Source organism: Sorex fumeus, unplaced genomic scaffold (assembly GCF_029834395.1).
Source record: "Sorex fumeus unplaced genomic scaffold, SorFum_2.1 ptg000026l, whole genome shotgun sequence".
Lineage (NCBI taxonomy): Eukaryota > Metazoa > Chordata > Mammalia > Eulipotyphla > Soricidae > Sorex > Sorex fumeus.
The window spans coordinates 4,253,974-4,477,557 of NW_026606083.1; the positions used below are offsets into that span (position 1 = coordinate 4,253,974).

General features: G+C 41.1%; 2 protein-coding genes and 1 pseudogene across 9 annotated transcripts; 1 reads left to right on the top strand and 2 right to left on the bottom strand.

Annotated features, from left to right (window-relative positions):
• Positions 1-11,254: 11,254 nt before the first annotated feature.
• Positions 11,255-11,801, top strand: LOC130023974 (1-acyl-sn-glycerol-3-phosphate acyltransferase alpha-like; annotated as a pseudogene).
• A 4,256-nt stretch (positions 11,802-16,057) lies between these two features.
• Positions 16,058-129,679, bottom strand: CCDC138 (coiled-coil domain containing 138). Of its 7 annotated transcripts, none has more exons than XM_056114679.1 (15): positions 129,538-129,679; positions 128,962-129,019; positions 127,681-127,801; positions 110,373-110,497; positions 105,699-105,883; positions 92,523-92,681; positions 78,535-78,654; positions 75,862-75,939; positions 68,111-68,218; positions 63,608-63,772; positions 51,933-52,049; positions 43,574-43,766; positions 34,025-34,201; positions 21,017-21,155; positions 16,058-16,437 (listed from the first exon to the last, which is right to left on the bottom strand). In XM_056114679.1, exons 1-15 carry the CDS (start codon positions 129,646-129,648, stop codon positions 16,272-16,274), a joined length of 2,022 nt encoding a protein of 673 aa, XP_055970654.1. In that variant the 5' UTR covers positions 129,649-129,679; the 3' UTR covers positions 16,058-16,271. The 7 variants fall into 7 exon arrangements, with proteins under 7 accessions (XP_055970654.1, XP_055970653.1, XP_055970657.1 ...); XM_056114678.1 differs by having other exon boundaries at positions 129,502-129,679; XM_056114682.1 differs by having other exon boundaries at positions 129,565-129,648.
• Positions 129,680-132,364: 2,685 nt separating this feature from the next.
• Positions 132,365-210,751, bottom strand: LOC130024028 (E3 SUMO-protein ligase RanBP2-like). 2 transcript variants are annotated; one of them, XM_056114642.1, is made up of 30 exons: positions 210,626-210,751; positions 189,048-189,115; positions 187,473-187,584; positions 186,160-186,312; positions 181,266-181,496; positions 180,349-180,494; positions 177,111-177,303; positions 170,613-170,700; positions 165,859-166,068; positions 164,567-164,748; positions 164,126-164,301; positions 163,412-163,535; positions 162,129-162,290; positions 161,787-161,924; positions 161,360-161,506; positions 160,206-160,385; positions 160,015-160,098; positions 156,886-157,021; positions 155,204-155,298; positions 149,846-154,571; positions 149,027-149,104; positions 146,453-146,614; positions 145,930-146,022; positions 145,066-145,244; positions 142,960-143,164; positions 141,501-141,602; positions 138,116-138,261; positions 135,454-135,727; positions 135,017-135,345; positions 132,365-133,523 (listed from the first exon to the last, which is right to left on the bottom strand). In XM_056114642.1, exons 1-30 carry the CDS (start codon positions 210,695-210,697, stop codon positions 133,218-133,220), a joined length of 9,297 nt encoding a protein of 3,098 aa, XP_055970617.1. In that variant the 5' UTR covers positions 210,698-210,751; the 3' UTR covers positions 132,365-133,217. The 2 variants fall into 2 exon arrangements, with proteins under 2 accessions (XP_055970617.1, XP_055970618.1); XM_056114643.1 differs by lacking the exon at positions 149,027-149,104.
• Positions 210,752-223,584: the final 12,833 nt, after the last annotated feature.

The following is a 223,584-nucleotide window of genomic DNA, read 5'->3' on the forward strand; positions in this document are numbered from 1 at the left end:
AGGACAGGATCCCATCAAGCTCATATTCCTTTCTCTTGCTGGTAATCCATTTAAACAATCATAATAAATTTACTTCGTAATAATATTTCTAGTCATTTTGTATGAACACAGTAAGAGATATATTAAGCTTAAAGGGAGGCTTTTCCTGGAGACATCTTGCTATATATCCCAGACTATAGTCCTCAGGCCAGGTTAGTTTTTCCTAACCCTGACAGGGTCCTTATTCAGCTACTTCTTTTGGGGTCATGTCAGAATTTGTTCCACGACTGTGCTCTTAACTTATTATGCTTCTTATGGTGCTTAATCTGTTCCTTTTCGAGGCCAAAGTAGCTTACAACTTGCCCTGGATCCATCCAATCCTTTGGTGGGACTCCCTTTTGGGGTGTTAGGAACTAAGAGCAACTGAGACTTAAGTCAAGTAAATATGACGGATGCCCAGGAATAAATATTATTTGGAGTCAATTAACTCCCATGTTACTAAAGCATAGCATTAACGGTCTTACCGTGCCTATACCAAAAAAAGGACATTGCTCTAGAATAAACTATGCAAAGAATATAAGAAAGAGAAATGCAATATTTCACTAACATATACAAAATCCAGAGCCCTCAGAAGATTTGACTTCACAAGTTACCATGTCTGATTTAGAGATATTTGTGACTAACAGAGGAAGAAGAGCATAAAGGATAGGTTAAAGATAAGCAGAGGATTGGTAGTGACCCAATGGACTTGGGTGCGCCTCATCACTGTTGTAGGTGTAACTCAGTAAGCCTAAACTTCCTTCGAGGAAGAAAGGACAAACAAATGTTACTTCTTGAAATGCTTAGAACTATAATCCAACAATTGTCATTTTATAAATTGCTGTTACTATCTTGAGGAAAGTTCTTCCATTCCTATTTTGTTGAGAGTTTGTTTTGTTTTATTTTTTCCTGATTTATTTTATTTTAATAAAGTAGTTCACAGTAATTTACCACATTCAGTACTCCAACACCAATCCCACCACCATAACATCTTCCCACTGCCTTTAGTTATCCCACCACCACCCAAGCCTGTCATGTGGAGTAGAGCATAAAAACTCGGTGGTCCCTTCTCTGTCTGAGTTGCCTTTTCCCCCAGCATATGAGGCCTGCTTCTAAGCTGTGGACTAATCCTCCTGGTACTTATTTCTACTATTCTTGGGTATTAGTCTCCCACTAATAAAAAATTAAAAACAAACAAACAACAAAAAAACTTGCCCACTGCTTTTGCAGCTGCGCATTCTAGGGATTCTGAGATTTTAGATAGGGTGATACAACTTGTGGCTCTCTTGCAAGATTTATTTGTGAGTCCCTCGATCATGGCCATTAATGAGTTTAAATGGATCCGGCTGTGGGGTGTGCGTGTGGCCACCAGGTTCCAGGAAAGCAGGGAGATGGGTGGAGGTCATTCCCAGGTCCACAAGAGCCTGGAGGCTCCGGTCACAAAAGCCTCCTACCTGAGGTTTTCAGTGGATTCATTCTCATGTGTGAGGGGATTGAACCAGACTGTGGAGATCAGTCATGAGCATTGCAGCAATTGGATTCTGGAGGGTTTCAGCTGCTGGAGTTCTGTTGAGGCAGGCGAAGGGACTCGCCCGCCCCCCTCCAGTTGTCAGGGTGGATTTCAGCCTGTTGTGACATCTGGGGTCATCTCTGCAGCTTGTGGCTTTCTTGCAAGATTTGTGAGATTTATTGTCTTGTTTTTTATTTGAATCACCATAAGACACATAGTTACAAAGCTGTTCATAGTTGTGGTTCAGTCATACAATGTTCCAACACCCATCCCTCCACAAGTGCACATATCCCATCACCAATATCCCCAGTTTCCCTCCTGCCCCCTTCTCACAGCACCACCACCAGTCTGCCTCTATGGCCGGTACCTTTCTTCTTTCTCTCCCTTTCTCCTTTACAGCATTATGGTTTGCAACATAACTGAGAAGTTATCATGTTTTTTTTTTTGCCTACTTTCAGCACTCACCTATGAAAATTATAGTTGTTGAGGGCTTTTATCATGAATGTTGGGTCTTGTCAATAACTTTTTCTGCATCTATTTATTTGATCATATAATTTTATCATCATTTTATCGATGTGGTATATTATGTTAATTTATTTGCATATATTGAACCATTCTTGTATAGGTGAGTTGAAACCAACTTATTTAACATGGTATAATTTTTTTTGATGTGATGTTGGGTTTGATTTACTAAGATTTTGTTGGGGATTTTTATATCAATGTTCATCAAGGAGATTGGTCTAAAATTTTCTTTTAAAATTATCCCTGCTTGCTTTGAGTATCAGTATAATGTTACCTTCATAGAAGGTGTAAAGAGGGATTCCTATTTTTTCAGTATTTTGAAAGAACTTAAGGATCAGTGATAGTCTTTTCTGAAGGTTTGATAAAACTGAGTTGTAAAACCATCTGGACAAGGACTTTATTCTTGGGATTCTTGGGGAGATTTTTTTTATTTTATTGAATCACTGTGATATAATTACAAGTTTTCATGTTTGGGTTACAATCAGACAATGATCAAACACCCATCCCTCCACCAGTGCACATTCCCCACCACCAATATCCCCCGTATACTCCCCCTTTCCCACCCTCCCCCTGCCTCCGTGGCAGACAATATTCACCATACTCTCTACTTTTGGGCATTATGGTATGCAATACAAACACTGAGATGTTATCATGTTTGGTCCTTTATCTACTTTCAGCACACATCTCCCATCCCGACCGGTTCCTCAAGCCATCATTTTCTTAGTGATCCCTTCTCTATTCCAGCTGCCTTCTCTGTTCTTGGGGAATTTTTTTTGATAAGTAATAGTATTTTATTGAATATATCGGCATATATATGCTGCTGCTCTCAGAAGCCCAGAAGACTTCTACTACCTCCATTACTTCCACTACCCACCTGCCGCCATGCTCCAGGACACTTGTGCCGAGACTAATGCACGAGTGAAGCCCCAGAGAACCAGGGAAGCAGAACTCTGTGACCTTGGACTCCAGGCTCAATAGACCCGGAACAGAGATCCTCTGCCTGCTCCCAGCAACCCAGCAGACCTCCACTACCACCACTGCCCAGCTGCCGCCATGCTCCAGGATGCTTTCTGGACATATCATAAAACACTTAATACAAGATTACCGCACCATATTTGATGGGGTTCAAATATGGTTTGAACAATGAGACCACCTGCAAGGACGATTAGAGACCACCCTAAAAGTTTCTATCCCTCTCGGAGAGTCTGGCAAGCTACTGAGAGTGTTCCGCCCGCATGGCAGAGCCTGGCAAGTTATCTGTGGTGTATTAGATATGCCAAAACCAGTAAATACAATGGGTCTTATTCCACTGACCCCGAAAGAGCCACCAGTACGGCAGCATTAATAAGGATGATGAAGGGGAGGCTGATAAAATCTCAAGGCTGAACTAAGCTGTCAAAATGAAGAAGGGCAAAAATGGACTGTCTGTACTTTCAATGCACGTACGCTGGCATCAGAAGCATCCACGGAGAACTTGATGGTGCAAGCACGAAAGATCAAGTACGACATCATTGGTCTGACTGAGACGAGAAGGCAACGATCACATCACACCATTTTTGACACTAGAGAAGAACTGTTCCTCAGAACATGTGACAAAAGAGGCATTGGTGGTGTCAGAGTTCTTGTCAACACGAACTTGGCCGCGAGCATTGATTCATTCAAATGCCTAACAACCCAAATCGGACAATTACACTTGAATAGCTGTGGCTCACTGTCAGCAGTTTCTATCTTCATTGTCTATGCACCAATATCCAATTATGTAAAGTAAAGGCCCTCCCGTTGATCATCGATTTGCTTGAACAGGCCCAGTAACGTCTCCATTGGAGACTTTGTTGTTACTGTGTTTGGCATATCGAATACATCACGGGGAGCTTGCCAGGCTCTGCCGTGCGAGCGAGATACTCTCGGTAGCTTGCCGGACTCTCCGAGAGGGGCAGAGGAATCGAACTCGGGTGGGCCATGTTGGCTGCGTGCAAAGCAAACGCCCAACCGCTGTGCTATCGCTCCAATTATGATGAAAGAGAAATTGAGGAGTTCTACATGGAGCTGGAGATGTACTATAAAGAAGACCACACCTTCTACAAGATCATTGTTGGTGATTTTAATGCCAAGATAGAACTGGGAAGATTAGCTGAAGAACTTCAAATTGGGACTCATGGCCTAGAATGGAACAAACAGGGTAAGAGACTATCTGAGTTCATCATGTCGACCAAGACCATCCATGGTAACTCACAATTCCAGAAGGCCGAATCTAAACGTTGGACATGGGAGTCTCCCAGTGGACAGTTCCACAATGAAATTGACCACATCATATTCAATCGATGGTTTTGCCTGACCGATGTTGCTGTTGTCCCAAAATTCCAAACGGGATCGGATCACTGTCTCCTTCGTGCAAAATTCTACTTCATAGAGCAGGGAGAAAGGGCTGCAAAGTTTAAGAAGAGAACTCCCAGAATGACCACCAACTGGGAGCTCTTTTGCACTATTGTGGCAACATGGAAAGATGCCGTCATTGACAACATTGACGAGGAATACAATTGACTGGTTCAGCACCTACATAACTGTGCAAAGAATGCCAAGACAAAGATAGCCACAAAAAGACACCTATCTTCGAAAGCTCTCAAGCTCATTCACCAGCGTGGCTTGGTGCAAGCCTCAGGCAACCACGAGCGAACATCCAAGCTCACAAAGCAGTGCAGAGAAGTGATAAAGGAAGACCTCAAAGAGAGAAGAACAGCAGTGCTGGTAGATACGGCAGAAGCCGGAAAAAGCACTCGCAGCATCCACCTGTCCTTCACCAACTACAAGACCAAGATGCCCTCCGACGTCCTGATGGATCTACCACATCTTCCAGAAGAGCAATGGAGAAGATTATCCACAACTTCTACTCATATTTCTTTGATAGCACGTCCACCTGCCCACATACCAAATTCTGCAGAATAGATATGTCATTTCCATCATTCTCCCTTATGAAATCTGACACACCATTTTGTCAGTAAAGAAGAGAACAGCACCCGGCCCAGACAAGGTTAGACCCAAACACCTGAAGAACCTGCCGTCAGTACTCATCAATACACTGGCTCAGTTCTTCACATGCTACCTGTCTGAATGCAAGGTTCCATCCCAATGGAAAACCAGCAAGACTGTACTACTGTACAAGAAGGGAGACATCCATAACATTGGCAACTATCACCTGATCTGCCTGTTGTCTGGCTACTAGTTTACTGTTTCTTTTAAATGTTTAGTAGATTCTTTATGGTCTTCTTGGTATATTATCATACAATCCCAAATAGTGATAATTTGGATGTCTTTCAGGATGGGCTGGAGCGATAGCACAGTGGTAGGGCGTTCGCCTTACACGCGGCCAACATGGCCGACCCGAGTTCGATTCCTCTGCCCCTCTCGGAGAGCCCACCAAGCTACCGAGAGTATTCAATATGCTAAACACAGTAACAACAAAGTCTCCAATGGAGACGTTACTGGGCCCGCTCGAGCAAATCGACGATCAACGGGAGGGCCTTCACCTCCTTCAGAGTGTTTTGTGTGCAGTGGGGAATATGTAATCTTCCCCTTTTAAGGCTAGTTTCCATATTGATGCTGTCTCTGGTTGATGAAGACTCCCATTTAAAATTTTTATTAACTTCATTGACTTACTCCTGTCTCTGTGCTCATTGAGACATCAATGAGCACAGAGACAGGAGTAAGCCATGAACACCACTAGATGTGGCTCAAACAAACAACAACAAAAATAAAACCAAAAGATGATAACTCTTAAGACATGAATTCCGCCATCATTTAACCTTCCAGCTAGTTGCCAATAAAGCATTTTTGTCACATCTAAATAAACAAAAATTTTAAATAAAAATAGAAGCCTACTCCGGACAGGTTCCCTAATATGTTCTTTAAGATCTTCAAACAGGATGTTCTACCTATACTTCTCAAGTTCCGGCAGAAATTCCAATAAACAGAACTCATTCCAAACAGCTTTCTGAGATCTACAAAATCCTGTTACACAAGTGAAAACAGGGGCTGGAGTGATAGCACAGCGGGTAGGGCATTTGCCTTGCACGCAGCCAACCCGGGTTCAATTCCCAGTATCCCATGTGGTCCCCCAAGCACCTCCAGGAGTGATTCCTGAGTGCAAAGCCAGGAGTAACCCCTGTGCATCGCCAGGTATGACCCAAAAAGAAAAAAAAAGGTGAAAACAGGGGCCGAAGAGATAGTAAGGAAGGTAGAATACTTGCCTTGCATGAAGTGCCCCCCAAGGTTCACTCTCCCCTACCCCCCAGCACCTCCCTGAGCCCTGACAGGATTGAGCCCTGAACACAGTGCCCAGAGCCAAGAGTGAGCCCTGAGCACCACCAAGTGTGCAAAAAAAAAAATAAAATAAAATAAAAAAATAAAATTTTTATTAACTTCAAAGGTAAAGGTAAAGGCCCTCCCGTTGATCGTCGATTTGCTCGAGCGGGCCCAGTAACGTCTCCATTGGAGACTTTGTTGTTACTGTGTCTGGCATATCGAATACTCTCGGTAGCTTGCCGGGCTGGAGCGATAGCACAGCGGTAGGGCGTTCGCCTTACAAGAGGCCAACATGGCCGACCCGAGTTCGATTCCTCCGCCCCTCTCGGAGAGCCCGGCAAGCTACCGAGAGTATTCGATATGCCAGACACAGTAACAACAAAGTCTCCAATGGAGACGTTACTGGGCCCGCTCGAGACAAGGACTTAATTAACTTCAAAAGTTACTAATTTTTATTTCTTTTTCTATATTGAGGCACAGTGGTTTATAATGCTATTAGTGACAGTTTAGTGGAGACATCATTCGAAAATCACCTCCAAAACAGATTTTATCTCCACCAAAATCCTAAAGTCCATTCCCATTCAAATCTTCCTCTCCCATCCCAAAAACTTCAGTTCTGTGAGCCAAGTTCTCCTGCCTTTGGCCGTTTTTTGCTCCCTTACTGCATCTTTGTATCCTACATATGAAAGAGACAATCTTATACCTCTTTTCTTCTAACTAAATTAACTCAACTTAAAACCCTCTCGATCTATCCATGTAGCAAGATTTTGCATGATTTGTGGTTTTTTCCTTTTTTTTAAGTTTTTTTTAATGTAATCACCATGAATTACAGAGCTATAAAGTTATTCATTAAGTTTCATGGGTAAATTTTCCAACACCAAGCCCATCACCAATGTCCACTCCAACAATATCTCCTGTTTCCCTCCTACCCAGTTTGATATATCTTGACTGAAATTATCATCATAATCAAGAAAAGAACTATATCCCTATTTCAACAGTTTCCTCACTCCCCTTTGTGATTCCTCTCTCCAACTGATCATGCTTATGCTTCAGGCTTTATGTCATACATTAGTTTGAATATTCTAAAATTTGATAGAATTGTACAGCATGTACTGTTTCTAATAATGGTTTTTTATCCAGCATGATAGTTTTGATGTTAGCTACATTGTTATTTACACTGATGTAACAGCATTCTTTAGGTTAGTGATTAGTATTTCATTGTTCATTTCATTGTTTAACAAATCACCTGCTGAACATTTGATTGTCTCTAATTTTCTTAAGTATAAAAAAATGTGGACATTCATGTACCAGTATTTTAATGAACAAATTCTTTTATTTCTCAAGTCCTGTAAGTGGACCTAGGAATGGTAGAACAAGCTCATATGTCAAGGTATATGCAACAGTCACTGTCACTGTCCTCCCATTGTTCATCGATTTGCTCCAGCGGGCCCGGTATCGTCTCCTTTTAGAGACTTGTTACTGTGTTTGGCATATCGAATCCGTCACGGGTAGCTTGCCAGGCTTTGCCGTGCTGGTGAGATACTCTCGGTAGCTTGCTGGGCTCTCTGAGAGGGGACGAGGAATTGAACCCGGGTTGATCGGGTCGGCCACATGCAAGGCAAGCACCCTACCGCTGTGCTATCGCTCCAGCCCTATATGCAACGGTATATTCCCAAAATTATTGTATCATTTTCACACCCATACGGGAGTACAACAGGTCCACTTTTTCACAAACTCAGTGACATTTGGGATGAAGTCTTTTTTTAAGCTTTCTTTCTCATTTTATTTAAAAATCTTGGTTTACAAAGTTATTCATAATAAGAGTAGTTTTGGCATTCAGTGTCCCAGCATCAATCTTTTTTTTTTAATGTAGGAGTACTGCTATTTATTTAATCACTGATTAGGCTGATTGAATTGTCCCAGCATCAATCTTGCTGCCAGTGTGATCTTCCCTCCACCATTGTCCCTTGTTTCCTACCCAGGCCCTTCAAGCCTTTCCCTTAGCAGGCACAAAATAATTTTTATATTGCTTGTTACAACAAAATAGTAAGTGGAAGTGTTGAAAAATAGTTCAATAAGAGAAAATTTGTGAAATTTGTTTTATCTCACAATCGTGTTAGTAAAGATATTATCTGAGGATTTGCCAAGCTGTTTGTTGCTAGTTGAGCTTTCTGTATTGTTTCCAATTATTGAGATTAATGGGCTTCTATGCTACTGTGCCATCTAATTTTCTGTGTGTCCAGTAGGTTGTCAGTATTCTGAAATTTGGAGGTGTCACACAGCTGTGGCTGCATATGTGGCTGCTTGTTTCAGGAACTCCAGGACTTGTGGAACTAGGACAATTCTCAGCCTACCCTTCTCCCAAGGGAGCCACAGGGGCCTAGAGCTCAAAGACTGGTGTACTGTGACTTTTACTGGTGTTTCTTCCAAGATTAGTCATAAAACTGTGAAGCTGGGACATGAACATGACGTTTTCATGTTAGAGGCTATTGGATGTGAGTGTGGATTCTGAGGCTTCTGGCAGTGGGGGCAGGCAGTGGGGAGAGGCCGTCCACCCCTACTCGAAGGCTCCAGAGATTTCAGCCTGAAAACTGGTCTACCATGGATTTCATCAGCTTGGCATCTTCCAAGATTAGTTGTGAAGCTGTGAAACTGGACCATTTACATGGTAGAGATTATAGGATGTGATTTCTTTCTTACAACTGCATAGTGTTTGCATAGTATTCCACCATATGTATGTGTGTGAGTATATATATGTAAAAATTCTTGATATATAATATTTTATATATATAACATTTATAATATATATATACAGTATAACTTCTTATATTGTATGGACTCCATGCCAGTCTGTGGGGCGGGTGAGAGTCCTCCCCACCCCAAGGGACCCAGCCCCAGCAGCTGACCTCCACTACTCAACCACTGCCATGCTCCAGGCCGCTTTCCGGATGCTGAGGCCAAGCCTCACTCATGAATGAAGTCCCACAGAACCCAGATAATGAGGAACTTCGTGACCTTGGACTGTGGACTCAATGGTACCCTGGAACAGAGATCCTCTGCCTGCTTCCCCCATTCTCCGGTGACTCAGGGATCATATCCATAAGCCACACCCTGCCAGCACCAGGTAATCTCCTCATTGCCCACCCTCCAGAACTCAGGATGCTCCTCCCAGACAGGAGTATAAAATGAGGCTCCCATGCCACCAGACTCTGCACCAGGCTGTGGGGTGGGTGAGAGCCCTCTGCATCTCAAGGGACCCGGCTTTCTGGACTGTACGGCCATTTGACACATTATAAGACACTTCCTACCCTGCCAGCACCAGATAATCTCCTCATCGGCCACCCTCCAGAACTCAGAACACTCCTCCCAGATGGAAGTATAAAATGAGGCTCCCAGAACCATGCTGCTCCCAGACAGGAGTATAAAATGAGGCTCCCAGAACATTGCCACAGGACACTGCGCCAGGCTGTGGGGCAGGTGAGAGCCCTCCCAACCCCAAGGGACCCAGCCCCGGCAGCCGACCTCTACTACCCAACCACCACCATGCTCCTGGCCACTTTCTGGACTGCGTGGCCGCTTTGCAGCCACGCGACACATTATACCTACCCATTTTCCACAATTAATACACCATATGTGATGGGGTTCAGACAGTAGGCAACAAATCATAGAGAAAAATATATAAATATATACCTCTCGGAGAGTCCGGCAAGCTACCGAGAGTATCTTGCCCTCACAGGCAGAGCCTGGCAAGCTCCCCATGGCATATTCGATATGCCAAATACAGAAACGACAACAGGTCTCATTCCCCTGACCCTGAAAGAGACTCCAATCTTTGGGAAAAGATGAGTAAGAAGAGGCTGCTAAAATGACAGGGCTGGGAGGAATAGAGACGTTATTGGTGCCTGCTTGAGTAATTCGATGATCAACGGGATGACAGCGATAAAGTGATAACTTCTTAAATCAATAATAGGCATTTGGGTTATTTCCATATCCTGGATGATGTATGTGTTCTAGTCTAATCTTGGGTTTTTTAATTCACTCTGAATTAACTTTTATGTAAATGGTGTGAGTCTGGCAAACTCCTCGTGGCATACCCAATTTGCCAAATACCAGTAACAGTGATGGGTCTCATTCTCCTAGCCCTGAAAGAGCCTTGAATATGGCATTTTAAAATCTCAGGGCTAAGACGAAGAAGATGTTACTGGTGCCTGCTTGAGGCAATCGACAAACAACAGGATGATCGTGATCATGATTGTAAATGGTGTGATAGTCATATAAAATGAACGCAGGTGTGCTTATATCATTTTTTTATTATTTTCATTTTTTATTAATGAAACACCATGAGGTACAGTTATAGACTTACAAATTTTTGTGCTTTTGTTTCAGTTATATGCTTATATCTTTTAAAATTACTGTTTTTTGTTTTGGGAGTAGATGTCAAGAAGTGGTATTGCTGGGTCATATAGGAGTTCCATCCTCACTCTTTGGAGAAGTTTCTATATTGATTTTCATACAGGTTGAAGCAGGTGCTATTCCCAACAACAATCCTTGCCAACACTGGCCATCTCAAGACTTTGATATATGCCATTCTTACAAGTGTGAAATCTTCTCGAATCTGTTAGTCGTTGCTCTATGAATCTGCTTGCCCCTTCATTTGATATACAGTTAACAAGAATTAAGTTCTCTTGGCATGGTTGACTTTCTCCGCTATGGCCCAAGAGGCCGATCCAGGTGGGCAGAATAGGGTATGGTCAGAAGCATGGTGGTGGTGCTGCTGCATATCCAGCTCCTGCCCTGTGGTTCTGGCGCCAAGTACTTCTTCAAAAGTCTTCTACCTGGCTGGGTCCTCTTCCTGATTGTGTTTGCCACCACTGTGTGTGTTGTCTGTGCAACATAAAGAACCTGATGTTGCTTCATGTCAGTCACTTGTATGGGATCTGAGTGGAAGTATGAAGGGTTCATCACTTCCCTCTCCCCTAGCCCTGTATTGTCACAAACTACCAGAGCCCCCTCCATCTGCCTGGAATCATGGAGGTTCTGCCTCCATGTGTGTGTGCCCTGTGTGCCCAGTGCCAAGCATGAACTACTGTGGGCCAGCTCTGTTGGACTGGCCTGCTGGCTGGCCGAATTCATCTTTATTGACTGGAAGTGGATCAGGGATGCCTGAGGTCTGACGTCACCCAGACTTTGCTTACCCAGGACAAGTCAGTCAGGGTTTTCCGAGGTCACAAGAAACCACAATGGCTCCATGCTGCCCTTCAAACATGGCACCTTCCACCTTGCAGTGGCTTCCACCTCCCGGGTCCCATTGCCTACTCAGTCATGTACTCCTACAAAGACTTCTGTAAGAAAGAGTTGGTTCACTGTAGGGCAACGTCAAGTGCCAGCACTGCCTCCAGTGCCTGCAGGATGGACTTCAGGTGACATCCCAGATCTGGCCAGCAGAGGCTGACACTCCAATCTCACTGTTTTCTGTGCGATCTTCTTGGATGATGATCTGAGGGGTGCAGTGAGCAAGGTCCTTGAGCTTTGCTCTCATCTACCCCCCTCCTCCAAGTCCTTTTCCTGCAGCAGGGACAAGTCCTCTTTCTTATTCCCCATCTCCCTACTTGTTCTCTTTGGAATCTCCAACTTCTGAAGCGAGTGTGGATGTAGTACTGCTTCCACCCATCCCCCAGCTCTCTTGCCTCAGTGCAATCTACAGTTTGACCCACACCCACCTCCGTGTCATTTTGTCTGTTGAACTCCCCTTCTATCTTCAGTTGCTCCCCAAGCAGGAGCACTCTCCAAGTCCACAGATTCCACGGACTCATCCATTTGTGAAGTCTCCTCAAACCAACTGGAAGCTGATGCCTAGAAGACTCTTTCCAGGATCATCTTGGGACTATTTCTCAGCACCTTCACCTTCCTCCTATGAAACTTCCCATTGACGAAGATCCCATCCCTGCCTGTGCCAAGGGTTGCCAGTTTTGGTTACACATTTCAGCTTCTTTCTGTCCCTATGGCCTACCCAGCTCCTCTGCAGTCTTGCCCTACCATTCTTTATAGACATCAGGGGAAGGGGCAGACATTAGATACTGCTCTCACTTATATTGTTATCACTTTGCTCCTAGTGTGTTGGGAAAAGGGATGAACCCTGCCTGAAAAGGACAGGAGGGCTCTTAATTTATTTCTCTTTCTATTGAGGCTTCCTGAGTCAGTTTTCATTTTCTTCTTGTGGGATTAACCACTCCCTGCCACCCATCCCAGACCCGGTCCTACAGCCAAAAAGGTCAGCTGGGAGCAAAAGGAGAGAGTGGGACCTGGTTTTGAGTGTTGTACTTTATTATTGGATAACAGCAAAAAAGAAAAAAAGATAGAAAAAAATTAAGTCCTCTTGATCTCTCTTAGCTCCCTTAGCCAGCATATAATGTCCATCTCTATGTCATTACTTTTTATAGTTTGGTAATTGCTCATAGACAAGTATGGTCATCCCTGCTTTTTTATTATTTGTCTGCTCAGTGTTCTAACTCTGCAAGCTTATTGGTGGGCTCTTCGATTGGTTTCTTTCATTCAATGGTCCTAAATAGTACTGCTGCTTTGAAGTCTTTTCAGGGCAGTTTAGAGAAGTCCGAGTACCTTCTGAATTCCCAAGGCTGTCCTCTCTCTCAACTTCTGTTCAACATAGGATTAGAAGTCTGGTCTTCCTAAAGACTTTCCTGGGCTTTTGTCCCCACCCAGTGAAACAAATGTATTCCTCAATTTTTGCAAGGTTTGGGCTTTGCCTAGTGGTGCTCAAGGGTTATTTCTGGATGTGTTTTCAGTAGTGACCCCAGGTGGTGACGAGGGATTTGTACCAGAGGCTACCTATAGGGCCCTTAATCCCTTTACTATCTTTCTGGCCCATCATCAAGTCTTGTGTTTGTTTTTTAATTACAGTTTATGTTATGTGAGAATTAGGGGTAATGCTGAGTCTGTGTGTGTGTGTGTGTGTGTGTGTGTGTGTGTGTGTGTGTGTGTGTGTGTGTGTTTGTGTGCTGGAAAGATCAAGCTCAGCCTGTGGTTCTGAGGTGAATGCATCTGAATGATAGTGGCAAGATCCCAAGGTCTCACTGGCCTACGTTCTGGCCCGCCGTTTTTAGTTGCTGGTATCTTGCAGCTGATGTGGAGTCAAAGTTTGGTCATCTGGGCAGCAACTGCAGACTCACTCACCTGTACCAAACAACTGCTCTTCGGAGTCACAGGGACTTGCGTTTTCCAGGACTGGCTCTGGGGTAGGTGTTCCCAGCTGCAGCTGGAGTAAAAGTTTCGGCACTGGCTCGAGCTTGCTTCATTTCCTTACCACATGGAGGGAGCAGGCATACAGAAGAACTTCTGTCAAACCTGTGCACTCGGCATCCTTCTGTGGTAGATATTCACAGTGAAGCTAATTGGACTGGCACCTGATTTCTGTCCAGCGGAGAGAAACAATGACTTGTCCAGATAATGAATTAGACTCGACAGCCCAAAACAAAGAACTACTTGGCTTTTTATTAAACTAAATGTCTATACCCCTTCCACCCTCTAGTCATGTACACTATATAAAATGAGTTAGTATAAAAAAAAGGGAATATTAGTGCAGCTGTGGCCATGGGTAGGAGACATGCATGAGGGACTGGAGGAGACGGGAATGAGGGGCAGTGGGAGACTGGAATGGGGCATGCAGTGAGGCTGGAACAGGCACATGGGGAGAATGGAATAAACTCGGGACGAAGATTGGAATAAACTGTGACTGATCACCAGCCAGTCTGGCCGTTCCCTCCTTCACGTTTCTATTGGCAGTGGTTGAAGTCCAGGATGGGGAAACAGCTCCTGGCCCAGAATGCAAGTGGCAAGAGAGAGCACCGAGCCTCTTATTCATTTTTTGAATACACAGATCCTAAATAGGTTAGTCAAAATAAGTTCACTAAGTTTAATTTAGTTATAAAATAAGGTTCATCTGACCTTTAATTTTAGTTAAAAGAACTTAAATAGGAGGGCACCAAGTTAATAGGAGAGACATGGCCAGAGATGTAGAATAGCAGAACACCTGAAAATCTGGGAATGTCTGCATCTAGGAAAAGTATCTTCAATGAGTTTAATTCTTAAAACGGTCCTATTTAGAACTTAAAGATGTGGTTCCTCACCAACTCTCATTGATTAGGTTTTCACCTCTTATTACTGGCTTTTAACTGATCCTTTATCCTTATAATTTAAAACCTATACCTTATTCTAATTTGCATCAAAATATAGAATGTATCAAATTATAGAATCCTTTTCCCATAGATTTTTTTTTCTGGAATACAATATTTAAATCACTACATACAAATATTCAGCAAACTGAATCTTTTTTGGCTGGGGGTACACTCAGTGGTGCTCAGAAGCTATGCCTACCTCTGTGCTCAGGAGTGACTTCTTGTGGTGCTCAGGAAGTGCTCTGTGAACCATAATTAGTGCTGGGGATTGAACCAGGGATAAACCAGGGTCAGTCAAAGTGTCTGTATGTAAGTGTCTTAAGTCCTGTATTATCTCTTTAGCCCAACCCCCAAATCTTTATTCAACATGTGTTTTTATCTGTTCTATTCTCTGCCAGCTTAGTTTGAAGTGCCAACCATTTGCCTTCTACTCTGTTTTTGCTATTGTTATCTTCACTGTTCTAAGGGATTGAACCCAGAGCCTTACACATGTAAACGCAAGAGATCAATCACTAACCTACATGTACAGTTGCCATTCACTCTTTCACAGATTTTATCTCTAGAAACGATATGTGTGCGTAGTTTGGGACTGAGAGTTGCTGTGCAGAAGAGGGCCCAAAGATGGTAGTGGTTTCAAACTAGTGACGGAAATTGCAAGGTGCTGATAATTGGAACTTTACAAGTAGAATACCGGTGGGCGTGGTTTTCCACGTGGCTAACACTGCCACCAGGTAATCTCCCCCACCATATCCCATAAGATCCAGAAATTAGCCTCGTATGTGGAACTCTCACTGGAGCAGCCTAGACACCCCAACCACGGTAGGCAAATAGTCATTAGTCCCTACTCAATCAACATTCCTTCCTAAAACACATAAGTGATGTGAGCTCAATGACAAAACAGATGATGTGTTCTCAGGAAGCTAGCTGCTTCTTTGTTCTCACAATAGTCTATTTTCTGAAGTATCAGGGATGGGCCTTTTATTTCTGATGTGCATACCTATTTTTGCATTTGTAAGCTCTGGTAAGTTTTAACTGTCATGTTCCCTTTGCCTCATTTTTATTTTCTCTATGGCTTTTGTTCTGCTTTACAAGTAGCATACTTTCTCATACTATGTAAGAGAGACCCAAAAGTTTTCTGAAAATATCCAGATCCTAAAAATGAAATTATATTTTGATAGCATATCATTTTATGAGGATAATGAAGAATGATATTTTTGTTTCCCTGAATTCTGTCTGAAGCCCGAATTTCTACCTCATTAGGACTTCTGGCTTTTACTAGTTTATTTATATCAAGACTATATAAATATAACACAATTTACAATATGAAGATAGTAGTTATGTACTTTTGATGCCGAAAGATGAGATTCTAATTAAGAAAACACAATGACAACATGATCTAATCCTGATCCCATATAAGTACCAATTTTATTCCAAATAATTACATAATTTAAAAAATTTGCCAAAAGCTTTTACAGATACTAACCTCAGCAACATTAATCCAGCAACATTTTGTACATTTGTTAGTATTAATTTGTTAAACTGAAATATTTCAAAAATATCATAGTTCCTACAAATTTCACTTTAAAATGTAAAAATTCTACTTTTTTCATGATAAATAATGCTACTGATATCTTTACTTGGTAGGCTTTTAGTTAATTTGGTGATTTACAACCTTACAAATATGGCATATAGCATTTTAAGAATGCTAACAGTAATAATAAACAGCCAGTCTAATGACATGGATTGGAGGTTAGAGAATTACATTTTGTTAAACCCAAATTGAACAGCGTTGAGTTTAGGTTAATACAGAGAAAGGCATGCTCTGGATGTGTTGTCCTTTGTATTTCTTGAAGCATCAGATGAATAGTAAACAGTTCAAAGAGCTTCTTATTACTCCTATAAGAGAATGAGCATATTCATTAAATAGCACGCACTTGTGGAGTTCATCAGTAATGAAACTGAGGAAATTTATGTGTAAAGGTGGAAGAATGTTTTCTGATTTTGAAAATAGTGGGAAAACTGGATAAATAAAAAAAAAGACAAAAGAGATTTTGTAAGATAGATCTTAAATGGAAATGTATCCAAGTAAAAAAGAGACAAAGTTTTCAACTAATGAAAATTGCATCTTTCTCATCACTACTGAGCTGCAGATTTTTTCCCTCATAACTACAGTCAAACACTTTATTTTGGCAGGATTGGGGGTGGGGGCCAGGGGACAACCTCAGACTGCGCTCAGGGCTTACTCTTGGCTCAGTACAAACAAAAAAAACCCCACCCAGAATTGTATCTAATAATGCATAAAGTAGACTATGGACTGAACATGTTTGCCACTCAATGCCTCTTTTGCAGACCACAACACCCAAAAGGAGAGAGAGAACACAGGGGATTGCCCTGCCACAGAGGCAGGGGGGGATGGGGGGATGGGGGTGGGGGGATATTATCCATGGTGGTGGAAAATGGGCACTGGTGGAGGGATGGGTATCTAATCATTGTATAATCGAAACCCAAGCACAAAAAATTGTAAATCTACAACTGTACCTCATGGTATTTCACTAATAAAAAGAAAAAAGAAAAAAAATATTATACAATCTTATACAATCATTCATTTGAAATAAAAGGAATTACATCTTTGTGTTTTAAAATTTTTACACTAAGATTTTATTAAGCATCAACTATTTGTACTCAAATAGTTTGAATTATTTGGTCAGTGTTTCTCAACCAAGGGCCATGTGTCCTCTGAAAATCCCCCAAATATTCCAAGAAGCAACAGGTAAAAATATGTAAATGGGAGGCTACAGAATGAGACTAAGATGGGCACTACCACTGGAAAAAGAAAAGCTACCATTGGGGTCATAAAAACTTGAATTACTCTAGTTCAAGTTTTGTTCTAGTTGTTGATAAAGAACAAGATAAAGAACTAAGTGTAGGTCGCCGCCCACAAACAAGTCCTTTGGCTGCTGATCAGCTGCTTATCGGCCATAATCCCAGAAATTCAGAAACAAAACTTGAAACCCAGGGGGTTTTGGCAGAAATGCATCTGGACTATGCATTAGGTCTCCAGTGCCGAACCACCCCAGATGGGAATGGGTTTTGTGCCTTGGCCTGTTTCGCCTGGTGGCTCAGTAGCTGCTGCCATCTTCCAGAGGCGTAGGGACAGCCAGAGAGGGGCCTGCAGTGATGAGGGACATGGGGCCTCATGGGATGGGGTGGAGCCGGCCCACCCCCACACCCCTACGAGACCCCCGAGTTGCCACCCACGAACGAGCCCTCTGGCTGCTGATCTAGCTGCTAATTGGCCATGATCTCAGAGACTCAGAAACAAAGCTTGGAACCCAGCAGCTTTTGGCAAAAATCCCTCCAGATTTAATTATTAAAACTTCAGAATTCCAACATCGTGCAGCTGCTATCACTATCGCAGCTGCGCAACATCATTATGCTATTCATAATCAGCAATAGAAAACAAATCATCTACTGTTGCCTTTTCAGCAGATCTGAGTGTTGGGGTAAAATCCCAAATAATAATGGTGGGTTTGGTGTCAAAATATTTAATGTAATCAAAGTAGAAAGAGAGTAACGTGGAAATCGTCTGCCACACATGTAGGGGGGAAGGTGTAGGATGGGGAGGATACTGGGGGTTTTGGTGGTGGAAAATGTGCCAGTAATGTCTCTATTCGTTCCAGCACTGAGATTTATTTTAGCAACATCACAGATGTGATGAGCTTCTTGTGGTATATTGGTGGTGTAACATATGAGATGTCTCATGGCTGCAAAATGTGGCCATGTGGTCCAGGAATATATTCACCTATGGGTGAGGCTCATCTAAGCATGTGGAGATCGGCTGTGAACATGGCCGGTGATTGAGTTCTGGACGTTTTCAGCTACTGGGGCTGGGTCTGTTGGGGTGGGAAGGGGAACTCACCTCCCCCCAAGGTTGCCCTGAATGAAACATCCTGGCGCTGGTTTGGAGGCATCTCTATGGTGTATTGTTCTATACTATCTTTTGAGAGTAAGGTGCTTGAGGGTTCACTCCATGGCACCCTGTATAGTCCCGAGCATGACAAGAGTGATCCCAAGATCCAGAGACTCAACAATAAATCCCTCAAAAGAGCAATCCCTCCAACCATCCTGAGTGATCCCTCCAACCATCTATTAACTTAGTGATCCCTTCTTTATCCCAACATCTTCTCCCCTGCTCATGAGGCAGGTTTCCAACGATGGAAGGCTCAGCTTTTAACAACATGTTACTAATCTCTTATAGAAGGGCTTAATGGCTCCTGGGTGAAATACAACAATCTTCACACACTTTCCTCTAAGAAATCTTTTTTGGATCATTTTTAGCAGATTATTCATAACAAGCAATATAAAATAAATTACTTCAGTTCTGCTTTGGGGGCAGGTTTGAGGTTCAGGATGGAAACATTCAAAATATGGTAGTGGTAAGGTGTAATGGTGGTGGGATTAGTGTTTGAATATTAAATGTAATCAATTATTGTGAAAAACTTTGTAAACACAAAATAAAATTTAAAAATATTTAAAAAGTACAATCTCCCCCAAATTAGGTTTTTAAAGAACAAATTAAACAGTGGCACAATCTAGACTTTTAAAATTTTTGCTAGCACCCAGATGACAGTCTGTCCTTGAGTTAATCATCTATAACCTATCCTGTAGGAAGGGCTTTATATCTGTTGATTGTTTATTATAATGTTCAACCACATGTGTTTAGTTTTAACACACTTGACTGTATTACTTATATACATTCTCCATCCCTCTCAGAGAGCCCAGCAAGCTACCGAGAGTATCCTGCACGGCAGAGCCTGGCAAGCTCCCCATGACGTATTTGATACGCCAAAAACACTAACAATAATGGGTCTCATTCCCCTGACCCTGAAAGAGCCTCCAATACTATTGGGAAAGATGAGTAATGAGAGGTTGCTAAAATCTCAGTGCTGGGACGAATGGAGATGTTACTGGTGCCCGCTTGAGCATATCGATGAACAATAGAATGACAGTGATACAGTGATACAGTGAATGTTCAACCACACCTATGTGTAACTGCTACCCCCAACCCTTCATGATTCTCTATAACTAATGCTATGAGTAAATGATCACTGATTACCAAAAAAAAAAAAAAAACCGCACCTGAATGCTCTGAACAAACACCATGAACTCTAAGTATCTGTATTGCAAACTATAATGCACAAAAGGAGAGAAGAAGGAGAGAGACAGAGAGAGAAGAAAAGTGCCTGCCACAGTGGCAGCTGGGTTGGTTATGCTGGGGGATGATGAGAGGGAAACAGGAGACATTGGTGGTGGGAAACGTATACCGGTAGAGGGATGAGTGTTGAATCATTATATGACTGAAACCAAAACCAAATTATGAACAGCTTTTGTAAGGATCTATCTCACAGATATTCAATTAAAAATTTTTTAATGAAGTCATGTGGAGTTCATGCCAGCTTCAGTGGCTAAATAAACAGCAGTACTTATACATTTAAAAAAAAAAAAAAAGAAAAGAAAAAGCTACATCTCCAACAACTCAGCAGTCACGCCCATAAATTGCCTCTGGCTGTAGGCTGGTAACCTAGTCATGGCCACCACCCAGATCCCATGTCCTTCTCTCCCAGAAGGGAGCATAACATGACACTCGCCATAAACTATGCCACCAGACTCCACGCCAGGCTATTCCACTCGGAGCGCCCCAGAGGGAGGCAGGTGAGACCCCTCCCTGCCCCAAGGGACCCAACCCCAGCAGCCAAAAACCTCCACTACTCAACTGCTGCCCTACTCCCAGCCGCTTTCCACAGGCTCCAGTCGAGCTTCACTCACAAATGAACCTTTCCTGAACCGCGTGTCCACGAATCTTCATAGGATACTTCATAGGACACACCTTACCCATACTCCAAGAGTACCACACCACTTTTGATGGGCTCCAAAGTAGGAGGTAACCAACCTTAGAGGGAAATAAATTATTTTGGTTCTGCTTTGGGACAGGGATTGGGGTCTGGGATGGAAACACCCGAAATATGTTGGTGGGAAGATATATGGTGGTGGGATTGGTGATTGAATATTAAGTGCAATCAAATATTGTGAACTACTTTATAAAATAAAAAATAATCTAACTATCAAAACACTGTAAATCACTGTTCTTTAATTAAATAAACAAACTTTAAATATAATGAAAAAAATTCTACTTTCAGTCTATCACTTAAATAGGCGGTTTTACATATCATTAAAATTTATGAATTCAAATTTTCTACATGTTTTTTGTCAGTTTTTATTTCATAATCAAAACTGAACTGGTACAGAATACAAAAAGCTTATGATCAAAATAAGCTTCCAATAAAAATGTAAATACACTGACTACATAGACAAGGTAAACATGAAGTACAATTGCTTCAACAGAAGATACTACAAGATTGAAAAAAACTTTAATGCTAAGAAATAAAAATTTAAAATAATATAAATAAATTCTTACTTGATTTTGGAAAGTTTCTGTAGAATGATACTGAGCTTTTCTAGTATTTGAAGATCAAGCTTAGGAGTTCGAAGCAACACAGAACAGGTACGAAAAAATAAAGTGGTGCTACAGGCTTCTAGGAAAGGCTGCAAAGACTCTGCAAAATAAATCAGCAGTGTTTTACTGTTCAGGATGAGGCTAAAAAAGGAAACTTACAACAACAAAAAAAACTGATGCTATATGGGAAAACAACAAATACTGATTTGGATTTTCACTCTTTTTATACTTAAAGTATTTTGGGACAAAATATTTTCATTTAAAAAATTTACTGGCTCCTGTTGAACAGCATAAATCAAACATAAACTTATTTTTTGTAAAACAAAATTTCTGCTAGATAAAATTTAACATAAATCTATTTTAAAGAGGAATAGTACTCTCCTTAATAAGTTAGTTCACAGGAGGAACTGAAAGAGCAGCAGAAGAAAACTTTTGTTTGGAATAGGACAAAATCAAACAAAAAGCTTTTTTACAGAAAAGAAACCACCCAAACCATGAAAAGGCAACCTACTGGCCAGGAGAACATATCTGAGCATTATACATTTAACAAGGAGATGATATGCAAAATACATAACGCACAATTCAACAAGAAAAACCATCCAATCAAAAATATAAATAAATAAAGGCAGAACACTGAAAGGACATTTCACCAACATTTAGATGACTAAGAGACACTTGGGGGGAAACATGTTCATTATCACTTATCCTTAGAAAACTTCTAATTAAAACCACATTGGAAAAAAAAAATAAAACCACACTGAAATATAAGCTCACATTTGTAAGAAATGTCTATATAAAAATACAAGAAACAGTATTAACAAGGGTTTGGAGTAAATACTCTTCCAAAGTATAGTCTCTTAGAAAATGGAATGTAGATTCCTTAAAAAATTAAAAAAATCATAAGAGCCAGTTATTCTATTTCTAGGTATTTATTCTAAGAATATAAAACATCAATTAAAACAGATATATGTTCATACACTGACAATACAAAATTACACTAACAACAGCCAAGGCACAGAAACCCAAATACTATCAACAGATGATCTGATAAAGAAGCTATAAAATATACAAAAATACTACTTAGTTATTTTAAAATATTGACTTGCATTTATTTTAAAATTTTGCCTTCTGCTATAAAAGGTACAGAACTTGAGGTCAAGCATATTGTCAGTGAGGGACAAATACAAAATGGTTTTACTTATGTGAAATATATAGTAAACAAACTAACAAAAAACAAACTAAAAACACTGTGCCTCCAAAATTCAACTACCCGAAAATCAACTTAACAAAGGAGGTGAAATACTTAAAGAAAGAAAACTATAAATCACTTTAAAAAGAAAGTGACTAGAGAAAAAAGAAATATCCGACTACTCATGAATTGAAAGAATTAACACTGTTACAATGATTATCCTACTAAAGCTCTATATAGATTCCAAGCAGTTCCCACAAAAATTGCCATGGCATTTTTAAAGGATATGGGCCAAATGCTATTAAAATTTATATGGAGTAATAAAACTCCCATAATAGCCAAAACAATCCTTGGAAAAAAGAAGATGGGGTGGTTTTTCTTTCCCAACTTTACTCTCTAAAGCTCTAGTACCAAAGACTGTATGGTACTGGAATACAGACTCTCAGACCAATGGAAAAGAGTTTAGAACTCAGACAAAACTTCAGGTATATGGATAACTATTGTTCAACAAAGGACTTAGGTGTTTGAAGTGAAGTAAAGAAAGCCTCTTCAATAAATGGTACTAGGCAAAACTGGTCAGCCACAGACAGACTGACAGACCGAGACACACAGACACACACAGACACACACACACACACACACACACACAAACTTGGTTTCTTTCTAAACCCATACACAAAAGTGAATTCAAAATGGTTCAATGACCTTGATAGTAGACCCAAATCCATAAACTGCATCAATGGGAAAATAGGCACACCTTAAATGATGTGACTCTAGAGGCATCCTCAATGACTCAATGTCATTGACCAAGCAAACAGAAACAAACCAAAAACAAAAGGGGGGGCATCAAATTAAGAAGTTTCTGCACTGCAAAAAAGAAACAGTGACTAGAATAAAAAGACACTGTACAAACTAAGAGAAATATTTATTCACCATACATCTGACAAAGGACTGACATCCAAGATATATGGAACACTTGGAAAACTTAGTAATAAAAAAATCCAATAATATATGGGAAAAGGAGCTGAACATATATTTCCTCAGACACTTCTGAACACTTCGAACCCGGTTATATGAAAATATGCTTTTCATCACTCATCATCAGAGAAATGCAAATAGAATCAACAATGAGATTTATCAACACACCAGTGAGACTGGAACACATAAAAAGAGTGGAATAGGAACAACCAGTGCTGACCCAAAGCAGACAAAGACATTTCTAAAAAAATTTTTCAAACTTCAGACCAATCTCCTTGGTGAACACAGATGTCAAAATCCTCAAAAAAAAAATCTTAGCAAATTGAATCCAACAACATATCAAAAACAAATACACCATGATCAAGTGGGATTTAACCAAAAGATGAAAGGATGATTCAACATATAAAAATCAATTACTATAATATACCACATTACTAAAAGGAAAGATAAAAATCACATGATCATGTCAATTGATGCTGAGAAAGCTTTCGACAAAATTTAATATCCATTTACTACTGGGCCCGCTCGAGCAAATCGATGAACAACGGGAGGGCATTTACCTTTACTATTTTTTTAAAATGCCTCAACAAAACAGAAGTGGAAAGAACCATCTCCTCAAGATAGTAAGGGCCATTTATAAGAAGCCCACAGCAAATATTATTCTTAATGGTGAAAAACTTAAATGAGATCAGGATATGTACTGTCTTTTCTCTTAGTCAACATTGTATGAAAATTCCTAGCAACAGAAAAGGAAATCAGATGGGTCAAAGTTGGAAAAGAAGAAGTCAAATGAACTCATTTGTAGATGAGATGATATCATACAGACCCAAAAGAGTCCATAGAAAAACTTCTAGAAACAAGAAACCAAGACAGCAAAGTGGCTACAAAGTCAATACACAAAAATGAATTGCATTCTTATACACAAATAATGAGTCATAGGACAAAGAGCTCAAATAGTCATTCCTATTCAAAAGTGTTCAAGAATATCAAGTATATAGGAATCAACTTAACAAAAGAGGTGGGAGATCTATACCATAAAAACATGGTAGCACTGCAGCACTGTCCTCCCATTGTTCATCAATTTGCTCAAGTGGGCACCAGTAATGTCTCCATTGTGAGACTTGTCGTTACTATTTTGGCATACTGAATACATCATGGGTAGCTTGCCAGGCTTTGCCGCACAGGCAGAATACTCTTGGTAGCTTGCCAGGCTCTCTGAGAGGGGTGGAGGAATTGAACCCGGGTCGGCCACATGCAAGGCAAACACCCTACTCGCTATGCTATCGCTCTAGCCATGGTGTTTTAATAAAATTTGGAAAACAAAATAAAAAAGAAACAAACACCTATACGCAAACAGTGAGAGAGAAGAAAGCAACATGAAAAAAACAATCCCGTTCACAATTGTGCCCCAGAAAATCAAGTACCTAGGAATCAGCTTAACTAAGGAAGTAAAGGACCTGTACAAAGAAAACTACAAAACGCTACTTCAGGAAATAAAAGAGGACATGAGGAAATGGAAAGATATCCCCTGCTCATGGGTCGGGAGACTTAACATTGTCAAAATGGCAATAGTATCAAAAGCATTGTATAAATTCAATGCAATCCCTATAAGGATACCCACGACATTCTTCAAAGAAATGGAGCAAACACTCCTGAAATTTATATGGAACAATAAGCCCCCACGAATACTAAAGCATTCTTGGGAAAAAGAAAATGGGAGGAATCAACCTCCCGAACTTCAAACTCTACTACAAAGCAGTAATAATTAAAACAGCGTGGTACTGGAACAAAAGCAGAACTGCAGACCAATGGAACAGGGTTGAATACACTGACATCTCCCCTCAATTATATGATCATCTAATCTTTGATAAAGGTGCAAGAAATGTGAAGTGGAGTAAGGAAAGCCTCTTTAACAAATTGTGCTGGCATCACTGGATGGCTACATGCAAAAAAATGGGCTCAGAACTCTGCCTAACACCATGTACAAAAGTAAGATCAAAATGGATTAAAGACCTCAACATCAGACCAGACACCATAAGGTACACTGAAGACAAAGTTGGCAAAACCCTCCATGACATTGAGGCTAATGGTACTTTCAAAGATGCCACACCACTGGCCGAGCAAGTAAAAACAGAGATAGATAAATGGGACTATCTTAAACTAAGAATCTTCTGCACCTCCAGAGAAACGGTGACCAAAATACAAAGACAGTCTACAGAATGGGAAAGGATATTCACCGAATACACATCTGACAAGGGGTTGATATCAAGGATATACAAAGTACTGGTTGAACTCCACAGGAAGAAAACATCCAACCCCATCAAAAAATGAGGCAATGAAATGAACAGAAACTTTCTCAAAGAAGAAATCCGAATGGCAAAAAAGCACATGAGAAAATGTTCAACATCATTAATCATCAGGGAGATGCAGATCAAAACCACAATGAGATACCATCTCACACCTCAGAGACTGGCCCACATTCAAAAGAACAAAAGCGACCGATGCTGGCGTGGATGTGGCGAGAAAGGGACACTCCTTCACTGTTGGTGGGAATGCCGACTAGTTCAGCCCTTTTGGAAAACAGTATGGACGTTTCTCAAAAAATTAGAAATTGAGCTCCCATTTGACCCAGCGATACCACTCCTGGGAATATACCCCAGAGAGGCAAAAATGTGTAGTCGAAGTGACATCTGCACTTGTTTGTTCATTGCAGCACTCTTTACAATAGCCAGAAACTGGAAGAAACCTGAGTGCCCAAGAACAGATGACTGGTTAAAGAAACGTTGGTACATCTACACAATGGAGTACTATGTAGCTCTTAGAAAAGATGAAGTCATGAAATTTACATACAAGTGGTACAATATGGAAAGTATCATGCTAAGCGAAATGAGTCAGAAAGAGAGGGATAGACATAGAAAGATTGCATTCATCTGGGGGATATAAAGCAACAAAATATGAGATTAATACCTAAGAATAGCTGAGATCAACACCAGGAGGATTACTCCATAGCTTAGAGGCCAGCCGGGTATTCTAGGAGAAAGGGCAGTTCAGAAAGAGAAGGGAGCACCAAATAAAGGGTGTTTGGAGGATCCTCCCAGGAGGGGAAATGCATGTTGAAAGTAGACTATGGACTGAACATGTTTGCCACTCAATGCCTCTTTTGCAGACCACAACACCCAAAAGGAGCGAGAGAACAAAGGGGAATGCCCTGCCACAGAGGCAGGGTGGGGGGGGGGGGGGATATTATCCATGGTGGTGGAAAATGGGCACTGGTGGAGGGATGGTATTTGATCATTGTATGACCGAAACCCAAGCACAAAGATTTGTAAATCTACAACTGTACCTCATGGTGCTTCACTAATTAAAAAAAAAAAAAAGAAATTTCCAAACTGAAAACAAATAAATTTTATTAATTCTGAAAATAAAAAAAGAAACAAACAGTACTAATAGGATGTGGGAGAAGGAATCCTCCACTGTTAGTGTGAATGTCATTTGGACTTGCCTATATGGAAACATTATGGAGATAGTTCAAAATACTAAGAATTTAGACTATATATGACTCAGGAAGTCCACTTCCTGAATTCTACCTGAATAGCCCAAAAAGTACACATTTTTTTCTTTGTTTTTAGGCCGTTTCCAGCTGTGCTCAAACCTTATTCCTAGCTCTACACTTAGGAATCTCTCCTAAGGAGCTCAGGAACCATGTGCGGTGCTGGGGATGGAACTAAGGATAGTCTTACCCATTGTACTATCTCTCCAGTGCCACAAAAGCAATATTTTGGGAAAAAAAACTTCCACATCTATGTTCACTGCAACACTAGCCTCAATAGCACCTGAAGTGACAGCTCTACTTAACACATCCCATGCTGCATACAATTCGTCTCATTGTCTTTTGGTGATGACAGAGAAGAAGAGAGCAACCTCAGCTTAATTCCTCAGCATCTTCCAGGGAGTCTAACTACAAAGACTCACCCCCAGCACAGAAAGAACAATAGAAAAACAATGGGGAAAACACATATAAACCCGACAAGCTCAATGATGAAAAACAGTACCACTGAAGATATAACAAAAGTAAAACCTCAGACAATGTCTTTAGTGACACTGTGATGAGGATGCCCAACAAGGTCAAAGAAATAATAGCACAGGTAGCAAACAAAGCATAAGAAAACATAAGATCAAAAGAACTACAACAAACAGAAACAACATATGAAGAATCTGGCGGGTGATATGAAAAAACTCAATAGAAGCTTTGAATAGCAGAATAATGGAAGTTGAGCAAAAGATCAAGGAGCTCCAAGGCAGAGGAAATTGCTAGGAAAAAGTAGAAGGTGGAAAATAGTCTGAAAATAAAGGAGCAGCATCTCAGAGAACTATGGGTTCAATTCAAGAGGAACAACATAAGAATCATTGAAATCTATAAAGAGCAAGAAGGCAAATGTAATAAAGAAACAACAGTTAAAGAAATTTCCTAGAATTGACCACAGGCACAGTCAAAAGGCCCAAAGGGTCCCAGCAAAAACAGACTTAACCAGAAAAATTCCAAGATACTTTGTACTTAAAATTACAAAATCCAATGATAGAAACAGAACACTGAAAACAGCAAAATTAGGAAAAGGAACTTCAAAAGAAAACCCGTAAGATGTACAGCAGATAGAAAAACCCAGGTATGCATGACTTGTGACTGAAATCTCCAGGTTCACGTGGAATTTGGAGTGGGTGACCTCCTCCCATCTCCCTGTGCTTCCTCCCATCTCCCTGGCAGCCATACTCAGGAACTGCCTCTGGCACCATATAAGTTCATTAATGGCCATGATTCAGCTCCCAAATAAAGCTCTTGGAAGAGAGCAACACAGAATGATATGCCATAGAGATGCCCCCAAACCCTGAAGTCACCATGTAGCTAAAAAAATTTTTTTTAATTAACCTCTATTCCTGGAGCATGCAGCTTCATTTGCTCCACTGGTGTAGCAAGAGTGACACACCACCTTTCGTGAGGTGTAAAGTAGAAGGCAACCCATCTCAAAGAGAAAAAAAATATATATATATATATATACTTACTAAGCACACAAGGCTCAACCTTTAACAACATGTTAGTAGTAATCTCTTATACAAGGGCTTAATGGCTCTAGGGTGAAATACAACAATCTTCACACACTTTTCTCTAAGGAAATTTTTTGGATCAGTTTTATTAAATTATTCATAACAAAATATACAAAATAAGTTATTTAAGTCCTGATTTGGGAGCAGGTTTTGGAAGTCAGGGTGGAAATCTTTGAAATAAGGTGGTGGGCAGGTATAATGATGGCAGGACAGGTGTTGGAATATTAATTGTAACAAATTATTGTGAACACTTAATAAAAATAAAATTCAATTTAAAACAAGAGAAAAAAGATGTATAGCAGATTAAATGAAGCTCTGCATGCAGAAAGGTATGGGGGTGGGGGTGGAAGGTATATGGAAACTCAACGAAACAAACTCCTGTCCAAGAATACTCAATCCAGCCAGATTATCATTCAGGTATGTAGGAATGATATTACTTCATGAACAGGCATTAGCTTAGGGAGTTAACAATCTTGACATCAGTTTAACGCAAGACATGTCAAGAGTTTCCCACCTCGTGGCACTGAGTATGGCACTCAATAATGGTGCATATGGATTCCCTTTACTAGATTAAGAAAGGTACTCCTAACTTGCTAAAGGGTTTTATACATTTTCAATAATGAATAAACGTCTTATATTGGTTACAATCACTAAGCAGTCAAACATCACAAATTGATCTCTCTATTGCTTTATTTTCTGATAACCCCATTTGCCATTCCTTTAAGTTTTGTTGGAGCATGAAATACGAAATAGATTTGTTATATGGCTGCCAGGTGGATGAAGGCTGGGAGGTGGGAGGAAACTTGGAGGTGGAACTGATGTTGGAATACCTTATGCCTGAAACAACTCTATATGAACAACCTTGTAAACCAGTGTCTTTTTATTTTTGGGTTTTTTTTTAACTTTATTGAAACACCTTGAATACAAAGTTACCTCATAACTCCACCAATGTGCCCTTATCTCCACCAATGTCCCTAGTTTCCCATCCACCCCCTAAGCCTGCTCCCTTACAGGCACTAATTGACTTTATGTTGCTTATTACAACATATATCTCGTAATGCTAACATTGCGGCCTGAGGATTTACTGAGGTGTTATGTGTGAGTTGAGTCTTCTGTGTTACTGTCATGAGCTTAGGGGGCTTCTACTCAATTTTCCCATCTAATTTCCTTGTGTCTGTTGGGCTGTCAGCTCCGTGGTCTGGGGGTGCTGTGCAGCTGTATATGCAGCTGTTTGCTTCAGGGGCTCTGCAGCTAGGACATTAGCTGCAGGTGTCTCTCTGACCTCTCTGAGATGAGTCCTGAAGCTGGGACGATTCTCGCAGTGGTGGAGCCTGATGGGTGGGCAGAGCGCTGGGTCTTTGCAGGGCAGGGACTCCGTCAGCCCCCCCCTCCCACTTATGGTGCAGAGATCTTGGCCTAGGACACTCAACTGCTGGTGTCTTTCCAAGATCAGTTCTAAAGCTGGGCCATTTCTTGGAAGTTAAAGCAGTGGTTTTTTTGGTTTTTTTTGTTTTGATTTTAAACACTGATCACACCATGAGTATCCAGTGATTCCAAGTGACCATAGGCTTCCGTAGGCTTCCAGCATCACACCCCTGTAGAGGGTCCTCTGCTCATCATTCTGGTGCTGCCAATCTCCCCAGGTGCAATCGACAGCCACATCCTCAAATACCACCATCTCCAGAGGTCTGTTCATTGTCTTTGCTCTTAGATGAAAACACTGAAAGGGAGCCCGGAGAGGTAAAGGTGGAGTCAGGAAAAGAGTGGCCTGGCTTGCCCCTTGACCATAGATTCTCATATCCTGAGCTCTCTACTGATTAGCTTTCTGCTTCTTCCAACCTTGTGTCCAGGTCATGGGATCCTCCTTCTGTGTCACAGTGAACTTCAGTGAACAGTCACCAGTATGCAAAACCTAGTGGGTTGAAACCAGTCTTCACTCCCAATGTTTTTTTTTTAATTGAATCACTGTCAGATAGATCCTTACAAAGTTGTTCATGATTAGGTTTCAGTCATAAACATCCATCCCATCCTTCCACCAGTGTACATTTCCCAGCATCAGTGTCCCCAATTTCCCTCCCATCACCACCTACCCCACCCCAAGGCGCCTCTCTCTCTCTCTGTCTCTCTGTCTCTCTCTCTCTCTCTCTCTCTTTCTCCCTTTCCTCCCCACTCTGTCCCCTTCCTCCATCCCCTTTCCTCTCCTTTAGGGCATTGTGGCTTGAAATATAAATATTGAAAGGTTGTCGAAACACAGTGTCTTAATAAAAATTCAAAGAAAAAAAAGTTGTCTGTCACCATAAAAGAAAAAAAAGATACAGTAATTAACAAAGTATGCTACTGGAGTAAAAACTGACTCGGCAATGAAACAGAATTAAGTCAAACTTCAGGCATATGAATAATCTTTGACAAAGGATGTAAATTTTTTAAGTGGAGCAAGGAAAACTCTTCTACAAGTGGTGCTGAGAAAACTGGTCAGTAATGAAAAAAAAAGAAAGAAAGAGAACTCACACCTCTATTTCACATGATAAACAAAAGAACTAAAAATGGGTTTAGAGGGGCTGTAGTGATAGTATAGTGGGTAAGGTGCTTGCCTTGCACCTGGCCCACCAGGTTTGATCCTAGGCATCCCATATGGTCCCCTGAGCACCACAGAAAAATCCCTTTGTGCCGAGTCAGGAGTATGCCCTGAGCATCGCTGGGTATGGCCCCAAAACAAAAAAAATGGGTTAGAAACCTCAAAATTGGTCCTGAATCTCTGATGTTTATTGAGGAAAACAGGTAGAACATTTTTACTGAATCTAGAGGCATCTTCAATCACTTAATTCATCAGTCAAGCAAACAGATGCAAAAATAAACAATAGGCAGAATCAAATTAAGAAAACTCTCTACTGCAAAAGAAATGATAACTAGGATAAAAATCACTGTATCACTGCCATCCCGTTGTTTATCGATTTACTTGAGCGGGTGCAGTAACATGTCTATTCGTCCTAGCCCTGAGATTTTAGCAGCCTCTTCTTACTCGTCTTTCCCAAGGATTAGAGGCTCTTTCAGAGTCAGGGGAATGAGACCTGTTATATTTACTGTTTTTGGCATATCAAATACATCACAGGGAGCTTGCCAGGCTCTGTCTGTGCGGGTGGGATATTCTTGGTAGCTTGTTAGGCTCTCTGAGAGGGATGGGTTTTCAATCACCAGAAGTAGCACTCTTGTTTACTTACTTCCATGCTACACAATGATTTTCCAAAAACAAAGAGATTTAAATTTTTTCCACCTTCAAAAAGATATAAACTTTTTAGTTTTGTAAGTGATATGAAGAGGGAAAAGAAAAACATCATTCCAAGTAAAAAAGAATTACTAAAGCAAAATAACTGATTAAAAGTCAAAGGGTTGGAGCTGGAGAAATAGTACAGCGGGTAGGGTGCCTTGCACGCGGCTAACCCGGGTTCGATTCCCAGCATCCCATATGGTCCCCCGAGCACCGCCAGGAGTGATTCCTGAGTGCAAAGCCAGGAGTAACCCTTGAGCATCGCCGGGTGTGACCCAAAAAGCAAAAAAAAAAAAAAAATTCCAAGGGTTACTTGATCTGAGACTCCAAAAGGAATGCCAAAGTAAATGAAAATACGTTCAGCATCCCCATACATAAGTTGTCATAACAAAATTTTAAAAATCAGACTAAAATAGTACAAACATGAATTAAAATGTGTGACAATGTATACAGCTGGAATACTTCCTTACCCCAATACCTCAATAAAAGTCAAGTTAGCAGAAACAATATAACTATGCTTATGTGTTCTCACTTAAAATGGAGATATGTCTGAGAAACTCTTGCCCTCTGAGAAATTAAGGTTAGTATATAAGTAAGTCAGAATTATGAAACCAAAGGAAACTTAAGGAGACAGACTATATGAGTGCAAGTTATATAGCCACACAACTGAGAAGACTACTAGAAAATATGTCACATTAGTGAAAATTTAGAGAGAGGAAAAAGCCACATTATTCTTAGTGCTGCTGTTAGTGTTATTGTTGCTTTATTTTATTGTTTATTAAGGTTGCTGATACATTTTTATGTCATTCTGATCTCATTGCTTCTTGCTATCCTGTGCCTAACTTTTAGGCTCAGAGAAAGGAAAAATATCCTTCCTAGATGCTTCTCACCCCCCCCTTTTATTCTTTCCCCATTCTCACCATGTTCCTTCTAGAGAAGTTTGTGTCCTTGGGCTAACCCCAAAGGACCAGACCATAAATTGTATCACTAGAAGTGGAGGGATGAGTACTCAATCATTGTATAACTGAAACTCAAGCACAAAAGTTTGTAAGTCTACAACTGTACCTCATGGTGTTTCACTAATAATAATAATAATATATATATATCACTAGAAGGTACAAGGATGCTGCTAGTCAGGTCTGAGTAGGGAGATGATAATGTCCAAAAGTAGAGAGAGAGAAAGAGGGAAAGTGGGTGGAGATAGAGGCTGGGGTGGAGCAGAGTGATGTGGCGGGAGGGATTCCCATCATTGGTGGTGGGAAACCTACACTGGTGGAAGGATGGATTTTCAATCACCAGAGAGAGCATTTGATTGCATGTGGCCCAGTCGGGTTCCATCCCTCACATCCCACAGGGTCCTTGAGCACCACCAGGAGTCAATTCCTGAGTGCAGAGCCAGGAGTTACCTCTGAGCATCAATATGGCCCCAAACCCAAAAAAGAATGGCAGTCTCAAGCTGCCACTATTTCTGTAGCCAATTTTTCCAAAATGCAACATGCCACACCCAGTATAACAAGGCAGTTTTATTTAGCCTTTCCAAAAACAATACTTAACTTTCCATGCACTACTGATTGACGCCTCTTCCGTTGTACTTCATAGAAAGCGGGGATCATGACCCTGTCACCCAGGATTGTGAAATAAGTCACAAGTATGTCCTGTATTCTTGCAGAAATACCACCCGAGCAGCAGTTCACTCACTGGAAACCCACCTAATCTTTACTTTGGTTTTTTGTTGTTGTTTCAGTGTTTTGGGCTGGAGTGATAGCACAGTGGGTAGGGCATTTGCCTTGCAGGCAGCGGACCTGGGTTTGATTCCTCCACCCCTACTGGAGAGCCCAGCAAGCTCCTGAGAGTATCCCGTCCTCACGGCAAAGCATGGCAAGCTCTCCAAGCTCCCCATGACGTATTTGATATGCCAAAAACAGTAACAACAAGTCTCACAATGGAGACGTTACTGGTGCCCGCTAGAGCAAATCAATAAACAATGGGAGGACAGTGCTACAGTGCAGTGCAGTGCAGTATGACTGAAACCCAATCATCAAAGCTTTGTAACTGTAACTCTGTAGCATTGTAGCACTGTCCTCTCCTTTTTCATTGATGTGCTTGAGTGGGCATCAGTAATGCTATTGCTCCAACCCAAACAACTATAACTCATGGTGATTATATTTTAAAAATTTAAAAAATTTTAAAAACTCAGAGCAGAGGCACCATCTTCAAGAACTCTGTCAGGTCTTCAGTGCTACTAGTCTGAATGAATCATATAAACTCTTTGGCTTGAGAAAATAACAGTAGTTTTCAAAGCTTAGTCATGTTATTCTCTCTGTGTCTAGATCAAGAACCCACTAACTGGGAAGTTATTTAACTGACAAACAACTTCAAAAGGAAAAGAAAAAACCCATCCCAGTAAGATGTGTGTATATAAAACTTAGAAACTTACTAGATTCCACTGTCATCTGAAGCAAACTATCAATGACATTGGAAAGGAGTCCTTTACTAGATATTCTTAGATGACTTAATATTACTGGAACAGCTTGATACTCCAAAAACAAGACTTTTCCTTCATCCGTCTTCAAGTCCAAACAAAGAGAATCAAATGCCTGAGCCAAGTAATCCGCTGAAAAACAATTAGTATAATCAACTGCCATATCAATACTCTGTTGGTAAACAGCAACAGAAGGATCTCATTCAACAAATTCAACAAATTCAAAAGGAAACAAAAGTTTAAACCAGGGCTAAATTTAGATGTTCTACATTGCAAATTTGTTGAAGCTCAACTGGGAAAAGAAGTGAGTACTCCCATGAATTTCATTCAAAATTTTCACATTTTAACACCAATAAAGATGAATCCCATTTATTTTCTTTATCAAGAAAGAAAACAAGCATCTTACAGTAAATGCAAGTAATTTTATTTTCCATATTTGATTATAACTACCACATACATCCTAGTACTTAAATAGTACTCATACTTCTATATGTATAGTAGTTTACGCATCTTATCAATTTTTATGTTTATTTATATTTTTATTATTGTTGCCTCGTAGGTATTTTCTTACTTCAAAACATAAATTTATATAAACTTACTGATTAAGTTTTAAATGAAGCTTTCTGTCTCCTAAAAAAGATAAAAATTTATTGCTGCCATACTCATGACTGCTCTCCAACGTGCTTGGATGAGCCTGCCTCATGACTGAATCTGCAGAAAAACCCAGGTATGCAGGATTTGTGACTGAAACTCCAGGCTCAATGGAGTCAGGAATGGATGACCTCCCCACATTTGCCTGTGTTTCCAGTAGCTTGGCAGTCACACCCACAAACTGCCTCTGGTGCTATATAATCTCATTAATGGCCATGATCCAGAGACAGCAATAAATCTCTCAGAAGAGAGCTCAGAACAATACACCATAGACATGCCTCCTGACCCACACTAGGCTATCTCATATGGGGCAGCTTGGAGACAGATAGGTGGGTTTCCCTTCCCAGCCGAGAGCCCCAGGAATCGAAAACCTCCACAACTAAATCACCACCATGCTCACAGCACTCTCCACAGGCTCAGACAAACCTTGTGTGTGTGTGTGTGTGTGTGTGTGTGTGTGTGTGTGTGTAAGCACACAAGGTTCAACCTTTATCAACATGTTAGTAATCTTTATAGAAGGGCTTCATCTTCACACACTTTCCTCTAAAGAAATTTTTGAATCATTTTTAGCGGATTATTCATAACAAGTAATATGAAATAAATTACTTCAGCTTTGCTTAGAGGGCAGGGTTTGGGGTTCGGGATGAAAACATTCAAAATATGGTGGTGGGAAGTGTAATGGTGGTGGGATTGGTATTTGAATATTAAATGTAATCAATTATTGCAAACAACCTTACGAAAGTTAAATAAAATCTTTTTTTTATTAGTGAATCACTGTAAGGTACAGTTACGTACTTACAAACTTTTGTGCTTATGTTTCATTCATACAGTGATTGGGTACCCATCCCTCCACCAGTGCCCATTATCCATCACCAATGATCCCAGTATTCCTTCCATCACCCCCACCCCATCCCCCCCACTCCACCCTGACTCTGTGGCAGGGCATTCCTTTTTGTTCTCTCTCTCCTTTTGGGTGTTGTGGTTTGCAACAGAGGTATTGAGTGGCCATTGTGTTCGGTCTATAGTCCACTTTCGGTATCTTCCAATCCGAGCAGGTCCTCCCAACACCCTTTACTTGGTGTCCCTTCTCTATCTGAGATGCCTTTTCCCCCAGGACATGAGGCCAGCTTCCATGCCATGGGGCAAACCTCCTGGTCCTTATCTCTACTATTCTCGGGTGTTAGTCTCCTATTTTGTTACTTTAAATAAAAATCTTTTTAAAAATAATAAAAAAGATCAAATATTAACCATCCAAAGACAACTTCAGACAAGAAGTATGATTTAGTATCTTACTTTTTGCTATACATCTTCTGTATCAATGATAGTGATGGAGTATAAAAAATAAAGAAGGGAATTAGACAATGGTAATCTTGAGACATGACTAACTGAACTTGGAACTGTGGGGGAAGAGAGAAAGAACCATGAGATAATACCTGAGGGACCTGGAATCACTGGGTGGAGAGACTGGTATAGTTCTTTGCAGCTACAAAATAATGACCTGAATACCATGTAACCTATAACTCAATCAGCTTTTTTAAATTGTCAGTGAACTATGACGTTATGATGGCACTTACTAGGTCAGAATCCCTGAAACTTTCTTAATGACTATTCACAAACGGTTGGGAAACTTGGTAAGGCAGACTAGGAAGTATTAAACCAGAAGATATTTAAATTTTAATTGAATACACCAAAAACTGATGTGATTACTCTTACAGTTTTACAATGTGCCTTTAAATAATCAAAAATATCCTAGTCTTCTAAAAGTCTCCTTTCAAAATATTCAAAGGAATAGAAAAAGATTGTTTTTAAAGGTAGAGTGACCCGGAGTACATTGAACACAAGACAGAAACACTGTTAGAATATCCTGTAATTGGGGCTGGAGCAATAGCACAGTGGGTAGGACATTTGCCTTACACATGGCCAACCCGGGTTCAATTTCCAGCATCCCATATGGTCCCCTGAGCACTGCCAGGAGTAATTCCTGAGTGCAGAGCCAAGAGTAACCTCTGAGCATCACTGGTGTGATCAAAAAAAAAAAAAAGAATAAAGAATATCCTGTCATCAAAATCTTATGCTGAATTTCTCTGTTGCAGTTCCAACTTCATGAACTTAAGAAATAATTAAGAATTATTAAAAATTTGGAGCTGCTGGACCTGAAAGACAGTATAGGGCTAAGGCTCTTGCCATGCACCCGGCTTATAGTGGTTCTCTGCCCAGCACCACCAGGAGTGATTCCTGAGTTCAGAGCCAGGAATTTAGGTGTGGCTCCAAAAACAAAGAAAACAAAAGAAAAGCTAGAAGCTTGGAGTCAGGAATGATTGTCACTGGAAGGGTACGTGCCCTGCATACAAAGGCCCAGGTTCCAGCCGAGCACCCTAGGGTCAGGAGGTGGCAAGGGGGCTGATTTTGGAGGAATTTATTATAGCGTGCTTCAATTTTACTTTTAGAGAATTTAGTTCAGGAAACACAGACATTACTGCCCTTTTATTTTTGTAGTTTAATAAAACATCATAAATTAATGTACATTTAGGCTAAACATTCCCAAACGATTTAGTCTTATTTATAAATTTACTCTTAGCAACATCTCAAAAGAGTATAGATGAATTTTGATCTGCAGAGAAACAAATGTTTTTATCACAGTGCCACCTACTGTAGACACAAATTACTTATTATCTGAAAGATTAAATAAACTGAAATATAATATAGAAAGATAGCAAATTTTTAAAATGCCTATTAAGTTTGTGGATAGAAAAAGTGTGTGTATGTGTGTGTGTGTGTGTGTGTGAGAGAGAGAGAGAGAGAGAGAGAGAGAGAGAGAGAGAGAGAGAGAGAGAGAGAGCATGTGTGTGTGCTTGTGTGGATAGGTGTACACCTAGCTGTGTTCAGGACTTACTCCTGACTCTGTTCAGGGATCACTAATGGCACAGCTCAGGGAATTATATAAATGCTAGGAACAGATCAGGGTAAATCAGATGCAAGGCAATCTGGTTATCTCCTGTATTATCTCTTTGGAGGTCCCTTTTTTTTTGTTTTCGTTTTGGGGTAACACCCAGCTGTGTTTAGCTGTGATTTACTACTGGCATATGTTCAGGGTTCACTCCTGGTGGTATTCAGATGATCTTATATATCAGGGACTGAACCTCGGTTAGCTGCATTTAAGGCACCTGTGCCTATTAAAAAAAAAAAAAAAACCTTTCTGGGGACATACCCTTTGATGCTTATGTGTTACTCCTTGCTCAGGAACCACTCCTGGTGGGGCTCCAGGAACCATATTGGATGCTGGGTCAACCATGTGTAAAGCAAGTGGCCTACCCCTTGCATTAACACTCAGGCCCCAAATGTACTTGTGCCTTATCTCATGCTGGCCTTATATATTCAAGAGAATTTTAAGTATAGTCTCATTTCAATTCCCTAGTAATAAAGATTTTCTAAAAATATTATAATTTATAACAGCCTCCTAAAATCTTGTTATTAATTTTTCTCAACTGGTTTCTAAAAAAATATTTTATTTATTGAGTCTTTAAATACAGACCTAAAATTTTATATCCTTTTAATTCTTTATCAAAAGCCGACCTATTGTGACAGGGTGGGGAGGGTGGAGTAATGAAGAGGTGGACTAGAGACGATATAGGGACAGCAGTAGTCTTAAGGCACTTTGGTAGTGCCAAGGTAATGTAATTTTGTACATTAATACCATAAAAGCCAACACTACTGTAACGAGGTTACCTGAACCTGGTTACAGTAGTGAAAAATAAATTATAACAAATAAAGATTATAAGAAAAATAATTTTGTAGTTAAAGTAGATTATTCTTTGGGTGTTCTTAAAAATTAGAATACGGGGGGCTGGAGTGATAGCACACCGGGTAGGGAGTTTGTCTTGCACGCAGCTGACCCGGGTTCGATTCCCAGCATTCCATATGATCCTCTGAGCACCTCCAGGAGTAATTCCTGAGTGCAGAGTCAGGAGTAACCCCTGTGCATCGCCAGGTGTGACCCCCAAAAAAGCAAAAAAAAAATCAGAATACATATTTTTTTTTCTGAAGAAGATAGATCTTATAGAAAATAATTTAATTAGAAAAATGGAAGAGGAAAAGAATAGTGTTCAAGAGAGAACACAAGAAGTGAAAGAAAGATCCAGTAGCATGGCACAGAGAAGATATTTTCAGGGGCTGGAGGCAGTTTTAGACATAGACTCCACTGTAACGGAGTAGAGTAGCCCTAATTCTTCATACTCCTACAGGTGGGCATGGTTTGCGGAGCAGGTGGATGCTCACGCTGCCAACAGGTAATTTCTTGCACCATATCCTATTCAGGGAAAGAAGAGACCACCACCCACAAAGCTTCCTCAGATCCTTCCCTGGCTGAGACGGGGATGCTGATAGTGTATTAGAAAGAAGTATCTCCAGACTACCACAGGCACCATGGGGAAACAGTGCAGATTCCCATCACAAGGGGTGCATGAAGATAGAAGCCCTGAAGCCTCAACAAGGAATGCCCACATACATAATCTCTCATTAAAGAATTCAGAGACATTCAATGAGCTCAAAGAAACAGTGGAACAAACATCTAATAAAGTACAGAATATGAAAGAAACAGTGAAGCCAATAAAATACAAGAGGAAATGAGAGAGATATAAGAAAACTATAAACAGAAATGGCATTAATAAAAAGATTCGATAGATGAAATGAAAAACTCAACAGGTACTCCTTAACAGTAGAATAATAACACTGAAGACAGAAACAGTGAGTTTGAGATGCAGAAAACCTCCAGGCAACAGTAAAAGATGGAAAAAATCCTCAAAATAACTCGCAGAACGAAGAACTCTGGGATGAATTCAAGAGGGAAAACGTAAGAATCATCACAGTTCCAGAGGGACTGGAAGGCAACCCCAATGAGGCAGTAACAGTTAAAGACATCACTGCTGAGCAATTCTCAGAGCTGTAAGATGCAGGCATCCATGTGCAAGAAGCTGAAGGGTACGAGCTAAAAGAGACCCTAATAAAGACTTCAAGACATACCCTAATCAGAATGATGAACACCAACAGACAGAGATGCAGTACTGCAAGGAACAAGATCAAAGAAGAAAGTTGCGTACAAAGGAGCATCCCTTAGATTTACAGCAGCCATATCAATGAAGGCCTTGGGGTTTCATTGCCAAGGACAATGGTAGAGTACAAAAGCTTAATAAAATGAAGGCTTGATCAAGAATACTTTACCCAGCTAGACTCTCAATCATATCTGAAGGAATGATACACAAATTCATGGATAAACAACTGCTCAGGAATTTCAAAAACTCAAAACCAATTTTGAAAGAAAAACTCAAGGGGCTACTATTAGGCAAGAACAAATCCCACAAACAAAACAATCCTCTAAGAAAGATAGCACAAAACCCCATGACAATAATCTCTTTCAATGTCAATGGTCTAAATGCATCAATTAAAAGACATTGTCACTGTCACTGTCCTCCCGTTGTTCATCGATTTGCTCGAGTGGGCCCAGTAACATTGTGAGACTTGTTACTGTGTTTGGCATATCAAATATGTCACAGGTAGCTTGCCAGGCTTTGCCATGCAGGCAAGATACTCTTGTGGTAGCTTGCTGGGCTCTCTGAGAGGGGCGGAGAAATTAAAAAACACATAATGGCAAAATTGATTTAACTCTGGAAAGAAAGATGGCGGCCGCACGGGAGCCTTGTGGAAAGCAGGTTTGAGCCGGGCTTGGGGGAGCGGCGGGGACCTCATGGGAAGGGGGGCTTTGTGGGCCGTCCCCCACGCCCCACCGAGGTCGCCAGCTGCCCCCCACGAGCGGCTCTCCAGCACGGCCACGGCCCCCGGAGGCACAAGGACTTAGCACAGAGAACCACCCACTTGGAGCAGAAAAGCAAATGGACTTGTGTTAAAACGCACCACCAAGCCTGCCCGGAGGGGAAGGGGCGTTGACCGGCCCGCCCGCTCCTCTCTGGAAAGAAAGATGGCGGCCGCACGGGAGCCTTGTGGAAAGCAGGTTTGAGCCGGGCTTGGGGGAGCGGCGGGGACCTCATGGGAAGGGGGGCTTTGTGGGCCGTCCCCCACGCCCCACCGAGGTCGCCAGCTGCCCCCCACGAGCGGCTCTCCAGCACGGCCACGACTCCAGGGCACAGAAACCAATCTCTTAACTAGCTAACTTTTAATAGAAATTCTTCCAGGGTCAATAAGTAAAATAGCAGAAATTCAAAACCACGCGGCCGTGATAGCGGCCGCGCGACCTCATTTTATTCTTAAACCAAGTTGTAGAAAGCAAATCATTTCACAACGCTGTTTCAGCATGTCTGATTGTGGGGGGTGGGTCGTAAACTCTAAACAATAATTGTGCATCTTCTATCGAAATAATCTATCTAGTCAAAGTATATAGAGTATTAACTAGAACTCATCTGCCTCACAAGAATTGGGAGGGGTGGGAGGTGGGGGTCTATTGGGGTTCGGGGCTAAAAATGAGTATTGGTAAAGGGAAATATGTTTGGTATCTACATGACTGAGAACTAAACCCGAAAGCTCTGTAACTTTTCCCACAGTGATTCAATAAATAAATAAATTATTAAAAAAAAATTGATTTAAAAACTGAATCCAACATTCTGCTGCCTAGAAGAAACACATTTGAATATTCAGAACAAACAGACTCAAAGGAAAAAATTCTTCAACCAAACAACTGCTTCAAAAAGGCAGGGGTGGCCATACTAGTATTGAACAACATAGATTTCAGGCTGAAAAAGGTTATAAGAGGATATTGAAATGGTAATAAAAAATCTTCCCCCAAACAAATCCCAGGCCTAGATGTATTCACTAGTGAATTCTTTCGAACCCTTAAAGGACCTACTACCAGTCCTTTTCAAGATTTTCCAAGAAATTGAAGAAACAGGAACACTTCCAAACTGCTTCTGTGAGGCAAAGCAGACAGATCGGGCAATAGTTGCCAATGTCATGGATGTCTCCTTTCTTGTACAGTCGTTAAGTCCTGCTGGTTTTCCATTGGGGCGGAACCTTGCATTCAGACAGGTAGCATGTGAAGAGCTGAGCCAGTGTATTGATGAGTGCTGACGGCAGTTTTTTGTGTGAATTTCCCTGGAACTCATTTTCTGTCTCTCTCCATTCAGATAACAAAATACTAGACTACAGACCATCAACAACAAATTTATTGTAGGCAAATATGGAAACTGGGAAATCCAAACTAAAGGTGCAAGCATGATCACATTTGGATTAAGGCCCTCTTCCTGGTTCATAACCTGGTCTGTGCTATGTCCTCACATTAATATGAGACTAGAAACCTTGATAAAGTCTCTTTGATAAAGGCACAAATCTCAGTCATGAGTGAAAGCCAAAAAAATCTAATAAATAATTGGGCTGGAGAGATAGCACAGAGGGCAGGGCATTTGCCTTGCACTCGGCCAACCTGGGTTTGATGCCCAGCCTCCCATATGGTCCCCTGATTGTCACTTTATCTTTCTATATCCATCAATCATTATTTAAAGCAAACAATAGTTAATGGTAAGTATGTATAATATCATACTGTCCTGGCAGAAGGTGATAAGGAATACCTAATTCCCTGGTTTTTTTCTATATTTAACTTGGTTTTGTCACCTATTGTTATACTTCATCTAATGATATATATTAATACGTGCTAAACTCTTATGGACTAATACCCTTCTCTTCTCATAAATGACAGTTCATTTGCCACCTAGTCTGCTTTTTCATTGAGAACTACAATCACAAGAAAGGTAACTAAGAAGACAATCATCTTAGCACAGTAGCAGCACATCAGTCTCATAATAAAAAGACAGTTAAAAAAAAAGTTAAGATTCTGAAATTTCTCTTCTTAAATTCTACATATCATCAACAACTAAATAAAATATACTTAAAAGAAAGTAGCACTATAGCACTGTCCTCCCGTTGTTCATCAATTTGCTCGAGCAGGTCCAGTAACGTCTCCATTGTGAGACTTGTTGTTACTGTGTTTGGCATATTGAACACGGCACAGGTAGTTTGCCAGGCTTTGCCATGCGGGCAAGATACTCTCGGTAGCTTGCTGGGCTCTCTGAGAGGGGCAGAGGAATCATACCCGGCTGGGCCAGCCGGGCGCGCAAGGAAAACACCCTACCTGCTGTGCTATCGCTCCAGCTCTAAAAGAAAGTAATAAAATAAAATTGTTGCCATTGCCTACTTAAAAAAAAAATACCAGAATTAGAAATATGATGCACTTATTGCTTGACTACTTTGATAACATTTATAAAATACATATATATTTAGTTATCCTTAACAATAATCATAACGATAGGCCATAATTGTATTAAAGATGGCCACCGCTGACTGAAACATTGACAAACTTTTGTCAATGACCACATAATAATATTGTCAAATACACAGCTACTTGAATTTAAGGCAAAAAGAGCCAAACAACAGGTGAGAAATTAGCAAGGTTGTGTACAAAGCTTTACTTTTACAATATAGGTGGAGGATTAGATTTGGCCCATGAACTATAGTTTGCCAACAACTTCTGAAGTGGAAAATAAATAACAAACAACTCAATACTAAAAGTAAATGCAATGATAATAGTAAGCAAAGGTCATTCTGGGAACATGATTTAAGATAATAAGAAATTCCTCTTCCAGTTAGGGAAGGACAACACTTCAATTTAGTAAATTTTCTAAAATTTAGTATATACCAGTAGGTTTTTTAATAATGTGCTACCATTCTAAACTCAGATTTTCATTCTGAAATGTATATTTTACTATGCAAAAATTTCTTTCTATATAGCATTCTCTTCTGCTTAATTACAAACAACGATATAATAAGTATCTTTAAGGACATTTGAAAGCTTACCTTGAGTGACCGTTTTGAGAACAATTAAGGTTGATAAGAATCTCAACTGTAAATTAGTGCTCTTAAAGAAAACAGCTGTCTTTGGTTTACTCTCCACAGAACTCTCTAGTGAATTATCCTGAATTCCCTTAGATACTATTCCTTTAAATATATCTTCACCCAGTCTTCTCAATGTTGATGTCATAGTTGAATGCTATAAAAAACACATATCTTAGGAGTAATCATATTCAAATACTCATATTAGGTATATTTAAAATAGTCAAGCATATAAACTAAAAGTATTTTTAATGTTTTTTATTGAAATATCATAGTTTACAACAAAATTAAATGTTATTTGATAGTTGAAAAGCACTATAGCAAGCCCTCCAACAATGTTTCAAGATCTTTCTCTAAGGTCTCTTCCTCCCAGCCACCCACTCTCAATTTCTTCTAATAAATTTAAAAAATACATAAGATTTGGAAGTGATAATCAACTTAAAAATTATGACAATTGTGGCTGGAGAGTTCATACAATGATCAGAGTGCTTGACTTGCACAAGGCCACCCATGTTCAATCCCAGCATCCCATGTGATCCCCTGAACACCACCAATGAGAATGATTCCTGACTGCAGAGCCAGGAGTAATCCCTGAGCATCACTGGGTGAGTGCTCCCTGCCAGAAAAAAAAAAAAAAAAAACGAAACTTACAGCTACTTCAGGGCCGGAGAAACAACTCAATGGGATGAAACCCATTCACCACCAGGAACAACTCCAAAGCACCTAGTCAGTAGATTCTGACACCACTGGGTATGACTCAAATCCAGGAAAAAATTCTGACTATGTCTCTAAAAGAAATAACCAATCTACTAGAAACAAAAAGTTAAAACAATAATTTCATAAGAATTAGGGGCTGACCTGGCACCATGTAATCTCATCAACGGCCAAGACCCAGAGACTATAAAACTAAAGCTCCTGGAAGAGAGTGCCACAGAATGTCCTGACCCCGAGTCAGGCTGTCTTCACCAGGGTACCTTGGAGGGGGGTGGGCTGAGTCTCCCTCCCCAATCCAAACAGAACCCCTGCAGGCAAAAACCTCCAGAACCCAAACACAGCCATGCTCAAGGCCACTCACCATATGCTCGGACAAACCTCACCCAAGAGAGGATGAGCCTCACTCAAGAGCGGATGAAACTCACCCAAAAGCAGACCAGCAGGAAAACCCTGGTATGCGGGAACCTGTGACTGAGATCTGCAAGTCTGCATGGATTGGGACCTGGCCTCCTCCCCGCAGATCCCCAGTTTTCCAGTGGCTTGGCAGTCACACCCACAACTGCCCCTGGCACCATGTAATCTCATCAACAGCCAAGACCCAGCGACTATAAACTAAAGCTCCCAGAAGAGAATGCCACAGGATTTCCTGGACATTATATTCTATCCATAACAAGCAATACAAAACATCATCTAGCATTGCCTTCTTGGCAGGTTTGAGTGATGGTGGGACTGGTGTCGAAATATGAAAAGTAACCAAAGTAGAGAGAGCATAAGGGGGAAATTGTCTGCCACACAGGCAGGGGGAGGATTGGAATGCGGGGGAGAGGGGGGGTAATACTGGGGATTTTGGTGGTGGAAAATGTGCACTGGTGAAGGGATGGGTGTTTGAAGATTGTGACCAAAACTCAAACATGAAAGCTTTGTAACTGTATCTCATGGTAAATCCAAAAAAGGAGGGGAAAATAATAATAATAATAATAATAATAATTTAAAAAATTTTAAAAAAGAATTAGAAAAGTTCCTGCCATAGAGACAGGGTGGGGTGGGGGTTGGGGGTGTCGAGGTGATGGGAAATACACAATGATAGAGGGATAGGTGTTGGAACATTGTATGACTGAAAACAGATCATGAAAAGCGTTGTAACTGTGTATTTCACATGATTCAATTAAAAAAAATTAGGGGCTCGAGAGATAGTATAGCAGGTAGGGCATTTGCCTTGCATGTGGCAGACCCAGGTTCAGCATGAAAAGCTCTACCAGTACCAACCAGCTTCTCAGGTAATGTAACTTCTCAGATTATATATTTATATATGGAGAGAGATATAATATAATTCCTCGATACTGACTATAGAGATACCATGATAAGAATATTTAGTGGATTCAAAGATAAGATGGTAAAACTAGATAATGAAGCAAAAGAAAGTGAAGCAAGAATACAAATATATAGGAGAGGGCTCCCATGGCAATGAATTCCTGGAAAGTAATAAAAACAACTGCACCAATGCTGCAAACCCACCTTGAGACACAGGAACTAAAAACCTGATTGGTAAGATCTTTACCTGGGGCCAGCACAGACCCAGAGAAGGCTGTATACCCCCTCCCGCCTCCAGCCCCCTCCCAAAAGCTCCAGCAGGAACAAAGGCAAGAAAAGGAATTTCAAAGAAGACCATCAACTTCTTCCAACTCTACCCCCTTGGCAAACACCCTAGCGAAGGATTCTTACTAGATAGAAAGTCCCACGTGAGGCAAGTTGGGAGAAAATCTATAAAAGCCAACTTGAACAAAGAAAGTGATGCAGGAAGGCGTAGGATAACATTGGTTTGTCATTTCTCCCTGCCCTAGGGAGCTTAGGTTTATTGGGTTACACCCACCACAGTGCTCCTGAGGCACTCCCATTCTTCTGTGTTTATCTTTAACCTCTTCTCTGCTATCTAAATAGGTGCTCTGCTATCACCTATTTCCCCTAAGCATACCTGTGACTTGTAAAGTCAAATTCCTCAGGAATCTCTGATTTTGTATTTGTAAGTGAAATATTGCTTTTCTCCTTCCCTTATGTTCTTTGTATAGTTTACTTCAGAGCAATGTCCCTTTTGGATAGACACAGGAAAACATTTAATACTATGCTTTTGTAACTTGGGAGTTAATTGACTCCAAATAATATTCACTCCAGGGCATCTATTCTCTCCACTTAAGCCTCAGTTTCCCTTAGTTCCTAGCACCCCAAAAGCAGGGTCCCAACAAGGGAATGGATGGACCCAGGGCAAGCTGTGAGCTACCCTGGCATGGAAATGGGCCGGGCCAAGCGCCATAATACTTAACTATACGCTAAGTGCACGTCATGGACAAATTCTGTCTTAATCCAAAGAGTAACAACTGGATTAGGACCCTGCTAGGGTTAGGAAAGACTAATCTGGCCTGAGCACTGTAGTCTGGGATCTATAGTGAGATGTCCCCAGCAGAGCCACTTACAAGCTTAATGTATCTCTTACTTTGTCCATACAAAATGACTAGAAAGTACCTTTAGAGAGATAGAGAGAGAGACAGACAGGCCATGGGGGACAAGGATATAGCAGGGAAACTGGGGGTACGAGTGGTGAGAAATGTACACTGTTGAAGGAACTGATGTTGAAACATTACATGATTGAAATCCAATCATGAACAACTTTTGTAACTGATTCAAAAGAAAGAATATAAGGTATGTATATACAAGGGAATACTATGTAGCAATTCGAACAGATGAAGTCATGAAATTGCTTATACATGGATGGATCTGGAGAGAAGTAAGTTAGGTAGAGGGACACAGAATCATCAAACTTATGTGGGATATAAAGAAACACTGTAAGAGAACAATGCCCAAAAACAATAGAAATAAAGGGTAGGAGAACTGATCCTTTGTAGGAAGTTTGCCACAGTAGGGAGAGAAGGGAAGGGACCACTATGACAATGACAGGGGGAAGGGGCCAATTTGGAAAAGAACTGGGTGATGAAAGGATGCACACTTTCAGTAACAGAATTGCAAACAATAGGAAAAAAGAAAAAAGGAAAAATGTCTGTCATAGAGGCAGGCTGGGGGGCAAGAGGGAAATAGATACTGTTGGAGGAAAGGGGACACTGATGAAAAGATTGTTGCTCTATCACTGTACGTCTGAAACTCAATCATGAAGAACTTTGTAAGTTATAATTCGATAAATTAAAAATAAAGCAATACAACATCACAACAACACCTTTAGAAAGGTGAAAATGCAAACCACAAACACTAAGCATTGATGAGGATGTGGAGCAACAGGAAATCTTACCCACTGCTGCTGGAAAATATGAAATGATATTGGAAAGCTGTTTGAAGTTTTTTAAATACTAAACATATTTTTACCTTATCATCTAATAATTGTGCTACTTGGAATTTACATTTAAAAAATTGAAAACTTATGTCCATGCAGCTTCCCGTGACATATTCGATATGCCAAAAACAGTAACAAGTCTCACAATTTGTTGTGAGACGTTACTGGTGCCCACTCAAGCAAATCGATGAACAACAGGAGGACAGTGCTACGGTGTAGTGCTATGTCCATGCAAAAAACTGTCCATGGACATTATAGCACCTTTATATAGCATACTTGGCGAACCTTGAAAGCAATGAAGATGCCCTTCAGTGGGTGGGCTGACAAAGTGTGGTATATTTACAAACTGAAATGTTTTTCAGTACTGAAAAGAAATGAGCTATAAAAACATGTAAATTCATGAAGGAACCTTAAATGTATACTGCTCTGTAAAAGATTTTGAAAAACACAAAACTATGAAGAAATATTGATTATTGATTTACAGGAATTATATTATTCTATATGATATTAAATTTTTCAAAACTCATAGAATATACAGCATTGTACAAGAGTAAATTCTAATGCAAAACATGGACTTTGGGATATGATAATATATCACAGCAGGTTCAAGAAATGTAACAGATGTTGCATTCTGATGCTGACTGTTGAGAAGATTCAATGTTTGGGAGTAGGGTAATCTACATATTTCTGCTCAATTTTACAAAGTAGGTGAATTAAACCTACTGTAAACAAATAAAAGTTATTTTCTTAAATCTTTATAGTGATGGTTCTATTCTGTACTCCTGAGGTTTGACTCTTGGTACTGCATGGTCCTGTACATGGTCCTGGTGGTGCCCCAAGCACTGCCAGCAGCAACGCCACAGGCCTGAGTGCCTTGGGGAGCGGCTCCTGCCCACAAGCACTTCTGGGGATGACACCTATTTTTAAAATAATTTTGAAAAAATGGATGGAAAAGTGTTGAGAACATTACTTTTCACTAGAAAAGTAGATGCAGATTAGTAACTGCCTAAAAAAGCACATTTGCTGGGGTGCTAACAATATATTTGAGAACAACAGAAATAAACTGCAAGAGGTCTAAAAGAAAACAGTATTTGGAAGGAAGATAAAAGAGTTTCATTTAGTTTTGTGAAAATCTAGTCCTTCACAGGTGAAAGTATGCATTCAGCCAACATTTTCAGAAACCATAAAATCCATGAGATTGCAAAAATACAGCAGTGACATTAACCACTGTTACTTTACAAAACTCTGGTTGATGAAACACATAAATTAAAAATTATATCCTCTGTGTGTCTACATGCACACATATGTAACCTGTACTCACTCAGGTGCTCCAAGGAGGAATCTCATTTGCAACAGTACCTCGGGAAAGATTTTTTCTGCAACATCAATCATTCTACTACTTAGTCATCACAATTATACTGGATGGTTTTGATGTACAATTCCTAAATTCCATAGGACTAACATTAAATAAACTGAGTAATTTTTTGTATTTCTCCAACTTTAATCAAATATAATTTATAAAAGCATTTATCAATAATTTGGGTAATAAAATTTTATGAATCTGCTATAATTAATACAAATGACTATATAATATTTACACTCCATAATTTAAATCAAATCATTCTTTTTATTTTTTGGCTTTTTGGGTCACACCCGGTGATACTCAGGGGTTACTCCTGGCTTTGCACTCAGGAATCACTCCTGGCGGTGCTCAGAGGACCATAAGGGATGCTGGGAATCGAACTCAGGTCAGCCCCATGCAAGGCAAATGTCCTACCCGCTGTGCTATTGCTCCAGCCCCAATCAAATCATTCTTAAAATAAGTAGGTAAAATATATTTCAATTTACAAGATGATGGAAAATTTTTCTTCACAAATTATCTAAATAACCATTGCCCCATTTAGCTAGTGTATATTTATTGGCATAAAATATAATAAATTGTCAATTTTGTTTTTGTTTGGGGATCACAGCTGGTGATGCCCAAGAGTTACTCCTGGCTCTGTGCTCAGGAATTACTCCTGGTGCGGATCAGGGGACCATATAAGAGTTTGATCAATCCCAGGTTGCTGCATGCAAGGCAAGAACACTACCTGCTGTATTATCAGTTTGGCTCTAAATATTCAGTCGAGTATAAAAAAGATTTTATGGTGGGAACTTGTCTTCAGTGGAAACATGCCATTTGGAAGGGCATGGGGAGGCAGGGAGGAAAGGAAATAACGACCATCGTGGAGGAAATGTTCAACCAGGAGGAGGAAGTGATGCTGAAAGGTGGCAAAGTGCATGATACGATCAGTTACAGCACTGTAAACCACAAAACCAAAACTTAACCAAAAAAGCACCTCTCTGTGAGGCAAACAGATGTAGCGGAGGATCGCACTGGTGGAGGGAAGAGGACACTGGTAAAGGGATTAGTGTTGAAACACTATATGCCTGAAACCCAAACATGAAGAACTTTGTCATTTCACATAGACTAAATAAAAAATAAAATTTAAAAAAAATTCACATTGGGGGCCAAACAGTATAGCAAGCAGGGCACTTGCCTTGCACACGGTTGATCTGGGTTCAAACATCGGCATCTCTCCCCAGGGCTACCCCAGTAGTGATCCCAGAGCAAGGAGTCAGCCCTGAACACAGACCAGTATGGTCAAAAAAATACAACACATGGAGGTATGGTGCTGCCAGCAGGTCAATCTATACCTGTGAGGCGAGTGCATCAGTAGCCTGATGGCGCCTTCAGACTTCCAGATACTCCAGATTTGCTGCTGTGCCTTTGGCCAGACCCAAAAAACTTGGGGCAAAGTTTACCAAGAAAGTAAATGGCCAAAAGTTAGGTATGTGGGAGACACATCCACAAACCACCTCCAGCTCAGCTATGTAATTGGAAGCATGGCCTCTCTGGTTCCAGATCGAACTACTTAAAGGTCATAATCCCAGAGACTCAGAAACGAATCTCGGAACCCAAAGGCTTTTGGCAGAAATGCGTCCTGTTCCTGCAGTAGGTTACTGGCGCTGAGCCACTCCAGGTGGGAATAGGTTTCATGCCTTGGCCTGTTCCCCCTGGTGGCCCAGTGACCACCATCCTCCAGAGACCACTGGACAGTCAGGTTTGGGCTTGCAGTGACAAGATACACAGGGCCTCACCAGATGAGGGTGGAACCGGCCTTTTCCTCCCCATCCCAACGAGACCCCAAGTTGCTGCCTACAATCGGCCTCTCTGGCTCCTGATCAAGCTGATTAATGGCCATGATCCCAGAGACTCAGAAACAAATCTCGAAACCCAGAGTGGTACCTCTGGGTTTTAATCAGCTCATCCTTCACGCCTACCGAGGTCACAAGTTGCCCCCCACGAGCGGCTCTCCAGCATGGCCATGGCTCCAGAGGCAAAAGGACTTAATCCAGAGCCTGAGAGCTTGCAGAAGAAAAGTAAATGGACTATGTGTTAAACTACAGCGCCATGCCTCCCCGGGAGGGAAAAGGTGTTGCTTCCTTCCACCTTTCCCTCCCACCCCCCACCCCCCGGCAGCAAGGTGGCCACCGCCTCAGAGCTTATAGGAAAGCCAGGTATGAGCTGGCGGTGACGGGGCAACTGCAGTCTCATGGGAAGGGGGGCGGTACTGGCTCAACCTTCACGCCCTATCAAGGTCACGAGTTGCCCCCCACAAGTGGCTCTCCGGTACAATCATAACACCAGACACACAGAAACCATTTTCGTAATTATTGTAACTATCTGGCTCTTTGCAGAAATCCAAAATCATTATATGATTCTCATATAATTGTTGGGGGGAATTCTAAACAATAATGGTGCATGTTTTGTCAAAATAATGAATGTAATCAATGTAGAGAAAAATTAAGTAGAAACCATCTGCCCCACAGGCACTGGGGGGGCATATTGGGGTTCTTGGTGGTGAACAATGAATACTGGTGAAGGGAAAGGTGTTTGATCATTGTATGACTGAGACTTAAACATGACAGCTTTGTAATTTTTCCCACAGTGATTCAATAAATATAAGAAGAATAAATAAATAAATAAATAAATAAATAAAATTATGAAAAAAATACAACACACACACACACACTTTTCATGTTGGCTTTAACAGTAAACTGATATAAAGATACAATTCCAAAACTATAAAAGCAATGATATAATACATGTTAAGTCAAATATGTATACATGAAAAGTGATATGTAAAAAAGGGTAAAGAATAGTGCTAAAGACAAAGAAATATTTTAAGATATGAAAGCATAATATGCAGACATTCTAATATTAAGTACCTGTGTTCCTGTATCTAGCTGCCTTAGAGACCAATATATAAATTTTACAAAAGGTTCATGAAGTTTGGCGTTCACAAATGGCATCCACTGTAGCTGCTCTGTTATCGTAGGCAAAAGCTAAAAATAAAATAAGCACAGTTTTTTAATAATTACTACAATTTCTAAAAATTAACATTTTCTAAAAAGAAAAGAATTTGCTAACACAAAACCTTTCCTGGAAACCGCAGGGTCAAAGAGATAACGCAGGGGCAAAACAATTGCATTGACTGGCTTAATCTCCAGCATACAAGGTGTGGCTAAGAAAACCCAAATAATAATAAAACTATGTGCAACACCATGTGGAAATAAAGATTTGGAATTTTAGATTATCTATTTCCATTGACTTGTCAAGAACTGTAATGAAACTGACTTACATAAGGGTGAAGGAGATAGCTAGAGATTTTAAGTGTCAAAGGTCTGGGTTACTCCGCAATACCGCATGGTCCCCAAAGCAACACCATGTGTTGCCCAAAACCCAAAACATACAATAAAGAGATTTATACAAACATACTCTCTGAATCTTAAATAGTTAAATGTATTTATGATATTTATATAACCACAAAAAAGTATGATGATATATCATGAGTACGGCAAGCATATGAGATAACCCACTGGCCTTTCTGTTGAAAGTGTGGCATGTCATTCCCACAAAGACACACAGTACAAGAAAAGCAAGAAGAGTCTATATTCCAGGAATGGGAGTGTTACAATAATAATGAGTTAGCCACGGTGGAAAAATTAAGTCAATGTTGCAGAAAAGGCTGAAACTACAAAGATCTTGCTGAAGCTTCAATGTATTGAGCTAAAGTGCAGAAATAAGTGAAAAATGGGTACTAAGATGTAAATATTGAGTCAGAGAGAAGATTCAAAGAGCTGCTTTGCAGAGGCTGAAGTAATAGCACAGTGGGTAGAATGTTTGCACGAGGCCTACCCTGAGTGCAGAGCCAGGAGTAACCCCTGGTGCATCACAGAATGTGACCCAGAAAGAAAAAAAAAAGTAAACAAAGGGCTGCTTTGCATGCATAAACCTGTTTGATCCCTAGCACCAGGTAGTGCCTCAAAATAAGGCTGTTAAAAAAAAAAGGAGAGAGAGAGAGACAGAGAGAGAGAGAAAGAAAGAGAGAGAGAGAGAGCGCGCACTTTTATTTTCAACTATTCTGAATTTGGAGGAGTTATCCAAAGAAAGGTATAACTGATTTAGTTCTAGGTTTTACCTTTTGTCTGTTATAAAGATAATAAAGACTTGAGGTTATATTAGAAAAATAATAATGATATCAATGTTTATTGATATGAAAATGTCAATAGGGTAATAAAGAGGCAAGTAGAAGATCCCACTTAAAGCATCACCAAGTGTAACCCAAAAAGAAAAAAAATTATATTTTAGAAAGAAATAAGATATACTAAGTAAAATTTTAATAATTTGGGAGATATGTACTCTCCTCTTTGCTTTTCTTAAGTATCTTTATAATTAGTGCCAATTTGAAACAGACAAAAAATCTGAAAAGATATTATAATTTCTTCCACATGCTTTTCTCAATTGGCTAAAAGACTTCAAGACCATAAAGTGATATACTAAGCGTATTACTTCTGGCATACTTGGATACTAGTCTAACAAGATCACTTAAAACGTTTCTGAAAAAGCATATATACAAAGACATTTATTGCTATTTTGTATAATTAAAAACCTGGCAGTAATTGTCTAGCAATAAAGAAATAGTTCATTTTAATGTATTTCCATTAAGTGGACTAAAGATAATGACAGGGCCAGAGCAACAGTAGAGCAGGCAGGGAGTTTGCTTTGTGCATGTCTGACCCAGGTCAATTCCTGGCATCCCATGTATGGTACTGTAGTTCCCCGAATACCGCCAGGAGTAATTCCTGAGTGTAGAGCCAGGAGTAACCCTGGAGCATTGCTGGCTGTGACCCAAAAAGCCAAAATATATATATACAAATATATATCTGTATATATATTTAGTAATAATAAAAAAAATTAAAGATAATGAGAAAAAGAGTAGTAATAAATGTAGTAAAAATTTATGTACAAAATCTTATGAGTAAGACTACAAATGTGATAAATAAGGTACAAAAATAACTGGGGCCAAAGAAATAGTACAGCTGGCAGGGAGCTTCCCTTGTATGTAGCAACCCCGGGTTCAATCTCCAGCATCCCGTATGGTACCCAGAGCACCTCCTGGAGTGATCCCTAAGTACAGAACTACAAAGGAGCACCACTGGGTGTGGCACAAGAACAAAACAAAACCAAAAAAATATGAAAATAACTAAGTTTGAAAGGACATATTTAACTATTCACAGCAACAAACATAACTAAATAACCACTCCCTCTATTAAAATACTTTCTTTGTGGTGACACCTCCAAAGTCTTTATGGAACCAGAGGCAGATCCCTTTTCTTTCCAAGAGGGTCTGGGCAGTCCTGCATCTGACCACTGCCATCTCAGTAGACTCATCTCCACATCTCTGAAACCAAATCACTGTACGTGGTTTGAGTTCAAATGAGCTCAAAGACCACAATGTCACAAAAAGCAAAATACAATAAATAAAGTATGAGAGCTAAAATGAGAAAATGGCAATCAGAAATAACAGAAATGAAAAATATGGTAGGTGATATAACAAAAATAAAGAACATAGTAGGTGTTATAAGCAGAAATAAAGACTACAGTAGTGATATCAGTAGCGAATTAAAAAAAATAAACTCAATAGAAGAGTAAAACGTCTGAAAAGAATAAACATCAGAGAACTATAAATGAGGTCAAGAGAACAACAGAAGAAACATTACGCCCCAAAGGAACAAGAAAGCAAATTCAATGAAGAACCACTAGCTGAAGGAATCAGAGATAAGAATTTATTAGAATTGGTATCTTCGCTTGGAAGATATGCTAGGAGTTCCAGGGAGGCAGTCAGAGACAAAACCTGTCCTGGAAACTTCTCACAGTTACCCAAAAGCAGCAATCCAGCTCCCAGAGCAAATTGAAGTAAGAAAATAATAAAATTCAGAACAAAAATCAATGGTATTTTAATAAAGAAAACAAAACCAAGGGTCAACAAAATCAGGGGTACATTCTTTGAAAGAGTAAATGAGATTGTCAATCATTTAGCTAGCTCACTGAGAAAGAAAGAGAAAAATAACTAGGGTCAGAGATAAGAGGGGAGATTTACAATGTGCCTCATATATACAAAAGATATCATCTGATGTTATTATGAGTAACTTGACACCACCAAGCTCAAGAACATAAAAGAAATAGCTGAACTCTTAAAATCATTTGAACTACCAAGACTGAACCAAGAGAAAACAAAACCTGAATAGACTAATCTCAAGTAAGGAAATTAAAATATTAATTAAGAGTCCTGGACAGCACCACAGCACTGGAGATCCCTCTGGGCCCCATACTGACCCAATTTCACCAGGACACCCCAGATGGAGCAGGTGCAGTCTCCCCACCTACTCCAGATGGATTCCCAGTGACCAAGAGCTTCCACAAGCAAGGCCCAAGTATGCAGGTTCCAGGACTAAATCTCCAGGCCGCATGGTGGCAGAGGTGCCAGGCTGTCCCTCCCTGGCTCTCTGCTCGCTCTGTGGCCTGGCTATCACCCCACAAGCTTCCACCATCTTAGCGCACCAACAGTTCTGGTCCAGAGATGCCCACTTGAATCCAAAAATGGATTAGTGCCCTACAGAAATGTCTCTGGAACCCAACCATCTACAATCGAGGATCCCAGAAGCACACAGCTGCTTTGCAGTCGCAGAAACTCTCATGATATTCAAAATGAGCAATGGAAAATAAATTTTCTCGCATCTGCCCCTGGCAGGCAGGCTTAAATGAAGTATCTTGCCCATATCTATGCCTGACTAGGAACACCTGTAAAGGTGATTAAAGGCTGCTCCAAAAGCCTCCATCCCTCTCGGAGAGTCCGACAAACTACCAAGAGTATCCAGCCCGCAGAGCAGAGCCTGGCAAGCTACCCATGGCATACTCGTTACGCCAAAAACAGTAACAATGATGGTCCTCATTTCCCTGACCCTCAAAGAGCCCCCAATATGCCATGAGGCTATAACTAACAGGTGACAGGAACAAATGGAGACATTACTGGCGCCCGCTCAAGCAAATAGATGAATAATGGGGTGATAGTGATAGTGATCTCAGAATTGTGAAACCATCATCACAGACAATAATATTTAAGATCCAGAAGAACAGGCATATTTATCTGATTTTTAGTATCATCATAACATAGACTTCACAGAACAAGGTGGTAAGCGTAATCTCATTTCCTACTTTTTGGCAGTCTGTAAAGAACTCATATTAACTCTACATATGTGTTAGACATATGGTTAGAGTTTCATAAATGATATCTTATAATCCGCCTTTGCTTTCCTTGATAGGTAATCTAGTATTTTTAATCTCTTTACTTATTATAACACAACAAATTTTTTTCTTCTCAATTTTTAGTAGTTTCTCTCTCCAGGAATTTTTTCCATTTCATATAAATTATCTACTGTTTGTAGATATATAATGACGAAGTACTTTCTTTTGAAACATTTTATTTTTGCAAGAGCTAATAGTAATGTGGAGGCAGGCCTCTACTACCTCCACTACACCCAGGTGCTGTCACACTCCAGGACGCTTTCGGACACTAAGGCAAGACTCACACATGAGTGAAACCCCACAGAACCAGGAAAGTGGAACTCTGTGACCTTGGACTCCAGACTCAACAGGACCCGGGAACAGAGATCCTCGGCTTGCTCCCACCAATCTCCGGCATTCCAGGGCTTAAACCCAGAAACCCCACCCTACGCTGCCCTGTCTGCTTATACCAACCTCCAGCAACCCAGGGATTACACACAGAAGACCCACCCTCCCGTACCAGATAAATACCTGATTGGCAGACCTCCAGTACCTCCAATACCCAGCCACCACCACACTCCAGGACACTTTCCAGACACTTAATACCCATCTTCCAAGATTACACCATATTCATTAGGGTTCAAATATGATTTGAACCATGGAACAATTGCAAGGGAGATTAGAGGCCGCCCTAAAAGCCTCTATCCAGAAGAGCCTGGCAGGCTACCGAGAATATCCCGCCCACAGGGTAGAGCCTGGAAAGCTGTATGTGGTATATTCGATATGCCAAAACCAGTATATGCAATGGGTTTCATTCACCAGACCCTGAAAGAGGCTTCAATATGGCAGTGTTAAGAAGCATGAGGAAGGAGAGGCTGATAAAATCTCAAGGCCAAACCAGGCTGCCAAAACAAAGACAAAAATGACTGTCTTTACTTTCAATGCACTTATGCTGGCATTGGATACATCCATCGAGGACCTGATGGTACAAGCGCAAAAGATCAGTACGACATCATTGTTCTGACAGAGACGAGAAGGCATCAATCACATCATGCCATTTTCGACACTGGAAAAGAACTGTTCCTCAGAACATGTAACAAGAGGTGTTGGTGGTGTCAGTGTCCTTTCAACACAAACTTGGCCATGAACATTAATTCATTCCAATGCCTAACAACCCGAATCAGATGATTACACTTGAATAGATGTGACTCATTGCCGGCAGTTTCTATCTTCATTGTCTATGCACCAAAGTTGTCCAACTATGATGAAGGAGAAATTGAGAAGTTCTACATGGAGCTGGAGAAGTTCTATAAAGAAGACCACACCTTCTACAAGATCATTGTTGGTGATTTTAATGCCAAGATAGGACTAAGAAGATCAGCCGAAGAACTTCACACATCGGGATCCATGGCCTAGAATGGAACGAACAGGGTGAGAGACTGTCTGAGTTCATCATGTCGACCAAGACCAACCATGGTAACTCACAGTTCCAGACGGCCGAATCTGAACGTTGGACATGGAAGTTTCCCGGTGGATGGTTCCACAATGAAACTGACTACATCATATTCAATCGATGGTTTTGCCTGACCAATATTGCTGTTGTCCCAAAATTCCAAATGGGATCGGACCACCGTCTCCTTCGTGCAAAATTCTACTTCACAGAGCGAGGAGAAAGGGCTGCAAAGTTTCAGAAGAGAACTCCCAGAATGATCATCAACTGGGAACTCTATGGTACTATTGTGGGAAGATGTCGTCGTTGACAAAATTGACGAGGAATACAATCTACTGGTTCAGCACCCCCATGATTGTGCAAGGAACGCCGAGAGATAGCCACGAAAAGACACCTGTCTTAGAAAACTTTTGAGCTCATTTGCCAACGTGGTTTGGTGCAAGCCTCAGGCAACCGCAAGTGAACATCCAAGCTTGCAAAGCAGTACAGAGAAGTGATAAAGGAAGACCTCAAAGAGAGAAGAACAGCAGTGCTGGTAGATGCGGCAGAAGCCGGGAAAAGCATTCGCAATGCTCGCCTGTCCTTTGCCAACTACAAGACCAAGATGATTGCCCTCCAACGTCCTGATGGATCTATATATCTTCCAGGAAGGGCAATGGAGAAGATCATCCATGACTTCTACTCGGATCTCTTAATAGCTACATCCACCTGCCCACATACCAAATTCCGCAGGATGGATCTTTTTCCCAACGTTCTCCCTTACTAAATCGAACACACCATTTCATCAGTAAAGAAGTGAACAGCACCCGGCCCAGACAATGTCAGACCTGAACACCTGAAGAACCTGCCGTCAGTACTCATCAATACGCTGGTCGGCTCTTCACATGCTACCTGCCTGAATGCAAGGTTCCATCCCGATGGAAAACCAGCAGGACTGTACTATTGTACAAGTGAGACATCCACGACATTGGCAACTATCACCCGATCTGCCTATTGTCTGTCATCTACAAGTTGTTCACTCGAGTCATCCTGAATAGGATTGGCAGAACACTAGATGAAGGACAACCATGCAATCAAGCCAGGTTCTGCAAAGGATTCAGTACAATCAACCATATCCACACGATAACCAAGCACACTGAGGTTTCTCGGGAGTTCAAGATGCCACCCTGTCTAACATTCACTGATTTAAAGGCCTTTGATTCTGTTGAGAATGAAGCAGTCATTAAAGCCCTAGCCAAACAGGGCATTCAAACTCAATACATCAGGATCCTCTGTGAGCTGTATTACAGATTCGCTACCCTACCAGAATCTCACCATTCTACAAAGAAGCGATCATCTATGTCAAGAGGGGTGTTTGGCAGGGCGATACCATTTCACCAAAACTCTTCAGTGCCACCATCGAGAACATCATGCAGTGACTGGAATGGAAAGGAATGGGAGTGAAGATAGATGGTCAGCAACTATACCACCTCTGCTTTGCTGATGACATCGTTCTAATAACACCAAACATTAGTCACGTGGCACAAATGCTGGCCGATTTCGACCATGAGTGTGAAAAGGTCAGACTCCAGCTAAATCTCATGAAGACAATGTTTATGAGAAACAGTCTCATTCCTGATGTTCCATTCACTCTCAACGGGACGAATATCTCCAAAGGCAACAGTTATGTGTACCTAGGTCGGGAAGTCAACATGATGAATGACCTGGCACCTGAGTTGTGCAGGAGGGAGAGAGCGGGTTTGAACACCTTCAAGAGCGTCAAAGAAAAAGCTAAGAGGAGGAAGAACCTCTGGCTCCGGGCATGTGCCCGGGATGTCTTCGATTCCACTGTTCTTCCTGCATTAACATACACCTCAGAGACCTGGGATCTACGAAAACAGGATGAGAACACTATTTGGGTCTCCCAAAGAGAAATCGAAAGAGCTATGCGCAGAGTATGACACTTCACTCAAATGAGAGAAATAATCCGGAGTTCCGAGCTCCATGAACAGTCAAGAATCAGGGACGCTGTCTCGTTTGCCAAGGCGTTGAAAATCAGATGGGCTGGACATAATGCGATTTGGAGATGACCACTGGACCAGAGCCATTACCGACTGAAGTCCATGGGACATCAAAAGATCGTGTGGCCGCCCACCTACGAGATACTCAGACTTCTTCATCAAGACCCTGAATGATTGGTTTGAGGCTCTTTGTGTTCCTGGAGCAAACAGACACCATTGGGCTACACTAGCACGTGAGAGCAATGAGTGGAGACATTACTGGCGCTCTCTTGAGCAAATCTATGAGTAACGGGATGTCAAGTGATCAAGTGAATAGTAATATCCACTTTTCCAGTTTGATCCCGACATTGTATATGCTCCCCTTTGCATAGACCAGAATGTTCCCGAGCACAGAACCAGGAGTAAGCTCTGCATCCTGGAAGATAATCTCCCTTACCAAAAGAGAGAGAGACAGAGACACACACACAGAGACACAGAAAGAGAGAAGGCGGGGGAGAGAGAGACTGATAGGGGGGAGCTAGATATTTGAGTATTTGCAGAGAAACTAACTGGAATAACATTTACAACTATCTTTAAAACACTTTAAAGGGCCAGAGAACAGTACAGCTGGCTGTCAGGACCCTTGCCTTGCATGAAGGCAACCCATGATTGATCCCAGCATCCTTTTTGCCTCCCCCTTCCCACCCTGAGCAACACCATGTAATTTCTGAGAGCAGAACCTGGAGTAACCCAGAGCATTGCTAGATGTGGCCCCAAAGCAAAATAAAACAAAAACACCAAATGGAAAAAAAACAAGTAAATATGTTATCTATTTAATAGAGATTAAGGCATTTAGCTTCTACAAGTCTTTACTTCTATGTATTTTTTAAATTTCCATGCAAGATTTTGAAAAAGTTTTCATTTAGATTTTACAATTTTTTTCTTAAAGCGGATTGAAAAAGTAATTTTTCAATTTTCCTCCCATTCTTGTTGCTGTTACTTAAATCTCCAGGGGTTCAAAAAGCTGTTGTAGAGCTTGTGCTCTGAAATTTGGCTGCAGTGTACACGAGTAGCACCAAACTTGGTTGCACACACTTCCTCATAGTGAGCTGTCCAAGACAAACAGCAGTGTACATTATATCACTCATAATGTGCGGCAATGCCAGGAATAAATTCATAGCATTATCCAAGCAAACTTCTATCACGGAACCACATTCTTGAGCCCTTGAAAAGATGTTTTCTTTTAAATTTTAATCAAACTTCAACTATTAGTCATAAATTTAAATAGACATCAGTCTATTTAAATAAGTTATGTCAACTTTCAGATAGCCTTATCTTTAATATATTTTGTAGTAAAACTGCCACAAATTGTTTACAAATTGCCATAGTCTGAATATTTGGAGTAGAAATTATTACCTCAAAATTTATGTTTCAGGGATGAAAAGACACCCCAGGGAATAAGGAGCTTGCTTTGCATCCCCCCAAGTCCAGTATAAATCTTTGGCACAACATATGGTCTAAGGAGCACTATAGGGATCACTCTGAGCAGTGTCACGAAAAGTTTCAGGATACTGAATTTGGCTATAATTCTTATATGAATCCAAAAATATATATAAAATAAATATCTTTTGATCATTAGGTATAAACTTTTACTATGCTGTTCAATTTGGTTTGCTAGGCTCTGTTGAGGATTCATGCCTAAATATATCATGGATATTGGTCTATAGCTTTCTTTTTTTTTTCCAGTTAGGCATTTCATTTAATAGAAATGGTGATAAAAATTTAAAGTAGATATGTTTCAAATTTGAAGGCTAGAGGTTGGGCATAATTTTCTTTTGTGAAGAAATTCTTCCTCTTCTCTCCTCTATGCCACTGGAGACAGAAAGTAAGCATCTAAGTGGAGAGGCACAAACAAAATTTTAGCAACAAAAATCTTATCTCATTAGTTTCCTGTTTTTAAAGTTTTGTTGTTATTTCAAGTTTCAGTTTTATTTTTTATTTTACACACCATGATTTACAATATTGTAAATATGAAGGCTTCATGCACACAAGCTTCCAAGACCATACCTTCCATCCACTTTAACCCACTCCTGTTCCTCCCACAAGCACAATCTCTAGACCAGTTATCAAGTTCTGTTGCCTTTAGCCCTCTGTTCTCTTATGTCTTTACATCCACATATGAGAGACCATTCTGTATCTATCCTTCTAAGAAGTCATTTTACTCAGCATGATACTTTCCAGATCCATCCACGTTATGTTTTGTTTTATTGCATAAAGATCTGACTTTGCTGTAAGGGTAATGAAAACTTAAGAGAATGAGTTCAGAGGTGCTACCTCCTTTAACTTTCTGAAACACTGTAATATTAAACCCCAAAGTATTTCTATTTATTACTTTCATTCACTTGAAGATAATGCTTGCTTTATTCAGAAACTGATAATTGTGCATATTTCAGTCCTGTATAATTAGTGAACTGATCTTTTATAATTATGTAATGACCTGCTTTGTCTCTTTTAATAGTTACTGACTCATTTTGCCAGATAGTTTTTCTCAACTATCCCTACACTCTTTCATCTAGCATCTACATGGAGTATCTTCTATTCTTTTTACTTTCACCCTGTGTGTATCTGCAGAGTCTTTGGCAGAAAACAAACAGCTTAATTTGTTCAAAAGTGGAGTAGATCCTCTCAAGGAATACTGGGTGGCCCCAGAGCCTCTCCTGGAGATTTTAAATCAGTCAACTGAGTCAAATTCTAGATCCTAAGGATGCTTTGCATCTCAGGCCCCATGGAACTGGGGGGAAAAGTACTCAGAAATAGTAAGAGGGCCACAATGTACCTGGGATCAAATGGGGGTGGGCACATGCAATGCATATGTCCAAACTGCTACATTATCTCCTCTATCCTGACCTCCCCATGTCACTTTTAAAAAAATCTATTCAGCTAATTTTAGTACTTTTAAATAGAGAGTTTAAATTTTAGTACTTTTAACTGGGGAGTTTAATTTGCTATACTTACATAATACAAATAGGAAATGACCTCACTTCCTTCTTATTTCTTCCTTCCTTTATTCCTCTTAGTGCCTTCCCACATTTACATCTCACTGATGTAAATAACTTTCTAAAATAAATTTTCTAAAACTAACCTTTGAAATATGCTGGCTAATAACCATAAAATCATTTATGAAAATATTAGACAAAAATAAATGATAACTACTCTTCAAAGTTTTAATATATTTCCTATGAAATACAGCTTAAATCTCTAATGATCATATATTCCAACTAATGTTTATAATTTAAATTATCATTTCTCTTGGTTAAGAAGCTTCTTTAAAATAAAACTACTCACCTCTTCATGATAAAAACAAAATAAAAATAATTAACTGGGATTAGTTTCCTATAATTTTACAAAGATTTTTACATATTTCTTTTCTTTTTTGTTTTGCTTTTTGGGTCACACCCAGAGTTGCACAGAGGTTACTCCTGGTTCATGTTCTCAGGAATTACTCCTGGCGGTACTCACGGGACCATATGGGAAGCTGGGAATCGAACCCGGCTTTATTTTTTTTCCCAGCATATTTCATTTCATTTTCCTAACTCTAATAGTTTTTTGCCTTCTTTGAAGTAGTTTTTTAATTTCTGGCCTCTATTAAAAAATAAATTTCTATTTTATTAAAAAAGTAAACATAAATTGATTTTAACTGAGTATGTAACGAAAGTTCTAGAACTACCATAGAGTCAATTTTCTGTCAAAAATATTTTCAATATTTTCTCTTGGTAAAATCTGCAAAAAGTTCTGTACTTAAAACTTTTCTTCTCTACTGTATAATAATTTCAAATTGAAAACAAACCTTTACACACTTTTCTTGAATACCAGTTTTCTGAGAAGCAAATTTGAGCAGTGGTTTTTCACCATCCAATCCAGATTCTTCATTTTTCTGTTTGCTAAGATGATGATCTGAAATCCAGTCCATGAAGACTGTTAAGAGTTCATAAACTTGGCCATTAAGCAGTACCTACATGTAAAAAATATTTGATCAAGCAATTCTTTCAGTTTCCAAATTATAAAACATCAAAGGCAAGCTTTAAATCTGGTAAGCAATTAAAATCTACCTAAATTCACTTCACTAAAATATGTACTAAATGACAATTCTTCAAATGATAGAAATTCCAAACTAAATATTTTTAGTAGGGCAATAGGCCCTACTAATAAGGATAAACTGTTATCAAAAGAATTTTAATTAAAATTCTTTAAATCTGTTAACAGAGAAAAAGCAAACAAAAAAAAACTGCCTTTAACACAAGAATATGAAACACATGGGGCAGAGAAAATACAGCAGAAAAGGCACTTGCCTTTCATGTGACAGGACCTGGGTTCTTTAATCTCCAGCACCACCCAGGGTCCTGGCAGAAGTAAGTCCTGAGTACCATCAGACAAAATCCAAGCAAAACAAAAACAAAGTATGAAGCACTGAAAGATAGTAAAAACTTATTTCAAAGGCTAAATAAATCCCACCACTGTATGAATAGTATTCTCTTCTTTCCCTGAACATTGTTTCTGTCCTTGTCATTGCATTATACTGTAGCACTGTCCTCCAGTTGATCATGTTGATCATCCGATTTGCTCAAGCAGGCAGCAGTAACATCTCCATTGTGAGACTTGTTGTTACTGTTTTTGGCATATTGAATACACCACGGGGAGCTTGCCAAATTCTGCTATGGGGGCAAGATACTCTCAGTAGCTTGCCGGGCTCTCCGAGAGAGGCAGATCCCTTGGTCGGCCACGTGCAAGGCAAACACCCTACCCATTGTGCTATAGCTCCAGCCCATTATATAATAGTATAATAGCATTATAATATCATAATAGTACAATAGCATATTATTCTCAAATAAGAAATGTACACATAAAAATATACATGTATATATATTTTCTTCCCTTAGAAATCCTGTTCTCTAAATCTACTGACATGGGAAGAAAAGATTCAGAATGAAATACTGCCAAAAAATTGCAAATCAAGACCATTTTTTTTCTTTTTGGGTCATACCCAGCGATGCACAGGGATTACTCCTGACTCTGCACTCAGGAATTACTCCTGGCGGTGCTCAGGGGGCCATATGGGATGCTGGGAATTGAACCTGGATAGGCCGCGTGCAAGGGAAACACCCTACCCGCTGTGCTATTGCTCCAGCCCTGCAAATCAAGACCATTTTTAAGTATTCCTTTAAGTCACTTTTATGTGCATTTAATCCAACATTTATCACATTAAACTTTAACCAAGAAAATATGTTAAATTTAATTAGTTTTTGAAAAATATGAAAAACCAGAAATATAAAAAGCTAGTATTAAGCATAAACACATTCACAAAAATAATCATGTAATTGAAAACAAAATGTTATACACTTCTTTTTTTTTTTGGTATTTGGGCAATACCTGGCAATGCTTAAGGACTATTTTCAGCTCCATGCTTGCAACCACTACTGATGCTGCCAGGGGGCCATGTGGTACTAGGAATCAAACCCAGGCTTCCTGTATGCAAAGCATGAACTCAACCTTTGGTCCAAACATGAATACTCCAAATGGTACTAGGAATCAAACCCAGGCTTCCTGTATGCAAAGCATGAACTCAACCTTTGGCCCAAACATGAACACTCCAAATACAAACTTTAGATGAAAACAATCATTTTTATATTTTAGTATAAAAATCTTTATTCCCAGGTTAACTTTTAGATTTCAGGGCCACATCCACCACTGCTGCTACTTCAGCAGATTTCAGGGGATCAAGAGGAGCCATCAAACCTGAGTCTCCAACAAGCAAAACATGCATTTGCACACTAGCCCATTGAGGAATCTTCTGAGCCTCCGACTGCTCTATTTATTGAGGTGGGGGGGTCCAACAGGCATTCCCTGCAGACTCTTCCTGGTTCCCTGCTCAAGGATTGCGCCCAGTGGTACAGGAAACCATGCCGTGCCAGGGGTCAAATCTAGGCTTCCACATTCAAAGCAGGAGCTCTAGCCCTCTGAGTAATTTCACCAATCCCTCAGTATATCTTTTATTTTGTTTCCCACATTTGATTTTAGGAGCACATCCAACAGAGCTCAAGGGCTACCCCAGACTTAGTGCTTGGGGGACCATATAATTAATGTGACAACTGAATCTAGGGTTCCCGCATATAAAGCACAACTTCAGTCCATCGAGTTGTCTCTCTGGACCCTATTTTTCTTTGTTTGTTTGGTTTGGTTTTCTGAGCCACACCGAGCATTGCTCAAGGCTCTATGCTCAGGGATCATTACTGGTGGGCTCACGAAAACATAAGGGTTACTGGGGAATCAAACCCAGGTGAGTCTCCTGCAAAATAAGTGCCATACCAGCAGTACTATGCTCTAGCCCTCTTTTAATTTTCCACCTTTGTTTCACCTAACATCACCTTAGACTCTGAAAGGTTTTGTGTTATGTGTGCGTGTGTATATCCATTTATAATTCACACACACACACACACACACACACACACACACACACACACACACCCCAAGAGTGCCTCTGTATTAATGCACTGCCCGACAAAGAGGAAAGTAAGCCAAACAGCGGTAGATCAGGGGCAGCCCTATTTGAAGAGGGAGAAACAGTGACCAAGTCAGTAGAGAAGGCAGGCCTTTAACAGAGTGTAGGTTGATCTTGCCATCTTGATGCAGTTTATCTACTGGACATGGATAGAGAAACTAAAGGCCTGGGCTAACACACTTATGTGGCTGTGGTCATTCTCCTTTACATGCTTCCACGTCCTGTTGACAAAACTTCTACGAGCCCATCAAGACTGCATGAAGTGCTCTAAGGATCTGCTCTCACACGGTAGATAATAGCGGGTGAGCGGCACAAGTCAACTCCCAGTCAGGTTCTCTGACACTGAAAGACATCAGCAGGTCAGCTACTGGGATATGTTCCTCTACCTGCTTGGTCAGGTCCATGAATATGTAAAAATCCTAATTTGTGAATACAGTAAAGAAAATTATAGGATCTGTGTGACTGTACGTAATTTACACATCAGAGTTTAAAAAATAACCGGATTAAAAATACGGTGGCTGGAGCGAATGAAGAGCATGTAAGGCCCTTTCCTTGCACTCAGCTGACCTGGGTTCAATCTCCAGCACCACATATGACCCCCCCCTCAAGCACCTCCAGGAGTAATTCCGGAGTACTGCCAGGTGTGACCCAAAACCTATTAAAAAAAATAATAAATTGGGCAGGTCGTCTGCCTTGCATGCAGGCAACCCAGGTTTGATCTCTTGAACCCCAAAGGTACCCCAAATACTCCACAAGTTATTCCTGAGCACAGAGCCAAGAGTAACAGCACAGCATCACCAAGTATGGTCGCCAAACCAAAGTAAAATTAAGAATAAGTAAAAAGAACTTATTTAGGGCCAGATGATAGCCTTGAGAGAAAAGAGTATTAAATAATTGTGGAAACTCGAAACATAGCAAAGAATAAAGCTGATATTACACTTAAATGTCTTATGATTTATCAATATAATGATTGAAATATTTTGGTCTTGCAAATAAAAGCATATTTGAAATATTCTAAAGATATTTATCTGTAAAAGAATTACAGTAAATCTTTTTGTAGCTGGAGCTGGAGCAATAGCACAGCGGGTAGGGCATTTGCCTTGCATGCAGCCAACCCGGGTTCGATTCCCAGCATCCCATATGGTCCCCTGAGCACTGCCAGGGGTGATTCCTGAGTGCAGAACCAGGAGTAACCTCTGTGCATCGCTGGGTGTGACCCAAAAAGAAAAAAAAAAAGAAATCTTTTTGTAGCAAAAAAAAATGTTGCCAAGGGCTAGGGAGGTGATGTAGGAGTGAAGGTGCAGGCCTCTCATGGACCAGCCCACTCCTGTCTCTGGCATTACAGTCTCCCAGGAATCCTCCCAGGAATCGCAAGGGAGACTCAGGTGGTTTCTGGGGACACAGGTTCCAGCATCACATCCCCAGGTCCTAGCACTGACCTGATGGCCAAGTACTGCTGGGAGTGGTCCCTGGGTCAACTGACACCACTTGGGAAACTCTACTCAACCTGAAAATAAAGAATATTTGCAAGAAAAAAAATTTTCTTTAAGATTTAAGAACAAGGGACGGGGAGGGGTGGGGGGTGGGGTTTTATTGGGGTTCTTCATGGTAAAAAAATAAGTATTGGTAAAGGGAAATGTGTTTGATATTTGCATTACTGAGACATAAACCTGAAAGCTTTGTAACCTTTCCCACAGTGATTCAATAAATAAATAAAAAAATAAAAATAAAAAAAATAAAAATAAATAAAAAAAAAAAAGATTTAAGAACAAAGATAAATTTTTGATAACATACCTTATTACTTTTTGAAACTGGCACTTTTTCTTGTTTCAAACTTTTAATTTCATGAGCAGCATGAGAATTTCCTTTCAAGCGCTGTACTGTCATAAATTCATACTTCCTCTGCTCAAAAAAAAAGATACATGTCTATAAATCAAAATCAATTACAGGTCAAGGGCCATATAGAGCTGAGGCATGGTGGCATTATAGTAAATGGATAGGGTGTTTGCCTTGCAAACAGCTGCCAATCCAAATTAGATCCTCACAACATACGGTCCCCAACTTGCCAGAAGTGATTCCTCAGTGCAGAGGGAGGAGCAAGCCCTGAGCATAGCCACATGTGTCCCCATTCTAATAACATCTTTATTATAATTGCCAAATACTGAAAACAACATGAATGCCCTCCAAAGAGTGAGACTATCAATCAGCAGTGTAGCACTCTAGCACTGTCCTCCCACTGTTAATCGATTTGCTCAAGCGGGCACCAGTAACATCTCCATTGTGAGACTTGCTACTGCTTTTGGCATACTGTTTTTGGGAGCTTGCCAGGCTCTGCCATGCAGGCAAGATACTCTCGATAGCTTGCCGGGCTCTCCAAAAGGGACAAAGGAATCAAACCCGGGTTGGCCCCGTGCAAGGCAAATGCCCTACCTGCACTCCCCTGCTAGAACCTCCAAACCAGCATCACTCAGCAACACAAAAAAACTACTGAAATGTACAACAACATGTGTCAATCTCTAAGGCATGTGGCTGAGTTAAAAAATAAAATCCTAGGCACTGGAGAGATAATGTAAGGGTTAAGGCACATGGTCAAGCCTAGAACCATGATACAATTCCTGACCACTTACAGTTCCCTAAGTACTGCCAGGAGTAAGCCTTGAGACAGCTGAATATGGCCCAAAAACCAAAACAAAACAAAATAAAAATCCCACTTATATAGAGTGTGACTGAACTGACATAACCCTGAAATGACAAAACTACATATATGGAGCAAATTAGGTGTTTCAGAACTTAAGGGATGTAAATAAGAAATGGATATGGCAAAGGGTTAAATTATGGATCCCTGTGAGGATGGAAATGTTCTGTGCCCTAAGTATGTTGATAACTGCCAAAGGCAATCATTTGAAAATTCATTTAAGGAGTTGTCCCCCACGAGCGGCTCTCCGGCATGGCCATGGCTCCAGAGGCAAAAGGACTTAATCCAGAGCCTGGCAGCTTGCGGCAGAAAAGTGAACGGACTATGCATTAAACTACAGCACCATGCCTCCCCGGGAGGGAAAGGGTTTTGCTCCCTTCCAACTTCCCCCACTCCCTCAAGCACCCTCACTCCCCACCCGGCAGAAAGGTGACCACCGCCTCAGAGCTTATTGGAAAGCCAGATAAGAACCAGCGGTGATGGGGCAACTGCAGTCTCATGGGAAGGGGGCGGTTCCGGCTTGTCCTTCACGCCCTACCGAGGTCACGAGTTGCCCCTCATGAGCGGCTCTCTGGCACAGTCATAACACCAGACGCACAGAAAGCAATCTCGTAATTCTCTGGCTTTTGGCAGAAATCCCTCCAGACTTACCTAGTAAAATATCAGAAATCTAAAATATGGTTCTCATAACCAGCTATAAAAAAACAAATTATTTTACAATGCCTTTTCAGCAATTCTGATTGTTGGGGGGAAATTCTAAACAATAATGGTGCATCTTTTGTGAAGATAATGAATGTAATCAAAGTAGAGAGAGAGTTAAGTAGAAATCATCTGCCTCACAGGGAGGAGTGGGAAGGGGGATACATTGGGGTACTTGGTGGTGAAAAATAAGTACTGGTGAAGGGAAAGGTGTTTGATCATTGTATGACTGAGACTTTATCTTGAAAGCTTTGTAACCTTTCCCACAGTGATTCAATAAATAAATATAACCAAAATAAATAAATAAATAAATAAAAGGCAAGTAGTTAAAAATTTAAAAAAAAATTCATTTAAAATGCAGGAGGGCGGAAGTGCCGGCGGGTCTCGTGGTTGCGGAAGAAAAAAGAATTTCTGCTGTTGAAGTACAGCTCTGGGCAACCAAGCGAACGGCTCCTATTCCAACCAGGTACAGCCCGCCCCCAAGGGCCTGGGACCCTCTGTGCGCATGCCCAGCTAGCTCCACCTCCTAGAAAGCCGGTTTTACCCCTGGTCTACGTGGGACGGGCACGGAGGCCCAGCTCTGGGCAACCAAGCGAACGGCTCCTATTCCAACCAGGTACAGCCCGCCCCCAAGGGCCTGGGACCCTCTCTGCACATGCACAGCTAGCTCCATCTAAGTTCCCAACTCCTCGCTCAGTGCCAGGGACTTTTTCCGGAGCTGCGGCCGCTAATGCGGCCGCGAAATATTTTCCCACTTCATATGCCATAGGAACCACAAGCTACCTTCTTCGATGGAAACTTCTCTAGTTTAACTCAGTCACTAGAAACACAGTAGCCAATAACTCATAAGCCTATCTTAACTCACACTGCATATCAAGCAGAATAGTAACAGTGAATGTTAAGGACTAAACCACAGTTTTCACAATGGTAAAGCAACGCAAAAGCCCACCAAACTTTCTGGAAGAGTCTAGCCCAGATGACACCAACAGTACTGCAGTGTTAGACAACCTCTCTGACAAGGAATTCAGGAGGGAGCTACTTAGGATGCTTAGGGAACTAAAAGAAACAATGGAAAGCAATGCCAATAGAAGACAAGAGGATTTGAAGGCAGAAATGAGGAAAATGAAATCAGAAATGTCAGACCTGAAAAATCTCGTAGGCGAATTGAAAAACTCAGTGGAAGGCCTCAGCAGCAGAGTAACAGCTGCTGAGAACAGAATCAGTGAGCTCGGAGATGAAGTTCAGAGACTCTCCAGAAAAGAGCAGAAAATGGAAAAGAGACTCACAATTCGGGAACAGATGGCAAGAGAAGATCGTGATGAAGCCAAGAGGGGTAACATAAGAATTATTGGAGTCCCAGAGGTACAGGAAGAAAACCTTGATGAAGAAGAAACTGTCAAAGACATCATTCCTACAACGTTTCCAGAGCTGAAGAAAACTTGTGACCATATTCAGGAGGCCCGAAGGGTACCAGCCAGAAGAAATCCGAATAAAAATACCCCAAGACACATTCTGATCAAAATGACCAAAACCTTAGACAGAGACAAAATTCTGAAAGCAGTAAGATCGAAGAAAGAAATCTCTTACAAAGGAGCATCCTTAAAATTCACAGCTGATTTTTCTGATGAAACCCTTATGGCCCGAAAACAGTGGTGGGACATAGTGAAAAAACTCAATGAAATAAATGCCTCCCCAAAAATACTTTACCCAGCGAGACTCTCATTCATAATAGAAGGAACAACACACAGTTTCACAGACAAACAACAGCTCAGGAACTTCATAGACTCAAAACCGTGGTTACAAGAACAACTAAATGCTACTTTAAGGCAAGAAAGGCCCCTCAAATACACCAAATTTCAACAGAACAATGGGACAAAATCCTATAACAATAATCTCTCTCAATGTCAATGGGCTAAACACACCAATTAAAAGACATAGAGTGGCAGGATGGATTAGAAAATTGAACCCAACATTCTGCTGCCTGCAAGAAACACATCTCAATAGTCAAAGCAAACACAGACTCAGAGTCAAAGGCTGGAAAACAATCCTACAGGCAAACAGCTCCCAGAAAAAAGCTGGGGTAGTCATCCTAATATCAGACCACATCGATTTCAGAGTGAGGAAGGTCATAAGAGACAGTGAAGGTCATTTCTTATTGATCAAAGGATCATTACAACAGGAAGAACTTACAATAATAAATGTATATGCACCTAATGAGAGACCAGCAAAGTACTTAAAACAACTACTCATAGATTTGGAAAAAGACATCAATAGCAACACAATACTAGTGGGAGACTTCAACACTGCTTTGTCACCTCTTGATAGATCAACCAGACTCAAGCTTAGCAAGGACATACTTCATCTGTGGGAAACAATGGAAGAAAGGCACTTAGTAGATATATACAGGACACTTCATCCACAAAAAGCTGAATACACATTCTTCTCAAGTGTACATGGAACATTCTCCAAGATAGACCACATGCTGAGCCACAAAACATGCCTCCATAAAATTAAGAAGATAGAGACTGTATCAACAATCTTCTCAGACCATAATGCGCTGAAATTAGAAGTAAATCACATACAAAAACAGAAAACTAAATCAAACACCTGGAAATTAAACAGTGCTCTACTGAACAACGAGTGGCTTAGACAGGAAATCAAAGAGGAAATCAAAAGATTCCTAGAAACGAATGAAAATGAGGACACGAGTTACCAAAACTTATGGGACACAGCAAAAGCTGTGTTAAGAGGAAAGTTTATAGCTCTACAAGCATTCCTCAGGAAGGAGGAGCGAGCACACATAAGTAACCTAACCTCACAGCTTAAGAGCTTGGAGAAGGACCAAAAAAAGGAGCACAACCCGAACAGGAGAAAGGAAATAATAAAACTTAGAGCAGAGATTAACGAGATGGAAACCCAAAAAACAATCTGAAAGATCAATGAAACCAAGAGCTGGTTCTTCGAGAAAATTAACAAGATTGATAAGCCTCTAGCAAAACTCACAAAGAAAGGGAGAGAGAAAACCCTAATAAACCGAAACAGAAATGAAAAGGGGGTCATTACAACAGAAACTACAGAAATTCAAAGGATCCTCAGGGAGTACTTTGAGAAACTGTATGCCACGGAACATCAAAACCTCGAGGAAATGGATAAATTCCTAGACCCCTACAGACTCCCAAGGCTGAACCAAGAAGACCTGGAATACCTGAACAGACCTATCACCATCAAGGAAATTGAAATGGTAATAAAAAGTCTCCCCAAGCACAAAAGTCCTGGTCCGGATGGATTCACTAGTGAATTCTTCCAAATCTTTAAAGAGGACTTACTCCCAATGCTCTTTAAGCTTTTCCACAAAATTGAAATATCAAAAACACTTCCAAACAGTTTCTACGAAGCAAATATCACACTGATACCAAAAGCAGACAGAGATACCACAAAGAAAGAGAATTACAGACCGATATCCCTGATGAACACGGATGCAAAGATCCTCAACAAACTACTAGCAAATAGAATCCAACTACTCATCAAAAAGATCATACACCATGACCAAGTAGGATTCATCCCAGGGATGCAAGGATGGTTCAATATTCGGAAATCAATCAACATAATCCATCATATCAACAAAAGAAAAGATAAAAAGCCTATGATTATATCAATAGATGCAGAGAAAGCATTTGACAAGATCCAGCACCCCTTTATGATGAAAACCCTAGCCAAAATGGGTATAGAGGGAACCTTCCTCAACATAATTAAAGCCATCTACCACAAGCCTACAGCAAGCATCATCCTCAATGGGGAAAAACTGAGAGCCTTCCCCCTAAGGTCAGGGACGAGACAAGGATGCCCACTCTCTCCACTGCTGTTCAATATAGTACTGGAAGTACTTGCAATAGCGATTAGGCAAGAAAAAGATATTAAGGGCATTCAGGTAGGAAAGGAAGAAATCAAGCTCTCACTATTCGCAGATGATATGATACTATACTTAGAGAACCCAATAACCTCCACCAAAAAACTCCTAGAAACAATAGACTCGTATAGTAAAGTTGCAGGCTATAAAATCAATACCCAAAAGTCCATGGCATTCCTATACACAAACAGTGAGAGAGAAGAAAGCAACATGAAAAAAACAATCCCATTCACAATTGTGCCCCAGAAAATCAAGTACTTAGGAATCAGCTTAACTAAGGAAGTAAAGGACCTGTACAAAGAAAACTACAAAACGCTACTTCAGGAAATAAAAGAGGACATGAGGAAATGGAAAGATATCCCCTGCTCATGGGTCGGGAGACTTAACATTGTCAAAATGGCAACAGTATCAAAAGCATTGTATAAATTCAATGCAATGCCTATAAGGATACCCATGACATTCTTCAAAGAAATGGAGCAAACACTCCTGAAATTTATATGGAACAATAAGCCCCCACGAATAGCTAAAGCAATTCTTGGGAAAAAGAAAATGGGAGGAATCAACCTCCCAAACTTCAAACTGTACTACAAAGCAATAATAATTAAAACAGCATGGTACTGGAACAAAGGCAGAACTGCAGACCAATGGAACAGGGTTGAATACACTGACATCTCCCCTCAATCATATGATCATCTAATCTTTGATAAAGGTGCAAGTAATGTGAAGTGGAGTAAGGAAAGCCTCTTTAACAAATTGTGCTGGCATCACTGGACAGCTACATGCAAAAAAATGGGTTCAGAACTCTGCCTAACACCGTGTACAAAAGTAAGATCAAAATGGATTAAAGACCTCAACATCAGACCAGAAACCATAAGGTACATTGAAGACAAAGTTGGCAAAACCCTCCATGACATTGAAGCTAATGGTATCTTCAAAGATGCCACGCCACTGGCCGAGCAAGTGAAAACAGAGATAGATAAATGGGACTATCTTAAACTAAGAAGCTTCCGCACCTCCAAAGAAACGGTGACCAAAATACAAAGACAGTCTACAGAATGAGAAAGGATATTCGCCGAATACACATCTGACAAGGGGTTGATATCCAGGATATACAAAATACTGGTTAAACTCCACAAGAAAACATCCAACCCCATCCAAAAATGGGGCAATGAAATGAACAGAAACTTTCTCAAAGAAGAAATCCGAATGCCAAAAAAGCACATGAGAAAATGCTCTACATCATTAATCATCAGGGAGATGCAGATCAAAACCACAATGAGATACCATCTCACACCTCAGAGACTGGCCCACATTCAAAAGAACAAAAGCAACCGATGCTGGCGTGGATGTGGCGAGAAAGGGACACTCCTTCACTGTTGGTGGGAATGTCCACTGGTTCAGCCCTTCTGGAAAACAGTATGGACGATTCTCAAAAAATTAGAAATTGAGCTCCCATTTGACCCAGCAATACCACTCCTGGGAATATATCCCAGAGACGCAAAAATGTATAGTCGAAGTGACATCTGCACTTGTTTGTTCATTGCAGCACTCTTTACAATAGCCAGAAACTGGAAGAAACCTGAATGCCCAAGAACAGATGACTGGTTAAAGAAACTTTGGTACATCTACACAATGGAGTACTATGTAGCTGTTAGAAAAGATGAAGTCATGAAATTTACATACAAGTGGTACAACATGGAAAGTATCATGCTAAGCGAAATGAGTCAGAAAGAGAGGGATAGACATAGAAAGATTGCATTCATCTAGGGGATATAAAGTAACAAAATATGAGATTAATAACCAAGAATAGCTGAGATCAGCACCAGGAGAATTACTCCATAGCTTAGTGGCCAGTCGGGCATTCTAGAGGAAAGGGCAGCTCAGACAGAAAAGGGAACACCAAATAAAGGGTGTTTGGAGGACCCTCCCAGGAGGGGAGATGCATGTCGAAAGTGGACTATGGACTGAACATGTTTGCCACTCAATGCCTCTTTTGCAGACCACAACACCCAAAAGGAGAGAGAGAACACAGGAGATTGCCCTGCCACAGAGGCGGGGGGGATGGGGGGATGGGGGTGGGGGGGATATTATCCATGGTGGTGGAAAATGGGCACTGGTGCAGGGATGGGTATCTGATCATTGTATAATCAAACCCAAGCACAAAAAATTGTAAATCTACAACTGTACCTCATGGTGTTTCACTAATAAAAAAAAAAAGATGCAGGAGAAGATTGAGCAATTTACCTGTAAATTATCTAAACGAGCTTGAACTCTTTTAGCCTGTATCTCCATCCTCTTGTTTTCTTCACTTACTTCATTTAACTAAAATAAATTTGAAAAATCAGATACTTCAATATAAACAGTAAGCTATTTTCATACTAAAGGCTTCTCAAACAATCTATTAGCTTATCTATTTAGTCTGCATAACTAAATGTGTAGCAAAACAGAGGTAGATAACATTAATGACTAAAGAAGCTAAAAGGGTCAGTGAGGCAGTTTAAAGGACTCAAGTGCATCTTTGCATTTGGGAGCTCAGTGGCCAATGCATTTGGCATCTAACGACCACCAAGGAACCCAGCTGAGAGCAGTCCCCAGAACCCCAGGTGTGCTCCCTTACCCCAACCCCAAAAGTAACAAAACTAAAATCTTTTAAGTAAAAAAAAATCAGAGCTAAAATCCCCATTTGTCCCTAAAACATTAATAGTAGTTGGGAAAAGTTAATTATATCTATGAAAAATTTGTTATACTCCAAACATTTCAAAAGTATACATTTTATTTATTCAAATCTGGGTAGTCTTTGAGTGACACCCCGCAGAGCTCAGAGGCTACTCCTGTAAATACTCAGGAGACCAGGCAGTGCCCGGGGATCAAGTCTGTGCCTCCTGAATGCAAAGCATGCACTAAACCCTTGAGTTATCTCTGCAGCTCCATCAAAAGCATATGCTTTAATGAGAAGTATCTCTTAATTGAACTCTCCAAAAAATGTTATTTTTGAAACAGCATGATTTTGGTGTTAGTACACACCAATCACTAGCAAACTATCAAACACCTCACTTAAATTCCATCTGCCCTCTCCCTCTGCATCTCCCAACCCCCCTCCCTTTACCTAGGTTACTTCAGTTCTGTTGTCAAGTGTCCAAAGGTTTGTTTTAATTGAACTTTCTAGTAAATCATAATGCCTGTACCTAAAATGTATGTATTAGATACACTGCATAATGAATTATTACTTCTTCCTTTTATAAATAAATAGAAACTCAGTGATATCTGGGTACCTCAGTTCACTCCAAGTAATGCTCAGGCAACAGTGCAGATAATGTGTTATTTTCACTGTTCATATAATATTCATCTATTTTCCAAGTATCTCATAGATATGTCCTAGACTGAAACCTTCAAAGTGCTCAGTAGAATGAGTATAGCAGGTATATTGTGTTTATATAAGTGATCTGATATAGATCAAGCAGCTAATATTAAAGTACAATAAGGGGACAGGGAGATAACACACTGGAAAGGGCATTTGCCTTGTATACAGCCAACCTGGGTTCGCCCCCAAGCATCCCTGATCCTCCAAGCACCTCCAGGAGTAATTCCTGAGCATCAACAGGTAAGGCTCAAAATAAATACATCAATAAAGTAACAATAAGATTCTGAAGGGGAATCTCCCATGCAGTACTTGTTCAGGGATTCAGGGACCCAGGAACCAGTGATTCGATGTGCAAGCCTGAGTGGTAATGCTCAAACACTGTGGTGCCAATAATTACCTGGGTCACTCAAGTGGTGTTTGGGGTCCTTCAAGGACACAACTCACCAGTGCTCAGGGGCGACTAAAATACCTGGTGATGGGGGGGGGGGGGGCATGTGGCGCTAAGAATCAAGAACAAGCCAACTATATGCATATAGTTCCTTATATGTGTATAGTTGACTTATGGTGCTAACGTTCTTTATATGCATATAGTTGACTTAAAAGCTACACCTGGCAATGCTGGAGGGAACATGTAGTGCCAAGGACCAAGGACAAGTCAACTATATGGAAAGTGTGCTCTCTTCAGCAGCGCATATACCAAAAAATCTATATGCAAAATATGTACCTTAATCCTACACTCTCTCCAACCCTTATAATAAAAGGTATTAAATCAAGAAATTTCCTGGGCTATCAAATTTTCTTTTCTGCATCACTTTTAATATAGTAATACTCATACATAACAAATTTCAGATCACAAAAATCAATAGCTAAAACAGTGGATGAGGGAAAACAAAATTTAAGAATATTTTCTTTAGTTATCCTAACAGTGATTACCACACATGAGAATATGCTTTTCACAAGGAATCTTCTTTCTCCCTCTCCAGTGAAGAGAAAACACAAGAAGCTCCTGGTGCAGAGCCCCAGTGAGGATGTTAAACACCTAGTATGCTATAAAACACCACCAGCTTCAGCCAGGCACAAACAGTAGTATTGTGTATTGGCTGCTCCTCTGTCCCTGCCAATCTACATGAGGAAAAAGAAAAGCAAAACTTGGAGACAAATGCTCCCTCAACAGAAGCAGCACTCTAACAGCAACCCGAATCAAGGTGAATGGAGAAATGCGAAGTCATTCCATAAACACATTTTGAATATTTTTAAAGTGTACTTTAAAGAGTACTTTATAAATTTTTTATTTTCTATTTTTGTATTTTGAGCCAGGCTCCAGGGTTGCTTCCAGAGAAGCACAAAGGTTCTCTCCCACAGAAGCCCAATGACACTCACAGGATCATATATGTGATAAAACCCAGATACCCTGTTTATAACGCATATGCTCAGGTCACTAAACTATCTCCTAGATTCTATATTTGAAAATACCTTGTAATAAAGCTAATTAGATTTTTCTATATAAATAATTCTAATACATGTTACATAATCTGATACGTATGAAAAGTCATTACCTGTTTTTTTAAGTTATCATTCAATTCTTTCAATGCATCAAAAGAAGACCTCAGCCTCTTGTTTTCTTTATTTTTCTCTTTCAGAACTTCAGCTAAATGTTGAACTTCTGCATCATGTTGCTAGAAGAGAAAAAATATGATATGAAAACTAGATAAGAACTCCATGTCACTCTCATTAGTTAATTAAATCCAAAATTTACTTAATAAAAATTAATTAAAAACTAATATTTCTTGAATCATGAGAAAATTAACAGGCGTATTTAATCACATAAGACAAATTTTAAATCAATTTATAAAGAAATATCAATCAAACTAATGACAAACCATTCAAGGTATCTGTTAACTATGTATTAAAATATTTTAAATGAAGTGACAGTAAGGCTACTTTTTGCTTCTGGTCAGAAAATACCACCCACATAAATTCACAGATATAATTTGTATTTGTCATCATAGATACAGGTTTTATGAATTACATATCATAGAAATTATAGACATTAAGAAATGGGAGAGTCATAATGAAACATCATGAAATGGAGAATTTTGGATATTTTCTACGTAACTTGTTATTCATAGCTTTGAGATTAAAACTTAAGGTTATCCTTGAAAAAAAATAGTACACAGACAGAAGATACTAATTTATTATAGTTATTTCTATATCTCAGAGAAGCAAATGGATAATAAAATTTCTGTGAGCCCCAAACTATGACTCTCTTTAATTTTGTTTATAAATTATTCAAGTCAACTGCCCCTCCATTTTATTTAAAAGAGTCACCATGTTTTCAGATGTGAGTAGTTATTTTATGTTTTAGTCTTCACTTATTAGTACCATATTAAGAGGGCCAAGGAAATAGCTCAAAGATCTTGAGCACATGCGTTGCATGCTGGAGCCTAGGGTTTGATCCCTAACACTGCATGATCCCCAAATACCATTAAGAATTACCCAAGAGCACTTATTCAAAATATTCACTTACACTGTTGGGTATGTCCCAAGTAATAATAATGGCAACAACAACATACCCAATGGGAAATCAAGAAACTGAATATTCTTCTAAGCTCCCCAAGAGAACGTCCTGTTTTATCTATGTAAATGATCTATGTAAGTTTCCAGATGTTTTATCTATGCAAATAATCACACCTAGATCCTATACCTCAACTCGCCTCAGATGTTCTATAAGTATGCTACAGCTCTGCATTAAAGGATCCATTTTTTATCATAATATGAGACTAACGATACTAACGATAACGATACTAACTATCCTCGCCAGGGCCCAACAGCTGAAGACCTCCAGGCCCCAACCAAGGCCTTACTGGGACCACTCTCCACACACTTGGATAAGCCTCAGACATAACAGAACTGCAGAGGAACCCAGGTGTGTGGGACCCGGGGCTGAGATCTCCAAGCCTGCACGGTTTGGGACTGGACCTGTCAGTAGCTAGACAGTTACACCCTCCAACTGCCGTGTAACCCCAACAACGGCCAGGATCCAGAGATTATCACAACAAGCTCCCGGGAGAGCACAAGGCAGAGTCTCCTACCCTGTGTCTGACTATCCTCGCCAGGGCCCAACAGCTGAAGACCTCCAGGCCCCAACCAAGGCCTTACTGGGACCACTCTCCACACACTTGGATAAGCCTCAGACATAACAGAACTGGCAGAGGAACCCAGGTGTGTGGGACCCGGGGCTGAGATCTCCAAGCCTGCACGGTTTGGGACTGGACCTGTCAGTAGCTAGACAGTTACACCCTCCAACTGCCATGTAAACCCAACAACGGCCAGGATCCAGAGATTATCACAACAAGCTCCCGGGAGCTCCCGGGGAATGCGGCCACGCGACTATTTATTTACTTTTCTCTAAGTTTTCAGGGTACCTTAAATATCCTTAAATATCCAACCCGCACGGCAGAGCCTGGCAAGCTATCCATAGTCTATGCCAAATAGACCAAATTGATATGCCAAATCCAGTAATAAATGGATCTCATTTCCCTAACCCTGAATATGCAGAGTCGAGAAGGATATGGAAGGAGAGGCTGATAAAACACCAAGGCAGACATAGGCTGCCAAAACGCAGAAAAACAAAAATGATTGTCTGTACTTTTAATGCTCGTACGCTGGCATCTGCTGCATCCATTGAAGACCTTATGGTACAGCACGAAAGATCAAGTACGACATCATTGGTCTGACCGAAATGAGAAGACATCAATCCCATCATGCTGTTTTCGACACTGGAGAAGAACTGTTCCTTGGAACATGTGATAAAAGAGGCGTCGGTGGTGTCGGTATCCTTGTCAACACAAACCTAGTCACGAGCATTGATTCATGTGAATGCCTAACAACCCGAATCAGACGATTACACTTGAATAAATGTGGCTCACTACCGGCAGTTTCTATCTTTGTTGTCTATGCACCAACATCCAGTTATGGTGAAAGAGAAACTGAGAAATTCTACATGGAGCTGGAGAAGTTCTATAAAGAAGATCACACCTTCTACAAGATCATTGTCGGTGATTTTAATGCCAAGATAGGACCAAGAAGATCAGTCGATGAACTCCACATCGGAACCCATGGCCTGGAATGGAACGAACAGGGTGACAGACTGTCTGAGTTCATCATGTCAACCAAAACCTTCCATGGTAACTCACAATTCCAAAAGGCTGAATCTAAACGTTGGATATGGGAGTCTCCCGATGGACGGTTCCACAATGAAATAGACCACATCATTTTCAATCGGCGGTTTTGCCTAGCCGATGTTGCTGTTGTCCCAAAATTCCAAACGGGATCAGACCACCGTCTTCTTCGTGCAAAATTCTACCTCACAGAACGAGGAGAAAAGAATGCAAGGTTTAAGAAGAGGACTCCCAGAACAACCACCAACTGGGAGCTCTTTGGCTCTGTTGCGGCAACATGGGAAGATGCCGTCATTGACAACATTGATGAGGAATACGATCGAATGATTCAGCACCTCCATGATTGTGCAAGGAATGCCAAGAGAGAGATAACCACAAAAAACCGTCTTTCTTCGAACACTCTTGAACTTATTCGCCAACGTGGCTTGGCACGTGCCTCAGGCAACCACAAGCGAACGTCCGAACTGGCAAAACAGTGCAGAGAAGCCATCAAGGATGACCTCAAAAACAGGAGAGCAGCAGTACTGGTAGATGCAGCAGAAGCTGGGAAAAACATTCGTAATGCCCGCCTGTCCTTCACCAACTACAAAACCAAGATGACTGCCCTCCGACATCATGATGGATCTATCACATCTTCCAGAAGGGCAATGGAGAAGATTATTCATGACTTCTACTCAGATCTCTTTAATAGCCACATCCACTTGCCCACATACCACATACCGCATGATGGATATGTCGTTCCCAATGTTCTCCCTTCCGAAATCCAACATGCCATCTCGTCGGTAAAGAAACAAAGAGCACCTGGCCCAGACAAGATCAGACCTGAACACCTGAAGAACTTACCATCAGTACTCATCAATACATTGGCTCGACTCTTCACACGCTACCTGTCTGAATGCAAGGTTCCATCCCAATGGAAAACCAGCAGGACTGTACTACTATAAAAGAAAGGAGACATCCACGACATTGGCAACTATCGCCCAATCTGCCTATTGTCTGTCATCTACAAACTATTCACTCGAGTCATCCTGAATAGGATTAGCAGAACACTAGATGAAGGACAACCATGTGAACAAGCTGGATTCCGAAAAGGATTCAGTACCATCGACCATATCCACACAATAACCAAGCTCATTGAGGTATCTCGGGAGTTCAAGATGCCACTCTGTCTAACGTTCATTGATTTAAAGAAGGCCTTTGATTCTGTTGAGACGGAAGCGGTCATGGAAGCCCTAGCCAATCAGGGCGTACAAACTCAATACATCAGGATCCTTCGTGAGCTCTATTGCGGATTCACTACCAAGATCTCACCATTCTACAAAGAAGTAATCATCCATATCAAGAGAGGGGTTCGGCAGGGTGATACCATTTCACCAAAACTCTTCAGTGCCACCCTCGAGAACATCATGCGACGACTGGAATGGGAAAACATGGGAGTGAAGATAGATGGTCGGCAACTACACCACCTCTGCTTTGCTGATGACATCGTTCTAATAATACCAAACATCAGCCAAGCGGCACAAATGCTGGCCGACTTTGACCGTGAATGTGGAAAGGTCGGACTACAGCTGAATCTTACGAAGACAATGTTTATGAGAAACAGCCTTGTTCCTGACGCTCCATTCGCTCTCAACAGAACCACCATCTCCGAATGCAACAGTTATATATACCTAGGTCGAGAAATCAACATGATGAATGACCTGGCACCTGAGTTGCGCAGGAGGAAGAGAGCGGCTTGGAATGCCTTCAAGAGCATTGAAGAAATAACTAAAAGGACAAAGAACCTCCAGCTACGAGCACATCTCTTTGATTCCACTATTCTTCCTGCATTAACATATGCCTCAGAAACCTGGACCCTACGAAAACAGGATGAGAACACTATTCGGGTCTCTCAAAGAGGAATCGAAAGAACTATACTTGGAATATCACGATTCACTCAAATGAGAGATAGAATCCAGAGTTCTGATCTTCGTCAACGCTCAAGAATCAGGGATGCTGTCTCATTTGCCAAGACATCAAAAATCAGATGGGCTGGACACGTAATGAGGTTTACAGACAACCGCTGGACTAGGGCCATTACTGATTGGATTCCACGAGACATCAAAAGATCACGTGGACGCCCACCTATAAGATGGTCAGGCTTCTTCGTCAAGACCCTAAATGATCGGTTTGAGGCTCTGCATGTTCCTAAAACGAACAGATACCATTGGGCTACGCTAGCACGCAACCGGGATGAATGGAGACGTTACTGGCACCTGCTCGAATAAATCGATGAATAACGGGGATTAAGTGATTAAGTGATGAGACTAACACCCAAAGATAGTAGAGACAGGGCCAAGAAGATTGCTTCATAGTTGGAAGCCTGCCTTATGATCTGAGGAAGAAGGAAGCTGGGATAGAGAAGGTATCACTAAGTCAATGATGGTTGGAGGGATCACGCAGGATGGGAGATGTGTGCTAAAAAGTAGATAGAGGAACAAACATGATGGCCTCTCATCTGTATTGCAAACCATAATGCCCATAAGTAAAGAGAGAGTAAGTGGGAAGCTGCCTGCCACAGAAGCAGGCGTAGGGTGGGACGGGGTAGGAATACTGGGGACACTGATGGTGGAAAATGTTACACTAATGGAGGGATGGGTGTTCGATCATAGTATGACTGAAACTCAAATATGAAAGCTTTGCAAGTGTAGCTCACAGTGATTCGATAAAAGGGAGGGGGGGGTGACATGGGGCAATTTTCATCATCAGGCTGTAGTCCCCATCGCTCTCTGTTTCTCTGCTGGGCCTTGGGAGGATGGGACATCGCTGTCGGAATGCACGCAAGTGTATGTGCTGCACCCACACATGCTTTGTGAACTCACAGTAAAGCTCTGACAGTGATTCAATTAAAAAAAAAATTTTTTTAAGGCTTAAGTACACTGTATCTGTGGGACAAGTGCATCAGCAGCCTGATGGTGCCTTCAGGCTTCCTGATACCCCCAAATTGCTGCTGTGCTTTTCACTGGACCTCAACAACTTGGGACCAAGTTTACCAAGAAATTAAACAGCCAAAAGTTAGGTATGTGGGAGACACACCCACAAACCACCTCCAGCTCAGCCATATAAGCTCAACACAGGCAGGGGAAGAGCTGGAACAGGATGAGAGGGGGCGGTAATACTGGGGATTTTGGTGGTGGAAAATGTGCACTGGTGAAGGGATGGGTATTTGATGATTGTATGACTGTAGCTCAAACATGAAAGCTTTGTAACTGTATCTCACCATGAATCAAAAAAAAAGGGGGGGGGGGAATAATAATAAAAATAAAATGAACATTCAGAATAGAATAAAAAAAATAATGTGGAGATTGACCATCATCCAGATCACACAGCTGCCTCCATAACCATGCCACCGGACTCTGTGCCAGGCTGTTTCACATGGGGCGCCCCAGAGGGGTGCGGGTGAGAGCCCTCCCCGCCCCAAGGAACCCAGCTCCTGCAGCCAAAAACCTCCACAACCCAAATGCCGCCACACTCAACACCGCTCCCCCATATGCTCAGGCCAAGCTTCACACATTAGTGAAGTCCTACGGTACCCGGGTAATGCGGAACTCTGTGACCTTGAACTCTGGGCTCAATAGGACCAGGAGCGGAGATCCTCTGCCCGCTTTCTCCAGTCCCCCAGTGACCCAGGGATCACACGCATAAGCTACCTCCTGCCAGCACCAGAGAATCAAGTCATCGGCCACTGTCCAGATCACATGGCAACTTCTCCCGGAAGGGAGCATAACATGAGGCCCCCATAACCGTGCCATCAGACTCCACATGAGGCTGTTTCACATGAGATGCCCCAGAGGGGGGGCGGGTGAGAGCTCTCCCCACCCCAAGGGATCCAGCCCCAGCAGCCGAGAACCTCCACAGCCCAACCGCTGCCACACTCACGACCGCTCCCCATGCACATGGGCCAAGCCTCACATATGAGTAAACATATTCCTGGACCGCTTTCGCAGCCAGGTGACACATCATAAAACACTCTACCGATTCTCCATAATTACCATACCATCTGATGGAGTTCAGGTAGTAGGCAACAAATCAGAGGGAAATATAAATATACGTATATGCATATATACATATTTTCAAATATATATACCAAAGCTCACATCACCCAAACTTTAATGACATGTTAGTGATATCCTATAGAACGTCTTAATGGCTCCTACCAAAATAGAACAATCTTCACACAGTTTCCTATATGAACACTTTTTTTGTAAGCATATTCAGCAGTTCTTCATAAAAGACAATACGAAATATATTATTTCAGTTCGGTTTCAGGACAGGGATTGGGGCTTGGGATGGAAACATCCCGAATTTGGTGGTGGGAAGGCATAATAGTAGTGGGACTGGTGTTTGAATATTAAATGTAATCAAACATTGTGAACTAACTTATGAAATTAAAAAATTTTTGAAAAAAAGTAATGTGGAGTTCATGCCAAATTCAATCAGCTTAATCAATGGCTGAATAATTAGCAGTGCACTTACATTATAAATAAATAAATAAATAAACAAAGGCTTAAGTACAAACTCCCTCAGTCACAGGCTATTTTGTATAGTCTCACACCTCTGTAGTAGGTGAATGAGATGATCACTTGATCACGTGATATCCCGTTACTCAACAATTTGCTCAAGCAGGCGCTAGTAATGTCTCCATTCATCCCTATCACGTGCTAGTGTAGCCCAATGGCATCTGCTCGATCTAGGACCACAGAGCCTAAAACAGTTAGTTGAGGGTCTTGACGAAGAAGTCTGACCATCTCGTAGGTGGGCGGCCACGAGGTCTTTTGACGTCCCATGGAATCCAGTTGGTAACAGCTATAGTCCAGCGGTAGTCTCAAATCTCATTATATGTCCAGCCCATCTCATTTTTGACACCGTGGCAAATGAGACAGCTTCCCAGATTCTTGACTGTTGATAGAGATAGGGACTCCGGGTTCTTTCTCTCTTTGAGTAAAGCATAATATTCCAAGCATAGCTCTTTCGATTCCTCTTTGGGAGACCCAAATAGCATTCTCGTCCAGTTTTCATAGAGCCAAGGTCTCTGAGGCATATGTTAATGCAGGAAGAACAGTAGAATCGAAGAGATGTGCCCGGAACCAGACGTTCATCGTCCTCTTAGCTATTTCCTCAATGTTCTTGAAGGCGTTCAAAGCCGCTCTCTTCCTCCTGCACAACTCAGGTGCTAGGTCATTTATCATGTTGACTTCTTGATCTAAGTACAAAAAACTGTTGCAATTGGAGATGTTCATCCCGTTGAGAGTGAATGGAACATCAGGAATGAGACCATTTCTCACAAACATTGTCTTTGTGAGATTCAGTTGGAGTCCGATCTTTCCACACTCACGGTCAAAGTCGGCCAGCATTTGTGCCACTTTGCTAATGTTTGGTGTTATTAGAACGATGTCATCAGCAAAGCGGAGGTGGTGTAGTTTCCAACTGTCTACCTTCACAGTCCATTTCTTCCTATTCCAGTCATTGCATGACGCTCTCGAGGGTGGCACTAAAGAGTTTTGGTGAAATGATATCACCTTGCCGAACCCCCCTCTTGACATGAATGATCACTTCTTTGTAGAATGGTGAGATCCTGGTAGTGAATCTGTAATACAGCTCAGAGGATCCTGATGTATTGAGTTTGAACACCCTGTTTGGCGAGGGCTTCGATGACCGCTACTGTCTCAAAAGAATGAAAGGCCGCCTTTAAATCAATGAACATTAGACAGAGCGGCATCTTGAACTACCAAGAAACCTCAGTGTGCTTGGTTATCGTGTGGATATGGTCGACTGTGCTGAATCCTTTTCAGAAACTGGCTTGCTCGCATGGTTGTCCGTCATCTAGTGTTCAGCCAATCCTATTCAGGATGACTCGAGTGAACAGCTTGTAGATAACAGACAACAGGCTGATCAGGCAATAGTTGCCAATGTCGTAGATGTCTCCCTTCCTGTACAGTAGTACAGTCCTGCTGGTTTTCCATTGGAACTGAACCTTGCATTCAGACAGGTAGCATGTGAAGAGCTGAGCCAGTGTATTGATGAGTACTGATGGAGGTTCTTCAGGTGTTTGGGTCTGATCTCGTCTGGGCCGGGTGCTGTTCGCTTCTTTACAGACAAAATGGCATGTCAGATTTCGGAAAGGAGAACGTTGGGAACGACATAGCCATCCTGCAAAATTTGGTATATGGGCAGGTGGACGTGGCTATTAAGAGATCTGAGTAGAAGTCATAGATAATCTTCTCCATTGCCCTTCTGGAAGATGTGATAGATCCATCAGGATGTCGGAGGGCAGTCATCTTGGTCTTGTAGTAGGTGAAGGACAGGTGGGTGCTGCGAATTCTTTTTATGGCTTTTGCCGCATCAGACAGCACTGCTGCTCTTCTCTCTTTGAGGTCTTCCTTGATAGCTTCTCTGCACAGCTTTGCGAGCTTGGACATTCACTTGTGGTTGCCTGAGGCTTGTGCCAAGCCAGGTTGGCAAATAAGCTCAAGATTTTTCGAAGACAGGCTTTCTTTGTGGTTATCTCTTACTTGGCGTTCCTTGCACAATCATGGATGTGCTGAACCAGTCGACTGTATTCCTTGTCAATGTTGTCAACGATAGCATCTTCCCATGTTGCCACAATAGTGCCAAAGAGCTCCCAGTTGATGATCATTCTGGGAGTTCTCTTCTGAAACTTTGCAGCCCTTTCTCCCCGCTCTGTGAAGTACAATTTTGCACAAAGGAGATGGTGGTCCGATCCCATTTGAAATTTTGGGACAACAGCAACATCAGTTATGCAAGACCATCAATTGAATATGATGCGGTCAGTTTCGTTGTGGAACTGTCCACAGGAGACTACCATGTCCAACCTTTAGATTCAGCCTTCTGGAACTGAGTTAGCATGGATGGTCTTAGTCGACATGATGAACTCAGATAGTCTCTCACCCTGTTCGTTCCATTCTAGGCCAAGAATCCTGATTTGAAGTTCTTCAGCTGATCTTCTCAGTCCTATCTTGGCATTAAAATGACCGACAATGATCTTGTAGAAGGTGTGGTCTTTTTTATAGAACTTCTCCAACTCCATGTAGAAGTTCTCAATTTCTCCTTCATCATAGTTGGACGACTTTGGTGCATAGACAACGAAGATAGAAACTGCTGGCAATGAGCCACATCTATTCAAGTGTAATCGTCCAATTTGGGTTGTTAGGCATTGGAATGAATTAATGTTCATGGTCAAGTTCGTTTTGACAAGGACAGCGACACCACCAACACCTCCTGTCACATGTTCTGAGGAATAGTTCTTCTCCAGTGTCGAAAAAGGCATGATGTGACTGATGCCTTTTCGTCTCGATCAGAACAATGATGTCGTACTGATTTTTTGCGCTTGTACCATCAGGTCCTCGATGGATGTATCCAATGCCAGCATAAGTGCATTGAAAGTAAAGACAGTCATTTTTGTCTTTCTTCATTTTGGCGGCCTAGTTCGGCCTTGAGATTTTATCAGCCTCATCTTCCTCATCCTTCTTAATGCTGCCGTATTTGTTTTCAGGGTCAGGGGAATGAGACCCATTGTATATACTGGTTTTGGCATATCGAATACGCTACAGATAACTTGCCATGCTCTGCCGTGCGGGCAGGATACTCTCGATAGCTTGCCAGGCTCTCCGAGAGAGATAGAGGCTTTTAGCGCGGTCTCTAATTGCCCTTGTAGGTGATCCCATGGTTCAAACCACATTTGAACCCTATCATCAAATATGGTGCACAATTCTGGAAGATGTGTATTAAGTGTCATGATGTGTCGGTCCAGAAAGCATTCTGGAGCGTGGTGGTGGCTGGGTAGTGGAGGTAGTGGAGGTCTGCCAGTGAGGTATTTATCTGGTACCAGTAGGGTGGGTCTACTGTGTAGAATCCCTGGGATGCCGGCGGTTGGTGGAAGCAACAAATCAGGGTAGTTTGGGGCTCTTAGTTTTAATCCCTTAGTCACCTGTGGTTGGTGGGAGCAGGCAGAGGATCTCTGTTCCCGGGTCCATTGATCCTGGAGTCCAAGGTCTCAGAGTTCCGCTTACCTGATTCTGTGAGGCTTCACTCGTGCGTGAGTCTCTGCTCGAGCATCTGGAAAGTGTCCTGGAGCATGGCGGCAGCTGGTTAGTGGATGTAGCGGAGGTAGTGGAGGTAGTGAAGGTCTGCTGGTGAGGTATTTATCTGGTACCAGGAGGGTGGGTCTTTTGAATGAGATGAGTTTACAAAAATGTTTTGTTTTTTCCTTGGGGTTTAATGCTGGCTCTGTTTCTCAGGTGTCCTTGGGGATTCAAACAGCAGCTGAATGCAAGGCCCTGCCCACTGTAATATCTCTCTGGCTCCTGCAAACCTATTTTCTTACATGCCAGACAGGATCCAGTCCACAGAGGAAAGCATATTAAAATGGCTATTAAGACCCACACCATAGCTCCTGAATGTCTGCCTGTTGTTCCACACTTCCAGGTGAAATCAGAGAGCACTGGCCACACTCTGAACAGAAGGCAGGCAGGACCACACAGTAGAGTTATACTTCCTGTCACCGGGTGAAGATAGGTACAGAAGGAAAGGAGCAACTCTCAGCCTACTTCTTCAGAGACTCAAAGAGGAATCAAACTACTAAGACTCACCCTTGACACAGCAGGAACACTGGAAAATCAATGGGAAGGATATGTAGAATACCATCAAGTCCAACGAGCAAAACCAGTAACAGGGAAGATGTTGGGGCTGGACTGAGCTACCAGGATGAGCCCATGTAAATTGCTCCACACAAGGTCAGGAACATAGGGACCCATGAATGTGGGTGAGATTTCTCGTGTGTCCTGACTGGTTTGGACGAGGTTGAACATCTTTTTCTTTTGGCTGCCTTAAGTAAATAATTTCATAAATTTCAGTATAATGAAATTGTCAGTTGTCCTTTTCTCACAGATCCCTGAAGGTTACTTAACCTGTTTCTTGTCAGTATGCAGATCCTAGATTACTTAACCTGTTTGTTGTCAGTATGCAAATCCTAGGTTACTTAACCTGTTTGTTGTAAGTATGCAGAACATAGGTTACTTAGCCTGTTTGTTGTCAGTATGCAGATCCTAGGTACCTATTTGTTTTCAGTATGTAGAAAAGCTTTCAGCTTCGCATGTTCTTCCTGTCACTCCTTTGTTGATGACCTCACTGTATTCAACTGTAGGATGGTAATAAAAGGAGATTTGAGGCTCTCTACCTTTGTCACAGGTCTGAGAGAACCTGGGTCCTCCATGACATAAATTTCTTTTTCGTTCCTTGTGTCAGCGCCTCCAAATGAATGAATATTCAAGCAACAGGAAGGTACAAACAACATCAACAAGCTCACCCTTAGAAAATGATTTTAGTAACTTAATTATGAGGATGTTTAATGAGCTCAAACAGGTAGTAAGGAAAGCACACAACAGTATAAGAGCCAAAATAAGAAACTACAAGAAGAAATGACAGAAATGAAGACTATGACAGGTGATATTAAAATAAATAGTAAAGTAAAAAGTAAAGGCCCTCCCGTTGTTCATCGATTTGCTCGAGCGGGCCCAGTAACGTCTCCATTGGAGACTTTGTTGTTACTGTGTCTGGCATATCGAATACGTCATGGGAAGCTTGCCAGGCTCTGTCGTGCGGGCAAGATACTCTCGGTAGCTTGCCAGGCTCTCCGAGAGGGGCAGAGGAATCGAACTCGGGTCGGCCATGTTGGCTGCGTGCAAGGCAAACGCCCTACCGCTGTGCTATCACTCCAGCCCCATTAAAATAAATAAATAAAACAACTCATTAGAAACTCTGAGCAGCAGAATGGCAGCTGAAGAATAGAGAGAGAAGCTCCAAGACTGAAACGGAGGAAACCCGTAGAAAACAACAGAAGATGGAAATATAACCAAAAAGAAAGAAACAGCATACCAGAGAACTATGGGATGAGTATCATCAGGACCAGGAAGGCAAATCTGACAAAGAACTAACAATTAACAAAATGAGTTTAAAATTTCCCAGAGTTTAGAAATACAAATGGCAAAATACCAGATGCCTGAAAGATCCCAAAGAAAAAACACTCAACTAAAGAAATTCCAGACACATCATGCTCAGAATGATAAAATCCAGACAGAGCAAGCAAGATCATAGCACCGAGATCATAAAAGAAACTTACAAAAGAAAGTCCTCAAGATTCACAGCAGATCTATTAAATGAGATTCTACGAGGCAGAAGAGAATGGAGGGATATAGTACAAAGACTCAATGAAATGAACACATCACCAAGAACACTCTATCAATCTAGATAATCATTCAGATCAAGAAAGGTATGTTTACTCCCAGCTTGCTAAAGGATTTTATACATTTTCTATATGAATTAACTTCTTTTACTTATTAATGCAGATACTTGGCAATATCAATAACATTTTCTAATATAAAACCAATATTCCCTTTCTTAGGAAAAAACAAATCCTTTTACAGGCCTTTTCAGATTTTCCCTTTAAATTTTCTTAATTCTCTTCACTGTAAATTTTAAATTTATAGGATCTATAGGGCTGGAGCGATAGCACAGCGGTAGGGCGTTTGCCTTGCATGCAGCCAACATGGCCGACCCGAGTTCGATTCCTCCGCCCCTCTCGGAGAGCCCGGCAAGCTCCCGAGTGTATCTCGCCCGCACAGCAGAGCCTGGCAAGCTCCCCATGACGTATTCGATATGCCAGACACAGTAACAACAAAGTCTCCAATGAAGACGTTACTGGGCCCGCTCGAGCAAATCGATGAACAACGGGAGGGCCTTTACCTTTAACTTTTATCTATTTCATGTAAATCCTAAAATGTATTAGCACAGAATTGTCCACAATATTCTTTAATTATATATGTCTCTAAAAACTTAATTCATGAAACAATTTTGGGGGAATTTCAGATTAGCTCTATTACTGCAGATTTTTGTAGATATTACTACCGCCACAGAAGAGAGAGAAGGAGAAAGAGAGGGAGAGATCTCTTCATATGACCAATAAAAGGAAACATAGTAAGAGAAAACAGATGGCCAAGGTCCTCAGAACTGAAGATTCTTGTCTACAAAGCAACCTACTGGTAAAGAGAAGTGGGCTCTCTCCTAAGGGGTCAATTGTGCATGTAGTATACATGAAAAGTAATTGCAAATCACAGTACCTCAATAAAAATCGCTTTTTAAAGATAAAAATATGTAGGGATGCTGTATCATGATCTTTTTAAGTTACTTTCAACAAAAAAAAAATGAGGGTGGGGGAGAAGTAAAATGAAGCAAATATGGTGAAACACTAATAATCTAAATAAAAAAAACAAAAATTACTACTCTAAAATAAAATACTATATAGTTACCTCCTTTATAATACGAAATTTTGTTAGAACCTCTTCTTTGACACCTTTGATTTTACTCAAAGCACCTTCATGTCTGAAAAGCCGTTGTTCTCTTTCAATTAAAAAGCATTCTCGCTTTTGAAGTTCTTCAGCAAACTCCTGTTGCACTGCAGTTTCACACTGTATCAAAATATCAAATTTAATTGTTTTCTAAAGTACAATCGCACCGTTTTCAAATTATAGTTTCATTTACCCAGTGCAGGTTAATCACATGGTATTTAGGACGAAAAGGACATCAAGTAAAACTGTATTACTGTCATAGATAAGAGTAGTACAGCAAATAAGCTTACACAGAAATTCCATCTTGTCATAAAATGGCATCCTAAAGTGTGACTCCATTATGATTACTGAGGATAACCTGCAATTCAAAATGAATCAATACAATACAGAATCAACCCTCTGTCGAACTTAAATTCCAATGCTCACTTCAACTTCAAGGTCATTCTTTTTTCTTATAATCTCCACTCCCTTTTATCTATTACTCTTTGGCTAAAAGATCCCAGAACTACATTTAAAGCACTTTTATTGCTACTCTATAAGCTGTTTTATACTAATAGGAAAAAATAATCATATACTGTAAATTAATTCTGTCAAAGTCTACAGGATTCTCAATGTGGTCCAGAAATATTTTCATATTTTCAGCATCAGTTTCCTCTTTCTCCCATTTTCTACAATGACTATTTCTAAGTCTTTCTATTCATTGTTCTTAACATACCACGTCCTATCATCTCTAACATCAAAGGAAAATCAGAGGACAGAAAAAATAAGAGTTCCCACTACTTTGCACATATATTTCTGCTTCCATCCCATTTTAAGAGTAGACTCCGGTTTTCATTGTTGCCTGCCTGTAAGGACAACATTGTCAACTATCATCCTAGTACTTTCAATCTCTCTCATTTCATATGAATTAAAATCTCTCTTGTCTCCATCTACTGATCTCAGTCCCATCACAAAGTTCTTTAAAATGTTATTACATTTGCTGATCACTACTCAATTTCAAACTAGCTATACCATGTGTCCCCTCCTACTAGTTACTAGCTACACCATGTGTCCCCTCCTTTTAGCTATTAATAATGTGTTGGCCACATATCCATCCTAATGAACTGCATATAACAGCAGCATTTTATTTTTATATAATAAAATTTTGCTCTTTTAATTGAATTTGCTTCTTTAAATAAATTACAAGGTTGCAAAGTTATTTCTGACTGCTTTTCAAGGAGTACAATGATCCGACACTAATCCCTTCGCCAGTGTCTGCTTCCCTCCAAGTTTCTCCAGATTCCTTCCCACTTCTTGGCCTCCCTCCATGACACTTTTTTTCTTTTTTTCCCTTGAGGCATTCTAGTTACAATATTATCACTGATAGGGTATCATGCATATCACTTTACCTCCTTTCAGCACCCAATCTTCATCCAGAGTGTCCACTTCCTTTATCAATATTATACGGGCTGTCCCTGACCCCCTTTCCCCATGGTGAAAAGATTCCTACCAAGAACCAGTTGTCCTGCTCATTTCTTTTGCCTTTAGGCATTAAGTATTCCCCTACTATGCTTCAATATAGCACTGCACTGCACTGTTCTCCCGTGTTCATCTATTTGCTCAAGTGGGCCCAGTAACGTCTCCATCATGAGACTTGTTGTAACTGTGTTGGGCATATCCAATACTAAACAAGTAGCTCACCAGGTTTTGCCATGTGGGCGAGATACTCTCGGTAGCTTGCCGGGCTCTCCAAGAGCAGTGGAAGAATCGAACCCGGCTTGGAAGAATCGAACCTGGCTTGGCCGGGCTGGCTGCACTCAAGGCAAACGCCCTATCCGCTGTGCGATCACTCGAGCCTTATGCGTCAAGATATCCTGCATATAAATAAGATCTCCCTCAGACTCATTTCAGTCAGTGTGGTAGTCTCCAAATCCATCCATGCATCATCAAATTGCATGACTTCATCTCAGTGTATTCCACCATGTATATGTACCATAGCTTCTTTATACAGTCATCTGTTCTGGGACGCCTGGATTGTTTCCAGATTTGGGCTATTAAGTATAGTGCTGCAATGGTTGTTGTAGTTCTTTGTGAAGAGTACTGGTTTTTCTGATATGAGATACCTCATTGTTTTGATTTGCATTTCCATAATTAGTGATACACAACATTTTTTATGACTTTTGTCCACCTCTATTTCTTCTTTGGGGAAAATTTCTAATCATCTCCAGTTTATGATGGGTTAGAATTTTTTAAGTTCTACCAGTACTTTATATATCTTTGATAGTAACCCTCTATCAGATGACTAGTGGGGAAATAGATTCTCCCAGTCTATGGGATATCTTTGTATCCTGGACATCATTTCCTTTTAGGTGCTGAAAGTTTTTAATCTAATGTAGTTCCATTTGTTCATCTTTGTTTCCACCTGCTTGGCCAATGGTATTGCCTCCTTAAAGATGCCGCTAGCTTCAACATCAAAAAGGGTTGCCTTTTTTCCTATAAGTAGCCTATGGGTTCAGGATTGATATTAAGGTCCTTAATCTACTGTGATTTGACTTTTGTGTATGGTGTTTGAAAGGGGTATGAGTTCATTTTTTTTTTTTTTTGGCATTTGTCTAACCAGTTTTCCCAATACTACTTCCTAAAGAGATTTTCCTTGATCCACTCAAATTTATTGCTCTTTTATTGAAGAATAACTGACCATATACCTGAGTATCTCTCTCTGGACTTTTTAATCCATTAATTTGAGGGTCTGCCTTTATTCCAGTACCACACTGTTTTAATGACTACTAACCTGTAACTTAAACAGGTTGAAGTTGGAGAAAGTGATGCCTACCATCTTTTTTTTTCCTGAGAATTGCTTTGTCTATTGGGGAAAGGAGGTTTGGGGTGGCAATGTTCCATCTGAATTTCAGGAATGGTTGATCTATTTTTAAAATGTCATTGGTAAGTAGCCTTGTACAGACTGCACTGAATCTGTATAATGCTTTGAGAAGCATTGACATTTGACAATGTTAATCCTTCCCATCCACGAGCAGGAAATGTGTTTGCACTTATTTGTGAGGGGTTATTTCTAGCAATGCACTCAGGAATTAGTACAGTGGTGCTCAAAGGACCATAGAGATGCTGGAGACAGAACCTAGGTCAGCCCCATGCAAGGCAATCTCCTAATTGGCTATACTATCTCTCCAGCCCCTCCTCTTTCATTTCCTTTACATATTGTCACCTCTTTAATTCAGCTGATCCTTAGGTACTTGATTTTCTGAGGCACAGTTGTGAATGGGAATGCTTTAATCTCTCTTTCACTCACTTCTACTTCACTATTTGTAAAAAAGCCATGGACTTCTATGTGTTTATGTTGTAGCCTGCCACTTTATTACACAAACCTATTGTTTCTAAGAGCTTTTCTGTATTTAGGGTTTCTAAATATACTAACATGTCAGCTACAAATAGTGAAAGACTGGACTCTTCCATTCCTATATGAATGCCCGTAGTATCTTTTTCTTACCTAATTGCTATGGCAAGTACTTCCAGTACATACTGAATAAAAGTGGTTTAACTTGTCTTCTGGGACAAGCCTTAGAGAGACAGCTTTTAGTTTTTCCTCATTAGATATAATGTTTGCTGTGATCTTATGGTAAATGGCTTGAGTATGTTGAAGAAAGCTTCTTCAATTGCCATTTTTTATTTACTTTTTAAAATGATAAATCGGTACTGATCTTGTCAAATGCTTTCTTTGCATCTATTGATATGATCATAGGATTTTTATTTTTTCTTGTATTGATATGGTGTATTACATTGAATTGCATGTGTTAAACCATCCTCACGATCCTCCCAGGAGGGGAGATGCATGTCAAAAGTGGACTATGGACTGAACATGTTTGCCACTCAATGCCTCTTTTGCAGACCACAACACCCAAAAGGAGAGAGAGAACACAGGGGATTGCCCTGCCACAGAGGCAGGGGGAGATGGGGGGATGGGGGTGGGGGGGATATTATCCATGGTGGTGGAAAATGGGCACTGGTGGAGGGATGGGTATCTGATCATTGTATAATCAAACCCAAGCACAAAAAATTGTAAATCTACAACTGTACCTCATGGTGTTTCACTAATTAAAAAAAATTATTAAAAAAAAAAACCATCCTCACATACCTGGTATGAATCCCATTTAGTTTTGGTCTATGATCTTTTTGATAAGTTGTTGGATTCAATTTGCTAGTATTTTGTTAAAAAAAATTTTGCATCTGTTCATTACAGATATTGGTAATTGTGTGTGTGCACGTGCATGTGTGTGCACGCGTGTGCTTGTGTGCTGTCTGTTTTTGGTATCATGGTAAAGTTTGGTAATGTTTGATTCATAGGAACTAATGTTTGGTAATATTTGATTCATAGGAACTAATGTTTGGTAATGTGTGCTGCTTGTTTTTGCTACCATGGTAATGTTTAACAATGTTTGATTCATAGGAACTGTTTGGGAGTGCTTTAGTTTCTGCAATTTCCTGAAAGAGCCTGAAAAGGATTAGCAATAACTCTTCTCTAAAGGTTTGAAAGAACTCAACAGTGAATCTATTGAGCCTAGGCTTTTGCTTTGGGGAGATTTTGATTACCATTTTCATTTCCTCGATTGTGATACTTCTGTTCAGGTGTTACATATCTTCTTGGATCAGTCATGGGAGTAGAAGTCCAGAATTTATCAATTTATACCAGGTTCTCTCATTTACAGAACATAGTAGTCCTTAATGATCCTTTGCATTTCTGTCATATCTGCTATGACATCTCCTTTCATTTCTCATTTCAGTAATTAAGGTTTTCCCATTCTCTCAGTGATTCTTTCTAGTGGTTTATGAATCTTATGTTTTTCTTTCTTTAAAAATCCTGCTCTTAGTTTCATTACTCTCTCAATTTAACAGCACTTAGGCTGTTGACATTAAGATTATTATGAAGTTTTACACCATCTTTTTGTAAAAGTCTGGCAACTGTGTCCTGTTTTAAAGAAGTTCCTTCAGTTCTTGTAAAGTTTGTACTGACTTATGACGTTGCTGAACTGCTATTTATCCATGAAATTCTGTACAGTTTCTTCAAATCTAAAATTCTGTATCATTTCTTCAAATTTTGTATCGTTACTTCAAATCTCAAAGTCTGGTTGTGTAAAGTATTAGTGGTAAAATCTTCATTTCATTTTGGTGTTTTCAAACTATATCCCACCATTGTCTTTGAGCCCACAGGGTCTCATTTGATAATCTGCTGTTAATCTTAAGGACAATTCTTTTTATGTGATTTCCCTCAGTGATCTTTGTGCTTTCAGTATTCTATCTCCATGGCTTTAATCATTCTGATTAGGTTGTTTCTTGGAGTCTTATTTGGATCTCTTGCTGGTACACTTGGGATCTCTTGAATCTGGATCCATGTGCTCTTCAACTCTAGAAACCTGTTGGTTATGATTTTCTTAACTATTGATTCTTCATCAAAATAGCTTTCCTGGGTCACTGGACTCCACTATTAGGTTGTTCTGCTTGAATTCATCCCAGAGTTTTGTCTGCTGTCATTTTGAAGTCTTTTTCCTATCTTCTACTATACTCTGAAGGTTTTCTGCATCTGATCGTGGAGCACATTGATTTTGTCATCAGCTACTCTACTGTTGATGCCTTCCAGTGAGTTTTTCATTCCACCAACCAAATTCTTTAATTCTATCATTTCTGACAGCTTTCTCATTTATTGTCTCATATCCTCTATTTTATTGGTTTCCATTCCATTGTTTCTTTGATCTCATTAAATATCTTCAACACTTTCTCTGTAATGTTCTTACCGGAGAGGTTATTCAGCTGGTTATTACAGGTTGAGTCTTCATGGCTAATATCTTTGCTCACCATGCTTGGTGAGGTTCTATGTTGCTTTTCTATTGTGACTTGTGCAGTTGGAGGAGGGTCTGTTCAATTCACCTTTCACTCTTTCCCCACCACGTAAGGGTTCTTAGGGGAATAAGCTGGGTGGTGTTCTCCTTCCTCAGTGTCAAAGATATCTCGACTACATTTATTGTTACAAACCAGTTGTTAAGATTTTTGTGTGCGCCGGTTCCTGGAAGGTTTTCAGTGTCTTTGACCCTGAAAAGCTGTAATTTAATTCTTACGAACATTCCAGCTGAAATTTAATTCTTATTACCATAAGTGGTTCTGTGTGTCACTGGGTGGATAGATGACTAAGACGTCAATTTATGCTGTGAGCTACTGAGAAGTATCACATGGCCAATAACTACATGCTTCCCAGGAATCCTCACCTGGAGTTGAAATGTGAGCTCCTGAGTGTGCTTCCTAGCGTGATTCCAACACAATGCTCAGTTCACAGGACTGGGTCAGAGCAGGGCCAAATTCAGCATTTTATACTATTGTCCCTTTCTTCTAATTCAAAATAATCTCTTTCACTGGCTCTTATTTTACCACTTTCTCCTGGGTTTTGTTTAGATGGTTTTTGTTTGAAGGCCCACCTGGCTTACTCCTGGTTTTATGCTCAGAGTTCATTTCAAGGGGTCTCAGGGGCCATGTGAAGTGCCAGGAATGGAACTTAGGTTGGCTTTGAGGAAGGCAAATGTCCCACAAGCTGTATTATTACTCTAGCCCAAAACATTCTCAAAGTTTTTAACACCCTCATCTCTACCCCTGTGGAGTCACAGTCTCCCTTTCAGCCCCTACTTCTACCATATTGCCTTTTTTTTTTTTTTTTGCTTTTTGGGTCACACCCGGTGATGATCAGGGGTTACTCCTGGTTCATGCACTCAGGAACTACTTCTGGCTGTGCTCAGGGGACCATATGGGATGCTGGGGATCGAACCCGAGTCTGGCCTCGTGCAAGGCAAACACTCTACCCACTGTGCTATCACTCCAGTCCCCATATTGCCTTTTCATAATTAATATTTTTCAGAATTTGGATTTAAGTCCCATTCTTCACATTTTCGACTTGGTCCTATTCATTCAATCACTAAAGTGACCATTTATGTACTACCTGCCCCCAATTTACAACCAAACAGCTCTTTGTCCTATGCTCCAAATTCAAACTCAATCTGTCTAGTTAATATTATGTATGTTTTCAGATAGCAAAGATGATGTCCAATACTGAACTCAGTTATCAAAGAGAGAAATGCAAACGAAAACCATATGAAATAACACTTTATTCAATGACATGGATAGAAAAACAAAAATTGTCTAAGCATTGTCAGGACTGTAGAAAACCTGAAACCTTTGTGTGCAAATGGTAGTAATAAAAACAGTGCAATTATTTCAGAAGAGTCTGAGGAGTTATTCCAAAAGATAAATCTAATGGGTTAGGGAGGGGGTATGGTGCCACCAGCAGGTCAATCTGTACCTGTGAGGTGAGTGCATCAGCAGCCTGATGGCAACGTCAGACTTTCAGATACCCCAACATTGCTGCTGTGCCTCTGGCCAGACCCCAAAAACTTGGGGCAAAGTTTACCAAGAAAGTAAACGGCAAAAAGTTGGGTATGTGGGAGACACACCCACAAACCACCTCCGGCTCAGCTATATAATTGGAGGCATGGTCTCTCTGGTTCCTGATCGAACGGCTTAATGGCCATGATCCCAGAGTCTCAGAAACGAATCTCGGAACCCAGCGGCTTTTGGCAGAAATGCGTCCTGTTCCTGCAGAAGGTTACTGGCACTGGGCCACTCCAGGTGGGAATAGGTTTCGTGCCTTGGCCTGTTCCCCCTGGCGGCCTGGTGACCGCCATCCTACAGAGCACTGGACAGTCAGGTTTGGGCCTGCAGTGAGGAGACACACGGGGCCTCACCACATGGGGGTGGAGCCGACTCTTTCTCCCCATCCCAACAAGACCCTACAAATGGCCTCTCTGGCTCCTGATCAAGCTGATTAATAGCCATGATACCAGAGACTCAGAAACAAATCTTGAAACCCAGCGGCTTTGGCAGAAATACATCTGGACTACTGATGGATCCATCACATCCTCCAGAACGGCAATGGAGAAGATTATCCATGACTTCTACTCAAATCTCTTTGATAGCCATGTCCACTTGCCGACATACCAAATTCCACAGGATGGATATGTAGTTCCCAACGTTCTCCCTTCTGAAATCCGACACATCATTTCGTTGGTAAAGAAACAAACAGCACCCAGGCCAGACAAGGTCAGACCTGAACACCTGAAGAACCTGCCGTCAGTACTCATCAGTACACTGGCTCGGCTCTTCACTCGCTACCTGTCTGAATGCAAGGTTCCGTCCCAATGGAAAACCAGCAGGACCATACTACTGTTCAAGAAGGGAGACATCCATGACATTGGCAACTATCGCCCGATCTGCCTATTGTCTGTCATCTGCAAGTTGTTCACTCGAGTCATCCTAAATAGGATTGGCAGAACACTAGATGAAGGACAACCATGTGAGCAAGCAGGGTTCCGCAAAGGATTCAGCACCATCGACCATATCCACACAATCAATAACCAAGCTCATTGAGGTTTCTCGGGAGTTCAAGATGCCTCTCTGTCTAACGTTCATTGATTTAAAGAAGGCCTTTGATTCTGTTGAGACGGAAGCGGTCATGGAAGCCCTAGCCAATCAGGGCATTCAAGCCCAATACATCAGGATCCTCCGTGAGCTGTATTGCGGATTCACTACCAGGATCTCACCATTCTACAAAGAAGTGATCGTTGATGTCAAGAGAGGGGTGCGGCAGGGTGATACCATTTCACCAAAACTCTTCAGTGCCACCCTCGAGAACATCATGCGACGACTGGAATGGGAAGGAATGGGAGTGAAGATAGATGGCCGGCAACTACACCACCTCCGCTTTGCTGATGACATTGTTTTAATAACACCAAACATCAGCCAAGCGGCACAAATGCTGGCCGACTTTGACCGTGAGTGTGGAAAGGTAGGACTACAGCTGAATCTTACGAAGACAATGTTTATGAGAAACAGCCTCATTCCTGATGCCCCATTCTCTCTCAACGGAACGACCATCTCCGAATGCAACAGCTATGTGTACCTAGGTCGAGAGGTCAACATGACAAATGACCTGGCACCCGAGCTGCGCAGGAGGAAGAGAGCGGCTTGGAATGCCTTCAAGAACGTCGAAGAAATAGCTAAGAGGACGAAGAACCTCCGGCTCCGGGCACATCTCTTTGATTCCACTGTTCTTCCTGCATTAACATATGCCTCAGAGACCTGGGCCCTACGCAAACAAGATGAGAACGCTATTCAGGTCTCCCAAAGAAGAATAGAAAGAGCTATGCTTGGAATATCACGTTTCACTCAAATGAGAGAAAGAATCCGGAGTTCTGACATCCGTCGACGATCAAGAATCAGGGACGCTGTCTCATTTGCCAAGGTGTCGAAAATCAGAAGGGCTGGTCACGTAATGAGATTTAAAGACGACCGTTGGACTAGAGCTGTTACTGATTGGATTCCACGGGATGTCAAAAGACCGCGTGGCCGCCCACCTACCAGATGGTCAGACTTCTTCGTCAAGATCATGAACGATCGGTTTGAGGCCCTTCATGTTCCCGGAGCGAACAGATGCCATTGGGCTACACTAGCACGCGACAGGGACAAATGGAGACGTTACTGGCGCCCGCTCGAGCAAATCGACAACTAACGGGAAGTTAAGTGATTAAGTGACATCTGGACTGCATACAAGGTGGCCGCCAGCTCAGAGCTTATTGGAAAGCCAGGTATGAGTCAGCGGTGATGGGGCAACTGCATTCTCATGGGAAGGAGGGCGGTACAAGCTCATCCTTCACGCCCTACCAAGGTCACGAGTTGCCCCCCGTAAGGAGCTCTCTGGCACGGCCATGGCTCCAGAGGCAAAAGGACTTAATCCAGAGCCCAGAAAGTTGCGGCAGAAAAGTGAATGGACCATGCATTAAACTATGGTGCCATGCCTCCCTGGGAGGGAAAGGGTATTGCTCCCTTCCGCCTTTTTCCCCCCTGGCAGCAAAGTGGCCACCACCTCAGAGCTTATTGGAAAGCCAGAGGTGACGGGGCAACTGCAGTCTCATGGGAAGAAGGGCAGTACCGGCACATCCTTCACGCCCTACCGAGGTCACGAGTTGTCCCCCGCAAGCGGCTCTCTGGCACGGCCATGGCTCCAGAGGCAAAAGGACTTAATCCAGAACCCGGCAACCTGCTGCAGAAATGCGAATGGACCATGCGTTAAACTACGGCGCCATGCCTCCCCGGGAGGGAAAGAGTGTTGCTCCCTTCTGCCTTTTCCCCCTCTGGCAGCAAAGTGGCCGCCACCTCAGAGCTTATTGAAAAGCCAGGTATGAGCCGGTGGTGACGGGGCAACTGCAGTCTCATGGGAAGGGGGACGGTACCGGCTCGTCCTTCACGCCCTACCAAGGTCATGAGTTGCCCCTCACAAGCGGCTCTCTGGCATGGCCATGGCTCTAGAGGCAAAAGGACTTAGTCCAGAGCCCAGCAGCTTGCAGAAGAAAAGTGAATGGACCATGCGTTAAACTATGGCGCCATGCCTCCCCAGGAGGGAAAGGATGTTGCTCCCTTCTGCCTTTTTCCCCCCTGGCAGCAAGGTGGCCGCCGCCTCAGAGCTTATAGGAAAGCCAGGTACGAGCCAGCGGTGACGGGGCAACTGCAGTCTCATGGGAAGGGGGATGGTACTAGCACGTCCTTCACGCCCTACCGAGGTCATGAGTTAGCCCCCACGAGCGACTCTCCGGCACGGCCATAACACCAGACACATAGAAAACAATCTCGTAATTATTGTAATTATCTGGCTCTTTGCAGAAATCTAAAATCGTGGCTACGTGACATTATATGATTCTCATAACCAGCTATAGAAAACAAAATATTTCACAATGCCTTTTCCGCAATTTTGATTGTTTGGGGGGAAATTCTAAACAATAATGGCATATCTTTTGTCAAAATGATAAATGTAATCAATGTAGAGAAGAGTTAAGTAGAAATCATCTGCCTCACAGGCATTTGGAGGGGTGAGGGTGGCGTATACTGGGGTTCTTGGTGGTAAAAAATGAGTACTGGTGAAGGGAAAGGTGTTTGATCATTGTATGACTGAGACTTAAACCTGAAAGCTTAGTAACTTATCCTGCAGTGATTCAATAAATAAATATAAAAATAAAAAATAATTAATTAAAAAACTAAGGTGGAGTTCATGCCCAATTCAATCAGCTAATTGGTGACTGAATGAATAGCAGTAAAGGTAAAGGTAAAGGCCCTCCCATTGATCGTCGATTTGCTCGAGCAGGCCCAGTAACGTCTCCATTGGAGACTTTGTTGTTACTGTGTCTGGCATATCGAATACTCTCAGTAGCTTGCCGGGCTCTCCGAGAGGGGCGGAGGAATCGAACTCGGGTCAGCCATGTTAGCCGCTTGTAAGGCGAACGCCCTACCCGCTGTGCTATCGCTCAAAATTAAAAAATAAAGGGTTAAGGATATAGTTCAGTGGAAGAGCACATACCTCTGTGTGTGAGTTGTGATCATACATTCAACTCACTCCTAGAATATATGTAAGTACATCCACACAAACTACAAAAGTAAATAGCATCACCATTTGTAACAACCCAAACGTTCATAAAGTAATAAAGAGATTAAGAAAATGTGGTTTATCCACACTAGAATATTATTCAGCAATAAAAAGGATAAATATACTTCAATGTTGGGTAACAATTCCAAGCATTTTAGATTTAACATTGGGTTGTCCTTTCTCCTCCCACAGGAAGCTTAGCTTAAAGGAGTTACCTCTACCACAGTGCTCCTGAGGGACACCCAAGGCACTCCCAATCTTCTGGGTTTATCTTTAATCTCTCCTTTGTGCTCTTCTTCCCCTCACGTTTATCCCCAAATCCGACCCTAAAACTTGTAAAGTCAAATCTTCTGAGGACTCTGGATTTTGTATATGTAAGTGAAATGTTGATTTTCTCTTTCCTTTATGTCTTTCGCATAGTTTACTTTAGAGCAATGTCCTTTGTGTAAAGACCTGGGAAGACAGTTAATGCTATGCTTTTGTAACTTGGGAGTTAATTGACTCTGAATAATATTTACTCCTGGGCAATCATCACATTTACCTGACTTAAGCCTCAGTTGCCCTTAGTTCCCAACACCCGAAAAAGGGGGTGGGGGGCTTCCCTATGAGGAACAAGGATGGATGGACCCAGGCAAGTCGTAAGCTACCCTGGCAACAAAAAGGGACAGGCTGAGTGCCATACGAATATAATAAGTTAAGAGCACGGTCATGGTACAACCTGACATGACCCAAAAGAGAGGTGACTGAATAAGGACCCTGCTAGGGTTAGGAAAGACTAACTTGGCCTTCGCATTGTAGCCTGGGATATATAGCAAGATGTGCCCAGGAAGAACCACCCTTTAAGCATAACATTTCTCTTATTGTGTTCATGCAAAATGACTAGAGATATTATTAAGAAGTTAATTTAAGATGACTGTTCAAATGGATTAATAGATAAGGAAAGAAGAAAGCAATATGCCCAGATGGATCCTACCCTTGGGTGGATCTCCTAGCAGGAATCTAGAGTGCTGAACCCTAGATGAGGTTCTGTCCTTGAGTGGATCTCCAAGAAGAATTTCCTGTGAATGATCTATTGATTGTTTACGATAATGTTCAACCACACCTATGCGTAATTGCTACCCCTAACCCTTCATGATCTCTCTATAACTAAGGCTGTGAGACTTGAATAAATGGTCACTGATTATCAACCAGAAGAGTCTCATACATGGGAATCACATACACTGCCACTTAGCCACACTCCCAGCCCTGCACACATGGACTGGACAGAGAGGGAATCTGAGCCACACTCCCAGCCCTGCACAGATGGATTGGACAGAGAGGGAATGTGGAGCCAGAGTGATAGTACAGCAGGTAGGACTTGCACATGGCCAACCTGGATCTTATCCCTGGATCACATGGCCCCCAAGAATTACCAGGAGAGATACTTGAGTGTAGAGCCAGGAGTTAAGCCCTGAGTACTGATTTTTTGGCCAAATAAAAATAAACAACAACAAAAAGGAATAAACATAAAGCAACACGGTCTGATCTAAAACAACATCTACACCAATAGTTTATATTTAAAAACCTTATTTTCAAATACCTGGCACTTAAAACATAAATATTTCTGAATTCTCAATTCAGTAATTAGTTCTTACCTGTAGCTTCTGATGTATTTGAAATAACTCATCATATATCTGATTGATTTGATGTGGAAGTAAAGGTTGCTTATTTGATCCTTTAGATGTTGGTGAAGCAGTACGTTTCAAAGGAGAATCACATGCATCACTAAAATATTCAGTGCAATTTCTTGAATTTAAGGTCAAACTAATTGGCTGGGCAACTGCTAGGAAAACAAAATTTTAATCATCAAACAACTTATAGTTTTAAATATTCTCAGAATCTTTAGAAAGCTACTTTACACTGAATTATAATATTGTATAATTGAAGTACAGCATCATAAAATGTTTCGAGTGAGAGGGTAGAGAGATAGTTCAGTGTATATGGTGGCACCAGCAGGTCAATCTGTACCTGTGAGGCGAGTGCATCAGCAGCCTTATGGTGCCTTCAGACTTCCAGATACCCCAAAATTGCTGCTGTGCCTTTGGCCAGGCCCCAAAAACTTGGGGCAAAGTTTACCAAGAAAGTAAACGGCCAAAAGTTAGGTATGTGGGAAACACACCCACAAACCCACTTCCGGCTTAGCTATATAATTGGAGGCATGGTCTTTTTGGTTCCTGACTGAACTGCTTAATGGCCATGATCCCAGAGACTCAGAAACAAATCTCAATACCCAGCGGCTTTTGGCAGAAATGCATCCAGTCTCTGCAGTAGGTTACTGGTGCTGGGCCACGCCAGGTGGGAATAGGTTTTATGCCTTGGCCTATTCCCCCTCGTAGCCCAGTGGCTACCATCCTCCAGAGGCCACTGGACAGTCAGGTTTGGGCCCGCAGTGACAAGACATACAGGGCCTCACGGGATGGTGGTGGAGCCGGTCCTGTCCTCCCCACCCCAACAAGACCCCCAGTCATCGCCCACGAATGGCCTCTCTGGCTCCCGATCAAGCTGCTGAACGAACATGATCCCAGAGAACTCAGAAAAAAAATCTCAAAACCCAGTGGCTTTTGGCAGAAATGCGTCCAGAACCCACAGTAGGTTACTGTCACCAGGCCACCCCAGGGGGGAAAAGGTGCTGTCCCTCCACCTGCTCCCCCTTGGTGGCTCAGTGGCCACCATCCTTCAGAGGCCATTGGACAGTCAGGTTTGGGCCGCAGTGACAAGACATTTTGGGCCTCACGGGATGGGGGTGGAGCTGGTCCTTTCCTCCCCACCCCAAAGAGACCCCAAGTCATCACCCACAAACAGCCTCTCTGGCTCCTGATCAAGCTGCTTAACGGCCATGATCCTAGAGACTCAGAAATAAATCTCGAACCCCAGTGGCTTTTGGCAGAAATGTGTCTGGACCATGCAGTAGATTACTGTCGCAGGGCCACCCCAAGGGGAAAGGGATGTTGTCCCTCCACCTGCCTCCCCCTGACAGCTCGGTGGCCATCATCCTCCAGAGGTCATTGGACAGTCAGGTTTGGGCCTGCAGTGAAGAGACATTTTGGGCCTCACGGAATGGGGGTGGAGCCGGTCCTGTCATCCCCACCCCAACAAGACCTGAAGTCATTGCCCACGAACGGCCTTTCTGGCTCCTGATCAAGCTGCTGAAGGGCCATGATCCCAGAGACTCAGGAACAAATCTCAGAACCCAGCAGGTTTTGGCAGAAATCCCTCCAGATTTAAGTGTTAAAATTTCAGAATTTCAAAATCACGCGGCCACTGCTGCAGCCACGCGACATCATGTTATTCATAACCAGCAATAGAAAACAATTTGTCTACTGTTGCCTTTTCAGCAGATCTGAGTGTTGGGGTAAAATCTCAAATAATAATGGTGGGTCTGGTGGCTAAATATTGAATGTGATCAAAGTAGAGAGAGACTAATGTGGAAATCATCTGCCCCACAGGTAGGGGGAGGGTGTGGGATGAGGGTATACTGGGGTTGTTGGAGGTTGGTGAAGGTACGGGTGTTTCATTGTATGACCAAGACTTAGACCCAAAAGCTTTGTAACTGCTCTCATGGTGATTCAATAAATAAAATTATAAAAAATGAAAAAAAAAAGGTGGAGTTCATGCACAATTCAATCAGCTAATCAGTGGCTGAATAAACAGCAGTACTCTCGTATATAAGAGAGAGAGAGAGAGAGAGAGAGAGAGAGAGAGAGAGAGAGAGAGAGAAATAGTTCAACAGATTGAGCACAGGCTATGCCCTTGGGAGGCCTTGGTTGGGCCCCTGGCATGACATGATCCCCCCAAGCACAACAATGAACTGGGAACAGCCTCCAAGCACAAGTCCATGTGGTCCAAATCCCCCTCTAAAAAATAAAACAGGGCCAGGAAGATAGCTCCCAAGGCTGGAGCACATGCTGGAATGCACAGGGTCCCAGATTAAATCCCCAGCACTGGAGTACTGCCCTGGTGGCCTGCTATAACACTAGGAAGCCACCTCCCACACCCATAAACACCAATTCAGTTAATCAAGTGCCCCTGAAGTGAAATAAAACTTTCAGCACTTAGAACTGTGAAAAGCAAAATCCGTTTTGAACCCTCTAAGCCCCATCTCACTAATTCCTGGTTAAATATTCCTTAATTTAGTAAACTTTAAATCCATTCAAAAAACATTTACAGGAGTCAGAGAGAAGGCACTTGCCTATCTTTTTTTTTTTTTTTAATTAGTGAAGCACCATGAGGTACAGTTATAGATTTACAAATCTTTGTGCTTGGGTTTCGGTCATACAATGATCAAATACCCATCCCTCCACCAGTGTCCATTTTCCACCACCATGGATAATATCCCCCCCCACCCTGCCTCTGTGGCAGGGCATTCCCTTTTGTTCTCTCTCTCCTTTTGGGTGTTGTGGTCTGCAAAAGAGGCATTGAGTGGCAAACATGTTCAGTCCATAGTCTACTTTCAACATGCATCTCCCCTCCTGGGAGGATCCTCCAAACACCCTTTATTTGGTGCTCCCTTCTCTATCTGAGCTGCCCTTTCCCCTAGGATACCCGGCTGGCTTCTAAGCTATGGAGTAATCCTCCTGGTGTTGATCTCAGCTATTCTTGGGTATTAATCTCATATTTTGTTACTTTATATCCCCCAGATGAATGCAATCTTTCTATGTCTATCCCTCTCTTTCTGACTCATTTCACTTAGCATGATACTTTCCATGTGGTACCACTTGTATGTAAATTTCATGACTTCATCTTTTCTAAGAGCTACATAGTACTCCATTGTGTAGATGTACCAAAGTTTCTTTAACCAGTCATCTGTTCTTGGGCACTCAGGGCACTTGCCTATCTTAACAGCAGAACCTCAGTTCAATGCCTAGCATTGCAAATGGTCCCCGAAGCACCACCAGGAATGACCCTGAGCACAGCTGGGTGTGGCCCCAAAACCCAAACACAAATTTTATAGATCATCGTATATTTTCAATGAAAATATTCCCATAGAGCAAGAAACGGTCTGAGCATGACAGCTTTTCAATCTTCCTCAAACATTGAGGTTAACTAGATAAAGGAGAGTGAGAAAGGAAATACAAAAAAAAAAGATATATTTATACATATATATATATTTATTGTTTCCTAGGGGAAACAGTAGAAGCCACCAGTAGTATAAAAGTACTCTCCAATATGTCTTACAGCCAACCTAGGAATGATACCATTTCTGGTTCCTTCTTTCCTTAATATCCTGTCAAAACTGTAACATGCAATCAGAGCCTAAGGAATATACTCTGTGGTATATTCTTACAAAACTTGAAGAATCAGTTAACTAACTCCCACAACCTTTTGCATACATTCTAACAAAAACTGACATAAGTCAGAACCAAAGAAATTATCAAAAGTACCAGCCGATAGCACAGTGGTAGGGCATGTGCCTTGCGCACAGCTGGCCTGGCTGAGCCGGGTTTGATTCTTCCGCCCCTCTCGGAGAGCCCGGCAAGCTACTGACAGTATCTTGCCTGCACGGCAAAGCCTGGCAAGCTAACCGTGACGTATTCGATATGCCAAACACAGTAACAACAAGTCTCACAATGGAGACGTTACTGGGCCCGCTCGAGCAAATCGATGAACAATGGGAGGACAGTGCTACAGTGCTACTCAGTAGTTGATTATAAAACTGTTTTTAGTAAATATTGAGAATGTGTAACTACTACTGAAAAACAAAGCTTATTTTTCTCTTTTTTAGTTTAATCATAAGCATAATAATTTTCTCATGACTTACTGAAACTTAAACCAAATACATAAACACATGAGGAGTACTGGCAGAACACTGACCTTATCAGTTACAACTTATTTGACATAGTCTAGTGTTGGTTTCTTCCAACCTTGTTTCATGTGCCTCACTCACCCAACGGCCTCAAGTCTCATCCCCTGAAATTTGATTTCTGTGGACCAGGTGTCTCTAGTTTCATGCTTTGATGTTTATTTTTGGTTTTGAATCACTCTGACATTGCTCAAGGTTTACTTCTGGCTCTGCATTCAGAGATCACTCCTGGCAGGCACTGGGGACTGAACCAGCCCAGTCCAATGTACTATCTTTCCAGCTCCCAAATTTTGATGCTTTTCCCCCTCCTCCTCCACTCCAGTTAAACAATATTCATGTGTAACCCCCTCTGAAATATCCTGGGGAGTCACCAGGGAGCCAGATGATCCCCAGCTGAGAAAAACCTGCTCTAGTGAACACAGTTAATATCTGAATGGTTTATGCAATAAGTTTTTGAGTTTTCTTTTACCTTTTTCGGTTTCTTTAAAAGACAACTTATTTATATTGGAGGTAGTAACTCTGTGATCGTTTTCAATTAATTCTTCTCTTTCCAATTGCTTTAACTCTCGAAAAGATTCCAGATCATCATCTAGGCTTAAAAAAGAAAAAAGAAAAAAAAATTACACCGCAGGCCAGCTATAGGGCTCAAGCACATATGAGTTTCTATTTTCAATTCCTGGCACTTCGCAGACCCCTAGCACAACAAGGTGTAGGCTAGGAGGTTCCCAAGTCCCACAAGTTGGCAAAGCACTTCAGTGAACTATCAGACCAGCACTGTTGGGTCAAGCATTACTGGAAGTGGCCCCAGCTCCACCTCAATTCTTAAGAAGCACAGATTCTGCAATTTTTTAATTCTATTTTTTTAATAAAGATTAAAAATTTTTCCTAAATATTAGCATTACAATTGAAATACATAAAATGAGCACAAATTTATAAGAATGTAAAAAATGAGGAGTTCGAAAACCATACAATAATTTGGGCACATGCACCCAACCCACGTTCAATTCCCGCCACCACAAAACTTATTGCAAAATTCACCCAGCAATGTAAGGTGCAACCATGAAGATCCCCAAGCACTGCTGGGTGGCCAGAATAATCCCCTGCACAGCACTTTCAGGGACCCTCACTGCTGGCCTGGCCAGCTGACAATCACCGGTAGAGGGCTATGGGACTGTTGAGAGCCATTTGGAAGTATCCTTCCAAAAAATATGCAAAAAGTGTGACAGGCAGATCATACAAAGGGTTAGAGTAGTGTTTTATATACAAGAACCCCCAAGTTCAATACCCAGTACCACATGGAACCACGAGAAACAAATACCAAGCACTAGGCCAGGAGCACAAAATACAAAAATAAAAAATACAGAAGCTGAAGAGAGTACAGCAGGTAGGGCGCTTGCTGCACAGCAAGACACACCAGGTTCAAACCATGCACCTCATATGGTATCCTGAACACCACTAGAAATAATTCCTGAGCACAGAAACAGTAGTAATTCCTCGCCGTGCATTGCTGGGTATGGTCCAATGTGTAAGCTCACACAAGATAGCCCACCCAGGGACGCCAGATGTGTAAACTCACACAAAGTGGGGGGCACGGCACCCACACAGCGGCGGTGGCTCTATCTCTCCCGCCACCTGCGTTCGGTAGTCTCACCCTCCTACCACCCTGAAGAGGTCGATGGCGATGGTCAGGCAGAGGAAGGAACGAGGGCCAGGCTGGTAGGTATTAGTCGTAGTTTATTCTGATTCTCTCCTCATCTCTCCTTCTGTCTCTGCCCCCATTCTTCCTCCCCCAGCTACTTCATTCTCCTTCTCCATTCCCCTTCATCCTCCTTCTCTGGAGTCTGGGTTCTGATCCTCTCTGAACTCTCTTCTTCCTTCTGCCCTGTCTCACTCCTACAGTACAGTTAAATCCTCTCTCCATGAGGAATTGGGGGAACCAATTACATAGGTGTGGTCACAATCAATAGGGGTGGAGATCAACAGGGGTAGAAATCTTAGCCTCAGGGAAGACCGCTCCTAGGACAGATCCTCCCTCAGCAGGAGGACCCACCCTAGAGCAGAATCCCATGGGCGTGCCTCTCCTCTCCTTGTCTGACAAGCATATAAGAATATAATATAAATCATTTTGTATGGATACAGTAAGAAATATCTTAAACTTATAGAATTGCTCTCCTAGGGCCATCTCGATCTCAGACTACGGTGCTCAGGCCAGATAGTCTTTCCCACCCCTAGCAGGATCCTAGTCTTGTCGTTACCTTGGATCATGACAGCATTTGTCCATGATCAAACTCTTAACTTATAGTTAAGAATCGTGGCACTTTGGCCTGGCCCATTTCGCTGCCAGGGTAGCTCACTGCTTGCCCTGGGTCCATTCAGTCCCTCGTCGGGACCCTGCTTTTGGGGTGTTAGGAACTAAGGGCAACTGAGGCTTAAGTCGAGAAAGATGCCCGGGAGTGAATAATATTCAAGGCCAATCAAATCCTAAGTTACAAAGCATAATGTTAACGTTCTTTCTGTATCTATACAAAAAGGATATTACTTTAAGGTAAACTATTCATAAGGCATAAGGAGAGGAAAAGGGCAATATTTCACTCATACATATAAAATCATAGATTTCTGGGAAACTGATCTTACAAATTAACAAAGTCTGATTAAGGGGAAAGCTGATTAACTAGGTGGGAAGGAGAGCATAGGAAAGACTGTTTACATGTTTACATGTAAACACAATGGAAGTGGAAGTGCCTCTGGAGCACTGTGGTGGGTGTAACCAGATTGATGGGTGTAACCAGATAAAACCTAAGCTTCTTGAAGGACAGAGCAATGTTACCCAACAGTCCAATAAATAAATAAATAAATAAATAAATAATAGTCAAAAGTAACAGTCAATGATTCTGGCAACCTACTACAAGCATCTAATAAAATATTTAACTTAAAATTACAGATACCTATAGAAGGCTCTACAATTGACAAATTCTTTCTTGTGACTGTCAATCTTCTATGGATAGATAAAACAGGTTTGTTATCTATACTTCCACCAAAAAAATTAAAGTTTGGTTGGGTCGGAGAGATAGTACAACAGGTAGAATTCTTGCTTTACATATGGTTGATAGGGTTCAATACCCAGCACCATATAGTCCCCAGAAATGATCCCTGAGCATAGACTCAGGAGTAATTCTTGCCCACTGTTGCATGATACCCAAAAAGAAAAATGTAAAAAATAAAAGAACATGAGAAAATGGAACCAAAAAAATTAAAACTATTAGGTAACAGACTAATTGAAGGAAGAATAGAACTAGAACCCAGATGTTCTTTCCAAAAAGATAATGTCAAGCTGAAATTTCTAGTGCAGTGGTATTCAAAAGGATTATAATGCAAGTTATATAAGCTGATTTTAAATTCTGTGGCAGACACATTATAAGACATGACAATATATTCTTTGCTGTGTGGGGAACTTAGCCTAGGACCATCAATGCAAGAGTTCTACCACTGAACCACAACCATGGCACCAAGACATGAAATTCTAAAAAATAGATTTTATCTAACTACCTAAAAATTTATTTGAACATAAAATTAATTTTTAAAATGTCTAAGAGTTTACCTTCTTTTTTTTTAAGTTAGTTGTTTGGGAAGTGTGGGAGGAAAGGTGGCTTCCAAGTAGTGTTCAGGAGGTCCAGAGGTCCCTCCCAGCAATTCTCAATCACTAAGCAACTGTTCAGTACAAGAGCCCAAAGATGCAGCGCTGCTTGGGTCCTACAGTATTGAAGATTACCTAGGCCACCGTGGTAGAACACTGGGGTCTCCAGGGCTACCCATCATTGTACAATCAGGGATCAAAGTGGAGCTGGCCTTATGCAAGGCATACACCTTAACCCCCGTACCATGTCTCTAGCACTATTAACACTACTTAATCAGAGCCAAGCCAGAAGTTGAAGCAAAGATAAACAAGAAACTACATTAAACTAAGAAGTTTCAGCACCTCAAAAGAAAGTGACCAAGATACAGAGACAACCCATGGAGTGGGGAAAATTATTTACACAATACCCCTCAGATAAGAAGTTAATGTTCAAGATTTGTAAGGCACTGGTAGTACTTTACAAGAAAAAAAAATCCAACCCCATCAAAAAATGGGGGAAAGAAATAAACAGAAATTTCCTCGAAGAAGAAATACAAGTGGTCAAAAGGCACAAGAAAAAAAAAAGTTCTACCCTGCTAATCAACAGAGATGCAAATCAAAACAACGGTGGTAGCTGTATAGCACTGTCCTCCCATTGTTTATCGATTCACTCAAGCAAGCACCAGTAACATCTCCATTGTGAGATTTGTTACTGTTCTTGGCATATCGAATACGCCACGGGGAGCTTGCCAGGCTCTACCGTGCAGGCGGGATATTCTTGGTAGCTTGGCGGGCTCTCCAAGAGGAGAGAAATCGAACCCGGGTCGGCCGCATGCAAGGCAAATGCCCTATCCGCTGTGCTGTTGCTCCAGCCTGATCAGTCAGTTACACAGACTGGTACATCCATAAAAAACGAGAACAATCAGTGTTGGCATGGATGCAGGGAGAAAGGGTCTCTCATTCTTTGTTACTGGGAATGCCAAATGGTTGAGCCTTTTTTAGAAAGAAAAAAAAAAACGTACATTCCTCAAAAAACTAGAAATTGAGCTTCCATATGACCCAGCAATACCACTTTTAGGAATATACCCCCGGGGGGACATAAACACAATAGAAATGAAGTCTGCACTTCCATGATCATTGCAGTATTTCACAGAAGTCAGAATGTGGAAACAACCCGAGTGCCCCAGAACAGATGACTAGATTAAGAAACCACAGTACATCAATGTCACTGTTCCAGGGTGTCACCGTCCCACAGTGACTCAGGGGTTTCCTTGGTGCATTCGAAGCCAATCACAGTCCCCCCATCCAGACAACAGACAACAGACAGAGGAACGGTGGCCACAGGCTGGCTGGTAATCAGTGACCATTTATTCAAGTCTCACAGCCTTAGTTATAGAGAGATCATGAAGGGTTAGGGGTAGCAATTACACATAGGTGTGGTTGAACATTATCGTAAACAATCAATAGATCATTCACAGGAAATTCTTCTTGGAGATCCACTCAAGGACAGAACCTCATCTAGGGTTCAGCACTCTAGATTCCTGCTAGGAGATCCACCCAAGGGTAGGATCCATCTGGGCATATTGCTTTCTTCTTTCCTTATCTATTAATCCATTTGAACAGTCATCTTAAATTAACTTCTTAATAATATCTCTAGTCATTTTGCATGAACACAATAAGAGAAATGTTATGCTTAAAGGGTGGTTCTTCCTGGGCACATCTTGCTATATATCCCAGGCTACAATGCGAAGGCCAAGTTAGTCTTTCCTAACCCTAGCAGGGTCCTTATTCAGTCACCTCTCTTTTGGGTCATGTCAGGTTGTACCATGACCGTGCTCTTAACTTATTATATTCGTATGGCACTCAGCCTGTCCCTTTTTGTTGCCAGGGTAGCTTACGACTTGCCTGGGTCCATCCATCCTTGTTCCTCATAGGGAAGCCCCCCACCCCCTTTTTCGGGTGTTGGGAACTAAGGGCAACTGAGGCTTAAGTCAGGTAAATGTGATGATTGCCCAGGAGTAAATATTATTCAGAGTCAATTAACTCCCAAGTTACAAAAGCATAGCATTAACTGTCTTCCCAGGTCTTTACACAAAGGACATTGCTCTAAAGTAAACTATGCGAAAGACATAAAGGAAAGAGAAAATCAACATTTCACTTACATATACAAAATCCAGAGTCCTCAGAAGATTTGACTTTACAAGTTTTAGGGTCGGATTTGGGGATAAACATGAGGGGAAGAAGAGCACAAAGGAGAGATTAAAGATAAACCCAGAAGATTGGGAGTGCCTTGGGTGTCCCTCAGGAGCACTGTGGTAGGGGTAACTCCTTTAAGCTAAGCTTCCTGTGGGAGGAGAAAGGACAACCCAATGTTAAATCTAAAATGCCTAGAACTGTAATACATCTACACAATGGAATACTACACAAGGAGAAAGAGAGAGAGAAAGAGGGAGAGAGAGAGAGAGAGAGAGAGAGAGAGAGAGAGAGAGAGACAGAGAGACAGAGAGACAGAGAGGAAAAAAAAGCATCTACTATAGAGGCAGACTGCAGCGGGGGAGAAGGGGGGCGCGGTGGCAAGAGGGAAACTGGGACATTCGTGGTGGGAAAAGTACAGTGGTGGAGGGACGGGTATTGGAACATTGTACAAATGAAACCAGATCATGAACAGCTTTGTATTTGTAAATACTGTGTATTTCACAGTAATTTCATAATAAAAAGTTTAAAATTAAAAGAAAAAAAAAAGAGCCATGCTGGGTGGTACACAGCTTCTGGGGTCATTCCCAAGAGTGCGAGAGAAGAAGGGAAGAATAGCATGCTGTATCCGGAGAAGAACTCAGGGTCTACTTGTTAAGTACTCTACAATGAGTAGTATGGTTCCACATATTTTTTTGACCATCTTCAAAATCCAGCATATATTTTATACTGAGCATCTCAGTTCAAACCAGCCCCCTTTCAAGTACTCAATATCCACAGCATTCCAATACAACAACAGTTTTCAACACAATACTAGATTTGTGTTGAAAACTATAAATCTAGAGTAAGCCTACCAAGGAACTGTAAAAAAACTAGTGTAATGAAAACCTTCACAATCCAAAAGCTTTGGATCATAATTCAAAGTTAAAATAATGACTAAGCTATTGGTTAAATATTAAGAAAATAATTCCCATGAATTCATAATAATCTTCAAAACAATTTTCAAGATCCTTATTCTATGTTCAATATAACTCATATTGGGGCCGGAGGGATAGTACATTAGGTAAGGCAATTCTTTTTTTTTTTAATAATTTTATTTATTGAATCACTGTGAGAGCAGTTACTAAGCTTTCAGGTTTAAGTCTCGGTCATATAATGAAACACCCGTACCATCACCAGTGCCCATTCTCCACCACCAAAGTCTCCAGCATACCCCCATCCCACAACCTCCCCCTACCTGTGGGGCAGATGATTTCCAAATTACTCTCTCTCTACTTTGATTATATTCAACATTTCAACACCACACCCACCATTAATATTTGGGATTTTATCCCAACACTCAGATCTGCCGAAAAGGCAAGGGTAGACAATTTGTTTTCTATTGCTGGTTATGAATAACATATGTCACGTGGCTGCAGTAATGGCCGCACGATTTTGAAATTCCGAAATTTTAACAGTTAAATCTGAAGGGATTTCTTGCCAAAACCTGTTAGGTTCCAAGATTTATTCCTGAGTCTCTAAGATCATGGCCATTAAGCAGCTTGATCAGAGAGGCAGTTCATGGGCAGCGACTCAGAGTCTCTGGGATCATGGCCCTTAAGCACTTTGATAAGGAGCCAGAGAGACCATTTATGGGCGGCGACTCAGGATCTCGTTGGGGTGGGGAGGAAAGTGCTGGCTCCACCCCCATCCCGTGAGGGCCCGTGTATCTCATCACCGCAGTACCAAACCTAACTGTCCAATGGCCTCTGGAAGATGGCGGCTACCGAGCCACCTAGAGGGAGCAGGCAGAAGGACAACACCCTTTTTTCCCTGCGGTGGCCAGCAACAGTAACCTACTGCGCGATTCACATGCATGCCAAAAGCCACTGGGTTTCAAGATTTGTTTCTCAGTCTCTGGGATCATGGCCATTAAGCAGCTTGATCAGGAGCCAGAGAGGCCGTTTGTGGGCGGCGGCTCAGGGTCTCGTTGGGGTGGGGAGGAAAGGGCCGGCTCCAGCCCTATCCCGTGAGGCCCCACATGTCTTGTCATTGCGGGCCCAAACCTGACTGTCCAATGGCTTCTGGAAGATGGTGGCCACTAGGCAGGAAAGGGGGAACAGGTGGAGAGACAGCATCCTTTGCTCCATGGGGTAGCCTGGCTACAGTAACTTACTGAGGGGTCCAGATGCATTTCTGCCAAAAGCCGCTGGGTTTTGGCATTTGTTTCTGAGTCTCTTGGATCATGATCCTTAAGTAGCTTGATCAGGAGCCAGAGAGGCCATTCGGGAGCGGTGACTCGGGGTCTTGTTGGGGCGGGAAGGAAAGGGCCAACTCCACCCCCATCCCATGAGGTCCTGCGTGTCTCGTCACTGCGGGCACAAACCTGAATGTCCAATGGCCTGTGGAAGATGGTGGCCACCAGGCTGCCAAGGGGGACCAGGTGGAGGGACAGCACCCTTTCCCCCCTGGGTGGCCCAGCGACAATAACCTACTGCAAGGTCCGGACGCATTTCTGCCAAAAGTCGCTGGGTTTCGAGATTTGTTTCTGAATCTCTGGGATCATGGCCAGGGGGAACAGGCCAAGGCACAAAACCTATTCTCACCTGGGGTGGTCCAGCACTGGTGGCCTACTGCAGGGACCGGATGCATTTCTGCCAAAAGCTGTTGGGTTTCGAGATTTGTTTCTGAGTCTCTGGGTTCATGGCCGTTAAGCAGTTCAATCAGAAACCAGAGAGGCCATGGGTAAGGCAAGTCTTGCACCCAGTCAACCCAATTCAATCCCCAGCATCCAAAATAGTCCCCCAAGCACTGCCAGAAGTAAGTCCTGATTGCAGATCCAAAAGTAACCTCTGAACATTGCTGGGAGTAGTCCCAAAACAAAACAAAAAAACTACACATATATATGTATATATTTATATATATTACACACACACACACACACACACACACACACACACGCACCCTTCATATCAAATCTTGAACCAAATCAACAGGTTATTTGGGGGGAGCAGGGGCACACCACAATGGGTGTCAAAGAAAGCAGTAATAAGAATGATGACACATAAAGGGGCAGGTAATTACTTCTCCTTTCCTTTGGTTGTGGGACCACCTGGTGGTGCTCAGGGCTAACTCCTGGCTCTGAGCTTAGGGATCACACACAGCAGTGCTCAAGAGATCATATGGGGTGCTGGGGATCAAGATTTGGGTAAGCAGCATCAAGACAAGCATCCTACCCACTATACTATCTCTCCAGCTCCTCGTGTGTTTTTCAATAAAGTACAGAGAAAAAAATTACATTTTGAAAATTCAAATTTGCATTATTATTTATATTGTCTCTCCACAACTATCTCAGAGTCTAATTTTTTATACATATGTATCATAATGGTTTAACATTTTGAAATATTTATTAGGGCTGGAGAGAGCACAGCAGGTAAGGCAGTTGTCTTTCAAGTGGCTGAATCAAATTTGATCCCCAAAACCCAAAATGAGCTCCTAAGCATTACCAGAAATGATCCTTGAGCACTGTCAGGAGTAACACTTGGGACGGTTGGGTATGACCAAAAATCTATACCTATAAATTTTCTCCTATTACACAGCTTTTGAATTTAATAACAATTCATTTAATTTTTTTTTTTTTTTTGCTTTTTGGGTCACACCCAGCAATGCACAGGGGTTACTCCTGGTTCATGCACTCAGGAATTACTCGTGGCCGTGCTCAGGGGACCATATATGGGATGCTGGGGATTGAACCCGGGTTGAGCCGCGTGTAAGGCAAACGCCCTACCCCCTGTGCTATCACTCCAGCCCCAATGTATCTTATTTTAAATACAGATTTTATTTCACATTAGAATCCATTGTTTTTATATTTTATCTCTACAAAATGGTTAACCATTCAGAATCATATCATGTGTATTTTATACTATCTTTCCAAATTTCTCTACTTTCTGACACTCAAAATAGTACTTATCATATTACCAGACACAAAACTAACAGGGATTTATGTGTCACTGCCCAAAAATCTACATTTCTTTGGGGGCTGGCTGGAGAGATAGTACATCAAGAAGGACACTTGCTTTGAATGCACCTGACCTGGGTTCAATCCTGAGCACCACATATGGTCCCCTGAGCAAAATATCAGAGGTGATCCCTGAGCAGAACCAGGAGTAACACCTAAATAATAGGCCAGATGAAGGGACAGCATGCCAAGTGAGCAGCGACAGTGAACTGAAAGGCCCCTCTTCAGCGAAGGTGCCCAAATGAGCACCTAGGCAAGAGGGGACGCCTGCAATTTTAGAAGTGTGCCAGAAATAGAACTCTAACCCCAGACCTGCACCAATGCTGGGATCCTGCCCCACAAGTACAGCAGCAGTGGGGGGCATGGCCTCTGGAGCGTTAATTTTCCCTTTCATAGTGCCCTGGACTCATATCTCAGCCTCCATTACCTAACTTACAAGGGCAGTCTAGCTACCCCAACTACATTAATCAGATCAATAGTCCACTGGCCTGTTCCAATCAAAATACTCCCCAAACTCACCGAAACAACAGTGAGCAAAAGAATTTGTACAAACCCAGTCTAAAAGAACACAACCAGAGACGCTAAGTTGCCACTGAAGAACAAGCACTCTGGCTGCTGATCGAGTTGCCTTATTGGCCATGATCCCAGAGACTCAGAAACAAAGCTCGGAACCCAGCAGCTTTTGGCAGAAACACGTTCGGACTACGCATTAGGTTTCCAGCAGCGGACCACCCCAGGTGGGAATGGGTTTCGTGCCTTGGCCTGTTTCCCCTGCCGGCTCGGTCACTACTGCCATCTTCCAGAGGCCAAGGGACAGCCAGTGAGGGGCCCGTAGTTATGAGAAACTTGAGGCATCATGGGATGGAGGCAGAGCTGGCTCCTCCCCGCCCCCCGACTTGCTGCCCACAAATGAGCCCTCTGGCTGTTGATCGAGCTTTGAACCCAGTGGCTTTTGGCAGAAATCCTTCCAGATTTAATTATTAAAACTTCAGAATTTCAAAATCTACAACATATGCAACTCATAATCAGTAACAGAAGACAAATTGTCTAATGATTCATAATCAGTAATAAAAAACAAATTGTCAGATCTGAGTGTTGGGGTAAAATCCCAAACAATAATGGTGGGTCTGGAGTAGAAATATTTAATGTAATCAAAGTAGAGACAGAGCAATGTGAAAATCATCTGCCACACAGGTAAAGAGAGGGTGTGCAGTGGGGGGTATACAGGAGGTTTTGGTGGTAGAAAATATGTACTGGTGAAGGGTCGGGTGTTTCATCATTATATGACCGAGACTTAATTCGAAAACTTTGTAACTGTTCTCATGGTGTTTCAATAATAAAAAAAAAAATTAGAAAAAAAATATTAAAAAAAAAAAAAGAACACATCCCCTGAATTAGTGCTAGCTGCCCCACATAGTCACACAGGAACACCAAAGAGGAAGGTAATATCCTTAAAAGGGAGAGAGGAGACCACCATTCAGCTAGTTCATCCAGAGTCCTCCCTGGAAGTGAGGGGGGGACACAGATAGTGAACTGAAGGGACCCACCTCCATACTACTATAGCATAATGGAGAACACTAGGAGTGGATGAAGAAAAGAGCCCTGAAATCTCAACAAGGAATACCCACATACATAACCTCTCTGATAAAGAATTCAGAGATGAAATGGTGTGGATGTTCAATGAGCTCAGAGAAACAGTGGAACACACAACCAATAAAATACAAAAGGATATGAAAGAAACAGTGGAACAGATAGCAAATAAAATACAGGATGAAATGAGAGCAGAAATAAGAAAGTCAGACTCACAAATGAATCTTGGAACTGAACAGCTTACTGCAGGGATGGCTCCAGACCATATGCCAGGCTGACTTCATCAGGGCACTTCAGATGGCAGCAGGCGTTCTCTCTCTTTCCACCTGCACCGGATGAACCCAGGCAGTTGCAAACTTCCAGAACCCAATCTCAACCACCCTCATCGCCAATCTTCACAGGCTTGTTCTGGGCCCCGCACGCAAGAGAATAAATCTGCTGAAAAACTGTGGTATCTGGGACCAGTGACTGAAAACGCCAGACCTCAAGGGGTTAGACTGGGTCATCCCTTCCCATCTCCCCACCCTTCAAGGGTCCTGGCTGTCATGCCCACAAACTGCCTCCAGGTGCCATTTAAGTGCATTAACAGCCATGATCCAGAGACTCACAAATGAATCTTGAAAACGAGCAGCCCACTGCAGGGATGGCTCCAGACCCCAGTTATTTAAATTTTCAGAATCCCAGGAGTGCATGGCCTCCTGGTATTATATCTCATACTATTATACAAATATCTCATACTAATTGGGGTTCTTTTTTGCTTTTTGTTTAATCACTTATACATCTTACACTATTCATAACAAGCAACATAAATTATCTAGCATCTGCCTGTGGGGCAGGCTTGAGTGGAGGTGGAAAACTTCGAAATAATGGTGGGAAGGTGTAATGCTGGTGGAATTAGTGTTGAAATACTAAATGTAATCAATTATTATGAACAACTTTAAGAAAATAAATTTTAAAACTAAAAAAAGAAGAAAGCTAAACAGAAATGTCACTAATAAAAAAATTCTGTCAATGAAATTAAAAATTAAAAATTCAGCCTCAACAGTAGAATGACAACAACTGAGAACAGAATCAGTGAGCTTGAAGATGAGTTGCAGAAAGCATACAGGCTACAACAGAAGATGGAGAAAGACTTCAATATAGCTCTAGGGCAGTAAGAGACATATGGGATGAATTCAAGAGGAACAACATAAGAATCATCAGAATACGAGAAGGACAGGGAGGCAATCCAAATGAAGTAATAACAGTTAAAGACATCATTGCTGAGAAGTTCCAGAGCTGGAGAATGCAGGCACCCAGATCCAAGAAGTCAAAAGGGCACCAGCTAAAAGAGACCCTAATAAAAAGACTCCAAGATAAATCATAATCAGAACAACAAATACCACAGATAGAGACACAATACTGCAAGCAGCAAGGTCAAAGAAGGAAATCACATACAAAGGAGCACCCCTTAGATTTAAAGCAGGCTTATCAAAGGAAATCATCCGAGCCCAAAGACAGTGGTGGGATATAGTTAAAAAAAAAAACAAAACAATGAAATGAACGCCCCATCAAGAATACTTTATCTGACTAGACTTTCATTCAGACTCGAAAGAACCATACACTATTTCGTGGATAAACAACAGCTCAGGAACTTCATAGACTCAAAACCAAACTTGAAAGAAAGACTGAAGGGGCTACTGTAAGACAAGACAAACCCCAGAAGCACAACAAACCTCTACAGATAGATGGCACAAAACCCCATAACAATAATCTCTCTCAATGTCAATGGTCTAAATACACCAATTAAGAGATACAGTGGCAAATTGAATTCAGAAACTGAACCCAACATTCTGCTGCCTACAAGAAACACATCTGAACAGTCAGAGCAAACACGACCCAAAGTCAAAGGATGGAAAACAATCCTACAAGCAAACGGCTCCCTCAAAAAAGCAAGGATGGCCATACTAGTATCCGACAACATAGATTTCAGGCTGAAAAAGATTAAAAGGGACAGCAAAGGCCAATTTTTTAATAATCAAGGGATATGTACAACAGAAAGAAACTACACTCCTAAATATATACGCACCCAATGAGGGACCAGCAAAATACTTAAAGCTACTGCTAATAGACTTTAAGGAGGACACTAGTAGCAACATAATAGTAGTCAGAGATTTCAACACTGCCCTGTCACCCCTTGATAGATAAACAAGACTAAACCTCAGAGTAAGGAAGTACTGGCTCCGAAAGAAAAGATGGAAGAGAAAGATTTAATAGACATATACAAGGCTTTTCATCACCAAAAAGCCAAATACACATTCTTCTCCAGCGAACATAAAACATTTTCCAAGATAGAACACATGCTAAGTCACAAAACATGCCTCAACAGAATTAAGAAGATAGACATCTTATCAGCTATCCTTTCAGACCACAATGCACTTAAGATAGAAGTTAATCACTCACAAAAACGAAGAATCAACTAAAACATCTGGAAATTAAACAGGAAGACCTGATTGTTTAATTTCCAGTTAAACAAAACCAACTAGACTTCACAGGTTAGGATATTAGAAAACGACCTAAAGGAGCCCAAACCAGACTGGAAGAAAGAAATAATAAAACTTAAAGAGCAGAAATCAACAAGCTGGATTCCCAAAAAACAATCCAAAAGATCAATGAAACCAGGAGCTGGTTCTTTGAAAAAATAAACAAGACTGATAAAACACTAGCAAGACTCACAAAGAAAAAGAGAGAAAGAACCCTAATAAACCTGACCAGAAATGAAAAGGTGGGCATCATGATAGAAAACACAGAAATTCAAAAGAGATTACTTTGAGAGCCATTAAACACGGTCACAGTCACAGTCCTCCCATTGTTCATCAATTTGCTCGAGCAGGCCCAGTAACATCTTCATCGTGAGACTTGTTACTGTATTTGGAATATTGAATACGTCACGGGTAGCATGCCAGGCTTTGCCATGCGGGCGAGATACTCTCAGAAGCTTGCCAGGCTCTCCGAAAGGGGTGGAGGAATAGAACTCGGGTTGGCCATGTTGGCTGCATGCAAGGCAAACGCCCTACCCGCTGTGCTATCGCTCCAGCCCACCATTAAACTAAAGAACCTAAAAAAAATTGATTAATTCCTGGATTCCTACAATCTCCCAAGGCTGAACCAAGAATATGTGGAATATTTGAATAGACCTATCACTAGTTGGAAACTATCACCCGATCTGCCTGTTGTCCATCGTCTACAAGCTGTTCACTGGAGTCATCCTGAATAGGATTGGCAGAACACTAGATGAAGGACAACCATGTGAGCAAGTCAGGTTCCAAAAAGGGTTCAGCACAATCAACCATATCCACATGACGACCAAGCTCAATGAGGTTTCTCAGGAGCTCAAGATGCCTCTCTGTCTAACGTTCATTGATTTAAAAGAAGGCCTTTCATTCTGTTGAGACTGAAGCAGTCAGTGAAGCCCTAGCCAAACAGGGCATTCAAACTCAGTACATCAGGATCCTCCATGAGCTGTATTACAGATTCACCACCAGGATCTCACCATTCTACAAGAAAGTGATCATCCATGTCAAGAGAGGGGTTCGGCAGGGCAATACCATTTCACCAAAACTCTTCGTGCTACCCTCGAGAATGCCATGCGAAGACTGAAATGGGAAGGAATGGGAGTGAAGATAGATGGTTGGCAACTACACCACCCCTGCTTCACTTAAGACATCGTTCTAATAACACCTAACATTAGCCAAGTGGCACAAATTTTAGAATTCCTGGCCACATTTGCAGTGGTGCAACGTTTTATTAGTTGTTAATCTTATACAAGGGCTTACTGGCTCCAGGGTGAGAGACAACAATCTTCACAGACTTTCCTCTAAGGAAACTTTTTTGGATTATTTTTAGCGGATTATTCATAACAAGCAATACAAAATAAATATTTAGGATCTGCTTTGGGGACAGGGTTTGGGAATTGGGGTAGAAACTTTGAAAATATGGTGGTGGGTAGGTGTAATGGTGGTGGGACTAGTGTTGGAATTTTAAATATAACAAATTACTGTGAAAAACTTTTAAAAATAAAATAAAAATAAATTAAATAGACCTGCAGACCAATGGAATACAACTGAATATTCTGACACACACCTTCAAATATATGATCACTTAATTTTTGATAAGGGAGCAAGAAATATGAAATGGAAGAATGAAAGTCTCTTTATCAAGTGGTGCTATTAAAACTGGACAGCTCCATGCAAAAAAATAGGCTCAGACCTCTATCTAACATCATGCACAGAAGTCAGATCAAAATGGATTAAATAACTCAACATCATACCAGACTCCATAAGGTACATAGAAGAAAAAAAATTCTCCATGATATTGAAGCTAAAGGTATCTTCAAAGATAAAAGGCCACTGACCAAGTAAGTATACAAGGCAGTGGTTGAATTCTACAAGAAGAAAACATCCAACCCCATCAGAAAATGGGGAAATAATATGAACAGAAACTTTCTTCAAGAAGAAATTACAATGACCAAAAGGCACATGAAAAAATGTTCTTCATCACTAATCATCAGGGAGATGCGGATCAAAACAACAATGAGATATCATCTCACATCACAGAGATTAGCACACATCCAAAACAAAAGCAACTGGTATTGGCATGGATGTGGGGAGAAAAGGACTCTCCTTCATGCTGGTGGGAATGCCGACTGGTCCAGACATTTTGGAAAACAATATGAACGTTTCTAAAGAAACTAGAAATTGAGCTCTCATTTGACCCAGTAAGGCCACTTCTGGGAGTATATCCCAAGGGTGCAAAAAAGCCAGTAGAAATGACATCTGCACCTGTATGTTCATTGCAGCACTGTTCACAATAGCCAGAACCTGGAAACAACCTGAGTGCCCGAGAACAGACAACTGGTTAAAGAAACTTTGGTACATCTACACAATGGAATACTATGCAGGTGTCAGAAAAAATGAAGTCATGGAATTTTCCTATAAATAAGACATGGAGAGTATCATGCTGAGTGAAGTAAGTCAGAAGGAGGACAGATATAGAATGACTGCATTCACCTGTGGTATATAAATATCTATATATCTACACACATGTATATGTGTGTGTGTGTGTGTGTGTATATGAAGACTAATATCCACAGTGAAAACAGGGGCTAGGAGGACAAGTCAATGACTGGAATCAACCACAAGTCTGTGTGGTAAGATAGAGAAGGGAACAGTATAATAATAATAGCTGGAAACAATCATGTTGGACAAGAACTGAGTGTTAAAATTAGTTAAAGGGATATTCCTGGTAATACAGTTTCTGTATTGCAAACTACAATGCCGAAAAGGAGAGTGAGAGACAAAAGAGCCTGCCATAGGCAGGCTGGGAGGTGGGGGTGAAGGGAGGGAAACTGGGGATACTGGTGCTGGTGCTGGGACATATATACTGGTGGAGGGATGGGTGTTGGAACACTGTATGACTGAAACCTAATCACGAACAGCTTTGTAAGGGTCGATCTCACAGTCACTGTTCTCCCGTTGTTCATTGATTTGTTCGAGAGGGTCCACTAACATTGTGAGACTTGTTACTATGTTTGGCATATCTAATATGTCATGGGTAGCTTGTCAGGATTTGTTGTGCGGGCAAGATACTCTCGGTAGCTTGCCAGGCTCTCCAAGAGGGGCGGAGGGTCAGCCGGGACAGCTGCATGCAAGGCAAACGACCTACCCACTGTGCTATCACTCCAGCCCCTATCTCAGAGTAATTCAATTGAAAAAAAATTTAAAAGCAATGCATAACCCACAAAACAAAGAAACAAACAAACCTTTTTCAAAAATTCTAGTTCCTTTACTTCTAAGAAAGGGTAAATCTTCGTTTTAGTCTTAAATGACTAAAAATAAAGCAAAGGAAAGTTTCAGGCACGTTTTCCAGGTAAATGTTGAGCATGTGTGAGATGGAATTCCAACCCCAGCACTGTGCGGTTCTTGCCTATGTCCACCCTGCAACACTGCGAATACCCCTGATCTCCCACAGTATCACATATAATCCCAATTTAAAAAATTATTTTTCGGGGTGGGTACTCGATCATTGTTATGACTAAAAAGTAAGCACGAAAGTTTGTAAGTCTGTAACTGTACCTCACGGTGATTCACTAAAAACATTTTTAAAAATAAAATTTTTAAAAAATTATTTTTCACCTTGCATATCATGCAAGTGACTTTGCATTAGGCCACCAAATATAAGGTTAGTTATATTTTAATCACAAAAATATCCATAAAAATTAACATGTCTCTTCAACTATTTAGTAGGCTCTAACTACTTGCTTTCCTCTGAGAAAAAGCAAACACATAACAACCTTTACCCTCTTGTTTTTTTAAGATACTAGAGGAAGAGGAACAGGTATTTTACCTATTTATATTTAAGTGCTTGAATGAACCTGTAAGAGGTGTCCTACAATACTTGTTTTCATCAGAATAACATCGTGATGCTGAACAAACTTTATCTCCAGAAGAATAGGTATCAAAATCATCTGTTAACAAAAAAAGAAAAGAAAGTAACAGATTTCTTACTGATACCAGATACTAAGGATCTAACAGATTCTTAAAAGACAGCAAAACTCCTTCATGACTTATCTATGCATCGACCTACATCCAGATAACAGGTCTACTAAATCTTGTATTTACAGAGTACTTCAGTGAATATAAAATGCTCTTTTCATCATTTGATCCTATGAACAGACAGGATAAAGCAAAATTGGTTTGTTTATTCCTTTTCTAATTATTAGTAATCTAAGAAACAAGATGTATTGTGAAATCTTCCAAATAACACAACCAGTAAGTGAAAAGACTAAATTTTAAAACCTAGCTTCTTTCTACCCAGTCAAGGTATTACCTTTCAGTCATTTTAGACAAGAATGGAGTATCCGAAACAGTGCTCTGGAGATAGTGATGTTAGGAACTGAAACCAGGGCCTCTCAGGCACAAGTTTTATCTCCTTGTCAGTCTTCACACATTTAACATTTAATTTTTAAGTTTCCTAGATCTTAAAACATTGTTTGATAAAGTAGTAGCCTATAATTAGTAGTCAAAGTAAATGGCTAACTTCTCTGACCAGAAATTTAGAAATGGCTAAGGAAGCTCTTCAAGGAGTCAGTTCAGGAGTACTACAAAGTGTGGGAGGGAAAGAAAGAAAAAAAAGAATAGGGAGGGAGGGAGGGAAGGAGGGAGGGAGGGAGGGAGGGAAGGAAGGAAGGAAGGAAGAAGAGGGAGGGAGAAAAAGAGAAAGATTAGTATATTTTACTTGTTTACATTTTAGCATATTAAAAGGCAGAAATACTGTAACAGAAACACCAAAAAAGAAATTTCCATTTAATTTGACCTATCCACATAACTGAAAAGGCTTGAGCACGTGACGGTTCTGAGGTTCTGAGCTGGATCTGAAGAAGCCCCCCGCCCCGCAACATCTTGGGTCCTCAGGGCAGGAGCTGGGGAGAGCATCCCCAGGAGTTTTTCCTAGCCCCCAGAGCACTACTTTGGTGCCAGAAAAAATAAAATTCCTTCAGGAATAAAAAGACTTTGTAAGACGATACCTTGCACCATTCATAATCCGAAACAAAAATAGACTTTTTTTTAAAAAAACTCACTTTTCTCTCAAATTTGTTAAAACTGTCATAGTAGTTTACCCGCTTACCTGGGGAGGCTAGATATCTTCTCTTACATTTAGCCTGACTAACATTCGAAAAGTCAAACTAAAAGAAAAGAAAAAGAATCTGGGTAATATATTTGCCATGTATTAAAATAACGAACCCCCCACCCGTCGTACTCATTAAAGGCTGAGCGACCCCGCGGCCCGCACCTAGGGCAGAAGGCGACTCCTGTCCCTGAGGCGCGGCAGCCCGTGCCGCAGCCAGCGCCGCGCGCCTCTCCCCTGCGCGGGCCTGCCCCCGGCCCGTCTCCTCCCCGGGAAGAGGCTCCAAGGGGCGTCGCTGACACCACGCCGCAGCGTCTCAGGGTGGCGGGGCCCCTGGCGCTGAGCCAGCCTGAGGCGGTGCCAGCGGGAGGCGAGGCGTTAGACGTGGCGGAACGCGGGGGACCGCAGACCTGGGGAAGGGGCAGCGGTCACCTCTGGGACCCCGTGGAGGCAGGCTCGCTAAGGAGTCACTGTTTGGAGGCACTGGCCACTCCGTCAGGGCGCCGAGCCCCTCAGCGAGCCACCTCGCGCCCTACGCACCCCGGGCCACGCCTGCTCCTCCCGCGCGTCCCCGGCCCGGCGCCGAGACCGGCCCTCAGCGACGGCGCTGCCCGCCAGCCCGTAGCGGCTCTTGAGACGCTCCACAGCAGGGTCTTGCCCCGGCGGCTTGACGAGCCTCGGCTCCATGTCGCAGCCCGGCCACCGTTGTTGCCCGGGAACCGCGTTCGAAGCGCGGCGGGAAGAGCCGGGCCGGCGCGGGGCACGTCACGCCACGGCTCACTTCCGCCCGCCGGCCCCACTCCGCCGCCCGCCGCCCAGGTCCCGCGCGCGCAAGCTCCGCCCCGCCGGCCGCTGGCCGGGACCCGCGCGCAGGCCCCGCCCCGCTCCTCCCCGCCCCGCCCGCCGCGACTGGTGCGCGCAGGCCCCGCCCCCTTCGACAAAATCCGCTGCCCCAGACCCGCAAGTCTGGGGGGACTCGTTCATGCGTGTTCTGGGGCTGCTCCTGTCTGAGCTCAGAGCCCCAGGTAGGGTCGGTGATAGAGCCCAGGTCCTGCAAGGCAGTTGTGTGCACAGCCAAGAGCTCTCTCCTGCCCCTCCCCCGCCCCCTCTCTAGACTCTGTATTTGCAAGTAAGACCCTAAACGTCTCCAGCTGTGACCCAAAATCAAAAACCAGAAAAAAAAAAGTGATCTTTTCTGTTTTACTTGCAAAATTATTTGATGCCTAAGGCCTTTTACTGCGATGTTGACTATGAGTGGTCTTCTCTTGCTGACATGAAAAGCATGACTTTCCTAAGTCATGCCCGTGGGTGAGGATAAGCAGATGGGCTGCTTGCACCACAGCCGTGCTCCCATTGCCAGCAGGGCATCAGCAGCTCCTTCCAGGGTTAAGAATGTCCATAAGGAGTGAACAGGGGTGGGCCAAGATTTACTTGGTTGACGTCACACACACACACCCTTCCCGTGGAACCGATGAAGTATGCATGTATGTATGTATGTATGTATGTATGTATTTATGCAGTGTGATTTGGATCAATATACACCTGAAGTCAAGGCCGGCGTGATATTCAAGTAGGTATGGGGAAAATTAGGAGTGTTTTCTTCCTGCAGAGCCTAAATTTTTCAGAACGGTGTGCCTCTCTTTCCCTGTGATTGGCGTATGTTCCATGTGGCAAGTCTCAAGAGAATTACACTGTAAAACAAGTATTAGAATATAAACTTTCTAAAATCGTACTTTATAAACAAGTTTTCCCCAATGTTTATAGTCACCTTATTTTCAAAGTCACTTTATTTTCAGTCACACCTAAATCCTGTGTTAGTTAACTAATTTCTCTCATACATTTATACTAGTGTTAATTCCTTACCTCTTGAAATTGTTCAACAAGATGTGTGAACTCAGGTTTGCTGGATTCTATGTTCCTCAAAAAATACAGAAAAGAGGGGAAAAAAAATTTCTGAAATGCCAAATTTTAGGTCAATGTTTTAATGGTTATCTAAGTATTACTAAAGCCAAAACCTTTTTGAAATACAGTATTAAAGTGTACAAATAATTTCTTCATATTTAATCTTTAAGCAGTTGACTTAAAAAGCCCATTTCTTAAAAATACACATCATTTTGACCATAAAATTACAATAACAAGAAAAAAATCATGTAGCCAGAGTGCTAGTACAGCTAATAAAACTCTTTCTTGCCTTCCATGCAGCTGACTCAGGATAGATTCCCTTTATCTCATATGGCCCACCATGCCATGCCAGGAGCAAACCAGGAGCACGGCCTAGTGTGCCACTTTCCAAAAATCATCAAGTCCTCTACCACATCAAGAGTACTGAAAATGCTGATTTGCATACCATTTAATCAAAATTTTTCGAAGTATGGTCTTTAGAGCTAACTCTGAATTTTCTGCTTGAAGAGGAACTGGTATTATACTGAATTCTCCAAAAATTCTAAATTGCTCTTGCATTTTAATTTTATTCTGAAATCTTGACAAAGGGATCAAGCTAAAAAATACAAGACTTTCACATCAACTTACATTTACATAGGTTTCCACAGAAACTGATTTTTTTTCTTTTTGAGACACTTTCAGCAATGCTTGTGGTTCATTGCCAGCAAGTGCACCTGCCACCTATCATATGCAAAGCATGTGCCTTAGCCCTTTATTCCTCAGGCCTCCAAAAGATATTAATTATACATATATTTTAAATCCTTGGTTCTCCTTAAGGTTCCAATAATTCAGCTCTTATACTAGAGTACTTTATTTCAAGTATCTTGTTTGCCTCTGACCAACTAGATTTGTGATATTTAATCATTCATTCATTGTTCAGAAAAACCACATCTGACTTCCCTCCGATAGAACTGGTCAACAGAATAAATCTCACTGCCTTTAACTAGGGCTGGAGTGATAGCACAGCGGTAGGGCATTCGCCTTACAAGCGGCCAACATGGCTGACCCGAGTTCGATTCCTCCGCCCCTCTCGGAGAGCCAGGCAAGCTACCAAGAGTATTCGATATGCCAAACACAGTAACAACAAAGTCTCCAATGGAGACGTTACTGGGCCCGCTCGAGCCTTTAACTAAATAAGATGAGGCAGTTTCACTGGGAAGAGCATAGAAAGAAGGCCAATCTTAATTAGAATATACCAAATTTTGTACTCTGACTACAGTCTTTGTGGCACTATTATCGAGTGGGATCACCTTTATACTTTGTCTAACCTTTCTAACATTAGCTATTTCTAAATAAATGTTCAGTGTTACTTAAAAATCTGAAATACTTCCTTAGGAGTTCTGAAAATTATGTGACATTCTGAGTTTACAGAACTTTAACTGTCCTTATTTTTATGTCCGAATATAGAATGAACAAAAAATTAGATGCACAAGTAATAAATGGTTTAAAATGTCATGGCTATTTAACAATCATCACTTTATTTTTTGCTACAAAATTCACCAGAAAAAAAGGTACTGCAACAATCTAGTATAAAGCAAATCTTTAACCAAAGAACATGGGTATAGATCTTAAAATATTCATACTTTATCACAATCACTGCAAGGGAAATTTCAAGTTCTATCAGAACCACGCTGCAGTTTGAGGTAGTAGAAACATGACAGAGAAATTTAAAAAAAAATCTAATCCTCAACTTGTCTAAAATGTAAAAATTTAATACCTTTGAAAGGGCGCAGGAAGCTACATATTTTAAGAATAGAAGATACTCTGCTTAAAAGTTAATTTACTATACAGGAGGTGCAAGGATTATAGAAGAGCACTTTGGTTAAGTCTCTATCCTCTGTGACTTATTCATTCATAATGAGAATTCATAAATAAGCACATTATTAGTTAAAATTACCAAATATATTTCAAATTTAAAATTATAATTATCCAAATTGTGGTCCCTTTTTCAAAACACTAAGCATGTCCATGCAGAAAGTTCAGTATGCTAAGTTAAAAGCAAATTGCATATATCATATTCCTTCAATAGTTTAAGACTATTGCTTTTAACAAGACTAGTATTATTTCAATACAGATATGTCAGGAGTACACAAACACAAGTACACCTGAAATACACCAGTGTTTAAACTTTTATTTCACACCATGCAAGGTCAAATATAACACATTAAAAAGTGACAACAGCTATAAGCTGCAATTTAACATTTATACACTGGAAACGTCCATTTTCATAAGCTGAACATAATTACCATACTGTCTTAACAGCTAAGCATCAACTGCTCATGAAAGGTAAAATTTACTATAAAAAGCAATGATTTTTATATTTGTCCACATTCTGTGATAATAATTCGTCGACTAACAGATCCTTCAGGAGAACCAAATGATTCTATTTTTCTCACAGTATCCATGCCATCCTTAACAAACCCAAACACTACATGCTTAAAGTCCAAATGTTCTGTTTTTTTCAGTGTTATAAAAAATTGAGAATTATTTGTATCCCGGCCTTTATTAGCCATTGATAGTAATCCAGGACCAGTATGCTTCACAATAAAATTTTCATCTTCAAATTTTTCTCCATAAATGGACCGTCCTCCTGTTCCATTATGCTTGGTGATATCTCCCCCCTGGGAAATTTTAGAAAAATAAAAGTTTAATGGGAACCATGGAAAAAAATGTTGTAGTATACACATTAATCACTACAAAGTCAATCTGGTAGACACAGCTTCCTGGAAAACCCAGCTTGGGAAGAAAAATATTTAATTAAAAAAATGGTATTTACAATGTCATTAACAGTTGATTTTTAGACATAGCACCAATCCATCCACCCCCACTGTCAAACTTCTTCCACCAGTGTTCCCCCCAAGTCTCTCCCACGACACCTCACAGCCTACCACCTTTAGAAGCATATTTTAAAGTTTGGTGGTTGTTTAATCGGATTGTCTATGATTTGGATATTTATAAGTATAGTTACACCACTCCCCCACATTACTAATATATCCTGACTCATGATCTCCCATTAATTTTCTTTCTCATATTCTTCCATTCCTCCTGAATTTCTTTCCCTCTCTGTCTTCTCCTCCTTATAATCTGAATTCAAAGGTATTCTAGGAATCCCCCTTAACTACAGTACATTCGTTCTTCCAATTATGCCACATGAAGTAAGCCAAAAGGACAAACTACAGGATGACCTCACCTATCTGTGAGATATATATGTATTACACACACACACACACACACACACACACACACACACACACACACACACACACACACCCCTCTTAAAGAAGAAAATTCTTAGTCAGAATAATGATAATACAGTGAGTAGCACCTGGCCAACCCTGGTTTGGTCCCAGGCACCCTGTATAGTCCCCCCAAACATCACCAGGAGCAATTCCTGAATGTAGAGCCAGAAGTAACTCCTGAGCATCACCAAAAAGTTAAATTAAATTTGATTTTAAAAATGAAGATTTTTGTTTCTTTGGCTTTTTGGGTCACACCCGGCCATGCACTCAAGAACTACTCCTGGTGCTCAGGGGATTATATGGGTTGCCAAGGATCAAAATTAGGTCAGCCGCATGCAAGGCAAACACCCTACCCACTCTACTATCATTCCAGCCCCCAAAATGAAGAAAAAAAATTTTTAATTAATTTATTATTTTTTTAATAGTGAGACATCATGAGGTACAGTTGCAGACTTACCTATTTTTGTGCTTGGGTTTCAACTGAAGAAAATTTTTAAAGAATAAAATCTTTTCCCCACTCTTTCTACAAGTTTCAGAGACAGAAAAATCACATCCCAACCACTCTAGTTCAAATCCCTGATGCTCCTTGGGGTCACTACTGAGCACAAAGCCCCTGAGTACCTCTGGATGTGGCCAACATCCCCACCACAACCACAGGGGGGAAAAAAAAGAAAGGAAAAAATTCTAGTAAGTTTCAAGCTATTCTTAAAACTCTGAACCATTTTGTGGAAAGTTATTGTGGGAGTAAAAAGCTGAGGTGGCAACACCAACTATACAGAAGAGCTAAAAAAAAAAAAAAAATTTTAAGAAAATGCATACAAAACACAGCATTCAAATTTTTTTCGAGTTCTTGTGACACACATTTCTACACTTACCTGGCAAACAAAATCTGGCACTACTCTGTGAAAAATGGAGTTCTTGAAACCAAAACCCTTCTCTCCAGTGCAAAGTGCTCGGAAGTTCTCAGCAGTTTGAGGAACAATGTTTGAAAATAATTCCATGGTTATGCGTCCTAAAGGTTCGTCATCTGCACAAACATCAAAAAACACCACAGGATTTGTCTCCTTTGATAACTCTGCTGTCAGAGATACCTGCCCTTGGTTCAATAAATTCTGTTGGCATTCTTCAATTTTTTTCTTAAAACAATCTGCCATTTCTTTTGTTTTAAATCTCACTGCAAGCTGTTCCACCTTTGCTTCTCCATCTATTAAACAACACACACAAAAAAAGTTATTACAAATTCTTTAAATATTTATATTATATTTTAAAGAGCTTCAAAAAATGAAAAGCAGCATCTAAATATGAAACTCACCAGCATAATCTGAAGCAGTCCAAACTAAAGCATTATTCGAAACATTTAAGGGTTTTAATTCCATTGTTTTGGTAATAACATGGTTTGCACAAACTTTAAAAACCTGATCTCTTCTCATTAGGATCCGGTAATAATTCTTCATCATATGCCAAAGAATCTTTATATCTCCAACACCACGTTCTTTCCACTGACTGACATCTCGATCCCATCTATAGAGTTTGGCTCGTTCTTTAAATAAAATTTCTTCGTCTTCTTCTCCAGATTTTACTTCTACCTATAACAGAATATGAAATTATTAACTATGCTTAAAACGTCTTTCAGACAAATTTCAAATGTCCAAAGTCTTAAAGATCTACCTTTTTTGAAATGACATTAACATATACCAACAGTGTCCTTAGAAATCCACAATTTATGTGCTCTAAATTTGTTAGAGCACATAACAAATTTAACTTGAAGGAGACAATAACAAATTTGTCATTAAACATTTTTTCTTAGTAAATGCCTCTTCTGCCTCCAGAAATTATTAAATATTCTTTTTTCTTTTGATTTTTGGCCCACACATGGAAGTCCTCAGGAGTTACTCCTGGCTTGGCGCTCAGTAATCACTCCTGGCAATGTTCCGGGTCCCATATGGGCTGTCAGGGATCAAACCTGAGTTAGTCGCTTGCAAGGTAAGCTATTTCTCCAGCCCCCTAACTATACTTTTTTTCATAGAACGAAAGAAGTTTCAAAAAGTGTAGTGTTTGGTTTTTTTGTTTTCTTTCTGGGTCACACCCGGCGATACTCAGGGATTACTCCCGGGTTCGCAAATCAGGAATTACTCCTGGCAGTGCTCAAAAATCAGGAATTTGCGAGCGATGCTCGAGGAACCATATGAGATGCTGGGAATCGAACCCAGGTGGGTCGAGTGCAAGGCAAACGCCCTACCCACTGTGTTATCACTCCAGCCCCAAAGTGTATATTTTGACAAGAGAACTATATTTTGAGTTCGAAACTTAACCAAATTAGAACTGCAAGACCCAGCAAAAACCAGAATTAAAAAAATTAAATGCGCAAGGACTGCAACCAGATAAATGCACAATCCCTTAGTCATCACAGCAACATCTACAATGAACAGGAAGTGCAGTAACTTTTTTTAAAAAGCCTGACAAAATAATTTTCTTAAAGCTATATATACATATACATACACATATTTATAAACACATATACACTGTATGTTTATACATGGGCTGGAGCGATAGCACAGCAGGTAGGGCGTTTGCCTCGCACGCGGTCAACTCTGGCTGACCAGAGTTCTATTCCTCCGCCCATCTTGGAGAGCCCGGCAAGCTACCGAGAGTATCTCACCTTCACGGCAAAGCCTGGCAAGCTACCTGATGTATTCGTGATGTATTCGATATGCCAAACACAGTAACAACAAGTCTCATGATGGAGACGTTACTGGGCCCGCTGGAGCAAACTGATGAACAACGGGAGGACAGTGCTACAGTGCATGTTTATATATATGTATTTTTTAGGCTTTTAGGCTACACCCAACAATGCTCAGGCGGTATTGCTGGATGTGCTTGGGGGACCATATGGGACACCAGGGATCGAACCAGGGTCAGCCACGTGCAAGGCAACCGCTCTACCAACTCCAACCCCTAAAACAATATTCTCATCCAGAAAACTAAATGCAGTTTGTTTTCAGAGACTTTCAGTCTTTCACAAGAATAAGATTCATATTTTGCCTTCAAAATTATGCTATAGAAGATTCTATAAACCTATAAAACTATTAGTTTTTAGAACCTATAAAAACCATTCATTCTTGGGGCTGGAGAGATAGCACAGTGGGTAGGGTATTTGCCTTGCACGCGGCCGACCCAGGTCCAATCCCCAGCATCCCATATGGTTCCCTGAGCACAGCCAGGGGTAATTCCTGAGTACAAGGCCAGAAGTAACCCCTGTGCATCGCCGGGTGTTACCCAAGAAGAAGAAAAAGAAACTATTCGTTCTCAACAATTTCATACAGAGCATAAGTTCACATAACAGAAAAGGATCATGCAGGAACAGCACAGGGCTCGAGAGCTAGAACCCCCAGTGTCCCACGTGTGTCAGGTAGACCCTGGCAGCCATGCTGCGTCCCCAACACCATACGTCATTTCCAGCAGTACCACTCTCGGCATAAAAAGGGGCATCATGTCCAATAACCACAGGCACAAAGGAGTGTCAGGACATCAGAGGTCCAGGACAGGTAACCTGAGATTAGTATCCCAGCAGCCACTGCTGGCAAGATCCTAACTTGTGTGCCAACTAAAAAAGTTCATCCTGAAGAAAACATGCAAGCAGCACAACTAAAGCAGTGCAAACCTTGGCTAGCACTGTAACCAAGTGTGCCAAGCACCAAAATCAGTTGAGGAATACCACCAGACATTATGTGCAACCCTGGTCATAAATAACAACAAAGAGGGATAAAGATAGGGAGAAAAGAAATTTAGCAACCAAAAACTCAATATAGAAAATCTATAAACATTACACTAATAAAAAGCTTTCATTAAAAAAAAAAATCAACGTACTGTGAAAGAAATATAAACAAAACTAGCTGTAAAAATCATCTAAGCTAAATTTTAACCACAGACTATGAAGTAAATTCGTAGCAAGATTTTCATTCTAAAATATTTACCTCTGGTAATGATACTATTGGTTCAAAATGGATATCTTCATTATGAACTACTTCTTCATCACTACCATCTTCATTTTCACCAACTGTACTGGTTGCCTGTATTCCAAATACAGTTGCTCCAGTATTGGCCCACTGGAAATTTTTATCTGATGGATAAATCAGAGTACTTTAAAAGTGGCATCAATATGTTTATGAGCATATTATCCCCCTCTTAGGTTAATTCATCAATGCATCTAGTAAAATACCTAACATACATTATCATGGCTAGCCGAAATAAAGTAGGGAGCACACTATACATTTAGGACTATTTATGCTTAATATCTAAAAATAAAAATGGTTCGGTCTTAGATAACCTTTATAATACTAAACCACAATATCTATCTAGAACTCTAAAGAACTAAGAACTCAGCTCTCAAAAGTATCTTATTTCATAAAACTAAAAATGTCAAATTAGCCAATCAATCCCACAAAGAATATAAGCAAAGCACACCCCTGCTTAACTCATCCATGGTGAGTTTCTCAAACAAAAGTTGGCCCCCGGCACCACCAGGGGCAGACTCAAGTACCACCAGGTGTCACCCAAAAATAAAATTACAAATATGGTGCCAGAATGATAATACAGGGGTTTATGAACTTGCCTTGCATCCTTAAGCCTCGAGTGATTCCTGAGCAGAGAGCCAGGAACAAGCCCTAAACACTGCCAGGCATGGCCAAACACACTCACCCCTCAATATGACTCTGAGACACCCCCAACCCAGCAGAGAAATATTTTTAATTGCCAACAAAAATATCTGAAGGAAAGGACTTTATGGGGGAAAAAAAAATCTTCTGACAAGGGGCTGAAAAAATAGTACAGTGCTTGCCTTGCATATAGCCAACCAAGACTCAATCCCTCAACACTGCATACAGCCACTTGAGCCCTGCCAAGAGTGATTCCTAACTGCAGAAGTACAGAGCCAGAAATAATCCCTGAGCATTGCTAGGTGTGGCCCCAAAACAAAAACAAACAAAAATTTGACCAAAAATACAGACAATTTAAAAAAAAAATCACATCTGGCAGTACTCATGAGTAATTCCTGGCTATGCACACTGGAATTACACATAGCGGTGCACAGGTGGACCATATGAGATGCCAGGGATCGAACCCAGGTTGGCCACATGCAAGGAAAATCCACTATGCTATCACTTTGGCCCCTTGACAAAAAAAATTTTGTCAAAAAATTTCAAAGTAAGAGTTTTTTTTATAAATTCCCAATAGGATGTTGGAGAGCCTAATATGATTAGCCTACCATTTTTTTTTCTTTCTTAATCTCCCAAATAGTTTTATTATTTATTAAGCCTTTTAATAAGTTTTATTATTTTTTAAGCTTTTTGAAAATCAAAGTTTTAAAAACATAGCCCCAGGGACCAGAGAGATAGCTCAGGTGTCAGGTTGTCTGTGTGTGTGCAAAAGCAGAGTTCAGTCCTGCCCATTTCTACTAGGTATAGTAATGGAAGCCCCAAGCATCTGCAGGTGTGCCTAGGAGCTCTCAGCACCTGCTGTCCAACCCAGTATCATCAAAAGTGGCCTCCAAGTACTGCTTGGGAATCCTTCCTGGTTCCAGTCCAACCCCTTAAAACATTAACCACTGTAAGGTAACCAGGAAATATGGCAGAGAACAAGTCTTCCATGTGAGAAGCCGTGCATGGATTTGATCCCCAGCAGTATACCCCTCACAAAATTATTGCTATAAAAAGACCCAGAAATTTTTAAGCAGTGAAAGCCTAAGAATATGCAAATGGTGTCACGGTAACTGTTTGAGTACACTGGCCCCCAGTAACTACAGGAGTGATCTCTGCTACAAAGCAGAATATGTCCTGAATACTGTTGGGTATGGCCCTCCCCCAACCAATTTTTTTTTGTTGTTGTTTAAAAACAAAAAAAGAAAGGAAAAGCAATCACCATACTATATAAAAGAGAAGGGAAGGGACAAGAGAGATAGTACAGAAGCTAAGTCGCTTGCACATGGCTAACCCAGGTTCCAGCCCTGATGCTTCATAGGACCCCTGAGCCTGCCAGGAGTGCATGAACACCATCCACGCCCTTACTGCCACCCAGAAGACCATGGACAGCCTCTCTGAGAAACTGGCAGGACAGCATGAGGCAACCCAGAAAATCATCCCAGCTGCCACCAGCGCCACCAAGGGCTAGGGAAAGGTCTTCCCTGAGCAGGTAGAGAAGCTGACTCGCCTTGCCTTCCATGTCCCACCCACTACATATCTGTCATGGTTCTGACCTGCTGCCTGGAAAAAACTGCCAAATACAGTGACATCAAAAAGTGGGGAAACAGACCTCGCAGGAGCCCCCTCCAGGGATCCTGGACTACACCAAGGGCTACGCTGTCTCCTGCGATATAAATAGTGACACCCACTTCTCCCCCTTCCATGCTGGGGTTGGCACTGACCGTAACAACCATTTCATCAAGCTCATCTCCTGGTACTACAGAGTTTAGCTACAGCAACAGGGTGGTGGACCTTTTGGTCCATCAGGAAAGCTCACCAAGCATAATAGCATAGTAGTAGCATAATACTTATTAAAACTCTAACAAGGTCACTACAGAAAAAAAAGCTATAAAATCCCCTTTTAAAAAAATCTTAAAATTTTGGAATATTTGCAAATCATTCTAAAAGTATAATTAAAGGAGCAATGTACCAAAAAACAAGGTTAATTAAAAGCTGAAAAGATTGGGGCTGGAAAGCACAGCGGGTTGGGCGTTTGCCTTGCACACGGCCGGCCCGGGTTTGATTTCCAGCATCCCATACGATCCCGTGAGCACCCCTGAGTAATTCCTGAGTGCAGAGCCAGGAGTAACCCCTACGCATCGCCAGGTGTGACCCAAAAAGGGAAAAAAAATTTAAAAAACCTGAAAAGATTTTTGTATTCTATATTTCAGGATGGGCTGGAGCGATAGCACACTGGGTAGGGCGTTTGCCTTGCACGCAGCCAACGTGGCCGACCCGAGTTCGATTCCTCCGCCCCTCTCGGAGAGCCCAGCAAGCTACCGAGAGTATCTCGCCCGCACGGCAGAACCTGGCAAGCTACCCATGATGTATTCGATATGCCAAACACAGTAACAACAAAGTCTCCAATGGAGACGTTACTGGGCCCGCTCGAGCAAATCGATGAACAACGGGAGGACAGTGAGAGTGACAGTATTTCAGGAAGGAGACTATCAGCACAACACACTAACTTCAGAGAATGCCAATAATAGTAAATATTTCTTATCAAAACACTAAAAACTGACAGTAATGGAAGAAATTTTCAATTTAAGATTAACAATTTGGCATAAATCTTTCAGTTGAACTTGATTCCATAACATGATCATAAAAATTATCTTGATTTTACCTTTAGAACCAAAAGCAAAATCCCCAGAATTACTGGAAGCCAGGTCTGCAAATGACAGCCCTGTGCTACTTCCAAATCCAAATGAAACTGCTTTGTTTTCCCCTGGAAAAAGAAAATTAGCAATTGAATACTTCATTTAATATATAATGAACATTAAAGAACATTGACCATTAATAGATACTGAATCCCGGATCCAGAGAGAACAGAGGTAGTAGAACCATCTATACTAGTGAGGGTAGGAACAGGTAGTAAAGCAATTATCTTTTATCATTTTCTGAGTAAGTTACAAAATACATCAAATTCTGAGCTTCTTCAGAATCAAGAACAAACCAAGAAGGCACTTAGAAAATATATATAGATATATACTATGTATATGTAAATTTATTTTCTACTTTGCAATCTCCTATAACCTGAAACATTCAGTCCAAGGCACAAATTCAGGAAAAAACATCTGCATAAAGATTTCTGTGTTCTCTATTATATAAGCTCAAAAACCAACAGGTCTTTTCTTAATTCTACCAATGTATATGTAGCTGCTTGATCTCTTGGAAATCCTGTATTTTCCTCATTTAAAACAAATGAGGTTTTAAGTATAATGTTTCTTCTCTTCTAGCATAAGAAGATTATGAAGTGCTAAAATGCAAATTATCCACATTTACTTCTGAAACAGGTAATATATAAATGTACACAATATAAAACAATTCAACAGAAAGAAAATTCCCCCTCCTAAGATAGGCTAAAATAAAGGAACAAGGGGAAGAGCATATCAAATATTAACTATTAACACCAAGAAAGTGTATGTGTGTCCATCACCCCATGCCCCCATCAAGGTCAGTGATGGTAAAACAGGCAAGCTGCTTGCCTTTCACGGAGCTGACCTAGGTCTAATCCTACGCATCATATAAGGTCCCCCAAGGACTGCCAGTAGTGATCCCTGAGCACAGAGTCACGAGTAAGTCCTAAGCACCACGAAGTGTGATCCAAAAAAAAAAGTTTATCCCTTACAAACTATTCTCATTAATTCACAAGTAGAGTTAGATGGTCTAATAAGTATTTTTATTATCTTTGCTTGCAAGGCAGTATGATTTTATTACAAGTACCTTACTCCCCTTTATGTAACTTTTAAAAAAAAATCTTTTCTTTCTGGTTTTTGTTCCACACCTAGCAATTTTCAGAGCTTATTCTCGTTCTATAATCTGGTACCACTATTGGTGGTATACAAGGGGTCTTTATAAGGGCTGGGGAATGGCCCAAAGCAGGGTCAACCATATATAAAGCAAGTGAACTAATTCCTATACTAGTTCCCAGCTGCCTCAAAGTTTATTTTTAGAAAGGGAGGATAGGAGGGACTAGTATAGTTTTAAAAACTTTGTTACTACTATAATCTACATTCTATATAAACATGATGGTGCATGTTTTCTGAAACATGCCTAAGGTTTGCAAACATATCAGATTTTACCTTGGCTTGTAGAATCTGTATCATTTTCCTTTCTAGTAGACAAATCTACAGGTTTGTCTACAGTTCCAGAAGAAATAAGAGATGAGCTGATAGGATCGGTAGTTAAACCAGGTTCTTCAGATTTACATAAAACTGGTACAGCCATTTTAGTTTCACCAGTGAGCACATTGTCAACCAAGCTAGTTTTTTCGTCATTCTGGGACTTCTGCAAGAAGGAAGTAACAGTACCATTAACCACATCCACAATACCATTAAACAAAGATTGACAAACTCTACCTCCTCTATAGAAAAAAAATGCTGAGTACATGCTATTCCAAACAAAACTAAATTATGCACACTTCACCATTTTCTCCCATCCCACACTCCATCCTTTCTTACCTAAAACCTAAACAACTGAACTTAAAACTGTAAGACACCTCTAAAATGATGATAAAAAAGAAGAATCTGAAGACTTGGGCCTAGAAGAGTAACTCAGGGATTTAGAAAACTTGCAAGGCATATGTATGGAATTCAATCTTTTGCTCTGGATTACAGAAATGAGAATGCCAAGAAAGGAGAGGGGGAGGGAGAAGAGGATAAAAGCACTGGATCAAGGGTCTTGGGATATTTAAGTGGTACAGAAATGTGCAAATACACAAAAACATTCAAATTGTAGTAAGAAATTTCTGTGTGTGTTTGTGTGTTTGTGTGTTTGTGTGTGAGAGAGAGAAAGAAAAAGAGAGAGAGAAGATACTTTTTATTGAAACTTAGGAAGATGTGAGGAGAAAATGAGAAGTTGGTTTTTGACAGACCACAGACTACTCCACAGTGGAAATAAACAAGTAAAGAAACAGACAATTAAGTGAGATATGTGTTCATGAAGAACACAGGCTCGAAGAGCAGGATATAAATAATTTTTAAAGATTAATTTATTGGGACTGGAGCGATAGCACAGCGGGTAGGGCCTTTGCCTTGCACGCGGCCGACCTGGGTTCAATTCCCAGCATCCCATATGGACTCAAGCACTGTCAAGAGTAATTCCTGAGTGAAAATCAGGAATAACCCCTGAGCATTGCCAGGTGTGACCCAAAAAATTTAAAAAATTAATTTATTAAGGAAGTGAGGCAGGCTAAAGGGAGAATCTAGTATCATTGGTCGAAGGAAAGTAACACTGTATTTAAATTTCAAACAGTTGGGTCTGAGCAGTAGTACAGTGAGTAGGGTGTTTGCCCTGCAGGTGGCCAACCTGGGTTTGATCCCCAGCATCCCACATGGTTCTCCAAGCAGCACCACAAGCAATTCCTGAGTGCAGAACCAGGAATAACCCGAGTGTGACCCAAAAACAAACAAAAAAATAAAATCACTGAGTGCTCAAAAGTCTTATTTTAAGTCTTAGAAAATCAGTGTCTAAATTATTTTTTAAAATATTCATAAAAGGACTTTTGTTTATATTGGCATAGTGAAGCCACCAATACAAAAATTTAGATAGGTCTGCCACATACAAATAATTCAGTTACAAATAAAAAAGCAATTGTTTCATTATGCCCACTTGTTGCCAATAACAATGTTTACTTATGAGTAAGTTTATATGTACTGAACAGTTGTCTTATCCTAGGTAGATAGCTAGAAAAAGTATGTCTATTGGACTCTGCTCAAAAAAACACTATGAAAGGTATTATTTTTCTTTCATCAGACCCTGCACCTCACATTTCCTTTATATAAAGGCTAATCCTTTATATAAAGTTATCAGGTTTCAAATACTATTTCCAATCTATTCTGTCAAGCCAAGAGTAAGAAATGTGCATGAAAAAAGGACTTCATTTCCCTGTCTATTGTGATAGATATTATAAGGCTTATACGCATCATCTATAATACTCCTCACTCCCAAAACTTTAATTAGGAATGTGTTTAACTGTTAACCTCTATATAGATAAAACGTTCCCTCCTGCTACAGCTGATTGGTAGAGTTGTAACTACAATCCAATATTATTATTTGGTTAAGATTAATTGACATTTGCGGGTAAGGGGAGCATGAGGAAGAAGGCAGCCCATACCTGACTGTCCTCAAAAATAATCTGTTATTGCATCAATAGACGGCTAGTAAACCAGAATTACAGATATTCTTACTTGAGCTTCTTGAACTTTTTCAAGCTCTGACTGAAAGTCTTCCCCATTTCCATTGTCCTCATCAGTATCACTGCAGACTCCACAAAAAAATGTAGGTGGAAGCTTTAACGTATCTGCTTTTGCCTTCTCTTCAATTGTTGGTTTCTTTTCCCATACAATGACACATTCTTTTTCACTATCTAAAAGACCCAAAACAACACAAACAAAGTGAAGTTTAAAGTAGGAGAGGTCCTATCAGTTTCATATAACATCTTCAATGTAATCTACAGATTATAGACCCAAGTACCAAGTTTATGAATGCTACAAGAAATAAAGACAAGTAGAAGAACAGTATTTTTCACCTTGTATTTTTCAATCGGCCATGTTGGCCGCGTGTAAGGCGAACGCCCTACCCGCTGTGCTATCGCTCCAGCCTAGGATGAGATGACTTCGTCTGCACTCAGGAATCACTCCTGGTTTAGTAAGGGGGGGGGGGGGGGGGGTTCAACACAACACACAGACCACATGGGGTGTCAGGAGTCAAACCTAGGCCTGCCACATGCAAAGCAAACACCCTCTGTACTATCTATACATATTTTATATTTTGAATCATCCAGACATACCATGTAAATAAAAGTGGTTAGAGAAATTATTAGACCAGAAGACATATATAAAAAATGCTTAAATTTTTTTTTAAATAAAAAAATTTTTAATACTGAGACATCATGAGGTACAGTTGCAGACTTACACATTTTTGTGCTTGGGTTTCAATTATACAATGATCAAATACCCATCCCTCCACCAGTGCCCATTTCCCACCACCACGGATCCCAGTAAAAAATGTTTAAATTTTAAACATTAAATTCAGGATTAAATTTAACATACCTGCAAGATTTTCTTCTAAGGGTCTATTTTTTTCTGAGTCATCTAGATATAATTTTCCATTGAGTTTCTTGACAGCTGTTTCAAAATCTTCATCTTGAAAGTATAATTGATCACATTAAATAAAGGCATTTCTAGTTAAGTTTTAGTTTCCCCAGTCACAAATCCAGGTCTTAACTCATTCCTCAAATCCCCATGCAAATCAAGTGCCCTAACATACCCACCATACTATCTCTCCAGCCCCACTACTGCCTATTCTAATATTAGAAATCTTGTTCAAGCTGCCCTACTGTTTGAAATGCTTTAATATCATTGTATAACTCATCCAAAAAAATTTAATATATAAATATAGTTCTTATTACTCATTGACTATTTACACGTGTATTTAAGTATCTACCTAAAGAATACCTGAAAAGAGAGGTTCAGAAGAACACACCATTCTCCCAATTACTAAAATGAAAGAAGTGCTCTTAAAAATAAAGAAAATTAAAAACAACAACAACAACAACAACAAAAAACACCTTACCATCCTCCTCCTCTTCACTAACATAATCTGGTCTATTCTTATAGCAGAAAAAAGTTGGAGGAAGTTTAAGTTTGTTGGCAAGAATTTTCTGCTCAGGGGTCGGGGTTAATTCGTATACAATGAGAACATCATCATCATCTTCAGGATTTTCCTTCTCTTTTGCTATAACACAAGTAAAAAAAAAAAACAAAGATTTTTAAAAGGGAGTTAAGTATTAACGATATTCTTACTAAATAGATCATGGAATTCGTCTTTAGCTTAAAATATCATAATAAAATAAAAAATTTACAGGGGCTGGAGCGATAGCACAGCGGGTAGGGCATCTGCCTTGTACATGGCCAACCCATGTTCAATTGTCAGCATCCCATATGGTCCCCTGAGCACTGCCAGGAGTAATTCCTGACTGCCAAGTCAGAAGTAACCCCTGTGCATCACCAGGTGTGACCCAAAAAGCAAAATAAATAAAAATAATTTAGACAGGTTAATTCTAATAACCAAATAGATTTAGATAATTTCCTACAAAACCCCTCACCAACATACTATCTATTTAAAACCAAAAACATCCTTCTTTTACTTAGTAATTGCTGAAATTACTATTAATGGCTCTAATTTTAAATGGTAACTGCTGCCAAAGCTATATATGGTGTAACAGTAATTCAGCAGAATGTCCATGCATTTTCAACAATTGAAATCTGAGAAATAAGCAAAGATTAGTATACATAATAAAACTAATGCAAAGCCAATCTCTATTAGTTCCTGTGGTGTAAATTAACTACTGCCAAAGATGACTGGTGACTTGAATTGCAATCAGTTTTACACATGCCCAAGCTTGATAACAAATAAAATTAAATACAAACTGCTATTATGCTATGAGTAAACCATACTATAGGAATCTAAAGCAATTTCTATAACTGGAAAACCAACTACAAAGAGCAAAAACTGGAGGAAAATAAAACTCATCAGAATATCCGCTATGGTTTTTTATAAGAAGTTCTGAGTAGCAGAACTGACAAAGCCAACTTGTCAAAATTTCATCTGTTCCTATTTCACAAAGTTGTTGGGGGCAGTGGGTGCTGGAAAAGCAGGAAAAAACAAACTGTAAAAGGATCACCTCAGATAGTAATGGCAGGGGGTGCTGTACTGCAGATGATGTCAGGCACAGCAGGCCTGATGGTCCCATGCTCAGGGGAAGAGGTCATTAGGAGACTAGAAGGACCTAAATTTAGTAGTGCTTGGGGGGCCATGTACTGCTGGGCCTCTACCACTTGATGCACTGGCCTGGTACTAGAAAATGTTAAATTACATATACATAGATCAATGTTTTATATCCACTGAATGACACTGATCCAAAAGCCCCTTTATAACACTTAAGATGCATTTTGTTCTCCTTCATTACAAAAACTTAGAATTAACTCCTAGTCAAGGACAGCAAAAACAGCACAAGATACAGATTCTAGTTCTGCTGTTATGCACTTAATGAAGACAAGATGAGTTTAGTGGCATGCCTTAGTGTGTAGGACTCAGCTACCTCTATCTAAAATCTTCATCTCGAAGATCTTTTGGACCATAAAAATTTCAAATTTGAAATAAGGCTTTTACCCTTCAAGTGTATACCAGTAAATTTACGTCTACACTGGAGATTTAATGCCCAAGCAATCTGTCTGCAAATATATACCCTTTGCAGGGAAAAAAGTCCACACTTTTCAACTAATTTCTTAAGGACCACATCTGTAAGAACAGAAGATTAATGTATCCTGCTCTCTTGAAAGCTTTCAAGAAATCTCACTTCCTCTTAACTTCAATCTCATACCAACACTTACATTATAGATGATTTATACTCCACAGACATATAATATCAGATATATAATGGTGGCTATTAAAAAAGGGTATAATGCACCAAAGACAGTGCAGGGGTTAATATGCTGCCTTGCAGCCAGCCCCAGTTCTATTAGCAGTACTGCATGGTCCCCCCAAGCACTGAGGCAGGAATAGCCTGAGCACTGGTGGGTCATGTCCAAAAGCTGGGGCAAGGGCCAGTAGGGAGATAAAGTGCTTGCTTTGCATGGACCACCTAGTCCCTAGAGCACCACTAGACCCTGGGTCCTACCACAAGTGATCAAAAATTGCCCCACCGAACAGCATACTTAAAAATATAGTATTTTTTTCTAAGCTATTTCCAAAGAAATAGTCCAAAAGGGTCACAACGTTTCATAAGGTTATTAGCTACAGTCTTCACATGTTCAGATACTGGCAAACATTAGTAGCTAAATGTTAGAAAAAATATAGGTACTCATTAAGCAGAAAATGAGAGTAATGAGATAGAACACAACGAAAGTAAATATCCTGTGTTTACCTCAAAATAAAGTACAATGGGGAAAAAAAAATAACACCCAAGTACATTTAAAAAAAATAGCATCAAAAAGTATCAAATCACTAGTCAAAATATGACTGTTTATGCTGGCATTCTTTAACATGCACACTGTAATATTAAGTAGTTAATTTCATTAAGTCACAGTTCTTTTGTAAAAACTTGAAAAAAAAATGTCATCTCATCTGACATTACTAGCTCTATACCTTTATTCTCAGGTTGTGAGGAAGGGGTTCTGGTCCAAAAAGCCATTGGGTTAGATTTAAAAAGGATAAAATTAAATCCTAGAAAATAAAGAGCATTTGATTTTTGAACATTTTGAGAATTAACATACGATTTTAAAATGTAAAAAGTCAAAGACCCTGAATTTATAGAAATTTAGCTGTTCTCATTATCAATGGCTTCATTCTTTGCTTGGTTTTGTATAAAAACACATTTTAATCATTAAGGTCACTTTGAATAAAAAATGAACATCTCAGTGCCATGTTTGAGAAACAACAACCAATTGAACATCTTAAAGGAAAAACTCAATGCTCATGTTTCAAGTATAGTATTCATAATCTGCAGTATTGTACCAGGACTTGTTTTCTACCTTTAGTATGATGTAGATACTTTTCAGTAATTGCAATCTCTAAAATAACTTAAAAACATGTTGCTGTTTCAACACTCACAGATAAACTGAATAGAGAAGGAAAAAATCTAGGCAAGTTATTTTTTTTTCCTGCTTTTCAGAAAACACCATGTTAAATGACCCAATGAAGACATTTCTATCCTATGAAACATTTGAATCAAATATGAACATTAAAGGAAAAAAGGCTGGCGAGATAACACAGCCGGTAAGATGCTCATCCTTCACAGAGCAGCCTCACGCCCTGGCACCACAGGGTCCACTAAGCACTGCCAGGAGCAATCCCTGAGCAGAGCCTGAGGGATGAGAAGAGTAAACCTTGAGTACAGGTGGGTGCGCCCCACCCACCAACAAAAGAAAATAAATATTTGGTTTTATCTAAAGATTCAGTGCTTACCTTTTTCTTGTACATTACATGGATAGTTTGTTAAGGTCTCTTCCTTTGGAAAAGCAAAGAAATTCTTTCCTTTGACCTCTGAAGATACTCGACCATCTGAGTTTTCTGACTTCTCACGATCATTCAGTACCAAGTTTCTTTCAGGTCCACTCTGGACTGAACACGCTTCAATACTGTCACTTTTCAAAGGTGCATTAAAACTAAATCCAAACAAAGATCCAGTAGCTGAACTGTTGCCAAATGCAAATGGTTTTGATTTTTCACTACTAAAAATGCTCTTAACAGATTCTGAACCAAATACAAACTTTGGAGGCGAAACCACTGCTTTTGTTTCAGATGTGCTAGAGACTTCAACGTCAGGGGTTACATCTGCTGTCTCATCACTCTGAATCAAATCTGTCCTCTCTCTTGTGGTTTCTTCTAATACAGCAACAGCAATTTTGCCACATGGTGACTCTCTGGGAGTAACCAAACGAGATACATGAGGTGTGATCAAAGAAGCTTTTTCTTGGGCTAGTTTTGCTTCATCAAATATCTTCTTAAATGAGTCTGCAACATCCTGCAGTTTAAAACGAACAGCTAAATGTTCTATTTTTCTTTCTCCATCTGCAAAATCACAAGCAGTCCATACCCACACTCTTTCTGTCCCTTTCATATTTTGCAAAGTCATGTCTGGAGTTATTCTATGATTGGCACAAAGTTTTAGTACTTGGTCCCTTCTCATCACTATGCGAACTTGCTTATTATCATAATTCTGTAAAATTTTAATATCTCCAATGCCCCTTTCTTTCCACTGACCAACATCTTTATCATATCTATAGAGTTTTGCTCTGTGACTGAAAACAACTTGTTCATTTTCCTCACCACTGGACACTTCAACTAGATCAGGTAATGGCACAACAGGCTCAAAATACTGTCCATCTCTCTCTTCTTCTTGAGTAACATCTGATTCTTCATCAGTACCAACCGAAGTTCCACTCTGATTTAACTTGGCAGGAGACTTAGATGGACTCAGAGCAGACTTGAAACTGAAGTTAAATCCTGTTGTGGACTCACCAAAGCGGAATAGATTTTTTCTCACAGGGCTACTTGCCAACGGAGAAGCGTGTACTGAGCTACTACTTACACTGTCATCTAATGCATCTTCTCTTAAATCATAGTTATCCCACTCTAACGTAGGTCCTGTGTTTTCAGGATTTGATTTGGTGGGTGTATCTAAAGCACTAGCAGCACCTATACCTGTACTCTTATTCTCTTCATCAGTGACTTTTGTTTGATCATTTGTCAAAAATGTTTTGAAGTCCTTCAGACCACTCTTCATTTCTTCAGCTCTCTGTATTAACTTAGCAGCTCTGCCAGTATCCACAAGTTTATGAGGAGTTTGAAGCGGTATATCTAATAGAAGTCGCTGGCATTCCTCAAATTTCTGCTTAAATTCTTCAGCTAGCTCTGGTGTTTTAAATTTGGCTGCCAGTTGCTCTAATTTGGCATCACCATCAGAAAAATCACTGGCTAACCACATCCATGCTCTATCTGATCCAGAGAGAGGCTTCAGGTTCATCGTAGTTGTTATCCAATGATTAGCACAGACTTTCAGTACTTGTTCTCTTCGCATCAACATTCTTAGTTTGCCATTCACTTCATTTTTGAGAATTTTTAAGTTCCCTAAGCCTCGTTCTTTCCACTGGCTTATCTCAGCATCAAACCTAAATAATTTCACCCGCTGTGAATAAAGAACTTTTTCGTCTTCTTCTCCTGTAACAAGTTCTACTTTTTCAGGCATTTGAACCACTGGTTCAAAATGAATATCATCAGTATCTTCAGTCTTATAGGTATCATCATCTTTCTCAAGATCAGCAGAATTATCAGATTTATCCATCATTTTACCGCTTTGTGAGGAGAATAGTTTTTCTCCAGCCCCAGAAAATCCCTTGAAGTTAGGGTCTTTTTTGCCAAACTGAAATCCTTCACCTGAAGTTGATTTTGCAAGGTCTGCAAAGGTGAAAGAGCTACCAGACTGATTAAAAAATACACCACTGCAGTTTTTCTGACCACTAACATCCTGAGCCTGAAAAACAGGCTCAAGGGGTTTTTCACTCTTCTTCTCTTGATTTCCCAGTTCCTGAATGCCAAATTTAAGTCCATCAGCAGACACCGGGATAGAGAAGCTAAACCCTTCTTTTGCTGATTTAGAATCTGTAGAACCCTGAAACGTAAAAGAAGGTGTATTTTCTTGATCCGCTAGCCCAAATTTAAATCCTTGTCCTGTGTTACCAAATTTAAAAGATTTTTCAGAAAAGTTAGTTTTAAATCCTGTTCCTGACTGACTTCCGGAAGAATCATTTAACTTCATTTTTGAGCCCAATGTGAAAGCTGAAGGAGTTTCTGCAGCTGGTTTTTGAGTTGTCTTAGAAGCATCACAAGCAACACATTTTAAGGAAGAACTCTCATTCTGTACTAAGCAAACATTACAGTTCCACTGCCCTTCCTTCTTGGTGAATATCCCTTCAAATCCATTCTTAGAAGTCTTGACTACATCTGAAGAGGCAGGTGTTACATCAGTAGAAGTTGGTTGACTCTGCTTACTTGGATTCTCACAAGCAACACATCTGGAAGTATTTGCTTCATTTCGTAACAAGCAGACACTGCAATCCCACTGTCCTTCCTTCTTACTGAAGAGTCCTTCAAATCCACTCTTTGTGGGCTTACTTGTCTCTGAAGTACTAAATTTAAATAAAGCAGGTGCTGGGACAGTAGAAGTAGATGCACTGGATTGACCTGGAGTCTGACAAGCAACACATTTTGTAGCAGTTGATTCATTTCGTACAAAGCATTCACTGCAATCCCATTGTCCTTCCTTCTTAGCAAACATGTCTTCAAATCCAGTTTTGTGAGTTTTACTGACTTCTGAAGTACCAAACTTAAAAGTCGGTGCTGAAATAGTAGCAGTACGTGAACTCTGTTTTCTTTCATTCTGACAGGCAACACATTTTGTAGAGGTTCCTTCATTTCGTACCAAGCATTCACTGCAATCCCACTGTCCTTCCTTTATAGAAAAAGCAGATTTGAAATCACTATTAATAGACTTAGGAAGATCTCCCTGGCCAAATTTAAAGGAAGCTTGCTGAACAAGTGAAGATCCACTTTTGTTAGATTTGGTATTCTCACAATCCCAGTGACCTTCTTTCTTTGGAGACATCAAAGCAAATCTCTCTGGAGTACTTTCTGGACCCATTTTAACAGTGGAAACATTTTCAACTAATGATGAGCCAAGGAGTTCTTTATTGCTTGGGTTTACATTTTGGCATGATACACATTTCTTAGCAGTCGCAGCATTCTTTAATGAGCAGCTGTTACAATGCCACCAAGGCCCTTCTTTCTTTGTAAACTGAAAATCAAAATTCATGCTTCCTGAATCAGATCTGCAGACATCCTTACTATCATGACTTTTAACTTCTTTTACAATTCTTATAGCCTGATTTTTCGTTGTGGATACATTTGCTCCTGGGGCTTTTAAAATGCACTGAGCCTCTTCAAACTTGCACTTAAAAAGTGTTGCTTCCTCGGGAGTTTTGAATCTTATAGCAAGTTGCTCTGGTTTGGGCAACTCATCAGCATAATCAAGAGCATGCCATACAAAAGATCTGTCTGATCCAGCATTTGGAGTAAGTCTCATATCTGGACTGATGTAATGATTCGCACAAATCTTCAATACTTGTTCCCGTCTCATTAGAAGGCGAATTTTACCAGATGTTTTATGCCTCAGTATCTTTACATTGCCAATACCACGTTCCTTCCATTCTTTAGATTCTACATCAAAACGAAATAATTTTGCACGATTGCAGAAGAATTCTTCTTCATCTTCCTCACCAGTTTTTACTTCAATCTTATCAGGAAGCGGTACCACAGGCTCAAAGTGAGGGCCATCATCATCATCATCATCACCGTGGGCACTTCCTCCATCTGTTTCATGACTCTTGTTAGCCAGTTCTGAAGGTGTTCCGAATACTGACTTCCCTGGGTCCCGGAAAGTAAACATATCATCATTACTTTGACTAAAACCAGAGTTCTTCTGCTGATTTGAACCCATGTTTTCAGAAAACGAAATTTCAGCCACACTTTTGCTTCCAAAGTTGAAAGTATTTCGAGGCCCAGTGGTGTGTCCAGCCTTAGAGCTACTGAAGCCATCTCCTTGCAATGGTTTATCTGAAGTTAGGAGACCTAATAGGCTTTCGCTATTATTGTAACCTGTAGAAGAAGGCTGAGTCACAACGTGTGGTGAGGAAAATGTGAAGTCACCATCATTTGATTTAAAATTTGAGTTAAATTTAAAAGGAATTGACTGTGTTGCATGGGCAGGTGCTGTCAAAGACGGTCTTATTCCATCACCTGGCACAGGCTGAACAAAATTAGTCTTTCCAAATTCCATAACCTTAGATTCTGTAGATCGTGAAGCATGAGATGCAAGTGGAGGTTTTGTGAAATAACCTGGCTCTGGCAAAGGGGGATTTGTGCTTGGCTGCTGAACATTGTAATTAAAGTAATCATCACCCCTGGGTGATAGAATTCCAGTTGCAGGAGACTCAAAACGCAGTGGAGGCCCATACATCTCTTGAGAGAACATACAAGCAGATGAACTTTGTACTGGCGGTGTGTTCATCTGTTGTGAATATGCATAAATATGCTGCTGAGGTGGAAGCCTATTCATGCCATAAACTGGAGGACCCTAAAAGGAAGAAATAAAAGTTTTAAAAGATGTTGTAGGCTTTTTCAAACTACATATAGTTCTTAAACTAATTTCTACTAACTTTAAAAATAAGCATTAAAAAGTAGAGAGATCATTAAGATATGTGGCATATCATTAAGAGACATTAAGGAGCTGGAGCAAAAGCACAGTGGGCCGGGTGTTTGCCTTGCACAGGGCCGACCCAGGTTTGATTCCCAGCATCCCATATGGTCCCACGAGCACCACCAGGAGAAATTCCTGAATGCATGAGTCAGGAGTAACCCCTGTGTAATGCCAGGTGTGACCCAAAAAGGAAAAAAATTAAAAAAACAAAGACATTAATACAAAGACAGTTTTCCATAGTGATTCAGCAAGGACATCCTAGTCCTTTTCTACCAAAATACAACGATTGCAGGTACTAGCACAACTACTTTTGATTAAAAATAGTCTAAATGTTCATACCATTTAAAAAAAGTGACTGAAATATTACAAGTGTATCTCAGAGAGAAAATTTAAATATAACTTCGTGGGACACGAACATTTTAATGCTTAACTACTTCCGTAATTACCTTAAAAGAATACCAAACAATAAAAAAGGAAATTTATAAATGTATAAACTATTCCCTTGTTACCTTTGTGGGAGTAACATTAGCTGCTGGTCTGAGAAGATACTGGGAATTATATGCTGGTGATTGACTATAATATACTGAAGGGCCCGTAGTTGCAACTGAAAAAGAGAGAGAGAGAGAGAGAGAGAGAGGGGAGGGGAGGGAGGGAGGGAGGGAGGGAGGGAGGGAGGGAGAGGGAGAGGGAAAGGGAAAGGGAAAGGGAAGGGGAAAGGGAAAGAGGAAGGAAAGGGGAAGGAAGACAGGAAAGAAGAGGAAGGAAGGAAGGAAGGAAGGAAGGAAGGAAGGAAGGAAGGAAGGAAGGAAGGAAGGGAGGGAGGGAGGGAGGGAGAGGGGGGTGAGGGGGGAGAGGGGGAAGGGAAAGGGAAGAAGGAAAAAGGGGAAGGAAGGAGGGAAGGAGGGAGAAAAAATTCTGTTAAAGTCTGTACTACAATTAAGACTATCCAAGCAAAAACTACAAATACAAAAGTAATAGAAATTTTTAAAAAGATAACTAGATTTTTTAAATTTCTGTACATCAAAATATACCATAAAAAGATTATCAAATGATAAACTAAGAAAAACGGCTGAATATGACACATGATGAGCTTAGAGAACAGCACCATAGAGGGACAGAGCAATGCTATAGCAGGGAGGGCACTTGACCTGCATGCGGCTGACCCAGGTTCAATTCCTGGCATCACATACAGTCCCCCCCCAATGCAGCCAGGTGTGATCCATCAGTACAAAACTATTAATAAGCATCTGCTTGATCTGTTTTCTAGGTTTTATCATAAAGTAAAAATACTTAATGATGAATCAATCACACTTTCACATAAATAAAATGGAAACTCTGATCCAAAGGTGCTTAACAATTGGTTTAGTTTGAAAAGTGCTAAAAAAGATGTAGAAAAGACAAGCCAGCAAGTCTCTTTATCCTCTCTACAGTTACTAGAAAAGTTAAAATTGCTAAGAAGTTTCTTTAATTGGAAAAACTGGAAATGCCTCATTGAGATGGCTATTTTGGTACTACTTTAGAAAGAAAACTCACATAGGATATAAATTAGTCTATCGAAATGTGACAAAACCTTAAAATCTAAAATTTAACCAAGCTATTTTGGTTGGTGCTATACAATGATTTGATTCATTTTAAGTTAAAACTCTAAGTAAAACTCCTGAAACACACCCACACATATAAATTTTCACAATAATAAAATGAGGAAAGTATTATCATTACTGTCATCACATTTCAAACAGACCAACTGGCTCAGAGGTGACAGACCACAACCAATAAATCCAATGTATTCGAGCTCCAAAGTCCTTTATTCTGAGTATTAAGGCATTTCAAAGTAAACAGTATTTCCAGTGGATGACACAACTTAAAACTCTCAGTGTATCATCAAAATAATTCACTGAAAGTTTAGTCATCTCCATACATAATATTATTTTTTTAATGAATAGGAATAGTGTGACCTAAGTCTTCTGATATATGTTCAAGATTCTTTATCTTTCTAACCACTGGATCTGACTGCCATTTCAGCTTGAAGCTATAAAGTCTCAATAATAGTAAAAAAAGTTTAAGTAACATAAGACATAAAAACATGTATATAAACAAATGTAGGCAAAATGACTTCACAAGTTATTTATTTTAAAAACGGAAAGTACTGTGATTTTACTAAGGTCGAGAATAATCCATTGGTCAAATTCACCTGTTAGTGGAGCCCCATGAAAATTCTGTGATCCCTGATAACCATCAGGCACTGAATCTGGTCCATAATTTTCTGTAGACCAACGATGGGGGGACCCTGAGTTACTGCTATTTAGTTTCAACTCCTGCATTTCTTTCTGTTGAGAGAATGAATCAATTTCAAACAATAATACTATGCTGGAAAACTGCTAGAACAAGCAAAAACTTTAAAATTTAAAGCCTTAAACCCTTAATAAAATCTTAGAGTATCTATCTCCCAGGAGCTAGATATGTAGTCCAAAGTAGAGCATTTGTCTGTTCGAGAATCTGAGTTCAAGTCCCTAGTCTGTCTCTACCTCTCCCCCCCAAAATTCCTATACTCCAGTAAGATCCGAGTGTCAGGTGCCAATCTAAGAACATGACTATTACGTTAAAACCTATTCTTTCAGTCCATGGTACAATATCCTAACTAATTCACTCCTGATTGGTTGCCTCTAACCTAAACTGTGTACCTAAATGTTTCATCTCAATTTCTATGCACACATCTCTAAACTGACATTTCTTAAAGTTCTACTATATTCAAGACAGTTTCCTGTGCAGAGGCTAACAGAGGGTAGGGCATTTGCCCTGCAGATTCAATCCCCAGCAACCTCTATGAGTCCCCAAGTTCCATCAGGAGTGATCCCTGAGTATAGAGCCAGGAGTAAACCTTGGGGACTGCCAGGTATAGATCCTCTATCTCCCCAAAATATTCCCTGCTTTAAAAAAAAAGAAAAAGTATAGGTTAAATGTCTTTCTCTAACATTCATGGTCCTCAGCAAAATTATTCTAAATATTTTTCCACAATACTTTGCTCTTTATCTGAACTTAATGTACCTGCCCTTCCAAAGCTAATATTACTACTAGCTTTCACTTTTTCACACTTGTAACAAAATATAAGTAACATAAATATAACAATATATTAATAATCTTTCAAGGGAATGAATGCTCAAATGATGTACCTGAAGAGAAAAAGAGTATTTATGAAATTTTACACATCCATGTACAGAGAGGGCTGGAGTGATAGCACAGTGGTAGGGTGTTTGCCTTGCGCACAGCCAGCCTGGCTGAGCCAGGTTCGATTCCTCTGCCCCTCTCGGAGAGCGACCGAGAATATTCAATATGCCAAACACAGTAACAAGAAGTCTCAATGGAGACATTACTGGGCCCGCTTGAGCAAAATCGATGAACAACAGCAGAACAGTGTTTGTTTTGTACATATGTATGGGGAAGAACCCCAAGAAGATGTCATAATGGGGAATATCTGGCAGCATCTGTTGTTGATACTTGACTGTCACTCAAACACAAACATAAAAAGCCAAATTCTTTACACTTTCTTTAAAAATTCTTTCCAGATTCTTTACAATAAGAAATAATTACAGGGCTGGAGCAATAGCACAGCGGGTAGGGCATGGGTGTTTGCCACACGGCAGACCCAGGTTCAATTCCCAACATCCCATATGCTCCCCTGAGCACCACCAGGGTTAATTCCTGACTGCAGAGCCAGGAGTAACCCCTGTGCATCACCGTGTGTGGCCCATAAAGAAAAAAAAGAAAAAAGAAAAGAAAAAAAAAGAAAGAATTATAAACATCAAAAAATGTGTTGGGGGGGAGGGGTGAGGGGGAGACACAGAAAACAGCACAGTTCTAATTCAAGCAGGAGCTGGGAGATGCTACAGTGGCAAAGGCTCGTGTCTAGCATGCACCCAGCCAGGCGTGAATATGACAATGCACGGTTCCCAAGTATCACTGGGATAGCCCTAAAGGTTCAGCACCACCAGGGTAGGGCAGGAACCCCCAGCAATGCAGAGCCTCATCAGGAGAGCATCTTCCACCCCTTACATTGAAGTGAAAATCACTAGTCTCCTCACCACAGACACCCACTCTGTGTCCAAAAAGAAAAAAAAATCTAACATCTTACAACAAAAATATTTTTATAGTAACACTGAGCTGTTCCCCGAACTAACTGGCCTACTATGTGGCAATTGAGACTTTGGTCATTTTATAAACATCTAAAAACCTAGAATTCACCAAACGGGTAACTATCAAGACACTCTTTTTCCAAATAAACATAGGGCATCAAACAGTCTACTTTTGAAAACAGTATCTAATATCTCCACTTGGGCTCAAGTATATAATCACTTATGGATCCGAGACAGTATTTTCAACCAACACTTCCCCAAAATCCATACCTATACCTACTGACATCCAAACACATCTCAAATTCTTTTTTTTTCCTTGCTTTTTTGTCACACCCCGCGATGCTCACAGGTTATTTCTGGCTCTGCACACAGGAATTACTCCTGGCAGTGCTTGGAGGACCATATGAGATGCTGGGGATTGAACCTGGGTTGGCTGCATGCAAGGCAAACGCCCTCTCCATGCTGTGCTATCACTTCACCCCACATCTCAAATTCTTAAGCCAAATAAGTTTTTCCCATTATGCCTAGGTCATTTTACACATCCAAAATCTAACAAACTAGTGGAAGAGTGACCATTAGAATCTTTCTGGACCACAGTTTTGACAAGCCAAGTAATTAAAATTTACAACTTAAATTCATAATTTCTCAGAGCAACTAGAAAGCAGTTACATATTCACTTTATATGAAAAGCCAGAAAAATCAAAAGTGCCTGGTCCCCAGGGCAGGAGTGGCAGAACAGACTAAGGTACCTGTTCTGCATACCTGGGTTTAATCCCTGGCATCCCAATGTTCCCAGGATTCCACCAGGAGTGACCACTGAGCACAGATCAAGGAGTAAACCCTGAGCACTGCTGGATGTGGCCCAAAAACAAAAACAAAAAATTGTGTGGCCCAAGATCATTGTAAAAGTTAGCAATCTCCCAAGAGATTGATCTTGTGAAAGTTACTGTCACTAGATCAATTTTGTAAATGTTAGTTATTAGCAATGTAGCACTGTCCTCCCGTTATGTATTGTTTTGCTCGAGCAGGCACCAGTAACGTCTCCATTGTGAGACTTGCTATTACTGTTTTTGGCATATCGAATATGTCACAAGGAGCTTGCTATTAATTCCAGCTTTTTCAGAAATGTTGACTGCTACTCACTAGACTTTCAGTAAATACAATCATATTAGAAAAATTAACTGATTTACCTTAATGGCCTCTACTTGTTGGCAGATCATTTTAAGTAAAGAATTTTGATCTTCAGCCCATCGAGGTGGAGTTTTGGGAGAATACTTAAGAAAAAGAAAAGAATAACAAAAGTATTTAAAGAACTTTGAATAAAAATATTCTGCAATAGTATAATGAAAAAAAGTATAAGTAAATTCCTTCCTCCGTTTACCTTGTAACTTTTGCTTGGTGACAGAGAATATTTGGTGGGAGATGGAGTAGAATGTTTTATTTCTGAATCTGCATTTCGCAAAGAACCATTTTTATATAGAGGTCCTCCTTCACTATAGTCTTCCAGTTCCTGCATGACCGAATTAAGCATTTCCTTTACAGACTCCAGGGGAACAGGCAACTAAAATCAAAAGACATATAATCAAAGGGCTTCATATTTTCCCATATTAATAGAGGAATAAGTTCTAAAATAAGTCTGAAGATTTTCTTATATATCTCTTTTTTGGTACAATAAGCATTTTACGCCTAACACAAAACATAAAACATGTGTAATCTAAAGTCTTCTAACTCTGGACTATTGGTTTCTATTCCTTCATCATCTGTAATTATGATAATGGCAACTGGGAAGATTTTACCAAAATTATTAACATTTTCTAATACATTTTGAAAGGGAAGAGAAATATAGACAGTAGAATGCAAAGACAATATAAGCCGTAATTAAAGAGCAGCAAAACAAATTTTTTTAAATACTGATCAGGCCAACTCAGTTTCGACTGCTCTGCCCTTCTCGGAGAGCCCGGCAAGCTACCAAGAGTATCTCACCCGCACTGCAAAGCCTGGCAAGCTACCGGTGACGTATTCATTATGCCAAACACAGTAACAACAAATCTCACAATGGAGATTACTGGGCCCACACGAGAAAAACAGGAAGACAGTGACAGTGACTTGGAAAGTTAAATATAACTGATCAACACTCCACAGCAATCTCCAACTGCTGTTAGAAAAAACAAGAGTTCATAGCAGCTAAAGATGAGAAGAAATGCTCAGAAGTTATTAGCAACTATTGTTGATTCCAGGAAAAAAAAAATTATAGGATCTACACCCAGCGGTTGCAGTCCTGAGGGCTCTATACTCAAGAGACCAAGATAACAAAAATAACTGTCTTTAGAAGCTTTTCTATTTTCCCAACAAGTATTTTTATAGAAATAAAAGCCTAAACTCAAGTTTAAAAAGACATCAAACCAAAGAAAGTAACACTAAAACTCAAACAGTGTCTGTCCTACCACGCAATGGTAGCAAAATTATCAACATAGAAATGGCAAAAATATTTATCACCCAGTATTCAATAATAAATACAAATAACCAGCAACTTACTTTCTTGGCCACTGAAAAATCTGAGTCACTGTTATCTAGTATCTTTATTAGGTAGTCCCTGGCCTTCCGCAGATAATTTTTGCATTCTTCTTGCTCTTCAGGAGAGAGGGCATCATTTTCAATGTCTTCTGCTTTTCTGTGAAAAATCTATATAGAATGCATTTATGAAACAATCATAAGCTTTAGGGAAAAAAAGAAAATTGTAGGGGCCAGAGATAGTACAGGGTAAGGCACCTGCCTTATATATGGTCAACCCCAGTTCAATCCCCAGCACCAAACATGGACAACCCCACAAGCATTGCTAGGAGTGATCCCTGAGCATAGACTCAGGAGTAAGCCCTGAGCCCCATCAGGTGCGGCCCCAAGATAAACAAAATAAAAACAAACAAAAAAGAAACTCTGCAATTCAAGTACTATGTCTAGTTACCAGTGCAAGATTCCAATAAGAGACAACATTTTTTATAGATTCAAAAGCAGTCATAGCATCTTCTATATTTCCATTAACTGCATCCAAAATAGCAAATGTTATATGTGCTTCTTCTTCATATTCTCCAATTTCAGATGCCTAAAAAAATTTAAAAACAGGCAAATTACCTATCTTATAGAATTTACAAAATTTCTGTTTATAAACTGGAAACCCGTATCTCCATGATGTACAGAGCATTTCTCCATTATTTTATTCATTCATCCATACATCACAGTGTCATGAATCAAACCAACAGCCTCCAATTTGCAAGGCATATGTCATACCCTTGCCCCCCACTATTACCTGAATGTCTGCACTATGAAAATGTTTAAACAGAGGGTCAATAGGTTCAGGAATACTGTTCTTCTTTTTTATTGTCTTCAACAACTGCAGAACCTTTTTCCAATAATGAACACTCCTGCCTATGTATTCCCGCTGGTCATAAAAAGAATTAAGACCACTGCCCTAAAAATAGAAAGTTAGAATCATCTCTACAGAACACAAATAAGATACAAGAGAAAAATGTAACTAAGGTATTGTAAAGATTTTTAAAAACGCATAACATTCCAAATATTAAAGAGACATCCACCCCAGAATAACACTGTTACTGGTACTTTCAATAAAGCTACTTAATGAAATACTTCTAACCATTTTTTTTTTTGGTTTTGAGATTATTACTAGCTCTATTCTCAGGGTTCATTCTAATTAGAGATAGAACTCAGACTTCCTACATACAAAGCATGCACACTACCCTTTGAAACATCACTCCAGTCTCACCCATTTTTTTTAAACAACAATAGTTTTAAATAGTTGAAAACTGCAGCATTCTATCATGGTTTAATAAAAAATACTACACAACTATACCTAATAATGCTGTAAAATAGGTCTCACATGTTTTGAAAGACCTATAATGCCCTTACTTATAGAGTCTTACCTAAGAGTCTTACCTAAAGGTCTTACCCTTTAAATAACTTTCAGGTTGGAAAATAATCACCGTTATTAAGCAACAAAAGCAACAGTTAATATCCACGGTAACATTTACCATGTACTAGGTTAACAGTCTATGTATTACATATCTAGCAGCAAATTAAAACATATGTACATATATTTCACTATCCTAATACCAGCTTTTGCTTTCAAAACTAAATGGTTTTAAACAAGAAGTTTAATTTCTAAAACTTATAATAATTTTCTTGGGGCCAAGAGATAGCTCAATGGGCTAAGCACATGCTCTGATGCAGGAAACCCAGGTTCAATACCAAAATCACATGATCCCCCAGAACACCACCAGGATTAACCCTGACCATCAAGCAAGAAGAGTTCTAAACCAAATTTAAAAGAAAAAATTAAAACAAAGACGGGGAAGAAAGAGATGAAAGAATAATTTGAAATTAATTCTTAAAAGCATTACTTTAGGGTCAGAAAGACAGGACAGAGCATTTGAGCTGCATATGGTGACCCAAATTCTAACCCCCGTACCCCATATAGTCCCCAAAGCACCGCCAAAAATGATCCCTGAGCACAGAACCAAGAGTAAGCCCTGAGCACCGTGGCCCAAATACAAAACACGCTCTGAATGGACTTACTGTTTTCTGAAGGTATTCTGCCCAGTGTATAAGAAGAGCAGGTTGAAGGCCATGCTTTTCCTGGGCCCTGAGAGTATTTATATCATGCTGAACAAGAAGCCGCAATTTCGCTGAAGTTCCAGGTCTAAAAATATTTTATTGTGTAAATGTTTATAAACACATAGTTCAACACTTAGGTATACAATAGAGCCCCCCACTCCCCATATCCACAGAGATATACATTCTAAAACTGCAGATAGAACCCTATATATAACATGAATTTTATACACAAGTAGACGAAGAATAAGCTTAATTTATAAATCTGGCAAAGAAAAAGATTAATAACAACCAACAAAATAAAACTTTTTGTGACAAGACTTATGTGACTATGTATGGTATGTCTCAAAATATTTTTGTAGAATATTTTATGGCCACAGTTGACAATATGGATAGAAACCACCTATTGTGGAGGGTACAATTGGTCATGTGCTTCTCTTCCTGTAGGAGCAGGGAAATAGCACAGGCATAGTGTATTTTCCCTGCCTGTGTCCAACCCACATAACAGGCCCTAGCAACCCCTATGGTCTCCTGAGACCACCAGGAGTGATCCCTGAGGGCAAGACAGGAGAAAGCCCTGAGCACCACTGGGTGTGCCCCAAAAATCAAAAATTAACCTCCACGTAAATTAATTGCTGATAAAGCCCAACCAGTAAATTAAACATGTATACTACTTACACTGCTTTTCTGTGGATTAGATTACAAACTGCATCCCACCAAGACTTTTGTCTTTCTGTACAAAGCTGTTTACATACAGGAAGTGGCAAGCACAATGGATGATAGAAGCTACAATGAGAATTAGATTTCTCCTTCAATTGTAAGTGGCTAGTATATATTACTCCAAGAAGAAACACCTGTTTTGATTAAAAGTAAATTTGTTACTTTACATTAAAAAATTTAAACCAAAGTTCCCACACCCTTTTTCGTTGTTGTTGCTGTTAAAAAGTGTATACAGTCAGCCAGCCTCACTTCAATCCTCACACTCAATACTGTCCCCTCAGCACCAACGGAAAGATCTTTGGGAAGAGATCTGGAAAAAGTCCTGAACACTGCCAAGTGTATCGCCAAACCAAAATTAAACAAAATCAAAATATTTAATTTATCAAAATCTTGGCTTACTTCAAGATCTAAAATACATAATGATTCAGGTGAATTTGTTTCAAGTCTTGAGGTTTCCTGAGGCAGATGATGAAAAAGCTGTTTTAACCATTTTCGAATTGCAGGTAAAGAAGGCAATGAATTCCACTGCATGCCAAGCCAAGTAAGATACTGAAGACTACCATTATGTGCTCGAATGGCACCTGAAAGAAAACATACAAAAAAAACTCAAAGTTCAGGTAACTCTATGTGCAACCACTTTTATCAACATAAAAAAGCAATGTACACTGTAGCACTGTCCTACCGTTGTTCATTGATTTGCTCTAGGGGCACCAGTAACGTCTCCATTGTGAGACTTGTTGTTACTGTTTTTGGTATATTGAATACGCCATGGGGAGCTTACCAGGCTCTGCCGTGTGGGCGGGATACTCTGGGTAGCTTGCCAGGCTCTCGAGAGGGAATAAGGAATTGAACCCGGGTCAGCCGTGTGCAAGGCAAACGCCCTACCTGCTGTGCTATTGCTCCAGCCCCAAAGTACACTAAATGTTTTAATTTTAGAATTATTTTTCTGCATCAGAGCTCAGGGAAGTTCCATGAGAAACAAGGTCTCATGGTTCTTAATGAAAAGTATTCACACTTTTGAGCCAGGAATGCAGCTCAGTAGTACCTGCCCTGTATATGTGAGATCCTAATTTCAATTCCTAGCACCAAAAGATAAATAAGCAAGGAAATGAAAATACAGTTTATATCTAGATCAGAAAATTCAAATCCATCTAAAAAGATACTCACTAGAACTCAATAAAGCAAAATCAAAAAAAAAAAAGGCAGAAGTGAAATAAATAATTGTACCATACAGTAAGAAAACTTAAAACAGATTTTTCCTTAATGCACTGAGAAATATTGTGGTAACAGAGATTTTTTTTTTTCCTACATGAAATTTAAGACAAAGTTATGGGTTTCTGCCTATATGGCAACTTGCAAGACTTTTATACACAAACATCACTTTTGTCCCAGCAATTGTTTTTAATAATCTCTATGGGGAAAAATTGAAATATAGTTTTCATGACAGTATTAACAGTAAAAACCTGAAAACAAGAGATAACTAATCCATGGATAAATCCAAATAGATTATATTGGTCACCTTCCTCCCCACATCCCCAAAAAGGCCTGAAATACTGGAAAATATCAAATCATTATTTCTAGAAAATTAGATTGCACACAATTTATCTATTTCCCTTTTTGCTTTTATTTTTCTAACATTAAAGATGAAAAACATGTATTTTAAAAGATAAAACTCAAACGATAAAACTCACCAAGATCGTATCTAGCCAAATCATCAAGTTCTGGTGCTTGTCCATCAATGTTTCCAAAATCATCACTACCAAGGAAAGATCTATCCTTAGATGGCTGACTAGAAAATAAAGCATCATATAAAGCTGACTGACCACTTTTATTGGCAAAGGACTCCATAACTTCCTTTAAAAAATCTTGCTTATCATGACTTAAGTTTAGCAGCATGTGCCCTGAAAAACAAGAGTAATTTCTATCATTAAAAAATATTTTTACATCTCAATAGTTTCACAGTAGTTTCATTCATAATACCCTTAAAAGAAAAACCATGACAATCCTAACAGAGCTAGACAACAAAAGGATTGATTATGCAAAATTATGAACATAGGTTGCAGGTTTAACAAAATCTGTGTCTACATGCTAGAGTAAAAGCGAAGAAAAACGGCTTGCTCTTCAAGCCCATATTCCTCTCTAAACACATTATCTCACTTGCTTGTCTGTTTCTTTGCTTTTTTCCACTCTGGAGAAGACTGTGTTCTCCACTGAATGTGTGCCCCAATATCTCCCCTCATATCTTTCTAAGTAAGTTTCAATAAAAACTATCTTGCTTCACAAAAAAAAAAAAGGGAAGATGGCAGTAATGTGTAAAAAATATGAGGCGTAAGATGAAAAAATTAGGCTTTTAAAGGACTTAATCAAGAAGTCTGAGGTAAGTAAACGACCTTAAAAACATCAATGTTATCCAACCCCATCCAAAAATGGGGCAATGAAATGAACAGAAACTTTCTCAAAGAAGAAATCCGAATGGCAAAAAAGCACATGAGAAAATGCTCTACATCATTAATCATCAGGGAGATGCAAATCAAAACCACAATGAGAAACCATCTCACACCTCAGAGACTGGCCCACATTCAAAAGAACAAAAGCAACCTATGCTGGCGTGAATGTGGCGAGAAAGGGACACTCCTTCACTGTTGGTGGGAATGCAGACTGGTTCAGCCCTTCTGGAAAACAGTATGGACGATTCTCCAAAAATTAGAAATTGAGCTCCCATTTGACCCAGCAATACCACTCCTGGGAAAATATCCCAGAGAGGCAAAAATGTATAGTCGAAGTGACATCTGCACTTTTTGTTCATTGCAGCACTCTTTACAATAGCCAGAAACTGGAAGAAACCTGAGTGCCCAAGAACAGATGACTGGTTAAAAAAACTTTGGTACATCTACACAATGGAGTACTATGTAGCTGTTAGAAAAGATGAAGTCATGAAATTTACATACAAGTGGTACAACATGGAAAGTGTCATGCTAAGCGAAATGAGTAAGAAAGAGAGGGATAGACATAGAAAGATTGCATTCATATTCATCTGCGAGATATAAGTTAACAAAATATGAGATTAATACCCAAGAATAGCTGAGATCAGCACCAGGAGGATTACTCCATAGCTTAGAGGCCAGGCGGGCATTCTAGAGGAAAGAGCAGCTCAGATAAGAAGGGAGCACCAAATAAAGGGTGTTTGGAGGATCCTCCCAGGAGGGGAGATGCATGTTGAAAGTAGACGATGGACTAAACATGTTTGCCACTCAATGCAGACCACAACGCCCAAAAGAGGAGAGAGAACAAAAGGGAATGGCCTGCCACAGAGGCAGGGTGGGATGGGGGAAATGGGGGTGGGAGGGATATTATCCATGGTGGCAGAAAATGGGCACTGGTGGAGGGATGGGTATTTGATCATTGTATAATCGAAACCCAAGCACAAAAAATTGTAAATCTACAACTGTACCTCATGGTGTTTCACTAATAAAAATTTAAAAAAAAAAAAACCACCAATGTTAGAGAGGAAAGAGGAAAGTGCCTGCCATAAAGGCAGGGGATGGGATGGGGTAGGAGTGGCAGGAGGGATACTAGGGACATTGGTGGTAGAAAATGTACACTGATGAAGGGATGGATGTTAGATCATCGTATGACTGAAACTCAATCATGAAAGCTTGGTGATTCAAAATCACGGTGATTCAAAAAAAAATTTTAAATAAAAATAAACACACATCGATGTGGGACGGACCTGTAGGATAGCAGATAGGGTGATCTCCTTGCACATGGCTGAGTTCAATTCCTAGAATCCCCTATGGTGCCTCAAGCATCACCAGGAGTATTTCCTGAGTGCAGAGCCAGGAGTAACCATTTGGCATCTCAGGGTGTGACCCAAAAATCATTTGGCATCTCTGGGTATGACCCAAAAACAAAAACACTGATGACATGAGCCAGAGTATAGCTTAGCAGTATAGAGCAATATAGAGTATAGTAGAGCCTTGCACACAGTCACAGGTTCAATCCCAGCACCACAAATGGTCCTTGGAGCACTGTCAAGAATGGTTCCTGAGCACAGAAGCAGAAATAAGCCCTGAGTACTGCTGCATAGAGTCCAAAACTCCCCAAAATTAAAAATGATGATGGCTGGAGAGATAGCTCAACAGGCTGAGCATGTAGGAGACCCAGAGTTCATCCCCGATGTCAACACTGGCACCCAAGCACCACTGGGAGTGAACCCCAAGCTTAGTATGAGATGAAGTCACTGAGCACTATTGGACGGTACCCAAGAAACACTGACAATATACCAGAATGATGATGTTCCAGTACATATTGTAACATGTATAGAAGTTAAAGATACTATCCTAATGAAAGAAGTCAATCACTAAAGATCACACATTCACTGTATATGAAATGTCAAGAACAGGGAACTCTAGTGAGAGTTTAGTAGCTGCCCAAGACTGGGAGTCTGGAGAAAAATGGGTATGAAATACCTTTCTGAGGTAATGAAAGTGTTCTAAAATTGAGTGTAGACTGCTTAACTCCGTGAAACTAAACAACATGGAATCATCAACTTTAAATGGGAGAATTACGTGGTATGTTACTCTGTGGAATAATTCTGCTTCTCGGGTTTTTGTCTTCCCATTAATCTGTATTAATACCACAACTTGAAAATGCCACCAGAATATTCTCTTTCCAAAAACGTGCAAAATCAAGATTAAACACAGACCAAAGAAATCAAAAAGTAATTTTACTATCTCCTAACATTCTGCAAAGGCACCTGAGGCAGCCCTGAAAAAGCTGAGGAGACATAAGAAGCAGAGTGCTGAGCACATGCTTTGCAAGCAAAAGGTACAGGTACAATACTTGGCACCACATAGTCCCTCAAATACCACCAGGTCAAAATTTAAAAAAAAAAAAAAGTAAAGTCACTTTTTCAAGACTCAAAGTCTACTAAAAATTTTGATCAAACTACATATCAAAGCTTATAGTATTGTATAGTACTTGTTCTTTACAAAATTCATTCACTTCAATACAAAACTGCTCCCACAGAGAACATGTTTCTTCAAATCACTGCTTGATACTATCCTCCTGAACATTTTGAAGATTTTGTTTTAGCAAAACCACAGGCAATATGTAATGAACACTTAGGATCCATCCAAAACCCAGGAAATACTGGCAACAGATCTAAATTCCTAAAGCCTTACGCTACTGAGAGCTCCTTAATAAAAGAGCACATATTTTCATCCTTCTATCACCCAGTGCAGGATCTGAAAAATAAATGGCATTGAGACCAAAGAAACAGTACAACAGGTAGGCACTTGCCTTACTTGGAAGTGACCCAGGTTTGATCCCTAGCACCCAATATGGTTACCAAGTCCACCAGAAGTGATCTCTAAGCACCAGAAAGCCCTGAGAACAGTCAGATGTGGCCTCAAAACAAAACAAAAAAGCAAATGATGCTGAGTGGCTGGCAAATCAGTAATCTTAATTGAGTGTTGTTAGAAGTTCGGGTTATGGGACAGAAAGCTGGCATATGGATTTCCTTGTGTGCAGCTAACCCCAGCTCAATTCCTGAACACCATACATGGTCCCCAAGCACAGAGGCCTAAGTAAACTCTGCTAGGTATGGATCCCAAAAAAATAAAAAGAAATTTTTTATTTCTACTGCTGGGTGTGGCACTCCAAAAAAGAAAAAGCAGTTTTAGGTTAGGTACTAGTAAGACAAATCAAAGAGCTATACACATACTCACATGCGGTAACCCTGGCTTTGATCAACAACAGTATGGTCCTCAGTGTACTGCCACCGGTGACCTCTAAGCACCACACTGCTTAGGTCTGGACCATTTAAAAAATTATTCAAGAAGCCAGAACAAGTCCAGCAGGTAGGCCATTTGCCTTGCATGCGGCTGAACTGGGTTCGATTCCCTTCACCCCATTTGGTATCCTGAACACAGCCAGGAGTAATTTCTGAAGGCAGACACAGGAAGAACTCTTGAGCAATGCTGGGTATGACCCAAAAGCAAAAACGAAAAAATTATTCGGACACCAGAGACATAGTACTGTACAGGGGTAAGGCACTTGCCTTGAATGCAGCCAACCCAGATTAGACCCCCCAACATGGCATATGGACCCCTAGCATGCCAGGAATGACATGAGCAGGGAATAAGCATAGAGTCAGGAGCATATCCTGAGCACTGCTGGTTGTGGCCCAAAATCAAAAACAAAAATTTCAGGTTAAATGCTCTAGCAACTAAAAAAGACGTTAAGGAGCTTATCTACAAGTAAACTCTATGAAATAATTATTCATTTTAAAGAATATGCAATTTCTTCTATTCTTCATATGTATCCTATTCAAATTCCATATGGCAGAGAAAAACAAATGATTTTGAGAAATTATATCCTGATCAGAGATATAATGAGATAGCTTGTTTTATTTAAACAAAAATAACTTAAACATTACTATTACCTGATTGGCTCAGACGATCAAAGGCCATTATTTCCAGCAAATTTTGTCCAGTTTCTCCTTTCATTAACTTAACCTTTGGTCTTGGAACCTGGTAGTTTTAGAATCAAATATATTTAGTATTATTCATATTTCATTCAATTATAAAATATATCTATTACACTGTGCTTTTTAAATGGTGTATGAACAATAGATTAATGGCTAAACTGAATTGGGAAATCGCTGCAAAAACTTAAAATCACAGTCTAAGATAATGTATAAAACATGCCTAGGGAAATACTTCACAATTACTTTCTAAATCAAATGTATCTGATTTACATGTAGGAAAATAAAGAAGTTAGAAAATAACTTGTAATATACAGAATACCAGACAACCCTACTTTACACAGCCCTGAGAAGACTTAACTCTTCTTTACACAGCACTGGTAGAACTATATTTAGAAATATCATACTTTACATACATATTTTCTCCAAGAATTTGGATTATCTGAGATATCACTAAGATAAACACAACTAAGAAAGTATAAAAATTATAAGCCATATCCCATTAATTAGAAAAATATGGTATATACTTAGAATGTGAAGTGAATGGAAAAAATTATAGAAACATCCAGATAAAAAGTTTCTTAAAGGGGCCAGAGGAATAATACAGTGGGTAAGGTTCTTGTCTTGCACACAGCCAACCTAGATGTGATTCATATATCCCATAATGGTTGCGCAAACACCACCAGGAGTAATTCCTGAGTGCAGAGCCAGAAGTAAGCCCTGCACTGAGCACAGCTGAGTGTGGCCCAAAGAAGAAATAATAAAAAAAAAAAGAATTTTAAACATTTGGGGCCAGAGCCGTAGCATAGCAGGCAGGGCACTTGCCTTGCATACAGCCAACGCAGGTTCGATAACTTATGTTACTCCAAGACAGTCAGGAATGATCCCTGAGCATTACCAGGTGTGGTCCAAAAACAAAATCAAAAACAAAACATAAAAATAATAATTTTTTAGAAAATTTTTTAGAAAATTTACAAGAGGAAAAAAAAATGAACAGAAACTTTCTCAAAGAAAATATAAATGGCCTATGATCCCAGAGACTCAGAAACAAATCTCGAAACCCAGTGGCTTTTGGCAGAAATGAGTCCAGACCACACAGTACAGTAGATTACTGTTGCCGGGCCACCCCAGGGGGGAAAGAGTGTTGTCCCTCTGCCTGCTCCCCCTGGCGGCTCCGTGACAGTCATCCTCCAGAGGCCATTGGACAGTCAGGTTTGGGCCCACAGTGACGAGACATTTTGGGCCTCAAGGGATGGGGGTGGAGCCGGTCCTGTCCTCCCCACCCCAACAAGACCCCAAGTCATCGCCCACAAACGGCCTCTTTGGCTCTTGATCAAGCTGCTTAACGGCCATGATCCCAGAGACTCAAAAACAAATCTCAAAACCCAGTGGCTTTTGGCAGAAATGTGTCTGGACCACGTAGTAGGTTACTGTCGCCAGGCCACCTCAGGGGAAAGGGTGTTGTCCCTCCACCTGCTTCCCCCTGGCGGCTCAGTGGTCATCATCCGCCAGAGGCCATTGGACAGTCAGGTTTCGGCCCGCAGTGACAAGATGTGTGGGGCCTCACAGAATGGGGGTGGAGTCGGTCCTGTCCTCCCCACCCCAATGAGACCCCAAGTCATCACCCACGAACGGCCTCTCTGGCTCCTGATCAAGCTGCTTAATGGCCATGATCCCAGAGACTCAAGAGCAAATCTTGGAACCCAGCAGGTTTTGGCAGAAATTCCTTCAGATTTAAGTGTTAAAATTTCATGATTTCAAAATTGCACAGCCACTACTGCAGCCACGCGACATCATGTTATTCATAACCAGCAATAGAAAACAAATGGTCTACTGTTGCCTTTGCAACAGATCTGAGTGTTGGGGTAAAATCTCAAATAATAATGGTGGGTCTGGTGTCAAAATACTGAATGTGATCAAAGTAGAGAGAAAGTAATGTGGAAATCATCTGCCCCACGGGTAGGGGGAGGGTGGGATGGAGGTATACTAGGGTTGTTGGGGGTGGAGAATGGGCACTGGTGAAGGTACGAGTGTTTCATTGTATGACTGAGGTTTAGACCCAAAAGCTTTGTAACTGCTCTCACGGTGATTCAATAAATAAAATTATAAAAAATGAAAAAAAGAGTAAGGTGGAGTTCATGCACAATTCAATCAGCTAATCAGTGGCTGAATAAATAGCAGTACTCCTACATTAAAAAAGAAAATACAAATGGCCCAAAGGCACATGAAAAAATGCTCTATATCACTAATAATCAGGGAGATGCAAATCAAAACAATGATCAAGCACAAAAATTTGTAAGTCTACAACTGTACCTCATGGTGTTTCTCTAATAAAAATTAAAAACCAAAAAAACAATGAGATATTTCACACCACAGAGGCCTGTACACATCAAAAAAGAATAGCAACAACCAGTGCAGGCTCAGATACAAGGAGAAAGGGACTCATTCATTGCTGGTGAAAATGCTGACTTGTCCAGCCTCTCTGTGAAACAATATGGTTATTTCTCAAAATACTAGAAATCAAGCTTCCATATGACTCAGCAATACCATTCCTGAAAATACACCCTGGAGGCTCAAAAACAAATGCAGAAAAACCTTCTGCTCTTCTATGTTCATTGCAGTACTACTGATAATAGCCAGAATCTAGAAACAATCCAAGTGCCTCAGACAGATAAAAAAACTATGGTACCTTTACACAAAGGAATACTATACAGCCCTTAGGAAAAATGAAGTCATGAAATCTGCTTCTGCAAGGATGAATATGGAGTATCAAGCTGAGTGAAATGAGTTAGAGGGAGAGAGACAGACATATAATGGTGCAGTCATTTGCAGGATATAAAAAATAATATAGAGGGGGGAGGGAGAGGGAGAGGGAGAGAGAAAGAGAGAGAGAGAGAGAGAGAGAGAGAGAACACTGTTTGCCATAGAGATGGGCTGGGAGGGGATGGCAGGAGGAAAACTGGGGACACTGGTGGCGGGAAATGTACACTGGTGAAGGGACAGGTGTTGGAACATTATATGACTGAAACCCAATCATGAACAACTTTATGACTGTGCATCTCACAGTAATTCAATGGAAAAAAAAAGAAAAGCTCTGAGGGAAGAAATGGGATGGGAGAGGGAGGTGCACCAAGATATAGATGGCTTTCATCCCCCAAAAGCTCAACATACATTCTTCTCCAATGTGAGCAAGATATGAGTCAACAGGCTAGAAAAGAGAATTCATTTTTACTATAAAAACAAAGTTTAGAGGGGACAGAGATAGTACTGAGGCTAAGGCACTGTCCCTGCATGCAGCTGACCCAGATTTGATCTCCAGAATCCTATATGGTCCCCCGAGCACTGCCAAGAGTAATTTATGAGTATAAAGTCAGGAGAAACCCCTGAGCATCAGAGGTATGGCCCAAAACTAAATAAAAGTTTTGAGGTGAGGGTCACAGATATAAGCTCAAAGTAGTCAAGTACAAGCTGAAAATAAGAAAGCCTAAAATCCATCTCCATGTGATGGCTGTATGTGATGGCCATGGTGTTCTCTGTTAATAAACGCCAGAAAGATAGCTCAAAAGGTTGGAGCACATGATTTGCACAGAGGAGACAGGGTTCAACCCCAAGCATCGCGTGGTCTCCCAAATTAAATCATTATTGTTTATATTTTAATGTCTGAATTTAAAAGCTGACTACTGGGCCTCAGCGGTTTGGGCACTTGCCTTGCATACAGCCAACCAAGGTTAAATCCCTGGTATCCCACAGGGTTCCCTGAGCACCTCCAGGAATAATTTCTGAATGCAGAGCCAAGAGTAACCCCTCAGCATCATCAAGAGTGGCCCAAAACAAAAAAATTTTTTTAAAAATTGAATACTTTCCCACCCCACCGAGACCACGAGCCGTGGACCCAGAGCACACAAACCAATCTTGGAACTATGAGGCTTTTGGCAGAAATCCCACCAGACTTAATTAGTAAAATATCAGAAATCCAAAATCACGCAGCTATTATCATATGGTCTTCATAACCAGCAAGACAAAACAAATTATTTCACGATGCCTTTTCACCAGGTCTGATTGCTGGGGGGAAATTCCAAATAATAATGGTGCATCTTTTGCCGAAATAATGTAATCAAAGTAGAGAGAGAGGTAAGTGGAAGTCATCTGCCTCACAGGCAGGGGGAGGGGTGGGTTTGGGGTGTGTACTGGGGTTCTTGGTGATGAAAAATATGCACTGGTGAAGGAATGAGTGTTTGATCATTGTATGACCGAGACTTAAACCTGATAGCTTTGTAACTGTTCTCACGGTGATTCAATAATAACAGCGGCGTTGGTGGTATAGTGGCTAGCAATAATAAAAAAATAAAATAAATTAAATAAAAACTGACTGGCGAACAGAGAGATAAATGAAATAGTTGGTTCAGTAAAGGAGATAGCTCAAAGTGATAAAAATATAAGCTCACCATGCAGAAGAAGCTCCCACGTACAATCCCCTGAATCCAAACCCCAAGCACCACTGGGTATTTTGGGGGGGGGGGGGGAGGAGAAAAAGGATTAGAGCGTGTTCTTTTCAGGCTAGAACCTCAAGTTTGATTCCTGGCACCACGTAGTCCCCTCAAAAACCATTAGAAGCAACTCCTGAGCAATAAAAACCAGCCCAATATCAAAACATTAACAGTCAGCTAAAGACGATAAAAAGAGCTAACCAGGGGTTTGAGTAATAGTACAATGGGTAGGGAACCTGGCCTTGCACACAGCCAACCTAGATTCAATCCCCAGCACCCGAAGTAGACACCCGAGCCCACCAGAAGTGACTGCTGAGCGAAGAGCCAGTAAGGGCTGAGCACTATCAGGTGTGGCAAAAAAAAAAAAAAAATTCTCAGTGTATATACAAGCAAACTGTATTAACTTCACTAATTTTCGCTTATAGTTAGCTGTAGGTTGACTTTAGGTTGACCTTGAGACCACTCACTACTTTTGGACTAGTCTAACGGGCCAGCGCAATAGCATAGTGGGTAGGGCATTTGCCTTGCTTGAAGCCGATCTGAGTTCGATTCCTCTGCCCCTCTCAGAGAGCCCGGCAAGCTACTGAAATTCTGCCCACATGGTAAAGCCTGGCAAGCTCCTCGTGATGTATTCGATATGCCAAAAACAATAACAAGTCTCACAATGGAGATGTTACTTGTGCCTGCTCCAGAAAATTGATGAACAATGATGGGAGGACAGTGACAGTGAATTTTCATTAATACATTCCTAATAAACCTAAATGTTTATACGGAGCAAACAGGAACTTTAACACTGTGGCCTGAATGTCAAGTGTTTCTTAGAAAATCTAATAAGGAATCTTCTAAGAATAATTTTACAGTGAATTCTTTTTTCCTTTCTTTCATGCAAATTGATTACCACAGCTAATGATTTTTACATGACAGGACTAAGGCAAACTTAGTCTGACTATTTAACACACTATCTAACTTCTTTAAGAATTACTTCAAGTGCACTGAAAGCAGCATTGAAAGCAGGCCTAGAAATGTAGCTCGGCAACAGACAGAGCACTTGCCTTGCATGTGTGAACCCTGGGCACAACGAGGGAAGTGGAAAGTGAAGGGCAAAAACTGCAAAAGTGTTAGTAAAGAAGACAAACATTTCAGTGCTTATACACCTTAACCTGGGGTAGGGAATGTGGCTCACGTATGAACCCTGGGACTGTTTTTTTTTTTTTTAATTTTTATTAGTGAAACACCATGAGGTACAGTTGTAGACTTAGAAATTTTTGTGCCTGGGTTTCAGTTATACAATGATCCAGTACCCATCCCTCCACCAGTCCCCATTCTCCATCAGTTTTTTTTTTTTAATTTTTGTTAGTGAAACACCATGAGGTACAGTTGTAGATTTGCAAATTTTTGTGCTTGGGTTTCAATTGTACAATGATCAAACACCCATCCCTCCAAGAGTGCCCATTTTCCACCACCACAGGTCCCCTGGGACTGTTTAAAAAAAAAAAGGATAAGACCAACATTTTGTTTTTCTTCATTACATGTTTTGTTTCCAAAGAGATGAATCTGCTGTTATAGATCATATAAGTGTCTTAAATGTTAGATAAAGAAAGTTTTTTTTTCAATGAACTTGCTAAATCATATTCTTCTTTCATATGTAATTATGTCCCCTAAATTTACTTAGGACTTTTGCCCAAGTTACACTGTATCTTTTTTTAATCAAGTTTTGCCTATTTGAGATTATTTATCAGATTCGCAGAAATGGCAAAGAACATCAAACCCTCCAAGTGGTCTTCCAATAAATCATAGCAGCATGTCTGCCACCAAAGGAGCAAAGTATGTTACTTGTATCTATCAAACTATTCCAACTTTACTCATAAAAGTTTGTTCGCATTCTCATTATATCCAGGATTCATCTTTCACCGTGTGAATTACAAATTCAGTGAAACGTCATTTGCACCCAAAAATGGAAGAGGCTTACCTGAAATGCTAAGAGATAGCACAATGCAGCCAGCTCAGAGAGAGCTCGCCACTGCACATCACTATGCTGACCCATCTTCAAAAGCAGAGAACCAGCATGCATGTAGAAATGTCCTTTTATTTCTAAGAAAGTAGCTGAGAGTTCATCATTTCCACACACACAAGATTTCACAGAATGAAGAGCACTGTCAAAACTGTAGGAGTAAAATATTAAGCAGGAATTAAACCTTTTATTTTAAATGATCATTTCATTATTAAATTCAAAATGTAACAGAAGTTTGTTTCAGGCTTTATTTTTCATGTGCAAACTCTAATAATTATTCTTTAATAAATCATCAATCATCTACCCTTATCCTGTGCTTTCTGAACTTCAACTTTAAACCACAGAACTGTTTCTTCTCCCAAAATAGCTATTTCAAGAGGCAAAAGCAATAGTACAGAGGGTAAGGCACTAGCCTTGCACACTACTGAACCTGGGTTTGATCCCCTGTATCCTATATGGTCCTCTGAGCACTGCCAGGAATGATTCTTGATTGCAAAGCCAGATGTAATCCCTGAATACTGCCAGATGTGTCCCAAAAAATATTTTTTTTAAAAAAAGCTATTTCCAGTCTTCCAATTATAAAACAGAAACTAGTAAGATTGTTGATTACAGTGGATCATAGTAGTGAACCAGAATAAAACTGGAAACTAAAGTATTTTCTAGTTTTAACTGGATATTTAATTCAAAGTTAGCACTTTTCAAACTATAATCACCATCCTAAATTATAAGTAACTGGTAAAATATCTGGGTTATAGGTACTTTAGTTTCTCTTCTCACTATCTACATAGACACAAGTTAAATAAATTATATTTCTAATTGATTTGCAATCTTCGTACTAATTAGTATTTCTAAATCCTCAATGTTCTCACAATCTTCATTTTATGGAAAGAGAGTTCCAGGGGCAGGAGAGACAGCACAGTGGGTAAGGTGTTTGCCTTGCACACAAATGACTCAGGTACAATCCCTAGTATTTCATATGGTCCCTGAGCTCTACCATGAGTGATTTCTGAGTGCAGAGCCAAGGAATAATCCTGGAGCGTTGCCAGATGTGGTCCAACGCAAAAATAAGAGCTTTAAGAACCCTACAAATCACTGGTGGAGAGATAGGTATACAATCATTGTAACAACTGAAACCCAAGCACAAAAATTTGTAAGTTTACAATTGTACCTCATGGCGTTTCACTAATATATAAATAAAAAGTAACATTAATAAAAAAAAGAAGAAAAAACTACAAATTCCATTTAAAAAACCCATCAAGAGACTGAGGGGATACAATTATTTTTACAGTACTACGACAAAATTTTTTTGTTCTTGTACATATGACCAAAAATTTGAGTACAAAGGGAATACAACAGAAAATTTCTTAAATATTTTTTACAACAATCAAATTTCAAACTAACTTTTACACACTACTTTTACCCTACTATCCTGTCATAGAACACTAAAAACTTTAAGAAAATTATTTCTTCTTCCACACATCACATTACAAAGAACTTTACATTAGTCAAAGGAAAACACAAATACAGTCAAAGAAAGACAATTTAGTCAAAGGAAATGACAAATACAATTTTCAGACAAATACAGTCTAAACCAGTAGTTATAACAAAGATTAGAAAAAGATAAAACAAATTTATCTCTAAAAGCATACAATTTCTGTCTCAAGTGCTCAACTCCACCATTAATAGTTGTATAAATAGTTATAGACAACATATAACAAAAAGGCATGATTGTGTTTCAAAAAAAAGTTTAACAAATTAGGCACTACAACAAAAAACAAAAATTAGGCATCAGAGCAGGAGTACAGTAGGTTGGTCACTTGCTTTGCATATAGCCAACTGGAGTTTAATCTCCAGCATCCCAAGTAACCCCATGAGTGATCCCTGAATGCAATACAGAGCAAGGTGTAAGCCTTGCCTACTACCAGGTATGCACCACCTTCCACCCTCCCAGCAAAAAAAAAAAAAAAAAAATCAGACATCAAGTCATATTTCGTTAACAAGTTCTAATCAATCCCTGCTCTAAACAAACATCTTTATATTAGTCCAAGCAGTACTTTTGTTCAATGGAATTTCTTTTAATAAAGCAGAGATACTGGTTCTCAAAATCAAAATTTAGGAAAAATAAAATACTGTACTATATTTTAGGACCACTTTTGTTTGTTTTTGTACGCTGGAGCTCATACCCAAGGCCTCACACAGTAAAGGCAAGTGATCTCCTGCTTATCAACATCCAAGGCCCGACTGTGTGTGGGAGTGGGTGTGGGGATGTGGGTGTATGTGTCCGACTATACATAATTATATTATATATATACATACACTGGAGAGATATATGGGCTGGAGAGATAGCACAACGGGTACGGATAGCATACAGCCGACCCGGGTTCAATTCCTCTGTCCCTCTCGAAGAGCCCAGTAAGCTACTGAGAGTATCCCACCCGCATGGCAGAGCCTGGCAAGCTCCCCGTGGCATATTCGATATGCCAAAACAGTAACAAGTCTCACAATGGAGACGTTACTGGTGCCCGCTGGAGCAAATTGATGAACAATGGGAGGACAGTGCTACAGTGCTATGCACACATATACATACATATATACATGTATTTTGAAGGGGGAGGTTATCTGTTTGGGAGCCACACCCAACTGTGCTCAGTGCTTACTCCTGGCTCAGTGCTCAGAGAACCATCTACTATGCTAGAGATTGAACCCAGATCAGTCACGTACAAAAATGATAACCTACTGTACTATCTCTCCAGTTCCATATCACTTTATAAAGTACTGAAATAGAACTAAAGAGGTAATACTTGAGCATTTGACAAATATTTTCCTGACTTTCACTGACATGCATCATTTTGCATAATTCCAAATTATAAAAAATAGAACATTCCTTTACAAGCTTGACCTTAACAAAACATACCGAAACTTCACAATGAAGTATGAGAATAACTCAATTACGGGTGGAAGAACAGCCAGAGGTTAAAGTGCTTGCCGTACACACAGTTGATCCCAGTTCACTCCATGGTACCACATTTGTCCCGAGCACTGAACCAAGAGTAGTCCCTCAGCAGTGTCAGGTATGGCCCCAAAACAAAAACTAATTACTAATTTCCACCTCCCCCAAATGTAACAGTGCAAAATTCTTGAACCAATACAACGAATTACTACAGAAAAAATCTGTAATTTACTCTGAAGAACATACCTTTCCAATAATTCTCTACTTTCTTGCACATCTCTAGTAGAGAGCGTAAGAAACATAAGGTTAGCATAGGCTAGAAGTAAGTCTTTATTGGTTGCTCGCCAGTTACTTTTATCAGATTCCAAATACTGTGAAGAGTCTAGATATTCCTAAATTACAGAAAAAGAAATGTTATAGAATTGATCATTTTATGCCAACCATTTCCTTTGCCCACTCTGTTCTCTGTAAAACTCCTATAAAACTTTTATACTCATTATAAATTTAAATAGGGCTAGAGCAATAGCATAGCGGGTAGGGTATCTGCCTTGTATGCAGCGAACCTGGGTTCAATTCCTCTGCCCCTCTCAGAGAGCCCGGCAAGCTACCCAGAGTATCCCACCCACATGGCAGAGCCTGGCAAGCTCCCTGTGGTGTATTCAGTATGCCAAAAACAGTAACAACTAATCTCACAATGGAGACATTACTGGTGTCCCGCTTGAGCAAATTTATGAACAATGGGAGGACAGTGCTACAGTGCTATAAATTTAAATCATAATAATAAAAATTTCACTGACTAGTAAACTGATCCATACAACTAAGTTGGGGGAGGGGTTTAGGAAGGGGTACACTGGTGATGCAGTGTGGTGTTGGAATTATGTGCACAAGAAATCATCATTAATAGCACGGTAAACCACAAAATCAATTGCAATTTTTAATAAATTTAACAAGGCTGGGAAATTAATAAATTAAATAAAAATGAATTGAAAATCAATATTCAAAAAAGACTAATTATAAATTGAAATTATAGTAAAAATTTTATTTCTTAATTGTTACAACGAATGAAAGAAATTTAAATAGTAAAGAACACTGGTTAAACATAAAGAAATGTCTGGCAATTGTCAAGTGTCTGGAACTGTAGAAATTCAATAGTTTTTACTTACTTTGAGAGTCTTCACAACGCATGAATTCCACTCTAAACTTGAACGCAAAGCTGTGCTTCTCTCTGCCTCATGGCAGTGAGCCACAGCGTCCTTCAGTCTCCTATTTGAGCGATACAGCTCTACTAGACGAATGTTGACATGGACATCATCAGGTCTTGCATAAAGTTCTGATTGAATCAAGTCAAAAAGTTTATTCCATCCATCTTCACCTTTACAATCTAAAAGCTGTTCCTATTAAAAAAAAAAGATTAATTTAGAAAGATATCCGAACACTTTTCAAATAGATTATGGCTTCTATATATACCATTCCACTGTCTCAAATCTTAGTAAATTAGATACCTTATCAGTGCCCCCCCTTACACACCCCTTTTTCAGAATTGGTTCCTATCTAGAGACTAAATCTGAAGAAATATATTTGAAGAAACATCTGGGCAACGTAGTTGCAATGTAACTCTTGGATCACTCAGCAGATTCTGATAAGTAAGACTACTGGCCATAGTCCTGTATATCACCATTACTAAAGGAAAGGTTTCCCCAGGCATCCTCTTATCAGTGTCCTTAACCTCAAAACCACACTTGAACCTAGCTAAATCTGATTCCAGTTCCCACTACATTCACGATTTGCAGCTCTGACTGGTTCCACTATCATTTCAAAAGTCTTCATCTGCTAATCTTAACTGAATATAGAGAATCATCTTGAGATAGTACACATCACTACCTGTCCTGGTGCCTTTTCTTCCACTAAACAACACTGATTAATTTCTATCCTACACACTGCTCTCAACATCACGCACAAATCCTATCACCCCAGAGTCACACACTGACAGCTCTGTTTCCTAAAGGACATGCTATTCACATCAGTTTTCATCTTCAACAAATATGACAGACATTAATGACTGACAGATGTACAGGTTATCCAAGAGCCTAGCTCCTCAGCATTCATACACACTCCAGTGTCAGTCATTCAGTTTTCAAACCCTGTACTTTGGTCGTCCCACTCATACAATACAGGCCATTTTATCAAGCCCAGGAACTGCCTCTGGCGCCATGATAAGCTCATGAACGGCCATGACCCAGAGATACACAAGTAAATCTCAGATGAGACCAACAAGCTACAGACATGCCTCTAAGACCCCAAAGTCACCATCCAGTTAAAAATTGAACTCCAGCTATATCACCTAATTTAAAATTTTAGAATTCCTGGAGCACCTCATATTCTACGCCACTGATGTACCAAGAGTAGTAGACCACACTGGATGGGGTTTAAAGCAAAAGGCAACCAATCTCGATCAAATAAAATATTAGCACACAAGGCCCAACCTGTAACAACATGTTAGTAATCTCTTATACAAACAAGAGCTTAACGTCTCCAGGGTAAGATACAACAATCTTCACACACTTTCCTCTAAGGAAACTTTTTGGAATCATATTTAGTGGATTTAGTGGGTTATTAGTGGATTTGTATTATACATGCCAATATAAAATAAATTATTTAGGATCAGCCTTTGGAACAGGCTTGTACTATGGCAGAAAAATTCAAAATAATGGTGGCGATCAACCTTATAAAAATAAAAATATTTAAATTTAAAATACAGAAACTAAATTAAATTTTTAAATTTTTTTTTTTTTGCTTTTTTTTGGGGGGGTCACACTCGGCGATGCACAGGCATTACTCCTGGCTCTGCACTCAGGTCCTGGCGGTGCTCAGGGGACCATATGGGATACTGGGAATCGAACCCAGGTTGGCCACGTGCAAGGCAAACGAACGCCCTACCCACTGTGCTATCTCTCCAGCCCCTAAATAAAATTTTTTAAAAACATTTTACTCTTCTATTTCAACAGGTTCTCCACAGTCGTAGTGTCTTGAAAATCTGCCTATACCACATGAAAAATTCCCTTCAATAAAATGATAACACCAAATACATTCATAGAAGTTATCATAAAATACCTTCTCTGTCAAGCAAAAAATACCCTAATATCTAATACCCACAATTACGGCTTTCTTCTATGTTCCTCTTCTAGCCAGAGCTCAAAGGGCTGGAGTGTATGCTTTGCCAGGAGGGACTCCTACCACTGAGAAGGAAGTAGCTCCTAAACAACATTAAATATGGCTCAATCCAAAAGAAAAATGGAAAAAAAATCCATATGCTTTTACTTGGACCTATCTAATAACAACTGAACAAGTAGATACAAGATCACCTGAAAAGTTGAAAAACTCAAAATCATAACTGCTTCCATTCATAATCCCAAATCTCAAAGTGAAGTTGAGAACAAAATGCTATTTTAATTCTTATCATTTCTCCATTCCTTCACTTCATTTTTCTTTCCTCAAATTTCCCTGAGATTTTCTTCAACTCTTACATTTCGAACTTACAGCAAGCCATCCTTCACTAAGAAAACTAAAATTGACATATATAAATTGCACTTTACCTAATTTTCTTGTACTATCTTCTCCCTGCTCTCTCCAACTAACAATGAATAAGCTCTGGATTTCACTCACCTTTCTCAATCAACCATTTCTCTCCTTCTAAATCATTTCTATAGTTTATTTTGAATCTTAAAAAAAAAAAGCCCCAAAACAAAAGAACATAGGTGAGTATAACACTATGGTAGATGTGGCAGAGCACGTGCCTAGCATGTGTGAGTTTATCCCTAGCACATGAAAGAAAAAAAAAATGGAAAGACTGGAACAAATTATACATAAAAGAAGGCAGGTCACTGAGCCAGTTAAAGGAGGTAAGGAGCTTGCCTTGGTTATAGTCAAACCAGTTCAATCCCTGCCACCACATACGGTCGTTTGAGCAGAGCCAGGAGTGAGCCCTAAGCACAAAGCCCAGACAGGAGTGATGTCTGATAGTGGTGTGATGGGGCTGAGATCTAATGTTGGGTAAACTATACACATGGAATTTGATCATGGCTGATTGTAAAGCTGGGCTCTATGAATAACTTTGTAAATTACAGTACCTCAAATAAAAATTTTGAAAAAAAAAAAGTACAAGGGACTGAAGAGCTAGAACAGCAGGTAGGGCATTTGCCTTCCATAAGGCCGACCTGGGTTCAATTTCTAGCATCTAAAATGGTTTCCCAAGCAGCATTTAGAGTTAATTCTTGAGCCAGGAGTAACCCCTGAAACAGATGTATCTCCAAAACAAACAAAAAATGCCCCCACAAAAAAAAAACACATTGCAAAAAACTGAGAAAGAACAGGATGGAAAGAGTAAAAATGTGGAAAAAGGCAAAAACTGAAGAACCTGAAGAAAGAAGTACTGGACCAATGTGCAGTAGTTGGGAAGGTAGAATATTTCCTGAAGTGAAAAGGATATGCAAAAGATGTTTATGTGCAAAAAAAGTTTAATGTAATCTAAAATCTTCACATACATGTACAGATACACATATATCCATATAAAACTGGAATTTGGTTTTGATTTACTAGTGTAAATAACTGCATTACATTCGTAGCATTGTGGGGCTGGAGCAGGTAGGGCTCTTGCCTTGCCTTGCCTTGCACATGGCCTACCCAGGTTCAACCCCCAGCAGCTCGTAAGGTTCCCCAAGCCCAACAGAAATGAGCAGTGGTAGGTATGGGTTGTATCCCTATCATGGCAAAAGCAAACAAATACAATCACCCTCTATAAGAAACGCATAGTAAGGGGAGTGCTGGAAATAATACCAACAAAGACTGCCTCCAGAAGCAACCCATAGTAAAAAAAACTGAGAAAGGCTGCCTCCGGAAGCATCCCAAAGCAATAAGCTATATTCCAGTCAGTACACAGCTATCATCGCTGGTTAATACATGAGCGACATTTAATCATTTTTAGTAAGCATAACATAATTTGAAAATGGCCTTTTTTTAGCCTTTGCTTGAAAACCTCCTACCCCATGACACAATTCTTTCCATTTTTACAGAATGCTTATTTTTAAACTTAACAACCCTAAAATGTCATTCTATGGGTAATTTTCACTCAATGGAGAGAAGTAATTTATCTAAGACTGAGCTAGTTTAACTGTTAGCTCAGTCAAAGATACGTCAACAGGATAGAGTGCATCCTTTGCATGCCAAGAGGCCCAGCTTCCAGTCCCAGCACTACATGGTCACAAGCATTGCCAGGGTTGACTCTCAAACAGTGAGCTCAGAGTGGCTCTGACCATGCCTAATGTGGCCAAACACATACATAAGATAATAGCTCCAGTTTCCAGTTATAAATCTGTGAAATGACAAAAGTATTCTGTACAGACATTCTGTACAAACATGCTGGATAGCATTTATAAAGCATAATCATCATCATCATCATCAACATCATCATCATCTGACCAGAAATGGTTTAGAATTTGAAAAAAATTTTGGCATCCCCCTACCCTTTGTTTTTCCAAATTACCAGAAGTCACAAATGTGGTTGTGGTGCTAGATCACTTGCTTATAATTCCAAGGACCACACTAACAGAGCTAAGGATTACTTTCAGGGTCGCACAGAGCTCTACATTTGAACAAATACAGATAAAAGCCATTATTTTTTATGTAAATATAACTGACATATAAAACTGTATTCGTTAAGTATACACCATGTTTGGTTTATACTGTGAAATAAAATTTAGTTAAAATCTAGCAACTCATAGTTACAAATTAATTTTTCCTGCATAATTATTTTTAAGACTTATTCTCTTAGCAGTTTTCAAATAAACCACACATCTCTTTAACTATAGTCACCATGCTTTACACTTTATCTCCAGAACTTACAACCTAGTTAATAACTTTTGACCTCATTGACCCATTTCCTTCTTTAGCTCCTCCCTTGACCATATACTGGTTTAGTTTGATCCTTAAAAAAGAAATTAAACTACCGAGTATTTAAAAACTGCTTAGATTCACTAAATATTTTATGTTCAGTTTTTTTACCTTCAGTTTATAAACTGCAGTACTTCCAGGGAAAAGTTTAGCTGCTCTTTCAACCCAGTATTTTGCTCTGCCATCGGCAACATCATTTTTACAAAGCAATTCTGCAATCTTCAGCACAAGATCTTTCTGAGTTGGATTTAATTCCACTGAACGCTATTACCAGAAAAGAAAATAATTAGTATGATTCCCAAAGCAGAATTAATCATAACACATAAACTATAAATTTATCACTGCCCCCATCCAACACACTCCTAAAATTACATGTTATCTTGAAGTTATTAAAATAAGGGGTCTACAAATGTTGGCCACTCAATACCTCTATTGCAAACCACAACACCCATAAGGATAGAGATAGAACAAAAGGGAATGCCCTGCCACAGAGGCAGGGTGGGGGGGGCGGGGGCATGAAGTGGGGGTGATGGGAGGGACACCGGGATCATTGGTGGTGGAGAACGGGCACTGGTGAATGGATGGGTACTTGATCATTGTATGACTGAAACGTAAGCACCAAAGTTTTTAAGTCTGTAACTGTACCCCACGGTGATTCATTAAAGAAATCAAAAAGCAAAAAATAATAATAATAATAGTAATAAAATGAGGGGGTCTAAGAAATAGCTCAATGGGCTAAGCTGATTCTTTGCATGCTTGTCCCAGCTTGATGCCCTAGATATATGGTTCCCCAACCACTACCACTGGGAGTAACTGAAGAACACAGAGCCTGGAGTAACTCTTGAGCACTGCCAGAAGTTATCCCAGAGCGCAGAACCAGGAGTAAGCCCTCATCACTGCCAGATTTGGCCCAAACACAAGAAAGAAGAAACTGTGATATATATATACACAATGGAATGCTGTAAGATGAAACATATAATTTGCTGCCGTGTGGAAGAAACTAGAGGGTGTCACACTGAGTAAAGTCAGTCAGAAGTAGAGGGACAAATACAGAACAATTTACCTCACACGTGGGATAGAAATACAGTAAGAAATAAACAATCAATGACAACAAAAAGGAAGACCTGGCCCATACAACTGAGTCTAGGTATAATGGGACCACAGAACATTGGTAGAAGGACACAAACACTAGTGGTGAGTATGGTATTGAAACACGAAACTGTCAGCAGTATTGTGAAGCATAGTGCCTAAATAAAACTTGAAAAAAATTAATTTAGCATATTTAAGGGCAAATAAAATACTATGCCAAGCTGTCGCTCAACAGTAGTGTGACAAAAAAATGATGATATCGCAATTACTTACTATATTATTACTTTGAGGACCACTTATGTTCGTGCAAGAGCTATTCCTTTTACACAGCTTACCTTATAACATTCGACAGCTTTTTCTATGTTTTCCTCTGCTTCATAAAGAAGACCGAGAAATCTGTGGGCTTTGGGATCCCTTTCTTGCACATTAATATATGTAGATATGTACCTATTCAAAAATAGGACCAAAAAATCTTTAAATTATCACATTTAGATATATAGAAATGCTAACAGAAAGCCATTGTTTTTAAACAAAATAACCACCAAGATCATTCATATTGTCAGGCTAATTATTAGTTATCATTATTTAAACTAGATAATGCCAGTATCTACAGAATGAAAGGTGTAATAAATACTTACTACTCAGTAATACATACAAAATTGACAACACTACACCATTAAACAATCCATTAATATCTTTCCAGGGCTGCACTCAGAGGTAAACACATAAATTGCTGCTCCTTCTTGATTGTATTTTGGAAAAGCAATAAATAATTTTGCACAGGAATCATAAACTACATTATAATATTTTCCATTGTCTTTTGGTCCACACCCAGCAGTGATCAGGGCTTACTTAAGATTCATCCAGTTAGGGTGCTGGTAATAGAACCCAGGTCAGCTGCGTGCAAGTACAACTATTTCTGAATTTAACATAAAGATATTTAATAATAAAGAGAGACAATTTCCCAAGTATCAATTTCTTAAATGTCATACATTCGTTTTTTAAGCAACTGATCACTGGGCAGAAAGTTGTGTCTTGTGTAAAGGCTATTTTTAAATTTTAAAAATCACAATTTTGCCCAGTGATCAGTTTGATTTTGTATTCACTGCAATTTTCCAGTCAATTAAAGTATCAGGTACTGAATTAGAAAGAAATTAAGATGTATGCATGCTCTCTTTAATTCTAATATAGTCTAATATATTCTAAATATATTCTAAAAAGTGAGCCAAAAAGTTTCTTGCCCTAAGAATAAAAAAGCAGCAGGCATAGAAAGACACTCATTCCAGACACAATAACAATGAAATTTAGGCAAGTCCTAACATTCATTCAAGAGATGAATTTTTAAATACTATAGGGCTGGAGCGATAGCACAGCGGGTAGGGCGTCTGCCTTGCACGCAGCCAACATGGCCGACCCGAGTTCGATTCCTCCGCCCCTCTCGGAGAGCCCGGCAAGCTACCGAGAGTATTGGATATGCCAGACACAGTAACAACAAAGTCTCCAATGGAGACGTTACTGGGCCCGCTCGAGCAAATCGATGATCAACGGGAGGGCCTTTACTTTACTTTACTTTACTAGTACAAAGACTTGCTTTAAAAAAAAATAAAATACAAACAGAAACGTATCTTTATCCATTTTATAGAACATGAAGTAAAGGCACTGACTTCAGAAATTCAAAACTAGGGCTGGAGAAGGCTTCCTTGCATGTAGCTGACCTGGGTTCAATAGCCAGCCCCAAATATGACATCGTTGAGCACCACCAAGGAATACTGAGTACAGAGCCAAGAATAAGCCCTGAACACCTCTGGGTAAGCCCCCTCCTCAAAAAAGGAAGGAAGGGGAAGATTGGGGAAGATTGGGAAAGGGAGGGGGAAAGAAGTCTAAAATCACATTTACAGTTTGGTACTTACTTTTTAGCAAGATCATATTCTTTAGCTTCATAGTACAATTTTGCAAAATAGAATCCTTTCATTGACTTCTGAGGGGAAAAAAAGAATTTTACTTTATTATCATTTTTCCTGTTAAAGGAAATTGAGATTTCCTTTTTTATTTCCATAAGCACCAAAGTTCAGAATGTTAGAAAATATGGGGGCTGGAGTGATAGCACAGCGGGTAGGGCGTTTGCCTTGCATGCGGTTGACCCGAGTTCGATTCCCAGCATCCCATATTGTTGTCCCCTGAGCACCACCAGGGGTAATTCCTGAGTTCAGAGCCAGGAGTAACCCCTGTGCAGTGCCAGGTGAGACCCAAAAAGCCAAAAAAAATAAAAAACAGAATGTTCGAAAATATGAATATCACATACAAGTATAAGAGTACAGACATCAAACATCTTGTTTTATAAAACTATATTAGACACAAAATCAAGAAAAAGGCTGGTATTTCTAACTTTTTTTTCCTGAGACAGCCAAACAGAAAACTATTTTTATGGATGAGCTACTGTTAATCGTTACTGTGTAAGTACTCAACATTCAGCAATCAGAACATTTTTTCATGATAAGAACAATAGTGGGCTGGAGCTATAGCACAGCGGGTAGGATGTCTGCCTTGCACTTGGCCAACCTGGCCAAGCCAGGTTCAATTCCTCCCTCCCTCTCAGAGAGCCTGGCAAGCTACCGAGAATATCTCTCCCGCACAGCAAAGCCTGGCAAACTACCCGTGACGTATTCAATATGCCAAACACAGTAACAACAAGTCTCATGATGGAGACGTTACTGGGCCCACTCAAGAAAATAGATGACAAATGGGAGGACATTGCTACAGTGCTAAGAACAATAATATCAAAACCCAGTATTTAGCATATTTTTCCCTTTTTTCAGAAGTGTTATTATTTGGTGCCAAAAGTGTACTGAGGTGGGGAAAGTGGGAACCTTCTGAATTCCTGGTTATTGATAGAGTTGTAGAATTATGAATTGACTGGAAATCAATCTTATACTACCTCCTAGGGAATCGAAGATTTTTTTTAATTAAAAAAAAAAAAACTTTAAAAAATATATTCAAAGTTAGTATCTTATCCTTAGTGGGGTTTCTTTGAAGACCATTTAGTATTACTTGCAAAACTGATTTGTGGCCATCAATTTCTGTAAATTTTAATTTATCTGAAAAGCTTTTTAGCAATCCTTAAAAAACAAGTCATACCCTAGTACTGGCTGGATTTTTTTTTTTTTTGGCTTTTTGGGTCATACCTGGCGATGCACAGGGGTTATTCCTGGCTCTGCACTCAGGAATTACCCCTGGCGGTGCTCAGGGGACCATATGGGATGCTGGGAATCAAACCTGGGTTGGCCGCGTGCAAGGCAAACGCCCTACCCGCTGTGCTATTGCTCCAGCCCCGGATTATTTTTTTTAATTCCTCACATTGGCAATCTCGGACTATTCCCTTCTGTCCTATAAGTGCTTCATTTGATACATCTACTGTGATTTTTTTTTTTTGTTTTTTGGGTCACACCCACCGATGCACAGTCATTACTCCTGGCTTTGAACTCAAGAATTACTCCTGGAGGTGCTCAGGGGACCATGCTGGGAATCAAAGCCATTCGGCAAAGCAAAAGACCTACTTGCTGTGCTATCACTCCAGCCCCTCTACTTTGATTGTTATGGCAATCCCTTATATGTCTTTATCCCCTTTTAAGGCTCTTCAAGAGTTTGTCATTTTAATTACAAGTGGCTTAATGTTAACCTATTTAATTTTTGGGAAAACTCTAGGTTGCCTGATCTAAGTATACATCTCCTTCACATTGGGAAAGTTCTAGCAAACTTGAGAGATAGTACAGCAGGTAAGACGCTTGCCTTGCACGCAGCTGACCCAGGTTTGATCCCCAGCATCCCATATGATCTCCTGAGCACTGCCAGGAGTAATTCCTGAGTGCAAAGCCAGGAGCAACTCCTTCACATTGTGGGTGTGACCCAATAATTTAAAAAGAAAAGAATAGGGAAGTTCTCAGCTATTCTATTTTCAACCAGTAATTCTTCTTTTATTCCTTTCTCTGGAACTATAAATGTATAAAGCTATATAAATGTAGTTTCTCTTAACACTCTCCCATAAACCTTAAATTTTATCTCTTTTAAAATTTTTTTTACTTATTTCTATTCTTTATTTCTGGGTGTTTTTCCTTCCTTATCCTCACGCTGACTAATCTGAGCATCTATTTCAGACATTCTACTTAAGGACCCCTATTGTGGTCTTTAGTTCTCGACAATATTCTTTGGCTCAATGACTTCTGAGTTTTTCTCATATTTTCTGATTGTGTTGAAGTTCTCTTCCACTGATTCTTCAATTCATTGTGTCCTTAGAAATGTGAAAACTTCCAGCACTGTAGCACCATCCTCCCGTTGTTCACTGATTTGCTCAAGAGGGCACCAGTAACATCTCACAACAAATTATGAGACTTGTTGTTACTGTTTTTTGGCATATCGAATACGTCATGGGTAGCTTGCCAGGCTTTGCCGTGAGGGCGAGATATTCTCGGTAGCTTACCGGGCTCTCCGAGAGGGGCAGAGGAAGTTTAAAGTACTCTGGTCTGCTTGGGGGTCCTTCCCAGACCTTTATCTTTGTCCACTGTGTAGGTTAATTCCTTTTTCCTTCCGCAGTGCACGAGAGGGACTATTGGTGACATACAAATCTGCACAGCTAATTACTAATTATAGAGACTAGGTTTCTGAGTCTAAGAGGATCTTCATGACTGTTGGGACTCAACCATCAGTGTAATAGCTACAAATGCTCTAGAGAAAGACTCCAGAATCTGGGCTGTAACCCAGAACTCCCAGGTGCTGATGTATAGTGGCTACCAGTAGAACTCTGTTGATCAGGGAGTGGCTAGGGGTTTAGAGATCTGATTGCCCATCAATAACTACAGCACCAAGCTGACGTGTAGCTATCAAGGTGTTTGAACTTGATAGCACCTGGTAGAAATTGTAATGCCAGGCTCAAGAAGTCCTGGGAAATATCTGGTGGCACAATGTTAAGTCTTGTGGCACCAAGTTTTGTTTATTTTAGATGTGCTCCGGGCTGGAGTGATAGCACAGTAGGTAGGGCATTTGCCTTGCACGCAGCCAACATGGCCAACCCGAGTTCGATTCCTCCGCCTGTCTCAGAGAGCCCGGCAAGCTACCGAAAGTATCTCGCCTGCACGGCAAAGCCTGCCAAGCTACCCGTGACGTATTCAATATGCCAAATGCAGTAACAAGTGTCACAATGCAGACGTTACTGGGCCCGCTCGAGCAAATCGATGAACAACGGGAGGACAGTGACAGTGCTCCAATGCATCCTCCAAACTTTAAAAAGATCCTCTATACATGTTATCTGCTACTGAAGATGCAAATATTAAAAGTCTTGGAAGCCAGAAGATCACATTATGCATGCTGCTACATTCACTACACCTTCACAAGCACTCAGGGAAGTTCCCCAGACTGCTGCATGCTGCTGAGGATTGCAACAATAAACTGGAACTGCAGTATATGAAGACAGAAGCAAACTCAACAGGCTGGGGCACATGCAATATGCATGTTTGACCACCAGCATCATAAGTGGGGTTCTAATGGCCAGAACAATAGTACAGTGAGGAGGGTGTCTACCTTGCATGCAATTGACCCAGGTTCAATCACCTGCAGCCCATATGGTACCCAGAGCACCACCAACAGCAATTCTGAATGCAGAGCTAGGAGCAACCCCTGAGCATTGTCGGGTGTGATCCCTCCAAAAAAATAAATAAAAGCAAAACAAGAAGCCCCTGAGCTACTACGAGTGACCCCTAAATACCAGACTGGGAACAACCCCTGAACATTGCCAGGTATGTGCCCTAAAAAAAAAAAAAAAAAACTTGTATTTTTAAAAGTATATTGAAGTTATGATCTCATCGGCCACCCTCCAGAACTCACAGCTGCTTCTCCCGGAAGAAAGCACAAAATGGGACTCCCATAACCATGCCACCGAACTCCATGCCAGGCTATTTTCACTTGGGGTGCCCCAGAGTGGGGCGGGTGACAGCCCTCTCCACCCCAAGGAACCCAGCCCTGGCAGCCGACCTCCACTACCCACCTGCCACCATGCTCCAGGTCGCTTTCCAGATGCTTGGGCCAAGCCTCACGCATGAGTGAAGCCACATGAAACCCAGGTAATGCGGAACTTTGTGACCCTGGACTCTGGGCCCAATGGGACCCGGGAGCAGAGATCCCCTGCCCTACTTCCCCTGTCTCCAAAGTCCCAGGGGTCACACCCAGATGGTCACTCCCTGCTGGAGCCAGATGATCTCATCGGCCACCCTAGACACTTTCTACCTTTTTCCATTAATTATCACATCATATTTGGTGGGGTTCAGACAGTAGGCAACAAATTTCGAGAGAAATATATAATATATATACATATATATATATATATATATATGCCTCTCAGAGAGTGGCAGGCTACTGAGAGTGTCCCGCCTGCGCGAACAGAGCCTGGCAAGCTCCCCGTGGCATGTTCGATGTGCCAAAAGCAGTAACTATAACAGGTCTCCTGACCCTGACCCTGAAAGAGCCTCTAGTTATTGGGAACGATGCGTAAGAAGACGCTGTTAAATTATCAGGGCTGGGACAAATAGAGACGTTACTGGCACCTGCTCAAGTACACTGAGGACCGGGATTACAGTGATATAGTGGTCACCCTCAGACAGAGTCTCCTGCCCCAGCGCCTGGCTGCCCTCACCAGAGCCCCTTAGATGGGGGCAGGTTGAGTTTCCCTCCCGCCCCAAGCAGAGTCCCCACAGCTGAAGACCTCCAGAACCCAGGCACAGCCAGGCTTAAGACCACTCTCCACACACTGGGATGAGCCTCACACATGAAGGAACCATCAGAGGAACCCAGGTATGCAGAACCTGGGGCTCAGATCTCCAAGCCTACTCAGATAGGGACTGGGCCTCCTCCAGCCAGATCCCCCATCCCATCTTCCAGTAACTAGACAGTTATACCCACCAACTGCCCCACAGCACAGTGTAACATCCCATCAACGGCCAAGATCCAGAGACTATAAAACCAAGCTCCCAGAAGCTTATCTAGTTTAAGCTTACTGTCCAGTTCTCACTTTCAGAGAACCCGGCAGGCTGCTGTGAGTATCCTGCCCACACAGTAGAGCCTGGAAAGCTCCCCATGGCGTATTCGATATGCCAAAACCCAATAACAATGGTGGGTCTTATTCCCCTAACCCTGAAAGAGTCTCCAGTGTGGCACTTGCTAAAATCTCAGGGCTAGAACGAATGAAGAAGTTGCTGGTGCCTGCTCGAGGAAATAAATGAACAACAGGATGACAGTGATACAGTGATACAGTGATTGAAGTTATTCAAGCTACATAGATTTCTTCTAGTTTAAGAGAATTAAGTTAGAAAAAGAGATTCAAGGGGTCAGAATGATAGATACTATGACAGGTAGGGCAGTGGCACAAAATTTGAAAAGGGCATGGGACGTTCTCCAGGACAAAACACATTTTGAAACACAAAATGAGAGTCAATAAAGTGATTAAGTTTAAAAGCACATCAATCAAATCACTATGCTGCATAGGTAGAAGTTAATAATAAAAAGGAAATTGGAAAAAAATGAACATCTAGAAAATAGACAATATTCTATTGGAAAACTAAGGGGCACACAAAAGGTATCAAGAAGGGTTACTCACTGAAAGACATGAGCTAACGGAAGTAAGAGGTCAAAGTAAGAGGTCAAACGAAGATTCATAACAATACCTGACTACATCAAGTAAACTAACAATAAGCTCAAATGAACCATACGAACTCTTATTATAAAACTAGACAAAGAACAAATAAAATTCAAGGTCAAATAAAGGAGGGCAAAAGAGGTGACTCAAAGAACTAGAGCTTAGTGGCCACAAAGGAGGTCCAGGTTCAATCCCCAATACCGTACACATGGTCCACTGTAAAAAAATATATTACGTGCGCACACAGAGGGATGGGAAGATGTGAGCTGTCGTTGGCGGGCTCTAGGGGCAGCTCTCTCTCAAGCCACTGTGTATAGACTGGATCAGGATGGCTCCTCCTTTGTGCTCTGCTTCTGTGTGTGCCGCTGTGATCTCTTCAGTCCTTCTCTCTATTTCCAACTGTCTCTGTAGTTTCTCCTCTGCTCTCTTCCAATCTCTCTCTGGAGCCCTTCACTCTGGATTCTGACTCTGCCCCTCGCTCTTACAGTCTTGGTTTATATAGCAATCACATCGGATGGTGACACAAAGGTGGGTTGAACATTAACAGATCAACAAAGAGGGGTAAGACCACTCCTCCAGGAGGATAAAGGATAAAATCTCATCTGAAGAGATTACTCTGGATTACTAGGATTACTAGGAAATCCACTTAAGGATGGGATCCCATCCAAGGTGTGTCAACTTTCTTCTTTTCTCAGCTAGTAATCCACTTAAATAGTTGTAGTAAATCTACTTCTAATATTTCTAGCAATGTCATTCTGTATGAGCAGAGAATGTGATATTTTAACTTAAAAGTTTGGTTCTTCCTGAGAACGTCTTACTATATATACCACAGTCCTCAGGCCAGGTTAGTCTTCCTAACCCCAGCAAGGGTCCTAATCTCGTCATTTACTTTTGGATCATGGCAGCATTTGTCTATGATCATGTTCTCAACTTACAGTTGAGTATTGTGGTACTTTGGCCTGGCCCATTTTGATGCCAGGGTAGCTCACAGCTTGCCCTGGGTCCATCCCTCGTCGGGACTCCGCTTTTGGGGTGCTAGGAGCTAAGAGCAACTGAGTCAAGAGATAAGATGCCCAGAAGTAAATATTATTGGAGTCAATCAACTCCCAAGTTATAAAGCATAATATTAACTGTCTTCCTGTGTCCTTACAGAAAGAACATTGCTTTAAAGTAAATTAAGTTCCCTGTGGCAAGGCTGAAAGGACAAACCCAACGTCATCCTACAATCCACCAAGCACTGCCAGGAGACATCCCCAAGCACAAAGCCAGATATTAAAATTAAATGGAGACAGAAATTTACCTCAACATCATAATGGCAATATACTAGAATCCCACAGCATCACCTCTCTTAACAATGAAAACCTGAACCTGTTCCTCCAAAATCAGTCACAAAACAAGAATGTCCACTCACACCACTACTATCCAATACAGTACTAAAGTCCTGGCCACACCAATTATGGGGGAAAAGATTCATGGAGGAAAACAACGCAGAACCCTCCATGATAACACCACTGACCAAGCAGTAGCAAAGATTAAAAATGGGACTATATTAAACTAAAGAAGCTTCTGAAACGAATCAATGATCCAGATACAAAGACAGCCAAAGGAATGGAAAAAATATTTACCCAATATTCATATGATAAGGGGTTAATATCAAATGTATATAAGGCACGGGTAGAACTTTATTAGAAAAAAACTCACCCCCATCAAAAAAACGAGGAAGAAGACATGAACAGAAACTGGAGGGAACAGTGGACACTGGTGGTGTTCGGAAATAACACTGAGTGAAGTGTTTAAAATATTGTATGACTGAAACCCAACCATGAACAAATTTGTAATGTATATCTCATGGTAATTTAAAAAATAATAGTAACAGTAAGATTCAGTGCCAAGGAGTACAAGCTTCAAAGAGCAGGAGTACAAGCTTTCATGCAAGAGCCCCTCAGTTCAAACCCCAGCACCAAAGCTTACCCAACAACTCCCAGGAATTGCTCCTAAAATAAGAGATTCAAACTGGTAAAGAAGAGTATCATTACTTGCAGATCACATAACTTCTATACAATGTATACATATATCTGCATATTTGTAGAAACTGTCAATGTCCTCCTGTTGTTCATCAATTTGCTCAAGCGGGCCCAGTAACGTCTCCATTGTGATAATTATTACTGTGTTTGGCATATAGAATATGTCACAGGTAGCTTGCCAGGCTTTGCCGTGCGGGCAAGATACTCTCGGTAGCTTGCCAGGCTCTCCGAGAGGGGTAGAGGAATAGAACTCAGGTCAGCCATCTTGGCCACTTGCAAGGCAAATGCCCTGCCCGCTGTGCTATCGCTCCAGCCCATTTGTAGAAAGGGAAAGATTATATAAAGACATCTTGAGTGCTCTGGGCTTATTGCTAGCTCTGTACTCAGAAGACTGTTTACAGCACTTGGGTTCAAACTCAGGCTAGCAGCAATCAAGGCCTTACCCAGACATAACACATTTTTTTAAATTGTAAGAAAATTCATATTTTTTTGAAAATTCATATTTTAAAAGTGGAAACAAAAACAATACATTTAAGCAAGATAAAAAATACAAAAAATTTGCATTTTTATGCACAAACTCTACAAGGGAAAAACTCTGCTTACAATTGTACCTTCTCCCCGAAATCAAGTACACGTATTCAACTTAACAAATATGGTGAAAAAACACATCAAAAACTTAAAACGAGGGGTCAGAACAGGCCCCTAGTGGGTAGAGCATTTGCCTTACCTACAGCCAACCCGAACCAATCACCAGCTTCGCATACAGTTCCCCACGCACTGCCAGGAGTTAATTCCTGAGTGCAGAGCCAGGAGTAACCCCAAGTAGCACTGGGTGTGACCCAAAAAGGGGGTGTGGGGAGAGATAGCACATTTGGCTAGCACACATAATGTGCATGAAGTAGACACAGGTTCAACCTCCAACAATGCCTGAAGCACCCCTATGCCAACAGTAAGTCCCAATGCTGGACCTGGCAGTTTCATCCCAGCTCCCAGTCAACCCTTGATCCTGGAAGTCACACCCTCAACCTACCCCCGGCACCATCTTGCCGCACTCAGCAGTGAAGAAACCTTGTCGGTGAGCACCACGACACCCGGAGTATTCTCCAGGCCCCATACGGAGCCAGTATCACCAGAAGGTCCCAGATGAGGCAGGTGCAATCTCCCCGCCTTCTCCAGATGTAATCCCAGCGACCATGAGCTTCCACAAGCATGGCTCCGGTATGTGAGCAACAGGATTATTCCTCTGAACCTCTCCTGATATGCAAAGTGAACAATGGAAAGTAAATGATCCAGAGTCTCTCCTGGAAGGCAGACTTGAATGGTGGTGGGAAAATTCAAGCAAAATATAATGCCCAACAGAAATGCATCTGAAATGTGCATTAAACTATGGTGCCATGCTGCCCCGGGAGGGGAAGGATGTCTGTCCCTTCGCCTTTCCCCCCTCGTGGCTCGCCTTTCCCCCCTAGCAGCGGCGGTATGGTGGCCTCCATCTTTCAGAGCCTATTGGTCAGCCAGGTTTATGAAACTACAGTGACAAGGCACGCGGGACCTCATGGGATAGGGGGTGGAATCAGTCGTGCTCCCTGCCCTGAAGAGGCCCCGAGCTGCCACCCATGAAAGCCTCCTCCAGCTCCTGAAGGGCCATGATCCCAGAGGCAAACAAACCAATCTCGGATACCACCAGCTTTTGGCAGAAATCCATCTGGACTGTGCATTAAACTACAGGTCTGTGCCACCCCAGGAGGAGAAGAGTGTTTGCCCCTCCACCTTTTCCTCGTGGCGGCAGTGGCATGGTGGCCATGCTCTTTCAGAGCCTAATGGACAGCCAGGTATGAGACTACAGTGACGAGGCACATGGGGCCACATGGGATGGGGTGGAACCGGCTCTGCTCCCCACCCTGACAAGGCCCCAAGTTACCGCCCACGAACACCTCCTCCAGCTCCTGAACGACCATGATCCCAGAGGCACACAAACCAATCTCAGAACCCAGCGGCTTTTAGCAGTAATCCCTCCAGACTTATTACTAAAAATATCAGAAATCCAAAATCACAAGGACATCATATGCTCTTCATAAACAGCAATAGGAAACAAATTATCTAATGATGTCTTTTTGGCAGGTCTGATTGTTGGGGGAAATTCCAAATAATAATGGTGGGTCTTTTGTCATAATATTGAATGTGATCAACGTAGAGAGAGAATAAAGTGGAAATCTGCCACATAGGCGGGGGAGTGGTGGGGGGTATACTGGGGTTCTTGGTGGTGGAAAATGTGCACTGGTGAAGGGATGAGTATTTGATCACTGTATGACCAACCAAGACTTAAACTGAAAGGCTTTGTGGCTATTCTCACGGAAATTCAATAAATAAGTAAAAAATAAATAAAAAACAAAATAAACACTGTATGACTGAAATCTTAAAAAAAAACCCTTCATGCAGGACTTTGTATTATCCCAATGCACTAAAAAGTAAGGAGTAACTCAGATTAACATTCTAAATGGTTCCTCTATGTTCAGCTTTCACGTCTCACCCTTATGTGATATTTCTCTGCACTTGGGTTTTAAATGAAGCATAGGAACTCTATGCTTCTGTTAGACATTTTTTTCATTAATAATGCATTTACACCAATTGGCTACACTATATACTATGCTAAGAGTAAAGGCAGAATCAAGTAAATGGAATTTGTGATGTGAAAAAAAAAAAAGGAAGCCCCAAGCAACATGTCGGGTCATGGCCCCAAAATCAAAAAATAAAATGTAATTTAACTTAACAGAGTAAGGGGCCAAAGTATGTTCAGCTTTTGCCTTGCATATGGCTGACCGATCACTGGCACTCCATACGGTCCCCGAGCTCCACCAGGAGTTATCCCTGAGTACAAAATCAGGAGTAAGCCCTGAGTAAAAGCTGGGTGTGGCAAAAAAAAAAGAAAGAAAGAAAAAGAAATAATAAAAGTTAAAGATTGTACCTCCCCATAATTGGCCCTATTAATTAGATTGTCAACCAGATTTGGGGGGACACAGACTTAAGGACTTTAAAAAAATAACCTGCAATGTTACTACTTTCATGTATTGTACTTGAGATTCCTATAAGTGCCTTTAAAAAAAAATACACACATTTTTGTTCAATGCAAAAAAAAAGTAAAAGATTGTAAAAAAAAATGAGTTCAGAAAAAAGACTTAAGTAAAGGAATAAAAGAGTGCTATGTAATAATAAAATTAACAATTTTAGTGACTGGACATTAGTACAGTGGGTAGGGCACTTGCCTTGTAAGCAATCATATGTGAATATGATTCCCCCAAGCTCTGAGAGGAGTAATTCCCGAGTACCAGGAATAAGACCTGAATACCGCCAGGTGTAAGTGTCAATTTCTCAGGGTTTGAAAGATAGCTCAAGGAGCTGAAGATATGGTAGGACATGATTCCCTGAGCATCCTGGATAAAGCCCAAAACCAAATCAAGCCAAAAAGCTGTCAAACTTTCAGGAAAACTCTTTAACGTGCAAACAGTACATACGAAACATGTTAAGGCAAACAACATACAAGAACACACAAACATGCAAGAAGGAAAAAACTGCAAAAAGAAACTAATAAATTCACATTTTAGTTTTAGGCTTCACTACCTCTTTATCCAAAATAGACCCAGCAGACAGAAAATCATAAATAATGGAACTGAATTAAGCATTATCACCGATCAACTGGATATAACTGATATCTACGACTGCTCCATTCAAGAGTCTCTTTCTCTTTTTTTTTTAAAGGGGTAGGGGGATTATCTCTCCAACCCTCCATTCAACAGCAGTATGCTTTTCTCTCAAATGGAAAATTCACCTAGACCAACTACATTTTTTGGCCCAAAAAATTGCAATCAGGAACCAAAGGATGGCTCGACAGCTTCAAGTGTCTGCCTTAGGAGTGAGACATGAGTTCAATCGCCAGTGCAACCTTTGGGTGCAAAGCATGATTTTTTTTAAATTTTTTTTTTTAATAGTGAGACATCATGAGGTACAGTTGCAGACTTACACATTTTTGTGCTTGGGTTTCAATTATATAATGATCAAACACCCATCCCTCCACCAGTGCGCATTTCCCACCACCACAGATCCCAGTATCCCTCCCACCCCCCAGCCCCCATCCCACCCTGCCTCTGTGGCAGGGCATTTCCCTCTCTCTCCTTTTGAGTGTTGTGGTTTGCAAAAGAGGCATTGAGAGGCAATCATGCTTGGTCAATAGTCTTTCAGCATGCTTCTCCCATCCTGGGCGGACCCTCCCAACACCCTTTATTTGGTGTTCCCTTCTCTTTCTGAGCTCCCTTTTCCCCTAACATGTGTGGTTGTCCTCCGGGTCACTGAGTAAAATTCCTGGTACTAATCTCTGCCATTCTTGGGTGTTAGTTTCCTATTTTGTTACTTGATGTTCCCCAGATGAATGCAATCTTTCTATGTCTATCCCTTTCTTTCTGAGTCATTTTGCTTAACATGATACTTTCCATGCAGTACCACTTATATGTAAATTCATGACTTCGTCTTTTCTAACAGCTACATAGTACTCCACTGTGTAAATGTACCAAAGTTTCTTTAACCAGTCATCTGTTCTTGGGCACTCAGGTTTCTTCCAGATTCTGGCTATTATAAAGAGTGCTGCAATAAACAGACAATTGCAGATGTCACTTCAGCTATATTTTTTCCTCTCTGGGATATATTCCCAGGAGTGGTATTGCTGGGTCAAATGGGAACTCAATTTCTAGTGCAAAGCATGATTTTAACAGCTGTTATCTCAAAACCCTAGAGCTGTAAGAATGAGTGATCTTAGATGTTCCATCATTTCAAGCAAGCACCAGAACTAAACTGTATAACCCCCTCTGCCCCCACGCATGAGAAATGCAACTAAAACTGTACAATCACTGAGACCAGCAGTGTGACACACAGTGGAAAGTATATGATCATTACCCCCAGAAATACCATAAACAGGTGTGTGCAATCCCCAGTCATTGCACCTATAGCAACAAAAATGCATGAGGTGGAATCATTTTTCAAAAATATCAGGACCCAAGACACAGTACAGAAGGTAAGGCATTTTGCTAGCAATTTTGCTAGTATTCATCCACATTGGCTGTGACCCTGATTCATTTCCCCACCATCACATAATGGTCATCTGAGCCCTACCAGCACTTAGTCCTAAGCAAATAGCCAGAAAGGGGCACTGAGCTCTCACTATAAGCAGATGATGACATGATATTCAGAAAATCTTACAAAAAAAGATCCTAGAAACAATAGACTTGTATAGTAAAGTGGGAAAAAAATCGATACTGAAAAGTCCACTGCTTACCTATAAACAAGTAATGAGAAAAAAAGACTGTTTTTAAAAATTCCATTCACATTTGTGCCTAAGAAAATCAAGTACCCCAGAATCATCTTAACTGAAGAGGTGAAGGACCAATATAAAGAGAATTACAGTACACTACTTCAAGAAATAGTAAGAGGACTTGAGGAAATGGAGACACATCCCCTATTCATGGACTGGATTAACATCATCAAAATAGCAATAGTCCCCAAATCATTATACAGATTCAATGCAGTCCCTATTAAGGATACCCATGACCTTTTTCAAAGGAATAGATCAAACATTTCTGAATTCATATGAAACAATAAACCCCCAATAGCTAAAACAATCCTTAGGAAAAAGATGGGACGCATCACTTTCCTCAACTTCAAATTGTTCTACAAAGTCAGTAATTAAAACAGTATTATACTTGAAATTTGCTTATAAATAGATGGGCATAGGGAGTATCATGCTGAGTGAAATGAATCAGGAAAGGGACAGATATAGAATGGCTGCATTCACTTTAAAATTTTTTTTTAAATAAAAATTTAAAATTTTGTTCCATACTATTTAAAAAATAGTAAAAAATAGTATGGGACAAAAATCCATGGTCATGGAAAATGGGGACTAGGAAGGCTGGTTAATGGTCGGAAGCTTGCCACAAGGATAGAGAAGAGGCCAGTATGATAATAATAGTTGGAAATGATCACTTTGGACAGGAACTGAGTGTTGAAAGTAGGTAAAGAGATATACCTGATAACCTTTCAGTCCATAATGCCCAAAAGCAGAGAGAGAGAGAGCGAGAGAGCGAGAGAGCAAGGTGCCTGTCATAGAAGGAGACAAGAGAGGGAAACTGGAGACACTGGTGGTAGGAAATGTACACTGTTACATAAAGAGATGGGTGTTGGAATGACTGAACCCAAAATGACCGAAACCAAACCATAAACAACCTTGTAACTATCTCACTGAGATTAATTAAAAAACATCACTGACCAAGCAAATGAAAGCAAAGATAAACAAATGGGACTACATTAAACTAAGACGCTTCTGCACCCCAAAAGAATCAGTGAAGGGCTGGAGAGAGAGCACAACAGGTAAGGCGTTTGCCTTGCACAATTCCTCCATCCCTCGGAGAGCCCGGCAAACTACCAAGAGTATCCCACCCTCACGGCAGAGCCTGGCAAGCTCCCTGTGGCATAAACAATATGCCAAAAACATTAACAACATGTCTCACAATGGAGACATTACTGGTGCCTGCTCGAGCAAATCCATGAACAAGGGGAGGGCAGTTGTTAGTGTGTGCTGCTGAGGGAGGGCAGTTAGGATAGAGAAAGCACCTCTATGAAAAGACAGTTGGAAATGAATACTCTGGGCAAAAACTGAGTGTTAAAAGGAGGTAAAGGGTAACCTTTCAGTTACCTGTATTGTAAATGCCAAAAAGGAAAGATAAGAGCGTGGAGCATGAGAGAAGAAAAGTGTCTGGCATAAAGGCAGGCTGGGAGGTGGCACAAATGAAACCGGGGGCATTGGTGGTGGGAAATGTGCACTGGTGAAGGAACTGGTGCTAGAACAAACCCAATCATGAAAGCTTTGTACTGTGTATCTCGGTGATTCAATTTTTTTGTGTGATTCAATTTAAAAAAAAAATTCATCAGTAACAGCCAGCAAATAACTAGAAATTCAAAACTATTTAACTCCCCAATACATGGCTCAGAGTGTCTAGAGAAATGTTTGTCTCAGAGACCACACCCAAAGGTGCTCTGGGCTGGGGCTTCTTCCTGGCTCTACACTCAAGGGTAATCCCAAGAGAGCTCAGGGGATCATATGCAGTACCAGGGATTCAACAAAGGGGTGAAGCATTATTAAAGAAAAGCATATTAACTATCTCTGTACCTATCTCTCTGGCACTAAAATTTTATTATGGGGCCACATCTGACGGTTCTCAGGGCTTATTCCTGACTTCTCTCAGAAACACTTCTTGGAGGATCACACCCAGGTTGGCCATGTGTAAGACAAGTGTCTGACCCACTGTATTATCTCCCCCACTCCACCCTAAAGTATTTTCAAATACAATTAAGTAACATCAAAAGATATGGACTCAACAGAAGCATATATTAGAAAATGTCTAAAATCTAGAATTTAGCTCTGGGTTAGAGCTGCAAGGCACATACACAAGGGCTAGAGTTTAATCCTTAATATGCCCTGCCTCCAGCACTGCCAGATATAGATCTAGAGCCACCCCAACTACTGCCACCCGTCCTCAAGAACTGCTAGAGTAGCCATGGGATGTCCCAATACTTCTAGGCCCCAGTGGTGCTTTGTCACCTGGCACTAGCATTGAATCACAACTAGTGGGCCATGTACCGCTGGCAGAAGCCCCAGAGGACCCTCCAGAGGACTCCATGTCTCTGCTTGCCCTACCCCATCCCTAAATATTTAAGATCTACTAAACTTCTAACCCAAGAAACTACAAAAAAAGCAATTTAAACCTAAAATAAGCAAAGGCCAATAAAAAAGAATCACAAAATTCAAAGCAATTGAGAGCAGAAGAAAAAAAAAGCTAATTCATTGAAAAGATTTGGGACATAACTCAATTCACTTGAAAGATCAGGAAGATAGCTCAGAGTTGGATCTTTTGCAGGATCCCTGCAACCCATCTTCTAAACATCACACCAGGAGTAGCCCCAAACACTACCAGGTGTGGTCCAAAAGCTAGAAATAATACTAATACAATCAATAAAATATTAAGGCAGGGTAACAAAAAAAAAAGGATATGTGTAAAGGATGGGGAATCACTATAAACCCATAATTAAAAGGGATTACTACTGTACAAATTCAGTTGGAGAGGGGGTAGAGAGGGGCTGAGGGTTCCCTTTCATGTGGCCACCCCCCAGAGTTTGATCCCTTGGGCACATCTAGAGATTGATCCTTGGGCACAGAGTCTCAGGAGTAAGCCCTGACCATCTTGAAACGTAGCCAAGCACCACCTCCCCCCACTAAACAAGAAAACAAACAAAAAAGGCAACTACAAAGTCGGGGCGAATGAGATAGTTCAAAGGAATAAGTGCATGCTCTGTACTCAGGAGATCATATAGGGGACCATCCCATATACTATGAGCACCAGGTCCCACCAGGAATAATACTGAATAACCACTGACCAATGCTGGTGTGGTGTACCACCAAAACAAAACTAAGGGGGGGGGGAGGGGGGGCGAGAAGAAGACTGAAAACAAGCTCTGCCATCTGAAGACCTGGCTAAATCCAGGGAACCACATGATCCCCTGAATATCACTTGATCAAGCCAGACTTGATCACGAAGCTTCAAAAATCACACAGTTGCAGTATCAAGAATTCCAAAGTCAGACACTTCAGTTGAAGATGCATAATATACACACTTGCAATACTGCAGGAATCCAAGACGCAGACCCCTGCTCTCTGTCACAGCGAACCTTGTAATCAGTAACGGTAAGGGATTGCTCCCAGTATTGCAGCTCAGTAGTAAAGTATGTGCCTTACATGTGAGACCTTACATTTGATCCATCAGCACCTCAAAATAATCAAATTAAAACAAAAAAGGCAAGGAATTTAAAGCTTTCTCACTAAAATCAAAAACAAGACAAAGATGATCCCTCTCACCTGCTCTTTTATATCAACTACTAGAAGTGCTAGCTAATAATACAGTAAGATAAAAATAAGAAATAAAGAGTCAGGCATCACCAAGCACAAGCTCTACATACAGGAGGCTTTGGGTTGATCCTTAGCACCACAAAGACCCCCTAAGTACCAGTGGGAGGAACTTATGAGCAGAGTCCAGAGTAGCCCCCAAGTGCAGTTAGATGAGGCCCAAATTGCCCCCCAAAAGAATACATGAAAGAGGTATAACTGGAAAGAAATAAAACTACAGATGACATGATTGTCTATAAAGAAAATCAAAAGAATAAAAATATTACTGGAAATAAGCAATTAGAACAAGTGTGCAGGATACAAATTAACTAAAAAATAAGTTGACAGCAAAGATCAAGTGACATGTGAAACAAAAACAATACCACATACTTACAACCCCCCCCCCCAACTTTGGTTATAATTCTAACAAAACAAGGGCAAGTTCTTTATGAAGCGAACTACAAAACTCTAATGTGCAAAATCAAAGAACTAAATATATTAAGTAATTTTACAAGTTCGTGAGTCAAGATGTCAGTTTTTCTCAACAACTTCTATTGATTCAATGCCATCCCAATCATAATTCCAGCAAATAATTTAAGATTACTATACAAGTAATTTTAAACTTTACACAGAGAGCAAAGGCCTGTAATAGTACAACATTGTAAGAAAAGGATCAAGTTGGAGGACACAAAATATCATCTTCAACTATTCTAGAAAGCCATAATAATCAAGAAAATGTACTTACTATTGATGAAAATGTAAGTAACAAAGTGAAAAACTAGGAGCCCAGAAATAACCCAATATAAATATCACCGATACTTTTGACAAAGGAGCATAAACAATATGCTGGAGAAAAGACAGTCTTTCAACTACATCTGGATCAAAAATCAATCTATATGCAGATCTTACACAAAATTAGTTTTCTTCACAAAATTTTAACTTCTTCAGAAAATTTAACCCAAAACGTATCACACATATAATGCAAAACAGGGGGTCAGAGATTGTACAGTGGTATAGTGTTTGCTTGAATGTAGCTAATCTGGTTTTGATCCCAATCCCCTGAGCACTGCCAAGAAGTGATTACTGAGCGCAGAGAAAGGAGTATCCCCTAAGCACTGCCAAGTGTAGTCAAAAAAACAAAAATAAATAAATAAATAATAAAAATAAAATGCAAAACCTAAAATCTCTAGAAATTAACAGAGAAGAAAAGTACAATGACTTTAGTTTTAGCTATGACTTTTGATAATGCCAGGGATCAAAGCCAGGTTGGGTCACATGCCACATATGTGTTAAGCACTGAGCAATATCCCTGGCCATGAATTTTTTTTTTTAACTTTTTGGGTCACACCTGGCAATGCACAGGGGCTACTCCTGGCTCTGCGTTCAGGAATTACCCCTGGCGGTGCTCAGGGGACCATATGGGATACTGGGAATTGAACCCGGGTCGGCAGCATGCAAGGCAAACACCCTACCCACTGTGCTATTGCTCCAACCCCATGGCCATGAATTTTAAAATCCAACACCAAAGGCAGAACTCATGAAAGAGTTAAAAGACTACAGACCACAAGAGAACAAAAAGAAAAACTACACATTAGGAGAAATATTTGTAAAAGAGTACACTTGGAAAAGGACTGTTACCCAAAAAGTGCTAGTAACTTTTAAAAGTCTACAAGAAGAACCAGATAGATAGTAGAGGGGTTAGGCAGTATACCTGGCATTCCAATGACCCAAGTTCAAATCCTAGAACCAAAAATGGTCCCCAGGGTACAGCCAGGGGCCAGTCCTGAGCATAAAGCCAAAAAGGCCCTGAGGAAGACCGATATGGCCCAAAAAACAAAACTGCGAGGAACAGCACAGGAAATATCTCAGTGGCTAGAAAATGCCTGCTCAGACCAGAGACATAGTACCATGGCTAAAGCATTTGCCTTGGGTCCTACCACATACATCCCCAAGGGCCAAACCTGACTGAGCACAGAGTCATGAATAGCCCCTGTGCACAAAGTGTGGCTCAAAACCCAAAAAAGTATTTTTTCAAATCTTTTTAAATAAAAATGCCTACTTTGCAAACACAAGGCGATGAGTTCAGTCACTGATGCTACCTGTCTACAATGCAAAAAGCACAGTCCTCATAGCTCTATCATCTAGAAGCCTGAGGGCTCTGGTGCCATCAGGCATGTGCAAGCAATATAATGTATGTGAACCCCACAAGTACCAATACCAAGGCAAACAAAGGAGAGAGCAGCAGGGGACAAACAGCCCCATTAAAAATGAGCCCACGGAGTAGAGCGCTAGTATAGTGGGTAAAGAGCCTGCTGTGCAGGAGGCCAACCCGGGTTCGATCCCTGGCATCCCATATGGTCTCCTAAGCAGGCCAGGACTAATGGAAATGCAGAGCCAGGAAACTGAGTCCAAGACTTAAACAGATACATTGTCAAATAAGAAAGACAAAAAAGGTAAACATGTAAGACTGGAATAAATCAATACAAAGAAATATCATCTCCCACCCCTCCAACGCCCGAGACACACACACACACACACACACACCACACATATACACACACACCTGGTTGTGCTCAGGATCTCTTCTGACAGTGCTGAGGAACCATAGATAGTGCGGGAATCAAACATAAGTTAAACTTCAAAAACCTCTGTAGAACTTTTTCTAAATTTTAGAAACAAATGCCAGCAAGAAAGTGATACTACACAATTTATTCACTGCTAGTGGGAGTGTAAAATAGAACAGCAACTTTTAAAGATAGTTTGGCAGTTTTTCATAAACTAACATAAATGTACTTTGTGTTGAAACCAGAGACAAAACAGTGGGCAAGGCCCTTGCCTTGCACGCAGGAGACCCAGGTTCAATCCCTGAGCACTGCCATATGGTCCTCCAAGCACCACCAGGAGTTTTATCCCTGAAGTCAGAGATAGGGAAAAGCCCTACGGACAAAATCATGAGTTAGCCCTGTGCACTGCCAAGAGTAGTCCATAAAAAATAAATATATAATTTATACTATATGCTTCATCAATAGCAATCCCTGGCATTTAATTATTTTGGAATGGAGAGTGGAAATGGGCGATACCAGGTTACGCTCAGGGCTGACTGTGCTCAAGCACTACATGGGATGCAGGCAAGCACTTTATGCACAGCACTCTTGCTGGCCCCAGTTTATTCAGAGAAGCTAGAAACTTAATCCATAATAAAACCCATATACACATGTTTACCGCAAAACTTCACAGCAACCAAAGTATTCTCTATTGTAGTACATCTAGAGGAAATAGTATTCAGCACTAAAAAAAAAAAATCAAGCATAAAGAGATGTAGAAATAACTTACAAGCACATAACTATAGCAAACTTAAAGTAACAACTAGACAGAAATCTAGGAAAACTAAATAGAAGTCTTCTGGAAAAAGAAAGGCGCTGGGATTTTGTTTCCGCACATCCATCCGGTGCTCAGGGCTTATTTCTGGTCTGAGCTCAATGATAACTCCTGGGGGGTTCCGGTTACCGAATGGGGTGCTGGGGGTAGATTTCCAGGTCAGACACAAGCAAAGCAAATACACCACAGCGTGTACTATGTTCTGGCCCCATGAAACACACTAGGATTTTCTCAAGGTACAGGTATGAAGTAGAAAAGACCCTTAAGGAAAGCAGCAAGAGACCTGGGAATTGCCATCACACCTCAGAACGTAGACATCCTAGAAAGTAGTCCAATTCCCAAGCCCTACCCGGAGCAATCGGAGAGTAGAGCCAGGAGTCATCCCTGAGCACTACTGTCCTCCTTCCCAAAAAAAGGCTGGGGGGAGGGATCAGATCACACAAGGTCAGTCTCCACCAAATAAACTTCTAATCTCTTTCAACTTCACAACGGCCGTCTCTGCCCACCACGTACGTCCTTTCGCTTAGACGTACATTCATAAAACATCTTCATAAATTCCAAAGATACTGATCAGTATCTTTCAAGGCCTAAATCAAGCTTCTTGTTTGATGGAAAACAACAGGTTAAAATAACCCAGAGACTATAAGAAGGGTGTTTTTCCTCAAAGGTAATAACAGGTATGAAGTAGAAAAATACACACTGAATAAAATAACGACCTACGGAAAGCACAATACACGTCTGGGAGGTACAAAAGCTATCGCCCGCACATTTCTGAACCTGAACCTGGAAAGCCGCAGAACCGCGCGGCCCGAGCCCAGGCGCTGTCCCGGCCCGAGAACCGGCCGCCAAGAGGGCCGGTGACTCGCCCGGACCAGCGGTCCCTCACCTTCCGAGCCTCTGCTAAGAAACACGACGTCCTTTCCGTGAGGAGAAAGCTGTCAGGCACCAAAACCCTCGCTGCCGACTTCTCAGACGCGGCCCCCTCCTCGCCGTGACAGGCCCGCAGCATGTCCGCAGGGACCTGCCCAAACCCCTGGGCCTGTCAGGAGCCACCCAGCCGGTGCTCGGGGAGAGGACGCGGAGCGTGCAGCCGCCCGCCCCCGGCTCTCCCACGGGTCTCCCCACAGGCCTCCCCGGGCTAGGCCCCTGCCGCCCGTCCCCGGCTCGGCACGACGCCCCACAGCTCTCCCCGGCCTCGGCGCGGGCCCGAGACAGGCCAGGAGGCCGTCGCTCCAGCGTGGATCGGCCACTGTGCGCAGCGCCGGGCGCCGGAGACCTGCGGCAGGGAGACCTGCGGCGGCGGCGGGGCCCGGCCCGCGCAGACCCCGAGAGCCCCGCGCCGCCCGGCCTCGCGCCGGCGCCGGCGCCCGCCGCAGGCCCAAGGGCGCCTCAGCCCCGACGCCGGCGACGCCGCCCTGCCCGCGCACTCACCTCGCGGGGCGACGGGGCCGAGCCCTGCACCGAGGCGATGTAGCGCTCCACGTCGGCCTTGCTGCGCCGCATCGCGCCGCCGGCCGGGCGCCCGGGCCACGGGAGGCCAAGAGGGAGGCACGCAGCGCTCAGCGTCCCCGGGAGCACGGCGCCCACAGCCCGTGACGCAGCACCGTCGCCGCGCCGCGCGGCGTGCGTATGACCTCATCAATGTGCGCCACTCCGCCGCCCGGGCGCGCACGCGCACGCGCATTCTCGCCTGCGCGGAGCCCAGGCTACTCCCGCCGCGCACGCGCACTCTAGCCTAGCCGCGGCAGCCCCCGCCGCGCAGGCGCACTCTCGCCTAGCCCGGGTCGCCCTGCAGTGCACACCTGTTTGGGACGCTGGCCGTCCGGCGCTGAACTTGCTCGCAGCCGTGCGGAGTGCGAGCGCTAGTGACCAGATCAGCGCCGGGATGGTAACCCCGTGTGTCCCGAGAAGCCGTGTCGGCCCCCGTCGCAGCGGCACTGGGATGCAGCCTGTCGGGCCAGCCTCTGAGCGGTGGCCAATATCTGCCGGCGCTGGCCGTGCTCAGGGTCCCACAGTGTCTCCCCGGCGGTGACCAGGCTCGGGGTCCCACAGTGCCTGCCCGGCGGTGGTCGTGCTCGGGTCCCGCAGTGCCTGCCCGGCGTGGCCGTGCTCGGGTCCCCACAGTGCTCGCTTTCTGAGATGACGAGAGGGGAGAGCTACCCCAGCGAGTTTCGCAAAGGCGAGAGCCCCCAGTACGGGGCAGTGAGCGCTGTTGCGGGGTCCCCCAGGCGCAGGGACCCGCTGGGCTCGGAGCAGCAGCGCGGAGGGTCGAGCCGTGCGGACGCTATTACCCAAGTAACGCCACGCAGAGCCGTCACACTGAACACTCCCAGAAGCACGAAATGTAGTAAAAATAACTTGGACACATTAAATTCCGTAGCTAAGGAGAGGTCAGCTGGAGGCGGGGAGACACCGACTAGGGCCGGAGGGCACGTGCAGAAGGTGGCCGTGGGCCTGGAACCAGAGCCCCGTCCAGCCAGACTCAGACTCAGGAGCACACCTGCAGTGCAAGCAGAATACGGCACAAAACACTTCTTAAAAAAGGCTAGAATGCTAATGTTTTAAGTTCCAGTGCCTCACACTATTAAATTGACTCCCTTACCCAATCCGTGTACCCTTTTCCTTTTCCTTCTGGAAACCGTTTTTTCAGAGTCTCTGACTTGTCCTTGTTGTATTTTGCCAATTTCCTTTGTTTATATAACACAGTTTATGTTCACTGTGTAGAAGGCTGACTTTATCTCAAAGGACAGGGAAACCGAGGCCCAGAGACGGCCCACGCCATCCAGGTGTGCCCTGTTTCAGCACCTGCACTCACGGCCCGGTTCTCCAATTCTCAGCTGCGGGGAAGTGACTTTTCAGAACATATTTCTTTTATTTTTTTGTATTTTCTTTTTAATTTTTAAATTTAAAAACTATATAAAAATTAAAACATTTTAATCATTTTTATCTTTATTTACTTTTTAATCAGGCTGGAGCGATAGCACAGCAGGTAGGGCATTTTTCTTGAACATGGCCGACCAGGATTCAATTCCTTCCTCCCTGTCGGAGATCCGGGCAAGCTACTGAGAGTAACCCAGCTGCATGGCAGAGCCTGGCAAGCTCCTGGTGTCTTATTTGATATGCCAAAAACAGTCACAACAAGTCTCACAATGGAGACGTTACTGGTGCATGCTCAAGCAAATCCATGAACAACTGGAGGACACATGAGGGTAATACTCATATACTGTATAACACATGAGGGTAATACTCCCTAATTGTACTTCACTGTCTGATTATGTTATTTGACAAGAACCCCTCAAGTTTCATCATGTTGTCAACATAAAGGGCACTCATCTTAAAAAATATATTTTTAAAAAATTATTGATGTATCTTTGGTTTATAAAATTGATATATCCTTGTTATAAAATATAACAATATAAAAATGTAGGAGTTTAGCCTCACATCTCTGTAAGTACAGAGATGTGAGGTAATACTTTACCCACCACTGTATTTTCAATAACACCCACCACCAAAAAGACCTTGTACTTCTCACAAACGCTTTCCTCCAGTAAGCACTGTAGTTTTCATCAGTTCTACCAGGTTTTTCTCATTTTGTGTGTCAAATTCACCTATTTTAATAGATGAACAATCACTGTATCACTGTTATCCCGTTGTTCATCGATTTGCTCAAGCGGGCGCCAGTAACGCCTCCATACATCCCTGTCTCCTGCTAGAGTAGCCCGAAGGTGTATAGGGGGCTCTTTCAGGGTCAGGGGAATGAGGACCATCATTTGTTACTGTTTTGGGCATATCGAGTATGCCACAGGTAGCTTGCCAGGCTCTGCAGTGCAGGCAGGATCCTCTCAGTAGCTTGCCAGGCTCTCCGAGAGGGATGGAGGAAATACTGCCTCGCTTTCTTCCAGGAGCTTTGTTTTATAGTCTTTGGATCTTGGCCTTTGAGACATACATATATATAATATGATGTATTTATATATTATCACTGTCACTGTCCTCCTGTTGTTCATCGATTTGCTCGAGCGGGCCCAGTAATGTCTCCATTGTGACAATTGTTACTGTGTTTGGCATATCGAATACATCACGGGTAGCTTGCCAGGCTTTGCCGTGTAGGTGAGATACTCTTGGTAGCTTGCCGGGCTCTCCAAGAGGGGCAGAGGAATCGAACTCGGGTCGGCCATGTTGGCCGCTTGCAAGGCAGACGCCCTACCCACTGTGCTATCGCTCCAGCCCATTTATATATTATATTTTGTGTAAACGTATGTTAACTATACATAATACATTAAAACATTTAGTGCCATTTTTTGTGATAGTACAGCATAACCTAAATATCCACAGGTAAGAATAAAAATACAGGGGCTGGAGAGAGTACACCAAGTCGGTCACTTGTCATACTCTCTGTCAGGCCAACTCAAGTTTGTTATTGACACTCCACATGGTTCAGAGACCCACCAAAAGTAGACTCTAAGCAAGAAGTATGCCCTAAGCCTACCAGGTGTGGCACAAAAAACAAAATACAAAAAATAGGTGAACAATACTCCATTGAAATATATTCTATTTCTTTATATACCTGCTTCTTTATCCAGTACAACATCCCCTCCTTTTTTCTCTGTTAACTGCCTTTAAAAACCCAACCCGAGGACAGAGACAATAGCTCAAGCAGCAGACACCTACGTGGTCAAGGTCCTGAGTTTGACTCCAGCACACATAGACCCTCACGGACCCACAGCACCACTTCTCACTGTAGGGTGTGGCACACCTCTTTTTAAAAACGTATGCCTTTCACCATGAGTCTACATTATTTTTTCTATGAAAAATAGATGAATGTAGTCTTTTCATCCATATAGCCACATTGTGTCTTCTGATTGGTTAATTCATACCGTTCTCATCTTTTTGATTACTGGTATAAAATCATATGGTGATTTTTGTTGTTACAGCTCTGGGAACACATCCCTTGTTCTTATACCTCCCCAGAATGACGTTATGGAGAGCACAGAATTTAAAGCAAGCACCTGAGAAAGAGGAAGAGAACAAGGAGTGGGCATTCTTCCTATCTGCTGTGACTTCCCACCTCTCCTTACATTTTTCCCTCCCTAAACTTGAAAGTTAGGCTTTGACCATATTCAACCATTTTAGAAGAGTAACATGGCAAACATAAACTCATGGTGCAGAGAAGCATGTTTTTTTGATATATTAACATAGTCTTGGGATCATATCACCAGTATGTTTAGTGGTCACTTAAGGCTGATCTGTGTTTGTTTGCTTTGGTCACACCCCACATAGAGGGAGAGTGAGGATGATAATACAGATGATGAACAGTGTGCGTTCCTTGCATGCAGCCAACCCATGTTCTATTCTGTATATACCAGTTTCTTAATACATATAGCATCACATATGGTCCCTTGCTAGGAGCTCAGAGCCACGAGTCCACCCTGAGCACTGCCAGGTGTATCCCAAAACAAAAACAAAAAAGAAATAAAAAGTAGATAAATCAGGGTTAGCTCTGCTCTGGCAGGCAGTTGCTAATCACTATTTTTCTTTTCTCCATCCTTTATCATAACCATACCATGTGCTCTGTCACTACCTAAAAGTGATAGATCATACTGGTGATATGATCTATCTTTTGTTTCCTGGTTGTTTTATATTTTTATGTTTCTTTTTCTGAGTTTCTACATAGAACTTTTCCCTTGCAATTTTCTAAATTTTTGGTCAAAACATCTATTCCTGATTCTGAGGTTACCAAGAAGGTTTTTATGGGTTTGTGGGTTTATTGGGGCATTATTGGGGCAGTATTTTTTTATTTTATTGAATCACCATGAGATAGTTACAAGCTTTCATGTTTGGGTTACAATCACACAATGATCAAACACCTGTCCCTCCACCAGTGCACATTCCCCACCACCAATATCCCCGATATACCACGCTACCCCCCTTTCCCACCCTCCCGCTGCCTCCATGGCAGGCAATATTCCCTATACTCTCTCTCTACTTTTGGGCATTATGGTTTGCAACACAGATGGACAGTATTTTTTATTTGGGGACCACATCCAGCAGTGCTCAGGTCTCCTAAGTACTCCTGGGGGGGGTGCTTAGGAGACCACTGGAGATGAAATCTAGAGCTCTCCTCTTCAAAGAATGTGTTTCAGCCCTTTAAGGCAGCATCAGTACCAATTCATTTTGCATTCCCCTCTTCCCTGTGTTACTGTAGTGACATGTTCACTCCTGGCTGATGTGCTCACACACTGCATTTGTGATGTTGCCTAGGGGTCACACATTGCATTGCAGTGTTCATACTCTTGGTCTTGGCTCCCACTGTGGTGGTGCTTCTCACATATTCTGGATGTAGTGCTCTCTAGAGGCTAGTTGGGTCCTCACTGCATGCTGCCAAGGCGGCACTTCCTGCCTATAATGCTCACAACAGTTTCAGTCAGGGGCTTGATGGAGATCACAAGACACATGGCAGTGGTGCAGGCACTGGAGATCACAGAGAGCACAACCATCGGGGTCCGGCACAGAATGTGGGACTGGGAATTGATTTTTCAGCCATAGGCTCACAAGAAGATACTCTAAAAGGTTGCTTCTCAGCCTTTTCTAACTGGGGCCTCTCCTGATCTCTTTCCTTCCTGTAGCACCCCCATCCTACTTGTTGACCCCCAATCTTGTTCCATGGGGCCCCATTTTCTGACTTTCACCTGTAGCCCCTTTGTGCCCCCTTGTACTATCCCAGACCCCAAAGAATGCTTCTCTAAGCCATTGAACTATCCCCAGCTTTTGCCATTAAGTTTGAATCAGTCTAACTTTATCTAAGTCTTTTTTGTGCTGTTAACAACTTAGCATCTTTAGATTAAACAAAGTCTATTCTTGAGTGTATTACAATCTTATTTTACTTTATGTTGTTGACTCAGCATTATTATTTATCACCATGATGTCGGTGGGCCCCACAGGTGGCTTATGTGAGGCAGGGAAGAGAGAAAACGTCACTTTCTCCAGATTCACCTCCGCTTTTGCTATCCGGGACCCAGTGTTACTGGATTCTTGTCTCGTCTGTAGAAAAGAATTTCAGGAGTAGGTGAGCAGTGAAGTTAAAACAGATTTTATTTGGAGCTGTTTGAAGAGGAGGAAGAAGAGAAAGAGAGAATAATGCACTCAGGAGAGGATGTGGGCTTGTCCAAGGTGGAGAGAGCCCCTACATGCACCCCCGCATTAGACATGAAGGCATGAAAGTCCACGTTTCAAGAGGAGAGATTCAGGCAACACGTGTGGTCGACCATGTAGACACAAGCAGTACCTGGGCTCAGGCAGCATATCCGCATCCTCCCTTTGGTCAAGACCTGAGGGTCCTCAACAAAGTTCTATTTTGTTAATCATTTGAATTTCAAGCATTTACATAATAGAAATCTACCCCTTAAGTAATAAACTAAAGCTGATCTCTTTACTGAGATCCGTACCCATTTATCAAAATATTTAACTTAGATGACCCTCAGGTCCTCAATTAAAACTGAACTCTAACATGAAAGCTTATAACTATCTCACAGTGATTCAATAAAATTAAAATGAAAGAAAGAGAGAAAGAGAGAAAGAAAGAAAGAAAGAAAGAAAGAAAGAAAGAAAGACTGAACTCTTGGGTTGGAGAGATAGCTTACTGGGCGGAATGCATACTCTGACTGCAAGAGGCCTGGGTTTGATCCTGGCACCATATATTCTTCCTCCAAGCACCAGGAATGACCCCTTAGCACAGAGTCAGGAGCACCCCTGACCACCACTGTGACCCAAAAATGAACAAACTCCCTCCAAACTCTTAATGCTTACCCTTCATATAATCATTCTACTATCTTCTTTATTTGAATACTCTTCTTCATTTAAATAAATGCAATGCTTACCCTTCATATAATCATTCTACTATCTTCTTTATTTGAATACTCTTCTTCATTTAAATAAATGCTACATAAGTTGAACCACTATATCTCTAAGGATGCTAAGATTTATTTTGATTTGATTTCTATTCTGTCAAGTTGAGTTCGGGGAAGCATGTGTTGTTGCTTTATCTAGGGCTCTTGCAATGAAAATGAGCAGCAGCTTTTTGAGTTATCTCCCTGACCTTTAATCTTCCTTTGATTTTTTAATTGAGGACATGTAGTTTTGTTTTGTTTTTTATTTTTAAGTTCATCATCTTTAGACCTAAGAAGTTGACAGTGGATGCAGATAATACCAAGCCTAGGAGAAGCTCCAGGACAGGCAAGCACACAGAAAAATGGGGGTGGTGTGGGGGGTGTCACCAGATTCCCATGAAGATTACAAATGACAAAATTTCCCAGGGGAGCACTGCAGATTTTCACAGGGCACTTCCCTTCAGGAGAACAAACTGTTTCCTCCTGTCTCCTCCTCCAGTTTCTTCACTTTTCTCTGGTTTGCTCACCAATGATGCTGTGAGTTACCTGGTGAAGTGAGGAAAATGGCAATAGCTTTGAGGGGAAAGGCTCCCCCTTCTCTGCTTGACCCTCCCTGGGCACCTGGGAAATGCCCACAAGGCTCAGGATTGGGAAAGTCGGCTCCAGAAACCTACATGGCACAGGCTCCTGTGAGCCATGAAACCTGAACCGTGAGCCATGAAACTCTGAAACCTCACTCAGTCTGCAGGGCACGGGTGCTGGTTCTCACTCTAGTTCTCAAGGAGACATGGATTCCAACTGAAGTGAGGAGCTGCTTTTTGTAGGAAAGAAAACTCAGTCTTAATCTTACAATTTCAGAGATGTGAAATACTGAAAGCTCATTGGAAGAAATTTAAAGAGACGTGAGGGAAGAGAGAGATGTGTTCAGGAGAACACAGGCTTGGAAGAAAGCAGAGGACATGCAGGTCCATCCCTGATGCTGCACAAGTTCCCCTGCACCAACTTCCTGGGTTAGCTCTCCTTGTTTCCTGTTTCCGGAGCTCCACCAGGCGTGGCTTCCAGGATCCCATAGGGTATACATGGGACTATCCCTCGTTTTTTTAAAAAAGAAAAGGCAAAAAAATATAAACAAATCCTGATTTGAGTCAAATGGTGATTGAAGGGGGAAAAATCTATCAGGCCAGAGACATAGCACTATAGGCTGAGCACGCACTTCTCATGAAGGATTAGGCTCAAAACCCAGTACTACATTCTGTAATGAGCACCCCCCTCCCACAGAAGGATGTGTGTCCACGGGCTCTCCGGGTGGCTTTTTCTCACCACGGGGGTTTGGTTCTCTCGAGCCGCTGTGTATGGACAGGATCTGGAGGGCTGTTGGCGATGGGCAAGTGAAGGAAGAACAATAGTTACCGTTTATTCAATCTCTGTCTCCCCACGCACTCTTCCTTCCTTGCCCCTCATTCGTTGCCCCTCATTCCAGAATCCTCCCCACCACCCCATCTCTCCAGGCTTGTCTCTCAGCCTGGGCTCTCTCCTCTCCTGACTGACCCTCTCTGCTTCCCTCTCCACCCTTATTTATCTCTCTCTACCTTGCCCTCCTGGCCTATGCTCCACCCAGTCTGGAAGCAAAAGCAACATAAGGAAGCCCTTCCTGACCATGGGGAGGGCTCTTAAGGTGTTTTTCTCCTCTAGTTATTTTTGTGTTGACACAGCAAGAGATACATTGAAGCTTGTAGGGCAGCTCTCCTGAGAACATTTGGCTGTAGACTCAGACTGTAGAGCTCAGGCCAGATTAATCATTCCTAAACCTAGCAGGGTCTGAATCTAGTTGTTACTTTTTGGATCATGACAGCATCTGTCCATGACCAAGCTCTTAACTTATAGTTAAGCATTAGGCACTTTGGCTAGGCCCATCTGGATGCCAGGGTAGCACATAGCTCACTGCTTGCCTTGGGTCCATCCAGTCCCTTGTTGGGACCCTGCTTTTGGAGGTGCTAGGAAGTAAGGGCAGCTGAGACTTAGGTTAAGAGAACAGATGCCTAGGAGGAAAATATAATTTAGGGTGACTCCCACATAACAAAAACATAGCATTTACTACTGTCTTCCTGTGCCCATACAAAAAGCATATTGCTCTGAATAACCTATACAAAGGACTAAAGGAGAAGAGAAAAACAATATTTACAAGTCAACTGAGCACAAAGAAAGAAGTTACAAATAAACACAGAGGAAAGGAAGCACTGTGATGGGAGCAACCCAATAAACCTAAACTACCTGAGGCTATGCAGGAAGGACAAAACAGTGTTATCCTACAGTCTTCTAAGCACCATTGGGTGTGGCCCCCAAACGAACCACTATATCAAAACCACTATAACAAAATTCAATGATGGAACATAAAATAAGATGATAATACAAAAGTGTATATAACATTTCAACAGAAAATAATAGTTCCATTTGGAAGAAGTAAAATCAATTAAAAAATCTAAATATAAAATATAAAAATATATAAATGAGTAAAATGTAAAATATAAATATAAAAGATCTAAAATTTATATTTTAATAATATATTAACATTTTAGCTTAGTAACAGAATGGAGACGAGACGAGATTGGGCGCGTTCAGGGTGGTATGGATAGCACAGCGGGTAGGGCGTCTGCCTTGCACGTAGCCAACATGGCTGACCCGAGTTCGATTCCTCCGCCCCTCTCGGAGAGCCCGGCAAGCTACCGAGAGTATTCGATATGCCAGACACAGTAACAACAAAGTCTCCAATGGAGACGTTACTGGGCCCGCTCGAGCAAATCGACGATCAACGGGAGGGCCTTTACTTTACTTACTAAACAGAATGGAGATAATAAGAATGAATCAGTTATTTTACTATATTACTATTTCCAAGTGGGGATTCTTTTCCTGTTGTAGAAGTCCCTTAGGAATTTCTTAGAGAGCAGATTTGAAGGCAGCATCCCTGATTCTTGACTGCCGACAGAGGTCAGAACTTCAGATTCTTTTTCTCATTTGAGTGAAGCATGATACTCCAAGCATAGCTCTTTCGTTTCCTCTTTGGGAGACCCAAATAATAAAGATTTCCATATATTACCAAGGAACTTCTGGCGTTAAATTGTTTCTTTGGAAAACTCTTCATTCTTCTGTGGTGCTTGTCCACCACCTTACATTTTGAGCCCCTTATCTAATATTTTTAGCCTATATTTCTTTGTCCCCTCTGGTAATCACTTTTTTTAAAATTTTATCTTCCTTTTTTATTTATTTATTTATTTATTTTTTATTAGTGAAACACCATGAGGTACAGTTGTAGACTTACAAGTTGTTGTGCTTGGGTTTCAGTTATACAGTTATACAGTGATCCCACCACCAGTGCCCATTCTCCACCCCCACCAATCCCAGTATCCCTCCCAACCCCCCATCCCCCATCCCACCCTGCCTCTGTGTCAGGGCACTCCCTTTTGTTCTATCTCTCCTTTTGGGTGCTGTGGTCTGCCGAAGAGACATTGGGTGACAATCATGTTCGGTCCATAGACTACTTTCAGCAGGCATCTCCCATCCTGGGCAGATCTTCCCAGCACCCTTTATTTGGTGCTCCCTTCTCTATCTGAGCTGCCTTTATGCCTAGAGTGTGCAGCTGGCCTCTAAGCCAGGGAGTGAACAACCTGGTATTTAACACAGCTGTTCTCGGGTGTTAGTCTCTTATTTTGTTACTTTATATTCTGGTAACCACTTTTTGCTTTAATAATCTCAGAGCTTTTGGGTTGCTTTTTGTTTTAGGTATATAACTAAATTTTAATATCTATATATTTATACACACAATATGATCACTATTGAAAGTCTGACTTCCATATCACTTGATCACTTGACATCCCATTACTCATCGATTTGCTCAAGCGGGCGCCAATAACATCTCCATTTGTCCCTGCTACATGCTAGTGTAGCCCAATGGCGTCTGCTAGTTCTAGGAACACGAAGAGCTTCAAACTGATTGCTCAGGGTCTTGATGAACAAGTCTGAACATCTCGTAGGTGAGCGGCCATGCGATCTTTTGACGTTCCATGGAATCCAGTTGGTAATGGCTCTAGTCCAGTGGTCGTCTCCAAATCTCATTACGTGTCCAGCCCATCTGATTTTCGATGCCTTGGCAAACAAGACAGTGTCCCTGATTCTTGACCGTTGGCAGAGGTCAGAACTCCAGATTCTTTTTCTCATTTGAGTGAAGCATGATACTCAAGCATAGCCCTTTCGTTTCCTCTTTGGGAGACCCGAATAATAAAGATTTCCATATATTACCAAGGAACTGCTGGAGTGATAGCACAGAGGGTAGGGTGTTTTTCTTGCACGTGGCTGACCCGGGTTTGATCTCCCCGCCCCTCTCAGAGAGCACGGCAAGCTACCAAGAGTATCCCACCCACACGGCAAAGTCTGGCCTTCTACCTGTGAGGTAGTCAATATGCCAAAAATAGTAAAAGAAGTCTCACAATGGAGACGTTATTGGTGCCCGCTTGAGCAAATCTATGAACAATGGGAGGACAGTGCTACGGTGCTGCATTTGAGTGAGAACTTAGCTGAGTATTTTAGGTTAGAGTAAATCCTTCCTGATGGAAGATTTCTATGGGCAAATGTGGTCATAGTCTTATATGTGACTCATTTCCTCTTGCTACTTTTAGAGTTCTATACTCATCTTTTATTTTTGCCATTTTAATTACAATGTGTCATGGTGTGTAACACACTTCAGGCTTATTTTGTTTGAAACTCCTTGAGCTTCCTTAATCTGGGTATCCTATTCCTTACTCAGGTTGTGGGGGAGTTCTTGATCATTATTTAAATAATAATTATGTGCCTTTCTCTCTCTGTCTTCCAGAAGCCGGGAAAAGCATTCACAACACCTGCCTGTCCGCCAACTACAAGACCAAGATGACTGCCTTCTGATGTCCTGATGGATCTATCACATCGTCGAGAACGACAATGGAGAAGATTATCCATGACTTCTACTCGGATCTCTTAATAGCCATGTCCACCTGCCCACAAACCAAATTCCGCAGGATGGATATGTCATTCCCAATGTTCTCCCTTCCGAAATCCGACAAGCCATTTAGTCGGTAAAGAAACGAACAGCGCCCGGCCCAGACAAAGTCAGACCCAAACACCTGAAGAACCTGCCACCAGTACTCATCAATACACTGGCTTGGCTCTTCACACACTACCTGTCTGAAAGCAAGGTTCTGTCCCAGTGGAAAACCAACAGGACCATTCTACTGTACATAAAGGGAGACATCCACGATATTGGCAACTATCTCCCGATCTGCTTGTTGTCTGTCGTCTACAAGCTGTTCACTCGAGTCATCCTGAATTGGAAGAACACTAGATGAAGGACAACCATGTGAGCAAGCGGGGTTCTGAAAAGTATTCAGCACCATCTACCATATCCACATGGTAACCAAGCTCATTGAGGTTTCTTAGGAGTTCAAGATGCCACTCTGTCTAACGTTCATTGATTTAAAAAAGGCCTTTGATTCTGTTGAGACTGAAGCGGTCATCGAAGCCCTAGCCAAACAGGGCATTCAAACTCAATACATCAGGAACCTCCATGAGCTGTATTACAGATTCACTACCAGGTTCTCACCATTCTACAAGGAAGTGATAATCCATGTCAAGAGGGGTTCGGCAGGGTGATACCATTTCACCAAAACTCTTCAGTGCCACCATCGAGAAAGTCATGCGACAACTGGAATGGGAAGGAATGGGACTGAAGATAGACAGCAACTACACCACCTCCACTTTGCTGATGACATTGTTCTAATAACAGCAAACATTACCCAAGTGGCACAAATGCTGGCTGACTTCGACTGTGAATGTGGAAAGATCAGACTACAGTTGAATCTCACGAATACAATGTTTATGAGAAACGGTCTCATTCCTGACGTTCCATTCGCTTTCAATGGAATGAACATCTACGAATGTAACAGTAACATGTACAAAGGTCGAGAAGTCAACATGATGAATGACCTGGCACCTGAGTTGCACAGGAGGAAGAGAGCAGCTTGGAACGCCTTCAAGAGTGTCAAAGAAATAGGTAAGAGGATGAAGAACCTCCGGCTCCTGGCACATCTCTTCGATTCCACTGTTATTCTGGCATTAACATACGCCTCAGAGACCTGGGCCCTATGAAAATAGGATGAGAATGCTATTCGGGTCTCCCAAAGAGGAAACGAAAGAGCTATGCTTGAAGTATCATGCTTCACTCAAATGAGAGAAAGAATCTGGAGTTCCAACCTCCGTCAATGATCAAGAATCAGGGATGCTGTCTCGTTTGCCCAGATGTTGAAAATCAGATAGGCTGGACACATAATGAGATTTGGAGATGACCGCTGGACTAGAGCCATTACCAACTGGATTCCATAGGACATCAAAAGATCGCGTGGCCGCCCACCTATGAGATAGTCAGACTTCTTCATCAAGACCCTGAATGATCGATTTGAGGCTCTTTTTTGTTCCTAGAACGAG

Coding starts and splice junctions, on each gene's coding strand:
- CCDC138 (XM_056114678.1), bottom strand. CDS start 129,648: ATGGAGCCGAGGCTCGTCAAGCCGCCGGGGCAAGACCCTGCTGTGGAG. Junction 34,202..43,573: donor TCTCAAAACGGTCACTCAAG/GTAAGCTTTCAA, acceptor ATTGTTTTTCAG/CGGATTACTTGGCTCAGGCA. Junction 21,156..34,024: donor TCAGATGACAGTGGAATCTA/GTAAGTTTCTAA, acceptor TTTATTTTGCAG/AGTCTTTGCAGCCTTTCCTA.
- LOC130024028 (XM_056114642.1), bottom strand. CDS start 210,697: ATGCGGCGCAGCAAGGCCGACGTGGAGCGCTACATCGCCTCGGTGCAG. Junction 155,299..156,885: donor TCATGGGGCTCCACTAACAG/GTGAATTTGACC, acceptor TCTCTTTTTCAG/TTGCAACTACGGGCCCTTCA. Junction 138,262..141,500: donor TTTTGCTTTTGGTTCTAAAG/GTAAAATCAAGA, acceptor TTTATCCATCAG/ATAAAAATTTCCAGTGGGCC.